This window comes from Nilaparvata lugens, chromosome X (assembly GCF_014356525.2).
Source record: "Nilaparvata lugens isolate BPH chromosome X, ASM1435652v1, whole genome shotgun sequence".
Taxonomy (NCBI): Eukaryota; Metazoa; Arthropoda; class Insecta; order Hemiptera; family Delphacidae; genus Nilaparvata; species Nilaparvata lugens.
The window spans coordinates 53,821,850-54,070,039 of record NC_052518.1 but is presented as its reverse complement, the minus strand read 5'-3'; the positions used below and the strand labels follow the sequence as shown (position 1 = coordinate 54,070,039).

The 248,190-nt window shown below is 35.1% G+C and overlaps 1 protein-coding gene across 5 annotated transcripts; it reads left to right on the top strand.

The window, feature by feature from the left end:
• The first annotated feature begins 6,133 nt into the window (after window positions 1-6,133).
• Window positions 6,134-242,938, top strand: LOC111064485 (ubiquitin carboxyl-terminal hydrolase 32). Of its 5 annotated transcripts, XM_039443335.1 has the most exons (32): window positions 6,135-6,390; window positions 13,485-13,609; window positions 14,008-14,116; window positions 21,070-21,191; window positions 33,138-33,312; window positions 34,879-35,118; window positions 45,418-45,525; window positions 49,820-49,953; window positions 55,837-56,001; window positions 56,375-56,521; window positions 60,640-60,737; window positions 112,778-112,871; window positions 113,305-113,445; window positions 114,163-114,322; window positions 116,160-116,338; window positions 118,883-119,039; window positions 134,633-134,774; window positions 136,438-136,543; window positions 137,579-137,752; window positions 146,238-146,412; window positions 147,044-147,195; window positions 149,346-149,535; window positions 150,666-150,736; window positions 153,457-153,627; window positions 163,358-163,548; window positions 171,934-172,141; window positions 182,688-182,879; window positions 211,309-211,454; window positions 211,992-212,059; window positions 215,612-215,694; window positions 236,851-236,943; window positions 239,324-242,938. In XM_039443335.1, exons 1-32 carry the CDS (start codon window positions 6,330-6,332, stop codon window positions 239,498-239,500), a joined length of 4,554 nt encoding a protein of 1,517 aa, XP_039299269.1. In that variant the 5' UTR covers window positions 6,135-6,329; the 3' UTR covers window positions 239,501-242,938. The 5 variants fall into 5 exon arrangements, with proteins under 5 accessions (XP_039299273.1, XP_039299269.1, XP_039299270.1 ...); XM_039443336.1 differs by lacking the exon at window positions 56,375-56,521; XM_039443338.1 differs by lacking the exon at window positions 215,612-215,694 and having other exon boundaries at window positions 239,324-241,443.
• The last annotated feature ends 5,252 nt before the right edge of the window (window positions 242,939-248,190 follow it).

The following is a 248,190-nucleotide window of genomic DNA, read 5'->3' as shown; positions in this document are numbered from 1 at the left end:
TTTGTGTTTCTGTTTCTGAGTCGTCTTTGTCTGTTTCACAGAACAGTGTTGGGTACCTGAAACAGATTGGTTGACCTCTGTTTCCATTTGGTACTCATCTTCATTGTTTGTGGAAAGCAATGTGAATCTGTTACTGACTGGAATAGCATAGTCATCTCTCCCATCAGGTTTAGGCTTAGCTACATTTTTTGGTGTGATATAGACATTCTCCTGAGTATTTCTACTACGATTTTCACTCTTTCTCTCTATTAAATTCATATTTTCAGCTTGAATTATGTCGATTATGGCAATTTTATTGAGCAGGTCTTCTTTTAACATATTTTTATCAGCCTCCAGAACATCAATTCGAGACTTCAATAGTCTAATTTCCGCCTCGGCCCCTTCCTCATAGACCAGAGAATCTGCATAATTTTCATCTCTTCTGTTTTTCGCCTCTTCCAACAGCTTGGTGACTGTAAGATTTTCTTCCGATAATTCAGATAGCGTTTTTCTCAAATCAGCATTGTCAGATATAGAATTATCCAGTCTGTTCAAAACCTCAACAACATGAGGAATTACGTCGGCTATGGCATCATCTGAAGATTTGTCAGCAACAATTGCGAGTGATGTTCTGATATCTATAGCGAGCTCTATTACTAAATCGTTACAGAGTTCGTTCTTCAAATTACTTAGTTCTAAGTTACTTTCGGCTGACATTTTTTCTCGTCTGCTGTGAGTCAATCTGAGTCTATTCATTTTAGAATGATTCAAAACTGCCGCTTTGAATTGTTGCTAGGATACGTTATTCAACGGAAAATTGTTGTAATCAGCTGATAGATGCGGGCAAGCTACCGAAATTAACAAAGGAAGATGATAGGAAGAGTGAACGCCAAGAGAGTGATCAAGGCAGGACAGTATGGAAGCTCCTGATAAGAGAAATGAAAGAGGAAGGGAGAGATATGGTGATAAAAAGGAGCACAGCAAAAATCAATTCCTTGTAATAGAACAAAACGGAACACTGATAATCAACACAGCAAAAGGACCAAGGCACAGACTCCGCCGTAGTCAAAGATAAGATAGTAAGTGCAGAGCCAGACAACAACAGAATTGTAGAAATTATTCACTGTTTTTCAGGACTAGAATAATTCGAAAACACTATTATTAGGACTTACATGTGTGACTGAGAACTTTGAGATAGTTCACGGTGAAGATGACAGCCAACTCTACAATATGCACTTTTTGAAAATGGAAAATAACTTGAAAAACCTTACCAAACTTGAAATAAATTATGCAGCGTTTTGAGCACAACCTGTCAACCTGTCATCTCCCAATTACCCCCGCCAGAGCAAAAAAATTACTCACATTCCGTCAAAATCTTAGACCAGTTATAGAATAGACATGGCCTATTGTATATTCATACTGAAAGTCGATGAAGCCAACATCTACTGCCATATCTCCAAATCGTGACATCAGCATCAGATAGAAAACTTTTCTGTAGAGTTTGTTTACATTTTTTTCCACAGCAGATTGTGTCTATTTCAGTGGGAGTGCAGCTGGAGTTTACCATTTTAATAAATAATAATTTACATCCTTCTGAAATAGACACAATCTGAAAGTTTTTCTATCCAATGATGACGTCACGATTTGGAGATATGGCAGTAAATGTTGGCCTCAGAGGCTAGACTTCTCAGCTTGTCTATTCTATAACTGGTCTAAGGTCAAAATTACCCTTAACAAACCAAAAATTCCCTATTCAACAAAAAAATCCCTATCCAACCAAGAATTCCCTACTTACTTTCCACTCCACCTGTCAAAAAGCATGAGAAAATATGAAAAATAATTTTCTTGTGGAAGATTATAAAGGTAACAATAAAAAAAATTGATATTTTCATTTCTAATTACCCGGTTTTTACCTCCATTTGCCATTACCCACAGCATTACCCGCTTTTCGGGTAATTACCCGCTTTTTGGCAATACTGATATTCATACTGAAAGTCGATGGAGCCAACATCTACTGCCATATCACCATCACCATATATCGTCATGTCAAAATCGGATAGAAAACAATGTAAAAAAACTCTGCAGAAAAGTTTTCCATCCAATACTGATGTCATGATATGGTGATATCTTAGACCAGTTATAGAATAGACACGCTAGTAATTCTAGCCTCTGAAGCCAACATCTACTGCCAAATTCGCCCACCTTGACGTCACAACAGTGACGTCACGCATCGTATTGAAAACTTTCAGATTGTGTCTATTTCAGATTCATGGTGTTTTTAGGTTATTTCTAGCTACAGGAAAAACGATATATGTTAATTTATGATGTGTTATGTGATATCAGCTTCAAAGTTGAAATGTGTTTTGAAAATAATTAGGTATGGTAGCCTGCAAAACTAATTTATTGTCATACTGCAATGAGTTCACTTACATCATAACCAAGGATAATATAACAGTTACAACTTACAATATTAATGTGTATAAATTTCAACTCACACATGAAAAGATATTCCACTTTTTATATTGCTGCACAGGAGATACCATTTTCATAAACAATAATTACATAAATAAATGATAATCTGCTATGGAAAACAAGCTATGTTTAACAACAATGCATTGTTTCACAACAATGTCTATACAATGCGTGACGTCACTGTTGTGACGTCAAGGTGGGCGAATTTGGCAGTAGATGTTGGCTTCATCGACTTTTAGTATGAATTGGCTGTGTCTATTCTATAACTGGTCTAAGGGTAATATGGCAGTAGATGTTGGCTTCAGAGGCTAGACTTCTCAGCGTGTCTATTCTATAACTGGTCTAAGGTGCGTACAAATAGCAATGCGAACAACTGTCACTAACGAGCTGTTACGAATTTAACATTGGCAGCAATGACAGAGAGAGGCAAGAAGAGGCGGGAAATTTGAATGACCCTATTGTTATAATGGGAACTTGCATAAAATACAAGGCGCAAATCAGTTATATTTAATAATAACTAGATTGAATTTCCATTGAGCATTTTAAATGTATGTATTACAGTTGTTATGCATCCATAAAATTAACTGTTTGAATTGCTTTACTTGAAGCCTTAGTTACATTGTTGATACTGCTTAGCCGTACAAGTGCTCTACAAGTTAAAAAGCCATACCGTAACTGCAAAATTATGATTTTAGAGATTGGATTTTTATGTTATTTTGAACAAATAATTCGAAAAACCAGTTTATGTTGACGTTTCTTTGATACCAGCTTACGGTACTTATTTACTTAGTATCTACAATATCTACAAGTTCAAAACAAGAAGGCAAAGTAGGTACCTATGATAGGTACGGTAGTCAAAAAAATAACAAACTAACTTGAGGACGCTATTGGACGGTAATATTTCTGTCATATTCAGATCATATGAAATAAGCAAAGACCTTAAAGATTATCTCTTCAAGGTCTTTGGAAATAAGTTGTACGAAATCATTTTTTCATGTCATAGAACTATTACTGCCTAATACCGGCATAAAATCACACATAACAGGCATAACATGATCATACATATAAGCTAATGTCTATGTTCATTCCAGTCAAGTTTGTATACCATCATCATCATCATTATATATATATATATATATATATATATATATAATATATATATATATATATATATATATATATATATATATATATATCACTAGCAGGTAACCCGTGCTTTGCAAGGGTCTATTTTAAAACTTGACGTAATGAAATCCAGAAGAATTGAAAATAGGCCTATAAGAATCCTCGGTTGATTAAGAATTTATAAGCAGCATTTCAAGTAAATCGGTCCAGTAGTTCAGACGAGTGATGATGCGTCAAACATAATTTTCCTATACTACTTTACACCTGTATACGTGTATAATCCAGTTCTTTAATATAATAGAATTTTTTAATTCTGACCATATGATTTGGTGATTTTTTTATGAAATCGTATGTACTATTAATGAAGTTTGAACATTAATTTTGAAAAATCTAGAAGGAAAATTGAAATTTGGGCTTCCACGAGATTGATATTTTTAGAATCCATGTTTAAAATTAGGAGATCTGAATCATTCCCGTTTTTCCGGTATGCAATCCACAAGTTGACATGCGAACAAACACAACCCTACTCTCTCTTATTATATATATATATTATATATATATATATATATATTATAGTCATGGTCTCTTGGTCTCTTTATAGACCTTGATTATATTATTTTATAATATGTAAAATAGACGTATACACTATTCTGGTAGAATGTAAGCTGTATGTCCAGTCTTCATTTTCAACAAAATAGCTTGCATTTATTCCACATACCATTATAATAATATATTATTCTCTATTATTTAATATAGTTGTTTACTTTGTGAAATTCAATGTAAACATTTTATATATATCTAGTTGGACTACAAATGGGTATAAAAGAACCAACGAAAGACGAACAATCTAATAATGATTTGTTATATTTATTGAATTAAGTAACATTCTTTAGCACCAAACAATATAAATTTTGCATAATAGAATTCCATAGTTATTAGTAAGTACATGAATTTAGTAGCTAGTAAAAGGCTATAGTAGGCTACTCTTTAAAAATTATTCATTTTTAAGAGTTTTAGTTAAATAGAAGACTACTCAGTTCAACAAAACATGTTTATAATCTATTAAACTGGGTTTACACCTAAGTTATTAACAAAATGTTAATAACTTAATCCCTATATATATATATTCTATTGGATTGTACATAACTTATCATACACTTTATGAACATAATATGTGTTTGTCAAGTTCTGTTCAATGTAATAATATCTATAAGGATTAAGCTATTAACATTTTGTTAATAACTTTGGTGTAAACTCAGCTTTAGGCTATAAATCAAATCAAAATCAATTTATTTTCAAAGACAAATTACAATTTGTATAGGCAACTTCATGAGAAAAGTACATAAATTATTACATAAAAAACATATAATCATACCACATAAAAACAAGAGATCATCACATTAACTTCTTACAAATTCTCCATATTAATGGCAAAATATTCATCATTAGTATAAAAACATGTTTCTTATTGGAAAATCCTAAGTTTATATTCACTCACTAGTAAGCCTCTTTATATGTAACGGTAACTGATTATAAAACCTAATTACACAAGCCCTAAAACTGATATGACTAGATTTATACCGACAATATTCGTTTATAGGTTCAACCTATTTCTTGTGTTGTGCGAATAAACATCAAAATGACTAGACAATGAGAGCAAGTTAATCTTTATAAATAATAAACATTGAAAAATAAAAATACACGGCAAACACATAAATTCTCAATCTAACAAATAGCGGTTTGCAGTGCTTAAGGGGAGGAACATTACCGTATACATGGTTCTTATTGCTCTTTTTTGTAACACAAAATGTGAATGGGAATCACTACAATTGGCCCATAATATTGCTCCATACAAAAGATGTGAATGAACGTAACTATAGTAGACATTTACTAAAAATTTTTGACACACTATTTCCTTTTATCTTCTCAACATAAAAACACCTCTTGTTACCTTGTGTTGAGGATAGTGCAGTCAATAAAATAATGGCAATATATACAAACACATACCAAAAAAATTGTGACTGTGGGAACTTTTTGTATGATGAATGACTTCATTGACATTCTCTACACAATACAAATAAATAATATATTAACAGTGTACAGTTGAAATGTTTAATAAGCCTAAATCTATCCAACTCGACTTTAGTTTCATATGCAATTCAATTTGTAAGTAATATCACAAACAAAATTACGAAATAGTCGACATGATCTAGTCTAGCCTACTCCTATATAGACCTACATTTATATTTTGTATCCTCAGTCGATTCTGAACATTCTAGAGGTTATTTCAATGAGATAAATATTCTCACACATACCTCATTCAATTTTCGTAAAAGTACCAATTGTAATGATAATTTTATATTGATAGAAATCAATTTGAATAAAAAAAAAACACATCTATTCCTGCAGTGGCAGACTGGCTCTTCTTGAAATCTTGCTTCTCTCTGTCATGGCTGCCCTTAGTTGGCCGTGTAACACATTGAGAGCGCTGTAAGCACACCAACAGCCACTCTATGACTCTATAGTTTACTATAATAGCTCGTTGCACCCAATGTATTCAATTCAGAATATCAGAATCAGATTCACGCGTAAGATCTCTGTGGTAAGATCTTTAGTAGGCCTAATATCAGTAAAAATGTCATAATTTTTTGCGTTAATTAAATTAAGAAATGAAGATTTCTTCAAAGTTTTTGATGAAATTGATTATTATCAATGTTATTTTTAATTTATTTGTGTGAAATTCGTTCAATATTATGGGAAATAAAGGCAGTAAACCAATAACAACACTAACCTACGAAGATGCAGTCAAGAGGCGTGAGTACAGTGCCTACATTAATGTTTATTGCATTTCAAATATCCATTATATCTCTCAGACTAAATTCGTATAATCTTTAGTTTTCATCCTCTGGATGAATAAGATTATTGATTCGCAATAAATTTTGATGATCATTCGTCTTTTTGACTATCACTGCATAGGTACCTTAACCTACATTTTGTTAACACTTGATCAAACCTAGTTGACTTTCTTCATTATTATAATATTCAATCTATTTGTATTATGTTTTGATATCTTGAACATTCTGCTCATTCTATTTGAGATTCCGTCGTAATTTTATTGATGCTAAATAGGTATATGCCCTTGTTGGATTAATGTTACATTATTTGATTTGAGGATAAGAGGAAAACCGACCATGGATTTCGGTCTCAGACTTCATTGATTATTTTATTAATGAACTGCATTCAGTGATAAATTGAGTATTCATTTTCTGTTAAGATATCTTGTATTAAACCATTGTTCACTTCAATTCAATGTGATTTTAACTAATAAATTGAGATTAAACATTAGGTTATGGATTTCGGTAATCAGTCATAACACTGGTACCAGAACCAACTCAATTGAGCTTCTCAAGTGTTAAGAGAACTGTAGTAGGCCTATCTATTTCTACTAATGAACTTTGATTTCATTAATTTGTGGCGCTTGGGTGGTTTTATAATCATTAGGCCTATCTTAATATTAATCCTTGTTCTGGGGTGGTATTTCTTAGTTGAAGACTCTAAAATACTAAAATGACTTCTTGAGAAGTGTTATACATGTATCTACAGATAAGAACTATGAAAATTTTAAATTAGTGTTTGTTAGTAAACTTAAAAAAATGGCAAGTTCACACTTGAATTTGAATGTAGTATCACTAGCGCAATATACCTCTCAATTACTATTGTAACCGTACCTCATGCCCTATTCCAATAAAGTACGAATCCTACACACAAGGTCACTTTTTTGTGTTATGAATTAAGAACATACTCTTTATTGTTATTAAATATATGATGTTCTTGAAGAACAACATTTGCCTATTTGTGTATTATTATCTCAATGGGAAAAATGAGTTATTAGGCTACTTGATATTACTAATTAATGTGATGTTCTAATTAATAGAAAATGGTTTGGGAAAGCTTTAGGCTATACAATGAGTCTACACAACTAAAGGATTCAGATTGAAAATTAACTATTAAACTATCAACTAAATTCGCATGGGATTTATTCATCGATGTGTAATAATAATAGAACTACCTACATCAAAATGTCCAATAAATAAATCCATTTCACTACGGTACGGTATCAACTAGGAACTAGCGAAGGTATAAAGGTACAATTCATTAGAGGCGTCTCGAGACGCGTGGCTAGAGCCGTCACGGCCAGAGCACATAACCTATTAAATTCATTAGATTCGATGATTCATTCAATTCAATTTTATTTACACATAAAATTACAAATTTATACAATATTGATAAGTTACAATAAAACAATAAATATAAAGATAAATTACCTTACTATTTTGTATAAATTGTAACATTATTAAAAAGTGGAATCCCCCAAGAAGACTATACGACTGTGAATGGGGGAGAGTTCCTATGAGCAAGCTATTTACAAAAAGTAAATTAAGTTGAAATAGTTATAAGCAAAAAAATAATATATATTCATAATACTAAGTTAACCTAACATTTATGCTATTTATGATGGAGTGCAATCTACAGACAATTGCACTTCCCTACCACTGTTTTTGTCACCATTTGTGAAGAGTGCTTAAATGGAAAGAGAGAGCTAAAAAAAAGAGCAAGAGGACTCAAGACTGTAAAAATTTATCTATTAAATTGTAGAGATTTGAGAAACATAGGAATGGAGTAAGCCCTCGGTTTCAGCCCAACCTATGCCAATCAACCATTTAAACAGCTTCCTTTTATACACCACATTGCTGCAGCTCTCAGCCTCCCTGATATCATTGGGCAAATTTCTATAGACGATTTGTTCTAGATAGTGAGGAGACCTAAGTTCTATTCCGTGATATAATTGAGGTGTTGAGTTCATGGTTATTTCTGTGTCGAGTTTGATAGTTATGTTGAATATTGCTGAGTAGTTCTATTTTGTGTTTTCTGATGTACGTGAGAAGTGTTTTAATATACAGTTGTCCTAAATTGAGTACAGGGAAGTCCGAGAACAACAGCGATGTGGAATATCTGGGTTCTTTTTTTTAAGATTTTTTTTATAATGGTGCGCTGGGTAACTGAGAGAGGCTCCAGGCTAGCAGATGACACCCCTCCCCAGACAATGATACCATACTGTAACACTGACTGAGCATAAGCATGGTATACTCTTTTACTTAATCTGGTATCAAGTACTTGGCTCAACTGAGATAGACCATATTTTTATATTGATCCACTCGGTCAATCACCCCGCAAGCACATGATAAAGATCCAAAATCCCCACATGAGTGCATTTTCACCTGTCTCATCCCCGGGTCTGGTTGGTTTCTTGTAACAACTGGCAAGTACTTGGTTTTGCCAAGATTCACAGTGAGGTTATTATGGTCAAACCAGTTTTTCATTTTGGAAAGATCTTTAGTGGCATTTTCATAAACTTCTTCCCATTCCCTACCTGTAGAAATAACCACTGTATCGTCAGCAAATAGGAATATCCTGCTTTTAGTATTGAGCCGGGAAATATTATTAATATATATCAAGAACAGTACTGGACCCAGCTTACTACCTTGAATGATGCCATAGTCTACACCATTCCTATCATTGTCTTGACCATCAATCTGAACAAATTGTTGGCGTTCACAAAAATAACTTTTGAACCACTGAAGAGAAGTGTCCCTAACTCCAATAGCTTCAAGTTTATTAAGAAGCTTGCCTCTATCTACTGAATCAAACGCCTTATCCAGGTCCAGGAATGTCATGATAACTTTATTTTTAATTTTAACTGACTCTATTATGTACTTGTTTACCTGAAATAATGCATCATTGGTGTTTTTATCTTTTTGGAAGCCGTATTGGTTATGTGCTAGTATGTTTATTTTCTTTTAAATATTCCATTAATTGTATTTTAATGCACTTTCAATGATCTTTGACAGAGTAGATAACAGGGAAATGGGTCTATAGTTTGTAGGTTCGTTTTTGGGTCCTGATTTGTGGATTGAAATGATCTTCGCAATTTTTAGGTATTCTGGGAACTGTCCTGTCTGAATGCTAAGATTCACTATGTGGTGTATTGGGTTTATTAGTGTATGAAGGTTGTCTTTAATTATTCGTGTTGGAATACGGTCATACCCGGGAGCACTCCTGCCTTTGAGGCTATCAATTACTTTTGATAATTCCTCTTTTGTCACCTCTTTCAATTTGAAGACAGCATCAACCACGTACTCTTGATCTCTGATCTCTGGTTGCCCTACTGGATTCAAGGATCTAGTGAGTATGGACCCAACTGATGTGAAATACTGATTAAAAGTATTTCCTTTGATATGAATCGTGAAAACATCATAGCAGCCAACACTTCTCTAATTCATCTGCCGCCATGACGTTCATACAACAAAAAATCCAATGAATAATCAAATTTATAGGTTATGTGTTGTAGGCATTACGGCTTTAACACAAAGGAAAGAACATAGTTTGTTCCTTCTTTATTTTGTGGCTCTAACCACGCGGCTATAAGCAGGCGTGTCGAGACGCCTGACCACATGACTCGACACGCCTGCTTATAGCCGCGCGTCTCAAGACGCTTTCAAGGAATTGCACCTTAAGGCTGTAGATAATAATAGTAATCATAATAGCCTCTTGTACACTTTTACTAAACACAGCAATAATCTTCACCATGGTATTTTATTTGCACTACATCTCTCACCGTTTTATACTGATACTGCAGGTTACTACTAATAATAATAATCATCATCATCATCTTAGTTTTCTATTATTTTGTTTTCTAACAACTAATTTAGGTTTTATATTGTATTGGCTTATCGGTTTTATATACTGTATAACCTATGTACTTTCTTTGTGAGTGTATGTTCATGCGTGTGTGTTCTCTTTCCGGTTCTTCATCTATTGGTGGTAGTACAGGGGCGGGGGGTTTGGTTACTTTGCTTTATTTATACTGTTCATAACTAGGCTATATATATATAGGCCTACTAGTATTAACAAGTAATAAATACTATACTCTGTGCAGAATTACTTCAGACTTGGGATGGAAATGCGCAGCAGAGAAAGCATACAGCGGGAGGGATACAGAGGCGCGATGTTGCCGTTTTGAAGCGGCCAGCGATTTTCAACTTCTAGTGATTTTTCATGTGCTCATGCTACACATGCGAAGTTTCCTGTCTGAAAGCGTTCAGATGACTGACAAATTGGCAACTGCGCTTCTACCAATGACTAGTAATCACTGTAATTGGCTGATCTCCTCCCTCCACTTCTCTGCTCTGCATATTCCTCCAAGTCTGAAGTAAATTTTTACGGACTATAGTAGTAGTCATATCTCATGTAAAGTGTAAGCCCAAGTTGCTTTTTTTCATCAGATTGTGCCACTGAAAAACTGATCGTATTTTTATTTCCAAATAAGCATTATTCTATTGTTATTGTCAGGCGGTCTAGAAATGTGTTCAGCAATGTGAGCAATCGCCAAGGTCGGAAATTTTGAGGGGCGCGAAAAATTGTAAAAGTAAATGCTTTATGTTTTTAAAGGCGTCATATTGTCGCGAAAACATAGAATATTTAAATAATGCCAAACAGAAACAAACGGAACAAATCAGATCCAAACTGAGAAAAATATCTTTACAATCAATACAATATGCTATGTTTTGGAAATTAAATTTCTAATCAAAAAATAGTAACAACCCTCAAGAATATTTTTTCAAGCATTCACAATATTCAAGTAATAGCTCAAAGTTATAAAAAATGATAACCCTACAGGATTATAGAAAACACTCGCACAGGAGGATATGAGAATGAGCAGCCCTCTTCCACAGCATAAAACTGATATGGAAGTTGTTGCAGAAGTAAGATTTTCCATGGTAACTAATGCACAAACATCAGATACAGTCACATCAGAGAGTAACAGAGTACATGTTCTCTAATTCATCTCTATCCCTCAACAAAGGTCAATTCCTGAGATGGAAATTGACTAGGGATTTTTATTCTTAATTTTAAAAAGTAGCTTCAACTGTAGTGGCATTGCATTGAAGTACTTTAGGGTTAGAAAAATGAAAGTTTTCTTGAACAAAGTACAGATTGGTCTAAAACCACGAATATTAATATTTTTGGTTTGTCTTGTAGAACGAGGCTCAACCACCATATGTCACAGTAGTCAATCATCATTGCCACTGATAGAAAGTAGATAGAAAAGCACTTAAATAGTAGATAGAAAGCACTTTATGCACATAGAGGTTCCTCAATGTAAGAATACCAAATCTATGGAACAAAGGAAAAGTACTATCACGATAGCCCACACCAGTCATTATTCTTATACATGAATTTTGCAGTTTTATAATAGGTCAAATTGTTGCGTAATAAGTACTTTCCCAACAACTTGAACAGTAACTTATTTTTGAATGAACAAAAGCATTATTATTTTTTTTTATGATTATGATTATAAATATCTTTTAAATTTTTGAGATTGCAAAATTCCTTCAAGGAATTGTACAAGGCACGGAATTAAAAATGTAGAGATTTTTTAAATCTTAGTACATGATCTTTCCATGTCAAGTTTTGATCCAGTAAGACCTCCAGATATTTAACGACTGGAACACTCAACAGCAGGACAATTAAAGTTGTCATGGAGACAATCGCAGGAGTGAACATGAACAGGGACATCCAATGTCTCTGACTACCCACCAAACTAAATTATAATGTAGTAGTTTTTTGTATGTTCATGGATAACTTATTACAAGAAAACCAAAGAGCCAGCCTATCCAAGTCATGCTGAATATCCATGCCTATCTGATTTATGGTGTTGGCATAATATTACAACGCAGTGTCAACTGCAAATGCTGTTATCTGTCCTTTAAAATTACCTCCAAATAAATCATTAGTATGAATCAGAAACAAAATAGGTCTGATTACAGAACTCTGTGGTACTCCGTAATTGAACGTAATTGAACCACCCAAGAGGTGTGTACCCCTGATGCCAGTTCTCCATAGTTTTTGCAAATGAAGATCATGGTTGACAGTATCGAAAGCCTCACTGACATCAATAAACAATCCTGCCGCCCTTCTACCCTGCCCACTATTCAAACAATCATAGATATTGTGCAGAAAATTTTGGAGAGCAATTTCAGTATTCAAATCCTTCCTGAAGCCAAACTGACTTTTTGAAAAAAGTTATTTGCATCCAAAAAATATAATAACCTCTTCTTTATTAGTTTTCAAATACTTCAGATAATGTAGGTAGCAAAGAAATAGGCCGTTAATTACTCTTTATAAATCGGTCACCTCTCTTGAGAACTGGGATCACTGTTACTATTACCAGAAACAATAGAAAGATTAAATAAGTGTGTCAGAGGCCCTGCAAGAGACGGAAAATTCTCTTTTAAGATTCTGTCAGTGATTATGTCATTACCAGACCTTATGTTTATAAATAGTTTATTTATAATCTCGAATAATTCAAACAGACTCAGAGGATTAATGAAAATACTTCCGTTAATATGATCACCCTTAATTTCTTCATCATATATCTGGATTACTGGCCCTGATACTAATGGACAGGACCGGGAGAGGGTCTCAGGTAGCTCAATAAAATATTTATTAAATATATCTGCAACCGATCTACACTCCCTGATCATAAAGTATCCTCACTTGAACGTATGCCGTGTTTAACCTTACTTGCTCCAGGCAAAACCTCACGCAACACTTCCCATTTTTTTCATGCACTTATGCAATTGGTTTGCATAATAATATATTAATATCTATTGATGCTGAACATGTTTATTCAAATGAAACTAGGTAAAAATCGTATTGCTTGTAAGCTAGTAGTTTTTTGTAGAGCAAGAATTTTAAATGTGCATATTGTAACAGAATTTCCAGATTTGAGTTATAGGCTACGAACTATTTGAAGTATTCTAATGATATTCCTTTTTTTCCTAAAGTTACGGACACGGAACTTAAACGTCTCCGAGATGCCTTCAAAAGATTTTCTTGCAGTAATGCAATCACTGATAAAGTTTTTATCAGAGAAGTACTTGGTGATGGAGTTCCAACAAACGTTGCAGAGGTAGGTTGGATTGGAATGATCATATTTTCATATATATCTCATTCTTGTGCTATAAATTCAACTGTTCCTCTTTATTTGTTTGTTTCTGTTCAATGTGATGATGTATTACAAAACAATTGGAAAAAAGTACATGGACCAAAAATAAATGGGTTCTACAATAATTATTGTTATTATACTACTTATCTAATTATTTTTGTGCTATAAATTCACTGTTTTTCTTTGATACCGTACTGTCTAATGTCATGATTTACGAGTATTACAAACATTTGAAAAAATATATATATGAAAAATATGAATAGATTCTCCAATTCTTGATCCACTTATTTCCCACTATACTTATCCCACTATTGAATGGATTATTGATACCAAATGAATTGATTTTGTTGTTTCTATTGCAGTTTTTGTTCATTGCTTGTGGAGGGGTACCAGACAAAGGGATAGCATGGAAAGAACTTCTGTGTGGACTTGTTCTGTTGACACGAGGTGAAAAGGAAGAAAAGTACCGATGTAAGAAAATTTTCACATCAACTTAGATTCTTAAATAAATTTTCACATTCTTAGATTTTTGCTTGCCAGAATAAGTTTAATGAGAAGTATACAAATTTAAAAATGAAATTATGAATGGTACTATAAAATTATAGTCTTTGTATGCATAAGTCAGAATTCCATTAGTTTTATCTATTTAAAAAAAAATGCCTTCAATTTGATAGTTATGAAATAATTATTGCCAATTGAAATTGATATGGCCATTGTGTGTAAGTCGGAATGACTCAACTTCCTAAAATATTTATATCTAAACTCATCATGGAATTTAATATTCTACAGCTGAAGTATATTTTGAGAAACTACAAAATTAGAAATCAAACACGTTTTGTCACATAATAAGAATGTACTAATACGAGATCTTACCATAGAGTAAAAATACCGTTCAATAATCTAATACCTAGATTATTTACCTCTGGCTTTACATAGGGGTTTTAAAAGTTTGTGTTTGGAAATTAATGAATTCTGAATTGTTTTTTCTATGCTTTTCATTAGAGTTTAAGCCTATATAGTGTATATTGATATTATTAATTAATTCTTTGATGTAATGGAATATGGAAACACACTACAGGAAGTTTCAAAAGTTACTTCACAACTTTAAAATTTATATAAATTCAATGAACAAGGTTTTATTAGAAATGTATCATAGTACGAAACTGCGGTAGTTTAATTGAAAATTGCTTTCTCCACTGGATTGAAGCGTGCGTGGTTGTCAGTTAGAAAGTGTTGTGTACCATATTCCAGTGAGTGTCATTCTTATCAATATTTTTATCAAAAACTCTTGCATTCAATCCTGATAAACTATCCCTGTTATTTTTCATATTGGATAAAGTTGGGCTGTTGTAGCACTCTTGGGTCCAGTGGAGAAAGCCATTTTTAATTCAACTACCGCTAACACTTATGGCACAATTTCACTCTATCAGAATATTCTTATATAAAATTTAAAGTGTTTTCATAAGAAAAAACCTTATTTCATCAAATTCTATGAGTTTTTAGTTGTAAAGTAACTTTCGAAACATTATATTTTTAATTTTTCTACTGTTTTATGTTTGCAAAACTTTTTAACAAAAAACATCGCGTAGATTCATCAAAACTGGCAATGATATCGTAAGAATCGAAACTCAAGTTTTGAGAAAACTTTTCCACCACATAGATTATTCATGCTTGGAATTCTTTCGAACAGGAAAAATTTTTTCACCTTTATGAAGGTTTCGTATTTCATTTCTAAAAATATTAATTATTAATACAAATCAAATAAATGTTTAACAATGCTATAAGATAAATTGGGAAGGCAAGCTGTCTAGGAGAAGGTAACTCTAAACAAATCTAAACAAACAGTGTTAACTGCTCTTTACCGTAAAAACTCATTGTTACGAAACCTACACTGCAGCCTCGGACGGATCGGATTTCAGGAAAATCAAAACGGCAAGCAAAAAAACGTAATGATTTGGTATTTGGAACATGGAATGTGAGGACAATGTTTAGAGCAGGAAAGATAAATGAAATTGCTGAAGAAATATTGAAATATAAGTTTGATTTGGTTGCATTGCAAGAGGTGAGATGGAAAGGTCAAGGAAGAATTGATAAAAGCAACTACTCTCTCCTGTATAGTGGTCCAGAGCAACGAACTGGGATGTTCTGAACCGGGTTCATTGTGGCTAAGAAGTTGAGAGGAGCCCTGATGGAATTCGAAGCATTGATTGAGAGAATGTGTCGAGTACGCCTTAAGGGGAAATTTAGAAATGTTTCTGTTCTTTCAGTCCATGCTCCCACGAACGAGAAAAATATTTCTGAAAAAGAAGTATTCAATGAACAATTGGGAGAAGTATGTGCTGAAATATCTAAATATGATCAATTGATCATTATGGGAGATTTCAATGCCCAGATTGGAAAGGAAAGTTACTTACAGCAAGTGGCAGGGAAGTATACTCTGCATGAAAAAACAAATGAGAATGGGTTTCTTCTTGGTCAGTTTACCATCAGAAATGACATGCAAATTAAGAGCACTCAATTCCCACAAAAGAGTATTTATCTTGGAACTTGGAAATCACCAGATGCAACAAAAATCAATCAGATTGATCACGTGATAGTTGACCCCCGTAATGCATCATCAATTATTGATGTAAGAAGCTGTAGGGGACCTAATCGTGACTCTGATCATTTCATTGTGAAAGTAGTAGTGAGACAGAGGCTGTCAATGGCGGGTAAACAAAAGGTTATGCCTATAAGATGGGATGTTGAAAAGCTAAAGAGTGGAAGAGTCCGTAGTGAATACCTCAGATTAATACATGAAAAAACTTTGAGCTCTTCAGAAACAAATGGTGTTGAAGAAGTATGGACAAAGCTAGCCAATGGCCTGAAGGAAGCAGCAGATGAAGCAATTGGTCAGAAAAGATGGAAAAGGAATGAGGGATGGTACGATAATGAGTGCAGGAAAGCAATTAGAGAGAAAAATGAAGCCAGAACTCGAATGATACAAAGAGAAACAAGAAGAAATTATGAAGATTACAAGGAAAAACGAAGAATTGCCAATAGAACATGCAGGACAAAGAAAAGAGAAGCTTTGATCAGACAGTTAGAAGAAATTGAAAGCTTATATAAACAGTATGAGACGAAAAAGTTCTATAGAGCGATGGAAAGAATAAATAAAGAAAATAGACCAAGAATTATTTCCTTCAAAGACAAAAGAGGGAGAGTTGTGAATGGAGAGGATAATATCTTGGAGAGATGGGCAGAGCATTTCAGAGAACTGTTAACAGTAACAGATATCAATGAGGAGAATGTACATGAAGGAACAGGGGAGCCACTTAGTTTTGAAGCGGAGTTTGTTGCAGGGCCAACATTAGAGGAGACAGAAATGGCTGTAAAGCACCTAAAGAATGGAAATGCAGGTGGCCAAGATAATATATCGGCAGAAATGATAAAGTATGGTGGTGATGACACAGTCAAGAGAATACATGAGCTGATAAGTATGATATGGAGAGATGAAACTATGCCTCAAGATATAATATGATATAAATGTCCAATTTATAAAAAAGCGATAAACTGGACTGTAATAATTATCGTGGAACGTACGGCTGTGAATCTTGGACGTTAACAAAAGAAGACAAAACCATTTAGGCGTTTTTGAAAGGAAAATCCTAAGAAAGATTTATGGTCCAGTTAAAGAAGGAGAGGAGTGGAGGAGAAGAACTAATTCAGAGCTGGAGGCATTGATAAAAGGCCGAAATATTGTAAAATTTATAAAGGCCAGCGGCTTAGATGGTGGATATAGAGGATGAAGACAAGCTGTAGTGGAGGCGGCCAAAGCATATATTGGGCTGTAGTGCTGAAAAAAAAAGAAAAAAGAAAAAACTAAGATAAATTGACAGAAAACCAAGGTCATTGTATTGAGGAATCCAAGAGTTTACATGAGTTTTCTACAAATTTGAAGTAAATTTGTACAATTATAAATTAATTCGCCGTAATTTAGAATATACATTACAAACTCCTACAAACGGACAATAGGAATATTATCGTTCTTTTTTGTTTGTAGTAATTTTGTTTTGCAGAGGATAAATATTATGCCTACTCATATTTAATACGTGCCACGTTTCATGAATAAGTGGGTCCACTATCTACTATTGTTGTGCCATATTGTATTTGTTTTTCTGTAAAATAAAAACATATTATATTCTATTCTATGTCTAAATTATTATAGGTTGAGATATAGATGCAATTGTCAGCATTTGGGATTCAGGGAGATTATTAAGCAGTTAGGAGTGTTTTTTTTTATGCAGGCATGAGATTTCATTCACACAATAAGATGTTGCAAATTATGAAAGCTGCACTAAACAAATTCTCTAGAATTAGCCGCTGTTTTCCAATAAATATTGAAAGAATAATTTATGTCTCCATTATACAAAGTGTAATATTCTATGAAATTACAATGCATAGTTTAGCACCAGTATATTAAAAGTAGCCGTTGTATGATGTAGTTGAAAAAGTAGCAAATGAATTGTTTAATGGAATTGAACCTTAATATTAGGTATCATGAAATCAGAATCTCGTGCAAAATACTATATATTTGTACAATATTATATAATATATTTGTACTATAAAATACAAATATTTGTCTAGACACTATTTTGAAGACGAATTTAGAGAGATAAATCAAACAGAATATGGCTTGAGGAATAGGTTATTTAGAGCAGAGCGATTAAACAATATCTATGTCAAGAAACTATTAAAATGTAGAATTCCTTACTTGTTGAACGCTTTGCCATCGGAATTGAAAAAAAAATACAAAAAAGAAGCGAAACAAAAATAAAACTGAAGAATTACTTTATAAGACTTGTGTAATGGAATGCTATCTTAAAGATATGTTAATTAATTTAATAGGTTAGTTAGTGTAATTTAATTATGAAAATATATCCTAAAGGTTTATAAATGATTCCTGCTAGCACATAAATTAGTAGACAATAATAAACAGCACCATACATTGGGAAACAGAAAAATAAGAAGCTATAGATAAATAAGAATGATTTTTATATTGTAAACTATAAATTATTTTAGGAGCAGTTCAAAATCTATATTACAGTTTACAGTATCATAAATTTGTCTTTTGAATGTTAGGTTTTTTTGCTGTTGCTCTTAGTTCTAATATTGTGTGTGTTGGTTCAGCTGTTCACGGCCACCCAAATGCCAGAGACGATGTCTGACAGGTTGAGCACCAATTTATTAGATTATAGAGTAACTGATGGTAAAGGTGATTCAAGTGGTAGGAATTGGAACTGTGAATATGAAATCCCAGATGAAAACAATAACAAACACTTTAATAGTTATTTGTGCAACTAGTGCGCAAAGTGACAGTTTGCTGCACCGAAAGAAACGTTTATGCACGAGCCATAGGCGAGTGCGGAATAAAGGTTTCTTGAGTGCAGCAAACAAACTTTGCACTTGTATTTCACATTAAATTTTTCCTTAAGTTACTATTGAATATAAAAAGTGATTAATTATGAGTAAAATTCCCTGAAATCCATCAAATGTTTTTCTGTGTAATTTTGTTATTAATAAAAACCTTAATTTATTTGAAATAAAATAATGATAATTTAATTATAATGATTAGTAATTCAATTGAAAATTTATTTCAATCAATAATTGGAATAAACCAATTAATTTGCAAATGTAAATAGTTTTCAATTCCTAAATAATTTATCAACCAATCAATTTAAAAAAAAAGTTTTAAATAATGTATGATAAATAAAATCAAAATGTATAATTGAATATATATTTCAATATTTTATATTCGTCAGTATTAGTATTTATAATAATATCTATTTATTTAGCATTTATTGAATTATTAAATTGGTTAATTAATTATTCTATCATTAATTTTCATTTCAATATTTAATATTTTTATAAATTATATTATTTCAAATAATAAGAATATAAGTAAATTTATTGATTATTAATTCATCAATTAATAATTCAAAAAAATTTAATTTCTAATTTTAATAATTCATTTCAATATTTAGTTTGTCAAAAAAATTTAATTTCTAATTTTAATAATTCATTTTAAATATTTAGTTTGTCAAAATTACATGAATAATTGTTATTGAAGTTGAAATTTCTCAGCAAAAATTCTCATTTCTATAATTATACAAAAATCAGAAAAGTATACAGATAGAACAAATTTGCATTCAAAATACACAGTCAACAACAATGTTGATAGCTGATTGGGATGGCTGCAAAATGGCTGAACCGACAAGCGCGCGATTTAGTGGATAGAATTGTACCTAACTTCGTTTCATCTAGCTAAAAACAGGATTCAGATATTTAGACTTATGGTTAACTCAGATTACTGAAAAATACTATAAGTAAACTAAAAAATATTTATAAAATAACATAGACAACAGAAAATATTTTATTGTAGTATATTCTAATGTTGTTTTATTAATTTTATTTACATGGATTTTAAACAGTAATTATTCAACCTCAAAATTCGAATTTCATAATGTGTGTTTGCTACATTTCTCATTGCTTGGAGTTGAAATAATTATTACTGTCAATAGGAAAGAAACATTATTTATTATAAAATGATGAGAAGTTATTATGATTTAGATAAACATTATTATTGTTTTGGATTTCTAGATTGAGATTTTATCATAAATATGTAGCCATACAGCCATTGATGATTCTTATCTAACCACAGACAATGTTACCAACTTAATTTTTATTTTCCTGCACTGGTGCTCCATATAACCTACTAACTATTTTGCGTTGTCATGCTGCAAAGTAATACTTTGCGCACTAGAGCGGAAAAGTGATTCTTTGCGGCCTGCAATCAATGAAGAAATGGTCACTTTTCAAGGTATCTGTAGGAAAAAATTTTTTTTTTCTTCATTTTTATTAAATGTTTGTCTAAAATGTATAAAAACTATTATGTTTTTGAAATTTGGATACTCCTCAATTAGCTCTTAGCTAAAGGAGTAATTAGAGCACTGTATGTAAATGATGCTATCCAACTTCAAATGAAATAAATGGAATTTAATAATAATAATATACAGCCCGCATAGTGCGCCAAATACTGCAGTGCACTTGGTAGACCCCTGGAAAAAAATACGTAACAGAAGGTACAATAGTGATTATTGAAGGAGGTTGCATGTCAATGACCATCTTCTCATTAGTATTTTCCGGAAATGCGTGAAAAATTGATAAGATAATAATAATCATTATTATTCTTTATTGATTCATACAATAATTACAAGATCAAAATGATAGGGAGAGAAAAAATAAGGTAACCTTGAGCTTTTCTTCTCCCAAATTTAGATAAGGTTACACATAGTCCGAATTAGGTTATTATTTTAACTACAGTATTTATATTATATAAAATCATATGTAATCGTGTGAATATAATATTTCTATTTGTTTTCCAGTTGTTTTCAGTTTGTATTGCAACGAGAGTGGAACCCACATAAATCAATATGAATTTCAAAAAACAGTTGAAAGCCTCGAATCAAGATTTGTCCCTGTGTCTGTTTCTACGCTGTTTCACAAGGTAACCAAAAATAATTCTTTGAGTCTCATTTTTTCTGCTTTTGCACTTTTTGAAATGGCCCAATATTTATGAAGTTTGTAATAATTATACTTTACATGAATGATTTGAAGTATTGGTTCGATCTAAATCATCTGACTCTAAGTGCAAAAACTAGATGAGTTTTATTTAGTTATAGAGGGGCAGTTGAAATGCCATTTACTCTATATTATAAATGTGCGGATTGCTTGAACAAAAAAACTGGTGTGGTACACTCACACAACTTTCCTTGCTCATTGATCTATAAGCCTCATTCTTAAACGAGGATAATTTCGGGGAATAACATTATGCCGATTGGCGGCTAAATAATTAAAACTATGATTATACTATTGTTATTGTTTTCAGAGTACATTTTCCTTTTTTTGAATTATTATGGAATTTGAGGATTTTTTAAAAGTTGTCAAAACAGCTGTTCTACAAATAAAATATCGACATGTGTTCTTTTGAATAAACTGCTCTACCTACCTACTTCACTCACGAGAAGGAGGTTACAAAGTAAATTTCTCAGGGACCCCTGTTAGTTTCCCAGGGAGGAGAATTATGCCAGTTAATAGAGCTGATGAATAACTATACAGGGTATGAATTTGAAAAAAATCGGTCAAGTCATTTTTGAGAAAATCGTGATAGAAATTTAACAAAATTCATTCTTCTCAGGAATATTACGGAGCTCCTGCAATTTTCCCAGGAATGAGACTCATGTCAGTTGATAGGGCTTATAAATAGCTATCTAGGGTATAAATTTGAAGAAAATCGTTAGAGCTGTTTTCAAGAAAACCGTGAAAAATATGGTTTTTTAGCCAATATCCGCCATTTTTTCCGCCATTTTGAATTTAATTCTATTGAATTTCTTATTGTCGGATCCTCATGGTACAAGGACCTTAAGTTTGAAATTTCAAGTCAATCGGTTAATTAGGAATGGAGTTATCGTGTTCACAGACACACAATTTGATAGCATTGAGAAACTAAAACGATTGTATATTAAAAGATTGTTCGCTTTGCCAAATAACACACCAAATTACATGTTGTTTCTTGAAACGGATGAAAGGCTGATTTTCGAGTATTCATTGAAGCTTCATTTTCAATACATCAATAAAGTTTTGAAAATGGAAAATGATAGATTACCAAAGATTATGGCTGTGGAGGTAATAAGGAAGAAATGTTTTTGGTACAAGGCATGGATACAAATGGCAACAGAGTGCAATGTTAATTTGGATTTTTCCGCTCAGAATATGGGTAACTGGAAGAGTGAAATGTTGAAATTGTTGGATGGGGTGAGAGAGAATTTCAGGGAGGATCTTTTGAGAGGTGCAACGGCGGCAAATTTTCATATTCATTACAGATCACTGAAATTGGGTCTAGGATCTGCGAGCTATAAAGGAGCTGAGTAGCCATGCGCTTATAAAATGGGTGATGAAGGTAAGATGTGGATTGATAGATTTGAACTACAAGCCGTGGTTGGAAAATAGAGATATGCGCTGTTCATTATGTAACACAGGGGATAACGAGGATATTTTCCATTTCCTAGCAGTATGCCCCATTCTATCAGAGTGGAGATGTAGATATTTGGGAGCTATTGGGCTTAACCAGGAAGCATTTATTGATTTTTTGAACGGCAAGGATTGGGTAAAGCTGGCATTATTTTGTAGAGATGCTTGGCGCTATAGGTGGCAATTAATTCAAGAGTTTAATTACTGAGGTATTTCAATAATTAATAGTTTGGTTTGATATTAAAATACTAATGAACCCCTATTATTATTGTTATTATTATACATCATCTCAATAGTTGTCAATGTTTGTAATTGAGGTCAAGTTGGTGCTCTTTCGTTCTCATCTAGATCATTTCCACTCAAAGGTAATAGGCCTATATACTTTTGAAAAAGAAAGAATTAATCCACTTTAATTTAAGAATTGAAATAGCGTAACATGGATATTTCCTTCTTACGCATGCTTGGTTAGTGCCATAGTAAGTTGTATATTTTGTAATTTAGTCATTGGGTACTCTTTTCCGACTTTTTTCTACTCAGGTTGTTTAATTTAATTTGTGTATTATCAAGAAATTTGATCATTATGTATTATTTTGACTTTATTATTATTTTTTTTCATTTAAAAAAATGAAGAAAGAAATTGGATCACATTAGAAATATAAAATGTTAGAATGCTTCTGTTTTATCCAAAGAGAGCTTTGTCCAATGAGAGTTTTATCCAATTTAGGCTATTTATTTTATTTTGATTTGAAGAATGCGTGTTCATTTATCTTAGTAATTCGGAAGCCATATTATAGCCTTAGTAAGCCGTATAGTGTATGCAATATTTTTAAATGATACTTCTGGTAAAAAATTGTTTTTTTTTTTCAATAAAGCACTTTTATATCTATATCTATCCAACACACACACACACACACACACACACACACACACACACACACACACACACACACACACACACACACAACATACAACACACACCGCACACCACACACACACACACTAATTTGCAACTGAGATCACGGGAAAAGGGAAAATTCGTGAATTTTCCACAGGGAAAACCAGCAAATAATATTTGCTATTAAAAAAGACAGGTTTCTAAGAATTTTAGAAAGGATTCGCGGGTCTGAAAACCCGCGACTAGGACGATCTCGAATCTGAAACTGAGATCCTGGAAGGATTTTAGAACAGGAAGAATTACGAGAGAAAGAGAAAGGACGTCGCAGTCTGAATGACTTTGACAAGGAAGTTCTCAAGCTGTACCTGAGAGCTGGAAGGATTTTAGAACAGGAAAAATTAAGAGAAAGTAAGAGAAAGGATGTCGCAATCTAAGGACTTCGACATGGAAGTTCTCAAGCTGTACCTGAGAGCTGAAAGGATTTTAGAACAGGAAAAATTAAGAGAAAGATAGAGAAAGGACGTCGCAGTCTGTGACTTCGACAAGGACGTTCTCAAGCTGGACCTGAGCTGGAAGCGTCGCAGTCTGTGACTTTGACCAGGTCGAACTCAAGCTGCACCTGAGTTCTCTGGGAAAAGGATTGGAATTTTCCTACTAGGAATTACAGCAAGTCAGAAACTGCTAAGCAGAGTTAAAATACAGGGCCACTCTAAAGTATGAAAACTAAGCAAGGAAAATTTACTATAAATGATAATAATTTCTCTGCAAGGACAAAAATTAATCGAGAAAACTATTCTCAAAAAGGACAGGGATTTCCCCACAAGAATAAAAATTAATTGAGAAAAACTGTTCTTAAAAAGGACAGGGATTTCTCTACAAGAATAAAAATTCAATTGAGAAAAATTACTCTTTAAATTGAAGGCCACCTTACTACAGAGAAGGAAAAATATACGGACTACCAGTCCTGACATACAATTACCTGAATCGACGTGGATACTGATATGGAGAATAACGAACCGATACCCACTTCCCATATTAAACTTAAACGTCGTGAAGCGACAGAGTCGAGACTTATAAATTAAGAACTAAAAAATAACCAGCTACAAGAGCCTAGTTATATTTGTTTGTAGCACCTAGTTAACTGTTTGTAGCACAAACTTGAGATCCCTTACAGGTTTCAAAACCAAGGATAACTCGTTCACCCCCAGTGATACGAATTTAGGAAAAATAGCCAACAAGTTGGCAGCACTGATGGCTGCATGAAGTTTAACTTAGAGACTGTTCGTGTTATTTTTCTCATTTATTACTAATTTCGGGATTCTAGTTTCATCTAAAGTACATGTGAACTTTCATCTGTGGTCATGATTGAAGGCAGCGATCAATCAGAGTGAGTTTTTGGCCCTTCATCTATTTTCGAGCGTGTTTTTAGTGATCTAACCTATTAAATGACAAGGACTAGAAACTGTGGAAAGTATCGTTGAAACACCAATTCTGGACTTTGACCCGACTTGACTAAATCTCAACAGACAAAAAATTACCTCAATAATTCTCAACCCTGCGAGAGAATATTAGTGCTGTAAAATAGACTTTCAAACAATTTCGGAAGCTCCCTTACGCTTGATACTTGTTGCTTCACCCAATTGTATCTGCTGTTGCGCGTTCTCACCCTTTTTGAATGAAAGGATGATACAAAGCTTACAATTCCAACTGCGTATCACATTGCACAGGTGCTTCCTGTCCATTTGTGTCATTATTACTAGTGATCAAAGAACTGCATAATAGTGGTGTCTTATCTTGACCGTTACCGTCGAGCTTAGCTGTGATTCTTATCAGAACTCTAATGTCAATAGTACCGAAGACAATACTAGCCTATTTTCGTCAAATCTAATACCGTACTATCTGATAGCCTACCTGCTGTATATCTGTGATTAAAAAAAAAATAATAATATGTCAGTCACTACTTACAAAACTCCAAGAAATACCATAGGCATATATCATGAAAAACAATGTTATAGAAGAAGCCATCCTCTAATCAACGGCGATATAGTGTGGAGATGTATTCATAAGGGCTGTTCAGGTACAATTACGACTGATTCAACATTAGGAAAAATAAAAATTTCTACTGTGAAGCATGTCAATCATCCGATACCTCTTACTCCAACGAATATTATGAATAATGATAAGAACTATGACAAAGGAAATGAGAAAATTGAGAAAGTTAAGAGCACGGCTACCCTTCAAAGATTGTCACTCGACTCAAGAATAATTAATAACCGGAAAGTTCAAGTATGTAGCACAGGATGTCAAACAGATGATTTAATATTGAAGGAGAAAGATGAATTAGTCACTCGTGTTAATGAGCTGCTAATTCACCGGAACGCACTTATTCAAGAGATACAGAATCTTAAAGATGATCAACCGAGTGTTTCACAAAGCAAGCAACCGGAAAAAGATAACTTTTCTGAGAACTCTGCGTTAAAGAAGATAGCGGACCTAAAAGAGGAAATACGGAAGCAAGATGTTATTATCAAGGAAATCAATGAACTTAATGACTCTATAACCAACAAATACGAATCTCTGCAACTCCAAGTAAAAATGCTCACAAAAATCACCTCTAAGAATCGCTCAACCTCTTTCAATCCAACTAGATTAGCTTCGACTCCAACCGACCAAGTGAACTCACTCTCAACCAATGCACATGTTCCCTATAGGAAAATCCACTTCTATGGTGATAGTCATAGCAGAGATCTCGCTATTATAACCAATAATCGTCTTACTGGAACTGAAGTATTTGGAATCTGCAAAGCCAACGCCGGCTTACTGGACATTGTGAACTGCGGCTCTATTGGGAACGGTTTGGGGAAGGAAGACTGCTTAATCATAGTGGCAGGTGCGAATGATGTAGCTGGAGGCAGAGTCGATACTATCTACAAACACCTAGAACATGAGCTTTCAAATCTCAATCATACTAACGTTGTCTTTGTAAGCATTCCTCTGCGACGTGATATACCACTTTCTCACACATACTACAAAAATATTGAAGCGGCTAATACATATATCTCCGAAGTGGCAATTGGATTAAATCACGTTGAATTCTTCGACATAAATGAAATCATGCACAGTAGACATTTTACGAAACACGGATTCCACTTTAACAGTAAAGGGAAACAGATGCTTGTCTCATCACTGATAGAGAGACTTCTCTCAAGATCAACTTCATGGCGGAGGCCACCAGTAATACACCACTTTGAAGCTCCTAGCAGAATCAATACTACCCCTACATCTCAGTGTGCAGCCACAAATAATGCGACAGATGAAGAAGAGAGGATGAATCGCGACTTGGTTGCTGTTGTTCTCGATAGTGCAGAGTGCCGGGATACGAGAGAGAGTGAATCTTTACAATTGGACACAAACTGTCAGTCATCTGCTGAGCTCATTCATACCGGTGGTGATGATAATGACTCTAGTGTTGTTTTTGTGAATGGGAACAATTTTTTAGAAGCAAGAGAGATGTAACTCATTCAGATTCACATACCAATGATAATAGTCATAACAATAGCAATAATAATGAAAACCATGGTAATAATAGTGTTAATGATATCAATAACGATGATAGTAATAATAATGATAATAATAATGATGAAGGTAAAAGTAATTATAATAATGATGAAAATAATAATAACAATAGTAATAGTAATAATGATAATGATAGCAGTAATAATAATAATAATAACGGTTATAATAGTGATGGTAATAATAATGATAGTAGTGATTATCATAGGTATGATAATAATGATGATGCCAATAATAATAGTACTAATAATATGCTCAATTCTCAGGATATGATAGAGGTTTCATTCAGTGTATTTCACTGGAATACTCAAGGTATCATACAGAATAACAAGCTAGACGAGATTAATTTGTTCATTGCCAGTTTACAAAAAAAGCCTACCATTATTTGTTTAACCGAGCACTGGGTAGGAGAAAACAACCTCTTCCTTCTACATAGATTTCACGAATATAACCTAAGTTCGTACAATTTCAGACAACAAAAAATAAGAGGAGGGTCGTGTATCCTATCGATAGATAGTCTATCTTGTGAAGCTATACCTGATTTTCAGAATTTTTACATTGAACAGTACTTTGAGTGCTGCGGAGTTAAAATTAACGAGCATTTTAATCTAATTGTAATTTGCATATATAGATCTCCTAACAATTCCAGGCATTCCTTGAACATATTTTTTGAAAGATTGAATAATTTGTTAGAATTCTGTTTCAAAAAGTATCCCAAATACAAAAGACTTCTCTCAGGTGACTTCAATATAGATATAATGAAGGAATCAATAGCACGATCCAGATTCCTAGATTTATTACAATCTTATAACTTGTTCCTGCATGCACTACACAGATGATCCGACTAGACTTACACCGGGCTCTAGAACATGTATCGACAACGTAGCTTCCGATTTTGACCTACGACAGTGTAATAGTACAATCATTGACAATGATTTATCTGATCACACAGCACAACTGGTTGACATTCCAAATAAACTGCTTACTTCTTGCAACCGAAACAGATCAAATACAAATAAAAAAAGAGAAACCTTTAAAACAATAAGAATATTTTCGAAAAATAATATTGATCTCTTCAACACCATTCTATCAAGTGAGAGCTGGGAATCGCTTTTTCAATTGAGTGATACTATCTCCGACCCTAATATTTTGTACAATAAGTTTCACACAATGGTAATCTTATATTTTGAACAATCTTTCCCGCGAAAACCTCATACAAAAGAAAGATTACTCAACTGTGATAAGGGATGGATTACATCTGGAATACGTAGATCATGTGCCAGGGCCAGGGAGCTACACATGCAAGGCAGATCACGTGACTGCTCTGAATTCAGAGAATATGTGAAACAGTATAAAAAAATATTGAACAGATGTATTAGACAGGCGAAAATAATATACAACAGCAATAGAATAAAAAATTCTGACAATAAGACAAAAATGGCGTGGAAAATTGTTAAGCAAGAAACAGGCATAAACACTAAAGAATTGAATCTATCTAAAGTATTTGAAAAAACTCCTATAGAATCCACACTGAACTCATTCAACAACTTCTTTGCTAATATTTGCCAAACACTCAATCTAAATATCAACATGCATGCAGCTCTTGATTATTGTAGAAAGCAACCAGAAACAAATAATATTCTCATTTCATTTAATCCAGTCACAGAGCATGAAATAATTAATCTAATGAAAAAAATGAAGGCATCAAAGGCACCTGGATGGGATGAGTTCCCTCCTTTCCTCTTAAAGAAATGTATTGTAAACTTGGCTAAACCCTTAACCTTCCTAGTCAACCAGTCTTTTAGATATGGAGTGTTTCCCGATCTCTTAAAGTACAGCAGTGTGCTACCCTTTCTGAAAAAGGGAGACCCACAGGACTTTGGAAATTTTCGACCCATAGCAATACTATCTGTATTTTCAAAAGTATATGAAATGGCGGTCGCAAGCAGGTTGACTGCTCATCTTGAAAATAATGGATTATTTAATGAGAATCAGTTCGGTTTCCGTAGGAGCAAGGACATTGTAGGTGCAATTTATGAATTTGTCAGGGTTATGTCGCATGCGATTGACAGGTCGCAACATGCTGCTAGCATCTTCTGTGACCTGTCAAAAGCTTTTGATTGTGTGAATCACGAGATATTACTGAAAAAGTTAAGCTATTATGGAATACATGGCACCGCTCTAAAATGGTTCAGCTCATACCTTTATAATAGGCAACAATGTGTGAGAGATAAATTGTCCGCTAAATCTTCTTCATATGCTTTAGTCCCAAATGGAGTCCCTCAAGGATCCGTACTAGGACCTTTGCTTTTCTTAGTATATATTAATGATCTGACAAGTGCTGCACCTGATATAAGATTAATTATGTATGCAGATGACACAACTGCTCTGGCAACAAGCCCCGATCACATCACTCTTGCAAGTAAATTGAAGAGTGCACTGTCAGCAATGTCAAAGTGGTTTGAAGCAAACGGTCTATCGTTAAACTATAATAAAAGCCATCTTATTCAATTTAGCTCTGCTCGTAATCAAACAGCAGTGAACAGAGTACATCTTCCAATAATTGAAGACAGTGTTGAAGTGTCCTCTTCAACAAAATTCCTGGGACTTATAATAGATCAGAGTTTTACTTGGAAGGAGCATATTCAGGTCCTTGCAAAAAAACTAAATCAAGCTTATTTTGTAATTCTCACCCTCTCTCACTCACTAGATACAAGAACGCTCAGACTAGTAAACAAGATCTGGAAATTTCTGGTTATGATGAATCTGTTGCTGGTGATTTATAGGGGTTGACGGCGATGGTGATGATGTACATACACAACTACGAGTCCAACAAAATCTTATTCTAAAATAGAATAAATTCGCTAAATTTTATACTGGACGACGGTTCTCCCTCCGTCACAAAAATTCACTTTGTGACAGTGTAAAGAAGGGAGTTCTATATTTGGGTTGAAAATTCTTTTTTTGCGTTCTGTGTCCACTATCTGTGCTAAAAACCATTTACAATGCATTAGTAAACTCTAAATTGCAGTATGGGGTTACATTGTGGGAAGGTACTTAATAAATAATCTAATCTATTAGGATATTCATCTGTGAAACCACTGTTTATTCAATTTTTCAATGCAATTTATTTTTACACACACATACAAGTTTAATACAGAGAATAACAAAAAGAATTCATGCAAACAACAACACACAAAAAGTTAGTTAAAGTGATGCTGTTCAAAGGAAGTCGAGAACATGCTCAACCCTTTTTTCTCAACTGCTTGTGTTTCCTTTGAGACAACTATAAATGTATTTCGTGTTATGAGGGCTTCCTATTTGAGAAGTGGTAATCTATTGAGTAATATTAAAATATATTCTCAAAGATTGCGGAATACCCAGACAACTGTGATACAAAGACCATACACAGAGGCTTATAAAAATCATTTGATTACTCAGCTCCAAAAGTGTGGAATAAAATTAAACCAACTGAGGAAAATTTGAGGTCTAAACACTTCTTAGAAAGGTATATCAAGCAATTTCTCATGAGCATTGTTGATATTGAAAATTGGATTAGATCATTGGGTTAATGGCACTATATTTTTTCAAGATTTATTTTTCTATTACTTTTTTCAAAAATAATATTTTTTCGTTATTGAGTGAGTATCGGGCTTGACTCACTCTTATTTTTGTTCAGACCAAGTTTGGTAACCCCAACATAATTTTCATTACAGGGGTACCACACATTATTGTTTCTTGTATCATACAGTACAGTAGGCTAATTATGTAGTAATATGCAGAGTGTTTCAGAAGTAGTGTCGAACATTCTAGGGTATTGTCCCTGGATGATAGGAGACTACAAATGTCGTATTTTAAGTGTCCAAAACTCAGCGGTTATCCTTATAGCTGCCAGTTAGTTTTTTCACTTAGGAATTTTCATCTCAAGAACGATATGATGTATTGATCTGAAATTTGGCATGAATATTGCTATAAAAACACGACTTAAAAAAATAAAATAAGAATATATGCTATAAAAACTCAACTTTAAAAAAATAAAATAAAACATTTTCGACGTAAATTTCCAAAATAGCGGCCATTTTTAATTTCTTTATGCCACATTTTTGAGCCATAGCATTTGATAAATTTCGCTAATAATTTTTCTTGTAATATTGTACTGTTTTTCATGAGGAACAATAAATTCTATTCCATTCTACATTATGTTATTTATTCTGGGCTTAAATAAATGAAGGAGAGAAATAACCATATTTATAGAAATTATTAGAATTTCCAATTCAAATAATTATACATTTTTATAAGAGTTCAGGAGAGGGTTCACATTGAAACAAGTTTGTTAGTTGTTTACTGTCGATATTTAAATCACTACTATGAATGAATATTGTCTGAAAAATAAAATTTCAAAAGTCATAGTGAACCCTCGTTTATCCGGTTTTGATGGGACCTGCGACATGGCGGATAAGCAAGTTACCATATAAACCGTTTTTAGCGGTAAGTGCTAAATAAAAGCCTTCAGTATTTCAACATTGTACCAGCAATATGGGAGCGCATTGAGGTTGCGTTTGTTCGATAGAGACGTTCGTTCATATTTACATTGAACAATTGCACATTTTCTAATTATTATTTTCACAGAATTTAAACAACTTTCAGACTTAGGCCAATATGCATATAAAAGTTTAAACTGCGTCTAGAGTAGACGGCTTTCAATTTGAAAGCAGTTTAAACTCCAATCGGTATGCTGAACATAATCAGACTGGCCGTTTAGTCTACGAAACGTAGTAGTCTGGGCTACTTTGAAATATAAATATCAGTTAGCTGACCTGATCCCTCATGTATAGTCAGAATAGAGGTAGAAAACATAAACATAATAATTTTGGCTTTCATCGTATGATTTGGTGAACATTTCTAATGTACCGTAAAAAGACTCATGAAACGAAAGAATATTTACAATACCAAATTTTTTTCAAGATCTTAAAAAATTTCTGGTGTGAGATTCATTCTTAACTGTCAACATTAGTCGGAAGGGAAGCTTTGATGTCATGTATGAGGAATTCTGACAGTTTAAAATTCTTCCATTATTTTGAAAATGAACTCACAGTATGAAACACTGTAGTAGGCCTATTATAATTTTGACTATTATCCAAAGTCAATTGGAATAATGTATTACAGCAATATTCTATAAATTATAAAAGTTGGGTTATGCTCTTCTCCGTTTACGCATATTATTGCTGTTTTGAACCATCAAATTTTACTCTAGCCCCGTTCAAACGGGTTTTAGTAGTTCCAGATGGAATGCGCATATTGATTTACGGTTTAAACGATTTAAAACCATTGATAGGATGGCCGCAGTTGAATCGTGTTGGTGCATATGGGCCAACGTTCACCAAAGTCAGTTATGGGCCGGATTCCAACAAATTCACGCAAACAATTCGTTTTATTAACTTCCGTTGAAACTAACTGATGATTTTTACATAAATTCAATAAATTTGATTTCACCAGCGAAAACGTGTCAAAACTAACGTTGGGTTTTTAAACGAGAGTTTTGTGTAAAGTGGCAGGGAGCTGCCATAATAATGGGCCAGAGTAAACTCGACCAGTGTTTAGGAAGAGAAATTTTTGATTAGAATTTAGAAATAAAATGCTGATTTCTATTGAATAAAGTCATAATTGAACAAATAAATTCATCTTTTGGAAATAGTGTGTACTGTATAGTGATATTTGAAGGGTAAGTTTGAATTATTATGTCTCAAATGCGAATAAAACTTACATAAATAGATGATTATTTCATTCCGGACTTTTAGTGATGATAGTATGTTAGAAACTACCATTAAATAAAGTTATTTTTTTCCAATTTCATTACAATAATTAGGGGTAGTTTATTTCAAATTCGTTGGAGTTCAAAAAATACGGCTTTTGATAGCTCAATTTCGTTCCACTAATATTTTGTTTATTTTGCAGAGAGATCGAGTGACGTTTGATGAATTCAGAGAATGGCTGAAATGGGAGACAGAGAGGGAAGATGGCGGCTGTATATCTTTGAACAAATGGATATTGAAGGAGCCGTGCTCTGTAACATTGGGCAATGAGTGTGATTCCCCAACATTCTATCAAACATTGGCCGGAGTCACCCATTGTGAGTAATTAGACATTAATCTTGTTCTCCTCACAAATCAAAGAATGATTAATTCAATAATAAGTTTATAGCAGATTGATTCATTCTTTTCAAGAGTATGGAAAAGACTGATGGCTTTGAGAAAAGCCTGACCGTGACCAGTGCCTTAGGAGAATTTTGATCTTGACTCCGAACACTCGTTAAATACACCAAAATTCCAATTTTGTTACGAGTTATCGCTCTGATAAGATAAGTGATGTGTTGCCTTCTCCTAGTGGCATCGTGACCACTTGAGACCGACTCAACTAGCAGACAATTATTATGAGCTTCAAATTTCTTTCCGATGGTTCGGAAACCATCTACAACTGACTGAATTTATAAATCCTAAAATTCCGCTATTGAAATTCTGGCATCACCCATACATAGTTTTTATAGAGTAGCCTATATCTAGATATTTTACTTTAGTATCAAAACTTTTATTTCTACATCCAATCACAAATTTGTTCATTTCTCAACTGTGGATAGTACACAAACTAGTCAATTCCCTCACTTGAATTATTTGTTGCTCTTATTCAATCCAATTCAATCTTGATAAATTGTTGTATAGAATTGAATAATTTTTGATTTAATTCAATTTGAAATTTTTTTTGAGAATAAATATGGTCGTTTCATCACTGTTGAAACTTGACTTTCGACAGCTTTTAAGCTTTTCAAATAATAACAGTTATTTTGAAGGAGACATCTGAGGAAGAAAAATCTCATACACTTATTGGGCATATTTGGGTATTTTGTCAACTAGCCTAACTCTTCTGAATCCTCTTCGAATAACTTGGAAACACATTTCCTATAACGACTAAACTTGAGTCTCGAGTATCTCTTGGTAGGCCCTATTTATATTTCTAAGTCTATATCAGTGGGTTATTGAAAGTGGCAACAATCGAAAATAATAGGCTTTTAAAACAAGGATTAGTTTCCAGGAAATTTAGTTTTCATTTTATACTTTTTAACAACTTTGTATAAATTTTAATACCTTTTATTTCTTATATATTTCGATTTGGCTGCTTTACTTTTTCACAAGGCATGATAAAATCATCAATTCTAAATTCAAATTAAAACTTCTGTCTCATTCTGATTTGATTATGTTCTGCTTTTTTATATCATTACACTCATTCAATAGTTTTTAAAGGTTGTGTGTGTTGTCACTTCAAATGTACCAGTATAGTTAACTTCAGCAAGCTTGATAGTCTCAATAAAAATCCTTCTTTTGGTTTATAATACACGTCATTTGAAAAACCGACAGCCGAATTAAAAAAAACTGAATTAATAAAATAAGCAACCGACCCTTCATGTAAACCAATATAAATTATATTTAAACTAGACACAGAAATGTCGTGGAGCTGACAACATCTCATTATATTTAAACTAGACACAGAAATGTCGTGGAGCTGACAACATCTCATTATATTCAAACTAGACACAGAAATGTCGTGGAGCTGACAGCATCTCATTATATTTGAACTAGACACAGAAATGTCGTGGAGCTGACAACAACTCAATCATTACAACTCAAATTCTATTTATTTTTAGTGGAAGAAATGGATATAGTGCAGTTGGAGAAGCGCTATTTTGCATTGAAGGAGTCCTCACAGACTGGTAAATTGGATGAGGAAACCCTGAGACCACTGATTAGTCCACCAATTCCTCTTTCGGTCTGTTCAGGAGTGTTTAACGCTTTTGATGAGAATCGAGACAACCATATTGATTTCAAGGAAATGGCTTGTGGTATTTCAGCTGCCACCAGGGGACCTCTCACGGAAAGGCAAAAATGTAAGTTCTCATCTACACAATTCTCACTAAATTGTTAATTATAATATTGATATTTATCTATTAATATTAATATTCATGAATGCATAATTCCTTAAAAATAATTGATAAGGTTCACCAGTGAATTTGATCTGAAATTGAGTTAAACACAAAAATATGGAAGAATTTAATATAACTTGCAGTTTAACCAACTGCTGGAATATTATTACTGTATAATTATTATACTGTATATTATTACTATAGAATTGGATGCTTGAAATAATTATTATACAGTAATAAACAAAAAAAGGTTGTTTCTGAGTAAATTGTTGAATTAAGACACAATACACTATTCACTACTCTTGTAGGTCAAGTGAAAGAGAGGCTCTTAATGTCTCAACTTCGCCCACTCACAACACTTATGATTTTTGTAGAGTTTGCTAATGAAGTGATCATGGCGCTATCTTGAAATTCTCAAGCGGAAAAATGTCCATGTTGAAAATTCATATATCAAACAGTAAACTATGTTGAATGGGAGAAGCAAATAAAACTTATAGAAAGTGAAAGGTCCACACATAGTAAGTTACATAGCAATGAATACCACACTGTTTAAACATGCAATATTTCAACAACGGCAATGCTATAGAAAGTTTTCAAAGTAATAGAATAAAATATAAACAAAAATAAAGTTAAAGAAACCTTAGACTACCTGTGTTAGGCTTGATAAAAATATCATACAAAACAGATACAAATAAATTATGACTATCTAATTTTTATAGTAATCACTAGTAGGTATCTTTTTTATAATTTTTTACATAAACTGTTGACGCCGTTTGAATATTATGGAGTTTGGCGCTGAGTAATTGGTTTTCAATCTGCTCCGTTTAGTGGTGCACTCTGGTGCGTAATTGCTTAATTGCTTGTCTAGTAGTTTTTCTAATTCAGTCGGTTCGCAAAGCTGCCTTCGAAACCATGAAGTAGGCAGCTCGACTCTGTCTTTTATTTGTTTGTATATCCAATGGAAAATTATCAATTGTAATTTCGTGTCTACGACTGTAGGGAGCTATTTGTTATAAAGTATATGTAAAACTTTGAGTATTTTTTTATTGAATTTAATAGTGAATGAATAGTAAACGTTAGAAGCAGAAATCTATACATGATCTAACAACTCTATGCAGTACCTCTATACATCGTATCAGAGGTCAAGTGATTTATTAACATTTATTTTCCCTTATTTCTTTCCTTTACCTTATACCACCTCATATTTTACAAATCATTGACGTGCAGCAGATCATCAGCCGGGGTAAGTCTTAATAATAGATAATATTTATTGCATCATGAATGGATTGGTTAGCCTTGTTCTGCATATATTGAATAATAAATAGAATAAAATTACAGTCCACTTAATCAGAAATTTGTATAATCACAAACTCAACTAGTTTTGAGCACCTATGTCACTTTAAAGTTTCAAAATGTATTATTATTGTTCAGTAAACAGATTTTTATTTTCTTCAGCTTTAGGCCTATATTTTTAATGTCAAGTATTGGGTTACACTTTACATAATTATGATAAATATTTACTGCTTGACGTTATCAAATCAAATAAAATGAAGTTTCATCTTCAAATTCATTATACAGTACATGAATATATACAACACATGTGAAATATAATAGATGAAATCGTGTATTCAACGGTTTTATTCTCTATCTTCTCAAGCTTCTTCTATCTATAATTATATCATCTTTTTCCTTACCTAATTTGTAATAAGTAGATAATCCAAGACAACATTTACTTTAAACTTGAAATTGCAAGGGTGATTCCTATACCCAAAAATGAGTGTCCTAAGTTGGTTCAGAACTATAAATCGATTTCTGTACTTTCAGTTTTTTTTTGTTATAACTCATTTGAGAACCTGATAAAATCTCAAATCCTATCTTTTCTCAATTCATCAAATTTCTTTTCCAATTGTCAGTATGGTTTTGGGGAGGGTCTAGGCACTGAACTAGCATTATAAATATTTATTTTCAGTGATATAATTCTGCTGTTAGTATTGGTTAAAGTAGATTCCAGTTAATTGACTTTGAATTTCCTCAGGGACCGACTTTGTTCTCAATTCTTATTAATGATCTCTATTTGGACGATTTCAAAGGTAGCTTTACAGACCTTTCAAAAATAAAAAAAACTGGACCGACCATAACAGCCTAACAGTAAATATAACTAAAACAAAGTATATTATGCCAATTGTTACAAGGAACCAATCAGATATCCAAGCTCAATGCAAGTGAAAATGCATACCTGTACAGATTTAGAACCTTCAGTCTGTACATGTGAATCAATCATGAGAGTTGACCAATACATATACAAGGTGTTTCTTAATTATGGTAAAATAATTTAATACGTGATAGTAGAGGTAAAAACAAGGAAAAAAAGTTCTTATAAACATGTATACATAGACGCTTCATTAGATAAAGGGTGAAAGATTTCGCCCGGAATTCAGTTCTTCTGGTGAAATACACCGATGCTGAATTGTTTGGGGACTAGTTTATGAAAAACTTATGCTGGATTCTTATGGAAAAATATCTGAAAAATTGAATAAAACTAGTCTGGAAGCTGTAGTGTGAGTAGTTTTTGAGAAAAAAGTTGAACTATGCAAAAAATCTAAGTAGAAAAACACAGACTTCTACGTTTGATGCCCAATCACTTTCTTTAATGACCAGTAAACAAATAATTTTAAGCAAAAAAATTGTAATGAATTTAATTCTGAAAAGAATTATGTAAGCTGTGTAAACTAAATTTGGATAAAATGTATTCTTATGTAGTACATTACACCACAAAAATTTACTGTTTTATGAGGAGGGAACTAATAGGTTGTAGCTGATTGCAAATAAAATATTCGGTTTTTTATGAAACGTTTCATTTTTATATGAAAGTAACATATCTAAATGACATTAAACTTATACCAAAAGACTAAAGATGATGTTCAAAGTGACCTCCGTTGTTCTTAATGCATATGTTCAGACGTCTTCTCATCGATTGTCGGACCCATTCAAATATTCCAGGAGTCTGCTTTATCATTTCTATTTCGTTCGAAATCCTTAATAGGAGTTCTTCAATGGTATCAATCGGAGTATTGTATACTAAGGTTTTCAAGTGTCCCCAAAGATAAAAATACAAAGGATTTAAGTCTGGTGAACTAGCTGGCCATGGTACTGGCCCACATCGGCCTATCCATTGATTTGGAAAGCTGTGATTCAGGTGTTCACGAACAGCAACACTGAAGTGTGCTGGAGCTCCATCATGCATAAACCAAATGTTTTGGCGCAACTGAAGAGGTACATCTTCAAGTAAGATAAATAGCTCCTCTCTCAAAAAGTTGAAGTAGATTATGCCATTAAGCCTGGGAGGAAGCTCGAACAGAAGTAGATGATCTCCTATGATTCCTGCCCAAATGTTTATTGAATACTGATGTTGTGGACGATTAGGATTGATGGCATGAGGATTCTAATCTGCCCAAATATGTTGGTTGTGGACGTTAACGATAGCTGTTCTTGTAAAGTGTGCCTCGTCGGTAAATAAAACGGTTGTTGAAAAGTTTGGGTTAACAAGTTTTTCTAAAAAACATTGGCAAATACCAGCACGGGGAATACAGTCTCGTGGCAATAGAGTATGAACTTTCTGGAGGTGGTATGGATGTAATTGTTGCTGTTTTAGTATCCTCCAAATAATAGATTGATTGACATTAAACAGCACTGACAATTCTCTCGTGCTCTTCTCTGGATGTTCATAAATTTCATTAAGAACTTGTTCTTCTAACTCAAAAGTCATAGTAAATCGGGATCTGCCTGCATAAATGTGCTCTTTGGGTATCAAAGAACCTGTTTCAGACAGACGTTTATGAATAGTAGCAAAAAACCTTGAACCTGGACATACTCGGTTAGGAAAGTTCTCTTGATACAAACGTCTTGCTTCAGTACTATTACAGTGTCCTACTCCATACATTAAATGCATGTCAGCTAATTCGGAGTATGAATAATGTCTAAATTCACCTGTCATTTTTAAAAAAGTTAACACTTAACACAACAGCAAAGTGAAATGGTTACAAATAACTGTTCAATAGATTAAACAAGAAACAGCGCGGTTACAGTAGGCCTAACTTACAGTTTGTTGTTTTGTTCAACAGTGAGCTAAAATATTTCTGAAAATAATTTTCAGCTGATAATTTCTTTCAAATATTTTCTTATTTAGAACAAAATAAATCAGCTGTTTTGGAACAGCTGTTATTTAAATCCATGTTTATTTGCAATCAAACCTGAGTTATTAGTTCTCTCCTTATAAAACAGCAAATTTTTGTGGTGTAATGTACTACATAAGAATACATTTTATCCAAATTTAGCCTACACAGCTTACATAATTCTTTTCAGAATTAAATTCTCTACAATTTTTATTGCGAAAAATTATTTGTTTACTGGTCATTAAAGAAAGTTATTGGGCATCAAACGTAGAAGTCTGTGTTTTTCTAGTTAGATTTTTTACATATTTCAACTTTTTTCTCAAAAACTACTCACACTACAGCTTCCAGACTAGTTTTATTCAATTTTTCAGATATTTTTCCATATGAATCCATCATAAGTTTTTCAAAAACTAGTAGTTTCAAATATGTTGCCGCCAATCGTCGTCATTATGCTCTAAATTATTCTCGTTAAAAAATGAGGCTCACAGTTCAATGAGCAAGGAAAGTTGTGTGAGTGTACCACACCAGATTTTTACCTCTACTATCACGTACTAGTAGTTCTGTGAACAGTAGACCTCACGCAGTATTCTCATCCACAAGTACCAGATGCCAACTGTTTTAAATGTTAACAAACTCAGTTCACGTTTGAATTTGTATTCCATATGATATAATTCATCCAGTTCCGTGATGATCTTTCTATCTGATGAAAATTATTTTTTTGGAATCAAAAATATTATAATTTCTCCAGCATTATTTAGTTCATTTGTTTATTTTTATTCACCTATTAAATTAGTTTTTTCGAATGTGAGAATATTGATACTGATGGGCACGCATAATAATACCATGACTGCAAAACAAAATATTGAAACCAAAGACCTTAAAGCTGCGATTAGACCAAATTTATTAAAAAAATGTTAATAACTCAATCCTTTTAGATTATATTAGATTGAACATAACTTATCATACACATGATGAACATATGTGTTTGTCAACTTCCGTTCAATCTAATAGAATCTATAAAGATTAAGTTATAACCATTTTGTTAATAACTTTGGTGTAAACCCAGCTTAAAGATGCATACCTCTTTAATGTCTTTGATTGAAACTATAGACCTTATACAAATACAGTAATAGACTGGCTTCTCCACACATCTGTGTAATCACTTGTCAGCTGATTTATGATGAATAATTCTATAGTCTGATTTTTAATCTAATATTGGCGTATGAAGGAGGCTCCTTTTTCCTTTTATATTATCCTTGAAATGCAAAATTTCCAAAAACCTTGTATATACGTCGACGCGCAATTTAAAAAAATACCTGTCAAATTCCATGAAAATCTATTACCGCGTTTCGCCGTAAATGCGCAACATATAAATATATAAACATATAAACATTTAAACATTAAGAGAAATGCCAATTCGTCGACTTGAATCTTAGACCTCACTTCGATCGGTCAATTAAATTATTCCACCATAATTAAGAATCATCCTGTATATTGGGGTAATTTTTGACCATCACTTGAGTTGGGTTCCCCATATGCAATGTGTTAAGAAGTTGGAATGATGTTTTATGGTATGTCATGGTATGTCTTAGCTCAGCCAGGTACTAGACATTAGGATTGTGTAGGAGGATCTACAATGCATATGCCCAATCAATATTTCAGTTTGGCATAATAGTTTGGGGAGGTGTTTCATCCGCTTGCCTGGAGCCGCTGATCGTTATTCAACACACAATTATGAAAACTATCCTGAAAAATTCCAGGTACCCCACATTGCTGCTATTCTCCGACTTTCCTGTGCTCAATTTAAGACAGTTATTTATTTGAAAAATTCTCACATATACAGAGTGGTGGAGAGGAAACGCATGTTTTTTCGAACCGCTATTACTCGGCGACGGGAGGGAGTATTGCCCTGGAACGAAGGTTAGCAGACGGCCCATGCTAAGCCATTTCAGCTGCTATGAGCGTTGGAACATACAAAATCGTGTGTTCGCTGTCGAGCAGTTTTTAGAAACAATGAATCTATAGTCTCAGTGCAACGCTTTTCCGTCAATGAAACTCTAAAATTAGTTGTTTGTCGAGGTGCAGTGCCTGATCGAAATACTGTACTCCGATGGGTTGCAGTGTTCAGAAGTACTGGTTCTGTTATGAAAAAGAAACCACCTGGTCTTCCTTGTTCAGTTCGTACTCCGGAAAATGTAGACCGAGTCAGTGTTGTCTAGTAGATCGTCTAGGACTATTAACAGTTGCTGTTCCGACTCGGTCTACATTTTCCGGAGTACAAACTGAACGGGGAAGACCAGGTGGTTTCTTTTTCATAACAGAACCAGTACTTTTCAACAATGCAACCCATCGGAGTACAGTATTTCGATCAGGCACTGCACCTCGACAACCAACTCATTTTAGAGTTTCATTGACGGAAAAGCGTTGCACTGCGACTACAGATCCATTGCTTCTAAAAAAACCCCTGCTGGACAGTGAACACACGATGTTGTACGTTCGTTCCAACGCTCATAGCAACTGAAATGACATAGTATGGGCCTTCTGCCAACATTCGTTCCAGGGCAATACCCCCTCCCGTCGCCGAGTAGCGGTTCGAAAAACATGCGTTTCCTTTGCACCACTCCACAGCTCCATACCTTTTTATTGTTTCATTCGCATGACTTAAATTTGTTCCTATAAAAATCCATTTTTGTTGATTTAATGAGTTTATTTAGTAAAATTCTATGGACTATAATTTTCTCTTAACGTGACATTAAAAGGTTGTTTTTTCAAGGTACCTATTATGCAACTAATCCCTTCCTTCAGAGGTCTGGATTTCCTTTTCAAATTTATTTCAATTTCAATTCAATTTCAATTTTATTCATTCTTTGCACATTTTACATAGTTTAAATACACAAAAATACAAAATAAATAAAGAGTACAAAAGAATGTGTAGCTCGCAAGACTTTCGTCTGTTCGCGAGCATGAGTAAGAGAATATAAAGATTGAGAAACGTAGAAAAGAAAAAATATTTATAAAATAGAATATAATAAATGACTAAGAATAGCCTAATGGTAAAATAAATTTGAAATACAGAGTGAAATGAAGAACAGTTTTTTTTTTACAATATAAGAGGGAAAACCTGAGAAAGAGAAGAAGCACAGTGAATGCACAAGTCAACTGGTGATGAGAAGAGGTGAGTGGAGAAACGTAAATTTAGAATTTGTTATAAGCTACTGCCTTTGATTACTGAAAACGTCAGGTGATGTTTTGATCCATGATAAGATTTCTTTTCTCTTATAGCAATTTTGATTGTCTGATATGAAGTCTTGTGGTATAATATTTACTAGTTTGTCACATCTATACGGAAATTGCATTCTACATACTGTTAGATTAGTTTCAGGTAAGTCAGATCTCCTGTAAGTTTGGCGCGTGTTATATGGAGTAATTCGGGTATTGAAAAGATTTTTGTTTTTTAATAAATATGAAATTAAATTTTTCAAGTAGAGCTGTTTGATTGTAAGTATGTTAGATTCCTGGAAGAGAATTCTAGTAGGATACAGCCTTGGTTTGCTTAGTGCCACTTTTATTATATGTTTTTGAACATTGAAGATCTTGTTTATATGACATTCAGCAGTACCCCCCATACCCTAATTCCATATTGCAACACAGATTGTGCGTAAGCAAAGTAGGCCATTCTAGTAATTCGTTGCATTTTCAACTGGCTCATTTTGTAAAATTTATTTGTTAGATACTTGACCTTGTGACATAGAGATTGGATCTGGGAATCCCATCTCAGATGACGGTCAACAATTATTCCCAGGTATTTAACGGTTTTAGAGTCCTATAGTTTAGGACAGTCACAATCATTCAAATCTATTTTATTACATTTGATATTATGAATTTTCAAGTTTATTCGGTTTACAGGTTGAGTAGCAGCATTTGGTGTGAAGGTCATGAATGAAGATTTTTTATGATTCAGAGTCAGGGTATGATAGTCAAGCCAGTTCTTGACCCTGGAAATACCCTTCTCAGCTGATATTTTAGTACTCTCCCAGTTATCACCCGAAAAAACTAAAGTGGTGTCGTCGGCAAATGAGATTGTTTGACCATTTTGCAAGTCGAGATTCAGGAGGTCATTAATGTATAGTATGAATAAAATTGGTGAGAGTACAGTCCCCTGCGGTAAGCCGTAATCTAAAAGATTTTCAGTACTGGATTTATTTTCAATTGATAATATTTGAGAGCGACCTTCAAGGTAGCTTGTAAAAAGTTTCAGGGGCAAACCTCGAATTCCAATTCTATTGAGCTTTTCCAACAGTTTGGTGTGTGGGACAGTATCGAATGCTTTTTTCAAGTCAATAAAAATTGCAATAGATTTTTTATTATTACTAAAATTTTCAGTTAAAGTTTTTTCTAATAACGAAATAGCGTCTTCTGTGTTTTTTCCTTCTTGAAATCCAAACTGGTTAGGGTGAATCACCTTACTCACAACCATGTATTGTACTAGCCGCTTTTTAATAAGCTTTTCCATGATCTTTGAAAATCCACTTAGCAAGCTTATTGGGCGGTAGTTATTGGGATCGTCAACATCTCCCGATTTATGTAAAGGTATGACTTTAGCCACCTTGAACTCCTCCGGAAAGAAACCTTCTTCAAAGCATTTATTAATTATAATTTTTAAAGGTTTAGCAATATAGTGGGCAATGATTTTTAGACAGCTATTATTTATGTTATTAATTCCTGGTGCTGAGCTGGATTTGAGGTCTTTAATTGTTTTGATAATTTCTTCCTCATTTGTCGGGAAAAGGAAAAAGGAATTTGGGAAACCTATTCGTGAAAAACGGGAATTTTGACTAGTTGGAGGAGGGATGTTTTTATTTTCTTTATTCAGTTCTTCTGCGAGTACTCTCCCGATAGACGAAAAATGTTTATTTAAAATTTCAGGATCAATATCAGTCTTTGAATTTTTCTTTTCTACATCAAGTATTTCATTTATGGTATTCCATGTCTTCCTGGAGTTACCTCTACTTTGCTCCAATTTATTTCTGTAATACCTAATCTTGGTTTCTTTCAGTAATTTGTTTAGGACGTTTCTATAGCGAGTGTAGCATTGTTTCATTTCGTTATTATGTGGTTGCTTCTGCAGTTTTTTGTGCATTTTATTTCAAAATACACTTATTTGATAAGTTAATAATTTTTTTACGAATTTGTTAACCATATCATCCAAGTCTGTAGAGGCGCCCAGTTCTGAACGTTCATCAACCCATGTTTCCTCCCTTAACAAATCGATAAGTTTGAAAAAAAATTTTTTCTTTGTAATTATTTGAGTTGTTTGGCTTATAAAGTGCCTGGTTTTTATTTTAATATGGAGTTGTACAAAAATGATCCGTTATAAAATTTTTATAAATTATTCTTGAAATGTTCCCCCCCCCCAGCATTGGACTTCTGTGAAAAATGTGAAGTCTGAAACCAATAAAGGTTTCAGAAATATCATTTACTCTTGATGGCTTGTTAATGAACGACTTACGATTTTTTACGTACATTAAATTGATAAATTCATTCGAGTTTTTACTATTTTGCAATATATCAATATTCAAGTCACCAGCAAGACAATTTTTTCTGTTTTATCAATGGTTCTCAGTTGTGTATAAAGATTAAAAAAAACATCAAGGACAGTGGTTGGAGATCTATACACTGCAATCAAATTTATAATTGAACCATTCTGTAAGCTTATTATAGAAAGAATTATATTCTTGCTAAAATCTGAATTTAAATGAATTTTGGCAAATAGGGAGGTAACAGCGTATATTTAATACTAAGAAATTATAAATAAATGTTGAAGATACCAAGATACTGCTGATAAACACGACAGTGATATTGTATGGTTATAATGTTTATTTCAATGTGCCGTTAGTGTTTGTCTATTGAATTCATAGACTGTTCAAGTCACTGACTTTGTTATTAAAAATCCTAAACATTAGAGCTTCCTTTCTGTTCATTGCAGAATCCCACTAGATATTGTGCAATGATGCTTTTCTGTTCAATGTATGAAACTGATTATTAACTTATTTTATTCAAAATTAAATCATGTTATGTATATTGTTTGCAGTCTGCTTCAAAGTTTTTGATGTCGATAGAGATGGACATCTTTCAGAGGACGAGATGAAGCACATGATTGATGTCATGTTGTTTGTACGGTACAAAAGCAAGGCCAAAAGTGAGTATCATTTTGATCAATTTTAAATACTACTCTATAACTTGGGCCTGTCTACAAAACTTCTAATAAAGAGAAATCATGAATGAAACTGTCTAATTTCAAACCAGGTATTCTTCAATATTATGCAACTTTTTTATTTTTAAATTAGTTCTTATCTTATAAAACTATAAATCTCTTTTCCAAATAACTAATTTCTAATGTTAAATCCCACTAAGTTTTCAGATGTAGGTCCTTATACTTATATCTTAGGCACTTTATTATAAGTTTAAATATTTCAGTTCGTCTATTATGAAAGTTTTGGTCGTTTCCAATCTTTTGCGTATCTTATGTGAATCGATGTCATTCATAAATAATAATGGTTTAGTTGAAATTATATAAATAATAGTATTGTAACTATTTATCGAATTGAATGTTTCATTGCTAATAAATTGGAAAATATTTCACATACTCGTATCCCTGTAATCCATGCATTTCTCGGGCGAGTAAAACAATGTGGAGTAAAGTAAGATATGACTTTCTGTAATTTGAAATTTGAATGGTTCTCCATTTTTTGTAGTTTTATTCTCAATTATATTTTACTAGCCTTGTATTCTATTTAAACCTTGATAATAGATATTTTGATATGAGGCATGTGAAAATTTTTATTTGAGTTAAGATAGATACTCATCTATTTCACTTTCCATGACGAAATACTAGTTATTTCTCATTTTTGAACTATTATTTTTAACGACATTATTGCAGTCTGCATTTTTTAATATTAGCTGAAATCTAGTACTCACGTGTGGAACGCTTACAGATTTTTACATCGATATTCAACTCACAGGCCCGTTTGCACAAAAGCCGGTTAAATTTTAACCGTGGTCCACGAGAACCAATCAGAGAAGGCATTCTCCTCGGCAAAATCCCGAAATTAGTTATTCTTCTTCAAAACGGTTCACGAGCGACGGTTCATCGGTCGAAAAATAGCATTGTGTTGATAGGCATAAAGAACGGCAAAGTAAACGATAGTTTGTCACTGTTTTGTACAGCTCTTTTTTTCTGCTCAACTTTCTGTCGATTTGTTAACACTCCCATTAGAACCAATGTTAATTTTGGGTCGATTCTGCTTCTGCTCGTTACGAAAACATCCCTTAAATGAGATGTAAATAGTTGTCGTGGTTGTAATAGATTTAATACAATGATTGTTTTTTCAATTCACTTGAATAATTACTGTTTAAATTAATAATTTGTCTGTTTTATTATTATTATTATTATTATTATTATTATTATTATTATTATATTATTATTATTATCATCATCATCATCATCATCATTATTATTATTCACGCTTTTGCGGATTATACAAATAAGTGGGGCATTTTCATGCAACCTCCAATTCTTCTCTATTATTCAGATTGTTCTCATCAGCCTACATTTTAACTACCAAGTACATTGCAGTGTTTGACGTACTATACGTGCCGTATCTAGTAGAACTGATTTTTGCATTTTTTCTACTAGATTTTCTAAAACTTCAATCATTTTGCAGCATTCCACTGTTTTTTTTTTTTTGGTATCAGCCCACCCACAGTTATAATAATTGGCAATATTTTGACCTTGTGCAAGCCATACATATCTTTGAGTTCGAATGCGAGTTCCTGATATTTCCTGAGTTTCTCTCCACGGGTTTTTTGAGCATTTTCATCAGCTGGCACCGCAACATCAATTATGACAGCCTCCTTTCTCAACATGTCCATCAAGAGGATATCAGGCTTATTATGTAGGACCTGCCTATCAGTGATCATCTGAGCGTCCCAATAGATCTTAACATGGTTTTTCTCAGCAAATGCAGGTGGTGTATATGAATAGTATGGTGGAGTTTCATTTATCATACCATTCTTCAGTTGCAATTTTAAATATACTATTCTTGCAACATTATTGTGCCACCTTAAGTACTCTCTGGGGGCTAATATTGAGTACCCTGAGGTGATATTCTGAATACTTTCCACAGCAGTAGCACACAACCTGCACCTGTCACTTATGCTCAGATCACCCATGATGTGTCTTCTATAGGCATTAGTGGCTATCACCTGGTCCTGTATGGCAAGCACAAAGCCTTCTGTCTCTGGGAACAAGTTCCTAACTGTGAGCCACCTGGTTGACAGCTCTTTATCTGTTTGGTCCGAGTAGAGGAGACCATAGTAGCGCCCATGCAGCTCCTTCTGCTGCCAATCTGCCTTCAAGGACTGAATAGTGGTGGCCTTGCGTCCCCTGGGGTTTCTCAGATCAAGTGCAGTGTGACCATTGTCTAAGCGGCACATGCCCATCAAGATGTTGGAATCAGCATTCCTGAAGTAGGTCATCAACTTTTTCTCCTGATTTGCACATAGATCTGATCTGACATAGATCTGTACAGTCGGCACATAGATCTATTTGCACATAGATCTGATCTGACATAGATCTGTACAGTAGGCTCATTGATGCTCTTGGGTGATGAATTCGATTCTTGGTCATCATTGTTCGGACAAGCCGGTCCATCTGATTAAGGCGAGTAACTGACCACTTCAAAACACCAAAACTGTAGGTTAAGGCTGGAATAACCCATGAATTGATTGCCTTTATACGGTGCTTTGAAGCCAAATTTGCCTTTAGTACTTTACTCAGCCTCCTCCTGAATTCACTCTTCAACTTGCCAAACACTTCCACCCTAGAGATTCTGAGATGCTGCTGGAAACCTAAATACTTGTAAGTCTGGCCTCTCCCTAGCTGAGCTATCTCATTGTTTATTGCAAGCATCTCTTCATGCGTCATCTTTGAGATACATTTTCCACATGCAAGACAGCACATTTTTCAAGACCAAATTGCATGTGGATGCTTTGACTAAAGGCAGCAACCAGCTGTAGCATATTTTGCAGATGGTCTGATGACTTAGCATACAACTTTAGGTCATCCATGTAGAAGCTGTGTGTTAACTTCAAGTTCCTGGCTATGTCAAATTTATAACCATATGAGGATTCCCTTCACATTAGACTAAATGGATTCAAAGATAGGCAAAACCATAGGGGACTTAAGCTATCGCCTTGAAAGATTCCTCTTCTGATTTGTATTGGACCTGTCTCAAACTGATCATTTCCATGTCCAATGCATAACTTTACACTCCACCCATTCATGACCGACTTCAAGAAGTTGACAGTCACTGTATTGACCTTATCCAGCATGTAGTACATGCAATAGCCAACTGTGTGGGACAGAGTCAAAGGCCTTTGCATAATCTATCCAAGCCACAGAAAACAGTTTCTCTGTTTAGTGACAGCATGACCAGCTATAAAAGAGTCAAGAACCAACAGCTCTTTACATCCCTTTGTACCCTTCCGACACCCAAGGTGCTCTGGGGCTATTATTTTATTATCATCAATGTGTTTGTCAACCTTAGAAGTGATAATTATTATTATTATTATTATTACTATTATTATTTTAATAATTCCAGCCCTAATGCTAAAATTTTCAGATATAGTAGATTTTACGCTTGTATACTCTGTATCATTATTTTTTTTTTTGTGTAAATTAATCCAAGATTGAGTTCTCCAGTCGATATCATAATTTTTCATAGCGATATCAACCTGGAACTCTATCTTCTTGCATGAGCATGAGAATTTAAGTGTCAGTTTTTCCCCATATTTTACCTACTTAACGATTCTCCAAGATGTTCCTCTGTTCCTTTGTGTCGTCTGCCCTAATTATGTGCTTCTGCTTTCAGATTTCTTGTAATTTTCTATGTTTGCGATCCGCATCCCTTCCCGATGCCCGATCCCTTGATCGATGTGAGCCAAGTTGCATTTATTCAATTTCATTAATCTCCTCATTGCTTCGGACACTTCCATGGTATCTTGTAATGTAAAATGTTACACTCTTTTTTATGTGCTTCTCTTGTGTTTTATTCCATTCTCTGCTCTCAGGTTTCAGTAAGTAATTTCGTACAAGAGACTTACTTCAAAAATTTAATTCTCATTGTTTCATTTAATGTAACACTGTTTATTGTCGATTGTTGAGTTTTAATATATGATATTGCTTTAAATACGATCCTGTTTATGAATATACAGTTGTTTCTCATTTTGTTCTTAGTTCTAGAAACTAATAATTGTTGAATTTGTATTTTTTTATTCCTGTGAAATGTTGTTGGTTGGTTTTGTTCGTTTCTATTGTGTATTCATAAAACCTTTTTGTCAATAGCATGTGAATCAACTGATGATAATTCCAGTTCGTTTTTCTTATGGGTTCATTATCATTAATTTTCAATGATTCTTCTATGTATTTTTAGAGGAGTTTGTTCCAACTTTGATGAAAGAATTGAACAACTATGCTGGCTCCGATAAGGGATTGACTGTTGAAGAATATCTTATGTGGACTGTGGATAATCAGTTGCCGATGGACTTTTTGAACTTACTATTTCAGGTTTGTTCATTATTTATCCAATCTAATTTCAATTCATTAGGGAAAAAGGATACCTTTATGGAGACAACCATAAATTGATGAATTTGGAAAGTTTCAATTGTTGAGCATCTTGATACACCATTATCAATATCTAGTAAACTCGAAGCACCGACTGAAGCACCAAACATTCATTGAGAGCTTTTAATTGCTGAGGTTGATGCCGACATGAGCTTTAGCCTTTTGCCTAGGTAATGAGACGGATGAGTGGATGAGCTACTGCTTTGTGTGGGCTCCGAACAACCGAGAAGCGATTTTCAAACTCATAATTATATTTAGGCCTGGTTTCTAGGACACTCATCAATAAACCGTTAAATCTTGATTTTTCTATTATTTATATTCCAAAAAACGGATAACATAACATTGTTGAAAGTTTACAAAAAAATCACCCAGTCGAGAATCAAACTTCAGCTTTTTGCGTGGCAGGCTAGTATTGTAAAAACGTCGCCAAAGCAGATAGCTGTTCTACATTTAAAAAATCTTGACCTTGTGGTCTTTTGAATGATGAGATTTGAACAATAATTGTGAAAAATCTAGAAGGGAAATTAAAAATCGTGCTTCGAGATACATAACTTCAATTCCGATTCATCAATTTTAGTGTTTCAAATTATTACAGTTTTCTTGGAATTCAAGTCTCAAATTATGACTACATATTGATATCACAAAAAAATAAATGGAAATACAGAGTTGGTGAAAATTATGGAAACAGCGTAAATATTTATTTTACAAAGATAGTTTGTCAGTAGTTATCATTGGGGATCCTATTCGAATAGGAAAAATTACTTTTCTGTCGCTTCAAAATTTTGGTTCACCATCTTGGAACCGCCATTTTGAATCCACCTCCTTTTTTTGAAGGTGATACATTATTTCAATGCAGAATTTCAAGAGGAAATAAATGGCGAAACCCGCACATCGTTAACTCAAATCGTTTTAAAGTTATTCACATTCAAAGATGCTGATAAATCATACAAAAATGAAATAAATGGATACATAGAAAATCTCTAACCTATCAAATTCCACTTTTTCAAGTGTTAGTAAACACCTGTAGTATTATCTACTCACATATTTAACACGTTGAACAGAAATTTTGATCTGTCAGATTTTCTATGTATTCATTTATTTCAAGTTTGAATGATTTATTAGTATCATCAAGTGTGAATAACTTTGAACCGTTTTGATATATCGATGTCTGGGTCCCGCCGTTCATTTTATCTCGAAATTCTGTATCGAAATAATATATCATATGACCATCTTCCCATTAAAAAAAAGAATTTGGATTGAAAATGGCGGTTCCAAAATGGCGGACCAAAATTTCGATGTGACAGAAAAGTACCTCTTCTAATTCGAATAGGGTCCCCAATGATACCTGCTATTAAACTCTCTCTCCAATGGCGCTAGAGCCCAAATCGGGCTCTGGCCTCAACCAAAATACGCCTTCATCCATCTCTATCTAACGCCGCTCTCTTCCATCCCCTTAATTGTAACATTTCATTAGCATCCTTCTGCACTCTATCCTCCCATCGCTCCCTTTGTCTCCCTACACGTCGTCTTCCTCCAGGCTGACCAACTAACACTTTCCTTGACACTCGTGTTTCAGGCATTCTTTGCACATGCCCTGCCCATCGGAGGCGCATCAATTTGGACCGATAATTGTGGGCCCACAAATGTGGGCCGATAATTGGGGCTCTGCATAAAGCTCTTTCAATTCAGCATTCGTACGTATGCGCCATTGTTCATCCTCGCAAACCGGTCCATAGATTCTTCTCAGGATTTTTCTCTCAAACACATCCAAGATACCCGCTGTTCTGGCTGTGATAGTCCAAGCTTCACTACCGTAGCAAACCACCGTTCTTATTATACTCTTATAGAGCTTTATTTTACATATCCGGTGTACATTTTTATTCTTGAATATGTTCAGTAATGAGAAAAATGTGCGATTGGCGGCAAGGATACGTTTTTGAATTTCTTTTTGCTCCTCATTACAATTAGTCACACAACTTTCCAAGTACGTGAAATTGTCAACTACTTGGTAATTCTTCCCACCACATTCCAGAAATGGCCCAAGCCGATTCCTGTTATGTCTTGATTGGTTGAATACTTTAGTTTTGTTGACATTGATCTCCAGACCAACTTCCGATGCGCTTTGCTCCAACTCCAATGCTATGTTTTTCACGGCTGCAAGAGACCTTCCAAGTATGCCTATATCATCCGCAAATCCAAGTATTTGTGTTGACTTGATCATCAATGTGCCACTCCTATCCACTGAAGTCCTCCTAATAGCGTGCTCTAGTGCCAAATTGAAGAGAATTGGTACCAATCCATCTCCCTGCTTCAAGCCACGCGCCACCCCGAAACTGTGAACTCTCCTTCCAATCTAACTTGACAGACAGTATTTTCCATAGTGGCTCTGACTAGCATCACCAGTTTTGATGGTATATTGAAGTCCAGCATGAGTACAGCTTCTCTCTAAAAATGCCTTTCTAAAATCAACAAACATTGCTTACAGATCTATGTTGTTTTCCCAGAATTTTTCCGTTATCTGCCTGAGAGTGAATAACTGATCTGTGGTTGATCTGCCCGGTCGGAATCCTGCCTGTTATTCTCCAATTATATTTTCCACATGAACTCCAAGCTTCATCTTCAGCACTGTGGTAAATATTTTATAGGGCGTGTTTAGGAGATAAATTCCTCTATAGTTTTGGCAGTTGAGTTTTGTCTACTTTTCTATTATGGATAGGACATAATATGCTCTTTTTCCATTCCTCTGGGAGTTGTCCTTCATTCCATATTTGCGCAATGAGTCTGTGCAGCCGTCTGCACATTTGTTTTCCTCCATATTTCCAAAGCTCACCTGGTATTCCATCTGTTTCTAGCGCTTTATTATTTCTTAATATTTTAGTGGCTTCCAAGATTTCTTCTAGGGTTGGAGCTTCATTACCAGCCATAAAACTATCCTTGTGAAATTGAAATTGTAATTTAGTCAATATTATGGAAGAAATATTAAGCTATTTCTATAATCTTTACCAACTCTGCATAAACTTACACAGTCTGTTTGAAACCGGGCTGTAGAGAAGTGGGCTCTCCAAGTGGTTACCCTTACAACTTCTTATCTATAGTGAGGTCCACGTCATAGTGGCAGTATTTTATTAACATTGGTGTTGCTACCCTTGTCTATTATTTATTCATTTATTTAGTCATGTACAATAATTGCACTTGTATGAGAAGGCACAACAGGTTTATGCCCAAAACTGTCCCTTTTCAAATTTATACTGCTAACATTTGGCAAAGCAGATAGCTCTTCTACACGTTTATAGCTCATCAACGTTGCCAAATCGTTTTTTAACAATGTAGATTGAAATATAAGCAATAAAATTAATCAATGAAAGATCAATCTCAATCATAGAAATTTATTTTTCAATTATAAAAAAAATCCTGTCGAATAAAATATAATTGATTATTTTAAACAAGTATGAACAGTTAATATTATATCAGATATACCGGTATCAATTATCCTCTATAGAAGGCAGTCGCAAGGCAGAGAATCGGCATCGCTCTTCTCCTATTTTTCTCCACTGCAATTATTGTAACGTGAACCTTAACTATAATTAATAGCTTATCAGCAGCTACCATGGAACGATCCGCTTCCTTTAATCAATAATTCTTATCGAAAAAATATTTTATTATAATAAATTAGAGTAATTAAATAGTCTTGGTTGTCACACTTATTGTGACTATCTCTAGCGAACTCATAGCCAGTCATGGCTAGAATTTACAGTGAATTTATTATTAATGGTGTAAAAAACCTGAAATATAAGTTCAATTTCTCAAGAAATAATAGGTGATTAAAATAAAATATTGGCTTCCGCAAAGGTATAAGTACAGAATTAGCTGTACTAGAATTATCAAAATTTGTAACTAGCAATTTAGAGGAAAAGAATAAATGTCTAGCAGTATTTTTAGATTTAGAAAGGCCTTCGACTCTGTTTCCCATGACTTATTAATAAAAAAGCTTGAGGCAATAGGTATAAGAGGAGTGCCACTTGAATGGTTCAGATCCTACCTCAGCAATCGACAGCAAAAAACAAAGGTAGAGAACCATATGGGTGCAGAGGGTTCCATGAAGTTTGGAATACCTCAAGGAACAGTTTTAGGACCAATTTTTTATTCGATCTTTGCAAATGAGTTGTGCTCCATTCAAATTCAAGGTAGAGTTATAGCCTTTGCTGACGATACAGCACTCCTTTTTCAAGGAAAAAACTGGGAAGAAGTGTTCCAAACAGCAGAGATAGAAATCACAAAAATCACTAGTTGGTTAAGAAATAACTTATTGTCATTAAATTCAGAAAAAACTAAATTTTTAGCTTTTTCTTTAACAAATAGCACAAAACCACACATGTCAACAATGAAGCTTCATAATTGTGATAAAAATAGTAACAATAATTGTAATTGCCCACTAATAGAACGCTCTGACAATATAAAGTATTTAGGAATAATAGTAGATGATTCATTGAAATGGAACAAGCACATAACATATACAACTGCCAAAATAAGGAAGCTTATATACAAATTCTATCAATTAAGGCGTATCATAGACAAAGAAATGTTAAAAACTTATACTTAACATTAGTTGAATCTCTTTTAAGGTACGGTCTGTTAGTTTGAGGTGCAGCTAACTTCAGTTTTATAGATCCATTATTTAAAACTCAAAAACGCATTTTGAAAATAATGGGAAACAGGGAAATCCAGTTTCCAACTGTAGAATTATTTATTGAAAATAGAGTACTCAGCGTTAGGCAATTGTATATATTGTTGTTATTAGGGTATATGAAAAAACATCAAAATAGGAACCATATCATAAATCATAGCCATAATACTAAAATAAGAGAACGTTACAATCAAGAAGTACCAAGAATGAATACAGCATTTGGGCAAAGATCACTAGGATATTTAGGGCCTACAATATCTAATAGAATACCATTAGAAATCAAAGGAGAGGAAAATTTCAATAGCTTCAAAAGAAAAATTAGACATTGGTTATTCAGTATTGGGATACAAAGTAGTCAGGAACTAATAGTAAGTAGGATTTAGATTTAAGTAGTATTCTTTTTAAATAAGGTAATTTATAGGTAGAAAATAGTACCTCGGTTTAGTATCTTTGTACTAGTTGATGCTTAGGGTAATAAATATAGTTTTAGATTTTTTGGAATTTTTGTATTATCTGTTGTAGCATAAATTATTATTAATTTGATGATAACCTCGACACATATATAGTGAGGTATCATTTTGTAAACCTTGAATATTGTTATTTATTGAAATTGTATGAAAAAAATATGTAATGTATGAATTTATGTGTCGTCCAACATCCAGAGAAATTAATTATTATAATAAATTTAAAATCATTTGATTGAAAATTATATAATATCAATTTCAATTGTATTGTACCAAATATCATTGACGTTTTCGTGCAAATTGATAGTAATAATACTTTTAAGAATTATGTTTAACTAAATGATTATTGCCATTTCCATTAAAATCGCTAGTAATTTTTGTAATAATAATAATTTATCAATAGTATTATGTAGCAGTGAATAGTATTGACAGGTTCACACAAATTGATAGTATTTAGTATTTCTTATGACTATAATATTTTTGATGATTGTTAATAGTTATAATATCCTTATTAATAGTAAATTAAATAGCCTATTCGATTATCATTATTCAAAGTATTAATAGTAATACTTTAATTTAGAAATGTATTGAAATACATATTACTGAGGTTTCTAAGGAAATTGATATTATTTACTGTGACAGTAGTTAGTTCATCTTGATTACATGGAATGTTCACAGGTGTGCCATGTAGTTTTGGGTCTGAGGCCTGTGTCAAGGTCTGAAGAAGGAGATATAGTCATGGGGTGGCAGGAAAGGGAGGATGAGAGGGGCTGCGCCGTTGGACAGTTTTGGTATCTTATCTCAATGGAATGGTGGACCAATTGGCTTGACTACGTTTCATCTGTAAGTAGACTGTAGTAAACACAAGTTTTCATCTATCTTTAGTAGTATCTTGAGTTTACATTGAAATTATTAACCAGTTCATTGAGATTACTATTATAGTATGTACTTATATAAATGAATAGGAAAAATGTTGGTTCAAGATTCACTAAAAACGTCTGTAGATGGAAAAAATAGTTGATAAACATTCAAATATAGCAAAAAACATGATAAAAAACTTACTCAGTTTCTAAACCGTTTACATAAATATTTTCATCCATATAATTGAAAAATGTATTTGTTCAAAGTTCGAACTATGTTCAAATATAAAATTAGAATTTATTAATATCCAATCACCGAATGTTAGAAAATAATGTAATTTAATCTTGTTCCACAGACACTGTCATCCTCACTATCTGGGAGTGATTCCAGAATGACTGGTAGTGATTGCAGTCCTAGCGGTAGTTTGAAGAGACTCAGAATGAGTAAACGTAGCCTTCAAAATTCACTTGTTGAAAATACAGTTGCACTTGAAAACTCGAGTGTAAGTTGAAATACTTGTTCAAAATCTGTTACTTTCTAGACTTTTTAAATTAGATTCTAGCCACGTGTGACACTTGGGTACAGTAATGCACCAATCCTATACAGCTAGGCCATACAGATATAAATTAACTTAAAATCTAGGGTAGGAAGATGTTGTTTAAAGCGTCTGTTAAAGACATTTGAATATTCCCGCGCAATTCCTAGTTTTGTAGTTCTGATTGTGTTGTTGGTAGCAATTTCTTGCACACCTTCCCCTCTCCTGTAGCCTGTGTGTCTTATGCTATTGTATGCAAACCATTTACCAGTTCTAACCACGCCATTGATGAAAGAACAACAGCACCCGTTTTCACCACTCATTACAGGTACTGTAATTTCCTATGGATTACAATTCATTCTTCTGTGAAAAATTCAGTCCTCAAATTCGTTGAAACCGTTTACCAGCGTCAATAGTGAGATTCCTGTTATAAAGTCAGGACCTGATTTAATATTGATTCGCTATCCTTGTCTGTCATTAGACAAAGCAGATATCATTTTCCAACTTCGCACCTTTGCCAAATTGGTTGTACTCTAAAAATGAATTTTATGAACTAACAAAATATTTTATCTCAGTCATAAAAAAATTATCAATCACTAAAAGATATACTTACTTGGTGAATATGTGGCGAATCATCTGATATTTGCCACCTGTGATTAACAACCTATTTTCAACTTGCATTAGTTTGTTTATTAATTGTATCAGTTGATTTAATATTTTCTCAGTTCAATTTTGTCATCTCTACATTAAAACATATTTTATCCAGTTTTATTTAACTTATTTTATCATAGGAAATCCACAAACCAAATTTCCTATAAATAGAATATATTGAGATGGAATCGATCATTATTATTAACAGAAATAAACAATAAAATATAATATTATCTGAAAGATAATAATATAAATTATGAGCGGACTGTATGATTCTGGAAAGAAATGGGAAAGAACAACTTGCTAGTTATCTTGGCAGATTACAAATTCTTGTAAAAATTCTGGCAGATTGCCGATACGGTTTTAGAGGTGACAAAAATATTTTAGATATATTGTTTGATGTAAATAAGCAGTTTCATTTTTCTTTATCCAATAATATGCATCCAATCTTAATCTTCCTTGACCTCAAGAAAGCTTTTGATAGTATTGATCGGAGGAACCTTATCAGAAAATTGTCAGCTTTGGGTGTCACTGGGAATGCACTTGCATGGTTTACTAGTTATTTATCTGGAAGGAGGCAGTGTGTTGCGAGCAATGGAGTAAATGGTAATGAGCTTCCTGTCGACTTTAGGGTGGTACAGGGAAGCACTCTCGGGCCCTTACCTCACATATATCAATAACATTTCCAGAATGAATTTATATGGGAGGCTATTTCTTTTTGCAGATGACACTTTGATTTTTATTGAAGGGAGACTTGGGTGTCGGCACGTGATAGAGCTGAGTCTGCCCTAAGATCTATCAAGAAATCAAACATCAATTAATGGTTGGACCAGAAAACCCTCTCTCTTAATATTTCAAAAAACAATTTTATGCCCATTAGTTTAAGTAATAACTCAGATTTCAATTTATATCCATTAAGAATTCACGAATGTGGAGCTGATGAGAGGAATGCTTGTTCTTGTGACGTAATACAGAGAGTTTCCTTTTATAAGAATCTGGGGTTTGTGTTTGATTCGAGAGTAAGATGGGCAGAACATACCAACTTCTTATTGTCTAAATTAAGAATTTATCTATATACGCATTCAGGTGTCACAGTCATGTTTTAAATGCTAGGGAAATTAGGCAGATGTACCATGCCTTTGTTCAGTCATTGTTATCATATGCTATACTGGCCTGGGATACTGCCTACCAGGTGCAGATAAGTAGATTAGAGACTGTTCAGAAATCAATTCTTAAGGCAGGTTTAAAAAAGAATACACGATATTCCTCTGCATTACTTTTGTAACTTGGACTAGTGAGTCCAGAGTTTGACACTGAGAAAACTTTTCATACAAGATCTGTTGATTTACATCTATAAAATTTCCCATTCAATATTTACTTCTACAGAACATTCACATAATACAAGATATGCATCAGCAGTAGGTGTAAACAATACAACAAACAAAATCCTTTTCAAAAACAAATTGCTTCTATATTTCTCATATTTTATTCCAAAATTTCCTTCTCCGTTTCAACCAGAATAGATTATTGGATGTAGTTTCTACCTCTGCGTTTAAGTAGCACTTGAAGAACTGGCTGTTTGATATCAGTAAGGATAATGCCGTCTCACTCATCGTTACTGGGGGTACATGTGTCTAATTCAATTTGGGCGCCTTCAGAGAGAATTTTTTTTTTGTTTTTTTTTTTCTGCTCTGTCATGCTTGTCTGTCCTGCTTCCCTGATTTGTATTTGTTATTTAAATTGTAGCCTTCCTCGCTATGTTTTTATCAATCCATTTTCATCATTAATTATTTATAAATTTAAAATTATATAATTTAGTTTTCCACTTTTTTTAATACTTTATTAATACATAATAATTACAGATTCATTCATAAAAAATTATTTAAATGTATTTTAGATCTCTTATAAAAAATTGTGATCTCTTTTTATAATTGTATAGATATAACGCTTTTTGTTATAATAACTCGAACTTACGCACAGACCTTTGTTGCCTGTAAACTCTTTCCTATCTGATTGCAAGAATGAAATTGTGATAGCTCAAGAACTTTATTGTTTAGTATAGTTTTATCATAGAAAAAGACATACACTTATTGTATATACTGATTCTATCTAACTGCTTTAGATTTTATTCAGAAGGAAAAAATAAATTGAATTGATTTGAATTCTAATAGGTAAAATTATGAATAATGCAAAGCTTACACAGCCGCATCTCAAACAATATATGCAAGTAAATAATTGGATATTACACACATGTCTCCATTTTCCATATGATAATGATAATATGTTTCCTTTAGCAGGAGGATACACATAGGCAAAGAAGAAGTGATAATAATAAAGAACCCCAAGAGAGACCTACTAATATATAATTGATTTTGGAGTAACCATACATTATTTTGTGGTTTGACTTACTATTACTGTGAATTGACTGATCTATCACGAATTCGCAGATTTATATCACCGACATTATAACATCTACAGTATCTAGCTGACTCGAAACTATATTTACAGATGAACTCAAGTACTATAGTGAGACTCACGTCATATTTTACTAAACTCAAAGCCAAGACAGCACTGCTTTGATGCTATATAAGCTTCTACTTACATAGTTCACGATAGAAAAGTCGTATCTTTCTCAATAACAAAGTATAAACTGAAATCCTCCTTTCTTGTTTTTCATTATTTTCTTTTGTGTTTATTCATGTTAAGTTATATGAAGAAGGAAATGCTTTGATATGTCAAATCATGATGACTGTGTGAGTGTGCGTCATTTATCTCTTTTCTGTATAGGGCTACTTTTATTTTATTATATATATATCTACTGTATAGTGCGTCATTTATTATAACATGGTTGTTATTATTTCGACTCCTATTCACGGACAAGGGTTCTGCGAAAGCTCTTTTGTGAATAATATTTTTGTTTGCATTCGGTTGTGATACAGGTTTAGGTACATTTTCATTATCATCCCAGGATTATAGATTTGGATTATGTATAAACTATTATATTTTTTTCAAGATGAAATTATTGATTCGGTTTTATTATTTATATTGCACATCTAAAAAAAATCTCTTTTTAATCATGTTAGTTATATCTGATGAGATGGTTTGTTGGTGTGGTGTATTTTTTCTAAACTGATGTAAATGATAAAACTTGATTTGAATTTGAATCATATATTTTTGTTTTGGAGCTCCTATGAATCATATGTTTGATTCATTTTTCAATTGTCAAACTATATAGTTTAGATTTGATTTTAAATTGTAAAATTACGTATTTAGAACTTGCTTTACAATTCATTTTTTATGTGAACCAGTTACTTCAATTTGATAAAAGACTATTGGACCGGCTTATCTAGAAGCTTTTTCATCATCAGGGAAGCTTATTCCCTGTATTTTGTTCATGAATTATCCACAAACCACTTCAATTCTACAATTTTCAGGTTATTGTAACTGGAATAACTTCTTTGGAATGTGGAAGTAATCAACGCTCCAGCTCCAGCTTGCTGGCCGCTCCTTTCTCCAGCTGGGATTCTCCAAGGTAAATCAGAATAGATTCGATTAAATTCAATTTCAATTCATCTATTTCCTATTCAATTATACAAAAATGTTTGAATTATAGTGCAAAGATACAGATAACGAATAAGGGTGTCCCAAAAAACACATTTGCGTTTTACGCCATTGTTGGTATTTCAGATTGGTAGCACTTTTCTGCCTGTATTGTCATTAGTTTTGTTTGCGGTTAGTTGACATGGAGCGTTGCACAAATGAGTAACGCATTGTGATTTTTCAAAACGTATTATAAGTACGAGGAAATGGAATGTTATGCCAAATCGGAAGTTTGTAGAATTTTCGGTCGACAAATTTCACTAGATCAGTTCAGCGATTGAGGGACTCATTAAAAAGTTCGATGAAACAGTTCCACTATTGGATGGATATTAAACCTCCAGGACGACCACGTCTTGGCCGGTTTATCATGAACAATCGCCAGGTGTCGTCCGAATTCTGGCAGGTGATTTCAATTGCGATACGTTGAATGTTGCCCCTGGCTCTGTTGAGGAGCATTATATCGATATTTTGAGTGACGCAGGATTTGTGCCCTGTATTGACAAGGTTACACGGCCGGCCAGCGGAACCTGTATTGACCACTTTTTTGTCAAGCTTCCGCGTTTCTTCAATGCATCTTCTGTTATTCTGCAGTCCTCGGTTACCGATCACTATGCTATTTGCTTGAATATATTATCGACAAAAACTCATAAGCCGCCTAATACAGATAGAGTCATTATTAAAACGGACTGGAAAAAGGTGAGGAACACACTTTCTAGTCACAATTGGAATAGAGTCATTGAACAAAACAACGTTGACAATGCAACAGATATTTTCATTGAATCGGTACAAAACATAATTGCCGAAAAATCACATGAAGTAAAAGTTTCATCTAGAAATACTCAACTCAAACCATGGATAACTGCTGGACTAGTAAATTCTATTCGACATCGTGATAAACTCAGAAAAAAACTCAATAGACAACCATTTAACTATCTCCTTAGAAATGAGTTTACTCAATATAGAAATATGCTACATTCAGCAATCAAGCGAGCCAAGTATAACTATTACAAAAACAAAGTTGAAGAAGCGACTGGTAACCCTAGAAAATTTTGGTCGGTTATAAACGAAATCTCAGGTCGTATAGATAATAGTAAATCATTCCCCGTTAGTGCATTCTCCCGCCCTGGTGAAGTCATCGACTCTCAAAAAACTAAAGAAATTGCCAACCAATTTAATCAATATTTTGCCAAAGTTGGGACAAACCTAGCAAATTCTATAATAACCCAGGATGCACCAGTAGTGAGAGATGATGAACATGCTGCGGACTCTGAATTTCAACTGCAACCGGTCTCAAGGCAGGAATTGGAGGAGGTAGTGAAGAGTTTGAAAGGGCGATCAGCTCCAGGTTGTGATGGAATCCCTACTAGAGTGATTAAAAACAATATTGACATATTAATACATCCTATCCTACATATAGTCAATTTAAGCATTCTGGTTGGACACTTTCCTTGCGCTCTCAAAACAGCCAGAGTAATACCTATTTATAAATCAGGCCCCAAAGGCATATTCTCCAATTACAGACCTATTTCTTTGTTGGCAACATTATCTAAAATAATCGAAAAGTGTATAAAAATACAACTGACTAAGTATTTAAACGAGTACAATCTCATCTCCAACTCACAGTATGGTTTTCAAAAGTCCAAAAATACATCTGATACTCTTTTCAATATGTCTAGGGCTATCTCAAGTAGTATTAAATCAAGAAGAAAAGTACTGATAACCTTTTTGGACTTGGCAAAAGCCTTTGATACAGTTGACAGGAGAATTTTAATAAAAAAACTTGAATCATTGGGGATAAAAAATATCTCTCTCCGATGGTTTAAGAGTTACTTTCACAATCGACAGCAATCGGTTTGCATAAATGGTGAAAATAGTGATAAAGAGAATGTTGAGTATGGGGTAGTCCAGGGAAGCACCCTTGGGCCACTGCTATTTCTAATCTATATCAACAATCTGTCAAAATTAGTAGTTGAAGGTGAGTTGTATCTGTTTGCTGATGACACAGCACTAGTGTCTACTGGGAGCACTTGGGAGGAGGCCTACATGAGTGCTTCAATTGATTTGTCAAAAATAAAGAACTGGTTTGATCACAATAGCCTTACAGTAAATGTGGAAAAAACGAAGTTTATGCCAATAGTTACAAGAAATCAAGCTGATCCAGGCTCTCTAATACTAACGATGCATTCTTGTAATAATCCCAGGTCTGCTGGATGTAATTGTAGTATGATTGAGCGCGTTGATCATTACAAATACCTGGGCGTTGTCTTGGATTCCAAGATGAGTTGGGTACAACATGTCCAGTGTGCTAAGAATAGGCTCAGAAAGCTGCTTCACGCATTTTCAGAGCTTAGTAATGTTCTGAGTGTGGATCAGTGCAAAGTAGTTTACTTTGCCTATGTCCAATCTATAATACTATATGGAATTCTAGCTTGGGGAGGGGCTTCCTCCTCAGTCATTGAGCCTCTCGCAGTCACCCAAAGATCAATTATAAAAACAATTTTAAAGAGAGACTTTAGATACCCAACAAGACAATTGTTTATCGAATTTCCCGTACTGAATGTTAGACAACTTTTTATTAAATCCTTGTTGATCCACATAAAAAAATACAAAACTGAACTTCTGGGAGAAACAGTTAACCATAGCTACTCAACTCGCCACAGATCCAATTACAGCTTTGAGATACCTCAGCTGACTCACGGCTCTGAATTGACAAATCCTTCATACCTGGCCCATGTCTTGTACAGAAATGTGCCAGGGGTGATTAGGGAAGCAGAGGCATTTAGTTTGGTAGTGTTTAGGAAGAGGGTGGACAGGTGGCTGTACCAGATTGGTTGGGAAGCTTCAGAAGAACTACTCCAATCTCGTTATGCTTGGTGACCAACACGACTTCAAGGTTTCCAGACAATTGATTGGTATTTATTTTATCATTGATATAACCGATTTGACTGTTTTGCCTTTCTGGTTTATGCTTTTTTTTCATTCTCTCTTCTGAGAATTTCTGGAATCCCTGCCACTGCGGTCTTCAAAAAAATATTGTTATTTCTTCTTTATTTATTCTTTTATCAATCAAGGTATTAAGTATACTTATTCCTACATACTCATTCTTAAATATACATCAGCACATATATTATCTATTTTATAATCAGAATATTAATAATACATCCATAATATAAGTGTATTCTCTATTATTTACTTCTATGAGCAGATTAAGCTTATTATGTATAAAGTGGAACTCCCCCCCTACACACAGATGGATAGTCTAGTAGGGGGATTCCAAAATATGTTGTATATTGTATTTCTTATTCGTGTATTATGTTTTTGGAAATAAACTGAATTGAATTGAAAAAAAAAAAAAAAAAAAAAAAAAAAAAAACATTGCTGATGTAGTCCAGGCAATGAATGCTCAAGAAAGGGTATAGAGGAAAATGTTTGGAAAACAATTATTGAACCCACAATTCTGTTAAGGGTAGTAAGGAGGTAAACATATCAAAAGTCCCTACCCCTACCCCCTGTGCTAAGGGGGTGGGGATGGTTCAAAGGTATCATTTTTTGGTTTCTCGCATAAAACTAAAAAACTATGTATCATAAGGACTTGACTGTCATATAACAAATTAAAGCTTACATAATTTCCTACAATATTCATCCTACAACTTTTTTAAAAATCTCCTCTAGTTTTCTAGATATCCGCTCTTGAAGGTGTGACATTTCTGAAAAAAAAAACAAATTTGCCACCAATTATTTCCTGTTTTTGCTCTTATAACTTTTTAAAAATCGACGGGAAAAATCCATGATGATTATGAGCTTATAAGGCATTACATTCTCTTAATTTCGATGTATAATCTCACGCTTTTACGAATTTCCCCTCACCTTTCCAACAGCTTTAGTGTTCTGAGTAGATTTTTGCCCACACCTTCTTCTATCAGAATTCCCAGTGTCGCTCTGGGCCGGCTAGACTCAGTCGGCGTCTGGGGTGGGCCGCAGCAGGGACGGGAGGCTTGGTGGGGCGTCCGTCAACCACTCTCGTTCAAGTCGGGGGTTGGAACAGGGTCTTGAATACCTTGCAGAAATGTTTCCCTCTTTTAGGTAAGAGGGGCCGTGCTTTCGCACTGCCTAACAGGGTTGGGCGTGGAGTGAGAGGAATAGGAACAATCTGGTGTCTGCCGTGAGGGGGGTCTCTGGTACGGGAGGAACGTTCCCGATTGCCACTAGATGTCCTCTTGCTATTTGGGTCCGAAATAGCAGGGTATAAGAGCCTCGGAACTGGTTGCCGTAGCTGGTCACCGGGTCCCTAACCTCGGGCACCGGCTGTTTCCTGTGGCCAGGATCGCGTCTCGAGGTCGAGAAAGGCCTTCCCAAGCCTTACTCGAGGTCCTCTTGCTATTCTAGGTCGAAATAGCAAGGTATGGGAGCTCTTGCACCGGGCGTCACTACTGGTCACCGGGTCCCTAACCTCGGGCACCGGCTATTTCCTGCGGCCAGGATCGTGTCTCGGGGTCGAGAAAGGCCTTCCCAAGCTTTTCTCGAGGTCCTCTTGCTTTTCCTGTTGGAAATAGCAAGGTAGGAGGTCCCTTACACTCGGCGTCGCTGTCGGTCACCGGGTCCCTAACCTCGGGCACCGGCGATTTCCTGCGACTAGGATCGTGTCTCGGGGTCGAGAAAGGCCTTCCCAAGCCTTTCTCGAGGTCCTCTTGCTTTTCCTGTTGGAAACAGCAAGGTAGGAGGTCCCTTACACTCAGCGTCGCTGTTGGTCACCGGGTCCCTAACCTCGGGCACCGGCTATTTCCTGCGGCCAGGATTGTGTCTCGGGGTCGAGAAAGGCGTTCCGGAACCTTACTCGAGGTCCTCTTACCGAGGAGCCTTACTCGAGGTGAAGAATATTTTTTTGAAAAAACCCGTAAGCATCTGTTAATGGAGGACGACAATAACAAATATTTTAATATTGTAGTATAATTGAATTGCAACCTTGTTATTATATAAAGATAAGGAAGCTTATTCTAAATATAGTACAATAGTTAACCCATTGGTTAAGCCTTCTATATTGGTCAAGGATTAAATAGAGATTATTTTTAGCATAAAAGGATACATTATTCTGCCTTTGCACTTCCAATTGAACACTTTAGCACTAAACTAATTCGTGTGGCTTTCTGCGTTGCAGTCTTCTTACTCCATGCACGTTGAGCAGCTGGATTGCTTCCACGTTCACATGTTGATGAAGTCTTTTCTCATGTTTTTCTGCAAATCTTTGGATTTCACTGATGACTGTCGCCACTCCCAGGTCGCGGTGGAGATCAGAGTTTCTGATGTACCAAGGAGCGTCTACACAGCTTCTGAGTACTTTGTTCTGGAAGCGCTGGATGATGTCGATATTGGATGGTCGGGTGCAGCCCCAGAGTTGAATTCCGTAGGTCCACACCGGCTTGAGAATCTGCTTGTAGAGAAGCAATTTGTTATAATTTGACAACTTTGATGTCCTCCCAAGTAGCCAGTACATTTTCTTGAATTTTATGCCAAGTTGTTCTCTTTTCTTCTTCACATGCTCCTTCCATCTAAGCTTGGCATCCAGCGTCATGCCTAGATACTTTGCAGTGTTGGAGTAGGGTACAATATTCCCATTGAGTGTTAAGGGGATATATTGAACTCTTCTGTTTGTAAAGTTGACTTGAACTGATTTTGCTTCATTCAATTCTATAAGCCAGTGTTTTGTCCAAACATTGATTCTGTTGACTGCCACCTGCAATTTCTCTGTAGAAACTTCAACAGTTTCACCAACTGATAAAACTGCTGTGTCATCAGCAAATGTTGCTACTGTTACGTTTTCGGGTTGAGGTATATCAGATGTGTATAGGAGGTACAAGAGGGGACCCAGCACACTTCCTTGAGGAACTCCAGCCCTGATTTCTCTGAGAGATGAAAAAGCATCATCTTGTTTTATCCTGAAATAACGGTCTTGAAGATATGATTTCAGTATCAGACTGTATTCTGTTGGTAAAAACTGGTTCATTTTGTAGCACAATCCTGAATGCCATACTTTGTCGAAAGCCTGTGCTACATCAAGGAAAATTGCAGAGCAAACTTTCTTTTCCTCCAATGTATTTTCAATAATATTTGTTATTCTGTGCACCTGATCTATTGTACTATGTTTATCTCGAAATCCGAATTGATGGGTTGGTATTAATCCATTATCGTCCAGATAAGGCTTTAATCTTTTCAGTAGAAGTTTCTCAAATAATTTTGATATTACTGGCAGTAGTGAAATTGGCCTATACGAGGTTACATCATGTGGTGGCTTTCCAGGTTTTGGTATCATGATGACATCGGCTACCTTCCAGAAACTTGGCACATATTTCAATCGGAATGAAGCGTTGAAGAGATGGCATAGCCTCACAATTGCTTTTCTTGGGAGCTCCTGTAGAATCTCTCCAGTTATTAAGTCGAAACCTGGCGTTTTCTTTCTGCTCAAATTTTTAATCTCATATTCTACCTCCCTTGGCGATGTTGGAGTGATAACTCCTGCTCCAAGATGATGAGGATTCTCATCTATAATTGTTTCCTCATGAGGTGAGAAAACCTTTTCCAGATGATCAGCAAACAAATCGGCTTTCTCTTTATTGCTCCTTGCCCAGCAATCTTGATTCTTCCTTATCGGTGTAACTTGTTCTAGAGGTCTCTTCAGTTTCCTGGTTGATCTCCATAATGAAAAATTTGTAGTAGACTCATTGGTTAACTCTTCTAAGTATTTATTGATATCATGTTGTTTTACATCCTGTATCATCTTTCTCAGTTCATTAGTAATTCTATTAAGTTATGTTTTAATTCTTGGATTTCTTGTTGATTGCCATGATCTTCTTGTTCTTCTTCTTTTTTCTATCAACTCTCTTACCGCTACAGGATAGCAATTACCTTTGAAAATCCTGCTTTGAAGTAGTGGTGTATTTTCCCAGGCACATTGTTGGATATTGATTACAAACTCCTGGACTTCAGTTTCTAGTTCATCTATAGTTTGCAGAGATGTGTTCAAGTCTATTTTAGAGTCTATCATATTTTTAAAAGTTTCTAAATCTGTGTACCTGTTGATGAGTCTAGGTGGCATTTCTTTTTTAACAGCTGCACTGTGCATTGTCAAAACTATTGGCGAATGGTCAGAGTTGAGAACAAATTTTTCTTCAACTTCTACACAGTTTAGTGAAATATTTTTTTTGATGAAAAAATCTATCAGGTCTGGAATTTTTGTTTTGTCTGTTGGCCAGTAAGTTGGTTTCCTTGTTGAGTGAACATCGCAGTGGTATTCATTAATAGCCAGTAATAGCTCCTTTCCTTTAGTTGTGGTCAGTCGGGACCCCCATTGTGTATTCTTTGAATTGAAGTCTCCTCCGATGATAAATTTCCCTGTGAAGTTGCTTAGGAAATCAATATATTCTATCTTCTTCAAATTAAATCGTGGTGGACAGTAGACGGCTCCAATTGTGATCGTACCAGATGATCTACCGATAAGTTTGACTTTGATTGAAATCGACTGGAACTCCTGCAACTCTATCTTCTTGAACTCGTGATGGTTTAGCTCTTCTCTTACAATAACCGCACTTCCGCCTCTAGCGCTGTTGTTGGGATGTATGGCATGGTACGTTTTGTACCCTCTAATTTTAAAGTAGGATTCTTTGGTGAAATGAGTTTCGGAAATGAGACAGGCATCTATTTTATGCTCAATTAGAATTGCTAATAGATCAATTTTGTGCTGTAGTAATCCATTAGCATTCCAAGTCATAATTTTGAATCTATTTTCCATGCTTCTTGTGAATGACTTCTGGAACTGAAATATTTTCCAGTTTTTCTAACCTACTTAAAATTGATTTATTGAGGCCTTCTTGCACAACTAGTTTCTCAAGAATCAATTTAAGTTGAGTTGTAATGCTCAGTTCCAAATCTTTACTCAAGTTATAATCTTGAAGTTATAAACTTGACTTTTCGTTACTGTTGATAGGTACTTTATTTTTCAGCTTATCAGCATAACTCTGGTTCTCCTTAACTCTACTGTCATTTATTACAGCTCTCTGTGGCACAATAGGATCGTTTCTTTTGTTGACTGACGAAATAGATTTTATTGCTTTTTTCTTATTTCGAAGTGCCTGCAACTCTTGTGCTACAACACATCCTCTATAATTAGCAGGGTGCTCCATCCCACAATTGTAGCATTTAGGCTTAACTTCTTTACTCTTAGTACAGTTGATAGTGATGTGGGGACCAGCGCATTTCACGCACCTAGGCTCCTTCTGACAGTATTTTTTAGTGTGTCCCCAGGTTTGACAATTTTTACATTGCGGTAGAAATTTCGATTTTTTCAGGGGGACTACTTCAACCTTCATACCCATAATTACACATATTTCATAAATTCTATTTATGCTCTCTGTGTTTTCAAAAGTTAACATGAATATTGGGAGTGGTTCTTTTGTTTTCCATTTAAGAATGTTTACCACGTCCAAAATTTTAAATCCTTTTTCCTGAAGTTCCTCTTTTATTTCCTGTGGATTGCAAGTGCTGTGCAACTTCTTCACTATTACTCTAATGGGTCTCGTTTGCTTGTTTTCAAACGAAGACCAATTCATTTTTTTGTCATTCAGCAATGATGTAGCTAGTCTATAATTATCCTCAGATTCAACGTTGAGTTTTAAGCTACCATTATTCAATAGTGTGATCTTATAAGAGTCTTTTATTTTTTCATTCAAAATCTTATACACTACTTGATAGTCTTGGATGTTGTAGAGTATTATTGGAGGAGGTCTCTTAACTTGTTTGACACTAGGAGTTTTTTTTGGTTCAGCATTCTCTTTCAGTTCAGTTTCTCTACGTGAACTCACTTTGTGCTCATTGGATGATTGTGTTGGAGGTGAGTCAGATTGTTCTCTCTTCCTCTTTCTTTGCTTTTGACGAATCCATTCTGTTTCAGTAGATAATTCTTCTTCATCGGTATGATAATTGTCCGTATTTTTTTCTTCATTCTTAGATTTAGTCTCTAACGCTGATAATCTAGTTTGAAGCTGTTCAAGTTGAATTTTAAGTTCAGAACTTATTTTTTCTGATTGCTGGAATTTTGTATTAGCTTCGTTCCAAGCTTTAAATAAAAATTTTTCGCATTCTGATTGAATTTTATCAGTTCGAACCTTGTAGGAGACAGGTTTATTTTCTTCAGTTATAGTATTAATAGTCGTATTATCGTCACCGTTCATAGTTACGATAGTTCAGTTCTCACAATAGAATTACCGATTCAGCACTCACCGAAGCAGCAATATCCGAACTCGGCTACAGTCATAGTTGCTGCCAACGCGCGCGCGCACGCACACACACACTCACTCACAATTCGGCAATGCCGTTTTCACTGACACAACAGTTTGATGGTATACTTTTAGAATAATTACATGAATTTCACAAAACACGTCTACTCGCTTCGGCTTCTGAAAGCTGACTGAAAGCTGACAATAAAATTGTATTGACAATAAAGAAGTTTCAAATCAATCAAAATCATCAATCTTACCGTTCCTGGTCCAATTGATGATGTACCGGGGCCTAGTCAGGTTTTAGCCAAAACCCGACTTGTCGCCACTGGTCGAAACAGGCAAGCTGCTGCCAAAAGTCGTCGAAGTATTCGAACCCGCTGTGAGTGCTGAATCTCGGAGCTCTCACCCGCACTAGACTGAGCTCCTACTAGCTCTTCACGAGCCTCCCTCAGTAGCCGAGAGGGAGGGGGTAAGGATGTGCGGCACTGTTGAGCAGTAGCTCAGTGGCCGGCCTGATCGTTGAACAAGGAGATCTCATCAAGAGATTACCGGGCGTCTTCAAAACTAGCCCTAAACTCAATTCCCCTCACTAGTTACGATATACATCAAATTCAAAAAGTTATTTATTTCACAAGTCTTACAAGCAATCAAAGTGGTAGCCTACATCATAAAATAATGATACACTTTACAATAAAAGTAAGACAATGTTAGCACCACAGAAATGACAGCGATATACAAATATATATTAAGAAATATTTACTCTCGCAGAGGCATTACTGCCTGTGTGCGAGAATGAGTCTAAGGTAGAAATAGGCATATATAAATATTTCGCAGTACTTGCACAGATCGGTTATGCTTGTTGACATTTCAATAATAGTGACACTAAACCCCCCCCCCCTGAGAATGAAACTAAATTCCTCCCCCCTATCCCTATGCCACCCCCTAGAAACCCAGGAAACCCCTTCCCGCCCCCCATAAGTGACGTTCCCCCCACCAAACCCAAAAACCAGACGAAGAAACAGATCACCCACAAAGGCGTGAAAACGCCAACACACACACACACACCACACACACACACACCTCAAAAAGAGAGAATCAGTAATCAATAATGATTAAAATTTGTAATAGTGACCGGTGATAGAATGTGTAAAGACTTATGATTTTATTAGTTTTTTAGCTCATTTGAATCCAGTCCTAGAATCTAAACTCTGAAGTAATCAATCTTTCACAACTCTCGCCTCTACCGATACCCCGAATCCACCTTTTAATTGCTATTTTGAATGCAGATATCTTATAGTTAATGAAGTCTGTTACAGCTATAGGTAAGTTTTTTAACAGAACATGGGCTATGTAGTATGAATTAGTAGTGAAGATGGTTTTATTTACCCTTGGCATTTGGATATTGTTATGAATTACTCTCCTTGTTGTATAATTATGAGTGGTGGTATTAAATATGTCAGAATAGTTTTTGAATATGTATGTTGCCAAAGTTCTAATGTATAATTGCCTGACATCAAGCACCTCCATCTCCGCGAAAACCGCCTCAGTCGAGTAGTCCCAACGCCTCCCAAGTGCAGCCTTTAGAATCAGTTTTTGTGTAATGAATAGAGGATTCAAAATAGATCTGAAACCTCCTCCATAAGCTAGGATCCCTCCTTCAATAATTGATTGAACAAATGCGTAATAAATTGTTAGGATTTCGTTCTTGTTCAAATATTCTCTAAGTTTCCTAAAAACATAAATCATTTTTCTTAGTCTGCTGTTCTGATAAGCAACATGTGCAGACCAGTTGAATCTATTATCAATAATCACACCTAGATATTTATAAGAGTCTACCCTTGCAATTGACTCACAGTTACAAGAGGTATTGTTAATGTTACCACATGTATGCAGTTTGACCCCTTCAACTGAGGTGTCGCTAGCATCTCTCAGGGAGACCGGCATGAACTTTGTCTTACTGACATTGAGTGTCAATAAATTATGGTCAAACCATGTTTTTAATGACGCCAAGTCTCTCTTTGCCCTATTCAGTACGGATTCCCAGTCAGGCCCCCTAACCAGAACAGCAGCGTCATCTGCAAAGAGATAGATCCTGCTATTTAAGTTCAATCTTGCAAGGTTATTTACGTAAATCAAGAATAATAATGGGCCTAGGGTGCTTCCTTGAATTACCCCATATTCTACATCGTGACAGTGTTGAGTGTGAAATCTCCATTTTTGCAACAATAGACAAATTGACAAAGGAATTTGGAGGGAATGTTTTAAACAAAATTTTTGACTTTGCAGCTTTTTTGAGACTAGTTAGGAGGAGAACATATCAAAAGTCTCCATTCCTAACTCATGTGCTAAGGGGATGAGGGTGGTTTAAAAGTTGCATTTTTCAGCGTTTTGCTTCCACGCTCATATCTTGAGAACAATGCGTTCAACCGCCATAACTAACTATTCAAAAATGAAGCTTGATAAATTCTCTACACTTTTTGTTCAGTGGAATTTTTTGATATTCTCAACAGTTCCCGAGATATTCGCCCTTGAAGGTGTGTAATTGTTGAAATAACAGGTTTTTATCCAATGTTTTGCTCTTTCAGGGCTTATAACTCTCCAACAATGTATCATAATGTGATAATGTGAAGCTCAGTAAGCTTTGGTCAGACTTGGTTAGGTTAGTAATGATTAGACTTGAGAATTTATAAAATTCAAATTCATTTATTTGCCATAAAAGAATACAGATTGATAAAATAAATATTCTAACTTACAAAATGGCACTACCGGCAAAGAAAACTTGTGCGCCGGCAGTCAGTTCGAACAACTAGGTACAGCAAACATGTCAATAGAAAGAAAAAGAGCTTATTCAAACCACTAGAATAACTAAAATTATGGAAACCAGGTCACATCTCAATACTTACAAACGATAAGACAAAGTAACAAAATCACAAGCAAGTGACAAACTCAAAAAGACCAATTCAAGGAAGCCATGACAATAATATTTTTTTAAATTTATAACATAAGAATGAAACACTACATAATGGATATAGATAATTTAAAATAAACATTTATCCTAATCCAATGCAGTATAAGATTCATTATGGATTTTGTAATTCTATTAATAATGAAATCAGTTGGGACTTTATTTATAAACAAGTAACACTGATATTCAAACTGACGTCCACATACACTTAAGCTGGTAAAGTCAATATCAAATTGTAATGGATTGAAGGGACGCAAATTATATGGATTATTCCTTAAGTTGAATGTATCACTATTCTTATTAATGAATAATATGATTCTTTTAACATATGTTTGCCTCACTGTAAGCACCTGGAATTCTTGAAAAAGAAGTCTACTAGGGTACAATCTTGGCCTGTATAATGCAGCTCTGATAAGCTGTTTCTGTAATGTGAATAATTTGTTCATATGGATATCATAAGCAGCCCCCCATGTCTTAATTCCATATTGGAAAAGTGATTGCGCATAAGGATAATAAATCTTTTTCATTATTACCATATCAGCTATTTTATTTAGTTTATAAAACTTATAAATTAGATATTCAAGCCGTCTGCACATATATTCAATATGAGTATCCCATTTTATATGATCATCCATCATTATACCCAAATATTTTAAGGATTTCACCTTTTCAATACAAGGGCAATCACAATACACATGATTTAACAAAGCGCGAGAATGCATTTGTAAAGACAAGGTTTGTACTGGTTGACCTATTTCAGTAGGAGAAAACGTCATAAATTTAGTCTTCATCAGGTTCATGGTGAGTACATGTCTATCAAACCATGATTTTACAATTCTCAAGCCCTCATTTGCATTGTTATATACATCCCCCCATGACACACCATAAAAAACAAGAGCCGTGTCATCAGCAAATGAAATTACTCTGCAGTTAGGTATTTTCAGATTCAAAAGGTCATCAACATAAATCAAAAAGAGCAATGGTGAAAGGACTGTGCCTTGAGGAAGACCAAATACAGAAAGATTTTTCAAACTTGTTTTACCATTTGTCAAATATTGAGAGCGATCCGTTAGATAACTCGCAAACAGATCGTTTGCTATGCCCCAAACTCCACAATTATGTAATTTTTGCAATAGTATTTTGTGTGGTATGGAATCAAACGCCTTTGCAAGGTCTAAAAAACTGATAGTCTTTTCTGCTTGGATTTGAAATTGTTATTTATGATGTTAGTTAAGTGGAGAACAACATCAGTGGTTGACTTACCAGATTGAAACCCATATTGATTACAATGAATGAATTTTATTTTATCTAGGAAACAAACTAATCTAATTTTGATCAATTTTTCAAATATTTTTGAAAAACTACTTAGAAGACTTATAGGTCTATAATTTCCGGGTTGTGTATGATCACCAACTTCGTGAAGAGCTATCACTTTTGCAATTTTGAACCTTTTTGGGAAGTAGCCTGATAGAAAACATTTATTAATTATATATTCCAACGGTTTAACTATTAAAATTTAATTTGATTGTTTTCATAAGAAAATGTGTTCAACAGTAAAGGTTTGTACCTTGTTCAACTCTTTCTAATTCATAGTACTGAACTTCAAAGTGCTTTCTATAAATACTCTGATTACCGTTATGGAATACGCTGATTATCATTATTGTAGTGTTCTATCTGTCTTAAGGAGTTTTAATCATTTATTTGATTTAATTTACGAGTTAATCATTTAATGCTTTATTTTTTTCTTGTTGTAATTATGACTGTTATGGTTTTATTTTTTTCATTAAGTTTCTGGATTCGAGCTGACTAGTTTATTAATGGATTTCCTTGTGAGTGTAGCACAAATTTTATTTCTGTTTGGCTGAATATCCTTCTTATAGCATTCCTTCTGTGTAAGGATTTTTATTTTTTATAAATTTTATTTTTTTTTACCGGCTTGCAAGTTAATTATTTATTTATTCTTTTATTAATATAATTGTTAATTTTACTATTATTGTCATTGTTGGATCATGACGGTCTAAATATCGCTTTCATTAATATAATTATATAAATTTTCTCTTTATTTTTTCTCCAATCAAAATATAAATATCTATTTAAATGTATTTCTTATTTTTATTTTTTTTATGTGATGAACAATTTTGAAGATATTGATGATTCCCTTCTATGGCAATGAGAGAGATACTATTGAAATAGATGACTTTTTTTCTTTTAATCCACTGAACTCAAATTCAAATAATCTTTATTCCTTTTTTACAACATAGGTACTTTACAAAAATAGCAAACGAGATACATATAGTACACGAAATTCCCCCACAAAGGCCAATCGTCTGCGTGTGGAGGAGAGTTCCATGGACAACACATTTGCAATCACAAAATATTTTTTATAATAATTGCAAAGTAAATGAATATTTTTTAAAAAATAAGAAAAATAAAGAAAGATAACTTATTCATAATGAGAGAGGATGGCTCTGAGACCGTGTCACGCTGGGTTACAAATACAGGGTGTCCACGCGGCGGGAAAACCGGGAAATCCAGGAATTGTACGTGAATTTCATTTGGGTGGGAAATGTAGAAGTGTGTGACTTGAACTTAGGGGGAAGTTGGGAGACTTGACCCATAGGGAGACTGATGTTTTGCGTTGTAATCCAATGCAGATTGTTGTAATCTTCCGCCCACCCGGAGACAGTCTGACTTGTCAACAAATGGTAGCAAGCTCTTGAGTGAACTTCCCTTTGATAATACTCCAGATCCCTTTAAACTCAATATTTCTTCATTCAAGTAGATTTCTTGCATTTGTCTCACACATTTGATCAGGACACTTTCTAATTCTGCTGGCGTTAATACATCTACTCTTTTTTCCTTTGAATTTCTGCTATTGTTGATGAATCTTAAAACATAAGCCATAATATGCAATGTCTTTGTCAAGGATTGAAATTTCGCTGAAAACTCCTCTTCAATGCGTCCAACACTAGCCAACACTTTAGGGTCTCTCATTTCCATAACTGTGCTTGAGTTTGTGATTGGCAGAGGCCAATTCTCCTCAGTCTGTTTCAACCAGACCGGACCCTCCCACCACAAATTGTTAGTTTGTAAAGTTTGTGCTGAATTTCCTCTTGAAATTGCATCAGCAGGATTCTCCTTTGATGAAATATGTTGCCAGGTATATTGATTTGTAAGCTCTTGTATCTTTGACACACGGTTTGCTATGAATGTTTTCCATTTTGAAGGGTTTGCTGATAACCAGGCCAAAACTACAGTAGAGTCTGTCCACAATAGTATTTTATTCAACATCAAAACGTAATGCTAATAAAATTTTCTTCACTAACTTGCTCAGAATGAGTGCTCCACACAGCTCCAATCTGGGAAGAGAAATCTGTTGGACTGGAGCCACTTTAGACTTTGAAGATAGGAGTCGTATGCAAGTTGATCCATTTACATCAACAGTTCTCAAATAAACACAAGCTCCATATGCTTTCTCTGATGCGTCTGAAAATCCATGAATTTGTACATTGATGATTGAGCCTGATGCCTTCACAAACCTTGGTACTGTAATAAGTCTCAATTTTGGAATTTCTTGAATAATATCATGCCATGCTTCATTTAATTTAGGAGGAAGTTTGTCATCCCATTTTAAGTCATATTTCCACAGATCTTGCATGAAAATTTTGCACATGACAATAAATGGTCCCAGGTTACCAAGCACATCATAAATTGATGCAATTGTTGATAAGACCATTCGTTTTGTGTAATTTGTTCTGGATAAATCGATGTTGATATCAAAATTGAGAATATCCCTCTCATTATTCCAGATTAAACCCAAAGTTTTGATAGATTCAGCTTCTTCAAGTTTGATTGACAAGTTCTGTTCTCTTTTCTCCTTGGGAACATTTTCTAGCAGTTGTTTGTCATTAGCACACCACTTGTGTAGCATGAATCCAGCACTATATAGGATATATGGATATATGCTACCTCCCTTTGTAGTGCTTTCACTGTATCAAGGTCATCTCCACCAGTCAATAGGTCATCCACATAAAAATAATTTTTTATTACATGTGCTGCATGTTGATATTCTTGCTTGTTCTCCTCAGCCAATTCAGCTAAACAGCGAGTACTAAGGAAGGCTGCTGGTGCTGTTCCATAAGTCAATGTTGTCAACTGGTAGTGCTTGATGTTCTGATGAGGATTGTCTCGCCAGAGAATTGTTTGAAGATGGTAGTCATCTGGATGCACTTTTATCATTCTGTACATCTTTGTGATATCACTAGTCATTACATATAGATGAGTACGAAAACGAAGAATTATGGATGATATATCTTGTTGAATAGTTGGACCAGTCATCAAAATAGAATTTAGAGATACCCCATTGCTCCCTTTTGCTGAAGCATCAAATACGACACGATACTTGGTTGTACTACTGCTTTCCTTGATAACAACATGGTGAGGTAGGTAATAAGCTTTCTCTTGATGCTTCTTCCCAATGAGATCTTCACATTGGATGACTCTCATGTGTCCAAGGTCTTCATACTCATGCATGAACTTCACATAATTTTCTCTTAGAATTTCATTATTGCTCAGTTTCTTCTCCATCTTGAGAAATCTATCCTCTGCATTCATTAATGAATCTCCCAAAGCCCTATGGTTGGCACGCCGTGGTAGTCTTACAACAAAATGCCCATCATCATTTCTTTTGGTAGTCTTAGAGAAGAATTCCTCACAATATTCATCTTCCTTTGATCTGCATTGTGGCTCATCATATTGCTCCATCTCCCAAAATTTCTGTAGTTGCTTTTGCACATCAGTTGCACTTGACACTAAGAAACTTTTGACATGATTGTCTGCATGATTTTCATTGGAGTCTTCTGGCATCTTTCCGGAGATGAACCATCCTAATATGCTCTCAATCACTTTAGGGTAGTCAGGACCACGATCAAAACGTCCTTGCAATAAAACTTCATAATATATTTCAGCTCCCAAAAGAATCTGTGGCTTACTTGCAATTTGAAATTCCTCATCAGCATAGACGATGTTGTTAGGGAGTCCCCAGCTACTAACATCAATGTTTGACGAGGGGAGATCACCAGTGATGTGTGGCAGTACAAAACACAAAGTATCTCTGGTAAATGGTCTGTGATTTGATGATATTTTTATCGATACACTTTGCCTTGCTGAGGTTGAAATCTTGTTTATACCAGAAATACACAAATTTGCAGCTTCTCTTTTAATTCCCAATTGTTGGGCTAGAGCTTCACATACAAAATTTACTTGTGATCCAGCATCTAGAAGAGCTCTACATTTGTGTTGTCTTCCATACTTATCCTCAACTGAAATTATTGCTGTAGCTAACAATACTTTGGACGCTCTTAGCCGCTTCACACTACAGTATGAGCCTCCACTCTCTTGCTCCATTTCCTTCTCTTTGTACTCTTCTCTTTTGAAATGAAGCAGTGTGTGATGGTTTCCATTACAACTTCTACATCTATTGGAACTAGTGCACTCCTTTGCATGATGTTCTGCTGTTCGCATACAATTGAAACATAGCTTATTTGATTTCACAAAGGCTACTCTTTCAGAAATACTTACTTGATTGAACTTGTTACATAAATAAAGTGCATGATTTTCTTTGCAAAACAAACATATTTTATCAGCATGTTGTGTATTGACATTATATGACTGTGACTGTGACCTTTGAGATGCACTATGTTTTTGAGCTTGTGATTTATCAGATCGTTCCTTACAAATGTCATTGAGAGAATGGGATGTATTCTCCAGATTCTGACGTCGCTTCTCCAGAAATGAAATAAAATCGTTAATAGGAGGAAACTGGTCAGCCTTCAAACTCATCTCCCAAGCTTTAGCTGTATTTGTGTCTAAACGATGGCAGAGAAAATGAATTAATGAATTAAAATGAACTCAGCATAGTTCAAATCTTGAAATGTTCTCAAAGCATGCAAATTACTCGAAACTCTGTCAATGAATGAAGCTAGCTCGGTAGCCGACTCCTTTGAAACAGCAGGAATGTTCAAAATCAGGTTTGAATGATTGGAGGCAATCATCCGTAAGTTAGCATATCTTGATTCCAATAGTTTCAGGACAACTTCATAATTTTGTGGTGTAAGTGATAAGTTTTTAATCAATTCTTTAGCTGGACCACTGACAGAAGATAATAAATAATGAAAACGCTGAATGTTTGATAACTTTGTGTTTTCATGAACCAGTACTTTGAAAATCTCATAAAATGATAGCCAGTTTGAATACAAGCCTTCAAAAGTTGGTATATTTATTTGTGGAAGAACTATAGAATCATTGGATGAAGTATTTTGAATAACCGTTTCCGTGACTTTTGACTTGTTTTGTAAATCCAATAGTTTACGCATTTTTGCACGAAGTGTTGCATAAATATCCTCGATTTCAAATCTATCCACTTCTTCTTTCTCATAATTCATTTCTAACGTCAACTGAATTTCATCATAACATTGAAATGCTGTATTCAAATCCTCCAATTTAACTTTGAGCATATCGTAGTCAATGTTGTTAGTATCATCAAAGTTGCTTTCTATGTAGCTATGAATTCTAGTTATTTTAGCCTTTTGTAATCCTCTAGCTCGTTGAGCTTTTTTAATCGCATCTTCATCCATTGTTTATATTGAGTTGACTCTTGTAGAAGCGATGTAGATATCAAGTTGATAGCTACAGTAATGAAAAAACTATGAAAACAATCTTACGCAATTGTTGTTGTTATTAGATGCTCCTCTCCACGTCTCTTCTGCACGGCTGTTCTGCAATCTGCATAATATCTAGACCTGTCTAGACATGCACAGTGCACTCAACGATGAACGAAATGTCTCTCTCCGCTCCGTCTTTCTCACTCACACGCACGCTTACACTTTGTCCACATCAAAATGTCTCTCATCTTTATGTCGCGGTAATTATCCGGTTAAGGAGAACCATGTTTAACGTGATGATGAACACTAATCAAACATAAGTTAAGATGCGAGTCGTATTCACTCACACCGTGGACTGTAAAACTAAATACTCTAATAATGGAGAGGTTAAATAAATAATAACACTGTACACACGACTCGAGCTATCGATTGACACTGACTTTATTAATAAATGCAAAGCACACAAGCACAAATAATGATACATGAAATCGCCTGTAGGCGGCGGTAGCGGCTGGAGCATGAACAGAAGGTTCCATTCAGTATACGATTGAGGGAAGAATATAAAGGATACCGGTACAGAAATACATTGAACATGGCCATAGAAACAGCTAAAACCAACTACTACAAGACTAAAATATCTGAATGTGGTGTTGATAAAAAGAAACTCTGGAAACTCATTAATCAAGCAATTGATGTTGGAAAGGATAATAATGGTGAAATTAAAATTGATTCTGCTTGCCTAAATAGCTACTTCGCAACAGTAGGTAAAACGAATGCCCAACTGATAACACAAAATAATTCCAGTAGTATGAAACATTATGAGATAAACGAAAATCATAAAAAGTTTATTCACTCTTTTTTTCTAAAACCTGTTAACCCTTGTGATGTGGGAAGAGTAATAAAACAGTTGAAGAGCAACTCTAGCCCTGGAGTAGATAACATCAGTAGTATAACTTCGAAATATAGCACACCTTATTTCTGAACCAATGTCTTTCATTTTTAATATGTGTTTTTGCACAGGAACTTTCCCAAAACGATTCAAAACCGCTAAAATTGAACCTATTTTCAAACAGGGTGATCCAGACGTAGCTAGTAATTACAGACCAATAAGCTTGCTAAGTAATCTTTCGAAAATTTTAGAAAAATTAATAAGAATTTGCTTGGTAGACTATTTGAATGTAAATAATGTTCTGAATGAATTCCAGTTCGGATTCCAGGCAAAAAAAAGTACAGAGGATGCACTGATACAATTCACAAATTCCATCACAAAAAAACTTGATGGTGGTAAAAAAGTGATAGCAGTGTTTCTGGACTTGGCAAAGGCGTTTGATACGGTGCCACATCATAGTCTTCTGATTAAATTAGAAAAATATGAGATAAGAGGGCTGCCATTGGATTTATTTAGAAGTTATTTTAGTGAGCGATCCCAGATTTTAACACTCAAAAATCAGTCAAATGAAAGAGAATTGAGTGAGTTTGGTTTCCCTCAGGGTACAGTTTTGTCACCCATTCTTTTCCTGCTCTACGTCAATGAAATGTTGCATATTAAATTGAAAAATGGTCGAATTTATTCTTTCACTGATGACACTGCAGTCATTTTTTCAGATGTCAACTGGGAAAAAGTTTTTGAAAATGCGGAAAATGATATGTTTCTAATGAAGAACTGGCTAGACCAGCATACACTTAGCTTGAACCTTAGTAAAACTAAATATATAACTTTCTCAGCAAATGTTGTTGGTAAACCACTCATGCCTTTGGAATTGAAACTACATACTCAATGTGATCAATTTGCTTCAGGGAAACAAATCGCAACCGCTAGTTCTGACTGCAACTGTCCTGTCTTTGAGAATATGAATTTTATTAGATATTTAGGTGTTATTGTTGATGAGTGCCTAAGATGGGATCATCACATAAAGTTCATCATCAAAAAATTGAAATTCATAAATTATAAATTCTATAAAATTAATAAAATACTGGACAGAAAGCAAATAAAAGTAGTTTACTTTGCTTTAGTTGAATCAATACTAAGATATGGAATCACAGTATAGGGAGATACATATGATTCTCACTTAAATAGTCTATAACACAAAAAGGTGTAATTAAAACCATACTCCGCAAACCCAGAGACTATCCTACACAGCAGGTATTCAGAGACTTTGATGTCATGACTCTGAGGCAATTATATATAAAAATGCTGATAAAATACATTAATAACTAGACAGCACTTTGAGGAATCTGACAGGCCATCTTATTCATTCAGACCTAACATAGTGAGAAAATACAAAGTATATCACAGCAACCTGAGTATAGTTCGGAGACAGCTTATTTATGTTAGCTCCAAGTTAATCAACATGGTACCTGAAGAATTCCTAGCTCATTGTCAAAATAGTAAAATATTGAATAAATGGATATGTGATAATTTTTTCCAAGAATTAGGGTTCCTGTATAGTGAATAAGATAACCATAGCAGATTACAATATTCTCGTATTTCTATTGTTTTTTATTGTGTCGCAATTTATCATATGATATTATATTATGTATGAATGTAGTTTTAATCTGATTTTTGATGAATTACTCTGGTCAAAGATATTTCGTAGCAACTGTTGTTTCTTTTTTTATTTCTGATGAGCATTCTCTTTTTTTCTGCATTGAATATGGTATTTCTAGGTTTTCCTGAACTTATTTTTTTCCTTTTCCTTTTTATTTTTCCTAGTATTCAATAATTATTAATTTTAGTTTTAGGATGGACTCCCACCAGCGAGCAAGTTTTACTTTTGCTGGTGGAAATTTTCATTTTCATTAAATGGTTCATGCTGTGTATTAGAATCGTTAATTTTTATTATAATGTATCGTGCATGTTGTATGAAGATGGAAATAAATAAAATATAAGACTTATTTTTTCTTGAAATTCCTTATCGAAATCATGTACCGCATGACCACTTTCCTATTTGAAAAAATAAAGTTGCATTCAATATGGCGGACGAGATTTTTTAAGTCATAGTAGAGTAGTATTTTCAAATTTAGTAGGATCCCCAATCACACCCACCGTCAAATTACCTTTGTAAAATAAATAAATAAAAATAAATAAATAAATAAAGACCTTTATTGAACATTTCAAAGAGATCATTACATAATATTATTGTATATTTAACTGTCGGCAGATCTCCATGGCAAAGTGCCATCAGGAGGAGTTATTGGAATTGACATACATGCAATAAGTTAACTTTTTTTTCAATTACAATATTAATGTTTTTTTTCAAAAGTTGTATTCCTGCACAAGAGAGTATCTGTACTGCCACGCTTCTTTGCAGTACCGGCCTACAGCTTCCCAGTCCTGCCCGCTTAGTCTTGACCTCAGCTCCTGAGTTGTGAGGATACTGTTGTTCAGTTGTCTTCTCCGTATTTCAGAAAGGATGGAACATCTTGCAATGAAGTGTGGTACGTCTTCTTCTTCTTTCATGTTGCATAATGAACAAATCTTCACTGCCTGGCTAAACGAGTATTTGTTCAGTCGGATGAGCTCAGTTCTAGCCTTCAGGAACCACTTCACCAGTGTGAAGTCACCCTGATGATGAATGTAATCCGTGAAGTTTGTCAATTCGGGGTAGATTGAACATCTCTGGCTGCGCATCCTTCTCCTTCCGAAGCACTCGCTGAGCCCCTCCTTGACCCTGTTCACCACCGCCAGCACGTTGCACGATGGATTGCTAGAAGCAGGGATGCCGAAGACAGTTTGTAGCTCCAGCCAGTCGTTATATATGAAGATCTTCTTCTCTATCACCTTCTTCATTAGTATGCAGGGGTATCTGTGATCGGGTAGGCTCAGACATCGGTGTACGTACTTGAGATGCAGCTTCAAAGTGTGGACTAGCAGTGGGCTAACTCCAGTTTCAAGGAATAAACAATAGTCAGGGGCCCACAATGGCAGGTTGAAGACTTTTTTCAGGAAGTGTAAGCAAGTTGTGGAACGGCAGGAGAAGCCTCCACCAAATATGTAAGCAAGATGTGCCTACACCAAATATGTAAGGGGAAAAAACTATGATAACAAGAAAAGAACAGAATAACTAGAACTTTAATTAATGAATCTTTAACATATATACATTTGAACAAAACTAGATTAATTTGAATATAAAAACTTTATTGATATGAATTTTATGGGGAAAACACTCGCTTGCTGCTAATGATGATTCAATGTTTGTAGCTATGAAAATTTAAGAACAATGATTCAGTAGTCACCTACCTTTTTGAAATGGCTTCCCACTTTGGCATCCACTGGTATTTCGCGACTTTAGTATTATAAAAAGAACAAATATTAACTGAACCAATGAATAGGCTCAGAACCCGTCTCCCTTAACAATACAATTATTTTTATACTGCCCGATCTGTGACAGAATAACTGTACTATTAAACGAACCGAAATCTAGCCTTTTTCACTGGATCAGCCGGACTTAACTTTCAGTCCTATCGAACGAGCTCACACACCCACCAAAAGTAAAATTTTGGGTATTAAATATAAACTCAGTCAATGCCAAACGTGAAAGCTATTTCAAATACATATTTTTATCTGTCGCACAAGCGGCACGTTTGTTATTAAAAACAAAAGAGAAGCTACGTTAATTTTGACAACAAATGAAATAAACAATCTTTCTGTCGATGACAAAGATTGTTCAAAGACAAAAACACTGTTCATTAAACTTTTCCAATTTAAAACTCTGAAATCCTGATCAATATGAGATAAATATATGATTCATATATATTTCCCATATGACCAGGTGACACATCACCCATCCCGCTGAAAGACTCGTCCCTGAGTCTGTAGTCAAGAGGGGAACAAAAAAATAATAAATAATAATTAAACAAAATAATATACTCCGGAAACAAACGTGTGCCCGATTGACTTGATAATGCTACTATAGGCCTACATTGAAATCAAACATTTACATAGAAAGGTAGGTTACTCAAACTAAATTACAAAGATGAAATCCAACAACCACATTGGAAAGTAGTCTACTCAAACTGATTTACAAACATTCAAATCGAATTCAAATTGAAACTATGCTGTAGTATGAAACTAACTTTCAATATTATACACATTAATATACATTCCACTTTAATTTAATCTCATCTTGAAAATAAGACGTACATGAATTCAACTTATTATGAACAGAAAATCTCAATTGACAATATATTTATTTGTGAATCAACATTGAACTACTTCAAAAGCTGCAATAAAAATCGAAGAAGAGAAAAAAAACTTTATAAGTACATATGACTCATAACTATATAGTCAAGAGAGAAAACAATAAAACAGTTAATCCATCAAGAAGCAACTATATAACTCTTAACTATCGATTATATGTATCCTAGGTTGTGCTACCGTTACAGCAGATAATTTACACACATACAACTTGATGCCTAAATATGCACAGAATAAAGTTAAAAACCCTAACCAGCCAAATAATATATAAAAGACAAAACTAGAGGAATTTATAACATCTCCCCAAGAATTTGGAAGATCTACTTTGTGAAATATATCTGACGATAGTACGTCTTGAACTGTAAATTCCGGAACCTTTATATCTATATCAGTTTTTAAAATTTCGCTAAAATTAACAAAATTAGGATTGAAATGCGGCTGCAAAACTCAATTCTTAACGAATTAAACTTAAACCAATGCAAAGGTAAGTAATGGAGAACCTGAGGCTGTTTATCAACATTTGCGTCACACGGAAAAGTCTTTCTCACCAATATTCTCCCGCCGACCGAAATCTCGCAATGACAGGGTAAAACCACATACATTGCTCCCGGAATAGGTTGAAGATGATGAAACGAACCTCCCTCGCAAGTGACTGTAGTGTTAGCCTGTATATTCGCGACGATTTACTCCGAAGGCGAAAATTCGACGATCTCCAACTCTTGCTTAGCTGGACGACAGCTTAAACTGCAATATTGTTGGATGTCCTTCAGCTCTGTCGCCGCAAACAAGTGATGCATACATCTCGATGACATATGTCCTCCATGCACCAGCCGCGGAAGATAGCATAAGAAATTGTCCTGTGCCCGACAAGAAGAGAGATGATCTCCCGAGATGACCTGAATCTCACCGTTCTCCGCGCCAAAACGAAATCCTGCTGCTGAAGCTGACAAATCTGGCCGTCGAAATACATAGGTGTCCTCACATACTTGTGCAATTGAAACTGTCCGCCGATGCTGACTAACGGTACTTTTAAGCTAAGCACCATGGAGTTCTCTTTCACCACACAAGTCGTAAGTGGAAGATCAAAATATCGCTGCAAATCCGATAGAGGTATAGCTAATCCTTTCTCCAATCTGAAGAGATCTGAACGTAATAAATTGGGGTGTACCAGCGAAAAGGGTAAAAGCTTTTTATCACAGCGTTCCTTCGCAGTATTTATGAATTCCTGCCGTGATAAAATATTTACATGTGAGTAGAGGTGAAAAATTTTTAATAACTGGTTTGTGAACAGTGTTTTCTCCTCCGATACATTCTGTTGTACGAATAATCTCATACTGTCTGTTAATTTGCTATACGCATTGTGAAACTGCTGAGAAAAATTTCCAGCAAACTGCCTCAAGTTGCGAGAAATCCGAATTAAATCTTTATGGTCGTCTGCAACCAACCCTTGGAATGCGTTGAGGTGATCAGCTACATGTTTTTCGTTGAATTCCAGCTTATGAAGTTCACCATCCGTCGCTACTGCACAGCAAAAATGAAGAAAATTGCCGACAACATCGATCGCTCTGGTTTTTCGTGAAGCTTGAGTTCCCAAACGAATTGAAGAGTTGAAAGCAGCATGACTGTTGCGAAGAATTCCGTTTGTAGAATTATACAAAACTTCTACCGCATCCGCTAAACTGCAATCCTCTTGTTGTCAGTTAGGTCAGAACACCCTTTCCGCCTGCAAGATGTCGAGCTGAGCTGCCGGGAAATCTACCTCGTATGTTAGTGGAACCGATGATTCATACGCTACAGCGTGACGTAGCTCCTTGTAGAAAACTCCCGCGAAGACCCTGACTGCCTCCAGTCGTGCCGTGAAAGTCGTGAGAATGAGAAATGACGCAAAATGTACTATAATTGACATGTTTATGCGTAACAGAACCTCTTACAAACAAAAAACTCTACTTCAAAGCAACCGCAAATGAATCGTAATAAAAAAAATCAAGAGAAACGTTTACAATAATATTAACAAATTCGACGTGAATAACAAAATATTACAATTAACAACTGGACTGGCTGGTTAGCATATATTATTAATCAGAAACCTAGAAATGATACAATTTATTAGAAGTGCATAGGCCTATATAATATATAGGCCTATATATTCCAGTATATATATTATATATACTGGAACAATTCTGAAATCAGAACAATATAATGAGTCATATGGAAACAAAACTACAATCATACAATAAATCATCAGAATATAAGAAACTTATACTCTAGTTATAATTTTATTGAGAAAGAGATTCAAGTCAAAATAAATGTGAATAAGATATTCATCCATCAAAAATATAATTGTCTTATAACAGCTTCATTATGAATTTCTATCAGTGAACGTTTAAAAGTAGCAAATAACGCTTGTCACTCAATGAACGACCTTGCCCTGGATATGAATAACAAGATTGACAACTAAACAAAAATACGTGACAATTGCACTTTCTTTAACGTAGGTCACATCAGTACAAACGCAAAACAAAACAAAACAATGAATTACATTACTGTAGTATATTACTTTTTCCTGGCACCAAATATTAAAACGTACCATGATTTATCGAGAAAAAAAAATTTATATCAGTGAGAATGTTATATTACAAAAATGCAACATGCAATCAGAATATGTGAATGAAACATGACCATTTGGTTATCATACAATGATAAACTATCCATCAACCATATTTCCTGTTCATTTTTCCTGGAATAACCATAATATGAAATAACTGAGATATAATTATAATGACTATGAAATATAACATGGTTAGTCATAATGTAGAATCAATACAAAATCAATAATGCAACTGGTGGAATTAAATGTAAAACTCAGCCAAATACCAATTTTCATAGGTAACTGTACCCTAAAATTACAAATATGTAACCATGGAATAAATAAACCTCTTCTATAATAACTGATTCTATATCGCAAAACATGGTTCTACAATGATTACCAAAAATCACTACTGAAAATCAAAACTTAACCATAATAATAAGCCCTAAGCTCAACCTATTGTGCCAAAAAGAAAATTTTCCTACTCAAAACCATTAATATTAGAACCATGACACGATGAAACTCAAATATTATCATGAAATATAATCAAGAATATAGTAATCATTACTTTATACTGAGAAAAAATATAAAACGAAATTCAATTCAAAGATATAAACGTATAAAACTGAAACTCTGCTATCCATAGCTAAAAAATTCCCCTATAACCGTTTATTATAACCCATGAACAATAAGTTTGGTCTATATTACCATTGAAAAATATGGACTTCACCTCCAGCAACAATAATCAGTAATAATATTTTAATAAAATTCTACGAGGTCTTACAATTATAGGCTTAAATCACAACTCCCCATCGAAAACAGATCAAATAGATAAAATATAACCCTATTATTCAACCGCTGGATGATAAACCCATAAATATTATAATCAATTCTGATAAACAATGATGAAATGTTAAATAATTACGAATAATATTTACAAAAATTTCCTTAGGGACTTTAATATAGCGCATAACTTCAGAAAAATACGACTTGAAAAAATGACTATCACCATTAAACCTTAATTATCAACACCTTATGATAATAAATTCAAATATTTAATTCATGAAATCTATCAACAATATATCTACCTTTAATAACCCTTAAAAATATTTCAATAAAACTTATTCGTAACCTTAATATAATGAAATATAAAATCCAAAGGGCCAAAATTTTTAAGCGAAATATCTCAGAACCCTTTGCCCTAAACAAAATTATAATTATCGCAATGTTGAAATCTATGCTAAGAAAATATTAAACTGCAATTAATTTTTTTTCGAAAATCGACTTTTTCCGAATTTGTCTGAAATTTCTAGTCTAACAATCAAGATACGCCGCCGCATACCGTGTAATCGGACAACGATATTAAATTCATCACCAGCAGCTATTATAGACTAAGCGAGGAAAACATTAGTCTGCTAGCGCTGTTACAATAAAACGCTATCATTTATGTGGCGTTTGAAATGTGATATTAAAAAAAGATATTAATGTGATATTAATCAAAGATATTATGATTTAAATAGACTGGCCATAATCAAATCTTGAAGAAAAAAAAAACATTTATCCAAAATTCAATTGTATTTCTAAATATAAAAAAACTCAACTTTCTCACTTTCAATGATAAAATCCTTCTAATAATCTTTATTTAACCATGGAACCCCAAAATATCATGATTTTATTATTAAAAATGATCAATAACACCTCGATCTTCACTATGTAGGTACTAAAAATATTACGGAAAAGAGTAATAATTAATCCAGCTATCTGAATCAACAAAGTAAGCTGAATATCCCGTAATCCAAGGTGTATATATATATGTATGTATGTAACCTTACTCACAACTAAAGATCACTGCAATAATGAAATAGGTATCAAATACGTCTATTAAAATATTCTATCCTAATTTAGCTTATTCTACTCTTATCATTATCCATATTGTAGTTCGAAATTTTCTTCACTTTGCATCAGTTTTCGTTGTTCATATTAGAAACAAATTTTCTTCAATTATTAGATATCGATTATTACACTGGTCAGTGTTGATAATTGAATGACAATTATAAATTATCTAAAGGCCTCTCATTCTAAGAGCAATACTTTCATTCTCTCATTCTAAATGCAATACTTTCGCTGAGTCTGCACTGTTGTTCGATTTTCAACCTTCTCCAACGTAATTGTTTTAATAAATATCTCATCGCTATTAACGCTTAACTGGGACATGCTTTCCAAACTATTCAAAATTATGTCATCATATTTCTCTGCCGAACTCCCATTAACAACAATTCCATCAATTTCAATTTTATTATTATTCATATCTTTTAGAAAATTACAATAATTCAAATCTGACTCTGTATTTTCACCTTAACTGTTTACACAAATCACTGATTCACATTTTTTCTGTAATCGGTTCAATATACTATTTTCATGGCCTGGTTCTTGTTTATCGATAATTGATTCATTCATATTGTTAACAAAATTTCTATTTCTACATCACTTTTCAACTCTGAACATGAGTCCGAAATATTTCGTTCAACACCATTTGCTGATCCATATTTCTGGCTATAATTAATATCTTCAAGATCAATCTCGTGTTTATGGAAGATTGAATACTTCTCATCATCAGTATTAGAATAATTTCTTCTAACATAATATATTCCATTGTGCCTAACACCTTTCAAAGTAAAACCTGATTCAGTAACTATACAACTTCCTAATTCATTCCTTGAAATATCAATATTTGATGGACCGCTGTCTAAAACATTTTCATCAATATGCGTAGTACTAAATTCCTGTGTCCTATCAGTAAAATATGCTTTCTTACGTCTAGCATTTTCCGAAAACTTTCTGCCATCAAAAGAACACACTCTAATATCATAGCCTTCTTTTTCACAAATTCTATGCATCCTTTTATAAACCCGATAAGCATAATTAACGTTGTAAAAACAATTCCGCGTAAAATGATTATGTTTACCACAAACTTTACATTTCTTACGTCTTCTGTATGATCTGGATGAAAAGAGCAGTGGACTTTGGTAATAAATTAATGAAACAACTAAGAGTGTTATTTCTGAATCTAATCCAATCATACATAAAGTTTCAAATGATTGTTGTACATTCAAAATTGATCAGAAATTGAATGCAAAACGATCATTAAAGTTACTGGTAGCTAGATAGCTTAGGGAAAATTAATTAATATATGAATACTAGGAAAGGTCAATGCCAAATGAGAACAATAGGTTTATAATCATACAAGATTATATTTTGATAAATCAAAGATTGGTGCAAGATAAAACTTGAACATACAAAAATTCTAGAAGTGCAAGTAAACATATATTGAGTCAAGAATGAATGACAATAATATGTAATTCAATTGATGAAATTCCAAAAAAATTAAAAACTACACTTTAAAATGTGATGTTTTTTACATGTGAGCAATCATCAATCAATGTGATACTAAAGTTTCTTAATACTTCTAAGTTGTAGTTACAAGTAAGCAAAATTTCAAATAAAATAGATAAAAACTATAGTATTAGAAAATATTAAAAAGATTGAGTGTGAAAACCTTCTAATAAAAATTTATATAAGTGATGTTACTGGAATGCAATTCAAACGAGAAATACAATACTGATAATACAATCTTGAAAGTGACTTATAATGCAGTTAATGAAAGTATAATTAAATCAAATTTAATTGTAAAAAATGAATTAATCTTCAAAATTAGATGTAATATTTGAACACTGAGATACTAAAGATAATATGTAATGTTACAAAGATTCTTGTGAGTCTAGATTGGATTGGAGTATTGGATAGACTTAAGAACAAATTGTTTGAGGCTATTAAAATTGAATTGATCAACTAGAGTTTGTAAAAAAGGCTTGGAATTGCCAAACGTTAACATTCATGATAAAAATTCTTACGAATCCAAACAAGGGAATGGAACTAAGAACCAAAATAATTGAAGCTGATAATTGTAATCAAAAGTCAAATTGTAATAACTTTGACTAGAATGAAGGATAATTGAAAAGATTCACAAAAATTTGGTGTACAAAATACATGATAATTCAGGTTTGAGCCAGTGAATGGCAATGTGAAACAAGTTGCTAAATTTCAAAATGACAATGAAAATGGCCTAATGAATAAATGCTCAATAAAATCTGATTTTTAGGTTAACTATTTTGAAAATCAAAAACAATAGATAATACGTACATGTAAAAGTAAAGGTAAATTAATAAAAAATACTTAGCTCAATGTAAGGTTAGCAGCTTCAAAGCGCCAAGAGATAGGACATGTCCAGGCCAGGACATGTCGATGGGAAGCTTCAACAGAGGCAGGACTACTGGAGGAGCAAATTAATATTCTTACGAATCAAGAGAAACATGGACTTGAGCAAGGATCCAAAATGATGAAGTCGTTCCAAGGGAAGAAAAGCGGCAACAATGTGGCTACTAGTGGTTAACAGCTACGACGCAGTAAAGTCACAGTGCAACGTGATGCAACAGCGAGACAATCTTATGTGAAGAACTTGGAGCACAACTCAAATTTGTAAAAAGTGAGTTAGAATTGCAGAACGAATGTTTGAGATGCAATTTGATTGAAATTCATTGAAACCTGAGTCCAAAGTAACTTGGAAAAACACTTGAGTAGACATGAAACGTGTGGTTGCAACGCACTGAATTAAAATTTATGAAAATTCAAGACTTCGAAGTTTAAAACTTATGATTGATTGATGACTTGATTGTAGACACTTTATAGGTAACATTTGAAAAGTGATCTGAAGATTGAGATTGAGTTCAAAAGAATGGTTTCAAAACTTGAAGAATGTAGAGCTACATTCTCTGGACAAAGCGAGTTGGAGCGAACGAACGAAGTGGTTTACGAGAGATGAAGCAGGGGGTAACACTGTGTTGTACGACGCAGAACAAAAAAAAAACAAGCTTAAAAAGTTTAGATTTGAAAACATCCTAAATAGGACAATCGACAAAAATCTTCAAATAATATGCAATGTATTCTAAAGCTATAAATGAGGAAAGAATGACGAAAAACAAGAACGACTGACAAGTCAGCTGATTAAAGTAAAGTTGGCAGCGGAAGCGCGCCAAGATTCAAACACTGCCAGCGCGACTACTACAAAAAAGCTGAAGTGAGAATGGACGGCAGACGAAATCTAACATAGACTGAGCCCCGTTGGGAAATTTGTGAATTTTCCAACAAACGAAAATAAAAAATATGTTGGATGAGTCCACAGTCACGCTACACGGGGAAATGGAAACCTGGTCCTGCCCGGGGTGAGATTGGAAAGATCCAGGAAAAGTTTTCCCATATCTGGCATCAGATTTTTCAATAGGCTACCTGATGAAGTAAGAGAGCTGCCTCTGGTGAGCTTTAAGAAGCGGGTCAAGTCATGGCTGGTCGCCAACCCGTTCTATTCCATTCATGAGTTTGACGAGTCTGACCCAAGCACTATGTAAATTGACTGTGTAAAGCACTAAGTAAATTGCCGACTGTGATAATAGAGTTTCTATGGTTTTAGTTTATTCACGATTTATTGTAAAAGTAGGTATAGATTAAAATTAGAATAGGCTGTATAGACTGTGATAGAATTAAAGTTTAGTAATTGTTTATTGATATTTCTGTATTATTATTTATTATTTTCTTGTGAGAAACCGAATAGCTTTGAAGCCTGCTCTTGCACTGCATGTTGTGTATTATCTTTATTTATGTATTGTTATTGTAATTCTGTTAGAAATTTTATTGTAATGACATGGCCTAGTGTACTGTATGCATTTTCTGGCTGTAATAAAATCATTGAATCATTGAATCATTGAGTGTGTTGTCCATTTCATCATCAAATGGAAGTGGAGCCATGCTAGAAATAGCGCGTTCATAGACTCCTGACTCAGTGAACACAGAAATCACTCTGACCTTACCATCAGAGCCACTCACAACATTTGTTATATGGCCAAGCCTCCAAGCGGCTGGGGAAGTGCCAGGGTCTTTCAACAGAAACAAAGTGCCAATTTTAATATTATCAGAGGAAGATGTCCATTTGTGTTTCTTCTGAAGAGTCACAAGGTACTCATGTGACCATCGTTCCCACAATTGCTTATTCATGTCATTAATTCTGTTCCAATGTTGAATATGATTAATGTGTTTTGAGTTGATTGTTTTGACTGGAAGGGCATTGAGTGGTCGACCAATGAGAGAATGTCCAGGGGATAGATAGGCTAGATCATGGGGGTCTTCAGAAAGTGGAACAACAGGCCTTGATGCCGCATGATGCGGAATGTAATGAGTCTTCTCACTGGGAGTAGGAGGGTCAACAGGACTCGTATGTCCTAACTCTTGATATTCCTGGATGAATTCAGTGTACTGAGATTTCAATTCAGGATTCTTAGAAAGCTTGGTTTCCAATGAATCAAAGCGTTTTTTGGCTTGAAATTGGGATTGACCCAAATCAGAAAAATTGTCCTTTCGGGGCAATGATACAATAAATCGGCCATCATCACTACGAATAGTGGTTTCATCATAATGCTTTTCAACCCTGACCGTTTCAGGAGCTGGAGGAGCAGGTTGAGACAGTTCTTCAATCTGCCAGAATCGTTCCAATTGGTTGGAAATCTCACTACTAGAAATAAAGTTGGAATTGACATGTTTAAAACGAGGGACAGGTAATGAAAGTTGAAATGCACCAAAAACAATCCAACCCAACCGGGTGTTTTGAAGAATGGGTAATGAGGGATCTAAAGTGAGTTGGCCACAAGTCATGATTGCGGCAAACACTGATGCTCCTAATAACAAATCTATCCCTTTAGACTGATGGAAGTGTGGATCAGCTAATCTAAGTTCAGTAGGGATGTTAAATTTATCAATATCCAAATCATATGGAGGTAGACTTAATGCTATTTTGCTGACTACAAGACAATTGATAGCAGCAGCCCAATTTTGATCAACAGATTTGACTGTGACTGAGTGTGGCACAGTGGCTTTGGTTACATCGTTGGAACAGTGTGAATGAAATTGTCACTATGAATGGGAGGCAGAGCCAAGCAGCTTGCTAACTTCTCAGAAATTAGACAGGAATCACTTCCGGTATCTAACAGCGCACGACATAGCATGGGTTGACCATGAGAATTGATGACTATGACCTGGCTTTATAGCAATTGACTTGCTTTGATTTTGCAATGATGAACTGCGAGAGGCATAGACTGCAGCACAATTTGTGGTTGGAGTCCCAACTGACAGTGAAGATTGAGATGAATTAGGTTTTGACACAAGTTCAGTGTTGGTGCATGGTTCAGCAGGAGCCCAATCACTAGTGAATTTTGAAAAATGCTCAATGGAAGCATCAGAGCTTGAACCTGGTCTTGCATTTTGTGACAAGTTACGTGATTGAATACTATTATTAGAGACATTCCTACCATTGTTTGAACGATTATTAGATGAGTCATCATGAAGCACTGTGTGATGTGGTTTACCACAGCGCTTGCAGGAGCCAGAGCAGTGGTGCTCTTGACTGTATGGCCTCAAGCAATTGAAGCATAAGCGCTTCTGACGAACTGCATCTAATCTACCAGCAGGAGCAAGTTTTAGAAGACCAGAGCAGTTGAAGATATTGTGTGATGAATCCTTACAGAAGGGACATGAGAATGTTCTCTGGAAATTAGAAAATCTGTTAGCCACATTTTGAGCATAACTAACTGGTTTAGTCTGTTGATTATTTACATGATTACTCTTACTGATTGAAGTCTGATGATTAGAAGTATGCAACTTCTGAGTGGTTTGACTATTACCATTGAAATTGAATGCAACGGCCTGAGCAACCTTATGCTGCGACTCCATGAAATTCCACAAATTCTCCAATGATGAGAATTGTATCTTTCCCAATCCCTGAGTGTGGCAGAATCAAACCGAGAGATGATGACATACATGTATAATAGATCCTTGATTTCAATGTTCAAATCAAGCGATTCCAAAGCATTGATATTTAACTTTTCATGATCAATGAAAGCTCGCCATGAGGAAGCCAGCTTAGAATTGAGACTAGGTGGAGATAATATAGCAGCAACATAGGTGTCACCTATCAAGAAAGGATTGTCATACCTAGATTTCAAAAGTGACCAAGCCAACTGAAAATCATCGGCAGGTACATTGGCTACTCTATGTAATGCTTCACCAGAAAGCACTTGTTTCAAGTATTGAAATTTTACATTGTCAGCAACAGATGTGTTGTCAGCTACAATGGAGGAAAATGCTAATCTGAATTCCAGCCAGTGTTCAAATTCACCATTGAACCTAGGAAGAGGAATCTCTGGCAATTTGAAATGCTGAAATTGAAATGTTGATGGAGTGGCCATCTGAAAACTTGAATGAGGTTGAATTTGGTTAGTATTATTTACATTGGGTGCCATTTGCACCATGCTAGGAATCTGTATGTGCTGTTGATTAAGATTCATAGCTTGAGGAGCTGGAGATATATTTACTGTCTGATTGTTTGCAGAACTATCTTGAGATAATTCTTGATTGCAAAATGCTTGTTGCTGAAGCATATGTTGTTGATTTTCAAAAGTTTCACAAATAATATTTAGTTTAGCCATCATAGATGTAAATTTCTTTGTAAAACTAGTATGAATGTCCTGGTCTATTGACTCAGGATCAATTTCAAAGTAACTATCATCATAGAGTTGCTCAAGTTTGATCAGGCGACTGCGCACACGCAAAAAAGTTTGATAGTCTTCATTTGAATTTACAACAAAGTTATAGTAGTCATCATATTGTCTATTAACCTCCTTAACAATGGTAGGCATTGACGCACAAGCTGCTCTGATTTAGCTTTTGGAGACATGATTTTAATCAAGTTATGAATGCAAACTTATGAATATGATATGAGCGATACAACCTGACTCACCAGAGCTTTATAATGATTAGCACTGCTCACTTGTCCCAAATGGTTTGATGTGGAGTCAATTGAGATTGAAGGACACCAGCCTTGAGTGTGCAGTTTGGGTAGTCAGCTAGGCAACCGAGACACTGTATAAGTGATAGCGGCACGGTGTAGTGTGCTCTGAGATGACAGCAAAGTTTCCTTAAAACCAAATACACAGTGTATTAATCCTAGGTATAAATTGATACAACATAACATAAGACAGCTATGTGAATGATAAGTGCTAAGTCATTTGGCATTGATAATTTGGCAAAGTGTTGCTATTTAGAATTTCAAACGCGATTTTGATTTTGAGGATTGCTAATCCCATCCGGCCTGGAGGACCAAGAACTTATATGTATGATCTGGATGAAAAGAGCAGTGGACTTTGGTAATAAATTAATGACTAAGAGTGTTATTTCTGAATCTAACCCAATCATACATAAAGTTTCAAATGATTGTTGTTCATTCAAAATTGATCAGAAATTGAATGCAAAACGATCATTAAAGTTACTGGTAGCTAGATAGCTTAGGGAAAATTAATTAATATATGAATACTAGGAAAGGTCAATGCCAAATGAGAACAATAGGTTTATAATCATACAAGATTATATTTTGATAAATCAAAGATTGGTGCAAGATAAAACTTGAACATACAAAAATTCTAGAAGTGCAAGTAAACATATATTCAGTCAAGAATGAATGACAATAATATGTAATTCAATTGATGAAATTCCAAAAAATTAATAACTACACTTTAAAATGTGATGTTTTTTTACATGCGAGCAATCATCAATCAATGTGATGCTAAAGTTTCTTAATACTTCTAAGTTGTAGTTACAAGTAAGCAGCAGAGGCAGGACTACTGGAGGAGCAAATATTGCCACGAATCAAGAGAAACATGGAGTTGAGCGAGGATCCAAAATGATGAAGTCGTTCCAAGGGAAGAAAAGCGGCAACAATATGGCTATTAGTGGTTAACAGCTACGACGCAGTAAAGTCACAGTGCAACGTGATGCAACAGCAAGACAATCTTATGTGAAGAACTTGGAGCACAACTCAAATTTGTAAAAAGTGAGTTAGAATTGCAGAACGAATGTTTGAGAGATGCAATTTGATTGAAATTCATTGAAACCTAAGTCCAAAGTAACTTGGAAAAACACTTGAGTAGACATGAAACGTGTGGTTGCAACGCACTGAATTAAAAGTTATGAAAATTCAAGACTTCGAAGTTTAAAACTTATGATTGATTGATGACTTGATTGTAGACACTTTATAGGTAACATTTGAAAAGTGATCTGAAGATTGAGATTGAGTTCAAAAGAATGGTTTCAAAACTTGAAGAATGTAGAGCTACATAATCTCTGGACAAAGCGAGTTGGAGCGAACGAACGAAGTGGTTTACGAGAGATGAAGCAGGGGGTAACGCTGTGTTGTACGACGCAGAACAAAAAAAAAACAAGCTTAAAAAGTTTAGATTTGAAAACAACCTAAATAGGACAATCGACGAAAATCTTCAAAAAATATGCAATGTATTCTAAATCTATAAATGAGGAAAGAATGACGAAAAACAAGAACGACCGACAAGTCAGCTGATTAAAGTAAAGTTGGCAGCGGAAGCGCGCCAAGATTCAAACACTGCCAGCGCGACTACTACAAAAAAGCTGAAGTGAGAATGGACGGCAGACGAAATCTAACATCTTCTTTTCCTATTATTCACGGGACTAACATCCTGATGCATCTTGACTCCTCTAGATTCACAATCATTACGCATACCACAGTTCACACAATTTTCAAACGGCCTGTTATCAATCGTAAAAGAAAAATCCAAGTCACTTTCCGATAAATCCAATAATTCTTCCTTAATGATTTCCATATCTTTATCCTCTTTGTAAATTATATCTTCCTCATTCAAATCACAATCATTACAAATAAGAACTTCATCCAACCCATTTTCAATCTCGAAGTTACTAACATGATAATATACATCCACGTCATTTGAAACATAATAATTACAAGAATCAAAATCATCAGAGATAATAGCATTTTCTAAACAATTCTCATCTTCAAACTCATTTCCGATTTCCAATAGTTCTTCAAATTCGGGTTCCATATTATCATCAATTTCTTGCACCTGTCCAAATCTCCACTCATTCAAATACTGGCATGATAATTCATATTTCTCAATATTTTTAAACAATTCTACTATGGTGCTATTTGATAACATTATAATTCTTTCAAATATATTTGAAGACAAACCTCTTAAAATTATCCTGATAATCCGAGATTCATGCATATTCGAATCTATTTTCCTACATAGAGATAAGACTCGTGCTACAAAATCTCTACCATCTTCAAATTCCATGCTACAAGTATCTAATTCCTTTTCTAAAGTGCGAGATAAATTTCTTTTAACACGGCTCTTTCTCAAAAACGGAGAGGTCCGATGCTCTATCCTCCACTAATCTCTCCCACTACCTAGCAGCATTTTCCTTCTTTTGTGTCTGTGTGAGAGAGCTTTGTAACGCTTCGCTCCCCTCCACTGGCAATGTTCCAAAGTGATATGTTTGTATATGTTACGGAGATCTGTTCATCACAAGAACCTGAAGCGAAATGACACGGCGCATACAATTGTGCGCAGGATGTCTGTCTGTGACTATGCTACAAACTGTGGAGGGAGAATTGGGTTTCACCTCTTCATGTTAAAATTAATTTATCTCGCACATTAGTTTCCACAATTTGAGAGGAGATCGATAGAAATTAACCAATTTTTCTTCCACTGGCATATATTCATATTTGTTCTGTTGAGTCAAATCGTTCTCAATAACATCAAAATATTTCTCAGCACTTCCTTTCAAACAAAACCGCAAGTATAATAAATTATCCTTTTCATCCCAACCGTTCGCTAAGGCAACTTTTTCAAAATAGTTGAAAAAATCATCAATGTCAAATTCTTCATCTTTTCCATCAAAACATTTCGGTAATAGTAACGGTCTAAGTTTTTCCATTGTTAATCTGTTCCAATCCAATCCTATTCAATAATAAATAATAAATTTACAATTAATCTGGTTTTAATAATCATAAATTCTCCATATCTCAAAACCTCTTCAATAATAATAAATTTATCCTATTCAATCATATCTTAATAATCATTAATTTCTCATCTCATCATAAATATCTAATTCTTTCTAATAAGAATTATTGATAATAAATCTTGCAATTGTACAAAATCTTTTGCAATTCAAAATCTCAAAATCAATAATCGTAAATCTTCCAATATCGTGAATCTCAAAATCTGTTCAATTATAATTATCATTCTTCATCCGTTAAAATCCATTATAAGTAATCCATTATTGTTCCACAATATTCCAATTCATTACATCCTCGAAATTCATCCTACAAGCTTTTCTACAGCCCCGTAAGGTTTAAACTCAAACACTTGACCCATAATAAATTTCACTGGAATAAAAATAATATTCAATAATGCAAAATGCAACCACAAAAATTGAATCTTCAATGAGGTAACCGGAAAAGTCCAAATTTTAAAAGCTGGATTAAAAACCCTTGAGCCTCCACCAAATATGTAAGCAAGTTGTGGAACGGCAGGAGAAGCCTCCACCAAATATGTAAGCAAGAAACTATGCTATGGGGAAACTATGGGGAAAAAAACTATGATATCAAGAAAAGAACAGTATAACTAGAACTTTAATTAATGAATCTTTAACATATATACATTTGAACAAAACGAGATTAATTTGATTATAAAAACTTTATTGATATGAATTTTATGGGGAAAACACTCGCTTGCTGCTAATGATGATTCAATGTTTGTGGCTATGAAAATTTAAGAACAATAATTCAGTAGTCACCTACCTTTTTGAAATGGCTTCCCACTTTGGCATCCACTTGTATTTCGCGACTTTAGTATTTTAAAAAGAACAAATATTAACTGAACCAATGAATAGGCTCAGAACCCGTCTCCCTTAACAATACAATTATTTTTATACTGCCCGATCTGTGACAGAATAACTGTACTATTAAACGAACCGAAATCTAGCCTTTTTCACTGGATCAGCCGGACTTAACTTTCAGTCCTATCGAACGAGCTCACACACCCACCAAAAGTAAAATTTTGGGTATTAAATATAAACTCAGTCAATGCCAAACGTGAAAGCTATTTCAAGTACATATTTTTATCTGTCGCACAAGCGGCACGTTTGTTATTAAAAACAAAAGAGAAGCTACGTTAATTTCGACAACAAATGAAATATACAATCTTTCTGTCGATGACAAAGATTGTTCAAAGACAAAAACACTGTTCATTAAACTTTTCCAATTTAAAACTCTAAAATCCTGATCAATATGAGATAAATATATGATTCATATATATATGTCCCATATGACCAGGTGACAAAGAGCCGTTGCACTTTTTTCACCACATCAACCATCCTTCCTCCCCAAACTTGTGCTCCATAGCATATAATGGATCTTGATACAGCTTCAAAAACATAAGTTTCTGCTTGAATTGTATATTATTCTGTGCTAGGAGCCCGTTAAACACGTTCAAAGCAATTTTTGCAGCAGAGGCTTTCTCCTTAAAGTGCCGACTCAATGAGAGTTGAGATGACAAATTCACTCCTAAGTACTTATAGCTTCCAACAACTTTGATTGGCTCATTATTATATCTCCAAGCATCATGCCTACTAATCCTACCACCTCTTCTAAATATCATGATTTCAGACTTCTGAAGATTCACCTGAAGATTCCACCTCTCACAATATGTTTCCAGGTTGGCTATCATCCTTCTCATTGATACTCTATCTGGGGCCAGAAGAACAATATCATCAGCGTAAGCTAAGAGTTTAATGCAAATGCCACCCACACTGATCCCTCCATCTAAATACTCCTCCAGATCATTAATAAACAATGAGAATAGTAGGGGGCTCAATAAACAGCCCTGTTTCACACCTGCACCTGTCTCAAACTTTCCTGAGAGGCCTTCTTGTCCCCATACTCTTGACGTTGATCCTTCATACAGCTTCTTCAGTGTATTCAACATTTTTATTGACACTCCAATTTCAGTGAGTTTGTAAAACAGAGCATGTCTATAAATTTTGTCAAAAGCAGCACCAATTTTTCCAGAAAGACGGCCGGCGCATACTTGAAGAACTCATAGGTTATTCGGTTCTCACCTGGTGCTTTATTCTCTTTGACTCTTTTAAGGACATTGGTGAGATCTTGAAGGGAAATCGGCGCATCCAAAATTTCATCCCCAAAGCATGGTGCTGCATATAGTACTTTGTCTGCCGTGATTAAAGGATTAAGCAACCGGCTGAAGTGTGCCACCCAGTCTTCCAATGCAATATTGATTCCCACAATAAAATTCTTCCTTCTAAAACAACGTACAAGCTTCCAGAATTGACCAGAATCTTTTACTCCCTTGAATTTTTCTGTCAATTTGCATCAAAAATCTTTCCTCTTCCTCACGCATAATTGTTTGACAGCTCTATTCGTCTCAAGATACTCAGCTCTGATTGTTTCCGAGTTTGTTCTCCTGAATACCTTCAATAAACGAAACGATTCTCTTCTTTTTCTTTCACATTCAAAGTCATACCATAACTGTCTCCCTTCTGAACTGAGAACTGAGCTGCCTTGTTATTGCTTAAATTTGTTAGTGCGTATTTTTCATTAATTTCCAGTGGTTAAGGTTGTAATTAAGTTGCTAGTTGTATTTAAGTGATTTATGAAGTTCTAGTGTACCTGCTGATAATATCCATGAGTCACCAACTGTAAGTAGAATACACTAATAACTAAGTGAAGCTCACAGACTTTTCACACCGTCTTAGCGATTTTCGGCCATTTCTAGCTACCGGTATTTACCTGAGATCAGTGCTATCAGTAAACAGCTACTGAATCGAACTGTCATCTCTCAAAACAAGGACAGAGTAGTGACGTCGATTAGAAGATAACGAGGAAGTTTGATAGTGTTATCTCTATTATAACTGACAAAAGACCGCTACTCTACAGCTGTTCAACTGTTGCTTGTTTACCTGTAACCATGGTAATCTACTGACTTGGATTTCGATCTCAAAATTGCGTTTTATCTGGCGGGCTTTTTGAATTGAAAAGATTGAATGAATCCTTACATATCCTGACTCAGGGGCTTCCTTCTCCGCTTTTGTCTTGATTGCCCTCTTGACGCTCCCTTATCCTTTTCCTTACATATATTTTATTCCTAATAACACTGACTTCATCTTTATAATGTCTTTGAATAGAGTGATGCGTACCAGAGCTAGTCGAAATAATCAGATTCAAGGAATGGACGAAGAGATTGATAGTTTGAGAGAGGGCCTCATTAACCAAGAAGTAATTGACATTGCGATTGATCTACATGCAACTCTAGTTGAAATTTGTAATAAATTCTCCAACGAAGCAGTTATAGATTCTATTCCCATAATCACATCACTTTTAAATAACTATGACGCCTCATTGAAGGTCAATTCCGATCTGAAAAATATACTGAACGACGTGAATTTTGAAAATGAGTCCTTAATGGGAAAGTTGAAAATGGAGAGAGAAACAAGAACTCTGATAGTCGAAGATTCATTGACTAATGAGAAGCAGGCTGAGAGTGAGATTTGTGCTTCGAAGTTGAAAATCAAGGATTTGGAGGAAGCACTTCACACATTACAATTGGAGTTAGCTTCAAAGGATGAAATAATAAAATTATTAGAAAAAGAGTCCGAAAGAATTTCATCGATGTTCAATGACGAAGAAATTAATTTTCAGCAAAATTCTATTGGAGTTGGAGATTTTATCACGCCTAGAAATACTGTTAAGATTAGAAAAATCTCACTAGAGAGATTAATGCTATTGAGATTGAAAACAGATTTTCGGTGCTTTCTTCAAACGAGTCATCACCTCTGATTCCACACAGAATACAAGTAGAGGCTCAGGTTCACCGATTCTCTACTCAAACTGATCCCACTGAGACTCATCATTACAAGCGCCGTAAGATGGTTACCTCCAAAAAGAAACGGAGAGTTACTATTTTAGCGGATAGCCATGGGAAACTGCTTAGTAATTATATGAACGACCTGAGGGAGGAGTTTGAAGTTTTAGTTTGTTCTAAACCAGGTGCAAAGCTGAAACACGTTATCCAGGATGGTCTTGGCTTAGTCAAGGATTTCACAGAAAATGATTGTGTTATCATATTGGCGGGGACAAATGACCTACATCGTGATGAACTCTTCCAGTTGACTTTGGATCAAGGAATGAGATGTCTTACTGAGGTTGATTTGAGGACCAATGTCCTGGTTTGCGGTGTGCCCTACAGACATGATTATCCTGTTCTTAATGATAATATTTGCTATGCCAACTCCTACTTATCAAGAGCGGTGGAAGGATATACAGGGAGTCTCAGCATCCACTATAAGGATATCAACAAGTTCCTGGGTAGATCTCATTTTACAAGGCACGGTCTTCACCTTGGTCGGCGAGGGAAACGAATTTTGGGCAACCACCTGGCAGGATATGTGAGAGACTTTGTTGGAGATGGTCATGCATCCTTAAGTACTGAAGTGACAGTGAAGGAAGCTAATTCCTGCGTGATCAGTTCTCCTATCATACAACCCCATCCTGCTGTGCCCCTTCCATCATCCAAGAGGACGCCGGTTCACATTTCAATCGATGACCAACCTGTACAGAATGAACTTCCAGTTGATTCTATTACCGTGGAAAATCCTCTTGTCGCTCTCAATTCTCCGATTACTGATAATTTAAACTATTAGCTTTTGACAAAGATAATTCTTCTGCTGAAAATTTACGACTCAGGGACGAATTTCAAAACTATTCTATTGACAGGGTGCCTGATACTGGTGTGGTTGTGGATTGTCAAACATTTGAATCACCGTGTGAAAATGGCTTCAACAATGATTTTAGCAAAGACAAACTTAATTGCTTATTTTGGAATATTCAGGGTATGTGTAAAAAATTTGATTATCTAGCCTTAATTTGCAAAAAATACAATATCAATGTACTTACAGTTGCTGAGCATTGGATAAAGGATACAGATTTGGAATTCACTTATCTGCCAGGCTTTAAAACTGCCTCGGTTTTTTGCCGAGTAAATCAGTCTAGGGGTGGTGCAGCTATTTTTGTTGCTGATCATTTGGAATTCAGGGAACTTGAACATATCAAAGTCATGTCAATTGAAATGGTATGTGAAATTTCAGCAGTAGAAATTATTAGGGATAAAATTATAATCTTGTCTGTCTATAGACCATATAATAGAAATATTAATTATTTTAAAAACTTTCTATCTTGTCTTTATAATGTGTTGAGTTCAGTGTTTAAAAATGGATACAATCTAGTCATATGTGGTGATTTTAATGTGAATTTTATTGGTAACGATTATTTTAAAAAAGATTTATTGAATTTATTTGAATGTTTCGGATTAGATATGACTGTAAAGGGTATTACTAGACCTGGTCTGGATGGCATTTCTGATGGAACTTGTATAGATAATATTTTGACTGATGTCCACAATAGTGTATGGACTTCTGAGATAATTCATATGCTTTTATCTGATCATGACGCTGTATTTTTGGGATTTAATTTTATCAACAAGTATGGTAGAAGTACCAATAGTATTGTTAATAGGACTAAGTTTAGGTTAATCAGTGATGATAACGTAAGAGTTTTTCATGGTCATTTGAATTCCATTAACTGGATTGACGTTTACTCTATAATAGATATTAAGGATAGATATAGAAAATTTTTTGAATTATTCATGGGGGCTGTAAATGGTGCGTTCCAATTAAAAAATGTACGTTCCCACAAAGTCAAGCCAAATAACGAGTGGTATAATGACAATCTTAAAAAATTAAAAGTTAAATGTGATGGGCTGTATCATTTATATAAAACTTACAGAACACCAGAAATTCTCACCACATATAAAGAGGCTAGAAAATCATACAGGATAGAAACTAAAAAGACAAGAATTGAATATCATAATAAAATCATAAGTAGATCCACCAATAAGAATAAAACAGTGTGGAGAATTGTTAATGGTCTCACCGGCAGTGCTAATAATGCGGCCAGATCCCAGACTCCTGTTGATGTCACTTCTGATGAATTCAATGACTTTTTTGTGGATTCTGTTTCTCTGATAAGCAGAGATATACCTGTCAGTATTAATGATTCAACTTTCTATTTTAGCAAATTGCAACAGCCTAGTGTACATTTTTCATTTAAGCCTGTAACTGTAGAGAAAGTATTTGACACTATTTTAAAATTGAGTAATAGTAAGTGTCTGGATATTTATGGTTTGAATGCTTTAATCTTGAAAATAGCAGCTGTTAATATATGTGAAGTGTTGGCATACTTGTTCAATGAATGTGTAGTTGCTACTGGCACTTATCCAGAGGAGCTAAAAAATGTTAAAGTTTTACCTCTTCATAAGAAGGGATCAAGGAAAGAGAAAGGTAATTTCAGACCGATTGCTATTGTTCCTGTATTTTCAAAGGTATTTGAGACTCTAATGTATGAACAAATGTCAATCTATTTTGAGTCCAACAACATTTTCTCTGAAAAACAATTTGGTTTCCGGTCTGGAAGAAGTACTAATGATCCCATACTTAATGTGGTTAGTGGTGTAATTAGCAACCTAGAGAGTGGTGATTCTGTTGGTCTAAGGTCATACGATTTTTCCAAAGCCTTTGATACTGTGCAGCACAAGATTCTAGGTGACAAACTAAATTTTTATGGTTTTACTCGAAGTGCAGTTCAACTTGTATTGTCCTATTTAAGTAGCAGGAATCAATTTGTTTACAAAGATGGCGTCCTGTCCAATGGTAGACTAGTTGATTACGGCGTGCCTCAAGGCTCTATCTTAGGACCCATTCTATTTAATATTTATATAAATGATTTGCCAATAAATATGGATAGCAATAGTAAAGATGGGTACCTATTTGCAGATGATTTTGGCTTAAAAATAAATTGCCCCTCTAAGCATGATCTTGAAAGTGAGAGGAATCAAAGTTATTTGGTTCTAAAAGATTGGTGTGCAGCAAATAATCTTTCTCTCAATGATAGTAAAACCGCTGACATTAACTTTGCATTCAGAAAGGTTAAGGGTGAGACTCCATTGAAGTTTTTAGGTGTTTTTATTGACCCTTGTCTGTCGTGGGATGCACACATTGACTATTTATCAGGTAGGATGGCTAAAGGATTGTATATGTTACGGAGACTATGTGTAACTGTGGATGTGTCTGTACTAGTGAATATTTACTATGCACACATCCAGAGTCTCCTTTCTTATGGAATAATGCTTTGGGCAAACAGTGTAAACGCCAAATCAATTTTTGTTCTTCAAAAGAAAGCAATAAGAATAATATGCAAGCTACCATATAATGCACATTGTAGACCTTATTTCATTCACCTAGGTATCCTGACGTTGCCGTCGTTATATGTCTTAAAAATATTATGTTATGTACGAGGCAATTTGAATAAGTATGATTCTAATAGCTTCCATAGTTTAAATACAAGAAATAGACACAAACTTAGAATTCCATTGTACAGTCACACTAAATCACAAAGAAACTGGCACTTCACATCTATCAAATTATATAACTCCACACCTGACCACTTGAAGGAACTCACATGCACACAATTTAAAAAAGTATTGAAAGCAGTGTTAATTGATGAATGTTTGTACACCGTACATGACTATTTTAGAATAGATTGGAATCGTTTTATGTGATTCATGTGTTATTTTATTGTTCTGATACTGACTGATCTTAGTGTTTTTGTGTTTGTTTTGACTTACTTTAGTGTTAAAAAATTGACGAAGTCCATGTATTCATGTGAATATTTTATGACCAATAAAATTCTATTCTATTCTATTCTTCACACCTTGAGTGGCCATCTGATTGATTAACAGAAGCAAATTCTTGAATTATTGAGAGCAGGAATTTCAGATCACCTTCAGAATTATTCCACTGCAGACGTCTATTAATTCTTGAAGCTAGCTCTTGCTGATACTTGAGCTTATCATTTGGCCTCCACTTAAGCTTTCTGCGGATAGGTACTGGGCAGATATTTGATGTTCTGGTCGCCCCTGGCAGGAGGATTGTTGTGAGAATCGGCAGGTGATCGGAGAATATTTCTGGAAGCACCTCAAATGATTTGACAAGTGGGAGAGCATCTATTGAAACAGCGCATATGTCGATCACAGATGAGCCCTGAGGTCCAATATACGTGAACTCACCATCAGCGTCTTCACTTGTACGAACATTCAAAACTACAAGGCCAAAATCATCAAACATGGTTAATAATTCTCTTCCGTGGGCGTTCATTGCCTGATCCTTTGATTTTCTATCACAATTCAATAGACAAGACAAGTTTGATAGCGCATCCTCTGGTATGACCTGTCCGTTACCAATCCTGCCATTCAAGTCACCAATCAATATTAATTCAGACTCGCCGCTATTCATCAACAAATCTCTAAGCCTTGTAAAGTCATCCAGCCATCCATTACAATTCAGGTAAGTAGGAACGATGTAACAACGCCGTGAGCAAAAACACAATTCTATGAGATTATAATCAGAGGTTGTTTTGAATTTGATGTATTCTTTACGTTTTTTATCTTTTCTAATGCCGTAAATTGTTCCTTCACTAGCACGACCGCGACTTGCTGTCCTTATCGCAGTAGTCCACATTAACTCATAATCGCTGAACATCATCTTAAATCTAAAAAAAAGGTCTTCATTCTCGATAAATGTTTCAAATAGTAAAAACACATCATAGGTCTTAATGAATCGTATAAATTCAATATTGTTCAATATGTTCATGATTCCAGCTACATTATATGTCACAATACTCAGGGTTGAATCACTATTATTACTAATTACTCTAGGCCTTGTTTTGTGTGTATTTGGATTACAGTTGTTAATTATTATCGCCGGCGTTATCGGCTGAGGGACGAAAAAACTGTGTTATATTTCAGACTTTTGGCTTGATTGCGATGAATTAACTTTCCGTGACTGCCTCTGTAGATTATTTTCTCTTTTAATACTCTCAATGGCAGTGTTATGCTTTCTTAGTTCTCGTTTGAGCTCCTCGTTTTCTCTGCCCAGCTCTTCAATTCTACTATTTTGCTCGGCTATGATTGATGAGAGATTGAGCGCACTTATCTCTTGCTTGATAATTTTCTCTGTACTGGCATTGATATCTTCTTTAAATTTCTCAAACATAGCTGTCAAAGTATCAATATCAGCTACAGCCATTTTAACTGAAATGGTATTGTGGGGATTTTAGCTAAGCAATATTGTACTGCAATCCAGCGAAAGATTTCCTTCATCAAATCCCAGTCTCATTTATCAAGAACTGTTTTTTTGTTTAGTTGAAAATGAATTTACTTTGCGATAGTTTGTTAAACAGATAGAACGAGATGTAAAGTTGAAAGAATTGTCGAAAAGCGTTCACAAGCAGCTATATTGAGAATTACTGATAAGAATGGAAAGTACGAAGTAAGAGAGAGCCGACAAAGTTGACGAAAAAGAATCAACAGACTGGCACTACTGCGGGCTACGAAACTCGAGAGAAACAGTACATTAATTCAAGGAGATAAGAAGACCAGCGATAAGCCGACCGGTGAATAAAATAAAACTATTCAGAAATTTAACCTTAAAAAATTTTAAACTCGCATTTTATACTCCTATTTACCACTTTTTAAAAAAACCAGTCCATTCATCCGACAGACGAGCTCCAGCTTTAATTGACGCACTGTTCAAATTCACGAAAACACTACTTGGAAAAACCACTAAAAATCAAAAGAAACACAGAGCGTAACAAGACTTGACCAATCCCGGCAGAATGCTCTGCCTAACTCTCAAATTACCTTTGTATAAGACATAATTCAAATACTGATCAAAATTCTCCTAATAGCAACTCTTTAACGAAAATAAATAACTATCAGACGCTACCAAATGATTTATGTAATGAAGATTGGGACTGTGTAAGGCTTACTGATACAAATAACATTGATGGAATGGTAGACACATTTATTGAGAAACTAACTTCCTATATAGATGATAGGCACACTGAAACAATTAATTTACCACATAGGAAAATGACTCTTAAAAAAAGTTGATTACACCTAGCATGCTCAGTGCCATGTGAAAAAGAGACAAAATGGCCAAAAAACTGAAAAAGCAACCTTTCAATGCAACTCTAAAGGAACAATATAAGAATACATTGAATAATATCATCAAAACCGCTAAAATTGAATACTTTATAAATAAATTTCACCTGTCCCGCGGTAACAAAAAAAAAACATGGGATAATACTAGAGAGATACTTGAAATAAAGAAGAAATCAGTCATTGAACCAAGTATAGATGCAGAAATATTTAATCAGTATTTTGTTGATTTGGGTAAAAGTTACGCTAATGTTATGAATGAGAATACAATGAATAAAAACCCTCCGAAACCTCTATCTCCTCCCCCTATTATTAGTTTTTTGTTCATCCCACAAATGTATCTGAAATTGCTAATACTATAAAAACCTTGAAAAGCAAAGCATCTCCGGATATAGATAGGTTTACCGACCTCTGTCTTCTGCTTTTGTACTGATATTTTCCTAACCGCTTTAAAATTGCTAAAATTACATTTATTCACAAGGCAGGGGACAATCAAATCCAGCTAATTATAGACCCATTAATCTTGATAAATTTGCTAAAATAATGAAAAAGATACTAAAAAACGAGATTGACAAGTTTTCTAGATAAAAATAACTTTATTGATGCTAATCAGTTTGGTTTCCAGGCAGGATTTCAACTAAAGATGCGGCTGTGTTATTAACAGATCTGGTCAACAATAATTTAATAATGGTGTAAATACCTTGGCAATATTTCTCGACTTGGCTAAGGCATTCGATACCATACCTTATAAAATTTTGATGAGCTAGCACTATTATAAAATATTGGATGTGGTATACGTGGTTTGGCCAACAAATTGATTGCTAACTACCTGGAGGATAGAACACAAACCATGATCATTAATAATGAAACCGATGCACGGGCTTGACTAAGTTTGGCTTACCTCAAGGAACAGTCCTTTCTCCTTTATTATTTCTGATATATTTAAATGATCTTTTAAAATTTAATATGCCAAATTCCGCAAAACTATCATTTGCTGATGATACCGCATTGATTTCCATAGGTTTGTCATGGAAGGAAGTTTATAATAATGCAAATAGAGGATTGGCATTGGCTAAGGAATGATTTGATGAGCATACGCTCACTTTAAATCTGAATAAAACTAAATACATTGCTTTTTCTCCAACAAGGACGGGTGAGCCACTATCTGATCCGAACATAACGACGCACATTCAGACTTCCTTACAGGGACTCCCGCAAGGGACTCCCCACCAACAAAAGCCATACGAATCTACTTTTTTACTCCCTTACATGCACAGATATGTGCCAAGCAATAGAAAAAATAGAATCTATAAAATACTTAGGGATATTAGTTGATAGCCACTTGAAATGGAATATTCATTTAAAATACCTAGTATCAAAATTGAAATACCTGCAATTTGTTTTTTATAAGCTAAATTCGATAAATGACATGAACATCATAAGAACAATCTATCATGCTTATGCACATTCTCTATTCCAGTATGGTATAGAAATTTGGGGAGGAACTGTTGACACTCACTTTGAAAAATATTTGTTTTGCAAAAATAGAATATTTGTTTTGCAAATGGTGAAAATAGTGACAAAAAGAATGTTGAGTATGGGGTAGTCCAGGGAAGCACCCTTGGGGCACTGCTATTCCTAGTCTATATCAACAATCTGTCAAAATTTGAAGGTGAGTTGTATGTGTTTGCTGATGACACAGCACTAGTGTCTACTGGGAGCACTTGGGAGGAGGCCTACATGAGTGCTTCAATTGATTTGTCAAAAGTAAAGAACTGGTTTGATCACAATAGCCTTACAGTAAATGTGGAAAAAACGAAGTTTATGCCAATAGTTACAAGAAATCAAGCTGATCCAGGCTCACTAACACTAACGATGCATTCTTGTAATAATCCCAGGTCTGCTGGATGCAATTGTAGTATGATTGAGCGCGTTGATCATTACAAATACCTGGGCGTTGTCTTGGATTCCAAGATGAGTTGGGTACAACATGTCTAGTGTGCTAAGAATAGGCTCAGGAAGCTGCTTAAACGCATTTTCAGAGCTTAGTAATGTTCTTGTATCCCAGCAAGAATTTGTTTTTTGAGTTTGGAGTACCAACAATACGGCAAGTGTTTGTCAAGAGCATAATTTTTCATATCAATAAAAATAGAGAAAGCCTCACGTTTAATACCAACCCACACAATTTACGCCCAACAGTGAACAGTGAACAACTCATATAATAGATCATTTTTTAGATTGACATTCAATAAACATCAGCTTCAGTATTCTATGGAATTCTGTGCAAATAAAATCCCAATTCATTTACCAGTCCTTTCTCAAAGAACTGAAAATTTCAATTCGTCAAGATCTCATTTTATAAAGTTTTCATTGCGTCGAGTTCTCATTCCAACAAGTCTTCAATTTGTCAGATTTTCAGTCCATCAAGTTATCAGTTCATGTTTTCAGTTCATCAAGTTCTCAGTTTATCAAGTTTTCAGTTTGTAGAGTTCTCATTTCGTCAAATTTCCAGTTTGTAGAGATCTCATATCGTCAAGTTTCCAGTTTTACAAGTTTTCAGTTTGTCTTGTTTTCAGTATAGTCTACTGTTCACTCTCTTTGAGTAGATTTTTACCAATTGCTTCAAATTATCAGTACGTCATGTTTTCAGTTTTTCAATTCATCAACTTTTCAGTTTGTCTTCATTTCAGTATAGTCTGCTGTTCTCTTTCTCTCTCTCTCTCTCACACACACACCCTCTCTCTCTTTCTGAGTAGCTTTTTAGCAATTGCTATTACTATCTTTTCACCATATTGGCTAGTTGATTGATTTCTAACCTCTTTACATCAAGTCAGCAATGTGATACTTTGCTTGAATAGTCATAGATATAACAGTGTATAAAAAAGTTTTATAAGGTCTTTGAAGCACTCGTGAGATGTTTTAGACACGCGTTCGCTCACTTGTGTCTCAACTATACATCTAACTTGTGCTCTAAAGACCCTCATTATAAAAATGTTGTATAATCTACTGTTAGCGAATTGTATAATCATTAGCTCATTGTAATGTTGTATCAACTTTGAAAGGCATGATTCAAAAATTGATTCTTACAAATACAGTTCCAAAAGCCAAACCATGGCTTTTATGGACGTCATCCTAAAATATATTAATGTTAAATAGAAATTGATTCTCTGTTTTCAGTGGCAGCCCAAATCAGTCTCCTCGAACTGGCAGACGTAACATGCATCCAGGCCACATTGACAATACAAGTCTTATTCTGGCATCTCCTTACAAGGTATGCTCGACCGCTTATTAATAAGCCTCATATTTGCAGTCAGCATAGTACTTTGAGATAATATTCTGAGCTAATGTTTCCATAGTTAGTTGTGATTTAGTTAATAATTTATAGTTTTTGTGTTGTTGAGATTTAAAGCACACAATATTGAAATTTAATAAGTGCAAACCTTTTTGGAGAGTAGTCTCTCATCTGTGTCTCTGTGAGTAAACAGTTCAGAATTTGTGTTTACAATTATTACAAACCATTTTGAATAATCTCATAATCTGTGTAGTCTTTTCTTCTGTTCTATCACCATATAAGTGGTATCGTATTTTCAAACATGGATCGAAAGATTTCACAATAGAAGACTTATGATTTATTTATATAAGATTGTACTATAATTTCCGTTAGTAGATTTTGAACAGCTAAAAGTTTGTTTATTTGTTTCTAGGTTGGAACATTAACAGGTGAAGGAGCTAAGCTGAAGCAGAGTCCGACTCTTGTTCGTGGCAGAGACTATGAATTGGTACCAGACTCTCTTTGGAAGGCTTTATGCCAGTGGTATGGTGGATCTCCAGCTTTACCTCGACAAGTGAGTGGGAATCACTGAAAAATTGTCATTTAGGCCTATACACTTCATATGCACACACCTTTGTAAACTTAATTTGTTCACACATTTCTCATACATTTCACTTAACAAACTGAGCATGAACGTTGATCCAATTCAAAGTTTTCGAATTTTTTATCTGTTTTACTTTTGTACATAAAGGTGACTGGAAAAATAACTGACATTTTCCTCACACTACGATATAGATCTATCAAAGATAGGTACAGATAAAGATAGAGGTTAGAGGCTAGAACCCTATTGCATATGCAAGAATGCTTGTTAATCAAATCAGAATATTTTTAAACTGTGCAAGTTATACTGTTACATTTATTTGTGAATCCAGGGATTGAAGGGAAACTTTCATCCCAGATTATAATTATTATCACTTCGCTATGAGTGCTACCTGATGTATTAGAGCATTACATACATTTATATTCACACCCTTGTATTTTATGAGTTTTTAATGTGTAATTAATTTTTTTATTTTTAAACTTTGTATCATTTCCCTTATACCGATACGATTGTTCACTGTATTCAACTAAATTATAATGAAGCCTTTAATAAATTTTGAATAAATAATAACATCAAGTTGAATACCTACTATCTATCTTGAAAGTTGAATGTCGAGTACTAGTGTGTGCAAAGGAAATTTTCTAATCATGTTTCAATGCTTAATTGTTTTGTATATTCATTTAATTTCAGGTTATAATGTCAAAATCGAGCTGTGAATTGGAGCTGGAATTATATCCTATTACATTGAGGTTGCTAAGGCATGTGAGACAGGGCGATCGCACTAATTCTTGTCCTCCCACCTCAACTTGGTCTGGAATGGTTGGAGGTTATGGTGCAGCTGCAGCTCTAAGTGAGTTTCCCAGCAAAGAATTTCGTTCTATCATCTGTTTTCCCCTTCAATATCAAGTCTTTTAGAATGAAGATTGTACCCTCAATGAGTTGAGGAGTTGGCGTGATGACGTTTCTGCTGTGAGTAAACTCTGGCCCACACCTTGTTTCTCCAATAATCCCAGTGTCGCTATGGGCCGGCTAGCCTCAGCCGGCCTGTGGGGTGGTTCGCGAAGAGAGGTTCGGGCCTCACTCTGTAACGCACGCATAGAATATTCCAGCTCTTACGAGAGGTTGATACTGGATCCCTAATAAATATTGGAATAACCAATAGATAGAAGCTAGATAACTAGCCAGATAGAAGCTAGCAAAAGCAATTCGCTACCGGAAAAACAAGAATTGGTACAATAATAGTTGATTGTGTATATTATTTACATACTTTGTAGGCCTATTGTGTGGTAAGTTTGAATTTGTCACTCATTAGCCATCAAGAGACTCCTTCTATATTTCAAAGATTCATTTCAACTCTCCAATTAATTGAAATTGTACTTATTGTGAACATAATTAAGAAATAAGCTTTTTCAATGACCATAACTTATTGGAACATATTCTCTATTAGTCTATTATAATTATATTTCATAAATTTGTTGATAGTGGAATTTTCCCATAATTGAAAAAACACAGCTGTATTTAGTCACATCTACATTTATTAGACATCAATACAGGACTGCAGTTTCATATACCAACACATCTTCAGCTGTAGTGATGCTCAGATGCACATGTTCACTTAACCATCTACAAAATGGTAGTCAAGAGCTACTTGATATAGTTATTTTTAAATATATGAAGAGCTCTTCATGGTCAAGTGAACATTGTAGATGGTCAAGTGAACATGTGCATCTGAGCATCACTACAGCTGAAGATGTGTTGGTTTCAACACGAAACTGCAGTCCTGTATTAATGTCAAATAAATGTATATATGACAAAATAAATCTGTCTTTTTCAATAATTATATTTTTTATTGTAAATTAAGTGTGGCGTACGTAACTTACATCTCTAACTTACAGATATCCAGTATAAAACTTCCGTAAGAGCTCGAATATTTTATGCAGAGGATATGAATATTACAGGTAGCGCAGGGAGACGAGAAATTTTGAATGTGGCAGTTTTCAGCTTATAAGAGTCCATAAATGTTCGAAATTCTGAACATTTCAATTGATGTGAATGCATTTTCATTTTGCTACTTATTGTACGCTCTTCGCAATTACAATTAGCAGATTTGAAAATCAGCACAACAGTTCATGAGTGAGTTCTTCAGCCCGGGGGGCACACCAGTAATTTACTAGTTCTATGAATTTATTCATTGAAATTACAATATTCCCAAAATTACTGTTTCTTTGCTCCATCCATAACAGGCTGTGAATGCCGATTGTGAGAACATCTTTATGGTGCCATCTTAATAAGGATAGAAGTATTTTTTGACATTTAGATTGTAGGAGCATAAATGTCATGATGATGTGATGATACATGCCATTTCATTAGTAATCTACTGGTTTTGTTATTTTTCCGTGGTAATTTTATTTCTTTTCAAAATTTGTCATTTGCCTGCGCCACACAGTATTATAACCTTTTCTATAACAACAATTTTGGTGTCTGTAAATTGTCATTACTTTCGAGTAAGTAGTTACTAGTACTCTAGTACTTTCCTAGTATTGTCATTACTTTCGAAAACTTATTTTAATGTAACAATTATTTTCAACTTGAAATTTTTCGGTGTTATGCTGCTTTATGAGAGGAATAATGGAGTTTTATTGGTGTCATACAGAGTTTTTGATGAATGAGTTTATTTAATATTACAGTTGGCTCAACAACAGGCTACAACTTGGACATACCGAACCTGTCACCTCCAAGAAGGTATCTGGCTCACATTGCGACGTTCAGCAGGGTAGCAACCATCAAACAAGTATACGAATTCCTTTGTGATAGGCTACATGTTCGTTCTGATGATATGAGGCTTTGGCACGTGGATGGACCATCTGTGAGTTTTTAGAAAATTGATTTCTTTATTTCAAAATTTAGAACAACTCAAGAATAAAATAACTGTATCAAATAATACATGTTTAGGAAGCGGTTTGACTCAGTGTCTGCGATTATAAGCTATAGCTTAGATCATGCGCCTGCTAATCCCGTTGAAAGGCACATCACTTGAGCCAACTCCTCTGAATATGATTCATGAGTTGATAAATCGCTTCCTGGTGGTTCGGAACCCACCTAAAACTATAGGATCACTCATATATCATCATCATCCGCCTCATTACCCATGCACAACCCTAAGGCTCATGTAGGCATCACCCTCAGCAAAAAATAAAAGGACCGGCTTGATAAATGGATAGCAGTAAATAATTACAATATAAAAATCCAGCAGCATGGAAATATATTCTTTTGACCGGCTTTTATAACATTTCTCTGGTTATTTTATTTGAATTACCGTACTGATGTTGTTCTTATATATAATCTATGCAATTCAACTGACGACTCCCATCTTGCACGCATACTTTTATCCATTGCCTTCACTATAAAGTTATTTGGTAAAGTTATTCTCTATTTCACCAGAATTGTTCTTCAGTTTTTGAGGTGTTATGATTCTTTGGTTTTCAAACATCTTCAATGCAAAAGGGGAACGCGACTAGGTGCCACCCCGACTACTTGACACCCCGACTAGTTGTCCCCTTTTAAAACCGATTTTGAGTGGTCAGGTTGACGTGAGCCGTCCCCGTCTACTTGTCTCCTTTCTAAGGAGGTGACAACTAGTCGGGGGGACACTCTGACGCAAGGGTGCGAGGTGTCAGGTTGTCGTTTACGGTCATGACTAGTTGGCACCTTCGGTCCAGTTGGTGACAAGTAGTCGGGGTGACAACTTGACGGCAATTGTATATTTTTACGAGGGTACAGGTTATCGTCTACGGTCATGACAACCTATCACCTCGATTCCACACCACAAGAAATCATCATTCTTAATGATCATATTCATAAAATTTGTTTGAACAGAATGTAGAAGGCACAGACACAACTTGAAGATTCGTATTGGCCTTCGTATGGCCTCATTGCCATCTGAGCGCAAGTGTATATAAATAATAATGTTATTCTCATAATTATTACCAGACTTCATGTAATACCTTAGTTGATAACCAGACGGATAGCTTCATCTACCATATCATTGATGGATGAAAATTTAACTGTCCTAGCATTAGGCTCAATTCACACGTAAACGGTGAGTCTGACGGGAAAATATAACTGAACAAAATGTGTTTAGAATTGTGTTCCACATCTTGTTCAGTCATCAAAAGGGCTTATTATTCAATTTTTCTGTTTTCATCAAACTCGAAAAAATGTGTCTTAAAGATACCAAAAACTGCGAATATCTGCCGAACCGTGCGTTTGACGGGAAAATGCTACTGAACCAAAAGTCCTTAGAATTCAGTTCTACATCATAACCAGTAATAAAAATTGCTTGAAAACCCCCCTCCCCACACCGCGGGGTGCAAGTTGTGCCAACTGGTGCTCTGTAGGTGACAAGTAGTAGTCAGGGTGACACCTTGATGCCAGCGTGCAAGGTGTCAGGTTGACGTGAGCCGTCCTCCTCTACTTGTCTCCTTTCTAAGGAGGTGACAACTAGTCGGGGGGACACTCTGACGCAAGGGTGCGAGGTGTCAGGTTGTTGTTTACGGTCATGACTAGTTGGCACCTTCGGTCCAGTAGGTGACAAGTATTCGGGGTGACAACTTGACAGCAATGGTATATTTTTACGAGGATACAGGTTGTCGCCTATGCCCAAAATGACCAGGTGTCAGGTAGTCGGGGTGACACCTAGACGGCGACCCTGCAAAAGTCACGAGATGGAAAATCTGGCGAGTGAGCAGGCCTTGCAATTACTCAAAATTTAATGCTCTGGAAACATCTTTTGTAACTTATTGAAATCGTGGCTTGATATTTCCATTTGGAAGTATATGTTGCATCAAATGGAGATCTAGAGCAGACAATTCGGAATAAAATTATTAATTATAAAAATGGTAATTCTCAATCGGATGTATAGTTGATTTGTACTATTATAGAAACTGTTACAGAATTTGAAATCTAAGAAACTAAATAAACTATTATAGAATTTCATAAAAATTGCATTTACGAAACAACAATCATTAGATAATACATGTCATCAAAATTGGATTGGTAACTGTTTAAATTGGAAGAGTTAACCTTCTCGCCTTTAGTGTCATTATGCTTGATGAAATTCATTAAACATTCTAATGGTAATTCCATGTATGAGGTTTGTGTAGCTAGATTAGAATAGACTTTAATTTATGAAAATGTATATGATTTTTGAAAGCTTTCAAATTCGAAAATATAGATTGCATTTTACGTAATTACGTAAATTTCTATCTAACATTAGTTACACCAATCAGCAATATTCATGTGTTTTAAATTGCTTAAATTGACAAATGGTACTTAGTAATCATTTATAATATTCATCTGTTCTATTGAAACGTTAAAACTTCTGTAAATTTCTCTTATTGATTTATTAAAGGGAAGTATGATGCAATTGGAAGATGAAACTGCCACCCTGGAGGATATGAGCATTGTAGATGATGATGAAGTATTAATAGAAATTAGAAATAAGAATCTCACGTGGCCGGAGGAGATTGGAAATCTTGCATTTATTCAAAGTGACAAATGTAGAACTGGTAAGTAAAATAAAGATTCCATCTTTGGTGTTACATTATTTATTATCTTATGATCTTGGCATGACAAGAATCAGTTTAATCAGTTCAGTAGGTCAGAAGTTCATGGTGATGCACCAAATATGTATTTCGAATTCTGTACATGTGTACAATTCATTTCTTATGTATAGTATAGATTTAGAACAAGAAGATAGAAGATAATGCCGTTGAATACCCTATTTTATGTATCTATAGTTAAGTAAACGGAACACGTGACATCCTTTTTAAAAAGATTTATTCAAGAAACAAACCGGCATAGTGACTGCCCAAAATACAGAAATGAGACAAAGAATCTTATTACTAGAGCTTATATACTATTCTAAGTGCTGTATCAGCTACTATACGATAACAATGGGTATAACTTCTCCCTCCCCAAGTTTGGAGCTGTCCTCAGCGACCAAAACTGATAAGACCCAAAATACAAAAACTGGTTAAAACAATATAACATAATACTCAACTAAGTTATCAATACATACTAATACAAAAGTTTAAGAACAATTTTTCAAGTAGGAGTTTCGGTTGGGAGGTACGGTCCGCCTAAGTTACAAGCTATTTGTTTCTTATCAGGAATATTTCGATTACAAAATTTCAATGAGATGTTACTTTTGTAATAAATTACTACAATTATTATGACTTTCCTGATTCTTCAAGGTTTGATAATTGAGTCTTCCTTGGATAAATTGTAATGTTTTGATTTTGTTTACTTATAGTGCAAGTGGTAGTATTGAACATTAAATATTTATGACTTGAATGTATCTTATAAAAGGTTGAGCCTCACTTATAACTAAAGATTTACAATAATGAAGGTCCTTATCGTCTAAAAGTTGACTTATACACTTATTAACTATTCTAGACATATTCTTACAATAATAATTATTTCTTATTAGTACACAATCTCCTGCAAACAATGAGTTATGAATGACGGATGTTCAACAATTGTTCGCAATTCATTTCCTTTTACGACTGGATAAAATAGGAGAAAAAATGTCTCATAGGCATGAGAATACAAAGGCAATTGTATAAAATACGTAATGAAATCATCTTTCACATGACAATGTGCAGACCCTAGCTGCCACAAAATTTCGGGTTCATCAGAAATGAGAGACAATTTAGCCGAATGAATTAATAAAGACAATTCGTTTCTAGAAAGAATACTTGAATGGATTATGTTTAGTCGACAAAATTCTAAGCTCACCATAATATCGTCTATCTTATTTTTTATGAGAGTCAGTTTGTTGAATAAGAAAGAATGTTGTTGAGTTAGCTCTATTGAGGTGATTGAATTAAAATAATTTTAGTTTGACATTGTTATGCCAACAATGTCAAACTAAAATTATTTTAATTCAATCACCTCAATAGAGCTAACTCAACACGAATGACATCAATCCCATTGTTAAATTTGTGTATCAAGTTTCTATTGATTGACAATTGATTTTCGACATTATGCTCTAAATTATATTCGTTTGCTTGCACTTTCTCTAAAATTTTGTCATATTTCGCTTTGTCGTCAGCGTCCATATTTCCTGTAATCCAGCTAATTGCGGAACCAAGTCCGTTTATGAGACCTCTCTTAATTCTTAGATTATTTATATGAATATGATCAAATTTTAACTTAATATCATCTAAATTCAAACGTAAGATATTACAACGATTCTTATCACTATCCTTAGCTCTTAAAAGGTTCACAGAGTCTTCAATATGTTTTAGTTCAACTAGTAGTCGTGTAATGTTTATGTTGTGCATGTATGTGTATGTGCCATTTATAATGAAGGAGTTGTGTACTCGAACTGGTGTGATGCCAGATGATTTAGTCAAGTCGGCTACTTTATAGGACATTGCTTGGACCAGCAGCAGGAGAATCAGGAGCATCTTGTTCTGAAACAAATTTATTATTGTTCTTTTTAACTATTTTCCGTGGTCGTTTCATCCTATTAGGATGGATTTTGAATGGTCGTTTTTGAATTGCTCTGGGATTTGAAGCAACATTTTGTTGCTTATCATATTGTACTTGGAAGAATTTTGGCTTGTTCTTTTTATTGAAGGTTGCTTTAATAAATGGGGCTTGGGGGATTTCGACGTCTGTTTCCCTATTCTTATTCAATAATTCTGTCCTAGTTTGTTTTTCCATCTCTACCTTATCTTTCACCAATTTATGTATAAGCTGTAACCTATCGTGATACTCTTTGGTATGCTCTTCAGTGATAAGCTGTCCTGTAGTGTCATTCAGAAAAGAATTCTCAGAGATGCCGAATGTTATTTCCATTGGTGTCATTTTCAAGGTGGAATTGAGTGTGTTATTGAACGCAATTACGGCCGTTTTCATGTTGGTTTCAGTGGTATTATTTCTATTTTGAAGTTGGATAGAATTTAAAAGTTCAATTAGAGTGGAGTGAGTTCGTTTAATTAACCCTTGCGAGTCTGGATGACCAGGGGTAACATAATAAGGTTCGACTTCATAAAGTTTTAGAAAATCACGTAGACCAGCGTTGTCAAATTCTCTGCAGTTGTCCATCTGTACGATCTTGGGGGTTGGATAGAGAGAAAAATAGTCGAATAGATGGTCTTTTACCTCGATTTGATTAAGACTCGTGAGGGGGTAGACTACGAGTCGTTTGGAGAAACAGTCGATGATTGATAAAAATTTACGTTTGTCATACTGAAAGGCATCAAGTTGCAGTTTTTCAAAGGGCTTTGTAGGAGTAGGGGATACTTTGTATTCTGCACGAATGGGGCGACGTTCGTATTCAGTCTTCAAACATATTGGGCATTTGTTTATGAAGTTAGTAATATCACGCATCATTGAAGGCCAATAGTACCGTCGTCGAATGTGTGTGTAACTCTCTGAAATTCCTCTATGATAGGTTTTTCCAGTATGATAATTGGAAACTAGTTCTTTTTGTTCGTCGGGATCAGTAATGTCAAGATTAACTTTTTTATACCGCCTTATCTTTACTGAGGTGAAACTTCCCTTAATGACTTCAGCAAAGTTGTTAAACATTGATTCGTACTGATTACTCAATAAACCATCTTTTGAACAATATACACCATACGTGGTATTCGGTTTCAGGTATTCTAAACAAAATTTGTTTATGTGTTCGAAATCTAAGGGGTCTTGAAAACAGAGAAGGAGTCTGTTCTTATCTAAAATTTTCTGAAGGGTAGGTGTTTTGTTTCCGCGTTCAATAAATATCTGATTATGTTCAACGTTCAATATTTTATCGTCGTCTACTATCTGAATTTGTTCATTTGAACTGTCTGCTGAATGAATTGTCACAAGGCTGTCAGTGTCATTATGAATTGGTAAAGCATTGTCAATTTCTTTAGTTGGTTGATGAGTATCGGTATGATCGGCATTGTCTTCACGAAGAAGAATATAGTCATTCATATCGAAAACAGAGCTAGCAGTACCACAATCATTATTTTCCATATCATGGGGCTCAGAAGTATTAGCATTAGCATCATCGTGATTATTGAATTGAGTTAAAGCATTCGCGATGTTATCAAGATAACCATTAGGATCATCTATCGGTGGTGGATCATCGTTACTATTCAACTGAATCAAATCGTCTATGTTTACGTCGTCAAAGCCATGAAAGGGTAGGTCTTCGTTGCCGAAGCCTAAAAAGTCATTATCATCGTTGTCCATTAAATTGATGGGCTGCGAGGGTATGCGGGACAGTGCATCTGCCACGTGATTGGTTTTTCCCTGCACGTAATTAATCTCAAAGTCAAATTCATCTAAAAGTAACTTCCATCTGAGTAGTTTTGAATTAAGTTCTTTTATGTTTCTAAGCCATTGTAAAGGTTTGTGGTCTGTTTGAATCAGAAATTTTCGTCCGTATAGATATGGTCTGTAATGTTTGCATACCCATACAATAGCAAGTAGCTCTTTTTCTATAGTCGATAAGTTAACCTCGCTCTTATTAAGTGTTCGTGATGCATAGTCTATTGGGAGGTCATTACCATCAAACTTCTGGTACAATACACCTCCGATGGCAAAGTTGCTCGCTTCTGTGGTGACAAGAAACTGTTTCGAGAAGTCAGGTAATTGTAGGATGGGGCTGTTTTGTAACAATAGTTTCAAATTTTCAAAAGCCTCCCTGTAGTCCTTGCTATTGGGATCTTTACATCTTTTCTCAAAGCAGCAGTGAGTGGTTTAGCTATTTTAGCATAGTTTCGAATCATTTTGCGATAGTAACCGGTCAGTCCAAGAAATTGTTTGATTTCTTTGGCGGTCTTAGGGATTGGAAAGTTTTTTATGGCTTCAACTTTAGAGGGGTTAGGCATCACACCTTTTTCCGAAATGATGTGCCCTAAATACAACAACTCACGCTTGAAAAACTCAGTCTTATCAAGTTTAATTTTCAAATTGTGTTCTTTTAGTTTCATAAATGCCGATTTCAAATGCTTTAAATGTTCTTCAAGGCTATCAGAGAAAATTATTATATCATCCATTATATCAGTACATTGGTCATTCTTGAAAAAATATATTCGTTTCCTTTACTTTCTCCATTAGGAGTTTTTACAATAAAGTCTTCCTTGTATCGAGTGATCTCAGGAGAGACCAATGATGGATGCATATAGTTTTTAGCAGATCCTGTGTCCACTAGCCATTTTCTTTTCTTTTGATCGTAAGAAAGTAAGGAAGGGATTTGTGTAAGAAATTCAAGTCGAGTCGCTTAGGGGGTCCTCCGAAAACTGGGGGCCTGACCCTAAAAAATGGGTGGTGAGTTTGTTGAGTGATTCAGTCAAAGTGTTTATTTGACATTGCATAGCTTCAATCGGGCTCTGATTGTAGCTATCTTCTGGTTCTTCCTCTAAGTAGTTTACTTCATATGGTGATCTGTAAGTTTTCAATTTTTGTACAGGGTCTGTTCTTTGAGTACGCATAGCCGAACTGTTTGACGAACTTACTTGTGTGTTAGGTTTGAAATTACTATTTTGCTGCTGAAAGCTTTGTTGTGGAAAACGTTGTTGTTGAAAGTTTGGACGATAGTTTTGTTTTTGGAAGCTATGATTTGAAAAATTTTGTTGAAAGTTTTGGGAGAAGTTATTTTGTTGAACATTGTGTGGTGAAAATTGTTGTCTACTTTGGAAGGGTATGTGTGTTTGTTCGAAAGAATAATTGTCGTGTTACCATTGTTTTTGAAAGTTTTGTTCGTAATTAGGATTTTTAAATGTTGTTGTGTTGTTGGAAAGTTTCCTACCATCTACCCTGTTCATTATTTCAATAGTGGTTTTGTAGCGTAGTTGCTGTAATACAATACTACAATCGTTTATCAACTTATTCCTAGCATCATCTAGGTCTTGTACTTGTAGTACTTGCAAATGTGACCCTAATGTTGGGTGAACTCCACACAAAAGTATTTACAAGTGTAGCATTCAGTTGACAAATCAAATTTTCTAATAGTAAACCTGTAACACCATCTAGCTTATACTTAGTGATTACATTTGTACGTTTTTCATTAAGTCTGTTCAAAAATTCAATAGGATGTTCCCTTTGATAGGATTTTATGACAGTCAACTCAGCAATGAGTTCAGGTACAGATCTGTTATCAGAAAAATTTTGTTTCAGTGATTTTATCAAGTCTTTTATTGAAGAACAACTGTTGTTGAATGCTACTGCTTCGGCTGGTCCTTCAAGTTTGCACATAGCAGCTTTGAAAAGAATCCAGTGATTAGCGTCTTTCTCTTGAATGTTCTCAGCACAGTAGCCGATAGAAAGGTCTTCGCAAGTAGATATGAATTGATGTAACTTGTGAGAAGTACCATCGTAATGAGATATGGGGGATGTTTCACAGAGACAAGTTCTCACAGAGACAAGTAGTGATTTTGAACGATATTAGTGTCACAGAGACAAGTTTCACAGGAGCAAGTATTTCTATAAATGGCAGTCTCACAGGAACAAGTTCCCACAGAGACAAGCAGTTTCATAGAGACAAGGTCTCCGTCCAAAGTAGTAGCGCTATAAATGGCAGTCTCACAGAAGCAAGTTCCCACTGGAACAAGGTGTTTCACAGAAGCAATGTCAGTGTCATAGAGACAAGGTAGCGAATGTAGGAAGAAGTTAGGCGTGTTGCCTACATCTGAACTTGAAGGCACTCCATTATTTGTTCTAGTAAATTGAATGTCTGCTGTTTTTTAATCATGCAGGTATATGATTATGATTGAAGGTTTATCATATAAGATAGGGATGGGTTGGTAACCTATTAGAATCAGATAGAAGATAACTTAAATAAATAAATAAATTGAGTTCTATGCAAATGTAATATATTTCTACCAAACTCCAAGATAACTATTCCAATATATCTAATACGTATACATATAACCTTCAACCCGAAAGAATAATCAATATGAATATGAAATGGAATATATAAAAGCCAAATAGCCTACCACTGACCTATTCATCACCGCTTCTTAAAAACCACATGGCCAAAATGGTTTTTCATTATAATTCCTTCTTTCGTAATAAATTGTTTATGCTTTTGTACTCCTGAGCGAAGCTCGGTCCCCAATATTATGAGCTAATCATCTCTTCTTTTTCCGAGCTGCGGTCTCGAATTGTAAATTCAAATTGATATAATATTAACTCCAGACAGTCACAGAGTAAAGCTGGGTCAACACCAATAGATTCTATAGATTCTATTAGATTGAACATAACTTATCATACACATGATGAACATATGTGTTTTTCATGTGCCGTTCAATCTATAATAATCTGTGAGGATTAGTTATTAACATTTCGTTAATAACTTTGGTGTAAACGCAGCTTTAGATGCCAAGATTTATCATGGCGTTCCGAGTTACGGATGATAATGTCAATGAAAAACTTCATTTTCCTCATAAAATCTTTCCCATAAAAAATTTAACAGATTGTTGTTCTACAAGCGTCTCTACATGTTACAAAATGAAAATCCCAGTGAAAAACAAAAAGTGCCACTTGATAATTCCAAATCATCTTTTTAATCGTAGCTCTGATTCAACTGAGCAATAACTTTCTGAACTTACTGAGTTAATAAAGTAACATTTAAAATTATCATAAGCGCAATGGGACTTGGGATTCCATCAATTCAGAATAAGTATTATACCGGTATTCATTTTTACAGGATTGAAGTAGTGCAACATTTAGATTAGCACACCAATAGATTTTATTTGTAGCGGAGTGAGTTCATTACTTTCATATCAAAGTTCTACTTTTTCCATTATGATATAGTACGACTACTGCAAAACAATGTCTGGTAGCCCTGGTAATGTAATGTAATGTAATGTAATGTATGGTTGATTGGAAGTCTCCAACCAGCCTGATCAGATTTCTTAGTGGGGCCATTGGCAAACATTTTATAAAAGCGCTGATATTATTACAATGACTTTATTCCTAGTAGATAGCATTTCTAGTAGATGGCTGAATATTCTCGTTACCACATTGCAAAGGATGTTCAGTGAGGTCTACTGTTATCTGGACTACTAGAGTATTGTAACTCCCAATGTCAGATTGAGTAAGAGCTTGAAATTTATTCCTATCTACTGTACTCCATGTTCAATAATCTGCCTTTATCTTATATTAGAAGAAACTTGCCTCTGAATAAATTAAAAAACGCACTAAATGTAATTCTGAATGAAAATGCTTATTGTTCCGTAAATTAATTTTCAAATTGTTGAAAATATGATATTCAGTGCTGTGAGTTTATAAATAGTTTATGTCTTTTTTCAATGTATGATTTAATTTATTCAATTGTACTGGGTGATGATAATTATGACTTGATAAGACTGATTTGATGAATGATAACACTATTCATAAGATGACTACTAGATGTTATGAATTGAATTGCTCATTTATTGTATAACAGACTATAAGATGAATCCTTTAGACAAGGCCAAATCGCCTAATCTACATCCAAATTGTTTGTATTTATCGGTCAATATATTTCTTATTCCTAGACGCCAGCTAAGAAAGGGGTTTCAATTTTCGTAGAATAAGCACGTAGTTCAAAACTGTATGTTTTTCAAAAATTGTTGTGATTTCAAATTCAAATTTCGTTTATCACACACATAGGCTATACGAGAATTAAGAACTAATGAGAAAGTGTCCCGGAATAAGGTTTATGATTTTTGTTCTTCTGTATTTATACTAAGTGACATATTTATCAGTGATGGCTCTTAAACTGTAGGTTTATTATTAAATAACGAGTTTGGAGCACCAGAAAAATGGGATTATATTTTATTATAATAAATATTCAAAATTACGTTTCCAACCCACAATTATTGTCTTATTGTCATGTCCTTAAAGTTACTGTAAACCATATCGGTTGGGACTAATCAAGGTTTATTTAGGGTGGTTTTAATTATTAGTTTATGTGTTACAAATAGTTCACCTAGATTTAGATGGCAATTGAAACATTATTGATCTAACTAAAGCATGATATTAGTGTCAAAGACAGAAATCTGCGTTTTAATTCATTATCATGTGTGAGAGAGAGAGAGAGAGAGAGAGAGTGAGAGAGAGTGAGCCCGAAGGAAAGGGTATGTGTAAGAGAGTGATGTGGTTGAGTGGGAGTGACAGAGTTCGATATATTATATGCTATATGGTGGGTGAGGAATAATAGTGTGTCCCTTACGCTACACTCACAGATATATATATATATATATATATATAATATATATATATATATATATATATAAACCATAACCATAGATTTTGCATGCTATCTTTTCAATCTTTTGAAACAGCATTTAGTTTCTAAGGTTGGTGAAAGAAGTTTTCTGCATTCCATAACAACAATCTGCAGACTGACGTCTCGGGTATTAGAACCAAAAGGCCTTGCTTTATAGAACTATAAATACTCATTCAGTATTACAATGCCTTGCTTCCATGAAACAAAGCAAATGTCTCCCGTTAGGTACTTCTGGAAAGCCCGGTCAATTTGTCATCGGTGGTGTCCAGGTAGAACTACCCTGCTCATAGACTATGTTCACTGAAGCGTAAAACCAAAGTTAACCAAATGCTTCTATTTCTAAAAATTCTATTGCCAGGTATAAAGTACTGCACTTTGGCGGCAGGAAGAAGATGAACAATAATAAGGAGAAAAAATATAGATAGGAGAAGATTATAACCGTTGAGTACACTATTTTATCTATAACCACTCTTTTGACGAATTGAAAACTTATAAATTACTGGTGGTACTCCCATACAGTAACAGTCAGGGGTGTATTCAAATACCGTTGGATAACATCTTTCCAATATTGTTACATTCATCTAGAAGTATATAATCTGTTCTTTCTTACATTGATATCACTTATGTATAAGTTACTGCAGAATCAAAATTATTTTATATTGACTGAACAATTAAAAGTCACATTGAAATAGTTATTTTGGAGTTTGGTGGAAATAATACATTTACATGGAACTCAATTTATTCATTAAAGGCAATCTACATAATTCTAATAGGTTCTGGTAACACATAATGATAAAATAGGTGTTCAATGAATTAATGAAGCCTAACAACTTTAAATATATTTCAAATTATTTAAAATTAAATTGATTCTACCTCGGTGCAAGTCAGCTTCACATTTGTACATGTATCATTGTATCGAATTATTAAATATTTGATGATTTTGGTAAAACAACATTTTAATCCTGGACTAGTAGTTCTATGAACAGTAGACCTCGCGCAATTATAAAACACAGCCTCGTCTCATACTGTCCATAAGAGTAAATCCTGTTTGTATGTTGTGTCGGCAAGATGTCGGTGTGAAAACGGCTAATGGCTGTTGGGGTTAGTGTATCAAAAATATGCTAACATCAAAATCTAATCTCCTTCAACAGGTCAGACCGAGTTGAAAGCAGATAAAGGTCGAGAGAAAATACTATGTTTTCTTTCCGTTATTAATTGCATGCGTCATTGCATGCAATGAATAGTCAACACGACAGCTGATTTTTTACTAAGTTACATTGATATATTAATTGCATGCATTATTGCATGCAATTAAAAATCCACTCAACAGCTGAATTATTATGGATGATTCTATTCTGATTTTTACTGTAATATTGGCGTTCGAAGGAGACTTTACCTATTGTATTAACCTTAAAATGCAAAATTTTCAAAAAACCTTGTATATACGTCGAGGCACAATTTAAAAAGAAATATACCTGTCAAATTTCATGGTAATCTATTGCTGCGTTTCGCCGTAATTGCGGAACATATAAACATAAAGAGAAATGCAAAGCCGTCGACTTGAATCTTAGAACTCATTTCGCTCGGTCAATAAATCGAAATTTTAAGAAACCACAAATATCCTGGATGAAAAGGGGAATCAATTGTTATGTATAGATTTGAATCTGAATGTCTAGGATCCACTAAAAAGTCTACTAAATTCATCATTTTTTCTCCACAGGAGAAACGTTTAAAGCTGGCTTCAAATGATGTCACCACATTATTAACATATGTAAATTATATATTTATATATGTATGTCACGTGGATTGAAGGAGCGTTGTTTGTGACGTTGTTTGTTGATTGATGGAAGATTCTATTTTACTATTTAAATAAATCATAATGTATATTTACTTATCCACTTCGAGATTTACATAGTGATAATAAGTAGGAAATGAAATGTATAGCAAACACTTCAGTTGCTATGTAGGCCTACTGTATTGTATTCTGTAGTGTCTTATTTTTTACTGAAGTGATGAAGTATCAGAAAATACTATCATTCAGCATTGTTATGTATTATTTTCAATGTCATTTTTTTCTCTTTCTTTTCAATAATTTAAAATTTGTTATTATTTTAAATAAGTAGATAACTTAACTATTGTTTGTTTTTAATCATATTATTTGTATTTATTTTTTTCGTATTGTTATAATACTTGATAGAGAGTTGAGTGTAAGAGAGGGTCGACTGCGCCCTAACTTCGCTTTCTAAGAAAAATAAAGGCAGTCATTCTATTCTATTCATGTCACCATAATATATATGTATATATATTAAAAAACAGATGACATCCCATTTATTAGAGCAAATGGAATGCCTTCATCTTCATGTGTAGGCAACACACCACACCAACCTTGTTCCTGTGAGACTGACCTTGTCTCTGTGACACTACACTTGTTCGAATGGGACTCTACCCCTCTTCTTGTTCCACTGACACTACTTGTTCCAGTGAAACAGACCTTGTCTCTGTGAGACTCACCTTGTCTCTGTGAGACTCACCTTGTCTCTGTGAGACTCAACTTGTCTCTGTGGGAACTTGTTCCTGTGAGACTGCCATTTATAAAACTACTTGTTCCTATGAAACTTGTCTCTGTGACACTAATATCGTTCAAAAACACTACTTGTCTCTGTGAGAACTTGTCTCTGTGATACGGACCCGAGATATGTATCTCTAGAGTTCATGTGAAATAGGTTTAGTGATTGTTCCCATTTTTGAATCCAGTGATTAGCGTCTTTCTCTTGAATGTTCTCAGCACAGTAGCCGATAGAAAGGTCTTCGCAAGTAGATATGAATTGATGTAACTTGTGAGAAGTACCATCGTAATGAGATATGTATCTCTAGAGTTCATGTGAAATAGGTTTAGTGATTGTTCCCATTTTTGAAATATCTGAAGTTCAAGATAAGACTGGATGCAGTTTTGAGGGTTTGATGAAGTTCTCTTGTTTGTTACTCACAACTGGTTTGGAGAGCGTACTTGGATCATCCTGGTCCTCGTCCGTGGATGAATCCGTGTCGCTTGGTTCTCTGTTGGTCAGGGGCCGCCAGGTGTTGTTTCTCTCTGCCAGGATGGAAGGCTGTACATTTGTTTCCAGAGTGATGAGGGTAGGCCGCAGATGAGGAGTTACACTCGCGTTTTGGATTCGAGACAGTTGGTCGCGAAAAAAAAAGTTAATTGAACTTTACCGAAACGTCTGCGGTCCCGTTTGTTCGGGCGCCAGTTAAGTAAACGGAACACGTGACATCCTTTTTAAAAAGATTTATTCAAGAAACAAACCGGCATAGTTACTGCCCAAAATACAGAAATGAGACAAAGAATCTTAATTACTAGAGCTTATATACTATTCTAAGTGCTGTATCAGCTACTATACGATAACAATGGGTATAACTTATGACCACTCAAGCAAAGTATCACAAACTGGAAACTTGACGAATTGAAAGCTTGACAAACTGAAAATTTAATGTTTTGAACGTTTGAAGAACTGAAAATATGCCTATAACCATCCTCGGTAAATTAGAAATTTTCATGCAAAAAAGTCAAGTTGATCAGTTCAGTAATTCAGCCGTGATGATCCGTAAAACATGTATTTCGTATGGGTCATTCTTAAAAATTGGGCACATTTCGATTTTTTTTATTTTATTTTTTTTTCATAAAATTCAAATATTTTTATATTTTTTTAATGGTAGAATGAAGTGGATTATTGTTACAGTAGTGGTCAAAAAAAAAAAAAATATGTGTTGTTCTTCCAGAAAAAATGAAAAATTATATTGCTTATTCATGGAGGTGAGATTTATAGTAACGGAGGTGAGAATTGATTTAAATATATGAATAAACTATATTAATGGGTCATGCAGAGATTTAAAACAATATGAAAATTAATGATTGACTAATTGTATGTTATATTGTAGCTTATATAATTATAATGCGTAGTTCAGAGTTACAAACACTGTCAAGTTACAGGCAATTGACAAACAAGAAAGGACATTACAAGCTTGAATGAAATAATAAAGTGTTATAAATAAAAGTGTGTACGTATTGAAATGTATTGTGATATCAAGCTGTACACACTTTCTTTCATTTAGAACACATTATTTCATTCAAACTTGTAATGTCCTCTAGAATTAACAAGGACTGGTGGAGAAAGTTTGTTCTTTATATCATCTATAGAGTAGATTAAAATGTCTTGTCTGGTAGGCCACTTCCAAAATCTCCCAGCTTTGACCATACATGATACTTCGAACTGATTTGATGTAATCTTTCTTAAAATTTCCCCCGGGAACAATTCATCGCCATATTCCACCATACACCAATCTCTAGCTTTCAAATCTGCAAATGATTCCTTGGACAAATCTGTTAATCACGTTGTGCTACTGAGATGTATGTTGCCAATATTATAGTGCTTGCAAGTAGTTCCAGCTTCACATTCTAAGCAGCTTAATGCCCTAGCTTGAAGAAAACTGCTTTCATCTTTGGTCCAAACTACTTCGTGAATTTTCAGAGTTCCTTTGAAAGTCTCCAATGAAGCAGTAGTTTTAAATTGATCAATGGATTCACTTGATACGGGAAGGATGGTTACACCTGGACATTTGGTTTTCAACTCGGAGATGAACTTTTCAAATGTAGAGATATCTTTCCCTAGTTCAACAAGATTGTCGGCATTTCTCTTTAGACACCCCCCAATACCATCCGGTGCACCTTTCCCATGGCCACTTTCAGAGTAGTGCCATCGCAGCTCCTTTACTTCTGTAAGTTTGGTTAATTGAGTACCCATCAAATAAAACATAGTTTTGTTTCTGTACTGATTAACAACACTATCACTCAAAAAGTGTATGGTGTTAAGTAATGGTACAATGTTTTTCACTTCTTTGATTATAGGCTCCAAATGAGCACAAACTGCTGCAGAGTCATGTCTTAAATCATTGGAAACAGTACAGAACGATTTAGGTAAAACCTCTGAAGAGTCTTGGCATTTAAAATAAACTACTACGGTGTGGAGGCTGAGTTGGCCCTTGGAGTCACCAAAATGTGCAGATTGCACCTCACTTTCGTACTTGCAATTATAATTCTCACTGAAATCGGAATGTATTAAAACTTCGTCTGCTTTGAGGGTTTTTTTAATATTTTGTATAGTGGATCTCTGGTGTTTTATGTTTGATACATGAATAATAAATTTCAATATTGATTTTGTTAGAAGGTCATATGCTTTTCTGTTTGTTGAGGTGAATTCTTCTTTCACAGTTTTCTGGCAGATTTTTTGAACTCCTTTTACAGTAATAGGAACTTTTTTAATCACCCATTGATAATAGGTGATAGTGTCATTGTCTTCAGTGTTTGGCAGCATATCAAGCTTCTTACTTTTACACATATTGCTGCGTCTTTCCAGGCATTTCTCATTCAAAATATCTCCTTCACAACACATGTATTTGCATAGCTCGTACGTTGATTTGGGTCAGATAACTTTCCTTTGAAATAGTTTCTCAAGAACAAGAGTCATGTTCTCATGGAGAACACATTTGCACGTGTCTCTTTAGGAAAAATCCGTCACTTTAGGAAAAACCACCCAAAATGGTCTCAACTTGCAAAATGTTGCATAACTCACCTTCTGAGGCATTTCTGCACTGAATTCTTTGTGCAAATTCTTCATTGAATCTTTCAAGTACCTTTATTGCATTTTATTTTTATTTCGAGTTATTGTGTCCTTTTTTCCGGGACATAAACGACGGTTTTTATCTTTTTGAAGGAATTCTTCTACTTGTTTTTTAATGAGCTCATATTTTCTATTAAAACTTGTTCTTGATTCACATTTTTGGAGTCTTTTAGTTTTTAGCATTCTGCCAAGAGCAGTTGTCATTTTATACTTTTTTGTTATTTTCCCAGCTATTCCAACTATAACATTTCTGGACTTTTTTTTGTCTTTGAAGTTTTCTTTCAGTTGTTTTATTATAGCCTCTCCAAAAATTAGTTGTTTTTTCACTTGTGGTGACACTCTTTGGTTTCTTACTAGATTTTCTACATTTTTCAAGGGGGTATCTTTCTTTGCTGCTTCCAGTCTTTGACACCTTTTCTTATATTTTGCCTCATTTTTTTTAGCCTTCTTGAGCTTCTCTTCTAGCTTCTTTATTTTATCATTTAGCATTTTCCTATGTTTACGCCTTCTCTTTTTTCCTGATCTCTCTCTTGAGGACTCTGCTGAATTATCAACAATCATATTTAAATTTTCAAGACTACCTGGAGGGGTATTGTCTTCCAACGTTTTTTTTCAAATTCAATGGCTTTCTTCTTCTCATTGTAACATTTTTTGCTTCTCTGGTGCCATGCTTTCCGAACTTTTCTTTGTTCTCCTGATGACATTTCATTTATATTTTTTATTTTTCCCGCCTGCTTACGAGCATGATACCTCTCTCTTTCTTTTCTTTTTGCTTCTTCATACAACAAAGGATCGTTTTTAATTTTTTCCCTGTGCTGTCTCATCAACTCTTTTCTCATAAATTATGAAGTAATTATTATTATCATTATTCATCTACGAGTTTCAATTCAGTGTTTTCTCATTTGAAGGTGAGTAGACTGATAACCTCTAGACTGTTTATTTTAAATTAAGGTTGAAAACAGTTTTGGGGTAATGCCTGTTTTTTTCACCTGCATTGTATTCATTGTCTGTCAATAAATAAATAATGGGTAGATGCTTTGAGAAAATAACGGGGTCTTAATAAAACTTTGCTTTAGTTGGTTCGGATTTTCTTCCCGCACTTCCGAATGATTATTTGATTTTTTTATCTTCCAAGGGAGAAATTGATCCATGAATTTATATTAATAAATCTAAATGTATTATAACTTATAATTTCTTCTATTTCCAGCTGGTCAAACGGAAAAAGGTGTGACTGGCCTCAACAATTTGGGAAACACTTGCTTCATGAACGCAGCTTTACAATGTGTTAGCAATACTAGAATTCTCACGGAATACTTTCTGGGCAACAAGCACCTATATGAATTGAACAGGTGAAAAGTTAGACATGTAATTTTGCCATAATCCTATTACTAGTTTTCATAAAATCTCATACATTGTTTACTCATTCCGAAGCCATCCATCTCATCTCAAAGCCATTTACTCATTTATTTTAATGTTTATTCATCCAGTATTGTATGCATGCATATTTTGTGTAGAACTATTACCCGATTCCGACTGTGTGTGATCACACGTGAATCACACTGATTCTTGAGGGGAACGCTGTCAAGGTGTGACCCCGATCACACTGATCCTTGAGATGAACGCCATCAAGGTGTGACCCCGACAATCCATCACCTCGGCATTTTGGCCAAAGATGACAATACGGCGGCAAAATACAGGGTTGCGTGTACAAAATAAAATATGTAGTTGCCTATGAGTGAACTCTTCATTCTCAGATCAATATCTCTATATCTCAGATATTATTGAAGCTATCATTATTTTTTTAATAAAAGAGTACAAAAAATAAGGCTGGCAAGCCCAAATTCTTCGGCGTATATTTGGTCCACATATATCTACTCACTGTACAATTTTTATCTAGTCAAGATATCGATATAATACTCATTTCTCCTACTTAGTCACTATAAATGTAGGTGTAATGGGGCCCTTATGATCCTAATTATGAATCAAATTTAAGTTAAAGAAGCATTGATCAATGTTAAAAGTAACAAGTTATAAATCAGTCATTATTGATAAATTTTAAATTAGACAGTCATTTCAATAACTTCATGAATATAAAATTTAGTTCCAGATTATCACTTTTCACCTTGTTGATCAAAATTTTTGACTAACCGAGCATTTAAGAGTGTCGATCATTCGAGATCAATCCAAGCTCTATAATGTGAGACATTGATTTAAGGGGGTTCGCAAATTCCTATACCAACAATGTTAAAATTTCTAATATTCAGGTACATTTTTCTCAACAACCAGTAAAGATATAGCTATGAATTTTCTTTTTTTGTTTTTTCCCTTTTATTTCTCTATTCTAAGACATAGGCATTTTCCAGTATTACATAAAATAATTTTTTTCAAAACATCCAAAACTTGAAATAATTTTTGATCAAAAAACTTTTTTTAATAATTTTCAGGAGTGATAGTTATTTTAGGTTTCCGAACGTTTTTTCGTTTTTTAAATACTCTACCAACTGTCGGCATTTTGCTCAATCACGAAATAATACATTACAAAATAATACGAAAACTTTGTAATCACTAATACTTGGTTATGGCAAACATAACCTCATAACAGATGTAATGTAAATAAAAACAAGAAGCTCACATGTTCACAAACTCACAAGCTTGATGAGTATGTGCCACTGCTAGCCAACCTAACAAAAACTAATACAGCATCAGCATTATAATGTGGAAAAACATTATAAAATTTCTAAAAATGCCGACGAAAAATTATCAGTTAACACATTTTTCAGTTCGGCGGTCTCAAAAATTAATTTTTACTCGTCAAAACAAAGCTCTAAAAGCTTCATCATTGTCATCAGAAAGACCGGGAGAATTCAAAAATGTAAAAAACAGAAATCCAATTTTTTACTAAAAATTAATTTGGCGAACCCCCTTAACATTTCAGTAATTTTATATTCACCTTGAGTTTATTTCAGTCTGCAGTTTTGTAATTAAATGTTGAACTTATCGTTCTGTTGGTAGGTCAAATACCATGGGGATGAGAGGCCACCTAGCCAAAAAATACGGCGATCTAATTCAAGATATATGGAGTGGTCAATTTAGAACATTGGCTCCATTGAAGTTGAGGGTCAGTTACCAAAATTACTAGTTGCCATAAAATATCATACATAAAATTATTTGTTTTTTACTCAGGCTCACCCTGACGACTTTTCTAATAAATAGTTTTGGAAACACAATAAATCAATGTGAGGTAATTAGGAACACATTGCAGAATATTTCAATGTACCAATATGGAACAGAAAAGGAAAAACTTTTTTTATCATTTATACTTTTAGAGATATGAGCGCCTAAATTAGAAATCTTGGGGGAGGTCAATTTCCGAATTGGTAGCAAATAAGTTCATGGAATTTTGAGTATACATTCTCCAAAATATTAATTCTTGGGAAATTAATTCCATTTTAAAAAATATCCTATTTGAGCTATTTAAAGTTCCTCGAAATAACTCACCTCATTGTAGTCTTTCAATGGTGCCACCATGCTTCGCACGCAAGCATGTAGATAGAATCCAACAGCATGAAAATGAAAAAGTCGTTCAGCTACTTGACAACACACATATGCGGTGCAGATTGAAGCGGACCAAACCCTTCGAATTATGTAGTGTTGTGGAGTGAAAGTGTCACAAGCAGAGCAGTGTTAATAGTGAGAATTATTTTATTTATTTAATTTTTCTGTCCTGTAACCCATGTCGAGGTATTTATTAAACATGAAAAAACCAAACATTTACAATATGGAAAAAAGTCCTTTACATACTTGGATTAATTTCCTTAAACTATCGTGTAGCATCCCATTATAGAATGTGTATCTATAATACATGATAATTTAATTAGCCTATATATTTATTATTTCTCAATATATATTTTTCAAGTTCGTTTCTAGAAGTGGTAAGTCTTGGTGAGAAGTACCTCTTATTAATTTAAACCTTATTATTTTAGAAAGAGAAGTACCTCTTATTAATTTAAACCTTATTATTTTAGAAAAATTGCTCATTAGTCTATTTAGACTAGATTACTATATATTATACAAAATTTGACAGTATTCATCACAAATATAGAATTTCAATCATTCGATGAATGCAAACTTGAATATTGATTTCTGATTTTAGTGGACAATTGGAAAATTTGCCCCATTTTTCACGGGATCTCAACAGCATGACTCACAAGAGCTGTTGGCATTTCTGCTCGACGGTCTTCATGAGGATTTGAATCGTGTTGCTGACAAACCTTATACTGTACTCAAAGAAAGCAATAGTCGGCCCGATGTTATTGTTGCTCAAGAGGTAAATCAATTTTGTCAATTTTTCATGAAACTTGACTTGAAAAATCTGTGTGGTGTTACTATTAGTTTATAGTTTTGTCTATTGTAGTGCGAATCACGGTAACAAGCCAGAATTGATTGAATGGAGGCTTACATAGCGTTGTCAATCACGAGACCTATTCACTCATATGCAACTTATGTGAAACTATTATACATTAGGTACTTTAATTTTTTAAAATATCTCACCCAAATATTATGATTTTCTATTTGATGATAATGTTGTATTTATATAGAATATTTGATACAGAATTGACTATTATCAATACCTGTTAATACTGTAACCGCTCCAGATGGGTTTAGAATATCTTCAATTATAACTTTAAAGGAGTCATGGTAACGTGATAAACAACAACATTTTGTTACCTAATTAATTTCTTATTTATTGAGTAATTATTTACTTGAAATTTGAGGAACAAAATAATACTGTACATTCTATTTAAATTTCATTTCTAAAAACTACCTGCCAATAAGATTCTGCAAACTGGTTACAAATACTTTATAAAATTTTACTACAACAAATGAGTCTCGGTCGGGTGAAAAGTTTTATAAAGATCACTTCCACCGTAATCCCAATACACTGGACACTTAGCCTATCATGATGTCGAAATATAACTCCACTTTTTTAATATATTATTTTTGATATGCTCGATAACTCAGTTGTTTAACGACTGGTAGTTTTAGGTCTGGAAAACGTTTCCCTCTCCACGTCAGCGTTCCAGAAGGCCTAACTGCTGCTCGTGGAAGAATCGGTTCTCACGAAAATTGGCAAGCGAGTACTTGCCAGGTCTGCAATATTTCTCTGTGATAATATCTACAGGCTACCAAACACCCGCTATTTCCTTGCCTTGTAGAGCCAACACATCCGTGAGAACCAACAAATATCTCTTAATTTGTTCTCAGTGTCGTTGAGACTTTAGTTAGCAAAATCTTATTGTCACTGCAATAATACTACTTAGCCCACTTTCTAAATGAAATTTTCTCATCAAAGTCCAACTACGGAAAATGATATACCAGAGTCTTCTTCCTTTAAAATCTAAAACACAAAAAATCAATTAATTAAATAATTACTTGAATCCCATGTCACACTATCCAACTAAAATCAAATGATACTCGACATGATTGAAGTACAGTCCCAAACGTTTAGATGTGGTTGCTTTTTAGCGGTTATCACATAAAACTTGACAACATTACTCCTCTCTAAACCAATGCTGTTTTTTCTCCAAAGAACAATTTGCACGCGCGCAGCTTGAATGTGCGCTCAGCAAAGAATGTGCGCGCGCAGTCTCTACTGCCGGAATGTTATGTCTGTTGTTGTTCTGTAGAAAATAGCTTGGTATTTGAAGTTTAGTGAAAAGTTTGCTATCTAAGTTGATTTTTTATTCTCTATTAGTGTTTGGGTACAGACTTTTCAACTGTTACTCTAAAAAAGTGTAGGGAGTTTAGATGGAATAGTTGAAGTATCTGGTAACGTTTTGAAGGTTAGGTTTGAAGAGTAAGTGAGTATTGTTACTTGTCAGTGAATAATGTTATCGGCTAGAAACAGCAGAAGTTGGATGCTTTGTTGTTAAGGTAGATCAGTGATTTTTTGTTGTTAACCCAGATCAGTGATTTTTTCAGAGGCTCCAAAAGGGTGCTCTTGTTGTTCTGCTTTCGCCCGCCGGCAATTTGAGTTTGATATAAGCACATCTGAAGCGTCGCCGGTTGCTGTGACAACGACTGTTTTAAAACAGGTGTAGAAGACGCGGTAATTTTAAAACTGTTTTTCTGCCTTCGCGCTCTATTGTATTATCACTAATTACGAGAACAATAATATTAATTATGGGATCTCATACTGTTGCTATTTCAATTCCTTATATATAATCGTATTCCTCTAACCAGGAGCTTCCCGTTTCTCCCGCCTTGAAAGCTCTCTAGGCTCTTTCGACACCGTTCTATACTTTCCTGTCCTCAATAGTTGAATAGCACCCAAGTTATTTTAGAAAAGTTCAAAATGACTAGAACTCGTAGTGAATATGACAAAGCCAATGGTATGGCACAGCAACACTTAAATGATATAAAAAACGACTTAATTAATCAGGAAGTGGCTGAGACTGCAGTAACCCTTCATGGAATCCTCTCAGTGTTATGTGAAAAGTACTCAAGTGATGAAATAATTGATTTAGTGCCTGAAATCACGTCGCTATTGAACAAATTTGATGCATCTATCTAAACAAATAACGACTTGCAGTAGTGTGTTACCGATATGACTAAAGAAAATAAGAGTTGTTATTGAATTCTTTAGAATTAGAAAAAAGTAAAAGAAAACTTGATTTTGAAGAGTCATTACATTGCGAAGAGATAGCGGAAGATGAAATAAAAATCCTAAAAATTGAAATTGAAATGTTAAATAAAAATAAGCTATCATTAAAGAAGGAGATAGAGGATAAGAATGCAATCATTAGTCTTCTAAAATCCGACTCTGAGAAACTCACACAATTCAGCCGGAAAAAACTGATGGAATATTTGTTAGACCTAAGTACAATACCAGACTGAAAAATCGTGCTCCTAATCCCTCAGTTCGAACTCAAAATAGATTCTCTGCATTGGAAGTAAGCGACTCACCACCCCTACCTGCTGGGGACGTTGACCACAACCATGTGCAGCCAACACGTCGTCCACAAACGACTGCTAGGACTAAGTCGTTGAACGTACATTTGTATGCTGATAGCCAGGGTAGGGACGTCTACAAGCATTTCAATGCCAAGAACCATAAGTTCCTTGGTATAGTGAAACCTGGAGCTAGATTCAAGGATGTAGTTGAGGTTGATGTAGTTTGATCATTCAACCAAGTGCCAATGATATAGTCGTCTTCTTAGTTGGTACAAATGATGTTGCTCATAATGAAGGAAAGGAACTTCACACCTCTCTCCAGGATAAACTAAGGGAACTGCACAACAAACTGGCTAGGAATGTGATTGTATTTTCAGTCCCTCGCAGACATGATCTCCCAATCTGGTCAGCCATCAACAAATAAATTCAGGAGGCTAATGAACAAAACTTTAACTTATGTAAGCATTTTAGTAATGTAACTTTTGTAAATATTAGTAACATAGGTAGACGTTTTCACACATCAAATGGACTACATCTAAACAGGCTAGGAAAGAAATATGTGTGTGATAAAATCATGGGTTTAGTCGATAAGAGAGCTTGTGATCATGAAATAGTTTCCAAATCTATACCTTTGAAGTTTACCTTCGAACCGCAAACTGCAATGGACTCTTACAATAATTTAAACTGCATAGCAGAGTCGACAGCAGTAAATACCTAACCAGCGTAGAAGTACAACAGACGGATTCAACAATAAACAGGAGTGAATTAAACATTTTTTTCATAAATGTCTGCACACTAAAATACAAGCTGAACCAGATAGAACAAATTTTGTTGGAGAAGGGCACCAATATTCTATGTATTAATAAATACTGGTTAAATTATGATGAGATATCACTATATGTCCCAGGTAGCTTCGTCCTAGCAGCCTATTACTGCAGGACACCTCCACTCATACACGGAGGCTCATCTATATTAGTCAGTCCCTCTATCAAGTATAGTAAACTGAATGTTAGTAAATTTTGTGAGGATAGGGCATTTGAAATGTCAGCCATAAAAATTGTCCAAAACAACTGTATTACAATGTGTCTATACAGGACACCTGACTCTGATCTTCAGGACTTCTTAACTAGATTGGAAGAAGTTTTAAGCTTTATCACCGAAAAACCCTACTCTTCTATTGCAATCACTGGAGATTTCAATATAAACATACTTGATGATTATAGACCGGAGGTCCTCCAATTCATGGATGTGATGAGATCCTTCAATTTATATAATGTACACTCCCTTCCTACAAGGGGAAGAGCAAGCCTGGACAATGTGTTTACATGTATTAAACCTGAGTTTACAGAATATGAATTGTATGAATAGGACCTTACATCTGACCATGCAGGTATTTTTGTTAATTTTTCAATAGGAGTTACCAATAGTAAAAAGAATGACAAGGAAACAGAATTCCGCAAAAAGCGTCTTATCTCGGCTGTTGGACTAAATAATTATAATAGGTGTCTATCTTATTACGACTGGTCGAATATTTTCAATGTCTGTGATACAAATAGTGTGATATCTACGTTTATAAATGTTTTACCTGAATGTTCATTGTCCTTTAATTGACTATAAACTTAGGCCCAAATCTAGTCAAAAAAATTGGTTCACGCCAAAGAAAGTATTGGCTGGAGTACCTCAAGGTTCGGTCCTTGGGCCCTTTTTATTCTTAGTTTTTATCAATGATTTTAATGTAAATGTACCCAGCCAGCTTTTCTGTGCTTTATGCTGATGACACTACCATTTTGGATTCCAATGTAAATGTAGATAGTATGTTAGACAGCCTTGTTTTGTCAATGGACCGTAGTAAAGAGTGGTACGGAGCAAATTGCCTGACACTTAATGAGGGTAAAACAGAGAATATAATTTTCACTCTTCGTAATAATTTAAATATTGAACACCAGCCGTACCTAAAGCCAGTGAAATTATTAGGAATCATGCTGGATAGCAAGCTGACCTGGACTAGTCATGTAGAATATTTATGTAAATAACTATTAAAAATAAATAAAATAAATAATAAATAAAAACATGGCCAGGGTCATGTTTCTTGAATTCAAGTCGAATTCAGCAAGTTTGCAGAGGTTCATTTGAATAATTGTAGGAATACATCCAAAGCACATAAGATAATGTATCATGCATCATTTCTCTCAGAAAATACCAAAGAATAATTATATGTGGAAATAGAACTCACCAAAAAAGTAATTTTATGTCATATGATCCAATATCCAAAATTTGAAATCCATTTGAATTTTTTTTTCAATTTCCAAACACTCATAAGTATTTTGCACTGAACACTACACAGATTCCAGAATAACTAAAATACTCCTTAGGGTCATCTACATTTATAATATGTAAATTTATAACCAGTAAAATTGCATAATAAAAGACTTCTACCCAAAAATATGTCATATGGGTAACTGAAAAAAACACATAACTCTCATTGTTTGGGTCTAGAGCATTCAATTTCAATACCCTAGTATTGTCCAAACTATCACTTGAATAAATTACTAAAATACTTTTTAGAGTAATCTACATTTATAATAAATGTGAAGTTATATCTGTAATATTGCATAATAAAAAAGTTATAACATAACTACAAAAGTACCTAACCTCTATCTTTTGGGTATAAGCTTTCAATAATTTTATCCTCAGTATAGTCTAAACTATCACTTGAAAGAATCACTATAATCATTATCATTATCTAAATCTAATAAATCACACAAAAGTATATAAATTGCTGTTTATAATCTACTAGATTTTATAATAGACAATGTTATTTATCACCAGCCGCTCAGTCATTACATTTGTAAACACAGCTGATTGGTAGCGTTCAACAAAAACAGATTTCCATAGAGCTAGGAGACTCTTAGAGTGGTCTAGTTTTCATCACTGTGCTGTTCACAAACAAATTAATCGAATGGTATAGTTTCCAAAGAAATCCGACAGATGGCAGCCGAGTTATGTTTCAGTTGTTTTAAGGCATCTGGCTAAAGCTGGTTGCCACACCTGTCTCGCAAAACAGAGTCTCAAGCCATAGAGCTGCCAGCTCTAGGGTTAAGGAAATTGAAATGTAACGTTAGTAAGGAAGTCTTGATTCTTACCTATTATGGTATTTTTCACTCTCAACTTAATTATGGACTTTGACTGTGGGGTAATAGTAGTGAGATGAAAAAAGTATTCGTATGACAGAAAAAAGCTATTCGTTGCATAGTTGGCCTGAAGAGTGATGAAACTTGTAAAAATAGCTTTATTGAACTGAATATTATGACTCTTCCATCTATGTACATTTACTGTAACCTAATTTATGTTAAAAAATATAAATGATTTCAAACAACACTATCATCAGCATGCACATCTAATTAGACACAGGGATAACATAGTTACGCCATATATTAGACTAAGCAAATCATTAAAAAGCCATAGGTATCAGTAATATTTATTGTTTAACAAATTGCCGCGCACAATCAGGATCCTGCCAACAAAAAAAAAATTATCCCAACAGTATCCTATTGGCTGAAGCAAAGGGCTTTTTACTCTACTGAAGAGTATCTTAATCTTACTGACATAAATAACTGGACTGGTAATTGATTTGTAATCTTAATTTTTGTAATATGTTTGACTGGGTCGCGTGCTGCGCCCTCACAAAGTGACAAAGCCTATTGTATAATATTATGTACTTATTGGTCAGTAAAGATTCTTATTCTTATTCCACTCGATTAAATTGGAATGTAGTGAATTTAACCTTTTTCCGTTCAATATGAGCTTCTTCAGCTGTGTGGTGTTACGTTTTTAGAATGAATTTAATTTTTTTTTGAAGTGGACTTTCAATCAATGTGTGGTGTTACCTCATCTTTAAACTTAAAAAAGTTTAATTCACGTTTTCTGATAAAACAAAACTCAAGCATTTATTAACTTATTTGAAATTGAGGTTTTTGACATTTTTACAAATCAGAAGTATGACTTTGAATTTTTACTCCCTCTACCTATTTGTGAGTTGATTTCCTTGTGATTAAGTTTCCAATAATATAATCCATCTCTCTTCCTTCAATAAGATTTTTTTCTCTTGAAGCAATTAGTATAAATATTACTCATAATAAATAATAAACAATAAAAATAGGAAATAATAATAAGATTATTCATTATCATTATTTTGATAACCAAATATGTTATCAAGTGATTTTTTGTAGTATAATAGACATGGTCCGGCTGCATTTATTTTTTTAAGTTTGATGAAACGTATTGCTTCAATTAGAAAATCTTTATTCTCTGTGAATTCATCAGCGCATTTCTTAGGGTACAACCACATTGAAAGCGGAGCGGAACGTGGCGAGGCGTCAAACTTTGGAACAAGCTGGTTTGTTTTTTGGAGCGTCAAAGTGCGAGTGTCCTACTAATGTATATACTAGTAGTCTACTCTTGTGCATAATAATGCACTTGTTCTACTATATCTTCTACTACCATCTAGTACACCAGTATATTAAATTCAATGTTTGCCCAAATTCCCCTGTAATGTGTATTATTTTATTATTCAAAAGGGAACATTCATCTATTGCACTTTGAAATCAAAAGTAGTTAAGGTTATTCTTATCATTTTCATTCAAATTTCTATGAAATATGGTTTACCTTAGTGTTATTTATTTACAATAAAAATGACACTTATGTAATAACAATGGTACATAAAATAATAAGGTAGTTCTTGTGCTACTTTTCTTCCAAATTTATAGGTGACAAACTCTAAGAAAATGTTAGAATTTCACATATTTTTATATATTCATATATTTTTATATTCATTTTTATAATATTTTAGTCCGAAATAAACTTGAAAACTATAAATTTTGAATTTAGATGGCTTGAATTAATAAATTTATTAGAAATATTCCACTCAATTACCATTTGTAACAAATAATATTGAGTTATTTAAAAAAATTGTAATCATTAAAGAAACACAAACTTTGTAATTAATTTTTAATTACAAGTCTTTCTTCAGCAGAGATATTGGATTCCTCCAATAATTAGAATTAAAATTCAAATTATTATTGACTTGTTTTTCCAAATCAGGCTTCACTCTCGTCAAAAGATAATCAAAGGTTGAAGTTGACATTCGCATGTTGTAGGCTACTCAAAAAATCGGGACTCATGCTTTCTTAAAACATTAAACAGATGGTAATATTCACCAAATAGTCTACGAATCAAGTTAATTTCATCAACCCACGCTGTCCTAGCAGACTTAGCTAAAATCCAATACTTCAAGTAATTGTTTTCACAAAGTAATGTCCGTGCAAACTTGGACAACGACATTTTCTAGACGCTTGATGCTCAGACGCTCCCTGTGAGTATCATGAACGCTCTGACCACGCCACGCCACGCTCCGCTCTAGAACGCCACGCTACGCTCCGCTCCGCTTTCAGTGTGGTTGTACCCTTACATATTCAGATTTTTTTGAGTTTTGGAGATCAAATCATGCGTATGACTTTCCCGAATCCCAGTACAAATTCCTATTTCCAACGTTCGACTAGAATAGCGTTTTAAGAATAGCATGTTTTATGTCGGAAATTTCTTTCTAGATGTTGGTTTTCAAATATTGTACGGTCATTGAACGTTTCATATAAACGCATGCTACTGAAAAACACCAAATATCAACAATAGGATAATAATCAACAAATTTCGTGCGTAAACATTCATTTCGGTGCAGAAAAGTGTCACTTTGCGCTCTAGTTGCACAAATAACTGTTTTCGGACGGTTTAAATATTCACTGTGGATGTATTCCGTTTGTGAAGAATGTAAATTTACTGACTTGTGAACTATTTCATTTCAGTCGTGGGAAGCAATGATCTTGCGAAATAAATCAATAATCATAGACTTATTTTATGGACAGCTAAAATCTTCAATAATATGCAATGTTTGTGGATACGAATCTGTGAAATTTGAACCTTTCAACTCGCTATCTTTGCCCTTGCCTTTGGAATCATTTGTTCATGTTCTTGTTATAGGTGAGTTTTGTGTTTGACAATTTACTAACACTTCTTTACCACTTTTTTTTCATAATTTGCTTTCTAATATTTCTAAAACAAATCTCTCATAGTGATAGTCGATCAAATCAAAATATTGAAATGTGTAGCATTAAATAATTTCTCACAAGGAATCAATGTTACAAATTACAAGTTTATTAGTATTGAATTCAGCTATAAATTCAATATTTCTTGAAGTAAAACAATGATTGTTCAAAGGAACGTCAAAACGACCAGAAAGAAGCCAATTCATTGTTTTGAAAAATGAAAAGTCACTATAATTATAAGCATTCCTTAATTAGATTCTTATTCATTTGAATAAGTAATTGAATATTGGAAAGATGATGGTACTATGAGACTATACATTACACGTTTTACATTATAATCCTTATACAGTATACATAAATGAAGTATCAATTCATGTAATGTTAAAGTGATATTATTACTTTGTTCTACTAATCGTTTTATTCTAGCAAGATGTATCTTTCATATCCAGATGAAGTGAAATTTACTCTTTCAATTCGGATCGATTGTTTTTTTTTTCTTAATAATACAAGTTGAAAACTAGGAAACAGTAATCTAAACTGAATATGAATTGATTGCATTTTTACAGTTATTCGTTTGAATGGATCAGTACCAATTCAGTATGGGTTAAGGTTGAATGTCGATGCTACTTGTACTGTCCTGAAGAATCAGCTATCTTCATTAAGCGGCATTCCAGCTTCTTTATTGAAATTGGTCAAGGTTGCTGACGGAGAAATCAAGGTGATTTAAAGTTTCAAGTTTCAATTGGATATTTATACTAGTTGATGTATGTAAATTAATAGTGTGAAAATTATTAAGAGTAAAAATTGAATATCCAGAAAAATATATCGAAAATGCTTTTATAATATTTTTTTATCTCGGCACTCAGCAGTATCGTCGTTCTGTGTTTAAGACTAACGCTTTGTATGTTAGTGACTAATTTTAGAGAAGTTTGAAGCTGATGCCATGTTAGTTTGAGTGATCATGGCCACTCTGCTTTGTCCTCGCACTAAGGACAAGTAATGTTTATTGAATCGTTTGTTCGTTATCAGAAGGCGTATTAGTGGCCGAAATTCTTAATTGAAACCCTAAATCCATTCGTGTACAACAGTGTTATATGGTAAACAATGCATTGTGACAAAAAATGATTTTATACTAAACTCTACCAATAATGAATTTCACGTAAATTTTCAAGTAAATTTAATAATATAATAGACCCACTTCTAATTTTAAGCATGGAACTTGAAAAATATCATTCAATCTATTTGTGTTTCTCACAGACCCCTGTGGACCGCGGTTTACATCTGCTCGTATGAAATAAAATGACTGAAAACTGCTTAATTATTCACTTACAAGTTTTTCAATAAATACGAGGGACATTTTCTTTCAACCTCCGATTGGTCATAAATAAAAGACGAGTGTATATAGAAGAATAATATTGTCACCAAAAGCTACTTATATTTTTTATTATTCTGTAACATAATTGCCGTTAATGTCCGTTAATGAGGCAGTTTTCATACCAGTAGATCAGCCTATCAAAACCCTCTTATTAAAATGCTACCGTCAAAGTGAGTTCAAGTGGGCTATGACGTTGTTTTGGTACACATCGTGAATTAGGAAGCTCTGCCCTCAAAGGCATGTCTTGAGTTTGGCGAAAAGGTATAAATTACTAGTGGCTAAGTCAGGGTTGTATGTTGGGTGATCAAAATTATCCCATTTGATTTGTTGGAGAAGCTGTTTGGTTGCACCAGCACTGTGAGTCCAAGTTTTCATGCATCACGACGATTTCGGAAGTCATTTCAACTGACGTTTCTCATTTCAAACACAACATCACTCACATCATTTCCTGCCTAAACTTTTAGGTTTTCCTGATAGATCTATGCCAAACTATTGTATGTTGCTTGCAAAAGCTAATAGAACTACGTAACTATCACTAGGCGGCAGATTCAAGTGCAACGGCCATGTTTCTCGACAACAGTTGACGATCTGGCCGCACCGATCACAGGGCATCTGGTGGGGACGATAATATATTCAAGGTTGAGCTTTTCAGCTCAGTGCTATATTCACAGAGCTGTTCAGCTCAGTGATATATTCACAGAGTTCTTCAGCTCAGTGCTATATTCACAGAGCTGTTTAGCTCAGTGCTATATTCACAGAGCTGTTCAGCTCAGTGCTATATTCACAGAGTTCTTCAGCTCAGTGCTATATTCACAGAGCTGTTTAGCTCAGTGCTATATTCACAGAGCTCTTCAGCTCTGTACTATAACAGAGCTGAACAGCTCTGTGAAAGTTGCCCCCCTACCGCTAGACTGTGTCTTATTACATGAGATCGGAGGTTGTAAACAAATTACCCTCATAAATAAGCGATTGTGACAATTTCGTATCGTTTTATTTGAAATTGATATTCATATACCGGTATGTAAAGTATAAAACTGAACTTACAAAACTGATTTGAGTAGACCTAAGCTAGATTGAGCGGCATTCTATCAAATGACGTGACTAATGGAATAAACAAAAATATAATAGCATACATTTTGTTATTATTACTATAATAATTATTTTATTGCAGATGTCGCTCACATGAGCTTAATTTTTGTTTTTGCGTGGGTAATGGAAAGTGCGAGGGTGATTTGATGAGATAATCAAACTTCCATGTCACCGGGATTCGAACCTTGTAGACTGAAGGGTGCAACACCTTATTCAGCTAAACTGGCTTAATTTAAATAACTAATGAAAATTCTCATACTTGTACAAAAATCACGAACAAAATATGTTGTGCATCTGAGTTTGAACTATGTCTTGTGAGTTTGAACTTGTTTATGATAATGCAATTATACGACCTACCTCTAATGTAAGCTATTCACATTCGTCATGAATTTTGAATATTGCAGACTACACTTTCGGATGATAGTAAACTGAAAGACCAGACTGGTTGCTCAGAATCACTGTATGCCTATGAACTGCCTTGCTATTCATTCCTTAGTGACGAGGAGCGTCTATCAATAAACTCTGTCAAATCTCAAAGAGAGGCTCAAACATTTACTGCAATCCAAAGATCTATCCTTCCTCAAATAGTCACCGGTAAGTATTAGGAAAATGTTTAATATAGTATAATACATTGAAATAGACAGATTGACAGACAGTTGTTGTCTCATCCAATTGTTTACTATTCTCCAAAAGTGCCGTTGATTTTCTCGCATTTCCATTGGCGGTGTTGTCTATGCCGTTTTGAAACAATTGATAAACTATATCAGGAATAAGCTCTAGAAAATTGAACCAAATTCAGTCTCTATAGTGAGGTCCACGTTATAATGGCAGTGTCTGTTTAGCAATGGTATTGCTATCCTTGTCTATCATTCAACAAAGCGGATAGCGCTATCTCTTTCCCGCTTTGCTCTGTTGCCAGATCGTCTTTTTAAAATGTAGAATTAATTATCAATTGAGAATATATTTCATCTCAATTATGAAAATTCATTATGTAATTATTGAAAAATATAATTTAGTATTTTAAACGAGAATAACAGTTCATATTACACCAGTAAAGCTGTATCAGCTACCGTCTATAGAAGGCATTGACAAGACAGAGGATCGGCAACGTTGTTCTCCTATTTTTCTTCATTGCCATTATAACGAGGACCTCCCTATAGAATGAATGCCATTCAATTATTTGAGGTATACTTTTTTTGTGTAGTTGAGAAGTTGATATTGTGGTAATTATATTTCATTCAATATAATACTTTATCCATTTCGCCTTATTGTATATACCATTATGTTATGATTAAAGTGAAATTGGTCAAAAATGGCTGTATCATTATTTTGTTGCTTTGCTGTATGTTTGTTGTAGATCATCTGTTTTTATTTTGGTCAATTTTGACTTAGTGTATAATAATTATTCGGTTTTTTCATATAATTCATAGGATATTATTATAGTCTAAAAGTCATGCCCATGCTCAGACTCTGGGCTATATTTCTTGTGTGTAATGTCTCTTTCCACTCAATTGTTTACATCCTTTTTTTGAAACATTATTTTTACTCTGTCAGTTGAGCTTATATTCGTATGTATTTTCTTTGTAATGATTGGATTGAGAATAAATTATTTGAATAATTGACATAATGCTGAGTCATCTACGGCTGAATCGGCTAATGCTACTTTAAATATACATGTCAAATTATTTGTCAATGATATTATTGTTGGGCTAATTATTTTACAGGCAGTGTTTGGGGTGGTGCTCAACCAGATAATCCAAATAACATGTTCCCGGTAGCTACTAGTGATTTAGAGGTAAGAATTTCACTTATCAATATGATAAGTTTTTGTTTGAGTTTAGTACTCTGGAAAATAGTGTGACTAAAATTCAGTAGACTTCATTTGAAATAAGAATTAATTAAAATACTAATTGGATAGTCTTAAATTGGAAAATACTGTTTAATCAACCACGTAATAGACGATAAAATGTATTAAACGTTGATAAGACCTGTCGTGAAATATGGCTGTGAAACATGGACTCCGAATGCAGCGAACACTCATGCATTGAAAGAATATGAAAGGAAGGTGCTAAGAAGAATTTATGGTCCCAGAAATGAAGGAGAGATTTGGAGGATTCGTGAAGTCAATAAGATTAAGTTGGCAGGGACATGTCCAGAGGATGCCACAGGAGAGAGCCCAGCAGAAGCTCATGCGAGAAGTCTTCTACAGCGCAAGAAGAAGAGGAAGGCCGAGAAGGAGCTGGCTGAGGGTACAGGAGGATCTGCATGTGATGGAAGTGATGGAGGGAGGTGGAGTACGACCTGCGTGTGATTGAAGTGATGCAGTGGAGTGTTAGCCCAGACAAGAAATGACTGGTGGCAAATATTGTGGAGGAGGCGAAGGTTCATAATGGACTTTAGCGCCGGTATAATTTAGTAAGAATGTGAATAGCTTTGTAAAAGTTTGATATATTGTGCGGTTTTCGCCACTCATCTTCTCTTGAAATTCTGTATAGAAATCATGTATCATAAATACACCTTCCCATCTAAAAAAATGAAGTTGGATTCAAAATGGCACACAAAAATTGTATAATGACAGAACAGTAAACTTTCAATTCAAATAGGATCCCCATTGAAATCTACTGTGAAATTATCCTAGTAAAAGAAATATTTAGCTATTTCCTTGATTTTCATCAACCCTGTATAATTGTTTTTTGTTTTAACGTTTTTTGTTTCTCTTTAAATAGCTCTTGATCTTATTAATTGCATATTGACAATAAATGCTTTGTTGCCAAGCATTATCCTTCTTTTTATTTCTGGGGATATTCTATTTTCTTGGTTGGCCTCTGCGCCAAAGTAATTAAACCTTTCAACATCTTCAAAGGAATACTCTCCAATACCCAGCTTTCTTAGATGACTTCTCTATATAGATATATTTTTCATCTTCATGTATTTTGTTCTTCCTTGGTTCACTCTCTGACCAGAAAGGTTTCTTTGAATACCCGTTCACTCCTAGCAACTATAACTATGTCATCTGCATAGTTCTGCGCATTATGGTCCTGTCCAATTGCACTGTCCACCATGAATTCCATACTCATTCTTCCATTAATCAGTACAACACCTACACTTTGAGAGAGTGTCACCTTCACCAGTCTAATCAGTTTCCGGGGCATTCATACTCCTCCATTGTGTCTAGCACCTTCACTTTACTGATGCTGTCAAAGGCTTGTTTGAAGTCTATGAATAACATATTCAGGTCTATTCCATAGCATCTTTCAATGGTCTGACGAAGTGCAAATACCTGGTCTCACATTAATATCATATTCACATTCAAAGATACCAATAAAGCATACAAAAATGATAGAATGAGTTCATTAAAAATCTGACAGATCAACCTTTTCTGTTGAAAGTGTTGAATATGTGAGTGAATGTTACTATAAGTGTTTAGTTACACTTGAAAGAGTGAAATTTGATAGTTTCGACTTTCTTTGTACTTATTTAGTATCTTTAAATGTGAATAACTTTGTAACGGTTTGAGATATCGATTTGCGGTTTTCGCCATTCATTTTCTCTTGAAATTCTGTATAGAAATCATGTATCATAAATACACCTTCCCATCTAAAAAAAATGAAGTTGGATTCAAAATGGCACACAAAAATTTTATGACAGAACAGTAATGGACAGACATGACAGTCTCGAAATCATGAATCATATAACCTTCCCATTCAAAATCTCTGTTGTTTTCAACAACTCTGTATGTTTTCGTGTCATCAATTACAATAGATAAAAAATTTGTTCCCAAATACCATAATTGATACCAAATTCAAATATGCTCCTGAATAATATAATTATTAATCATATCGACCCACATCTGGGAAAAGCTCTAATAAAATTAAAAACATACGACAGCCAACTTTCGACTCAACAGTAAACAACGAAAGATTACCGAAGTCAACTTGCCAAAATTGGGCGGTTGATTCATGATCGACAAGTTAGTCAAAAGTAGCTCTAAGGGCGTGTGGTGGAATCCGATTTTGTGAGAGATACTGGCTAAATGCAGTTCATACTACCGTACATCTAACGGCGCGTGTAGCTCCTGGTGAAATCCTCTCTTATTCTTCTGTTGTGAGTGTTCATATTTTGTTAGCTGGAGAATTATAACACTGAAAATTATGCTTAAGTTCTGCACAAGTGATGTGCAAGCAACCTAGATGGAAAATATCTGTTCCGATTACAATAGTTTATAGATAAAATTGGCTATCCCGAATAATTGGTTGGCAACATATGTATTTATTTAAGACGTTATCAGGTTATAACATTAGAGAACAATAATTCAGTTGACATATATTCATTAAAGTGCGTACAAAACTCAGGATCTTTAGAAGTAAGCCATGCTTCTGTTCCAGAACTCAACTTTTTCTATGTTTTCTGATTCATTTGATTTTGGCGCGTAGTCCAGTGCATCTACATTCAGTTGAGTGTAGTGTCTTTTAGTATGATGTCCGAATCTCTACGAAAAACGTTCCACTGTTCTAGAGTCCAAATATGGATGGAAAATCGGAATCAGAAACGTTCGAAATAATGGAGAGAACTCCCCCGCCTTCCCTGGGTCATACGGATAGCGGTAATTGCAGCGCAAGCAGCTCCAGTCTTTCTGACATTCCATACCATCAAGCCGGGCATCTGATTGCAGTTCATAGGAAACTGGTATGTACGCCTACTTGCAAGACTTAGAATGAGACTGATTCAATACTCAACAACTTTCGATATTTTGCTTAATGTTGATTTATTTGATATTTATTTATGCATGATATGGCGGAAGGTGTGGCTCGTTCATCAGTTGGGCTAGTCAGTCGGGTCGAGCGAGGGGTTTGTTACCACTGTCTGAAACAAAATGGCTTTTGGTGGCCCTGAAATTCAAATTCAAATTCAAATTCAAATTCAAATTTATTTATTCAAGTAAGTTACAATACATTCTGGTTCATACACGAATCTACAATAAATTACAGTACAACAGCCAATTATGCAACAAATTTCACATATTATGAAAACTTATTAATTACAATGAAGATTGAATGCAACATTAGAATATTGATAATATAGTATTGTAATATAACTACATAAATCAGCGGTGTTTCAACAATGAATAAATGATAATTTCAATGAATAAATATACACCCCACTATATATTATATGTGTTGGGGTATAAGTAATTAGTTGCTTATTGCGTGTAATAATTACTATTTACAAACTTCATTCACTGATATGGGATTAAAGTTTTTTATAATAAAATTAGTAAAAATGTATAATACAAACAAACAAAATTATGGAATTAGTAAATAAATATTAATGTTCTATTAAGGATAATAATAAGAAAGGTTATTTTTAGAAAAATGAAAAACAGTAAAGAGTGGAATGAAGAATAAATAGTTTCAATATTTACAGTCTAACTAAATTTTCACAATTTTCCACTCCAATATCAACCAACCAGGAAAATAAACTTTTCTTGAACCTGTGTCTATTGAATTCTTAGAATAAGAATGTAACTTGGTATTGAATTATAAATTTTTGGTCCCAAATATGTGTAGTTTCTTTGCCCAAATGTAGTGTTCATCCTTGGTACTATTGAATACGTGTTTCTCTGCCTTGTTTGATGGTTGTGATCTGCCAGTCTTATGTGTTCGTTGTTTCTCCTCATTCGCGTAATGATAGCCTGGATGTAGAGTTGTCTTACACTCAGTACTTTACTGTCCTTGAAAAGAATGTTCGTGGGGAATTGATTCTCCTTGAAGCCTATTATTTTTAGTATTCGTTTTTGAAGTTTATAGAGAGGTTCAACATGTGTAAAATTCGTAGCTCCCCAGATAATTATGACGTATCTTAAAATTGATTGCACTAAAGAAAAAAAAACAGTTTTTAATGTCTCATAGTTGAGGATTTTACGGAGTTGATAGAATTTGTAGAGAAGCTTCCTGATCCGGGTAATTGATAGATTAATGTGCTTGTCCCATTTGAATTTGTTGTCCACTATTGTTCCTAAATATTTTATTTCATTGACTTGTTGAATTGAAGGGCAATCACACGGGTTGTTGGTGCTTCCACAGTGATGCAGGATTATTGAAGAATCCGGTGGTCTCGTCCGTTCTGTCAGAGAAAAGGCTAAAAATTTCATTTTTGTTTTTGATTTAGAGTCAGTAGCATCTTTGATTACTTTCCACATTTTTTTATTATCCTTTCCAGCTTCATACAATTTCTCTCTATAGTATTGGTCCTTTGTTTCATGAATTAAAGCTGTGAGTGTATTCCTATACCGACGATAGAAGTTGGTTAAGTTAATGTTGTTTGGGTCTTCCTTTCTTCTTTTGTTGAGTAGATTTCTGGTTCTTATTGCTGCTACTATACCTCTGGTGATCCATGGTTTGATGGGTTTGTACTTCTTCTGCCGCCGATGCTGCTTGATATTATTTTGTATATGTTGTCTCAGAGTTGATAAGAAGGTGTCATAAGATGTATCTGGATTATTATCTTCTAAAACATGAATCCACTCCTCATTCAGTAGTTCATTCTTCAAGCTATTAATGTCTATTTTCTCGTTTATTTCATGTGTTCCAGTTTCATTTGCACTATTTCTCGAAATATGTTGCACTCCTAGAATTGTGGTGAAGTGGTCAGTTATTGTTGATTCAAAAAAGGGCCAAGTTTGTTGTTGGTGGCCCTGAAAAGGGACCAAGATTGTTGCTGGTGGCCCTAAAAGGGACCAAGGCAGGCTAGATGTTTAGTAGTCGTCGACTGGCGCGATACCACGCCGCGCGAGAGTCCCGGCAGGTCCGTCTGGTGCGAGAGCAGGCCGGCAGGGGCTCAAGTCAATGGTTCGCAGTCTCCACTCTGGTTTACCCGGGCTACGGAGAGGGTTGACCGGGTGATCTACTAGCCAGAGGTCGTGCCGAATCTCCGCCGGGAGGACCTCCTCGACCACTTCCTCGTTTAGAAGGGGCCTTCGGTCAAACCCCGGGCAGGTAGGGTCGTAGGCTTCCACTGCACACACTCCGATGTCGGTTCGGCACCCAACCCGCGCATCCAGAACCGCGCGCCAGTTGTTAAGCTGGGGCGCTAAGTCTTGGGGCGCAGCTGGCGCGGCGGTGTACAGCCTCAGCCTCTCCTCCACCTGGCGAACAGCCTCCTCCTCTTCTGGATTCGGCGGCCGGCTCGGTTCCTCCTAGGCATCGGCTGGGTAGTAGACAAGGAAGACACCTCAGGTTGCGGTTAGTCTCGCCGTGGTTCCCTCATTGGCCTGCTTGCTGCTCTGCTCCTGGTCTCGGTAGTGGTCTCGGCTGGTAGTAGTCTCTGGTAGTGGTCTTGGCTGGTGGTCTCTTCTGGCTCTTCAGTGGAAGGCTGCTAGTGAGCAAGTGCTATCGAGGGTAGCTGAGTAGCCCCCTTTTATTCACAGTCCCCGAGTTCACCTGCGCTGCTATTGGCCGGCGGTGCTCGGCCAATAGAAACGCAGGAACGGGTGGCGGCGACTGAGGCGCACCCTGGTGGCGGGTGGGTCAACCACTCATTTGGTTGATGCGTGGCGTGGGTAGCAGAGCGGCAGGCTGAAAGGTAGCAAACGCGAGGGAGGTATCAATTCCCCCCCCCCCGTTTGAGGTAGCCACGGCGAGAATTTATTGATTGCAAAAAACAAGATACAATGTTTACAAAATATACAAAAGTGCCATTGGGCGATAATTTTACAGAAGTGAGACCAGAAGGGTCTCCCCCAACAGGTGGGTTGTGGTCAATAATTACAGAAATAAGACCAGAAGGGTCTCCCCCAACAGGTGGGTTGTTATTCCAAGAGATGTTGCTGGTCGGTGGTTGGAGCCGGGCATAGTTGAGTCTTGTACACCTTGATGGTCTCGTTGTCACGGGTGATCCAGTAGACAGCTCCTTGGTTGTGGGCGACCGTATATGGTCCCTTCCATCTGGGTGCTAGGCCCGCGTGGAATTTCTGAGCCTTGTTTGAGAGTTGATGATTCCGTGTGAGCACCTGGTCGCCGATCTGGTAACGAGGCTGTGTCTTGGCTATCGGGTCTCCCTTCCTATTGAGATAATTTTCTTGGTTCAACACGGCTTCGCGTTGGATTGCGGTTAGCGTGTGTAGACGCTGGTTAATATGGTCTTTGTGCGGTTCGAGTTGATTTTCGGGCCAGTGGCTCCATTCCCCTGGCCGTGGAAGGGTTTGGCCAAACAGGATTTGACTGGGGCTGTATCTTGTTGCCGTGTTCTGTCGATTTCGCAGGGTGAATAGCACGGATGGTAGTTGGTTCTCCCATTCTTGGTGTTGTTCTTGTAGGCGGATCCGTAGTCCCTTCTTGAGTTCCTGGTTCCTTCTCTCGGTAGGGTTGGCTCGGGGGTGATAAATTGGCATGGTGTAGTGTAAGACTCCCCATTTGAGGCAGAGTTTGTTCCATAGTTTCCCCGTAAACTGAGTGCCATTGTCGGAGAGTAGGATTTTTGGGTATCCCCATCTGGGAAACAGGTGCGTATCCATCGTGCGGCCAATCGTGTTGGCGTCGCCGTGAGGCAGCGGGTAGGCTTCTATCCACCTGGAGAAAGAATCAGTGATGACCAATATGAATTGATTTCTTTGCTTGGAGAGTGGGTAGGGGCCCATCAGATCGAGACATACGGTTTCCCATGGTCTAGTAGACCGTCGCGGTCGTTGCGTAGGTTCGTGATTCCACACTTTATGATTGTACGCTTTTGAGCAGCTACACAGCAGGCAATTTTGTACGTACGCGGTTATCTGCGCCTTCATACGGGGCCAAGTGTAGTATGTAGCGATGTTTCGGTAGGTTTCGGCTTAGCCTGGATGTCCCATTAGATCATCGTCGTGATAGCGGAACAGTAGCCGGGTGCGAAAGTTGGGCGGTATGACTATTCGCCAACTGTCGCGTGTCTTCTTCTCCCAGAGTCGGTTGTGTAGGCGGTAACTGGTGAGGAATACTTGATCAGTTCCCGGTTGATCCTCCAACGGTCGGGGTTCGATCTCCATCCATCATTGCACCTGCGCGTTGATCTGGTCGTCTGTGGCCTATGCTTTCCGAATCTCTTCTAACAGTTCAGTTTCGGTTGCGATGCTTGCTAGTGTAGCGGGTTCACTGGTGACTGGCAGGATGTCGGGAGGCTTAGTTCTAGTTGTTGACTGGTCTCCTCAACTTTTTCGTTGTCAGGTTGCCGTGACAGTGCGTCGGCGAACTGATTCTCTTTACCCGGGCAGTGTTCTAGGGTGAAGTCAAATTCTTGTAGGAGCAGGGCCCATCGAGTGAGTTTGGCGCGGCTGTCCTTTGCAGTTTGTAACCAGGTAATCACCTTATTGTCGGTACGGAGTATGAATGGCCTGCCTTCCAGGTAAGGGCGATATCGCTTTATTGCCCAGACAACCGCAAGGCACTCTTGTTCGTTACTGTGATACTGTTGTTCCGTGTGGTTCAGCTTGGCACTGGCGTATGCGATCACCTTACGGTCATTGTTGATTTCTTGGTATAGGACAGCCCCTATACCGACCTTGCTGGCGTCTGTCTGTAGGATGGAGGTCTTGGAGAAATCTGGTCGACAGAGTGGTTGGATGTTGGCAGTCAATGCTTGTAGGCGGCGGAAAGCTGTCTCTTCTGTTGGTGACCATTTCCATCGCGTCTTCGTGCTAAGTAGCTCAGACAGAGGCGCACAAACGTCAGCGGCGTTGGGTAAAAATTCTCGTATCCAGCCGACTACTCCGAGAAATTCTCGCAGTTTCTTTCTGGTGGTGGGTGGTTGGGCAGAAGTCACAGCTAGGATAGCCTGCGGTTTTGCTTGGTTGCCCTCGGAGGTGATTATGTGACCGAGGTATTCAAGTTGCTTGCGGCTGATCTGGCATTTTGCTGCTGAGACAGAGAGATTGTATAGATTTAACCGTTCAAACACTTTGGCTAAGTGGAGTAAGTGTTCTTCCCAGGTATCCGAGTACACAATGATGTCGTCAAGATAAGCGTAGCAGAACTTGTCGACGTATCCACTCAGTACCTTGTTCATCATGGATTGGAAGCAGCTGGGTGCATTTCGTAGGCCGAAAGGCATGACCCTAAATTGTAGCTGTTCGCCATAGGGAGTGGTGAAGGCCATGTAAGGTCGAGACTGGGGTGCGAGTGGTACCTGCCAGTATCCCATCCGTAGGTCGAGTGAGCTGAATATTTTTGAAGTTCCCAGGCTTCGAATGACGTCCTGTAGGGTCATCTGCGGTGCCGTGGTTGGAACGGTGATGGAATTCAGCCATCGGTAATCGATGCAGAACCGTGATGTGCCGTCCTTCTTGGGGACAACGACAATTGGAGAGTTGTAAGGCGAATCACTGGCTTCTACCAGGTTGCGTTCCTTGAGGGCGGCAACTTCGGACTCGATAATTTGCAGTTTCTCCCGTGAGTATCGGTAAGGCCGCTGGCTGCGTATTTCTGAGCTGTTGAGTTGAATTGTCATGGTGGCGGCCGTGGTGATGGAGGGTGGCATCTACTGAGACTGGTGGTTGTGCTATCCAGAAGATCGTATCTTGCTGCGTCTTGCCGTAGATTAGCCTGTCTTGCTCAAAGTCAAGCACTGCCTTATTCTCCCGAAACCATGGTCGTCCCAAGATGATGTCTTTGCGTAGGTCAGGTAGACCTAGGAAGGGAATATTTTGAATGTGCTGTTGGATCTGTTGTTTCAGATGTCCTTGTATGGCCGTTTCGCAGCTAGTGGGACGGTTGGCCAGCAGTACAGGTAGCTTCAGCGGTTGGATCCGTGTACCGTGGTCGAGGTGGGCAGCTCTCACAAAGTTGTGCGTTGCGGCTGAATCGAGTAGAGCGTGTAGTTGTTTACCCGCGAGGATGACAGGGATCCGGGGTAGAGTCTGTCCGTCTATCTGGATCACAGCTAGGTTCGGTGCTTGGCTGGGCGGAGGGCTGGTGATGTGGTTGTTGACTACTGGGGCGGCAGTGTTGGTGACCTTGTCGGTGACTGCGGCCAGGGCAGTGTTGGTGACCTGGTGGCTGACTGCGGCTGGGGCAGTGTTGGTGACCGGCTGGTTGACGGCGGCTGGGTCAGTGTTGGTGACCTGGTGGCTGACTGCGGCTGGGGCAGTGTTGGTGACCTGGTGGCTGAATGCGGCTGGGTCAGCGTTGGTGACCTGGTCGTCGACTGCGGCGAGGGCAGTGTTGGTGACTCCGTCCATGACAGCGATCCCGGTAGGTGGCGGGTGCGTGTGGGTCACAGTTGCATGTTCCTCCCCAGGCTGGTGGTCGATGACACGCTCATCGTCGGCTGGTGATGCTGTCCTCTCGCGGGCCAGTAGAGGCGCGGCTGCTGGGTGCTGTGGAGAGTCTCTGTCAGCCGGGAAGAGTAAGGGGTCTTCGGTGACATTGGAAGGAGACTTAGCGACGCTAGCAGGGTCTACGGTGGCGTGACGGGTAGGCGATCGATCCGTTGTGAGTGAGACGGTCATGAGTGACGGCTGGGTGGTTGACGCGCAAGGGTGTGCCGGACGCGGTTGCTGTTGTGAGACAGTGACCCGGGTGACGACTGGTACTGGGTCATTCTTGATAGCCCGTGGAGGTGCGGCTGCTAGGTACCGTGGAGAGTCCCCGTCAGCCGAGATGAGCGAGGGGTCTTCGGTGACGTTGGAAGGAGGCTTGGTGACGCTGGCAGGATCCACGGTGGCGTGACCAAGGAATGACTGGCTGGCCGGTTCAGTGACGGTTATCGCTTGTAGTTGGGGTGGTGACCTGCGAGGCTGGCGCTGCGGGTCTTGCACCTCATCGTTAGTGTAGTGGACTCCTACTTTCCGTGCTGGAGGGGTGGAGTCCGAGTCTCTCCAGTATAGCCGTTTCCCTGCCGTTTCTTCGCGAGTTCTGGGCAGTCGCGATGAAAATGCTTGGCCGGGCAGTAATGACACTGAGGAAGCTGGTTGTAGTTGAACCTCGGCGGCGGCTCTCGATGGGGTGGTCCTGCGGGTGCCATAGGTTGAGGCGGCTTATATTTTGGTCGACTGTTGATGTCGGTTTCCAGGTCGTTGGCGATCATGATCAGCTCTTCATAGTTCGTGGGACGAGCAGCTCGAACTAGGGTGTGAAGCTCGGAACTCAGCTGACCGATGAGCAGGGCGATCACCTCGTCTTCAGCCAGGTTGGTTCCTAAGCGCTGCTGTAGTTGGAGCTTCTGACGGATGAATCGCTCCACTGGCTGGTTCGGTTTGTGGGTGGTGCCATAAAATTCCGTGTGAGCGGCTGCGATTTTATGGGCTCCCGAGAAACGGGCCTGAAGTCGGTCACGGAACTGTTCCCAGGTGGTGATGAATTCTCCGTAGTCTCTCCACCAGGCGGCGGCGTCGTCTTGTAGTTGCGCTTTTAGAAGCATGACCCAGGTATAGCTGGGAATGTGGTGACCCTGTAGCAGCTCGGTGCACTGTCGCATGAAGGTGATGGGGTCTTCATGGAGCTTGCCGCGGAAGAACGGTAGCAGGGTCGCTATGCTGGTCAGCTGGCTGAGGTTGCCGGTGTAGCTGACGGCTGGAGCCGGTAAGTTGGCCATGTTGCTGGTTGCGGTAGTGGCATGACTAGAGGTCGACGGTGGAGCAAGCAGGTTGACGGTCAGCGCGTTGGGTTGCAGGGTGGTTGGTCGAGTGGGCTCGCTGGTGAAGGCGGGTGGCTGCGTTGCCCCGGTTTCGCTGGTGGAAGCGGGCGGCTGCGTCGTGCTGCTGTCGGTTTGACCGGTGGTCTGTGCAGGTCAGCCGGCGAATGTAGACTCGGTGTGCTGGCTGGTTGACTGCATCGAATCTTCAGTGGTCGTGTCTCCACTGTCTCCGGCTCCGGTTCTAGTCGCTACCATGTTCAGGTGGTATGGGCGCCACTGGGAAATTGCCTGTTCCTAGACAGGTATTCTGAATTGAAAGATTCAGAGACACATTTTGTTGAAAGAAAAAAAGTTTGAATTTTTTTGTGTGAAAAATTCAAGACATACATTTAGATGAAAAATTTAAGACATACATTTAGTTGAAAATTTAGGTTGACATTTTGTTTGAAAAAAAAAGTTTTGACAGTGGTAACGGGTTACTGTATCTCCATACAGTGAGTGGCCCCACGTTGGCAGGCCAATAATTGATATGGCGGAAGGTGTGGCTCGTTCATCAGTTGGGCTAGTCAGTCGGGTCGAGCGAGGGGTTTGTTACCACTGTCTGAAACAAAATGGCTTTTGGTGGCCCTGAAAGGGCCAAGTTTGTTGCTGGTGGCCCTGAAAAGGGACCAAGATTGTTGCTGGTGGCCCTAAAAGGGACCAAGGCAGGATAGATGTTTAGTAGTCGTCGACTGGCGCGATACCACGCCGCGCGAGGGTCCCGGCAGGTCCGTCTGGTGCGAGAGCAGGCCGGCAGGGGCTCAAGTCAATGGTTCGCAGTCTCCACTCTGGTTTACCCTGGCTACGGAGAGGGTTAACCGGGTGATCTACTAGCCAGAGGTCGTGCCGAATCTCCGCCGGGAGGACCTCCTCGACCACTTCCTCGTTTAGAAGGGGCCTTCAGTCAAACCCCGGGCAGGCAGGGTCGTAGGCTTCCGCTGCACACACTCCGATGTCGGTTCGGCACCCAACCCGCGCATCCAGAACCGCGCGCCAGTTGTTAGGCTGGGGCGCTAAGTCTTGGGGCGCAGCTGGCGCGGCGGTGTACAGCCTCAGCCTCTCCTCCACCTGGCGAACAGCCTCCTCCTCTTCTGGATTCGGCGGCCGGCTCGGTTCCTCCTAGGCATCGGCTGGGTAGTAGACAAGGAAGACACCTCAGGTTGCGGTTAGTCTCGCCGTGGTTCCCTCATTGGCCTGCTCGCTGCTCTGCTCCTGGTCTCGGTAGTGGTCTCGGCTGGTAGTGGTCTCGGCTGGTAGTGGTCTCTGGTAGTGGTCTCGGCTGGTGGTCTCTTCTGGCTCTTCAGTGGAAGGCTGCTAGTGAGCAAGTGCTATCGAGGGTAGCTGAGTAGCCCCCTTTTATTCACAGTCCCCGAGTTCACCTGCGCTGCTATTGGCCGGCGGTGCTCGGCCAATAGAAACGCAGGAACGGGTGGCGGCGACTGAGGCGCACCCTGGTGGCGGGTGGGTCAACCACTCATTTGGTTGATGCGTGGCGTGGGAAGCAGAGCAGAGCGGCAGGCTGAAAGGTAGCGAACGCGAGGGAGGTATCATGCATCTTGTAATGAATACTATTTATAGAGAGATTTACTACTATAGTATATCCTATACAATTTGTTTATGCTATTTATATTGAAATATTTTTTGGATTCTAAACAAGTAAAGTTAGTGTTTCATGATTTTTAAATGAATCTTTGAAGGGCATGATTCTGCTTTATTTAATATTTGAGTTTCAAATATATATTATAGATCCGTCTTAATCGAAATGATATTGTTACAGATGAGGCAAGAAACCTATTTCTTGTCTTCGACGAAAGTGAAACCAGTTCTTTTCGGCTTGCCCGTCATAGTGGCATGCAGTGAAACCACCACTCATCAGGATCTCTACCAAGCGGTTTGGATTCAAGTGGCTAGACTTGTCACACCTCTTCCTCCATCCGAATCTATGCCTCTCAATCATGCGATGGACTGGTAATATTTACATGTATTTAAATTGAACTCTGTTAATGTCGTTTATTAAAGATCTTGTATAGTTGTTCCAAAACGAAAATGTAACGAACCACTTTGTCTTGGTCCCCTTGGATTGTGTAATTGGATGGTATTCGTTTTATGTTAAGTTTCCATATCAAATTGTCAATTACATGCAAATTCCTAAAGTATAGTATCAAGCTTTTCCACTGTGATGAATCACTGTAATCTAGCCCACATTATTTGGAATTTTAATAATTTCGTCAAAATGTAGAACTCGTGTATGTTGATAGTATTGCAATGGGAATGAAATAGAATTATTGTTTTTAATTTTTCTATCTAGGAAGGAAACTCCTATAGCTTAGCCGACCCTTCCTTATAAATAAATATCTAATGCAACACCAAATCACTGAAGATAAATTTGAAAAATCTAAAAAGATGAAACTTGAAACTGATAAAAGTGTACTGTAATGCGAACAAGGAAGAAGTATCTCTGCAGGAATCCCGCGCAAATGCCACAACATGCAGAAATGAAATAATTGACTCATCAAATAAACCAAGTAGCAATACTACTTGAATGGGTACCTTGCAGTCTCCTATTGAAGGTGGGGATATGATTCAGGAGAGCACAGTATTTTCTCATTTGCTGTAGATACTGGTTTTCTCCTTCGCTATTTACAGAGCGAAATTTAATTATATTGAATTTGTATTGAAGCCCTATTTTTCTGATGAGATATTATTTTGGCTTTGTATACTTTTACTCGTATAGATTAAAAACTGTGTTTGGTAAATAGTTTCTCCACAATATTTAAACGGTGATAACTTCACTATTAAGAAATCATCTAAAGGCCTTTATATGTTAAGAAGATTGCGTGGAGTTGTTGATGTTGACGTTTTGTTAAATGTTTATTATGCTCAGATATTCTCATTGTTGTCTTATGGAATCATTGTATGGGGAAATTGCAGTAGGTCCATTGAGATTTTTAGGCTTCAGAAAAGGGCAGTAAGAATAATAATGAATGAAAACCAAAGATCTCATTGTAGGCCTCTTTTCAAAAAACTTAAGCTGTTGACTCTGCCGTCCGTCTATGTTATGAGCCTGCTTCTCTATATACATACGTATAAAGGGGATTTGGCTACTGGCACTGAAGTCCATAATCATAATACGAGGCACAGAAATAACATAAGAACTGAATACCTCAGGTATTCACGATCACAAAAAAGCTGGCTGTTTATTGGAGTAAAATTGTACAATTTCTTGCCACTATCTATTAGAAGCCTTTCTTGTATGAGTTTCAAAAAAACTGTTAAATTTATCCTGCAGCAAGAATGCATTTATACAGTGGCTGATTTTTATGAAATTGATTTTCGTATGTATGAATTGTGAAAATGGGTTTGTAAATTACCTTGTATTGTAGAATCGTATTGTTTCTGTGCTTTGAATTTTTTGTTTAATATTATATGTATGTGTATATGTATATATCTTTATATGTATATGTGTATGTATGTATGGATATATATATATATATATATATATATATATATATATATATATATATATGTGACGATTGACCATACATTTTGTTAAATGTCTTATGTCAATAAAGAAATTTCTATTTCTATTTCTTAAACTATTTTGGAGAACGAATTTTCTCCTGTGAATATTCTACTAATATTCTTAGAAAACGAATTTAAAAGGCAGATTTGAGCCGAACAGCTCAAATTCTGAACCCACGATACAAGAGTGGTACTTTCTGATCGTCAGTTCTGCAAACACTGGAACTGCAGGCAACAGACGGCCGATTCCCGTGTAGCTCGCTTGTGCTCAATTTTATAGATGAGAAACCGTCTAAAGTGGCTACACTGAAATAAATCCAATATACAGCGAGAACATTCAAACAGAAGTCACGTTAACACTGTATTTAGAGAGAAATAAAGATTAATAATAAATTTATACTGAAAATTGAGTAAAGAAAAACATTCTAACTTAATAGAAAGAATATTGTCTAAAATTCACATCGTGTACGTTCTGTGTACAGTAAATTGTTCCAGTTCCAATCGTAAATTGTTCCATCACGTGACTAGTGCAAAATGTTCCCATGGAACGCCATTTCAAAATCGTTGGTTCAAGCTTTTGGCGCGCACTTATAAAGATGATTTACACCAAAATGTGTAGTTTACTAGCTGCATGAATGAAGAAAGGCTTTTTTACAAACTCACCGTCTAGAAAAGTGTGCATTTCTTTCATTCCATTACTCTCAAATTTTCTATACAGAAAAGTTCATTTAACGAATTGTTATCAAACATAATTTTGTTGGTTATGTATTCTATGTCTATATTATGAAACACAAGCTATCAGCGCATGCGCATAGAAGCAAGCAGACTACACAATTCAATCGACTTATGAGAGCTCGGATAGTTGGAACTGTAACAATTTACCACGCTTCGACTGTGGGGCAGGAACTTGGAACTGGAACTGGTTTCTGGTACAGAATCTGTCAAAATTCTTCCCATGGGACGCGGAACTTTTTACCTGGTGAAATGTGAATCGGACAATTTACCACATTCTATGTACACAGAACGGGCCCATTAAGACACTATTTTCATTTGCTGAATGATATATTAATTTCGTCTGCGTATTTAATAATATAAAATTCGTGCTCTACTTTTCATACAACGTCTATTTATATGCATAACTAAATTTCAACTAACTAACCAACCTATTAAACTCATTAAAATGGCGTTCTACTCTACAAGTCTTATAAAGTAACCCTAAAGTGTTGTTGTTTCACTTCTATATGTTTGGCAACAAATCCAATTATTATTATTATTATTATTATTATTATTATTATTATTATTTTTCATCCACTGACCTCCTATAAAAGGGGTATTTGGACTTGTCAATGTCGTAAGTCAATAAAATACAGAACATAAATACATAAATGATAAGTCAATATATTTTCTTTTCTCTCCAAACCTTATCTCGACGCTCGTGGTTTAGAACATAAATAGGCACATGAAAAGTCAATACATTTTTTTCTATTCTCTCTAAACCCCATTTCGACACTCGTAGTACTCTCTGAACTCTTCATTTGAGTACGCGCATATGGACAGCAGCTCCTTCTTTAATTGTTCTCTGAATTTTGTACCAGTCATTTCTTTATATGAGCTGGTAATAAATTATACAACCGAATACCCGAACTCCTAACACCTCGCTCATACATGGTTGTCTGGTGTGTGTCGTCTCTTAGGTTGTTCCTATATCTTGTTGGGTATTGATGGAATGTTCCGCCTGTATTAAATTCATGTATATTTTTCTTAATGAAGCAGATTGTTTCGAAAATATATAGGCTTGGGAATGGGAGAATTTGAAGTTTTTTGAAAAGGGGGCGACAACTTGTTCGAATTGATTCTCCCATCATCACTCTCAATGCCCACTTCTGCATTCTGAACACCTCAACTACGCAGCTTGAATTTCCCCAAAAAATGATGCCGTAGGTCAGGTGTGAGTGAAACAGTGCGAAATAAACACTTCTAAGAGCCCTGGAGTCCAATATAGCTTTCAAATTTCTCAGTACGAAAATTGCTGATTTCAGTTTGTTTTTGAGGTATTCTTGGTGAGGTCTCCAAGAAAGGTCAGAGTCAATCACCACTCCAAGAACTTTTATATCGTTCACGGATTCTATTTTATAGTCTCTGATACTTAAATTATTTTCTCTGGTAGTTCGGAATGGAATTTCTTTAGTTTTGTTGGTATTTAACAACAACATGTTAGCAGATAGCCATTTTTCTAAATTAATAAGGGCAGTCTTACTCTCCAATTCCACATTGGACTGACTGCTGCTTTTCAGTAGAATACTCACATCGTCAGCATATAATACACTTTTAGCTGGTTCAAGGTATGATGGCAAGTCATTAATATATATAATAAAAAGCAGGGGACCCAGTACTGACCCCTGGGGAACCCCGCTTCTCGTCTTCATCCATTCTGAATGGTACTCATGGGTATGAGAGTCAATGACTACCTGCTGATACCTCTCGTTGAGGTAGGAAAAAAACCATCCGAACACGGCGCCATCGAATCCATACAATTGCAGCTTTTTTAACATGATCTCTACATTGATAAGGTCGAACGCCTTTGAGAGATCGGCCATCAAACCATTCACTTTGGATTTTTTATCAACAGATGATAATGCCTCATCTACAAAAGAGAAGAGAGCATCATTTGTGGAGTAGCCTGGCCGGAATCCAAATTGGTTAGAGGACAGTAAGTCTATTTGTTTGAAGTATTTTCTTAATCGTCTCAGCACGGCATATTCAAAGATTTTTAGAAATATCGGAGTATTAGCGATAGGTCTATGGTTTTCAGGAAGCTCTTGATTGCCTTTTGTAAACAGGAATTATTTTCGATAATTTCAGTTTAGATGGTACGTAACCCGCTTTCATGGAGCTATTGAATATAAATGTTAGTGGCTTGAGGATATGTTCTGCTGATTTTTTAACTAAGTAATTGATAAGTTGTAACAGTCGTAGGATTTCTTGTTTTTTAGTGATTTGATTATTCCTCTAAGTTCTTCACAGCTCAATGTATCGAAATCTGTAAACTTTGTATTTCTTTGGTTACCGGCAATTCAAATACTGATAGAAAATCATCCATGCCATTCTTTTCTAAGTGTGCATTCTGAATTTTAAGTGGTGTGTTTATGAAATAATTATTCAGGATATTGGCAGCTTCTCTTCCGGTTTTGATATTTCCTGTTTCATCAGCAATGCAAGTCTCTGAAGTTGAATTATTGTTCTTTGACGACTCGAATTTTACTAATTTCCAGATGGCTCTAGCTTGATTTGAGGATTTATTTATGAAGGCAGTGGCGGCCATTTTCTTTGCTGCTTTCAAAACTTTTCTGTATATGTTTCTGTAAATTTTGAAATAAGTTTCTAAGCTAACACATCTAAGTCCTGTTGTTGTGGTATTTTACATTTCAAAAATCAATTTTTTCACTTTCAGATTCAGTCTGTCAATGATTTTTGTCCATCTTCCCCTGTCCTCCCCTTCGGTCAGCCACAAATCTCCAACTCGTTGCGACAATTCATTTCACTACCGGAGAGCTTGAGGTCCCCTTCATCTGGTCCTGTCCCGTGATATCCATTCCGTGCATGTCTTCGCCCATCTGTCAGCTTCCACCCTTACCACGTGACCAGCCCATCTCCACTTGATTAGATGAGCTTCCCGCTGCAGATACTTCACATAAATCATTCTCAGAATGTCCGTGTTTCTCACTCTCTGTTGCAGTCGCAATCCGATTATACTTCTTAACATTTTTGTCTGATTTGTCTGTAATCTTCTGACAAGTTCAGCTGCCATTGTCTAAGTTTGAGCACCGTACAATAGCAATGTATATACACTTTCAATTCATTCGAGAAATTTCCTTTCAATATTTCTCTTATGATCCAATACTTATTCCCTTTCTTATTCGGTTCTCGAAAGATAGCAGTTGACCCAGGTACTAAATACATATTCATCCAAATAGCCTATCGTCCCAGAAGTGACTTCAATCCTCTCCTCACTGGATTTGGTTATAACTCTTGTCTTGTTTGCATTCAGATTCAAACCAATTCGTTAACATTGAAAACTTATTCCAAACAGAAATTAATTAGTGTGATTGGGCACCCCTGTTTTAAATCTCTTCTCCTATTGATGTTCCTTTTCACTTAAGCTCGGTAGAGACATCACCATTTTTGTACAAATCTCTCAATATCTCTAGAGAGACAGTCTCTATGCCCGATTCTTTCAACGCCCTTCACTAAGATATGGAAACGGCAGTTTTCTTGTTTCTCGAACCTCTTTGATTAGATCTTCTTTTAATTCCAATGTGTTCGAACCGTGAACTTTCTTGTAGTGCATGTTCATTTTTCAAGATAATATTTCGAACAACTAGTGAGTTCATTTTAACAACCACTGGTGATTTATACTTTTTCCTATTTGTCTTCCAAATGTCACTGATATAGCTCTCATCTATTTTCGGTTCGAGGTATTTGAATATTTTCATTATCTCCTCATTCATTTCGAAAAAAGGGTTTTCCCTGAACTCCGAAAAATATTACGTTGTATCTCATCTCTTTTCCAGCATTAGACTGATCGGTTTTCAAACATCCCTGATTTATAGCTTGAATTTTGAAGAATTTCCGTTTTTATAGTCTGTATTTCCTTTCCAAAAAATATGTTGATAGCATCCACCTCGTCTTTTGATTTACTCAATGAAAATAAAAATTTGTGAAATAAATCATCCCAGTATAAAAAGGCAAAGTACTGTGGTTTTTCACCAATTTTTGAACAATTATACATTTTCTCTGACAGTTGTGTTATAGTGAAGGAGTGAATCGGGAGATTTGGCAAACACTAATAGTCTATATTTTTTTTTGTGGTAGGAGAACGCTACCACTGCCATCTTGTAGGCTCTGCTTTACCATTCACGTTTTGGGAAGCAAAACATCCTCACGAAAAGTGTCTTCACTGTGTCAAAGTCAAGAGTCAGGACCATATTGAATAGAATAGAATAAAGTTTATTGCTTTAAGTATACACAATATACACTGGAAGACGTCAACCATAAATTAAGATCTAAACAAATAATCTTGTACATTCCTAAAATTCTATGCACTATAATACAAATTTTACTTTCAAGTACAATGTCAATAGTAGATTTAAACATATATTCAGAAATTAATGTTAAATATCCCTTCATCCATATTAAAATATTCAGGTATTGAATAAAGAGAATTTTTCGTTTGAAGCTTCTTTAATCTATTCTTGAAAGCATTTATTGTCATTGCTCTCACATTGAAGGGTAGCTTGTTGAATATTTTCAAAGAAATTAATTTTGAACTTTCTGAACTCTATTAAGTCGGGTATAGGGTACATCAATGTGTTGTCTATTTCTTGTATTATAGTGGTGAATATTTTCCCTACATATAAAAAATGTATACATTTACATTTCTTTAGTTACAGCCAACATGAAAACAAACAAGCTATAAACAGTCATTAATCCTTGATTGATGAACAATGGCTTGCAGTGCTCCAAGTAGTCAGCATCGGAAATAGTTCTTAGTGCCTTCTTTTGAAGCAGTAGAATTTTATGAGTATCAGGAAAACAGCCCCATAGAGAGAGACCATACGAAAAAGTACTTTGAAAGAAAGCAAAGTATGGCATCCCAAGGTAATCTTTAGGAACACATTCCTTCAATCTACGTAGGAGATACAAAACTCGGTTCAGCTTGGAACATACATAATCAATATGAGGGCCCCATGTTAGTCTTTGGTCAAGGTGTATACCAAGAATCTTCACACTCTTTACATTCCTCTCCACTTATCTCAAACCTAGGATCATTTCTTGTGTCTTTTCACTATTGAGGCGCAAGTTATTTGCCCTGAACCATAGGCTCACTTGTTCTTGACAAGTAGACATCTTTCCTCTCAGAGTGTCAATGTCAGAATCTGTCGAGAGCATGGATGTGTCTTCTGCATAGCAAACTATTCTTGAATCAGTGCTGCACCCTGCATCATTCACCTTCACAAGAAATAGCAATGGTCCCAATATTAAACCTTGTGGTACTCCCTGAGGTACATGGCAAGGCTTGGAAAATTCTTTATTGACATTGACAGTTTGTTTACGCTCACTCAAATACGACTCCATCAGCTTGAGGGACTTTCCATGCACGCCTAGATGATACAATTTTTTTAGATAAATTTCATGGCTTACAAAATCATATGCTTTACTTAAGTCATAGAACACTAGGCCTGCATAACTTTTAGAATTGAAACATTAGAATTAACTTATTTTTTGAGGACAAAAATTAATTATATTATTTAGTTACAGTGAATACTTCGTTCTATGTTAAAATATAAGAGAACTTACTAATTAGACCTTAATTAGATGTTAATCCTGACTACCAAAACATGTGTCTCAAATAAAATGGTGTATGATAATAAAATTACACATGGAAAATGGTGCTACCTGCCACACATCCAGATATTCATTTACCTGTTCTCTTGATCAGATTGCAGACCACACTGTGACTTAGACACTATGAAGTGACTTCTCGTGTATTCTCTGTGGAGTTTCTGGTGAATAATACATAAATGATAAGGCACTATAAGATGGTGGTATTTGCGTTCCCCTACCACAAAAACTATATAGACCAAGTGTTGCCAAATCGCCCGGTTCACTGCCGCATCCGTTATTAGAGGAAAGATTGTGAATTACCCAGGTTAACTTGCGCGTTAACATTTTGAAGGTCTCACAAATAAAACAATTCGAAGCTAGATTTTACTTGAAAAAGTGTTAGTAAAAATTTGCTAAATAGCCCATATATAAATTATTTATTTCCAGCGATGACAGTTTGGGCTACGAGTTTCCATTCGTATTGAAGGCTGTTAACAAAAATGGAACATCCTGTGCAAAGTGTCCTTGGTTCAATTTCTGCAGAGGCTGTAGAATCCAGTGCAGTGAAGAAGAGTTCGGTTCTGCTTGTTCCTACATTGCAATAGATTGGGATAGGACGGCTCTCCATCTGCGCTATCAAACCAACCTGGAAAAGGTAAGTAGATATCCAAGATGATGATAATTATTGATGGATGAGAAGACACTCACAGTAACTTATTTAATGAACCAGCTCTTCAAGAGCTCATTGACACCATTTTTAAACTGTCCAAAAGTCCTTATTTACTCACACAGCCGCCATTTTGTTTTTTTTACTTACTATTTTTTTCTCAACAATGGCTGAACATATACAAGTGAAACATGTATGACAATAAGACAGAGCTACAAAAAATTATGACAATTTTTCAAATTCATAAAACAAAATGGCGGATCTTATGAATTTTATATCTTGAATAACCAAACAACCGTTGATTCTACAAAAAAACTACAGAATTGATTTTTTTTAGTAACTTTATAATTGAAAATCGATTTATACCTTATTTATCAAGATTGAAGGAGCATTAAGTGAGATATGGCAGCTTTAGTGATAGCTGATCACTGAAAGTTTGTTGCAGTGCACACCAAGGCATGCTTATGAAGTCGAGGTTGGGAACACGCTGCATACAAGTTCAGGAGAATGTATTCTGCCAAGACAGAGCGCAGTTTCAATAATGACCTTCGTGTGAAATATTTATGCCATACAAGATAACTAACTGTACTTGGGCAAAGTAGACTATGAGTAAAGTGTGAAAACCAGTTTGTTTTGATGCTTGCTCCTAGACTGAGGACATTATCCTGCAATCCAAAGATGAGTTGTTTTGTAGGATTCAGTGGCTGACAGAGAACCAATCGGCACTGGTAGAGGAGGTTCAACGTCTTACTCTCGAGCTGCAGTCGGAAAGAGACTGCCAATGATTCATGCACCCTTGTGTGAGAATTTAGCTGTAGTTTCGAGTGGAATTTTAATGGATAAAAGCATTAATACAGAAACACCTACTGATTTTTTCAATAAATATGTTAATTTGGATGCAGTTAATGTGATTAATGGGGAACTAAAAGAGGATATTGCGAGTTTATCTGAGCGAATCGAATCAGGGGGTCTAAAAACCAGAATTCACCCTCAGTCCACAGTATCCCTGCTTGTCGTAGGAGGCGACTAAAAGGGACCCCAAGGCAACTCCAGAAGTTGCCTTGCCTTCTAACCCACGGGATCTGCCCCATCGGGGCAGTTTCGGAGGGGCAAAAAGAAAAACCCAAGAGACCAGAGATGGGTGAAACTCCAGGCACGAATGTAGGTCAAGAGGCTGAGTCGAGGGTTACCGGGTGCCCTAGAGGCAATTTGGCGACTCCTCCTTCAGCCGAAGGACCTACAAAAAAGCCAGGAGTGGAACTCACGTAGGTCACGAGTTTGTGGGTTGAAAGGCCAAAACCCACCACTACTCAAAGAAGGGCGGCCATTCAGGCAAAACTTCTTGGGAGAGGTGAAGCTTTTGACCCTGCAGAGTTTTGGAGGGGCAAAAACGAAAACCCAAGAGACCAGAGATGGGTGAAACTCCAGGCACGAATCAAGAGGCTGAGTCGAGGGTCGCCGGGTGCCGGGTGCCCTAGAGGCAATTTGGCGACTCCTCCTTCAGCCGAAGGACCTACAAAAAAGCCAGGAGTAGAACTCGTTGGTCACGAGCTTCAGGGTGGAGAGAGCAAACCTCACCACTGCTTAAAGAAGGACGGCCATTTAGGCAAAACATCTTGGGAGAGGTGAGGCTCTTGACCCTGCAAAGTTTCGGAGGGGCAAAAAGAAAAACCCAAGAGACCAGAGATGAAACTCCAGGCCCAAATGTGGGTCAAGAGGCTGAGCGTATAGCGTATGGTCTAGAGCTAATGTTCATCCACAGAAATGAAAATTTATTTAACCTTTTTCAAGGTTAAATAAATCTAATAACTTGTCTAATATTACAAACAATAAATCCAATTCTATTGATACTTCAGACTGTGGTGTTGAGGGCTACAATTTGAAGCCAGTTAGGATCAGGGTTTTCTCTGCTAGTCTGGGAGGACGGGTGGCAGATGGAATCGTGCCAAGGAGTCAACACAGTGTTTTTCATATAATGAAGCCGGGGGCCAAGTTTGATAGGGTGACAGAGGAGTGCAAGAGTATTTGTGCTGGAATGAATAAGGTGGACCTCATTGTTTTCATTGCGGGATCTAATGACGTAGCTTGCAACGAAGCAGATAGTTTTATTCGGTGTTTTAAGAGGAGACTGATTGTTATAACTTACATGAAGTGAAATAAATATGAAAACTCACACAGAAAAACGTTGAATTGTTCATCATCAGATTGTCGACGTGTCCGAAACTTGAGCCTAGAAAGACTTGGAAGTGGTAGTGGGTCGAAATGGGCCACCAAAATAGTTTTCAGTTCGTCAAACTTCAAGTCTGTGTACACTTTTGGGAAAATTGCTTCAAAGTTCCAAACAGAGTACCCATAGAACTAACAAATAATAGAACTTGTTTTTCATTCTTGAGCTCATTCATCTTGCAATAAGCCTCAAATTGTTCAATGTATGACGTGAATGATTCACTGTCTGGTTGGAAGACACGAAAAGATAGGTTTCTTGCCATTGTATGTAGATTGTAGAAACACGTTGTGAAATTCAGTTGAAGTAGAAAATTAATTCCTTTCAACTCGTCGCCAGTTTGTTATAACTTGCATGAGGTGAAATAAATATGAAAACTCTTGTATGTAATAAAAGCACGCATTTTTATTATTAACGAAATGATAAATTGGAAACAAGAATCGAATAATCCATTTTCTAGGATAGGCCTGAGAACAACCACTTCGTTGCCCAGCTGACTTATTAACAGTGCTGCCCCACTTCTTTGAGCCTTGGGCTGTACTATGGCTGATTATTGCTGAAGCCACAAGCTTCTAATCTTAATTCCCTCGAGGCTTCATAGAAAATTTGTAGGTGTTTTCCAGAAAGTCCCTGAACGCATGTATGTTAACTAGTCGAAGACCAGGAAGAATTGACTGCATCACCATTTCGTCATTTTCTGGAGCTCTTCTAGTCCGCTGATGCTAATTTCTGGGAAAAGTGATATTTCCTCACTTCTGAAATGAGTAAATCAATAAATCCATGTTTTAGTACAATAATAGCCACTAACGAGTTAGTGAGGAGCAATTCCAAAGCGAGCCGAGAAGTCTACGCTTAGCATCAACTGAGCGATCTCACAAAATGACACTCATTAAAAAAACCAACTGCTCTCTAAACTAGAGCATTATGGCAACTGACTACATGGGTGAAGAAAATTTAGGAACTGATCCTTTATTTGTTACAACATTTGTTTAAGCATGTGTTACTCCTCCCATCCCTTTACCTTCACAACCAACTAACCGTTGGTGAATTTTTCAAATAAGCAATAATTTTTCTCTTACGCACCCTATTCAGAATTTATTAATGAACTATCGTAATTTTGTGTTGTCCACATTAAATTTCACTTATGTAAGAGTTATTAAATGGGATCACATTATCAAACAACCATGCGCTTTGTAGAACTTGAACCCATGACTATTCCATGAAATTGATTGATTGATTTGATTGAGTACTTATGACTGATTGTGAAATTGTTTTAAAAATTAAAAGTTATTCGATGAGATTGCCAAGATAAGAAGGGTATATTTCTATCTCTCGAATTGGAGTATTGATTGATTGAGTACTTTATTTATGTAGATTACAATATATACTGGCTTATACACTTATATACAATAGCTTACAATACAGCATAATTATAGATGAATTTACATAATATAGACTAAGAAAATAATTATTGAACTGTATATGATATGAAAAAGCAATTTGTAATATAATAACTATAGATAATTATATTGTTATGCATCTACATAAATTGGCGGAGCTTTGGACATATCATTGTCCATTCTTCGGAAAGAATATAAAAATATCCTTCCCACTAACTCTCTACCAAAACGTTAATTTCATTGATTAAACTAAGGATTTATTTATGAATGGAAATATTGTAAAAGTTTTAATTAATATGAATATTTGAGAGAGAGAAAAAAAAACAGAAAATGATAAAGTAAAATTATTATATACGAAGATAAGATCAAATTATTGATTAATAAAATGGAGTAGGCTGAAAGTAGATCAGGGTAGTCAACTTTCAGTAATATACAGCCGTATGCAGTGGATAATTAAAATAACATGAGTTTATATGATATATGCAATTCATTCTATAAAAGGTTTATAGGTTTATATTGGTGGGATGGGTGAGGGATGATTGTCATGTGATCGTTCTAGGGCCGGACAGTTTCAGTCATTTGTTCCAAAAGATGTTTTTTTAAAGTCAGGATGAAGCTCGCTCGGCTCTCGATGGACCTGATAGAAACAGGAAGTGCATTCCATGCACGACAGGCACTGACTAAAAAGGATTTTGTGAAAATAGTGGTTTGATGGTTGGGTATCCTTAACGTACTTTCTCCGGTTCTAGTATGTGAAGCATCTGACCTCCTACCTTCATAAACAAATTTGATATCATCTTTGAAATAGTTCGGATTTCCATATTTCAAGATATCTCTAACAAGCTTGTCTATTCGAAAACGTCTTTGATCGGGAAGCTTCAATGTTGAACTGGCAATGTGGACAGGGGTGATATGTTCATGTCGTTGAAGAGAGTAGATGAAACGTATACAATAATTTTGGCAACGCTGTAGTTTATCATTCAGAGTGACTTGCATATCGTTGAGAACAGAATTACAATACATTAAATGTGGGAAGATAAGAGATTGAACCAATAACAATTTAATTTTTCTAGGGAGGATGTCGTGCAATTTCTTCAATGAATGCATTGCTGAAAATACCTTTTTACATTGTGTTTTGATGGGATTAAGCTTAAGGCCATTTTTCTTTGTCTATTCAACTATCGAATTGATATCCTGATTCATTATTCCAACTGTTTCATTAGTTTTTGTTATGGGACAGCTTAAATAAATTTGAAGATCATCTGCATAAGTATGGAAGCTGGAGAACTTGATAATGGAGGAAAGGTCATTAGCATACAAAGTGAATAGGAGAGGGCCTAAAATTGAACCTTGTGGTACTCCATGCATAACGTTTTTCCAAGTTGATTTTTTGTCACCGACAGATACACATTGTTTCCTACCTAATAGATAGGATTTGAACCAAGCTAACGAGTTGTGACTGAAACCAAGAATAGCCAACTTATTCAAAAGGACTGTATGATCAACAGTATAGAATGCTTTAGAAAAATCAAATAGGATGAGGATGGTGCATTTTCTTTGGTCCATAGCTAACCTTATATCATCAGTGACACGAAGCAGAGCTGTCTCAGTTGAATGGAATTTCCTAAAGCCTGATTGAAAGCTATGAAGCTTACTATTGTTGTTTAGAAATTTTACAACTTGAGCATGAATGAGTCTTTCTAGCACTTTGGACAATTGTCTAAAATCCTCAACTTTATTGGGTGATGGAACTTTATTTAGAGGGTGAACCAGAGCAAATTTCCAGTTTTCAGGGAAATTGCCTTCTTCAAGTGACTTGTTGAAAACGTATGTAATGGTTGGTAAAACCGCAAATAACATCTTCTTGATAAATTTAATAGGAATTTTGTCTACACCCATAGCATTACTATGAATACGTTGAATTGCTTTGAAAGTGTCTTCTTCTGAGATTGGATGGAAATGAAATTGATCAGTAATTAATAAATCTAAGTTTGTAACCGGCTCTTCAAGATCATCGATATGATTAGCAATGACAACTTCGTCGCGTTGGTTAAAGTGAGAAACGAAATGGTCATTTATATTGTTCAATTGTAAGTCAATTTGGGGATTCGATTTCTGTTTGCCAAGCCCGAATTCTTTTGTTCCCTGCCAAAGTGATTTGGAGTCTTGTCTATTGTTTGTCATGAACGAATTCAAGTACCTAATCTTTGAGCTCTGTAATTCCTGTTTAACTCTATTTCTAACGCTCCTACACTCTATCAAACTGTCCAAGTCAAATGTATTTTTTTAATTTTGTATGTGGTTTGTCTCTAAGTCGCATCATCTTAAGTATATCTTCAGTCATCCACGGTACTCGTCGTTTTCTATTAATCCTCCTTGTCACATAAGGTGCATGTTTGTCATACAAAGTCAAAGTCCAATTCTCGAAAGTCTTGACCATGTCATCAACTGAGGGTAGCGCTTCAATTTGATGCCATGGAGTCTGAGGCACATCAGTCAGGAAGGCGGCTTCATCAAAGTTTTTGAAGTCTCTATAAGTGATAATTTTCGGCTCTGGCTTAGGTATCTTATGGGAAAGTACACAGTAGATCAAATCATGTCCAGAAATAGCTGGGACTGGGATTTGGCCTGCTTGAACAACCTCGTTAGGATCACTAACAATGAGAAGGTCAATGAGTGTGTCAGATTCATTAGTATGATGAGTTGGATCGAGAGGTAAAATAGTCATGTTCAGGCATTGGAAAATTGTAGTCAGTTGAAAATAGTCAAAGTTAGGATTCGTCATGTTCAAGTCGGTGTTCATATCCCCCATAACTAGTATACGGTTATAACAAGGCATAAGAGAAAGCAAGGCACTTTCGAAATCTGTAAAATGACCTATTTTTGGTGGGCGATAACAGATACCAACGAGTAATTTATCAGAACTAGATAAGGATAATTCAAGTAGCATAAACTCTGGTCTGGAACAATACTCCTGTAGATGTGATTAAAACTCTTGTTTTGATACCATCTTTCACATAAACTGCTACACCCCCACAAGCTTTATTTAATCTATCATTTCGGAAGAGATTATATCCAGGTAATGCAACAAGATTTGATGGAATACTGGGCTTTAAAAATGATTCGGAAATTCCAATTATATTGAAGTCCTGAAAACGCAAGATTGCTTTGAGTTCATCGATGTGACAGCTAAGGGATTGGACGTTAAGGTGAGCAGCCTTGAAAAGTTTCTTGAAAGAGTGGAGCTCATTTGATAGAAACAAACCTGCGTCATTATTACTATTATTGAAATAAGCATACCTACTTGAGGGGAGCGAGCTGACATGTCAGTGAGAGACATCATGGAAGCAGCAGACCAGCCTTGAACCGACCTCAGAACGACACATGATGGGGAAAATGGGGATGAAACTGATAAAACTTAACCTAAATGAAAAAGTCTCTTGATTCGAGTGCATTCTGTATGCCTTGACAGTTCGGCTCCCTTCACTATTTAAAAACACTTGTTCAAAATTCACTAAACACAATAAGATGTAGATGTTGTGATCTGTGGAGTTCCGGTGATGAATAGTCCGAATAGTGAATGAGATGAAGATTGAGGAAGAACTGGTAGTGGAAGATCTAGTCCAAGTGGAGATAGAGTGAGTAGGTATCCAGTAGTGGAAGAATCGAGTCCAAGTGGAGGTAGAGCGAGAAGGAATCCATTAGTGGAAGATCGAGTCAGTGTGAAGATTGTGCGAGAAGGAATCCAGTAGTGGAAGATCGAGTCTAAGTGGAGACAGAGAGAGATGGAATCCGGTGGTGGAAAATCGAGTCCAAGTGGATATAGATTGAGATGGAATCCAGTAGTGGAAGATCGTGTTCAAGGTGGAGATAGAGCGAAATGGGATCCAGTAAAAACTGCAAAAGAGAAGAAAAAGCCAGCAGAAAAACGAAAAAATTTTGAAGAAAGTTATCAGTTGAGAAAAGATACATAATACATATTGACGCCGTTTAAATTTAATGGAGTTTGGCGCTGAGTAGTTAGTTTTGAATCTTCCCCGTCTACTGGCGCACTCTAGTGCATAATTTTTTAATTGTTCGTTTTTGTAGTTTTCAACCAGTCGGTTCGCATAGCTGCCTTTGTTGACAGGCCAGTTCGACTCGTTTGTTGATTTGAATTTTCTATCGGAAATTATTAATTGTAATTCCGTGTCTCCGTAGGGAGTAATAATTGATTTTAAAGTGCATGTGAGAATTTGAGTATTTTCTATATCGAAAGTAGTAGTGAATTAATACCTAGTAAAATTGAGAAGCAGAATTCCATACATGATTCAACAACTCTCTGCAGTGCCTGGCTACATCAGACATCATCAGAGGTCAAGTGATTCAATTACATTTCTCTATTCCTTAATTCTTTCCTTTTCCTTTTAACCACCCAAACCTATAGATAAAAATCACTCTGACTTACAGCATAGATCATCAGCCGGGGTAGGCCTAAGTTTTAATAATAGAGTTTTTCATTGCATCATGAATGGATTCATTAGTATTTTTCTGCCAGAATATATTGAATATTAAATAGATTAAAATTACTGTCCACTTAATCAGAAATTTGTATAACTAATACAACTGATAATGAATAATATTTGCATAAAATGGAAGAGGAATAGTATGATTTACTGTGAAAAAGAATCGAATATCAAATATGGATATTAATAGAAAGTAATCAGATAGAAAGAGAAATAGAGATAGAAAGAGAAATGAACATTTGAACATGCTGGATAGCTATTGGAAAAATCACGGGGAAAATAATGATAATAATAGGGAAGAAGAGAAGAGAAAGAAGGAATGTGCACAATTGAGAAGAACTTATGAAACTGAACTATAGAATGAGAACTAGAACATCGTATCGTGATCTTGAATTAATCAGGAAAGAAGAAGAAAAGAAAAAGAAAGAGAAGAAGAAGAAGAAGAAGAAGAAGTAGAAGAATAGAAAAGAATAATAATCATCATCGCAACAATCACAACAGTTATAATAAATGTAATAATCACAACAATATTCTAGTAATCATAATAACTATAAGATTAAGAAGAGAAATGAGAAAGAAAAATAAGAAGTAGAGGAGATGATTGAGAAAATGCTAGATTATTTAGATGAGTTTTAAATAGGATTGAATAGGATGTAATAGTATTAGAAGTATAATTAACTATTGGGAGTTGCAATAACGATAAAAGTAGTAAATTGAGTACTGTAATATTTTAGTGATGAATGTCTGAGATAACGTTTAATGAAACACAGCCCCTATATAAGCATATGAACAGACCACCCACCCTTCTGTTCTATTAATAATTCTTCACACATGGCTTCCATTGTTCGGGCTGTGACAATAGTTAGTAGATGAGATCATTATGTACACCTAATATAGAAGATATTACAACCTATAACGTATCACCTATATAACGAATGTTAATTATACAATTTATTTGAAATTCAGCATTTCGAAAATTATTAACTATGGAACTGATTTTGGTAAGAGATGTAGAGTTAGTAAGAATAGAGATAATAATTTTCTTAGTACCTTCTGTATAGCAGTTGATCCATAGAACGTAGTTTTGAGAATTAATATCAAGATAGATTATTAATGAGTATTAACAAATGTGAATCTCCCTAGTTTGAAATAATTGCCTATATATAATCACAAATAGCTGTGGAAAGATTCATTTATAGAACAGAAAGCCAGCTCATGAAAAATGCCAAGGTATATCTACTGTGAAATTTATTAATACGATTTTCCTATTATTGTAGTGAAGGGCACCTTAGTCATCGAATGCTGAAATGATTCAGTTTACCTTTAGATTTTGAAGGTCGGCCATCTTCTCGACTGTGTGGACCCTCTTGGATCCTCCCTCGCCGATACAGATCTTGATCCTCCCGTCAGATGACCAGACATTCCTATGCCCATGACGATCGGTCGCAGCGTTGAGGACGCTCCGTAGTCAGATCCTCGCGAATCGTGACGCCGGAACCCTTCAGCTTCCTCTTCGCGTCGAAGATCATCTTCCTGGTCCGGTAGCTGCAGAGTCGAACTATGATGGGTCGGTCCTTGGGTTTCGCTTGCCCTTGTTGAGGTGGTTGACGACTTCCTACACGATGAGAGCGGTTTACATCCGCCAGAGTCACGGGCAAGTTGAGCTTTTTGTTGAAGATATCAAGTGCCAGCAGGTTCGTATCTTCTTTGTCGCTTTCCGGGATGTCGAATATACGGATAGCTCTCTCTTGTGCTATGTCGAGTGAGTGTACGTGTCTCAGTTCGGCTCCGCATTCGAATACATAATTTATTTCGTAGGTTTATACAGTTCAATTCACCTCAAATTATACATCAATTTATTCAGTTTTTTGAGCTTCATTTCATTGTGAAATTATCTTTTCATTTACCTCACTCTCTTTTTATTTATCATCAAAAAACGTTCTTAGTTCTTCAGTATACCTGTTCGCCTGTGATCCACCTAACGGTACATCATGGTTAGACCTAGAGGCACGCCGAAAAATGGGGTCAACGCTCCGAAGCCAGGGAGTTCCCCAGCTATTTCTGAATCCTCATTGTCTGAGGAGGCCCTTCGCATAATGCGACTGCAAATTGAAGAGTCCGTTCAAGATGCTGTCACAATGGCAATGAAGAACATTCTTGAAGAAGTCCAGGCGCTGAAAGTTGAGAATCAACGGCTGCATGAAAAAATTCGGGAGCTCCAGGTGAATTGTCACCTTAAAGACACCTGAAATAGCAGTTTATCAAAAGTTGATAGCGCCTTATCTAGTGCTGTCTGTGTTTATTTCAAACAACTTTGAAAGAAATTGATGCTTGAACAATTAATTTTCAAATGAATCTGTATATTCCATTATTTGATGCTATTTCATTGTATTTTTTGTTTTCAGACGATTGAAAAACATCCTTCAGTTGCAACTACTCTAGCCCAGCAGAATGAGCCTATTAGTTTGGACTATTGCATGGAGGCATTTACCAAAGAAGAACTACTAACTGGCGATGAAAAGTATCATTGTCCAAGATGTAAAGAATTTCAGCTAGCAAAAAAGAAGTTGCAAATCTTCAGGTTACCACCTGTACTGGTGAGTATTATCGTTTGTCTTTGAGTTCTTTAAACATTCTTTATGAAGAAGATCTGTTGATTTCGAAAAAGTACAGTAGCACACCTATTATCCGAATATTTCTACATTCATGAAGCACGAAAACTTGTCAAAACATAAAACAACTTGTACCCTAACATATATGTGCAAAAAGGCAATGATTTACTGTGAATAATAAAATTATTTCATAACTGATAGGCCTAAACATTTTTTAGCCCAGTCAATAAAGGTTTTTTCGATCCGAAAATTAAATAAAAGCTGAATCTCTCACCATCGATAGAACCCTCCCAGAGGGTCATTCTCCCAAAATTCCCATGAAATCCATTACCTTGGAGCTTTCCCCCCCCCCTAGCCCACCCTCAAAGTTGAAAAATGCAGGTAATCACGGGAAATCAATTGTCTCAATAACCATTGATCGGGAAGAGTTCTCTTATATGTCATTCGATTTCTTACATTATGGACTACAATATTAGTTATATTCATTTTTTCAATAAATTGAACAGTTTTCTTGATAAAATAATATATATGTAAAAATTTAAGGGGTTTGCGATTTGATTTTTTTGTTTTCTTCGATCAACTTCGAAGAAAGTGATTTTCAAGAAAAATGAGCCAAATAATTAATGTAGCCACTCTCATTGCGAACCCATTGATGTATATTGTTATGTATTTGAGATTCGATTTGACGCCGTGGGAGGGGAAACTGAGGCGATACGGCGTCGCTGACTCTCTTCGCCATAATAAACAGTGAACAGGAAATCAATTATCTCTGTAACCCATTAATCGAAAAAAATCTATCATATGTCATTCGATTCGTTACATTATGGACTACAATACTAGTCGTATTCATTTCCTTGATAACATAATATATATGTAAAAATTTAGGGATAAAATATTTCAAAAAAAAGGGTACTGAGATTTTTATTTCTTTATATTTAAAAATTTAGGGGTTTTTTGATTTTTTTCTCCGATTAACTTCGAAGCAAGTAATTTTAAAGAAAAATGAGCCAAATAATTAATGTAGCCACTTTCATTGCAAATTCATTGATGTATATTGTTATTCATTTTAGATTAAATTTGACGCTGTGGAAGGGAAAACAGCCGACGCGGCTGACTCCCTTCACCATAGTAAACAGAATAGTACTGCTTTCTATATTGCATCTCATTTACTCTATGGCACTCGAAACAATTAATTTTGTCTATTGTTTTGACATGCGCTGAATCTAGATTTTCACTTTTCATTACTCTAAAAAAATATTATAATTTTCTTGATTTAACCACGCTGATGATAAAAATCAGGATTTCGTTGTCTGCTCACAGAATTTATTATATTAATTTGAAGTGTGCCTTCTCAATACGAGTCAGAGGTATCACAATTTGATAACTCTAGTTTCAGATATTGATGTTTTTCAATGAAGTTTGATGATATATTATGTGTTCGACTCCTTCATCTTATCCTTATTTTGTGAAAAATATTGATTCAAAATTTCATTTCATAGCTTTTTTGTGTTTTCTCTTGTTTAATTACTCTTTATAATTTGAACACTTGATAATGGAATGAATATCATCAGATCATGTGAACAAAGAAAATAAGAGGGTAGGCCTACCATTGATACTATATGATAACACTATACTCCTGATAAGTTGAAAATTTTCATGCTGAAAGTAGATTAATTTGTTGCTCATTCGGTTCAAATATCAACAAAAATGTTACCAAATATTACTAATATTATCTCATACAGTGAGAACAAATTATTCTGAAGCTTTCTATTCTCACTGAACATGAAGAGGCAATACCAAGCCAGATATTGCAGTTCCGTTCACAATCATTATTATCAGAGCATTCAAATTAATGATATGTAAATTCAACTATGGGATTATCCCCATCTAACAATTTTCCTATTTATCCTTATCGTGATTTAGAATAAAGTAGTTAATGTCTATAATCACAAAAATGAATGTACAGTACCTATAATAAATATTACAAATAATAAAATTTCTAGTAATAAAGCAACTTTTTCTAGGTACGAAAATTTCAAGGCTCTCAATGACTTTCTCTCTATCACAGGCAGAAATTCCAATGATTATCATAATAGTAATTAAATGAAAATTGTTTGTATTGTACATTGTTCGACGTAAGATAAACTACATCCTTAAGGTAATCTACTTATTTAGGATTATCATGTAGATGGATGAAAGCGAGACTGTTATAAGAGATTAGGTAGTCAAACTGAAATATGAAAATTATATACAATAAATATTTCTGATCAACTCAAATTAAAAATGATAGTATCAAGCCGAAATGAATTGAGCAACTGAATTCCAAAGTGACTATCCACTGTTCAAATTGCACTGTGATTTCCTTTTACTTCCAAATGGATTAAATTGCTTGACTCTTCAATATAACAATTATTGTAAAAACCCAATGGAATGTGAACGTCATCCAAATAGCATTTAAATTTGAATTTTCAGATCATGAAATTCATAAACTAATTCTTGAAAGAGAATAGTGATGAATTGCAAACAGTGCATGTAACATTGATACAAAGCGATACAATGAGAAACAGCATCGATTAATTTAATACGGACTTATCAAATTCATATTACCGTACCTTTAAAGCTTATAAAATGTAAAACCAACATTTTCAATGTTCTCCACTGGAGCAAAACATCGATAGAAAATAAAGAAGAGCCCATTATAACCACAAAATACTTCTACTAGAATTCACTTGAACGAACTCACTTCAACCCTTCAACGATCACAATGAACTAGAATGGTATACAATTGATAATCTGTACATTTTTCAAATAACTTCACCCAACATAATCTGTGAATGCCAAGTCATAAGAAATAATGTTCAATACTTCAATGAATTTAATTTGAATGCTTCAATATATAAATAGAAATTGATCTATTCTTTTGGTGCCCGAATCAAAATCAATATCAATCACCATTAATCGACATCAAGAAAAGCTTCTGCCAACCTTGTAAATCCAGTATGATTCTGCTCATGCTTTACTTCGATTTATAAAGTTCTCATTGAGGCCCTTTTGTAATGAATGACAAGATGCGAGTGGAGTTGAAGAATCGATGTGTTATAGAAGAATAGAAGATGATGAATCATCTGTCAATTCATCTTATACGGTAGAATACTTTGTACTTTGTTCATGATTATTTACGAATTTTCCATCTCTAATGGACCGTACATCTGGTTTTCAATATTAAATATTCAATATTTTCTATCCTACTTGATCAACTTGTGATTACGAGAGTAGAATGTAAAAACACTTTCATGATTTTCCTACTTTTTATGCATGCTTACTCTTCCTTAATTTGTATGTTTGCATGGCTTTCATCTTTAGAATCTACTGAATTTTCATATTGGACTGTTTAGATATGTAGATTCACAACTAGTAAGAACGGAAGATGAGCTACTTTACAGAGAAAATCATAGAAAGTTTGAACTCAACAAGCACAATTTATGATTTTTTGATGCCTCAGCCGTCATATATAAATATATTTGCCTCAACTGTAGGTATATTATCAACCTGGATGGAGAATATTAACAGTGGGAAACAGCAAACACTGCACGCTATGATTTTTAAGGAAATTGCCACTGTTAAGACTATTGTAATATATGATTCAACTCAGTTTTTGATATTCATAACCTATGACAAATTATAGCAGAGAATTATGATCATACACATATATATAAATATTAATTATATTATGTAATAGTATGAATATTTTATCGGTTGCAAACAATATATTTGTCTGTCATAGAACGCATGATTAAGCACATATACAACAACAAGATGATGAGTTAATTATCACATTTCATTCAAAACATAGACAGCAATATGATGACCGTATTGTAATAGTGGCATTATAATTATTAATACACGTAGAAAAAATTTGATTTCTTGAACTGGCAATGAAAGCTGAATACATTGCTGTAATGAACTTGGTTGAGTCTCAAACATTTTAATACATATTCAGAATTAAGAGAACTAAAAAGTGTAAATTCAGTTTCAGCACAAGTCAAAACAATAGACAAAATTGATTGTTTCGAGCGCCATAGTGTAAATAAGATGCAACTTAGAAAGCAGTACTATTTTACTGTTTACTATGGTGAAGAGAGTCAGTGCGCAAGGAAAGTGGCTACATTAATTATTTGTCCCATTTTTCTTTAAAATCACTGGCTTCGAAGTTAATCGGAGAAACCAAAAAAATCAAATCGGAAACCCCCTAAATTTTTACATATATATTATTTTATCAAGAAAACTGTTTATTTTATTGAAAAAATGAATATAACTAATATTGTAGTCCAAACAGAACTGTTTCCGATCAATGGTTACAGAGATAATTGATTTCCCGTGATTACTGAATTTTTCATGTTTTAGGGGGTTGGGGGGGAAAGCTCCAAGGTGATTTCTTGGGACTTTTGGGAGAATGACCCTCTGGGAGGGCTCTATCGATGGTGGGAAATTCAGCTTTTATTTAATTTTCGGATCGAAACTGCTTTTTTGAACCTTCATTGACTGGGCTATTTCTCGTTTACAGATGATACATGATATACAAAATAGTTGAATTTTAGTGATCTGATGATAACTATTATATCATAAACTGTCTAAAACAAATGTATATAAAATGAGGAAAATTTCTTATTTCTCGTTGATATATTTGTTGTAAAAATTCAGACTTATTAAGATTTGGAGTTTTGATATATTGAGAAAGCAGCTCCTATGCTCTCCAAATCAAAGTATATAAATTTAAATTAGCAAGAAAATAACGAGAACATTCACAGATAATAATAATAATAATAATAATAATAATACAATTTTTGTGGAATTTCCCACAAAGATGAGTACCATATTTAGTTCTATTCTGTGCGCTTGTAATTTATTCATTTTTATATGCATCTGAGCAGGGCATTCTTGATATTTTATTGTATTTGTATTCTTATTAGGAGTAAATAATTGCCAACATATAAAATTATAAATTATAATAATTGAATAATAGTAATAAATATGATTAATTATATAATGAATTCAATTATATTCAATTTATTTTTACACATACACATACAAGTTTGATACAGAGATTAACGAAAATAATACATGCAAACAACAACAATACACATTATAGAAAAATAAAAAGAAAGTGGTGCAAAAAAGGGTGGAAGATTGAAGGGTTTTTCCAACTATGGATATCCATGTACTAGGAAAACCTTCAATCCTTGAGAAGATGAAAAAGATAACGTAAATAGACGGTAGATATGAGAGGATGGGATGGGGGAAGAATAATAAGGGAAAGGATGGAAAAAGAAGCCGATAGGACGAGGTGTTGAAAAAAAAATTTGAAGGACTAGATGAATTTCAAAGGATTGCAGAATAAGCAAACACACAAGTCAGAAAAGTACACTTTGTGAAACATCTCATAGATAGAAGAAGTAATTGCATTTGATCGAGGTGTTAATATCCTGTTTTAGTTTTTTAGTTATTTTCGCACATTCAATATAGCCTACTGTTCGGGGATTGTATGAATGATTTTACTGCTTATGTATATAAGTTGTCTTCTGGTGGTTTCTATGTTTGTATTGTAAATTAAATATTATTTATTTTTTGTAGGTCTTAGGTTGTATAGGCTGTTGGCAGCGTTATTTGTAGGAGGGAAATCAGTTTTATGCTCAATAATGAATTTTACTACACTCAGAATATATAATTATCTAATTGTGAGAACATCGAATTCTTGAAAAGTCAAACTGATTGGGAAAAGTCTAGGTTTATTTAGAATAGTTTTGATGATCAATTTTTTACATAGGAAAAGCTCTTCCAAATGTGAGTTATAACAGCCCCCCCCCCACACGGTTATCCCATATTGAATTAAAGATTGAACCAGAGCAAAGTATACCATTTTTAGCTGACTTTGACTCAGAATTTTTTTCGCTTCATAGAATTTGAAGGAAAGGTATCTTATTCTTTAAATGAATTTTCATAAATTTTATGTGGATGTCCCATTTCAAATGTCCATCGATGAGAACACCTAGATATTTAGTGCTATTGACTTCTTTTATATCAGGACATGTACAGTTGATTGAGTTCTGATTGCAGTTTATGTGGAGTTTCAAATTTTAATTTTCTTCAGGTTTACCAGATCCGTTTAATGCGAAAGTGATGTAATGGGTTTTATCAATATTCAAGCTCAATGTATTTCTGTCCAGCCAATTTTTATAAGCAAACAATTTCGTTCAGCAATTTCATGTACCTCAGTTCATGATTAATTTTCCTCAGAAAATAGCGGCAGTGTCATCTGCAAACAATATAGTTTTGGAATTTTTCAGCTTCAGGCTCAGTAGATCATTCACATATATAATAAACAATAATGGAGACAACATTGTGCCTTGTGGCAAGCCATAGGATGTCATCTCAGAGGTATCAGGACAACCATCAATAGTTAAGGTCTTAGTTCTGTCTCTCAAGAAGCTTTCCATTAGTTCTAAAATTAATATTCCCCTGAAACCATATTTTTAAGTTTTTTTAATATCTAAGAAAACAGCAATGGTCATATAATTGGTATTGAGGTTATGGGAAAGGGTAGTATTAGTAAAATCAGTCAATGCATCTTCAGTACTTTTCTCAGTCTGAAAACCGAATTGGTTCCTATTTATTATTTTGTATTTGTTTAGAAACAAGACCAATCTCTTCTTAATGACTTTCTCCATAATTTTTGCCAGGCTACTTATAAGACTGATTGGACTATAATTGCTTGGGTTAGAGCGATCTCCTTGTTTGAAGAGTGGTTTTATTTTGGCTTTTTTGAAATGTTTGGGGAACTATCCTTGCTCAAAACATTTATTGAAAATTATTGCTAGGGGTTGCTAAATAGTGTGACCAGTGAGTTTGAGTACTGTGCTATTGAGATTATCCATTCCAGGAGAGCAGTTGTTCTTCAGCTCTTTTATAGTTGCTTCAACTTCATCAGAATTTGTAGTGTAAACGGAGGGGGATTGCTTCTTCTCTTCTATAATATTTGCTAAAGTCTACTGCTATCAATTCATCTACCGGTATTTGAATCCTCTATTGGTTGGGAGCTTTTAGTGGATTCGTTCATTCAAATGCACAGATTATCATCATTATCTAATTGTCACCTATTTTAGCAACTAGCAACTACGAGACAGGAACTTCAATGAAAAATACTAATAAAATACAACTTCAGGTTTATTGAACCCTAAATAGGTAGAACGAATTAATAAAAGTCAGGTAACATGTCAAATTTTCAAACAGAACAAAGTTATTCAGCAATCGATTCAGGTCAAGAAGACATTCTTAATTTTTAATCTGTACATTTTGGGAACCTGCTAACTTGCTGCATTTAAATTTGGGCCTCGGTCATTCTATGAAATTAAATTATGAGCTTAATAAGAAAAACAGCAAAAGTTCGGCACTCACCATTTTAACAATATTCAAACTTGGACTCTTCAGAAACACTCACATACGCTTTAATAAAACTCACTATACTTGAACTCACACGCACAAATAATTTCCTGATTCTACTCCTACTAACTCTATAAAATTTGGTTTCCTATTCAACTAGATAAAAATTACTGATAACTGAAAACATAACAATTTGTCCCTCTGAATGGGAAATGGGCCCATTCAGAGGACCGAGGCTCGCACACCGTTACATGTTTTCCCAGTTACGTCTCAATTCCAACTGTGGCCTTTTCACTGAAAATTATTCCCCCTCCACGAGCGTTGAGCATAACTTCCAGCGGAAAAGCCAAAGCTGCAAAAAGGTCAATGCTCGTACAATTTTCAAATACAGTGGCTTTTTTGACAAGAAATTGAAACTGCATTTGAAAAATGCACGAAAATTGCTTTAATTTCGACAACTAAGCAACAAGTTAGCAAATTCAAACAAGACAGAGTCAATTCTCACACTAAAAACGCAGGGTTCAACAAACAGTAAAATCAAAGTTCATTTCAGTTCAAAAACCTGAAAAATAATATAAGATACATACAAACAACTACAATAATACCCACTCAATATCACACTATTACATTACCCCCTCCCCTAAAAAAGACGATTTCACCAAAATTTCATTCACTCTTAATTTGCTTTCACACTAACACTTGACACTATTATCTGGTCGACATCAAGCCTGGAGCTGGGACCTGGAACAGCCCTTTGATATGGATGGGGGTGGTCGAAGAGATGCACCCATGCACCCGACGGTAGTACCCAGACATCTCAGCCCGTGGTAGGTGGTTGACATCAGCGCAAACTGCAATACAGCTGTAGGTCAGTTCTGGCAGTCGGAAGCCAGTCAGCTGTTCGCTGGCCTCAGCGACATCAGGAAGTCAGCATCCTCCCGGAACAGTGGACATCACATCAGCAGTAGCAATGATGTCATCGGGAGTGGGGCATAGATGGAATGGCCCCATCACTCTTGCACACAGTAGTCTCTTGTAGACAGGCCGTGATATCCCAGAAGACAAATCACTGTTTCTTCCAACAGGAACTAACCTTTTCAACTGTTATCACTCAACATTTCATCAAAACTCACAACTTACTAACTTGAGAGTTGGGTGTGCCAGACCCAGAAAAATTTACTAACACTGTAGCTCAAAATAGAAATGACCGGGCCCTTTAAAATTATTTGAACGCATAATATATTTCCTAAAACTTCAAATAATTTCCTAAGTCATTATCAACTGTCATTTCATTATCTCGTATCAATTAATTTCGAAATGAATTACAATTATTCTATCTCTCTAACTACGCTTTCAGAACAATAGCCTGCCAGCTTGCATTTTCAGATTAGCCTTCAATATTGTAGTCATAACGTCCAACTAATTATTGATTCAATTATCTATTACGTTTTCAACTATTTTCCGTTTGTCTCTACCACTGTTTATTCGATATTCCTTCTCATGTTCTTCTTCCCCTTCTCTCGTTTCATTCGAGTCTTGACAAAAAATATTATAATCACGATTTACTGTTTTACTCTTATTTCCATTGTTCTCATCGCACAGTCCAAGGAGTATTTTCTTCTCTTTCTAACCGTTACTTTCTCTCTCATTCTTACTCACACTTGTTGATCTTTTATATCTCTAATACACAATATACAGATTCTCTCTCTCATCAAATCAACTCTCTCACTCTTTATCAGGTCAGTTAACTATTCCCAGCCTTGGCTTAGTCGAATAATAGAACTAAACCATGAAATGAAATACTTCTTATTGATGGCCAATTTCCCTATCGCCCTCTTAAGAGCCAGCATAGTCGAAAATGCCTACAATCAAGAACTTCTAAACAGCTAAACTATGAATGCCCGATCCATGTTCATAACACCAGTTCACCTAACTGTGCTATCTCTTTCATTGAATTTCCCGAATTCAATCGCACCTTGGAATTCCCGATTCCAAAACCTCTCAGTCCCGCTGAGATCGTCGTCATCACTCGATAACACCGCCTGTATTATCCTCAGTATCTCAGGCCCGCTGAGTAAAAAAAATCACATCTTAATCAATTTTACCTTATTTACCAATAATTTCTGCCCAGAATAAACCGAAATCTCAAATTACAACCTACTCGATCCAGCCGTAAAGTGAGTATTCAGTTCAAACGGGCGGAAATAATACTATTCATTCATCATTCTTCCATATCAAATCTAATCATCTCAATCTCTCGCACATAAATTTTTTTCTCAAAATACAACTGGATGTAAAATCAACTTCATACCTCCTTGAACTCTCTCTCACAAAACATGATTAAAAAAAAAAATACCACATAACATTTTCCTTGACGAACTACGGTAATCACATTTGAACATAAAATTACATTACAACGTTTTTCAATTCAACAAAAATTCATTTATCTCTATTAAAAAATGCGTTCTACATTTTCTATCAGTCTGGTGCAATGTTGCCAGCTTTTGCAGTCACCGGAAAGCTCATATTACAAATTTCTTTTCCATTGTTCCAGATATTGGAATAGAATTTCACGCAGCAATATTCTCAAGCTCAACAACGGATTACTGATTTTTCATCTTCAACTACAAAATAATTTTAATCAATAAATTCTCTGATTTCAAAATTCATTCTATAAAACTAACACTTTTCATCTCATATTTCACGTATTACACTACTTACAAGGTTATGTTATCACAATAAAATTTTATACTTCATGTTCCTGCTCGTGTTGCTACGAAATTATTCCTTTTGAAACAGGCTGTTTTCTCAATACTTCTTACCGATCCTCAAAACTACTCATTAATCTGGCATTTGAATATTTGTCGTTTTTGCAGATAAACCCCACACACAAGACACCATTATGTAACCGGTGGAGGTATTTTTAAACCCTACACCACACCTGACATCATTTCTGAAACCGGAGATATTTATTTGTCTCTATTTAGTTAATCTTCCAAAATATGAAATATATAGGAGTACATGTGGTTCGATAGTCATTCTTGCAGACTATCCCACCGCTGGCCACCAATGTAAACGGAGGGGGATTGTTTCTTCTCTTCTATAATATTTGCTAAAGTTTACTGCTATCAATTCATCTACCGGTATTTGAATCCTCTATTGGTTGGGAGCTTTTAGTTGATTCGTTCATTCAAATGCACAGATTATCATCATTATCTAATTGTCACCTCGGTCATTCTATAAAATTAAATTATGAGCTTAATAAGAAAAACAACAAAAGTTCGGCACTCACCATTTTAACAATATTCAAACTTGGACTCTTCAGAAACACTCACATACGCTTTAATAAAACTCACTATACTTGAACTCACATGCACAAATAATTTCCTGATTCTACTCCTACTAACTATATAAAATTTGGTTTCCTATTCAACTAGATAAAAATTACTGATAACTGAAAACATAACAATTTGTCCCTCTGAATGGGAAATGGGCCCATTCAGAGGACCACACCGTTACATGTTTTCCCAGTTACGTCTCAATTCCAACTGTGGCCTTTTCACTGAAAATTATTCCCCCTCCACGAGCGTTGAGCATAACTTCCAGTGGAAAAGCTAAAGCTGCAAAAAGGTCAATGCTCGTACAATTTTCAAATACAGTGGCTTTTTCGACAAGAAATTGAAACTGCATTTGAAAAATGCACGAAAATTGCTTTAATTTCGACAACTAAGCAACAAGTTAGCAAATTCAAACAAGACAGAGTCAATTCTCACACTAAAAACGCAGGGTTCAACAAACAGTAAAATCAAAGTTCATTTCAGTTCAAAAACCTGAAAAATAATATAAGATACACACAAACAACTACAATAATACCCACTCAATATCACACTATTACAGTAGGTTGCAAGAAAAATGAATTCAGTAAGGGGAGTTTCAATGATGTCATCATTAATATCAAGGTTAGGAGAGTTTATCAGCTCATTTTTCAAATTTTGTGCCTGTCTTTCCCCTACCTTGGTGAGAAAATCATTCAACCTCGCGGTATGAACACCAATTTTAGTACTGTCTTCTTTCCTCTCTCCGATGGCATCATTAATACACCTCCAGAGCTTTGACTTATTCCTCTTAGATTGTTCTATTTTAGTTTCATTATAACTGTCCTTTGCACTACTGATGAGCCTGATATGTTTTGTAAGCATTTATCGAATCAATATCTGTATGACCTTTCCTTATTGTATTATGCATTCTTTCCCTTACGATGATTGCTCTTATTATTCTTTCCGAAATCTAAGGCGTTAAGGGATGATTTCAGCGAGGAATGCACTTCTCAGTTTTACTTGAATTAATCAAACCAGCTACACGATCCACAAACTGAATCCATATTATCATCACTTTCAAAAAGAACATTACAGTTTTCACTTCTCAACTTATCAACAAGTAATCTGTAATTGTATGAAATTCTTATATTATTGTTATTCTTATCTAAAGAATTTGTAGGATACGGTTCATTACCCAAGTGTATTAGTACCGAAAAATTATCAGTTATTGTTGTTTTGAATATATTTCCAAATATGTATTTGAAGTTATTATTTGTGTTCTTTAAAAATATGTGATCTATACACGTTTCAGATGTCGTTGAGACTCTAGTACAACCATTTATAATAAGATTTATAGCTTCTGCTGTTCAAAATATGCATGTATTCCTGAACCTGAATACTAGTTGACTGAATATTTATGTTTATATCTCCAACCTTGCAAACACTTATTCCAGTAGGTATGTCATCAAGAAATTGATTTAGGCCGTTGACGAAATTCTCGGTGTTGTGATTACTAGGTGATCTATCAATCCCTATAATTCTAAGCGTTTTATTATTTCCTATTTTCAAGTCTAAGCAAAGTGAGTTCGAATCGATGATTTCTAAATCAATCTCAATGAAATTGATACTGTTTTTAATATAAATGCACAGCCCGTCACATTTGTTTAGCTTGGAGGATTTAATCACTTCAGAATACCCCGGGATCCTCCACATGAATGGCATATTTTCGGTTAGCCAAGTCCCAGTCAGCACAATTACATCGATATCAGTTTTGAAACTGTTTATACAACAAATGAACTAATCAAAATTTGCATGTATACTGCGGATATTCATCGAGAGGATATTAATGAATTAAGAATTTTTACCATTTATGGAAGGAACATAATCAACATAGTTATCAATTGCAGGAGTATTGTTTTCATTTTCCAAAGAATGAAGAATTTCATCAATATCAGCCATGATCGAATTTATTATCAAGTTTGCACAATCTCTCCTTGTTTCACTTTTTGAGTTCGGTTTTCTTTATATTTTTAATGTTATCAATGAGTTTATCTATTGCAACTTTTTCGATGTATCTGAAAGTGTTGGTGTGGCGAGAAAGGGCAACTATAGCATGTTGTATGCTATTGTAAATGTTAATATTCCTGTGATCGACTTCAATTAAAACAACATTTTTTGAGGAGAGGCCTTGCGCTTCATGAATGGTATGTATTTTCCATCCCTTCCATGAATGATTCCCCCAGTTGAGTGATTCCGCAGCTCTGCGCTTTTCCTCTTAGGTGAAGGTCAAGAAAAGAGTCTTAGAGAAAATAATATAATGTTGCTCACCAAATCTATAAGTTGGAAGTATCGATGTCACTGTTATTAAGAGTAGCTATGATGTTATAGTGCGAGGAGAGTGCATAACACTCATCTACCGGACATCTACGTGTTGTTGAGAGGTAAGCATAAGGCTCACAAAAACTAGAGATCTCATGCCATTTGGTTTCTAACGAGCTTCTCTCGATTTAAGGTAGCTGTTGAGAATAGCCAACTACAATTATTTCAGATGCTCTATTCAGCATGTCGATATAATCAATGTAACCAGCATGCATTTATAAGATTTCGTCAATGAAAACTCTGTCATATGTTTTTTCACCCGTACAATTTGTAAGGATGGGGAGAAGCCTCCTGTTAACCTTTTAACGGCGCCTCCACCAATTATGTAACGGGGGGGGGGAAAGAAACTATAAAACAATTATGTAATATGTTTTGGTGGCTATAAAGATAAAACAAAATGTGAACAATCTACTATATAATATAATGAATCTTTATCATATATTTACATTTAAACAATCAAGATTACTTTATTATAAGAAAACAATATTAAAATGAAATTAATGGGGAAGCTACTCGCTTGCTGCTAAAGATACAATCTCTTTGTGGTTATGAAAATTAAAAAAAAACTCAAAAAGGATAACACCTACCTTTTGAAGATGGCTTCCCCCTTTGGCATTCACTGGTTGAAACGCGACGTCAGTTATTAGTTGAAAATCAAAATAACTGATATAGTGAAATGGGTTGAGATGGGTTCTTATTCAATAATACAATTTTCTTTAAACTACCCGAACTGCGACAGGAAACTGTATTATAAAACAAGAGAAGAATCTATCCTTTTCACCAGAACAGCCGGACTTTACTCACAGTCCTAACGAACGAACTCTGCTCCAAAAGCTAAATTTTGGTTATTAATATAAACTCAATCAATGCCAAACATGAAAGCCATCTCAAGTACATATTTTTACCTATCGCACAAGCGCACGTTTGTTATGAACAAAAAAAATTTCAACTTTTTTTTGTTGGAAGCTTTAAAGTTCATTGAGTCAAAACCGAATATATGCTATTGAAAAAATTCAAAAAAATTTATTGTGGCCTATGTGTGACCTTGAAGTGTACATTTTGAGCATTTTTCGTACTTCCTGCAAATGCAAACAATAATCACCGCAGCAATGAAACTTTAGGACAATTATCTTCAAAATATGCTCTTTCAAGTGGTCTACTCTTAATTACAAAATATTCATGTTTTTTTGTTTTTTTACAAAATATCGATATTTCATTGTTTTTTACAGTGAAATTTTCAGTTTTTTATTTATATTAGCATACGTGGGTTTCAACTCGCTAGCCAATGCAATTTTTTGTTTCTCATTATAAGTATCCGTTTAGAAACGTTAATTGGTTGAACAAGCCAATGTTTATACTTGGGCTCGTGCGCAAGCACCGTGCGTGCGTAAAGTATCGGGGAGGTAGGAGTGGGGCAGTTTCGGTAGCTGTCTCCTTGGTAGACTTGACTGGCTGAGTGGCCGGGAGTAATGACCTTGGGGACTCCTTTCGTCCAGGTTTGCTTCCTGATTTTGTGACCGATTGCACTGTGCCAGACGTTGTCAATGTCATACTGTTCTATTATACTATTACTTTTGTTAATTCAATGTGAACACTAAATTTTTGGTAGTTGGAAATGTTTGCATTCTCCCAGTGAATAGAACTGAAACAGAGTAGTGTGTACACTAAATAATATAAATTTGTGGTTCAATTGTGGCATATCTATGCTTCTTTATTTATTTTTGTATAGTTTGCTCTGTATTTAAAATCATTGTATTATATTATCACGTTTGTTGATGTTATTTTCAACAGAAGTTTTTCAATTTTCAATTATTTTCATATTTCCATAAAGTAGGATAATCTGGTATTAGGAAATACTGGAGTAAGCTCGGTGTGAATTGTTCTATACAAATTTGCGCTTTTTTAACTTGTACTCAGAACTCAGGCAATATAATAATTTTGGTATTTGAACGATATTCGTTTTTTCATCATTTATAACACCAATCAAGTTATTTATTAGGATCTATGTTTTATCTTTGAACTTTTAACACTTGATAAGTTCAAAACCAAGCTCTCAACAAAATAATGTTGGGAATAACTTTCTTTGGACAACAACACTTAGCTTGTTTAAATCGTATGGAAAATAACTTCTTTCTGAAGGATTATTGAAAATTGGGTATAAATTGGTTATATAGTACTGATAGGTCTATTTGAGCTATAGATTAGGCTGTGGTGTATACGGGCTTCTCCAAGTTTTAAGAAAAGTCCGTGTTATCCTATAGCCTACTATTAAACGAGCAACTTCTGTTTTTATGTTTAGATGTTTGGATGTTTAGATCTTTTTATGTTTGTATTTCACCGGATCTCGAAAGCTGCTCTAACGATTCTCACGAAATTCAGAACATATTAGGTTTATAATATAAAGATTGGATTGAACTAGGTCTCATCCCTTGGAAAACTTGCTGAAGGACATTAAAAGGATAATTCATCCGTGGAAAGCATATGATAATTTCGTCGTCTCTCGATAACAGAAGATGCGTGTGCCTGTGTGGGAGAGAGACAGAATTATTTCCATTATCATCCTTGGAAAAACAGCTGATAATAATTATTTCGTTGTCTGTTGGCGATGGAAGTGAGTGAGCGAGTTCATGTGTGGTGGACTGTGTCAAAATTATGACTCAGCTGTTGAACTTTAGTAATAATTTAATCAGGTACTTAGTGCCGGTTGCAAAAAAAGCCGGGTTATTTTCAATCCTGATTAATTTCAGTAGATCCATCTTTTTGAAATGGTCTTCTCTGATTTGGTTCACGTGAAGTTAATCAGGATTAAAATCTAACCGGCTTTTGTGCAACTGGGCCTTTGTGAGGGAAATTTTTGCCTTCCCTTTGGGAATTAATCTCAATTTACTGATAGAGTAAATTGAACATTTATGTTGAAATGTTATTATAATTTCTTCTTTCGTAATAAATATTTTACTTTCCTTGCCCTATTACCATAGGTAAGGAAAGTATTGCTTTCCGAAAGGAATTAAGGTACCCCAATTTCTAAATTTCTATACGTTTCAAGATCCCCTGAGTCCAAAAAATTGGTTTTTGGGTATTGGTCTGTATGTGTGTGTGTGTGTGTGTGTGTGTGTGTGTGTGTGTGTGTGTGTATGAGTGTATGTGCGTCTGTGTACACGATATCTCATCTCCCATTTGAAGGAATGACTTGAAATTTGGAACTTGAGGTCCTTACACTATAAAGATCCGACACGAATAATTTCGATCAAATGCGATTCAAGATGGCGGCTAAAATGGCGAAAATTTTGTCAAAAACAGGGTCTCGAAAACGGCTCCAGCGATTTTGATCAAATTCATACCTAAAAAAGTCATTAAGTTCTATTAACTGTCATGAGTCCCATATCTGTAAAAGTTTCAGGAGCTTCGCCCCATCTATGCAAAGTTTGATTTTAGATTCCCAATTATCAGGCTTCATATACAATTTAAACAAAAAATTTCAAGTGGAAAAGATTGAGTATGAAAATCTCTACAATTAATGTTTCGTAACATTTTCACCTAAAATTGAAAATAAGCTCGAAATTCGAGAATATAATATTATTCAATTGCAAACTGTTGGCAACTGTTGATTCTATTAAATCATTCACTATGAAGATATAGCAGACTTCGTGTGTCTGCGGCGCTATTGTCCTGTCACCAGCTGGCTCAGATCTTAGAATAGTAGACTTGAAATGCGCGTGAACACTAGCGTCAGTTGATCAGTTTTCATAACGGCAAGGAAAGTTGTGTGAGTGTGCCACACCAGATTTCTATGCTTTTGTACTCCAGAGCGAAGCTCGATCCCCGATATTGATTATGTAAACATGGGAGACGTTATGCTTTGAATCCAATGCTATGATTTGGAACAGGATCAGGTTCCAGATCAGGTGATCTGGAACACCATTTTCTGCACCGTAATTACAGTAACGTAAAACAGTAGCAGAATGACAGTGAGCTCACAGTCCAATAAACAGATTGTGAATGAATACTGAACACAGAACACTGTTCTATATTCATTGACTGTGGTGAGCATTGTATGGGTGACTTCTGTTTTGACAGATAAAAGGTGGGCGCGTCAATAATTGCCTGTAGTAGATTTAGTTTAGAGTAAATTTTTTTCATTTTTCGAATATATCTCGGAAACTATGCATCTTAGGAACATTTGTATTTCGTGAAAAATTGAAGCTTACAAAATTACCAACAAGTTTTGTCCTTTACATTTTTTTCCACTTATTACCTACATGCAAATATCTTGGAAACAATGTGTTCTATTGACATAATCAACTACATAAAAATGAAGCTTAATAAATTTCCTACAAGTTTTGTTTGGTAGAGGTTTTCGATAAATCCTATACTTTTCGAGATATTTATGTTCTACAGTGATGCATTTTCCAAAAACCAGTTTCTCTTCCATATTTTCGCTCTTTCAAGTCTTATAACATTTCAACAATAATTGATGAAACAAGAATGTGCTAATCACGAGATTGTAGAGCATTCAATTATCTCTCATTTCATGTATAATTCGACTATTTCACGCATTCCCATACGACTGTTGCAGCAGTTTTAGTTTTGAGTGTCAATATCAAGATTTGCAACAAGTGACTTTCTACGAATATCACACTATTCTGACATCATAAATTGGCAGTGTGCTTCAGTATGAACATTCATATTGAGTACCTATTGGAACGTCTGCGGAACAAAACACAGGGGGTGTTTCTAAACTTCCTACCAAACAATGAGCATTGATATCATTCACGAGGTATGATGACATTCAACCAAGCTGCTCTATAGTGAGATTCACTCTAATATGTCAGCATTAGTTGAACGTGACGAGCTTCGATGTTTTCTATTAGGTACGCTGACACACAACCAAGCAGCTTTACACTGAGACAGTGTCAGCATTAGTTAAAGGTGAAACATTGGTGCTATTCACTAGCAATACTGACTGTTGGAAGTGAACTACCCTTTAGAGTACCCAAGTCGGTCAGCATTGACTGAATGGGAAGCATTGATGTTATTCATGAGGATTGCTGACAGTTGAAAGTGGATCTTCTCACAGTAAGTGGCTAGCCTCTTCAAGAGGCTTCAAGGGCCAAGAACATTTTCAGGCCAGTCTACAACAATCAATTAGTTACGGAAGCCTGCAACTGTGAATAGATTTTTTCATTGGGGGTGAGTTCTTTCATGAAAGACTTACTATTTCGAATACCTTCTTTTTCGAGGGGAAGTGGTCTGGTGGTAAAGTGGGGGAAGAGAGAGATTGCATTGCAAGCTTCACTACACTGAGCGCTACGAGTGTCTAACTCCCGAACTATGCTCCTCCAACGCCAAGGAAGGAAGCCATTCAAACAATCTTGAAAACAGAGAGAAGCTAACGTTAATATTGACAACAAATAAAGTAAACAATCTTTCTGTCGATGACAAAAGATTGTTCAAAGACAAAATACTGTTCATTGAACTTTTAATTTAAAAACTCTAAAATCCTGATCAATATGAGATAATTATATGATTCATATATTATGTCCCATATGACCAGGTGACACATCACCCATCCCGCTTAAAGACTCGTCCCTGAGTCTGTAGTTAAGAGGGGAACATAAAAAAAGGAAAAGAGAGGAAAAAAAAAAAAAGAAAAATTATTAAACAAAATAATATACTTCGGAAACTGACGTGCGCTTGATTGACGCGATAATTCGAATTTTAGTGGTTCTGGAATAACGATAGGGTAAAGTAGTTCTCAATTATGTAGATAATCCTCCGATGTCCTCGTCGATGTAGGCTACTAGTAGACGTCCTTGTATGTGACGTCCTCCGATGTGATGGAACTTGAGATGCGTCCGCCAATGTCCGTCTATGACCATCATAGTTGCTTCAGCTCCTTCAGGCCTCCAGCCACCATGTACTAAAGATAAGATGACAATCGTAAGGTATCCATATTTCCGGTTGAAGTCGAGCCATCTCTCAACTGTCGAAGAAATCTCCCGCAGCTCAGCTCGCAAATAGTAGAATTGTATGCGTGTGTCCAACTATAATTGATACGGTAGTCCAGTAGTCACTGGATCTCAATTCATCCAACTGCCATGCAATGCAATTGAGCAGCAAAAAAAATCTCCCAGTATTTATACCTATCGATTCTGGTTTCTACAGAAGATGAAATTCGTGCTTCGTTACACGGAAGCTCTGATTAGCGCCCGATGTCCTCTCCGTTGTTGAGTAGTGTACAGCATACTACGTGATGAAAAATGGCCCTGCTTGTGTTAACAGCCAAACGTCTCTGCTTGCATAATATCCTCCAGATCTTCAGGAAAATCGATCTCGTAGAGTGTAGTGACAATTCACAAGTCGCCTTGCGCTGAAGCTGAAGTCATCTCGAACAAGCTCGTGAAGTCCGTGAAATCCCACGAAGTCCTTGAGTGTTTGAGTCATGGAGTCCATGAAATCCCGCGAAGTCCTGAAGTCCACGCACTCCCGCGAAGTCCGCAGTCGAGAAGATGTAATGTGGGAACTACTACTCATAGGAATAATATTGGAATATTAATAAATAAGAAAAATTTCAAATCTAATACAAGGGAAATTTTAGGAAAGGATAAACCCCTTCACTATTATAATAAACTAATTCATGAACCAATTTCAAAATCTACTGAACTTTTCATTACACAATTATAAAACTCTACAGCTAACTTTAAACAAAATCTCAAATTCAATAAAAATAACTTCAGAAAGGGAAATACTAAAGTTCAATAAAAATAAAAAGCATAATGTTGAGTAGTGACCACAAAAAATCTAAAAATTTAATAAGATTATTTCAAAAAGAAGAAAATATTCAAGCTCAAATCAGACAAGAAATGCCAAGTAACGACCATAATATTTAAAAAACTTCAAATTTGATAAAATGACTTGAAAAAAATCAATAAAGATCAAGTTCAATAGTACATGAATTAAGTAGAAAACTATTTGACAAGTTTCTGTTCATACAATGAAATTCGACCATTATTAACGTTAACAATAATTGAATGAAATTTAATTAATTTCTGATTGATATCATAACAAAATAAATAATTGATTGACTGGACGTGATTAGTTTCTTGTTATTTACTTTGAATAAAAAACCTATAATAAAAGACAACATTAATTATTATTACATTCATAAACTCTGGAGTCACGTCTGAAATCAAAACAATATATGAGTCATATGGAAACAAAACCACAATCATACAATAAATCATCAGAATATAAGGAACTTAAACTCTAGTTATATTTTTATTGAGAAAGAATTTTAAGTCGAATAAGTGTGAATAAATATTCATCCATCAGAAATAAAACTTATTTATAACAGCTTCATTATGAATTTCGATCAGTTGAGAAATCTCAATGAACGTTTAAAAGTAGCAATAACGCTTGTCACTCAATGAACGACCTCGCCCTGGATACGAATAACAAAATTGACAACTACACAAATACGTGCTAATTGCACTTTCTTTAACGTAGGTCACATCAGTTCAAACGCAAGAAAATATTAAAACAATGAATTACTACATTATATTACTTTTTCTCAGCACCAAATTACAATGCACCATGATTTATCGAGAAAAAAACGTTAATATTGACAACAAATAAAATAAACAATCTTTCTATCGATGACAAAAGATTGTTCAAAGACAAAATACTGTTCATCCTGATCAATATATGATTAATATAATGTCATTATATTAATTATATGTCCCGTATGTCCAGGTGACAAATTTATAAGAAACGATCCCACAGTTCTATAATCCAACCTAGTGCTCCTCTCATTGCTAACACCATGCATCCTAACCACATCCTCACGAATAGATCTAATGCCAGCTCTGGTTTGACTGAGAACAAGGTCTCTTCCAGGATTGTGCTTACATACTATTAAGTAGGATTTTCCACAACCAGGTACACCATCATACCACTTGATTATAGGTACTTTACAATCCTTGAGATTCATTTTATTTATGTTCTCCGATAATTTGCCATTTAGCACTAGTATGTATCTCTCCGTAGTATCAAATCTGGATTCATGATGCTGGAACTGAACATACTTTCCTCCCTCCTCCTAACAAAATCCCATTGCATACAGCGAACTCATTTTAAAAATAAAACATTTCAAAATGTTATCGTATATATTCATTACCTTATTCAAAAGATTTAAAATTTCTCTGCTTGAATCTGCTATGTTAGACTGTGTTATGGCTGACAGAATTTAGTTTGTATTTTTTTGAATTTTCGATATCTGTATTATGAATAATGCAACGAAGATATAAGATATTTTTTATTGCCAATAAACATATACAGTGCAGTAATAGGCAAAAGTCAAAATACAAACAGTACAATAAAAGTAACATAATCATATCACTGGCGGAAAACACAATACAAACAAAAGATTACCAAGTGACAATACAACCAACAACTGAATCAACCGAATACAGTCAAACAAAAAAGCAAAACACAAAACTAACTAAAACACAACACTGCACCACAAGTACCACTGTAACATTATCACAATATGCTTATTTCATGAAAAATACTTATACAAACTCTACTCTGCTAGACATCAATAACAATATCACCTTCAAGAAACTCTTGCGCTGTATAGAAGGACTTAGATGTAACCCACTTGCTAACTAACATCCTCAAACGACCAACTGAAAGCGCTCTAATTTCTAGTGGCAGCCTGTTGAATAGTTTTATTTGCTGGAAATAATGGCTTTTGGAAGTTTTCCTCAGTCGAACGTGAGGCACTGTTAAATTCTCCCTATTCCTAGTATTGAAATTGTGGGTATTTGACTGGTTATCAAAACTGGAAATTTTTTGTCTCACCTGTAACAGATTTTGATAAATGAAAAGTGCCGGTATAATATAAAGTGCAGGTCATAATATTCAGCTGTCTAAAAGCTTCTCTGCATGAATCCCTAACACCAAGGTTACTTATAATTCTTATCGCTTTTTTCTGTCACAAAAATGCCCTGATGCTATCAGGGGGTTGAGTTCCCCCAAAGGTAAACACCATATGATAGAATAGAATGGAACAATCCAAAATAAGTGGTTTTTAAAACTTTATGGCTAACGCAGAATTTTAATTTTCGGAGCAAGAATGTAACTCTAGCCAGTCTCTTACATAATTCAGTGATATGCACATGCCAATCAAGCTTTGAATCCAAGTTCATATCCAAAAGCTTAACAGAGGTGACACCAACATCTGCTAATACATTATTATTGAGTGAGAAGAATATTTCTTCTGTCTTGCTCTCATTAATGCACAAGTCGTTTGAGGTGAACCATTGCTTTGCATCAACGTAGGATTGGTTCAGCATATTCCGTACAACCCTCCTACTCACATTAGAATTAATCAGAGTGGTATCGTCTGCATAGAGCACAGGTAAAGTGTTAACATTGGACTGAAGGTCATTCATAAAAACCAGAAACAGGAACGGTCCAAGTACGGAGCCTTGAGGAACACCTGTTAGTACTTCCTTATATTGAGAATTTTCCGAGGTGTCAGCGACCACAACTTTCTGTTTCCCATTAATTAGGTATGATTGGATAAGTTTAAGTTCCTTATTTTTAACACCATAGAAGTTTAACTTATCCAACAATTTTCCATGGTGGATACTCTCAAAAGCCCGGCTCAAATCTATCAATTTCGCACCAGTTACTAATTTCTTTTCAAAGCCTTTCAGTATTTCATTTACTACAAATTCAATCGCCATCACTGTGGAATGCTTTGGTCTAAACCCATATTGATGGCAATACAATAAACCCTTACATGCAAAATACTCCTAAAGCTGAATCAATACACACATTTCAATGATTTTGCTTACAATAGGAACTATGGCAATGGGTCTATAGCACTCTGGTTTACTGTGGTCCCCCTTTTTAAAAACAGGGATTATCTTTGTCAATTTCAGAGCGTCTGGGAAAACCCCAGTTACAAAAATCAGGTTTATTAAATGAGTGAGAGGAAGCAGTATTGCATCAATAATGTGCTTGATAACATAATTAGATAGATCATACACATCTGCAGTCGGTGATGAACTCAACTGCATAGCAATTGTCCTAACGGTGGAAGAATCTATCTGTCGTAAATGAAAATTGTCTTCCCGCTCACTTCGTTCCCATACAAACTTTTCAAGTAGCTCAAGATGACTGGGTACACCATCAACTTCCCCATTACTTGTCAGCATGCTTGAGTTTATGAAATAACTGTTAAAAACCTCTGCAAAAATAGAAATTTTCTTTGGTGTTCTCTTACACTGCTCACTCTTGACAATATTCCATGCCACTCTACACTTGTTTCTAGAGTCCTCAATTAACACATCATTCACCTCTATTTTTGCCTTTGTTATTGCAGAGGCATACAATTTCTTATATTTTTTAAAATTCTTCTTATCCTCCTCCCTACTTGTCGATTTCCATCTATTATAATATAATATCAATACAGCTCTCATATTACTAAGATCCTGATTAAACCATCCATTTTTCTTAAACTTACCAGCCTTCACTGATCTAGAAACAATTGTACATTTCTCATTGAAAACTGACAACACATATTTCAAGAATTGATTAAAAGCCAGGTTAACATCACTTATAGGCCTACTGAATAGAAAAGACCAGTCAATATTCAACAGACTAGGACTGCAATTCCTTGATCTTGTTTCTGTTACCAATCTGGATTTTACTATTTTCCTACTCCTCTTACTATTAAATTCCTTATGATCTAACTTTAATGTAAGCCATATACCGGCATTATCTGATAATAAATTCTGCTCGAGCAAGGTATAGTCTAATTTATTAGAAAAAGAATTGATAAATATATTATCCAAGCATGAGGAGTTCCTTGTAGGTTCATTTACAGTTGGATACAGGTCAAAAGATTCCATCAGCAATAGAAAATCCTGAACAATTGATGTACCAGACTCTAATAAGTTCATGTTACAGTCAGTGGTTAGTACAAGATATCTAAAATTAGTTGTCATGATTATTAAAAGTATGTCCTCTACTCTGCTTATAAAACTATTTACATCAGAGTCTGGTGTACGATATACAGTAAGAATAACCATATCCAGTTTTGTCAGATGCACCGCACATGCTTCACAAACAGAATCTGCACTGATATTTTTCACATCGATAACATCAAAACTCAAGTTTTCCCTGATTAATATGGCCGAGCCCCCATGCGTACGAGACTTTCTACAATAATTACTACCAAAACAAATTCTGATGGACATACAGTGTTAGCTCCTCCTCTGTAAGCCAATGTTCGTTAATACACAAAATGTGTGTAAACTTTGAGTGAAGAAAAATCTCGAGTTGTCCAAGTTTATTTTTTATTAACTGTACGTAACTATGAGATCGTGAATTCTTCATTGTGAATCGTTTCCACTGTGCAAATACCATTGGCAACTGAGATCGGTACATATTCGAGGTTTGAGTAGCTGAAATCTGGTAACTGCTTCCTAATTCGCCTACCTCTAGACATATCAATGATAGGAACTGGAAAATGATCAACTTGAGAGTTTCGGCAGAAAATCCAATCACTTGTAACAGTGCTTTCATTTTCGTTGTCACTTGCTGTTAGTTTAAATTACCTGGCTCCGAGATTTGCGTAAAGGAACACTCCTCAGTGTTATCTCGCTTGAAGGATGCAGGAGAGCAGGAGAAAACTCTGGATTAGGAGTTACTGGACAGGATTCCAGAAGTCCAATGACAGGCGAGTCTGGCACTAACGGGTAATTTGACTGCAATGCAGGCCTAGTAGGAGTAGCCGTTGAAACACCCTACATAACAGTCTGCTCCACAAAACTCGCAAACATTTTTGAGAGCAGCATTTTACCTGTTCTATTAAAATGGAGACCATGCCTCGTGTAATGAGATCTTTGTAAAAAGGTGCACATATCGATGTAGTCCAACTGAAGTCCACCTTCATAATCGCGCAACAATCTGTATAAATACGCATTGGCATGAGAAATATTTTCATTAAGGGTGGGTATATCCCACCGATATGGAATACTACACACTGCGATGTGAGACTTTAGATCTAAGGCGAGCAGTGAACTTATCCCCTGGGCAAGAGTCAACTGGTAGGGTTCATTCTCATGAAGGTCATTGGTACCAGCTAATATTATAATGAAGTCATCCTCAGAGAAATCCCTGACAAAGTCTAGTCCATCCTCAATTACATGCTTAAGCTTGGCACCAGGCTTGGCATACACGAATGTGTCATAGGATTCCTTGAATCGACGCAGGTCGCACTCAATTGTTTTCCATGACTGTCGGTAAGAAATTTAACTCTCCTTTTCTTTTTATTAGTCGATGATGTCCCATAGCACTTTGACCTAGTCTCAAGTTTTTTCTGGTGTTTCGGAGGACAATGAACATCCGCCCTCACCGTATACATGTGAGAAGTAGTCTTACTTGCAGTTCTTGAAGACGTGTCTGTAGAGAGAACCGAAAATCTATTGCTTATTTCGATTGCACTGGCCTCATTAATGAGAGGATCAGTAGGTGACACTCTTTTGAATGTTTTCCTAGGCTTCATGAAGGAACCAGCAGGAATTGAGTTGTGATTGAGTGCATTAAAGTCAATGTCATCGCCATCAAACATCGATGAGAATCTTCTTGAATCTGCCTGTAGTAACTTTATAATTTCATCCTTAGAAAAAATCTCCAACTGCAGAGATTGTACAGTATCCTTCAAATCCCTCACAGACATCTTCAGAGCACAAATCTCGCTATCCGCCTTTTTTTCATTGGAAAATTAATCCTCAAGTATCACCGTTCTTGTCTCCCTTTCAACTCGCAACTTTTCCATTATAGTCTTATTCTCAAGATTTGCGTCATTCAACATTGTCCTTAAATCGGAATTCACCTTTAGTGAAGCGTCATAACTATTCAAAAGTGCAGTTGTAATTGGAATAAGATCTAAAACAGCTTCATTTGAGAGTCTATGACAAATTTTCATCAGTGAGGCGTGAAGATCAATAGATATATCTACGACTTCACTGTTGATAAGTCCCTCCCTCAAATCATCAATATCTGCCTCCATTCCCCGAATCAGATTGTTTCTCCCTGCTCGTGTCCGCCCTATTCTACTCGCAGACATTTTGAGATGAAATCAGGTGTCAGATTATTGTTCGGAAATAGGAGACTGAAAAGAAGGAAGAGAAGAAAGCGTCAAGAGGGCATTCAACACGACAAGGGAGAAGGTAACCCCTGAGTAAGGATATGGCCGGATTTATTAAGTGCACGATTTCTAATTTTGAAAAACTCCCGCCTCACAACGAGAAGAACTAAATCCTGTTGCTATGAGAACCGATAAACAGACAACAGCTGTGGGGTGCCGGTCTATTTGACAGTTAGAGATAGCAGTTCCAACTGAGAAGATAGATAACACAACTAGTATCGACGAAACTGTTATCACCTCCATAGTAGGCCTACAATTGCCTTCGGACGACACAGAGATTCGGTAATTGTTTACAGTTTGTAGTGATCACAGGTAACTACTGGCAATTAAGAATGGCCGAAAGAACACAACATTCGTATGAAAGATTCAAGTTTCTCCCATGAACACCAATAAGTACTTACAGTTGGCGACTGTTGGAAGACATCAGTAAGTACACTAGAACTCTACTATTCACTTGAATCCAACAAGCTTTACAGTTAATACTTATAAATTTGAATAAAACACGGAGCAATAAATTGGAGCAACAACAAGGTCAATCATGGCGTTCAAATAAGTTTCATGTTTCGAGTTGCCTTGGAAAAATCCTAATGGGGTTTCCGGTGAACGATCTGAACAACTAGGTACGTCAGGAATGTTGAGAAAATTAATGTTACAGTATCCACGATACGAAAAAACAAATCTAAGCTTGTCATCCTCCAATACATTACTCATTAGATTTGTAGCAGGTATGTCAAGAAATTAATCGATCCAATATACACCAATAACAAGGGGATGGTTTGTTTTAGTCCAATTATTTATGGTTTAGAGGATTCTATAGAAGTTAATCACAGCCTCTTTATCACAATCCACTATGAACACAGTTCAAATTGTTCAACTGTATCCATTCGTCTTGAGTAAGATACCTACTGTTATACAGGGTGTTTCACAAGTAGTGTCGAACATTTTAGTGTTGTAGTGCATAAATACACAAGATAAGCAAGATCAACTGAAAAACATTGTAAAATCAGCTGTATGGCCATATGGAGCCATACCGAGTTTCAAAGCTTCATCTTAAATACAAAGATGAAAAATTGGAATTAAAAATTTAATATTGATGTTTGAATGGTGAAAAGTGGTCATGCATGCAGTACGAAAAGAATTAATTTCTCTGTTATTCTTTGGTCAATCTTAATAATAATAAGGTATTTTTGTAATCTTGATAAAATTTGGTATTTTTTTGTCTCTTGTAAATTCTCTGTAAAGTGAACGGTTCTCGTGAAATTTGCCACCAGAAATTTAAAATGGCCGTCATTCTGAATATGTATATCTATAAATTTTCATTTTATTTTTTAAAGTTCAGCATAAATATTCATGCCACATTTCAGATCAAAACAACATTTCGTTCTTGAAATAAAAATACCTAAGTGAAAAAAACAAAATGGCAGCTATAAGGATAATCGCTGAGTTTTGGACACTTCAAATACGACATTTGTAGTCTCCTATCATCCAGGAACAATACCCTAAAATGTTCGACACTACTTCTGAAACATTCTGTATATAGCTGAAAAGCCTTTGGATGTTTTAAGAATGGACCCACTCAATTTAACAAAACATATCATTACATCAACACATTCACTAAAGTTATACACAAGATTTAATCTAGTTTTGGGAGTTTTAACAGTTGTATTAAAGATATTTATTTTATTCAAAATTGGGGCTAGATCAATAGTCTGAGGTTTATGATTTATGGAGATCTCTTTAGTATTTTTATTTTCAATTCTAAACGTTTTCAATAAGTTTTTAAATACCATAATCTGTTTTATTAATGAACTGTTGTATCGCTTTTTGGTATGTAGGGCAATCTTTATCATTTACTTTATGATTGGAGGTGAATGGACCTATATCTTTAGGTGGTTTCCAAATCAGAGAGGAGTAATCTTTGTACATACAACTATCGGTCTCAAGCAGCCACTCATCTAACCGGAGCACCAACATGACTGTGCTTTCCTACTGTAGTACGTACCGTATTTGTTTTTATTGTGTTGCTTAACTTCTTTTTCTATCTTTTTTATTACAGATAATTCACTTGAAGAGATTCCAGTATGTAAATAACAGGTGGATAAAATCATTAAAAGTTGTTAATATGCCGCTCTCTGATTTTGATCCAACACCTTACTTGGCTGAAGTTCCTAAAGAGACAATACTAAAACACAAAGAACAGTCGTAAGTAAGCCAAGCGTTAATTTAGTAAGCTTCGTTGTGTAATTTATTACAATTCTGCATGGTATATTTATGTGAGAAGCAGTCTCATAATTTCACTTCATTGAAAACGTCTCATTAGATTATGAAGTCACGTAAAATGGTCAATTTCATGACTAGAAAGAATGGTTTGATCTTGAATAGTATCTATCTTGACACGAGATACAGCTTCCAGATTGATAGTGGCTACATATAATTTATTTCTGAGGAATAATTGTTTTATGTTCAAACAATTATTGGAAAACTCTAGATTTGATAATTTAGTAGAATTAAATGTTCAGTTGAACTTCAACCTGTATTAGAGATATATATTAATAATATATATATATGTGTGTGTGTGTGTGTGTGTATTAATATAGTAATTAATACAATTACTGAACTATTTTTGACTGTTGAAATCAATCAATATCACAATCTCCTTATCAGTTGTGATATTAGTTTTTGACCCACTTTCAAAAATTGTTAAAAATATTTTATGTTGATGATTGGTTGTTTTTACAGAAGATGCAAAAGAAAGACCAAAACCAATCAAAAAGAGAACGGCTCCAAAGAATCTAGTCAAATCCAAGGTAAATTCCTCAATTTCTCTTATGGGCACGGTCTGGGAACATGAAAAAGTGGTAAATTGTTCTAGTTCCAGTGGTAAATCGTTCAATTACTTGACTGGTGCAAAATGTTCTCATGGAATGCCATTTTAAAATCTTTAGTTCAAGCTTTTGGCGCACACTTGAAGTTGATTTCCATCAAAATGTGTTGTTTACTAGCTGAGTAGTTAAACAAAGACTGCTTCAAACTTACCGTCTAGAAAAGTGTGCATTTCTTTTACTCCATTACTCTCAAATTTTCTATAGAGAAAAATTCATTTAACGAATGGTTATCAAACATCATTTTGTTGGTTATGTATCCTATGCTATGGTAAACAAACTTAACAAACAAGCTATCAGCGCATGCACAGAGAAGCAAGCAGACCACAATTCAATCGACCAATGAGAGTTTTTCAAATTTGAACTGTCACACTTTACCAACCTTCAACTGAGGGGTTGGAATTTGGTTCTGGAACTAGTTTCTGGTACAGAATCTGTCAAAATTCTTCCCATGGGATGCGGTACTTTTTACCGGGTAAATTATGAATAGAACAATTTACCATATTTCATGTTCAATAAAAAATTCAGCAAAAAACAACCACCTGCAAGGAAAATCCTGTGCGCAGGTGAGAGCTGCTAATACGAATTCAATATGAGTCATTAGGAACTTACAAAAGAAATTATATAATTATATAATATAATATTTAATAAAAGAAGATGATGAATAAGTGGAATAAGGGTGAAGGAAAGAGAGAAAGAAGGAGAAGAGAAAGAATGAAACAAGAAAGAAAGAGTAAATAAATAAATTCAAGATTGATAATGGAGCTGATGTTAATATTCTATTTTACAATAAAAAAATATATTCCTCCATTGATAATAAATTCAATTAATTTATAAATGGATAACTTAATTAGACTTTGACCACGTACAGCACAAAGGGCCGCTTAATTTCTTCTAATTGGCTTCAGTAGTTAGTTATTACCTCTATCTGTCATTGTAGTCTGACAAAAAGTTGATACCCTCGCTTCAGCTCGAAACCACCAGATCGCGCCAACCGCTCATTCTTCTTCTTCTTATTTGGCATTACAACCCAGCGCCGTTCACAGCCTCCCTCAATTTCCGCCTCCAAGCATCTCTGTCCACCGCTGCACTTTTCCATCTTCGCACCCCAATTACTGCTGCATACTTATTCACTACGTCTATCCATCTTGTTCTGGGTCGCCCTTTCCTTCGCCGGCCATATATTTTCCCTTCCATTGCCATCTTTGGGGGGTAGGCAGCTCGTACCAGGTGTCCTGCCCACCTCAGCCTGCGAACTCGCATCACAGTGGCTATATCAGCATACTGGTACAGCCTATAAAGTTCGTCATTATGTCTCCTACGCCAGACTCCTGCTTCCTGTATGCCTCCAAACACTCTTCTCAGGATCTTTCTTTCAAAGACGCCCAGCATTCTTTCATCCGCCACCGTAGTTGCCCATGTTTCACTACCATACAGTAAGACAGGCATGATGATTGTCTGTATAGCAGCAGCTTAGTTTTTCTACTGAGAGTACGTTTTTTCATCAGAGTTGATAGCGCGTAATAGCATCTATTGGCTAGCATAACCCTTCGCCTTACTTCTTTACTTGAATCGCCAACCGCTCACTGCTCAAGCAGAACTCTAGCCTAGGCGACTAACAGTCCCGTTACTTGATGATGCGCACCTCCAGCGCGCAACACATCTTAATCCGCCATATGCCAGGGCGAGCCCGGAGCTTACACTCCGTTCAGCGACGCCGAACCCAGAGGCTCCGGGGAAAGATGCTGAAGGAACGTCTCCAACGGCTCGAAAAGGTGGTACCTAGTGAGGCGCTCCCGGTAAATCGCGGAAGGGTACCTAACTTAGGGGCATCACGGCCTAAAGACCGTGTAGCGGAACCTAAGGGAAACTACCGCGGATTGCTGGTGAGCGGTGTAGCTAGTGGGCCCTCTCCAGCCGGTGCCGACGTTCTGACGGCCTTCGACCCCGCCTACCCGGGGTTGAACGGGGAAGCGTGGCCGGATCTGCTGAAACTGGAGGGAGAGGCCAACCTAGCCTATTGGAAGGCCGATTTCGAACACTTCTACAGCGGCGTCCCAAGCAGCCCGATCCGTAGCCCAGTAAAGAGGACTCCCTGGAGGCTGCTGCCCCGGCTATCCCTCCAGAAGGGCCCCGGATCCAAGGACGGCTGAGAGCCGGAAACACCCTCTGCCACCTCATCCTCTCCGGCTATAGACGTCGCCGCCACTACCCCCTTGGCCCTTTTCAGGTATGCATAACATGCATCACTACTTCACTAGGAACCGCCTTCCCGCAGGCGTTCCTATCGCTGGAAAACGAGAGACGACCCATCGCTCTCCCGCTACTAGCTCTTGGCCAATATGTATCATCCCCACAGCCCACGATAACAAAGTCTACAATTAATGAGTGCTGGCGCAAGATATGCTGTATTTGCTCGCTTAAGCTTCTATTGAAAACTCCGTTCAATATTTATTCAGCTAATAAGCAAATTTTTATAGTCCGTGCTATAAAAAAAAGGTTAGATATGAACATTCTTTTCCTTCATTTCAGAGTATTAGATGTTTTCCTCTTAGATATATGTATGTGTTCAAGGTCCTGTATATTATGTTATATATTTGGAAACTATGGTCATGCGTTGTTCAGGGATGTTCCTAGTTACCAAACTAGGAGAGTGACAGCTGATTCACTGAGACTTCCCAAATCGTATACCACTTGTTTCCAGAAATCGTTTGTATTTCTTGGCACTAATTTTTTTAATAACATCTCAATTGAAATAAAGAGAATTCAGAATCAACTTGTTTAAAAACATTCTTAGATGGCTTAGAGGTCTTATGCCTGACCATTTAGAGATCTTAGTTTTGATTTCGTAGCTTAGATGTTTTAATTTTGGTGGTATGCAATATGCATTTGGAAGATGAGCTGTTATTGGAAAGTGTGTAATGTGAGTGAATGTGAAAGTGATTGGTTGCTAATCTTTTCTTTCTTTCTTCTGTTTTTCTCTCCATTTCTGTAGGAATTGGAAATAAATTTAAGTGATATATTATACATTCCTACTTGCAAACGAATTGTATACTTTCAGCAATTACTATTTTTTATTTCAAATTCACAAACTTCTTCCTGATAAAACATAACGGTATTTATTTTATCACTCAATCGGGAGTCCGATCTCACTAGGCATGAAACCTGCAACAGTGTAGAAATCAATCTGAAAAACAAACCAATTTCATTCATTTTATTTATCTTACTGAGATAATCTTGTTGTCTAATTCTTGTTATGTAATTGCTTGTGATTTTAAATATTGTGAATTTGAATAAATAAAATTTGAATTTTAAACTGGTGAAAAAATAAGCTTTCCAATCATGTATTTTCAATTTAAATAAAAAATTCCTTACACCTTAAAAACGTGGGAACCTTATTTTTTCACAACCATCGTACATTAATAACTGAGTTATTGCTTCTTTTTCGAACTGTTTTTTTTTTTGTTTCTCTTTTAGAACCTCTTCAAGATTTTCACCAGCATAGATTGACTGATGAGCAAGACCCATTCGATCTTAGTTATAAACTTTATGCAGTTCTGGTCAGTATAAATTGATATAAACGGAGGTTGTTAACCTCTATACAAATTTGAATTGGTGTTGGTTTACAGAAACATGTGTCGTGGCATAACCTGCCATATCTCAGCTATTATTGACTGAGGATGTGGCAGGAATTTCACAAATCATAGTTTTGTAATTGCTTGACAATTTATCCTCAGTTCTATTCATTATGGAGAAATACCAAAAATAAACTGAAAATCCAAAAATGCAACTGAATCTCCAAGTACTACTAGACAGGTCTCCAAAATGAGTAAAATAAGTGTACTGAGGGTCTACCGTAACGGCAGAAGAAATTTAATTTTTCGAGCTTTGGCTTTTCAATCTTCTTGTAGCCAGATTTCTCTCTGGTCTAATGATACCGCTTACAGGTGAATACGTTGAGAATTGTCGACGCAATAGCGTATTTCGGAAGAGATGTTTAAAAAATCTTCCGCCAACCCCTTCGCCCTATTTTCCAAGTGCTCATTCACCTCCTCGTGGCTGGAAACACCTTTTCCATCCATGTGCAGCTTCAGGAAGGTGAAGAGACAGGTGCTAGGTGGGGAGGAGGTGCATAATGATCTATTTATAGCAGTTGCGGTGTTGGCCGTGCTGGTATGGCTTTGTTGAGCAGCAGTACTCCTCTCCTCCTCTTCTCAATCGTTCTCTGCAATTTTGCTAGGGTCTCACCTCTAACAATAGTTGATTCTTTCTCATTGGTGAATTTATCTATTTTTCAAATTATCTCTTGTCAGTCTCAAAATACTTTTACCTTGATAATGAACATTAATGATAACGCAATTGTGTTTTTGAACTTGATGGTGGAGGATGAAAAGGTATGGGACCGTCTTCTTGCTTCAGTTCCATATTGTGTAGCTTACTTTTTTCAAATTCAAATTAATTTATTGCCAAAAAAACAATGTACTCATACACATACATACACGAGCAAAAATAAAAATAAAATGTACATAATACAATATTACACATAAATGCATATACATGAGAGAAGAAGAACTAATTATAAAATTTCTAGACATCACCAGGAAAAAGTTAACTCTTTGCCCGCTGCACAATTTACTACCACATGCAGGCTATACCTTATTATAAACCTCAACCGGAGATTCTCCCTATGACTTATGAAATCTGATGATTTAGCTATTTGTTTCTAATGAAGCATCAGAAACAGTGAATTCAAAGCTCCAGAATTTTACTTGATAACTAATTCCCAGTGTTGTATTTTCTTTCAAGTAAGTGCTTCAGTGTTTATGTAAGAGGTGAGTTAGCTGTGAAGAACTTTCAAATTGTAGTATTCACAATTTAAACCACATTTAATGCTGTAAACTGAACTATCCAATAATCTAATCACACTTTCAACTCCATATTGCGTACCGGCACAGTCCTGTTTGAGTCTTCGTCAGCCGTTGTGACCTTGATACTACTTCGACATTAGCTACTGTTATCAGTGTTTACGCGTTTCCTTGACGACGGCTATCCAAGCTTGAGTTGTAACTGCTCGACTCTCAGGAGAGAGCGGCGTAATGGGGTACTGGAATCTCTAGCCTAATTCAGTTGTTGTCGAAACGCCAATGCGAACGGACGTGCTGTACTATTATCTTCAGATTACGGTTATGCTCTGCTCTGTCTAAATAGTTTTATCGCGCCGGCCAACTCTTGCCCGCAAATTCAAACAGTAATTTTTCGTGAACATTATTCTACAAAATACCTATTTAAATAGTGTGAAACAACAAGTACTCGTGTCGTTGAATAAATTCTCTATACTGGTCTATTGCGATGGCTGAATGTTTCAAGTGTAAGGACGAACTTCAAAATAAAGACGCAATCAAGTGCAGTGCTTGTAAGTCTTCTTTCCACGTACAGTGCACTAGAGTGGAGACCATGGATAAATTCAAGAAGAAGAACCTGGAGACTAGGAACAATTGGAAGTGTGATGATTGTGTGAATTTAAATAAGGGAGAAAACAGTCAAATCGATACTCGCTTTAATCAAATACTAAGTGCCATATCAGATCTAAGAAGTGAACTGACATCGTTATTTATGGATAAAATGGGGGAACTTTCCGATCAGATTGAAGCAATCAAAGCTACCACTGAAGAGACTAGGTCCCAACTAGATAAATTAGAAAACGAAAATAAATCCACAACTAAGAGATGCGATGAACTGGAATTTCAGAACAAGAACCTCAATCAAGCTGTCTGTCAATTACAAACAGAATTACATTCCATACAACAATACACAAGAAGAGATAACATAGAAATCATTGGGATTCCACAAACAACAGATGAAAATCTATATCACCTACTAGAAACAATGGCAAAGGCAATTAACGTCGATTTCAACGTAGACCACATCTCATCTACACATAGAGTTCCAACGGCAAAAAAATCTACATCAATTATCGTGAAGTTTGTTTCAAGGCAGTTTAAAATGAACTGGTTGCAAGCAGCGAAGAAGAAGAGAAACCTTAAGACAACGGACATATGTGCAAAATTGGAAGAAAGCAACATCTACGTAAATGAACACTTATCTCCGCACTTCAAGCATCTTTTTGGTTTGGCCAGGGGCTTGAAAAATGAAAATAAACTTGCTTTTGTGTGGGTGCGTGAGGGAAAGATTCTTATCAGGGAGACTCCAACGTCACGTGTGAAGAGAGTCTTTTGCAGGGATGATCTAGACAAATATATTGATCAACCTTGAATTTTCAATTACAAACTTTCGATTATTTACTTTATCTAAAAGACTATAGAAGAATTTCAGTACAATTGTGACAAGAAAAGTTTTTATTATTAATTTATCTATTTGTTTTCTCGATTCTGTGATGTCCGTTCTACTGTATTTCCCAAAAACGTATATCATTAATAATTAATAGGCCATGTGCTACAGTTTACATATATGGAAAAATTAATTGATTGTAGAATTTCTTTTATTAGGGCAAAGTGGAGGCGTCGATTTATCCTCCTTTCCTTTCAAATCTATTCATCTTATATTTATAAATTATTCCTATTTTATTTTCTACTTTTTTTAAAATTTTCTTCTTTTTTCTCTCAATTTTCTTTCTTTTCATTCTCTTTCTTTCTTCCTAATTAACCTGATAATTTAATGGTTCTTATAAATGACTTTGAAGAAGAAACGTTATTGGAATGCTATGACACTATCGAGATAAACAATATTTTTGATTATCGGCCAGACAGATCGGATTCTTCTCTCAATATATTACAAATGAATATTCGTAGTTTTGTGAAAAACTTTGATCAATTTATCTATGTTGTACAGAACTGCTTAACTGAATTTCATATTATAGTACTTGCAGAAACTTGGATAACTCAAGATCATTCTTTCAAGTATAAATTAAATGGATACAAAATGATAAACAGGCCAGGGAAGCTCAATAAATGTGATGGCGTTTGTATTTTTGTAAGAGATGATTTCAAGGTTGATGTGATTGAATACGACATTCAGGAAACTAACTCTCTTATCATCAAGATAGAAATACCAAACACTAAGCAAGTTATAATCCTTATCGCATTGTACCGTTCTCCGGCATCGTCTGTTGATATATTTTTAAATAACTTGGACGAATGCTTGCAATACTTCAAAACTGATGAAAATGTTATTATATTGGGAGATATGAATATTGACCTGAATAGTAATACAAATATAGCAAACGAATACTTAAGCATTTTATCATCCATGGGATATAAATCCTACATAAATAAATCAACAAGAATAAATAATAATTCAGAATCTTGTATTGATCATATATTTTTTTAAAATAAACATTTCAATTCTGATGATGTTACTGGTTTAATATTCAAAACAAATATCACGGATCATTTTTTCACATATCTTCAAGTCGGAGTTACCAATAGTATTAAAAAAATAAATTGCGAACAACTTATTAAAAAAATAAATTATAATATACTCAAATCAAAATTGGAAAATGAGAATTGGGAATCTATGTTGAATTCTGAGTCAAATATTGATGAGCTGGTCGATGTTTTTACAAACACTCTCACTCAACATATAGAAAATAGCAGCACTTATAAAACTATACCTCATAAACTTAAACCTTTAAAACCTTGGATTACCAAAGGTCTAATAATTTCTATACGTACACGTGATAAAATGCATAAAAAACTAAGCAGGCAACCTTTCAATTACAATTTAAAATTAGAATATACAGCCTACAAAAAACTTTTAAATAAATTAATAACTGATTGCAAATATGATTATTATAAAACAAGAATTGATGAATGTAAGGGTAATAGTAAAAAAAATTGGAAGTATATCAATGAAGTTATGAATAATGAAAAATCATCAACCAAGCCCAAAATTGATCCGAAAACTCTCAATGATCACTTTGTTCAGGTGGGAAAATCCTTTGCAGAAATACTCAAAAATGAAAATCTCAAAGACACATCATCAACCCTTAATACACATTCCACTTCAGCTCCTCTATCATCACCACATTTTTTTTTCTTTTTTCCAACAAATGAATATGAAATAATAAAGGTCATTAAAACACTAAAAAATAGCTCTGCTGCGGGCATTGACACTATAAGCAATATATGTTTGAAAATAATTGCCTCATACATTGCTAAGCCACTTAACAAAATAGTAAATAAATGCTTCGCTGACGGCGTTTTCCCTGAAAAATTCAAAATTGCAAATATAATACCCCTATTCAAATCTGGCGATCCCAACAATCCTACAAACTATCGTCCTATAAGCCTACTGAATAATTTATCAAAAATATTGGAAAAACTTATAAAAATCAGACTAGTTAGTTACCTAAATAAATACGAAATCATTCATAAAAACCAGTATGGCTTTCAAAAAAACAAAAGTACCCAAGATGCTATAACAACTATAGTCAATATTATATCAAATAACTTTAACAATAATAAAAAAACATTAGTCATTCTATTAGATCTCTCAAAGGCTTTCGATACTATACCACATGAAATATTACTAAAAAAATTGGAAAATATAGGTATTAAAGATGTTCCTTTAAAGCTATTCAATTGCTATCTTAGAGATCGCTGTCAATATCTTGAAACCAGCAAAAGTTTTTTATCCGAATATGGTCTACCACAGGGAACGGTATTGTCCCCTATATTATTCTTGATCTACGTAAATGATTTACTTAAAATGAACATAAAAAATGGTGTTACAGTCTCATTTGCAGATGACACAACATTGACATTTACGGGTGATGAGTGGAGGGATGTGGTTGAGTCTAGTGAGGAAGGAATGAAAATGGTTAAATCTTGGTTCAACAAGCATTTATTAACACTTAATGTTACAAAAAGTATTTTTATGACCTTTTCTCCGGATGCAAGGGGCCAACCAAATGATGTGAATTCAATTAAGATCCACTCGCTGAACTGTAATCACACTCCTCAAGCTCCTTGCCAGTGTCCAGAATTAAAAAAAGTAGATAAAGCCAAATATCTTGGTGTTATTTTAGACCCACATTTAAAATGGGATATACATATAAATAACATGTGCAACCGTATGAAATACCTCACTTATAAATTTTTTAACCTTAATAAACTTAAAAATTCCAGATTAACAAGAATAATTTACTTTGCCTATGCGCAGTCCATATTACAGTATAGTATACTGGCATGGGGTGGAGCAGTGAGTTGTCATTTAAATAAGATATTCACCATACAGAAACATTTAATAAAAACAATATTAGGCAAGCCTAGACGTTATCCTACTCGCAACTTATTTGCAGAGTTCAATGTCTTAACTGTCAGACAACTATACATTAAAAGTTTATTACTGAATATCAACAAAAATAAACATATGTATAATTTACGACAATCAATTTATAACCTTAGACCGTCTAGCCTGACTTTTGAGTCTTCCAGAGTAAATTTGAGTGTTTGTGGGAGACAGTTCATGTTCACTTGTTCTAGATTGGTAAATTTCATCCCTCATCACTTTATAACAAATAGCATCAATAACAAGCTCATTGTTAAAATGGAAAAATGGATCAAAGAATCTAATATTATAGATCGCCTTTTCTGAGTGAATGCTTGAATATGGAGGATCAAAATACATTTTGAATGAAAAATAAATCTATTATGTCACTTTTTTCTATATATCTTTCTATATTTTCCCTTTTTTCTACTATATCTCAATATTATTATTTCTCTAAACAGAAAATTTCTTAACTTAACTTATCTTTAACAATGGCGTTTCGATCAGTTATATTAGTTTTTAAACTTTCAGTTTCTTTCTTTATCTATCAGCTCTTTCTGTCTTTTTCTCTTTCTTTGTCTATCAGTTCTTTCTGTCTTTTTCTCTTTCTTTATCTATCAGTTCTTTCTGTCTTTTTCTCTTTTATTTTTTACAGTTTTTCATATTCTTCTAGTTTAAATCAAAACATAGCAAATACAGTACGATTAAAAAAATTTCTTAGTAATTTTACTTAATGAAAATACAACACTCTTACACTGCGCACGGGTCCCAAGACCTTGCAGTGTAAATTCCAAGTATAATGTAAAAAATGAATATTTTGTATTTTTTGTTCTTCATGGAAATAAATTGATTTTGATTTGATTTGATTGAATTCTACCGTATTAGGTCGGCAGCCCATCCCCGAGTAGGACTTCCTTATCAATACAGAGCGGCGTGACGGTGATAACATTATCATCTTTACAGTGGTTTCATACCGATAAATTCACTTATCTCAGCATAGTTTTCCAATCACTATGATCGATCCGTAGTAGATAACAGCTGTCAACTAGATTGTTCTGTGTTTAATCCTTTGCCCCCTTTACTGTCATTTCATCTTGGAGGGGTAATATTGTGAAATTTCAAGACACAAGTCATATGATGATGACACGAACGGGGCGAATTATATTGAAAACGCAGATGGAAAAGACCTCAGCAGTCTAAAAAAAGGGTTGATTGATGAACAAGTCATCGATGTTTCTTTGAAAATTTATACTGTTCTGGAATACATCATTTCAAAAACGTACTCAGAGAATGCAGTAATTGATTTAATACCGGAAATTACTTCTTCTTAACATATATTATGCTTCTATTGAAGTAAACGGCGATTTAAAAAAAATATTGACAGCAGAAAACAAATCACTTCATGTAAAACTTTTCCAAGAAAAAATAGTAGGAAAAATTATCTTGATGACTCAATATGCAATGAAGAGAAGACCAATCCTGAGATTCATGATCTCAAATACATATTAAAATTATTGAAGAAGAATTCAGAACAGATTAAGGAGGATATTAGCTCGAGATATGCTATTTTTTTCTGTCATGTAGCCCATGTCAGAGGTATTTATTAAAGATGGAAAAAACATTTACAATATGGAAAAAATACTTAACATACTTAGATTAATTTACTTAAACTATCGTGTAGCATCCCACTACATAGTCTAGGTGTCGGGATGCATTTAGTCTAAATTCTAAATTATAGTATTTTAAATACAATTTTTATACAATACAATTATGTGGGCTGTATCTACCAATTGAATACCTTAAATAGCGCTAAAACTAATAAGAGAGAGCTAATTATCGTAGTAAAAGAGAGAAAAAAAGAATAGTGTGAAGTATTGTTTAAAAAGAGCTCAAATAACGTGCAATATTAGTTAATATACAATAGTTGTTCGCTACTTTCATTTCCAATACCTATTAACATATGTTTGATACTTTTTTTTTAACTTTGAATATTGTTCATTTCCATTAATTTCACTGATAATGAATTAAAAATTTTACAGCCTATATATAGTACACATTTCTGAACAAAAGTTGTATTTCTTCTAGCAATATACAACTCCCTATCTCTAGATCTAGTGTTGTGCGCATGGTCTACATTGCGTGTTAAATGAGGGTTTCTTTTGATGAAGATAAGAACTGTTTATATGTATAGTTGCCGAACGCTTAAAACGTTATAATCTTTAAATAGCAGTCCGGTTGGGTAGAGTCTGGGTATGTAGTTGATAATTTTTAATGTAAGTTTTTGTACTTTTATGAGTCAGTATTGCGCTAGAACTCGTAGAGAACGGACGTATAGTGGAGTAGTAATAGTGTAGTGTAGATGTAGTGAGTCAGCAGTTTGTTCGCGATTAAAAGTGGAACAAAAATATTGCATCGAGTATTGGTCGTCAACCGCGGTATTTTATGCAAGCAAAGCGACCTGCTTTTCTCGGCGGTAATATAGCTCCGTTCGCGTTTCCGTGTGCGTGAGTGTTGATTACGAGTGCTGTTTGGAATGTATGGTAGTGAATTCGCACTATGTCCGACTTGGTGAAGCCACCAAGTTTTCCTGCATCAGAGCAAGAAGAAAAGGAAGCCACTAAGGAGAAACGAAGATCCATAGCCCACAGCCTACCTTCTCAGCAGCCGAGAACTACTCGACAAATGAAGAAGAATTGGCTAAAGAAACTGAATGGATCAGAACTCGTACTAAGCGGGCTACCAAGAAGAGGAAGCTTAGCACCCCATCGCCAGAATTCAAAAATGAGTCTGCAAAAAATCAGCAACAAAATTTTAATAATAAAATCACTCCTGTGGAAAAACCAATCAGTGAGGTGGAGAAGAGGAAGAAGAAAGAAATGCCACCACCGCCATTCATTGTGGATGGTATTAAGAATCTGAATGTACTTCTTACGAGTTTGAAAAAAGTGTCACCAGCTGACAAATTTAGGATAAAACTGTTAAGTAAAGAAACATTTAAAGTAAATGTAGTTGATTCAGAAACTTATCGGAATATTACCAGAGAATTGATTAAAGATGGTCTCAACTGGCACTCCTATGAAGATGAACAGTCGAGACCAATAAGAGTGATGATTAAAAAGCTTCATCACTCTTGTAGTACAGAAATGATTCTGGAAGATTTGAAAGTACGAGGATTGAAAGTTCTAGAAGTTGTGAACAAGCTGAGGTGGAAGACAAGAGAACCATTAGATATGTTCATGGTATCATTCAGCGCGGAAGAAGATATAAAAACAGTATTTGAATTGAAAATTATACTTGGCTGTAGAGTGGAAGTTGAAGCATTGAAGAAGGCCAATCCGATACCGCAATGCAATCGTTGCCAAGCATACGGCAACACTCAAAAATATTGTAACAAGGAGCCTAAGTGTGTTAAGTGTGCAGGTAAACACCAAACAAAGGAATGTTTGAAACCCAACGATGCTCTACCAAAATGTATTCATTGCGGTGAAGCACATCCAGCCAGCTATCGAGGTTGCACTGTTGCAATCGAATTGCAAAAAAATCAGGAATTCTACTAAAACAAAAACCATTGCAGATTCACGAAAGAAAATCATTCAAAATATCCCACCAAAAATCACGGAAAATACAGAAGCTCACAATCTAAACAATGGTAGTGCAGTTAAGAAATTGACTTTCGCCCAGATTGTCTCAAAAGAAGATAGATCGAAATTGGAAGAGCCAAAAAGTGAAGTAGAAGAAGGCACCAATAATATTTTGCAGCTAATCTTGGCAAAACTGGATAGACAAGAGCAAATAATCACCTCACCAGAATCTAAATTTCAGAAGTTAGAACAGAGTAGACTACTGAAATTCAAATGATTCATTCACTAAAAATAATGGAATGGAACGCGAATGGATTGTTACAACGGCAACAGGAGTTAGAAGCAGTTATAGACATAGAAAAAATAGATATATGTCTTATATCTGAAACTCACTTTACAAATCAATCGTTTATCAAATTCAAAGGCTTTAAGATCTATCATGCTTTACATCTCAGCAATGTCGCGAGGGGTGGGAGTGCCATCATTATCAGAGACAATCTACAACATCATGAATAAGTGAAACATTAAAGTGATAGAATTCAATTGATAGGTGTAGCAGTTCAAGCAGTAAATTATCACTTCGTTGTTGCAGCTATTTACTGTCCTCCCAGATATTCCATCAGAAGAGAGGAGTATTTGACATTGCTTGATATGTTAGGAGAAAAATTCATTCTTGGTGGTGATTTCAATGCAAAGCACGTGCATTGGGGATCGCGTTTAACAACTCACAAGGGAAGACAGCTCTTCGAAGCAATGAAAGAGATGAGGTGCGAAGCTCTTTCAACTGGTAAACCAACCTACTGGCCCACCGATACGAGGAAAATCCCGGATCTCATAGATTTCTTCCTGGTAAAAAATATATCAGTTAATTATTTGCATTTAGAGGATAGTTTCGACCTTAATTCCGACCACTCACCCATCATTATGACTCTGAGTGATTCAATTCTACGGATGGAAAAAACTTGTCCTGCGTTAGCAAATAGCCGCACTGATTGGGATGGCTTCCAACATATGCTGGAGGAAAGAATAGAATTGAACTCACCATTAAGGAACGAAGAACATATTGATCGGGAGTCGGAGAAGTTTGTGACTGATATCCAACAGGCAGCATGGTGTAATACCCCACAAATCAGAAGAAGAACCACTGGAAATAACTACCCTGCGGAAATCAGAGAATTGATTGTTGAAAAACGAAGAGCTAGAAGGAGATGGCAGCAATCACGTTCCCCCCAGGACAAAAGAGTTTTGAACAATCTAACTCAAGAACTAAGGAGAGAGATTCAATGTATCAAGGATGAATCAATTGATAGTTACTTGAGAAACTTGACAGCAGAATCCAGTACGGACTACTCACTCTGGAAGGCAGCTAAAAAAATAGAACGAACCATTCAATAATCTCCTCTCAGAAAGCAGGACAGACAATGGGCAAGGAGTAGTGATGAAAAGGCACAGACATTTGCGGATCATCTTGTATACGTTTTCCAATCAATCAACTCAGGTGAAGAGAAAACTTTAGAAGTGGATGAGAATATCTTACAGCCGAATCAAGAGATAATGCGTGTCACAGTAGAAGAAGTGAAAAGAGAAATAAGAAATCTGAATAACAAAAAAACCCTGGATTTGACATGATAACCGGCTCAGTCCTCAAACACCTACCAAGGAAAGCAATACTGAAATTAACAAACATTTTGAATGCTTCTTTCAGACTAAAATTCGTACCAGGAATATGGAAAGTAGCAGAGGTTATAATGCTACTGAAGCCAGGTAAAGAGCCACATGAAGTATCATCATATAGGCCAATATCATTGTTACCGGTTCTATCCAAGTTGTTTGAAAGGATTTTACTTAGTAGGCTAAAACCAATAATTGAGAGACAGCACATAATTCCAAATCACCAATTTGGCTTCAGAGCGAAACACTCAACAATAGATCAAGTGCATCTGATTATAAATGTAATAGAGAAGTGCTTAGAAGAGAACAAAGTTTGTTCAGCAGCTTTCCTTGATATAGGGCAATCTTTTGATAAAGTATGGCATGAAGGTCTCATTTTCAAGCTCAAAAAAGTGCCACCAAAGCAATATAGAATAGAATAGAATAGCTGCCTTTATTTTTACCTAGGAGGGCGGAGTTAGGGCGCAGCCGGCCCTCTCTTACACTCAACCCTCCAATACAACACTAAATAATTACTAGATTAAACAAATCAAATTCAGAAAAAATATATATACAATATTACAAACAAGGTGAATAAATATTATTAAAATACAAAAATAATAATCAATGGAGAAAAAAAAATAACGAAACCTAAATTATAATTGAGATATGAATAGAAATTAAAGAATAAAAACTGAAAAATAATACAATGTAACAAAAGAAGAAGTAGAAGTAGAAAAAAAAGAAGAAGAAAAAGAAGAAGGAGGAGGAGAAGAAGAAGAAGAAGAAGAAGAGGAAGAAAGAGAAATAATAAATATCGAATTGTTTTGGGAAAAAGAAGAAAGAAAGAAAAACTGACCAATAAACCATTTGCTAGGTCCAGCCACCCACACCACCCCTGATCCACCTGAAAACAGCCGCGCCAAACCGACGAGGTTCCTCAATTAGCCTCAGCTCAACAGGCAATGTGTTCCACAATCCACAAGCCGTCACAAGAAAGGACCTGTTGAACATGACTGTCCTATGAATTGGGACAGCCAGTAAATGGGAACCATGCCGGGTACCACCCCGACCAATGTCACACAAGAAGTGAAAGTCTTCAGCTATGTACTTGGGTGTCTGAGTTTTTAACACTTTATGCAGAAAGAGAACCGCATGAAATGACCTACATTCATGTAGCTTCATGAGTTCAAGTCGGTCAAAGTCGGTCACATGGTCGTCACGTCTGAGGTTGAAGATGAAGCGGACACAGTAGTTATGCGCACGCTGCATCCTGTGTTGTAGTTGAACAGTCATGTCAGTAGTTACAATGTCGCAATAGTTGAAAACCGGGAAAATCAAGGTCTTCACCAACATAACCTTTGTTGAAAAAGGAATAATGTCAGAAATCTTCTTCAACGTCTTGATCCCAGCAATCACCCTATTGCATGTCAACGTCACATGGTTTGTCCAGTCCAAGGTCTTAGTCATAGTGAGCCCCAAGTTTTTCACGTCTGAGCTGTACTCTAATTGTACGCCATTGATTGTAATATACGGTCCATCTGTCAAGTCAAGTGTGTTCAGTAGTCTCAAATAACCAACCACGATTGCCTTTGACTTTGTCTCGTTCACCTTTAGCCCATTATTACCTGCCCAATCAAGTAAACGTACTAATTCATAATTCATTTCATCTACTGTCGTGTTGAAATCTTTTTTATTACAGTGTTTATAGATTTGCAGGTCATCTGCATATAGATGATATCTGATAGATGATATCTGTAGATGATATCTGGTGGTTAGTAGAGAACTAGTCACGTCGTTTATGTATATGCTGAACAGTAGAGGACCCAAGACCGACCCCTGAGGCACTCCTCTATCTACATTGCGCCACTGTGAAGAGACACCCTCCATTCTCACACTCTGACACCGACCCTGCAAGTAAGACCTTACCCATGCTACAGTGGTGTTTGAAAATCCCAATTTACGAAGTTTATACAAGAGGGTGGGGTGAAAAATGGAATCAAAGGCCTTACTAAAATCAATTAATACTAGAACAGTTAACTGTCTACCATCCATAGCCCCGCGGATATCATCAGCAACTCTCAGCAGAGCCGAGGTGGTACTGTGACCACTACGGAACCCCGACTGGAAATCGCTAATCAAACCAGAGTCATGAATGTACAGACTCATTTGGGAGTGAGCAATAATATCCAGTACCTTTGACAGGACAGGCAATAAGCTGATAGGCCTATAATCTGAGGGAGTGAGAGGGTTAGGAATTTTGTTGAGAGGAATAACAATAGAGCGTTTCTAGTCTTCAGGAAAAACTGAAGTCATTAGTGAGGTGTTAATTAGATGGATTAGGAAAGGAAGAATCATGGGAAGAAGGATTTTCAAAAAATTGATAGGGATACTATCAGCTCCAACCGCATTACTTTTAATTCTTCTAATAGCTAGAAAAACCTCCTGCTCAGTAACTCCAGAAAAGTAGAAGTCTTCATTTGATTGGATTCCTGGTAAGGAATTATAGTAAGCACGGGCTTGGTCCAAACCTACAGGGATATCAGTGAAAAAGTCATTGAGAGCGTCAAGTGAGTGAGCAACGGTCGGTGGCTGCCTCTCTTTGCTGGCTCCAATCCCTCTCAGAACTCGCCATAATGATGATGTTGATGATCTCTTAGATGATATCAAATTTTGGTAGAAGCCAGCCTTTGCGTTCCTGATCATTTGCTTACACAAGTTTCGTAAGCGCTTGTAACGATTAAAATCATAAGGAATCTTAGACTGCCTAGCCTTCTTACACCAATAATCACGATCACGCATCAAATGACGTATTTCCTCAGTGAGCCATGGAGCTGGGTCTCTGGTTACTCTGCGGGTCTTAAGAGGGACGTGTTTTTCATAAAGGAAGAGGATATTGTCATTTATTATGTTCGACATTTGATTTACATCATTAGTATTGAAAATGCTCAGCCAATCAAGATCAAATGTATCATTAAATAGATTAGGAATATACAGATGTAATATACAGATATATTACAATCCTATCTCACTGACAGATACTTTAGGGTCAGGCATGAAAGTTCATATTCTGATTTGAAGGAAATTAAAGCAGGAGTTCCTCAAGGCAGTGTTCTGGGACCAGTTCTTTATCTACTCTATACCAGCGATATTCCCAGCCTTGATGAGAATACTACAGCAACATTTGCAGACGACACATCCATATTATCAGTAGACAGTAATATTCATATTGCAACAGAGAAACTACAGAGATCCATCAACAAAATTCAAGATTGGACTAGAAAGTGGAGAATGAAATTGAATGAAACAAAGTCGATTCACATCAATTTTAACAATAAGAAGGACCTGCCCATACCAATAACTATCAACAACCAAGTTGTACCATATGCTAATGATGCCAAGTATCTAGGTATGACCTTGGACGCAAAGCTTCGCTGGAAGGCCCATGTCAAGAAGAAGAGAGAAGAGCTTGGAATCAAATATAAGAAGCTGTATTGGCTGATCGGAAGAAACTCCATCCTTTCAATCCGAAACAAAGTACTTCTGTACAAACAGATTTTAAAGCCAGTATGGACGTATGGTATACAACTTTGGGGGTGTACCAAAGACAGCAACATCAATGTCATACAACGTTTTCAAAACAAAGTGCTAAGGAACATTGTGGATACTCCTTGGTATGTCAGGAACAGCGATTTTCATAGAGACCTGCACGTCGACCTGGTGTCCACCGAGATCCAGAGGCATGCGGAGAGACACGAGGGGCGACTGCACCAACATGACAACGTCGAGGCGATCCAGCTGCTAGACAAAGGAGGGTTGGTGCAGGGCTTCAGAGGAGGAAACCGTTTGAACTAGTGTAGTGCTTGTTCAAGTAGTGTCCAGTGAAATAGTAGAGCAGTGATTGAGTGAATCTAGCTTCTATAGTGCAGTCAATAAGTGTACATATTAATTAAACAATAGCAGTAAGAGTTCCTAATGAGTAATTCACTGTTCAATTTTTCAAGTAGTAATTTAGGATAGAAAAAATTAGCTCATTAGTCTTTAGACTAGATGGCTATAGTATTGATCAATAGAAAGAAAAAACTTTTATGAGTGAATCCAAATGATTGTAATATGCACCTCCCCAAATAAGTATTCCATATCTAACAACAGATTCAACCAAAGCATAATATACTGTTCTTAGTTTTTGTGCAGGCAAGTTATGACGAAGTTCCACAAATATAAATACCAGTTTTCTTAATTTTGTTACAATATAGGATATGTGTTTGTTCCATCGGAAAAGATCATCAACTATTATTTATATTAGCTATTATTAATATTTTTCAATGTGACTTTCAACTTGCTACAGATAAAATTGAAAAATTGCAGTCAAAATTCGATAAAAAAGTTAGAAGATTGCAAGTCCCCATATTCGAAATCCGAGTTTGTCATGCCCAAACATACATCAAGACCTAGAACTAGTGCTTTTAGCTCATTTACACAGACTGAAAATAGATTCTCCGTGTTGGAGGAGAAAGAATCACAGCCTTTGCTGCCGGCTAGGAGAACTGATCCCAGGACTAGGCCTACTAGCTCAAGATCTTTAAATGTGCGATTCTTTGCGAGCAGCCAGGATAGGGACGTATATAAGCACTTCAATTCTAGAAACCATCAGTTCTCTGCCATGGTCAAGCTGGGAGCCAAATTCATGGATGTGGCAAAGGAGTCGGGTGAGCTGAGCAACAACGATGTGAGCGTCTTCTTGGATGGTGGAAACGACATTGCCTGCAATGAGAGGAAGGAGCTCCACAGCAAGCTGCACGATCTGCAAAATTGGAATAGTATATTTCACACCTAGGGCCAAAAATGAGACTTTTCCGGCTCGAAATCGGTTTTCAAGTCCGAGGCCTTAGGCCGAGGACTAGAAAAGATTGAGATCCGGAATAGTATATTTCGCACCTAGGGCCGAAAATGAGATATTTCCGGCTCGAAATCGGTTTTTAAGTCCGAGGCCGTAGGCCGAGGACTAGAAAAGATTGAGAGCCGGAAATGCATTTTTGCCCATGGTGCGAACGCTATTTTTCGCCACACCAAAAAAAAACTTCCCAATATATAAGAAATTAAAAAATAAATAAAATTCAAACAGCCTATTTTGATAGTTTGAATCTTGGTTATGACAACTTTTACTGTCAATTAATTTCAATATTACTAATTAATAATTTACAATAGTGACCATATTTTTATTAGGCGCGAGCATTGCGCCCGGTGCAATATATCATGGATAGATGGATGAATAGAATTTTCATTACTATTTTGAAATAATGTGATGAAAAAATTAATATAATTGCATATTTCACAGTTTTGTTTCAAAATATATCTAAAAAATTGATTGAAATTTAAATTACGGTAACTAATATAAAAAATAGATAATAAAAGTCGAAATTCATCGACAAAAAAAAACTCATTGACCGAGATTCGAACCTAGATCATGTTTGTTATTCACTGAGCTTTGAGTTTTGATGTATTACGCCTTTACGCTCTCGGCCATTGCGTATTGTTCAACATAGGGGCCTGACTGATAACACTTAGCATACACGTAGGCCTAATACTGTACACTGTAAACTGGACTTCTAAAAAAGTTTACTTCACTCCTAAAAAGCGTACAACATACTTTGGCTCATGACTTATGATATTAAAATTAATATCATTATCTTTCTCACAATAAAATTTTCACTCTGAATTACCTGTCAGGTAACATATGTAGGCTACTATATAATAGTGTATAGCAGCAAATTTGAAGCCGGTTTGCCGGCATTTTCACAACAAAATATTGCTCTGAAAATATTTAAATCATAGAGAAAACATTCGAAGATTCAATCTTGAGTGGGCCTAATGTTTTCTCTATATGGTTTAATATTGAAGAAAAATTATCTAAAAGTTTTAATAATGAATTACGAAAAAATTACTAGGAATTTTTCAGTCAAGGCTGAGTTTCACCAGTAGGCTTACCTTAAACTTCAGATCTCTGCTGTATTTTCTTATTATTATTGTTGATTGTATTGCATTAAGAAGTGGAATTCGATAATAAAAAAGAAACAATTATTACTCTACCTCACTTTTAAATATTGATACAATTATTGTACTTTGATTTCAAATTCGATTCTTCACTTTTAAATACCGTACTTGCGATACGTACCTTTCTGACAATGGACAATGCAGCCAACATTATATTGTTGAGGCTATGGAGATATCATCGTATTCTATTGTTTGATATCAAAAACACAATAATAAATAATATTAAATTATGAAACAGTAATTTATAAAATATATTATAGACATAATACCGCGATTCACGATACATAATTATATAGATTATTACAGTCGTTATGAGATTATCTCTCTATGATTTTTGTGAGATCGGACACGATCAGCTGTTATTCAAGGTCATTTTACAGCCCTAGGGCCGTAAAGTTTTACTGGCCTGGTCGGAAAACAATCACTTTCGGCCTCCATATGACGCACGTAAACCAGCTCATTACATCCAAGTGTGGCGAAAAAACATTTTTGCCCATGGTGAGAACGTTATTGCTCGCCACACAGAAAAATAAACAATATACATATGAGAATAATTGTTTATTAGGCACTTCCGAAAGCAAAACAGGAATGTCATAGCTCTAGCAAATCTGAGGTAATCTGAATATCAGGAAATTGTCCAAGTATTTTTTATTATTATTCTGATTTGTCTAAATAACCTAAAAGATTGTGTTCAATTACGTAAGAGGTTGAGTTTATACTTTTTATTCTTCCAAATGATAATAAGATGATATTATAAATGTTTTGATTCTTGAATAATAAACACAAATTAATAATAAAAAGTTTTTTGATCAGCTGTGTCTTAGCACACTTGAAATTTGGCCAATCTGAATGTCAACGTCAACAATGATTGTTGTCGTTGACTTTGGAAGTTTAGGTTAGAAGTTCTATCCTACTCTGAAAATCGAATTTGAATAGTTTATAATATATATCTTATCTGTATTTTATTCATCCAAATAAAATGATAGTATCTTATTGCAGAATACTTATTCAATTCTAGAAGCATAAACTGATTCAATTTCATAAACCATTTTGTAAACACGTTCACATCAAATCAGAATCAGCTGACTTCAAGGTTATTTTACAGCCCTAGGGCCGTAAAACTTTTACCGGCCTGGTCAGAAAACAATCATTTTCGGCCTCCATTAGACGCACGAAAACCAGCTCATTACATCCAAGTGGGGCGAAAAAATATGAATGTGTTCTCAGTGCCTCACAGGCATGACCTTTCAAAGTGGTCTGCTATCAATCAATAAATTAAGAAAGCTAATGAGGAAATTTTCAATCTATGTAAACATTTCAGAAATGTTTAATATATTAATATTAGTGACATGGGTAGAATACTTCATTATACCTCAAATGATTTACATTTGAACACATGGGGAAAGGAATATGTCTGTAGTAAAATAATGGAAGTAGTAAATAGGGTAGCTGATGAGCACCAATTCATTCATTTAGGGGCTTTTACAAATTCTTTTTAGGCCAGACACTCTAAGGCTGGTAGATAGTTGTAGTCAAGGTAATGTTAGTAATTTTTTGAACTATCATCTCATCAAGGTCTAATTTGTAAGTGAGGTGGAACCTGTAAATATAGATGTAACCTATACAGGTGGAATCTGTAAATGGCTTGAATAACACCGACTTTGAGAAGACAGGTATTGGATTTTTGTTCTTGAATGTACAGTGGCTGAATAAAAAATCACTTATTTTAGAAATTCTTGTTTCTGATTTAAGAAGTGGTTCAGGGGCTCCTATTCTGTTTCTATGTCTGACAGAGCATTGGTTGTGTAATGATGAAATAGCCTACTCTCACCCTGAGGGGTATTATTTATTGTTCTTCTACTTTTGTAGAACCAACCACAATAGAGGAGGTACTGTTATTTTAGCAAATGGCATTGAAGCAAGAGCATTGAATATAGATAGCTTTATTTCTGAATTCAATCTTGAAGCATCAGCCTACCATAGTTGATAGATTCAAGATTATAATAATATGTATTTATCACTTGCCAGGTTATGATCCATATTTATTTCTAAGCGCTCTTGAGAGTCTTCTAACTCACCTATCTAAATGGAAGGGTTATATCATTGTAGCTGGAGGTGATTTCAATGCGGACTTTGATGTTACAACATCTAAGCCTACCGCGTTGGAGTTCCTCAACATCCTTCGACAGAATAACTGCTTTTGACTGAACTCGCAGCCGACCAGAGGTGATAGCTGTAACCTGTACGATTTGTCTAATTTATTATTTCATATTATCATGTACACAAATTTCAATGTGTAATATTTCAGCTTGGTTCTATGTTACATTGACGTTGTCGATACATGTATTTGTTAATCGCAATAAAAATATTTGATTTGATTAGCCGGTCGGGTTGGTTCAGTGGTCTGGAACTTATAAACTTCAGTCTGCTAGCACTGCCTGGTTCGTGGGTTCGGATCTCGCTGTTGGCATAGACTTTTAAACATCTTATCATATCACCCACGCACTTCCCATCACCCACGCATCTTTATTTGGGCATCATCCGCAATACAAAAAAAAATCATAATGGCGGGAAATTTTTGTGACATCTCTTGTGAAATACGCTTTTGCATTGACAGTTTCCAACTTATTGGCCTCTAACCAGTCATTAGGCGGGGAGGGATCAGGATACACGTCTTAGGATACAACCACACTGAAAGCGGAGCGGAGCGTGGCATGGCTTTGAGGAGCGTCGTGAACAATATTATGTTAAGAAATGAGCTAAAACACATTGGAAGCGTCTACTCGCAGAGCGGAGCGGAGCGTGGCGTCAAAATTTGGAACAAGCTGGTTTGGTTCTTGAAGCGTCTTCGAGCAGAGCATCAAAGTGCGAGTGCCCTACTAATGTACAAACTAGTGGTCTACTCTTGTACATAATAATGCAAGTATTGATATAGTATAAAGTAAGTAATAATGCAAATATTCTACTACATTTTCCCATCATCTACTACACTAGTATATTTGATGTTTGCCCAAATTCCCCTGTGATATGTATTATTTGATTATTCAAAAAGAAAATTCATTTATTGCACTTTGAAATCAAAATTAAGGCTTTTCTAATCAATTTCATTCATATTTCTATGAAATTTTAAAAATTCATCAATTCTCTCACCATCTAGAAACTCAAATATTGTGGGGGAAATTTGGTTCATATTTTATTTCATAGTTCATTTATAAGTTGAAAGTTTATTTCTATAGCAGATATTGGATTCCTCCAATTAGTGACTTGTTTTTCCAAATCAGGCTTCACTCTTGTCAAAATATAATCAAAGGTTGAAGTTAACATTCGCATGTACTAAAAAAATCGGGACTCATGCTTTCTTAGAATATTAAACAGATGGTGATATTCACCAAATAGTCGACGATCTAAGTTAATTTCATTAACCCACTCTGTCCTAGCAGGCTTAGCTAAAATCCAATACTCTAAGTAATTGTTCTCACAAAGTAATGTCCGTGCAAACTCAGACAACGCCATTTTCTAGGCCCTTGACGCTTGACGCTCAAACGCTTCCTGTGTGTATCATGAACGCTCTGACCACGCCACGCCACGCTCCGCTCTAGAACGCCGCGCCACCCTCCGCTTTCAGTGTAGTTATACCCTTAGTAGCCAAAACTCAAGCAATTAATTCCCATTGTTCGTGATAGACCTCGTACACTACTTATGCTTCATGGTCTGGTCAGCCTTGTCGTTCAGATGAGTCACTGTAATACTAATAAAGTCTAGTATCATTGTTGCTTAGTGGAAATTCTTTATAACTTAAACTCCCATTCCCTACTTGTAAGCTCTATGCTGTTTTGGCAAGTATTAATGGATTACTATTTCCCTGATCATACATAAAGAAATTTCAATATTTTTTATCAATGTAATAGCAAATTTATTTCATTATTATCTTCTATTTATAAGTTAGTAAGGAGCTCGCATACTTGAGCTGCAAGCAACAAGCAATTTTAGTGCACGGCTACACGAAAATTTTTCTCACCTGCGAATGCAGCAGTTGTTTAATCACGTGTGGATGTTGCTTTGTATGTGTGGTCACAGTCTCCTCGCAAACAAGTACAACTGAAGTATATTTATTGAAGTGTAATAATGTATTTTTTATTCCAGTCACATCATGGCCAGCTTGGAAATGGACATTATATATCATATGCCCTAAATCCAAATGGGAAATGGTACATTTACAATGACTCCTCTACCAAGGTAATCAATTATTTAAAAAAATATATATTTTACGTGGGTCTGAACATGTTATTGATTTTTAAATCACACATTTTATGCAACATAATAATTACAAATAACATAAGGATTGCCTTGGAATTTTATCTTCCAATGTGAATGTTATTAATGTCATTTTTAACATAACAATAATAAATTATTAAGCTAGTTTTTCTTTTAACAAATACGTTTTCCAATTCAATAGCCTATCAATATTTCTGATCCAAAAACTGGCGTGGATTAATGATTAATAATAGCATTACCTAAAATGAAATGTTTATTTATTCATGTTAAAATATTAGGCTTTGCATTGAAATGGCAATAATATCTTATTATTACTAGAAATGTTTTTGTCAATTTCTATAATAAACACAGAGAACGAAGACGTCAACTACTGCGCTTGCGCATTGCAATGCAACATATTTCCAAATCAGATTTTCATCAGCTGCCTCTCATTGTCAAAGTTATAACAACAAAATATTGTGAATTTCCCTCATGTTTACTGCGTTGAACACGAGTCCTGGACTCAAAATAGGTCTAGAACTTAATACAGTATATACTGGAGTTAAGAAGATAAATCTGTGACTCAGAAAGACTCTGTAAGTCCAGAACTTAGGTTATAGATCCTGATCTCGGAAACCAGCCCTTGGATTTTTTGAATTAATCATTAATCCTTGCCAGTAATTTTGGGTCAAAAATATTGATAGACTATTGAGTTGGAAATTTACCTCGTATGAGAGGCATTTGTTCTGTAAAGGATGTCAATAAAGCTTATTTATTTATTTATTGAGTTGGAAAACATTTTTTTAAAACTAGAATAAAAATGTATTATTGTTATAAATATGACTATTATTAACATGTTACCAATGTCATTGATAATATTCACATTGGAAGATAAAATTCCAAGGCAATCCTTATGCTATTTTTCTTGAAGAACTAGGTTATGTCTAAAATAAGTATAGTTTTTACACATAATTTTGTTAAAACTTAATTCCAAGATAATCTTGCTCACTATAAAATAAATTAAGATGGATTAATCAAAATAGTTTAGGTATTCTTTGACACCTAATAGGCTATTAATCTACAGAGTGTTCGGAAAGTCACTGTGACCTTAAATTATGTAAATGAAATAGATTACTAGAAAGTTTTTTCAGTACGTTTCTTTTGTTGCGTCGTTTTGATTATATGGGTTATAAAATATGTTGGAGATTGCTTCCGTTCACATCAATACAGCTGGCACTAGTTTATTTTTGCTTTCAAACACCTTACACAACTCAATAGCAGTATGCCGTTATCGGGTTATTGAGTTCCCCATTCTACTATTGATGGGGTGCGGCGAAACAATATGTTTATCGCAACAAACTACATACGATTGATGAATTGGAAACCGCGATAACGGCTGTCAATACATTCGAGTATTTATTGTTATTGAGTTCCGTTAGTTGTTTGAAAAGAAAAGAAACGAGTGAAGTGCTATATTGATGTGAACGGAAGCCATTTCAAACATATTTTATAAATTCTAATTCAAATTTTATGTATTCAAACTCACAATATTTACAATCATCAATAAGAAAAACAAAAACACAGTTTATTATGATGAAAAAATTAATAAAAGATTATTAAAATAAATACTGGATGGTATGTTTTATTAGGAAGAAATTTGAGAATTGGAATAAAAAATATAACCCATAATATAATGAAAACGATGCAACTAAAGAAATGTATTGAATAAACTTAACAGTAATTTATTTCATTTCCTTAATTCAAGTGCAGAGTGACTTTCCGAACACTCTGTACTAAAAAACAATAACTGAGATGTGTTTGGTCAGTTAAGTCCAGAACTTAATTTTCAATCCTACCCTCGTCAAGGGTTAAAAATAACGCGGTTTCAAGTTCTGGTCTTAACGATTTTTGATAAATCCTTGGCTCGGAAAGAGTCGTGAATCTAATTCAATTCCTGGACTTATAAGTCATCATCCAGAAAGCAAAATTATAAACTCTAGAATCTAACATGATCTCTAAACTCCAGTCTAGTAAAGTCCTTGACTACGTTAATGCCCTGACTTGGGAACCAATTTTCTGACTAAAGCCGGTTAGAGTCTAGAACTTTGCTAAATATCATTACATATCAATTAATATTAATATAATGATTATTCAATATAATGATGCAGTAGGACATCCAGTCACCTTGAATAGAACCTTTTCCCTACAGAATCTCAAAACTAGAGTGAAATTTCTTTCTCTTGTCTTACCAGTTTTCTTGTGAATGAATTGTAGAGACTATGTTTTGGATTCAGATCCATATTATAGATTCCGATACATATACAGTTCGTTGTTAAGCAGTTAATGTGATGAATCTTTTCAGGAGACCAAGTCACCAGATACCAATTCAGCTTACCTGTTATTCTATGAACGCAAAGGTCTGTGTACCGACCATTACATGCCTTGTATTACTGGTAAGGAAATGAAGATTATTGATGCAAGAGATTTAATAGATGAATACGACGACAGTGAATTCAGGAGAACATGTTTGATCATGTAGTCTGTAAAGATATATTTTTATTCGAAATGTTATATACTGTAATTATATGTTTGTAAATAATTTATATCCAAAATAAAAGTATACGGTACTTGTTCGTGTAAAGCTCAACTAGTGGATAGACTAGATTCAAGCGAGTGCTATTGGTGTCAAATGTTTTTAATTTGCGTCAAGTCTGAACAAAATCTGAGTCATCTTTTCGGATATTGAAAACTTTCTGGTTACTGCTAGGGTTACAAGATTTAATTTGATTCAACACGAGAAATGCCTGGCTCTCTATCATATTGATGAAAATAAAAATTCAAAACTTCCACAATCATTATTATTTGGAATTTATTTTGAACTTAATTTCTAGTTGAACATGATGAAAGATGCTTGTGTTGTATTCATCAGAAAGTATAATTATTTGCATCTTCCTCACACAGTAGAATTCAATAATATTTATTCAGAAATTCCCAATTTGAGAATATATTTCTGTGGATGAAATTGATAATATACAGGTGGTAGAAATTATATAATATATCTGTAGTTTTGTTGTATGATATTTTTTGGAATAGCCTACTTAGGCTAAACTGATGAAAATATTCATCTGGAATAAATGCAATCATGCGTTCAATGTGAAAAATATAAATAGTGAAGGAAACGAATAAGATGCATTCATTCCAATAGAGTATGCTGTGTACGCAATGTTTATTTTTCTAAAACTGCTCGTAAAGTTCCTTACGAACCGAAAACTCATCATAAAACAGCTGTTTTGTGAGGAGCCAGCGAGAATCTATTTTAGGCTCGCCAGCTGTTTACTTTACACTCGCTAACCGCAGCGCATGCTCAGTAGGCTACATTTTTTGTGTAAGGTAGATTTGAAGGTTATCAACATCTCAACTCAACAATGAATTCGGCAATGGACATGAGCGATTTAAAAAAACTGTTTATTGTATTGGAACCCAATACTGCAAAATTTGTATGTAATTCGAACAGAAATTACCATGCTCCACTACGCATCGCGTGGTAACTGTGATAAAGTGGTAACTCAAGTGATAAAGTCGCGTGCTAAGTCGTATGCTCTTAATACATAAATAAATATTTTCACTCGGAGAATTTTATCAATTTCATATTTATATATTAAAGAAACAAGCAAAAGTAAATTGAATTAGGATTTAATTGTCGTTGTGATGATTTCTTATGATAGAAATATAATTTTTTCATGAGAGGGATTCACATCCCCTTTATTTGTTATTTTTTCTTTTCAATTGCTCACTTCACGCCACTGATAGCTGCTTACAACAGTAGTGCGATAATCTAATTTCGCTAGCTTCAAGAATATTTTTGCATTTTGCAAATAGCGAGTCTGTCAACGGGTTTTAGGGCTCTAGTGCTCCGAGTTTCTATTGATTTTTATCACTTCGAGTTGACCAAACCAAATAGCACTCAAGACAGAAAAATACCTATTAATGAATTTATGGCATGAATTTATTCAATTTAATTCAGCATAAATTGATAGCTACAGAATAGCTCCTACTAAAAAGTGAGTACCAGTATGACATGTTTCAATAGCAGCTGCCTGTAAAATTTGTGACCAAATTCCACTTGTAGCGACTAACCAGTAATTAAAAAGTGCAGTGTGACACAGGTTCTAGACTCAACATTCCTTTTTTTTTCATGAGATATAATTTTGTAAGTATATTAGAAATGATTGAATTCCAGTTCATCTTCTAATTGGGATTTACACGTATTATATTATTTATATTTGAGCCTAAAAATCTGAACAAATCTGAGTTACTGAGAATATTCTATTGTTGACTATACTTGTTATTAAATTTAGTGTATAATATAATTACTTAATCATTCAAGTAGTTTTAAATTCTCGGACATAACTGGATCATTGGGAAGTTAGAATAATAAGATTAATTTGAATTTATGAGCTAGATAAATCACTATTACAATTACTGTACGTGAGTTTCTTTTGGTGGCAGTTTTCCATAATCATGGAAGTGCGATAATAATTTATCCAAACTTCTAGTTATTGGAAATGGCAATACAATGATTTAGAATTATTTCAATCATAGTTCAATCTATGACTGCAAACAATGTTGCATCATCTGTAGAATAACGGGAAGGAAAGTATTTTATACTTTTAAAACCTTGCTGTGGTAGAAAATAAAGCTAAACAAATTTACTTTAAATGTTTTTCAACATTTGTTAATGATTATCATGATTTCATACCTTTATCATTTTTTAAATATATTGTAGCTTCGGATATATTATAAAATTTCATTTGTATAAAAATATTATATTGCCATGTAATGTATTAATTATTTTAATGACAAAGTTTCATCTTGTATTGTTGATAAAAATTCATATCACTTGTGTAATCATTTTATGGTCACTTTCGCCATCTATGATAGCTGGTATTTTTGTGTTAGTCTTTTTGATTTGCTGAGATTCCCTATTTTAAATAATTTTATTAACATTTAATAGTGATGATTATGCTGTTCCACTTTGCTATTTGAATCAGTCACAGTGTTTTGACCTGTCGACTATTTCATCAAATCTATAGAAATCACTGCACTAGGACAATTCATCTCAAACTATTAAAAATCACCGCTTTATAAATGAATTATTTCGGAAAAGCCTATTATAATAATTATTATTATTTTGAATTTACTCTGGCATGTTAGAAGATGAATTCAATGCAATCAATTTTTGCAATATGAAAGCTATAAGAGAGTGAGTACATCATTAAGGTTTCAATCAATTTATGTTTCCTAGTTTTATATAAGATTTATTCATAAAACAGTATATTGTTAGATTATAAGTTTTGCTGTGAATTATTGTTTAAAAAAAATAATTGGCAGATCAAAGTAATGTATTAATTGGGTGTGCTTCAACTTTATCTTGGAATGATATTTTCTGCCCTGGTTCTAAACCCTCACGAGCAGTAGCCTATGTATTGTGAAATTTATTGAAGTTTGTTACCATATTTTGATTTGCTCAAAAAATAATTTTGAACCACTAGTCATCTAACGAAAATAATTTCAATAAGCAAATACAAGTATAAAATACTGTTGACTGGGACTTGTCACCTTGTCTGATTCCATTCCATTCAAATTTTGAAAATATGTTATATATTAGTATTGAAATATTCTACTATTATATTGGCTGATAAGGATATTCTTGTTGTCAGAAGTTTGTATTTCATTGCTTGTACGAGTTGTTATCATTCAATTTAATATTATATTTCTACTTGTTGAGTAGTTCAGATAAAATTTAAATAGTTGTTATTTTATAGTTGATAATATAATAATTAAAGAAGATTACTATTCATAAATTCGATTTATTTTCAATTCATTTAGTGTTTTTATTATGTAATGTGCTATCAAGCTCATGTTAGATCAAATTTCTATTGCAATAAATTTTACAACAATTGTTAAGTATTATAAATCAATTTGATTGCTTTTTTGTATTCCCGATTGTTCTTTCTTCTTTATTATTATTATTATATATTGTTGATTATTATTATTATTCTTTCTATAAAACGTTTCGACAAACTGGTTACTGTATCAAATTGTTTTGTGAAGCCTGTATTATCACTATCTATAATTTTTTATGTTGTAAACATGATTCAGAGGCAAAGATAGCAGCAAGATTGCGAGTGTTGAATGTAATGCATGTATTCAAATGGTGGCGCACATAGTGCTCCACCATTTACTACCAGAGTGTACCAGTATCCATTATTCGTATGAGACCACTTTCCCCTTGAGGTTGATCTTATACAGTGTCCCACAGCCAAAGACCATAGATTCTACATGAAATTCACTACAAAAACTGTCCAGTAAAATTTTTTTATATTAAGGCCCGGAAGGGAGTAACATTTTTAGTCTATGGCACGAACCAGTGTAGGGCTAAAAACAGTACAGTTTTCTGAGTGAAGTGAGAGTGCTATGAGAGGAGCGTTTGGGAGTGAAAATACAAAGCCATCAACCCTCCACACAAGTCTGCAGTTGACCGTAACCAATTGATTGTTGAAATGCCTGTCTATTGTCTGATGAATGACTGTCTGTCTAGTCTTCAGTGTGTTCATGAAGAAATCTTTAGTAGCCTGGAGCTCCTTGAATTCTCACAGGGGCCAAAATTTTATTCTTCATTCTTGAAGCTTGTAAATGATTTTCACTAGAAATCATATTTCGACTATAAGCAGTATTAAATAGTGTGAAAGTATAAACATATCCAGCTGAAACCTCAATACACTGATAATTCTAAACATTCCAGTTTAAATTTATACCTTATATTTGAAAAAAAAATTAATGTATTTATTAAATATAAGACTTTCTGAACAGATTATTGCAAATTATTTTATACTTATTTTCACACTTTTTATATTGTATAAATGCAATGATAAATAAATAACTATTTGATTGATTGAATAATGAACAAAGTTTGAAATTATATTTATTTTACGCAGTGTGGCAAATTCCTACATTGATTTGGAAACAGTGAGACCAATAAGAAAAACAAAGGTTGAAAATTGGTAAGGTTCTGAATAGTATTTAAGTATACCTTATCATGGAATATCATCGAATATATATTTGAACTTACGAAATCTCGTATGTAGAAAGATTTAATACATTTTCCCATGATTTACATTTCCATGTACTACATGGTATTTTCATGTATTATTACATGGTATTTCCATCAATGAATCTATTTGTGGAAATATATGCAATGGAAAAAGGTATTTATAGCCTGATACAATAACAAAGAATTATAATACTAGCCCAGTCAATAAAGGTTTTTTCGATCCAAAAATTAAATAAAAGCAGAATCTTTCACCATCTATAGAACCCTCCCAGAGGGTCATTCTCCCAAAAGTCCCAAGAAATCCCCTTGGAGCTTTCCCCCCTAGCCCCCCTCAAAGTTGAAAATGCAGGTAATCACGGAAAATCAATTATCTCTGTAACCATTGATCGGAAACAGTTCTATTATATGCCATTCGATTCGTTACATTATGGACTACAATATTAGTTATATTTATTTTTTCTATAAAATTAAGAGTTTTCTTGATAAAATAATATATATGTAAAAATTTAGGGGGGTTGCGATTGAATTTTTTTGTTTTCTTCGATTAACTTCAAAGCAAGTAGTTTTAAAGAGAAATGAGACAAATAATTAATGTAGCCACTCTCATTGCAAATCCATTGATGTATATTGTTCTGTATTTCCGATTCGATTTGACGCCGTGGAAGGGGAAACAGTCGACGCAGAAAGGCGCAGCTGACTCTCTTAGCCATAGTAAACAGCAAACTGGAAATCAATTATCTCTGTAACCATTAATCGTAAAAAAATCTATCATATGTCATTCGTTTCGTTAAATTAAGGACTACAATATAAGTCGCATTCATTTCTTCAATAAATCGAACAGTTTCCTTGATAAAATAATATAATGTAAAAATTTAGTGGTTTTTCGATTTGATTTTTTTGTTTTCTCCGATTAACTTTGAAGCAAGTAATTTTAAAGAAGAATGTGACGAATAATTATTGTAGCCACATTCATTGAGAATCCATTGATGTATATTGTTATATATTTGCGATTCAAGTTGACGCTGTGGAAGGGGAAACAGCCGACGCGGCTGACTCCCTTCACCATAAACAGAATATTACTGCTGTCTACATTGCATCTCATTTACACTATGGCGCTCGAAACAATTTTGTCTATTGTTTTGACATGCGCTGTATATAGATTTTCACTTTTCAATACTCTGAAAAAATATTACAATTTTCTTGATTTAACCATGCTCATAATAAAAACCAGGATTTCGTTGTTTGCTCACAGAATTTATTATATTAATTTGAAGTGTGCCTTCTCCATACGAGTCAGAGGTAACACAATTTGATAACTCTAGTTTCAGATATCGATGTTTTCTAACGAAGTTTCATGATATATTATGTGTCCGACTCCTTCATCTTATCCTTATTTTGTGAAAAATGAAGATTCAAAATTTCTTTTCATAGCTTTTCTTGTGTTTTATCTTGTTTCATCACTCTTTATAATTTAAACACTTGATAATGGAATGAATATCATCAGATCACGTGAACAAAAAAAAATAGAAATTAATAATTATTATTAATATTAAATATTAATTATTATTAAATATTAATAATAATTATTAAAATATTAAATATTAATTAAAATTAATAGTCGATAATTATTATTTATTGATGTATTGATAATATTATATCGACATTTTGGGTCTATTGATAGAATGATCTTGTGCACAAGCACAAGCACAATAAATTTTGAAAAGGACCAACGGTTTTTCGAATGAGTTTCGTAGTCTGTAATTTTTGTGATTTTATCCAGGAAATAATAGGTAAGTCTAGTGATTTTGTTTTTATTGATGTACCGTAAAATAAAAGAATAAATTTATTATAGGTCTAAATACTTATATATTAAATGATAATTTTTTAGAAAGACTATTATAGGCCACACATAACATAACCTTATAACACAACACTGGATACCATATTATTTAAGGCATAACTTAATAATAATAAGAGAAAAGCCTCTTGAATTTATCATTGCTGGAAATAAGATGATTATTATTCTAGGCAAACACATTCCAGGGTTATATGCTGGTACACATAAATTTAAATGTGTAACAAAACTTTTTATTTAGCCTAGCCTAAGTAATTGAAGTTACCACAAACTAATCTACACTCATGTTATTATAATGAACTTAATATCAATAATATATGACTGTGGATTGATAGATTAAAATTTATTCAGTTGTTTTCTGGACTGGCATCAGGCTTTATTTAAACTTTTTCCAGCAAGCAATTGATTCATTTATTTATATTAACAGCTTTATATCTTATTCCAATTTAGAAAAACTATTGGTGCAGTCCTCTCAATTTAGCAATACATATTTTATATAATAAGAAAGAGTGAGACTGTGTGTTTGCAACATGTGTCTTTTTCCAATTTTCTAGTCAAAAAATATTATTTGAAATATGTTTAATTGTAAGTAAACTTTTGTTTCATCTATGATAGGAGCTGTGGTGATGAAATTTTCCAACACAAAAGAAAAATACATAGAAGCAGTATGGTAATCAAATACTGGCTGAAGTCTCCAAAAACTCGGTTTACCAGCAAAGAGAAATCTAAGTAAGTCTCAATTTTGATTAATTTAAAACAGAATATAAAGTCAAACAATTTTTTTCTATGGGTGATGTCCACATGAGATCTAGGCTTGTGCTAATCATTATAAGTTAGTAATCATACCGGGTGAGTCATATGTAAGGGAACCTTTCAATAAATTAGAGACTGTTGTTGATATAATACTGTAGCTTTCAGGATATGTTACTGGTCAAATACTCTAACTCTTTACGTACAGTACAACTGAATTTCAACCCCTTCATAAGGGGTTGACTAGGTTCAGAATGAACCATATGGTGACTCAATAGTTTTAACTGAAAAATTTTAATGTAAACGCCTATTGTGTGGTACATTATTTTAAAGGGCTTTTTAAAACAAGAAACATAACATCAATTAGAATGTACTATGAAACTTGAATCGAAAACGGTGGCTGATTGAAGTTACAGTTTGTAAAGAAATGAGGGGTTATAACACAAATATTTTTAATGTAAACACCCATTGTGTGATACATCATTTTAAAGGCCTTTTCAAAACTAGGAAGATGACATCAATAAAAATCTATGATACTTTTTTCCAAAATGGCAGCTGATTGAATTTTATCAATTATTTCTTTAAAAACCAAAACTTCAATCAGCCGCCATTTTGGATAAAAGTATCATAGAAGATTTCTATTGATTTCATCTTTCTCGTTTTGAGAAGGCTTTTAAGATAATACACAATGGGTATTTACATTCAAAATCTTTGATTTACAACCCCCAAGTCATCCCCTTATGAGGATTTGAAATTCAGTTGTATGTCAAAAGGTGGAGTATTCGACCAATAACTTATCCTGAAATTTACAGTATTATATCTACAACAGTCTCCAACTTATTGAAGGGTTGAAGACTGTGATGTTTTGGAAATAAATTCAATTTTAATATAAATTATTGTTGTTTCACCATTTTATCAAAGCAAAAATCTCCCTATTGGCCATCCGGACATTTATGTTTTTTTCCCATTGGTGATGCAAAGCTAATACAAGCAAATGGCTGATACAACTTACAAATGAAAATGAGCTTTCTTTTTGTAATTATAGTGTCCAGCTGTTAGATTGCACATATCACTACTTACCAAAGTTAGTAGACAGAGTTAGTCTGTCTACTAACGTTGACTTCTTACTAGGAAAAATCCATTTGTCTGAATAGGACTTTATAGTTGAATTTAATTTTTATTCAGTTTTGTGTAAAATTATTGTAAAGTTAGGGTAGAGAATTTACTTCACATTATATTGTGGTTATTCAAAAGTTTTATAAGATTTATAGTTTTTTAATGTAAAAATAAAGAATTGAAAAGGTTATTTATTCAGAATAATTAAGGTAATCCTTCTCCATCTTTTCACAATAAAATATTGTGAAAATGTATTTTAAAAACGTTATTTTCATGTGAATTATTGGAAATTTTCATGCGAAAGAAATGACCAAATGTGGGACAAGAAATGTAGAAAAAACCGTTTTATTCATGTTCTTTTCTGAGAGTTCAGTATAACGTGAAAATGTAGAAA

What these genes read in the sequence shown, in the direction of transcription:
- LOC111064485 (XM_039443335.1), top strand. Translation starts at nt 6,330, where the DNA reads ATGGGAAATAAAGGCAGTAAACCAATAACAACACTAACCTACGAAGAT. An exon ending in CACCTATATGAATTGAACAG is followed by an intron (nt 134,775 to 136,437) that starts GTGAAAAGTTAG and finishes TTCTGTTGGTAG; the next exon opens with GTCAAATACCATGGGGATGA. An exon ending in TGGCTCCATTGAAGTTGAGG is followed by an intron (nt 136,544 to 137,578) that starts GTCAGTTACCAA and finishes TTCTGATTTTAG; the next exon opens with TGGACAATTGGAAAATTTGC.